Source organism: Gopherus evgoodei, chromosome 7, assembly GCF_007399415.2.
Source record: "Gopherus evgoodei ecotype Sinaloan lineage chromosome 7, rGopEvg1_v1.p, whole genome shotgun sequence".
NCBI classification, from domain to species: domain Eukaryota; kingdom Metazoa; phylum Chordata; order Testudines; family Testudinidae; genus Gopherus; species Gopherus evgoodei.
This window is the reverse complement of record NC_044328.1, coordinates 58,785,949-59,070,816: the sequence shown is the minus strand read 5'-3', so window position 1 is coordinate 59,070,816 and position 284,868 is coordinate 58,785,949. Positions and strand designations below refer to the sequence as shown.

The 284,868-nt window shown below is 43.2% G+C and overlaps 6 protein-coding genes and 2 long non-coding RNA genes across 38 annotated transcripts; 5 read left to right on the top strand and 3 right to left on the bottom strand.

Moving 5' to 3' along the window:
• Positions 1 to 20,611: 20,611 nt before the first annotated feature.
• LOC115655295 (DPY30 domain-containing protein 1-like) lies at positions 20,612 to 38,911 on the bottom strand. Of its 7 annotated transcripts, none has more exons than XM_030570581.1 (7): positions 38,661 to 38,680; positions 36,738 to 36,838; positions 33,833 to 33,988; positions 33,597 to 33,719; positions 24,819 to 24,917; positions 23,640 to 23,741; positions 20,614 to 22,116 (listed from the first exon to the last, which is right to left on the bottom strand). In XM_030570581.1, the coding sequence occupies exons 3-7, from the start codon at positions 33,977 to 33,979 to the stop codon at positions 22,051 to 22,053; spliced, it is 537 nt and encodes a 178-aa protein (XP_030426441.1). In that variant the 5' UTR covers positions 33,980 to 33,988; positions 36,738 to 36,838; positions 38,661 to 38,680; the 3' UTR covers positions 20,614 to 22,050. The 7 variants fall into 7 exon arrangements, with proteins under 7 accessions (XP_030426445.1, XP_030426441.1, XP_030426440.1 ...); XM_030570580.1 differs by lacking the exon at positions 38,661 to 38,680 and adding an exon at positions 38,230 to 38,375 and having other exon boundaries at positions 36,709 to 36,838; XM_030570579.1 differs by lacking the exon at positions 38,661 to 38,680 and adding an exon at positions 38,230 to 38,374.
• A 2,097-nt stretch (positions 38,912 to 41,008) lies between these two features.
• On the top strand, positions 41,009 to 46,531 carry LOC115655296 (DPY30 domain-containing protein 1-like). 2 transcript variants are annotated; one of them, XM_030570587.1, is made up of 4 exons: positions 41,009 to 41,396; positions 41,512 to 41,634; positions 44,247 to 44,355; positions 45,709 to 46,531. In XM_030570587.1, the coding sequence occupies exons 1-3, from the start codon at positions 41,250 to 41,252 to the stop codon at positions 44,352 to 44,354; spliced, it is 378 nt and encodes a 125-aa protein (XP_030426447.1). In that variant the 5' UTR covers positions 41,009 to 41,249; the 3' UTR covers position 44,355; positions 45,709 to 46,531. The 2 variants fall into 2 exon arrangements, with proteins under 2 accessions (XP_030426447.1, XP_030426448.1); XM_030570588.1 differs by lacking the exon at positions 45,709 to 46,531 and adding an exon at positions 45,107 to 45,555.
• A 5,347-nt stretch (positions 46,532 to 51,878) lies between these two features.
• Positions 51,879 to 60,146, top strand: EXOSC3 (exosome component 3). The gene is made up of 4 exons (XM_030569703.1): positions 51,879 to 52,809; positions 56,154 to 56,303; positions 58,029 to 58,180; positions 59,690 to 60,146. Exons 1-4 carry the CDS (start codon positions 52,414 to 52,416, stop codon positions 59,889 to 59,891), a joined length of 900 nt encoding a protein of 299 aa, XP_030425563.1. The 5' UTR covers positions 51,879 to 52,413; the 3' UTR covers positions 59,892 to 60,146.
• Positions 60,147 to 84,281: 24,135 nt separating this feature from the next.
• Positions 84,282 to 113,312, top strand: PRXL2A (peroxiredoxin like 2A). Of its 4 annotated transcripts, none has more exons than XM_030571128.1 (6): positions 84,282 to 84,510; positions 94,638 to 94,817; positions 96,751 to 96,845; positions 105,491 to 105,631; positions 106,763 to 106,927; positions 110,991 to 113,312. In XM_030571128.1, the coding sequence occupies exons 2-6, from the start codon at positions 94,640 to 94,642 to the stop codon at positions 111,096 to 111,098; spliced, it is 687 nt and encodes a 228-aa protein (XP_030426988.1). In that variant the 5' UTR covers positions 84,282 to 84,510; positions 94,638 to 94,639; the 3' UTR covers positions 111,099 to 113,312. The 4 variants fall into 4 exon arrangements, with proteins under 4 accessions (XP_030426988.1, XP_030426987.1, XP_030426985.1 ...); XM_030571127.1 differs by lacking the exon at positions 84,282 to 84,510 and adding an exon at positions 84,598 to 84,703; XM_030571125.1 differs by lacking the exon at positions 84,282 to 84,510 and adding an exon at positions 88,829 to 88,999.
• A 6,636-nt stretch (positions 113,313 to 119,948) lies between these two features.
• Positions 119,949 to 196,170, top strand: TSPAN14 (tetraspanin 14). Of its 18 annotated transcripts, none has more exons than XM_030571108.1 (13): positions 119,950 to 120,396; positions 120,478 to 120,613; positions 125,387 to 125,441; positions 126,111 to 126,267; positions 153,868 to 153,965; positions 171,790 to 171,840; positions 181,492 to 181,638; positions 182,461 to 182,631; positions 185,917 to 186,009; positions 186,805 to 186,930; positions 188,797 to 188,841; positions 189,494 to 189,613; positions 191,534 to 196,170. In XM_030571108.1, the coding sequence occupies exons 5-13, from the start codon at positions 153,885 to 153,887 to the stop codon at positions 191,603 to 191,605; spliced, it is 906 nt and encodes a 301-aa protein (XP_030426968.1). In that variant the 5' UTR covers positions 119,950 to 120,396; positions 120,478 to 120,613; positions 125,387 to 125,441; positions 126,111 to 126,267; positions 153,868 to 153,884; the 3' UTR covers positions 191,606 to 196,170. The 18 variants fall into 18 exon arrangements, with proteins under 18 accessions (XP_030426984.1, XP_030426968.1, XP_030426967.1 ...); XM_030571107.1 differs by having other exon boundaries at positions 125,387 to 125,451; XM_030571113.1 differs by lacking the exon at positions 120,478 to 120,613.
• LOC115655548 lies at positions 120,624 to 143,483 on the bottom strand. The gene is made up of 3 exons (XR_004001408.1): positions 143,474 to 143,483; positions 137,007 to 137,011; positions 120,624 to 121,783 (listed from the first exon to the last, which is right to left on the bottom strand). It is a non-coding gene; the product is annotated as an uncharacterized LOC115655548 (long non-coding RNA).
• Positions 196,171 to 197,742: 1,572 nt separating the features above from the next.
• LOC115655544 (rap1 GTPase-GDP dissociation stimulator 1-like) lies at positions 197,743 to 256,026 on the bottom strand. 3 transcript variants are annotated; one of them, XM_030571102.1, is made up of 14 exons: positions 255,355 to 256,026; positions 236,906 to 237,010; positions 229,208 to 229,330; positions 228,917 to 229,042; positions 226,406 to 226,534; positions 224,806 to 224,931; positions 223,302 to 223,445; positions 220,831 to 220,962; positions 215,524 to 215,658; positions 210,353 to 210,478; positions 203,275 to 203,414; positions 202,012 to 202,138; positions 200,647 to 200,775; positions 197,743 to 199,400 (listed from the first exon to the last, which is right to left on the bottom strand). In XM_030571102.1, exons 1-14 carry the CDS (start codon positions 255,356 to 255,358, stop codon positions 199,249 to 199,251), a joined length of 1,698 nt encoding a protein of 565 aa, XP_030426962.1. In that variant the 5' UTR covers positions 255,359 to 256,026; the 3' UTR covers positions 197,743 to 199,248. The 3 variants fall into 3 exon arrangements, with proteins under 3 accessions (XP_030426962.1, XP_030426964.1, XP_030426963.1); XM_030571104.1 differs by lacking the exon at positions 224,806 to 224,931; XM_030571103.1 differs by lacking the exon at positions 229,208 to 229,330.
• On the top strand, positions 203,354 to 220,704 carry LOC115655549. 2 transcript variants are annotated; one of them, XR_004001410.1, is made up of 3 exons: positions 203,354 to 203,441; positions 218,710 to 218,786; positions 220,201 to 220,704. It is a non-coding gene; the product is annotated as an uncharacterized LOC115655549 (long non-coding RNA). The 2 variants fall into 2 exon arrangements; XR_004001409.1 differs by having other exon boundaries at positions 220,196 to 220,704.
• Positions 256,027 to 284,868: the final 28,842 nt, after the last annotated feature.

Here is a 284,868-nt window from a genome sequence, read left to right as displayed (position 1 = left end):
TTGGTTATTATCTTGATAAAACTCTCAGCTGCTGATATTTATACCATTTCTGAGCTCATCCCTGGCAGCTCTGTATATAAATATCTCTTTAAAAAGACATGAACTGTGACATGCATCTAGGATGGATACCTTAAGTTCACAAACAGTAATGACAAATTAAAGTGTCTCTGTTTACTAAATCAGTTTTTCTACATTGGAGCTGGCTGACTGAGGAAGACAGAACGATAACAAGATTAGTCACTGAAGCAGAGTTTATAAGGTTTCTTTTATGCAGGGATCTGTATTGCCTCCAAGTCCTATAAACAGCTCAGACCAGGTTGTAGCCCCTTAACATCTGAGTAGTTTATTTCCAAATGCTCTGTTTCCTTTCATTCTTTTTGGTGCCCTTGGCCAATTGTATACATATGTAAGTGTCCTTCTGGAAGAGATAGAAAGACAAGTATGATCTAGTGGGTAGGACACTAGAGTGAGTGTTGGAAACCTGGATTCTATTCTCAGTTCCATACCTCCCAGCAGTCCTGGGTTTTGCAGGACTGTCCCACTTTGACTCCCAACCACTTTGTCACAGTTGAAGTTGGACACAACCCGCATTCAGTGGCACTCACAGCCATATGCACGTTACGCATGGTGCTTACCATGGGCCGAGGCAAAACTAGGGAAGGCAGCAGCTTCAGCTGTTCCTTGGCATGTTCAGACCTCTCAGGAATACTCAATGGCTGCAGGGGAGATCTGGGTTGGGAAGTCACACTGCACTGGGTGGGCCAGGCGGGAAGGTAGGGGCTGAGCATGGCATCGACTTGGTGCGTCAGGGACTAGGGCCATTGGCTGCAGCAGCATTGGCTCCACAGGGATTGGCAGTAACCAGCTGCATCCCATTTTAACCACGTGAACTGTTGGCAGGGAAGCAGTTCTGCTGTCTGATCTTCAGCAACTGACTTTGTCTCTCCATACCTCTGGTTTGCTGCCTGCCCTTTGTCTGTCTTGTCTATTTGGATTATAAGGAGCAGTGTACAGGAGCCAGCAAACAGAGCTGAAAACAGGGGAGGCTGAGTGGAGATCTGTTGGAGGAGAAGGGAGAGAAGCCCCTGTTCCTTAGAGGCAGTGAGTGAGTTCTTGAGAGTGTATCTGCTTGCAGGTTTTTTATATTTGTTTTCAGTTTGCAGAGGTTGGTGTGGGTAGTGTGTTAATCACAGAAAAGCCCTGATTAGGGGGAAGGACTTCCCTAGTCAGCAGGCCTATAAAGGCAACCAAGCAGCCAGTCAGTGGCACAGGAACCAGCAAACAGAGCTAGAGTGTGTAAGGAGAATTTTGGGGGAGGAAATGTGTGGTGTTCGGTTTTTGTGGGTGCACGTATGTGTTGTTTTTTTCCTAGACAGGCGCTTAGGAGGGAAGGCTATGGTAGAGCAGGGATAATGATTCAAGGAATGGAAGAGACAATGAAAATGATTGGATGTAGTGGTTTCAGGAAGTACATTTTCCTGGAAGATACATTATCCTATATGATATGCTGCCTGATAGATCTGATCAAAGAGAAGATCCAAGGTTTGGAGATGAAGGTAGAAACTATGATTGAGTTTCAAAGGGGATTTGAATGGATAATGGATGGAAGGAGAGAGGAGACTGAAGGGAAAACTCAAGACCTGCAGGAGCAAGCTGGACTGGAGAATTCTGAGAGTAGACTGCTGGGTGAGGAAAGTAGCCAGTGGAAGCATGTGACTATGAGAACAAGGCAGATGAAAAGACCAGCGGAGAAATAGAGCTGAGGAACAGGTTTGCTGAGTTGGAAAATGAAGAGGGAGAGGCAGGAAGTAACAGAAGGTGGGAGGGCATGGAAGAAGAGAGGAGTAGCTAGTCCTACAAGAGGAGGGGAAGAGTCGGTGGAGATAGCCTGAGTTCAGAGCCCCAGGAGGACAAGGGATGACTTGCAGAAGATTGCAAGTGAGAACAAAAGACAAAAGAACTTTCAGCCAGAACTAACAGGAGGAAGGCCATAGAATTGCACCAATACCAGGAAGAGGCAGATCTATGTGACTGGGAAGTCAGGCTGGAGGGAGGTTACTAGTGGAGTTTCTCAGGGATCGGTCTTGGGACCAGTCTTGTTTAACATTTTCATTAATGATTTTGACACAAAAAATGGGAGTGCGCTAATAAAATGTGTGCATGACACAAAGTTGGGAAGTATTGTCAATTTAGAGGAGGACTGTAATATCATACAAGAAGAGTTGGATGACTTTGAAAACTGGAGCACCAGAACTGGAAAGAAATTTAAAAGTGCAAATTGTAAGGTTATGCACTTAAGGACTAACCACAAGAATTTTTGCTATAAACTGAGGACATATCAGTGGGAAGTAACAGAGAAGAAGAAAGACCTGGGTGTATTAGTCAATCATAGGATGACTATAAGCAGCCAATGTGATGAAGATTTGACAAGAGCTAATGCATCCTGGGATTGCATAAGGTGAGGCATCTCCAGTAGAGATAGGGGAATATTATTACCATTATAGAAGGCACTGGTGAGACCTCATCTGGAATAGTGTGTGCTATTCTGGTCTCCCATGTTTAAGAAAGATTATTTCAAGTTGGAACAGGTGCATAGCGGGGCTACTAGGATGATAAGATGAATGGAGACCTACCATCTGAGAGGAGACTTAAGGAGCTTGGCTTTTTCAGCCTAACAAAATGGCAAATGAGGGGAGGTCTGATTGCAGTCTATAAATGCAGAGAGATAAACACCAGGGAGGGAAGGGAGTTATTTAAGTTAAGGACTAATATTGGTACATGAGCAAATGGGTATAAACTGGTCGTCAACAAGTTTAGGCTTGAAATTAGACAAAGGTTTCTAAGCATCAGAGGAGTGAAGTTCTGGAAAAAAATGTTAACTGGTTTCAAGACTGAGCTTGATAAGTTTATGGAGTGGTTGGTATGACGAGACTGCCTACTCTGGCGGGTAACTGATCTGCAACTGCTAGCAGCAAATATTTCCAATGGCTGAAGAAAGGATGCTAGATACACAGGGAATTCTTTCCCAGGTATCTGGCTGGCAGGTCTCGCTGACATGCTCAGGGTCTAACTAATGGCCATATTTGCAATCAGGAAGGAATTTTCCCCCAGGTCAGATTGGTAGAGACCCTGAGGGTTTTTTGCCTTCCATTGCAGCGTGGGGCATGGGTCACTTGCTAGTTTGCATTAGGGTAAGTGGTGGATCCTCTGTAACTTTAAGGCTTGAAATCATGATTTGAGGACTTCAGAAACTCAGCCAGAGGTTATTGGCTGTTACAGAAGTGGGTGGGTAAGGTTCTGTGGCCTGTAGGAGGTCAGATTAGATGATCACAATGATCCCTTTTTACTTTAAAGTCTTTGAGTCTATAAATAAGCTCTTTGGGTCTGCTTCTTATTGTGTGCTTATACAGTGCCTACCACAATGGATCATGCTCTTTGATGGGTCCTCTAGGTGGTACTGTAATAAAATAATTAATAAAGTAATAATAATAAATAAAGTGTAACCCAGACCCCATTCAGGCTTTGCCTCCAATCACAACAGAAGGATTACTTTATAATAATAATAATCCAGAGGTTATTGGCCTGTTACAGGAATGGGTGGGTAAGGTTCTATGACCTGGAGGAGGTCACATTAGATGATCACAATGTTCCCTTCTGACTTTAAAGTCTTTGAGTCTATAAATAAGCTCTTTGGGTCTGCTTCTTACTGTGTGCTTATACAGTGCCTACCACAATGGATCATGCTCTTAGATGGGTCCCCTAGATGCTACTGTAATAAAATAATTATTATTAATAATAATAAATAAAGTATAACCCAGACCCCATTCAGGCTTTGCCTCCAATCACAACAGAAGGATTACTTTATAAACATGAAACTATATAACTGTGTTACCTGAGCTGAAGATATATTTGCCTGAGTTCACAATTAATATATTTTTTCATTCATTATTAAAGATATTCTTTGGACTAAAATGGAAAAGCTTTTTGATCAGAAGTGGGCTTCCTCTAAACTCACAGTCATGCATGCTTTCCCCACAGGATAATTGTCCTTTGAAATGTGGATTAAATAATTGTCATTCATTTCAATAACATAGGGACAGATTATACCTAAATTGCATACACAACTCCCACTGAGCATCAGAGAGAATAATGTTGAATTTCAGAATCCTTGTTGGTACTTACCTATTTTTAATGGTAATTCTGCCAGATCACCTGCCCATGTTGTCCCATACCTAATTAGATCAGTGGATTTCAATCCAGAACAGAATTTTGTCTTGACAACCTTAGCACTCTTCCAAGAGCTCAGAATCTGTACAATCTCATCCATTCACATTGCTGGATATATTATTAGCATAAATAAATAAGATGCTCTGACCTCCTAACTACCTCGGAAAACAGAGCTGTTTATCAGGGGTTCTCAAACTGGGGGTCGTGACTCCTCAAGAGGTTGCAAGATGGTTACATGGGGGTCATGAGCTGTCAGCTCTATGGGGCTGACAGCCCTAGCCCCCATTAAATTAACCCCCCATTTTTAATTTATAGGGGGGTTCACTCAGAGGCTTACTATGTGAAAGGGGTCACCAGTAAAAAAAGTTTGAAAACCAGGGGTAGTGTTTATAATATTGTAAATAGACTTTGAACTGTGAAACAAATATTGACTCTAGCACATGAAGTCAGTATTTTGTGAACATCCAAAACCTACCCACAGTAACAGAGTTGTGGAGAGACAGCTTCTGTGAATCTAGGCAGGCTGGCTTCCTGACAAGGAACATTAGGTTAATTTCAGATACTTTGGACTTTGTCTAGGATATGAAACACCAGCAGACTATTTCTTTCATGCAGTGCACAACTGTAATTGCATTACTTGATACATACTTAATTACCTACCAGTCAAAAAAGATATATGAGTTTATCTGCAAAAGTGCCCACAGTATTTGCAGTTGTTCCCCATTTGCACATACAAAAACTCAGATTTCTGCTCACTAGATAAATACTAACAATTGCCTGATATAAGTGTGTAAATGTCCATGTGTACACACAGATGTGGGGTTTTGCACATACACGTGACAGGTCTCATAAAGGAGTATTTGGAGGCAGCTTGAAAAATTCGTTCCATTACATGAAGAGGATCATAGGCCTGGTCTACACTACAGGGTTAGGTCAACATAAATTGCCTTGTGTCAACCAGGCTGTGGAAGTGTCTTCACTTACATTTGGCTCCCACTGATGTAAGTGCCTTTCCTTCTGTTCCTGTTCTGGCAGGAGAATTCAACCCTCTAATCTGCACTTGCCAATTCTCAATTGATTGGAGTGAGTCTCAGACATTCGAGACAAATGTAAAGGCCATTTTTTACAGCAGAGTCCCTCATATTCATGATGAAGGATTTTATGGAGTTTTTCAACAAGACATTTAAAAATTCACTGATTTTTTTAGGTAGACTTGATGGCTTGGGGCACATTGTTAAAAAGCTCCAGAGCCTTTCAAGTTCCCTATTGCTTTAAATAACTAATAAATTCCCTCTCTCCCCCTCCCCCATGTTTGTAGCATTGCTGAGGTATTTCCTGTGGTAAATATAGGGAATATTATACTCTGAGAGCAATAGTGTCAAGTTCTTAAGGGAGATCATTGCAACAGTTGCTGGTTCCAATGCAGACCAGGGTACTAGTGAATGAAAATTCTCTTCAGACTTCGCTTCAGAGACCTATATGAAATGAGTTTGGTGGTCTAGGTCCACTTTCCAGTGAACAGGTGACTACACCACAAAAACAACATTATAGTTGTTACTAATATCCTTATTGGCCGACTGAGCAGAAAGGCTGAGGCCTGAAAGAACAGAGATATTAAACTATCTTTGTATTCCTAGAGGTAGACCCTCCTGAGCAACGATGCAGCACATTAGTGGAGCAGTGTGGGAAAGCTGACAGAGCTGCTGTGCTAGTTTGGTAGACAGTATTTAGTAACACTTTATACTCACTTTGCACAGGTGTAAGCCCCAGGTTGTGCAACAACTCTCTTGCTCAGTGCAAAGGAGATTTCATTTTGACTAGATGAAATGGCAAAGCATGTAGCATTTAATATATCTGGGTTGTTCTGCTATCCTAGATGGCAGATGAAATACATATCATGCATCCATATCAACCATTATTCCCCGTCCATGGCTACATGCTCCTTCCACATGGCTGCAGGGCTTATCCAGGACCTTGACAATGTAAGGCTGCAGTAAACTGGCAAGAACATGCAGGGCCAGCTCCAGGCACTAGCTTATCAAGAAGGTGCTTGGGGCAGCCACTCCAGAGCGGGGCGGCACTTTCAGGTATTCGGCGGCAATTCAGCGGAGGGTCCCTCACTCCCGCTCGGAGCAAAGGACCTCCCGCTGAATTCCTGCAGATCGCGATCGCTTTTTTTTTTTTTTTGGCTGCTTGGGGCGGCAAAATCCCTGGAGCCGGCCCTGAGAACATGACCTTATTGACCAGCTCTATCTCCCTGCCATCCTTGCCACAAAAGCAGAGCCTGCCAGGAAGTAGCAGCAGGCAGGTAGCATATCTAATTACTTGTTCCAGGCAAATATATTGGCAAACAACATTATCTTTCACATGTGTTTGAAGGATTTTGTTGAAATCCAACGGTTTAGCACAGTGGTTCTCAACCATTTTTTTTGCGGACCACTTGAAAATTGCTGAGGGTCTCGGTGGACTACTTAATGATCTTTCCAAAGGTTGGTTGGGAAGGAGGGCTGTCTCTCCCCGATAGCCACAGCCATGGAGCTAGGGAAAGTCACCTCTTTCTCTGGCTACCACAGCCCTGAACATCCCAAATTCTCCCCACCCCATCTTCTCACCCCACTGCCCCCTCCCATCTACTCCCTATTCCTCCCAAGGCCATCACCTCACCTTACATGTTTGTCTTCTCCAGAGTCCAGGCACCTGTATGGCTCGACTAATTAGGTAGATGGCCCTTCATTCTCTCGTCTGCAGCTGCCCAGGCATGCACCTTAGAGGGAACTATCCGTGAACCACCTGAATAGAGCTCGCTGACCACTGGTGGTCTGTGGACCACAGTCTGAGAACTTCTGGCTTAGCACATCTGAATAAAATACAAACCAAAACCACCAGGTGTCTGAGAAAGAACCTCAGATAGCAGGCAAAGGACATACAGCAGTAGGATAAGTGCATACATAGCACTAGGTACCTAATATATACTGTGATCACTGGGCACTCCCAGGTGTAAGACCTATGGCCCGAAGCCTATGAGAAAAGAAAGGTAATTGAGTGAGCTCTCTGATGACATCTGCTGGAGAGACAGGGGAGTTCACTGAGTGAGGCAGAATCTCATTTAAATATCACTGTATTCTCTGCTGTCATCTGCTAGAGAGCAAGAGGAGCCAACGAAAAGGGCAGGTCCTCGGGTGCACCTTAACTAAGGGTAAGGATATTGGAGTATAAGTCAACTAAATTTTGTACTTAAGGCCCATATTTATGAGATTAGCCTTTTGGGAGCCCACTGGGGCAAAGCCTGGACAATAACTGGGTCTGGGGTCATCCTGATGAAAACTGATGTTCACCTAGGTGGGGCAAGATGCCATGGACAGAGCTAAAGAGTCTGGGGGAGAGTCTGGCTTGCTGCTGGGAATAGCTTTCTGGGTAGTAGCCAGGGGCTTTGATGAGTTCCTAAGGCCCCTGATCACCTTCCATCTTGAAGAGTAGGGCTAAACGCTATAATTGCCTTTTGTGGGTGGAGCTCACCAGAGATCCCAGTTGTCTAGCTGGTGGTGAGCAGAGAACAAAGCCCAGCCACAATTCCAGTCATCTGAGCAGTGAGTAGAATAAGGCAGCAGTTGGACCCAGCCACAACATCCAGCAGGTGAAGCAAAGCAGCAGCTGGAGTCTTCCAGCGGGAGAGCTGCAGAGTGAGCCAGTGGTGTGTCCTACAATGGGAGCAGAAGAATTCACAGCAACTATCTACATCAGCCTAGCTACTCTGGTGAGTCCTCCCTGTCCTAGCAGCTGAAATCACTATAACAGGACAGGTGGTAGAATCCCAGAGCTTCTTACAGAACAGGGACTCTAACTTCCTGGACTTCTGGAACCACAAACTCTGACTGAAGAAAAAGACAGAACAAACTGTATCAGCCATTCAGGGTCTATGTGTTTGGAATTTATGCACCTTGAGGTAAATGTGGTGGTGTTAATATTTGTCCCTATTCAACCTGATCTTTCCATTTTATCCACGCCCCCACAAATACAGTTTGTTTGTTTAAACTTCTGTGCTTGCAAGTGGGTCTAGATTTGCCTAGCAAAAGCCCCAGAGGGATTATAGGTTCCCAGATTATTGGATGTGGGCTCGAGCCAAAATTAAAGAGAATCCCCTAAAATCAGGGCTGCCCAGAGTGGGGGGCAAGTGGGGCAATTTGCCCCAGGCCCTGCAGGGGCCCCCATGCAAATGCTCGGGCCCCAGCCCCGCCTCCGCCTTTCCCCATCGCCCGGCGCCTCAGCAGACTGTGACCAGGAGTAGCCCTGGACAGAGCTAAAGCAGTGTGGCTCAGGCAGGGCCTGAGCTACTCCCCGCTCAGAGCCGCATGGTAAGGGGGCGGGGCTGCGAGCGCCGGTCCCACTGAAGCCAGGATGCTGCAGCGTTGTCCAGGGGCCAGGACGCAGCACACTGAGGCTCCGGGAGAGGGGAAAGGCAGGGGTAAGCAGCATGGCAGGGGGCTGGGGCTGGGGGGATTGGATAAGGGGGAGGGAGTCGCAGGGACAGTCAGGGCACAGGGAGTGGGCAGAAGTTCTGGGGGGGTGGTTAGGAGATGGGGAATGGGGGTTTGGACTGTGGACATTCTGGGGGTCTGTCAGGACTCGGCGGGGGTGGAGGTGGATGGGGTTGGGGCAGTCAGGGAACAGGGGGGTTGTTGGTTGGCGGGGTCCTGGGTTGGTGGTTGAGGGGTCTCAGGGGGGCGGTGTGGGGACAAGGAGCAGGATGGGTCAGGGTTTCTGAGGGGGGCAATTAGGGGGCAGGAAGTGGATGGGGTCAGATAGGGGGCATGGCCAGGTTGTTTGGGGAGGCACAGCTTTCCCTAACCTAAAGCTCATTCAGCACTTTGAGGCTTGCAGACAGCTATTTAACACAAAGAGCCAAGCTCTTATCTTTTCCATGGGGGGGAGGGATCACATGAGAATAGCAATATCCTACACCACCTACCTCCTTCCCAACCCTACCAAAGAAGACCCCTCCCTCCCCTGGATTCCCCAAGGCTCCATAGGGGTTAATTCAGTGGTTCTCAAACTTTTGTACTGGTGACCCCTTTCACATAGCAAACCTCTGAGTGTGACCCCCCTTCCGTTATAAATTAAAAACACTTTTTTATATATTTAACGCTATTATAAATGCTGGAGGCAAAGCGGGGTTTGAGGTGGAGGATGACAGCTCGTGACTCCCAGTAATAACCTCGTGACCCCCGAGGGGTCCTGATCCCCAGTTTGAGAACCCCTGAGTTAATTTAATTTTAGAACCCTGTGTTCATTCACATTCATGTGCTATTTTGAGCATTTCAGTTTTCACAACATAAGCTGAGCCCGGATTCTGGAACAAGCTCAAATGCTTTGTTTGTGGAGTATGTACATAAGCTATACTAAAGACAAACCCACAGTAACCATCTCCAGTTTGAGAGGAACCCCAGGGAGCCAGTCTCTGGGAAACAGATACATTCATGGAGGTTAAGTCCATTAATGGCTATTAGCCAGGATGGGTAAGGAATGGTATCTCTAGTCTCTGTTTGTAAGAGGGTGGAAATGGATGGCAGTAGAGAAATCACTTCATCATTACCTGTTAGGTTCACTCCCTCTGGGGCACTTGGCATTGGCCACTGTCGGTAGACAGGATACTGGGCTGGATGGACCTTTGGTCTGACCCAGTATGGTCGTTCTTATGTTCTAAGCTAAATGAACCCAAAGTTATGGAGACATATATGAGTCAAGGAAGCCAGCGGAGTATCAGAAACATGGAAAACTCTCTGACTTGATGGGCTCAGGCATTTGGTCACGAGCTGAGGTGGTTCAAAAGTTTTGGATTTTGTTTAAGCAGAATTTTTTTTGTTGTTTCTTTAAACAAACACAGCAAGCAGCAAATATTTGGCCACACACTTCTGAAACCCCAAACCATGTTCAGGTTTTGGCAGACTAATTTTAGCTTTTCAATTAAAAAAAAACACAACAAATTTTGAAGGAAAGCAGACATTGTCTGTGATTTTTTCTGTTTTTCAAAAAACCCTAGTTTTCGATCCAAAAAAAGTTTTGACGGAAAATATTTGTCCAACCCTTTTAATAAGCATTAGCGCCTTTTAGCACTAGCTGATGCTAAGAACCAGTGATACCTTGTAAAGATGACTTGAAAAAAAGTTTTCTCAAAACTGGGTTTGTGCTGAAATGCGGAAGGTTTTTAAATGTTTATTTTTCCCAGGGGTGCCTGAGAGGGAGAGGAGGGCAAGTGGGGCAATTTGCCTCTGGCCCCACAGGGGCCCCATGAGAATATAGTCTTCTATAGTATTGCAACTTTTTTTAATGGAAGGGGCCCCTGAAATTGCTTTGCTACAGGCCCTCTGAATCCTCTGGGTGGCCCTGCCTAAAATAAAGACATGGCCCTTGTTACTGCCAGTGCATTCATTGGCAGAAAGGTTACACAGACTAAGGATCCTCATTCTTAGGGTGATAAGGGATCATGGTTTCAAATGGGTATAGTTTTCACTGTATTTTGTTAATCACTGAGAGTTTTCCATGGCCTCAGGCCAGGTCCATGTTCAGTATTCCCAGCTTTTGCAGTTTTATCATGTCTCGTGATATTTGGTCTTTTTATACATAAACAACTTTCAGAACTGTGAAACAAATCTTCTCCATTACTTTTGTTCAACCTCCATCAAATACAAATGTTGTTTCATTATCATAGGACTGCTTGGAAGAGTTGGCCAGCACACAACTGCTTTTTTGTCGGGTTCTGTATTTTATACCTTGATCCTTCAGTGGTCTGCTGTGCCCATATGGAGCCCCATTTATCCAGGTGCAGCAGTCTGCTTGTACATTGTACATGGCAGGGGCAGGACCCTCCACTGTGTCCTCTATCACACAGCTGTTGCAATAAAATTTTGAGGCAGTTATGTTGCAATGTTTCATCACCATATTGCATCTGCCTTAGAGCTATGTCGGGACTGTTTCAATGCCCTGTGAACTGTAGGATAGCCCCATCAAAATTGTGACTGTTCCTTGAAAAAGAAAAATGGCAGGGGGTGGGGAGTGGGGAAGAGATAGAATTGATAAGATTGGCTGCGCTGTGAACTCTGGTTTTGTTGTTGTAGGGGTTGCTCATCATAAAGGCTACCTGCAAGCAGTGTCTGTTTTTCAGTCATCAGTCGGTGCTTAAAGTGCTTTAAGAGCTGATTTATTCTGTGTCCATTTCCAATGGTCTCTGCATAACTGTGACCCTGGGAGCCCGTTAATGCCAGCTGGCAGAGGGCCCATCATACTGTAACTCAAACCAGGCCTAACACACTCATTATCCCCAACACACTGTTGTCATAATGTGTATCTGAAAGGTGTCACGTCAGGTATTATATGTAAGCTGGTACCATGCTGGTCCTGCAAATCATTCTGTGGTGTATGTACAGGTTGTGTACCAATGGTTATATATGTCTGCTGGAATAGGTGCATAAAACGTGTTTTGGAGGCACAAACCCAACTTGCCCCAGGCAAATAAATGTGCATTTATCTGTCTCACCAGCTTGATTACAGGTAGAGGACAAAGAAGGTAAATTTACATATAAGGCAAACAAAGCCATTGAACTAACAAGCAACAGAGGAAGGAACTTAGTGAACTCACTGGAGGTTGGAATCTGCACACCAGGAAGACTTCCTGGCTCTCAAATCTATTTATTTTGGTTAATTTAAGTGGAGCAAATCCATCACTTAGGGGACACAGGATACAGAACCCTCTGAACCTGTGATAGTTGGATCACCTGGCTTGGAGAGCTAGAGATGCTGGTAACTTGAGGAAAGTAAGAAAACTGCTTAGGCAAAGATTTTTACTTGGTAAAATTAAATTTTAGTCACTAGAAAGCATGTTTAGTTTTGTTTGTAACCATACCAGTCTCTTTTTCTCTTGCTTAGTATCACTTAAATCTCTGTTCTTTGTTAATAGACTTAATCTTGTTTTATTACAAAACCATCACAGTGCTATGTATTCAAGTGAAGTGTGCATCTTCTGCTAATCTAATAGGCTGAGGTATGCATTGTCTCTTTGGAGGCAGCAAATTTAATAATTCCTGTGAATGTCACAGGGACTGAACATTGCAGAGAGGCATCTCTGGGGAAATTGGGAACTGGGTTCATTGATTGTTACCTGCAAGGCAAGATTTAGACTGGCAGGGTCTCAAGATGTTTGCTGGTAAAGTAGACAAGAGGAGTGTGTCACTTCCTGAAGCAGAGGGGTAACACAGTGGCTTATGGTTCTGGTTGTTCTGAGCAGAACATCACAATAAGATCAAGAGTTTCACAACATCATGCCTAGACTATCTGTCTGGGAAGCTCCACCCTTAAAGGCACAGTGCCCAGTGCCCATTTAAAAAAAAATCTCTTGCTTTGGTAAAAAGAAAAATCACTAGATGCAGAGTTGCTGAAATTTCACAAACAATACAAAAATAAAAGAGACAAAAGCAACTCTTTGTTTTAATCAACCTTCCCAATGTCCCTTCAAAATGATAAGTAATAAAAATTACTGGTTCAAGTTTCTCATTTCCCATGTTGTTTGTTGTCCTGGAGTGAGTACTTAGTGCTTTACACATCAAGAGTTCGTGATTTTGATATTGGAAAGTAAATGAGAACTACCACACAAACCTAGATTGACTTACATGCTTCCACTAGAAATAGCATATCACAACTTGGTCTAGTCTTTGTAAATAAAAGTCACTCCTACACAAGTATGCACTAAGCCTATTTTGAGAATTTAAGTAGGACGTAAGCGGTGCACTCGCCTTATTCTGGCCTTCACCACAGGGGGCAATTTCACCCAAAGGAGAGCCAAGCCCCTACTAGCACAGTCCTGGGGAAATGTATGAAAAGATTAGTAAAAACCTGAAGATGCCATGGTATCACTCCTTGCAATATGAGTTAAGATTGAATATGGTTTTTGTTAGCTGATTTGGAATTAGTTTAAAATACAGTATGGCTCACATTCTGCTTCAATTTACACTCTGTGCAACTCAATTGACATCAGTGGGATTGCATGAGTTGAGCAGTGGGGTGCATTTGTCCCAGTGTGTTATTAAGTGTTTGTGATGTTTTCAGAGAGGCTGTAATGTGCACTCCTCTGTTTCCACTGACAATAAGTTAAATGCAATGAGAAGAGGGAAACTGACACAGGAGTTATAGTAATTAAAGGAAATAAAAATGCTTATTCCTTTCTATTCATTTTTTTAAAACAATATATCTCGTTATTAAATTCTTTGAAGATGAGAATTTTACGGAGTAGGGCCCTCTGCATGTAGCAACATGGAAAGTCAAAGTGTTTTTAAATTGCCCATGTGTGATTAAACAGACGAGAACAGATTAGCAGAGGGCATGTCACGTTTCAGTGTATCAACATGTTCACAAAGGTAAACATGTTCTTTTTCTCAACACCCTGCAAAAAGATTGATATTTGCCTACAGATGAAGAGATCTGCAGTAATGCCAACTCCAACTGTTCAAAAATCATGAGTGAGGCTCCAAAAAGCATGAGATTGGCTTATAAATCATGAGATTTTTTTTAAAAAGTGTTGGAGTCTTCTAGTTTTTGATCCATTAGGGTTCATGTCTTCAAGTTTTTCTGTGGAATTGTGAGGGCTAGAAATTTACATGTTTCCTTAAACATTAAAGCTGATATTTGCACTAAAAGTATTGCTATCACCGTTATGGTTGATTATGTTTATTAGGGTAGTGCTGAGGGGCACTGGATCAAAGTGCAAACACAGAGTAATAGCTTCTGCTGCAATCACATCACCTCAGTAGCTGGAGTTTTAAGAAGCTTACTAATAATCGTGAGACCCACAATAAAATTGTGAGTTGGTAACTCTGCGTATAGGCTTTGATTGTGCCTTTAACATATTGGCCCTTGTTGGGGGCTCTGCAGAGCTGCACTGCCCCAGGGAAGTTCCAGAAATCAGTGCTTCAGGAAGAAACAATGCCTCCCTGGACAATTAGTGAACCAGGAAGCAGACTCACTCCCATTGCCTTTAAAGGGGCACTTCCCATCACAGCTGGCAGCTCTTTGTTCCCATCTCTCCCTGAACTTAGCTCTAGCCCGTTCCCTTCCTTGCGCTGATGTATTCCCACACCCAGGCTTCTGCCCTTTTTTGTTGTTTTACGTTTTTGCTTTCTCAATCCTTCTCCATTAGTGTGTTGTTGCTGAGAGTGTGCCTCAGTTTTCCCCCATATTACCTCCTCTTTTTCTCCCCACCAGGGTTTCTGAGGATGGTGAGCTAAGTTCACACTCCTTCTTCCCACTGCCTAACATGCATGTTGCCTGCAAATGAAGTATCTGTTCCATTGTAATGCCCCACCCCAAGTGGCCAGAGACCTCACTGGCATCTCAGCAGGGGAGCAAAAGTCAGATAGGAGAAAGCACTCAGCAGTTTGAGCACTGCCACAGCTGCAGATTGAACTTTGGACCTCCCAAAAAGCCAGTACATGGGGCCCATGACTCTGCCTCCAAGGTTGGCCCAGGACAAATGAGCCACAACAAACTTTCAGTCCCAGCAGCAGGTTTCCATTTCAACGTATAGCTCAGCAATGGAAAAGGCTTGTAACTTACTATTTCTAAAGGGAATGTTGACATTAGCACTGGGCAATAAAACCAGCAGGCCTGTGGCCCTAGCCCTCTGGTACATCCTGGCTGTCGTGCATTTACACTCCAGAAGTAGAATCAGAACTAAGGCCGTGTCTACACCAGGATTTGTTGGCAAACATTTCCCACCATTGATCTCACTGCTGAAGCAACACAATTATTAGTAATGGTGAATAGGGTGATATGGCTGCTAGGGTTTTCAGCAGCATCACTCAGTTTTGATGCCTCTGTGTCACTCTGATAGCACAGAGGGTTTGTAAAGTCAGTGGAAATGGCTCCTAGGCAATACCTCCAAAATACAGAGGTTCTCCAGACATAGGGAGCACCTTGGATGTCTAGTCAGACTGTACTGCGGCAACAGCTGTAGCTGTTGGAATGGCCATTTGAGGTCATTGCTATATATAAATTAAAGCAGTTCTGATTTATGTCAAAAAACCTGGCAAAAATATAGGGAGCCATAAAGGTGGTTTAATTCCAGCTTTGACCCTACTCTATTTTTGTGCCAAGCACAGCTTGGGGGTGGGGTGCAGTATCAGGCCTCACATCATCTAACTCTGCTCAGAGCAGATCTAAGTGACATGATGGTAAAAATGCTGGCAGAGACAGGCACCTTGACTACACTAGTATTCTCACCATTGCTATCACTTGTGGAACTGCCCTGGTGTTAGCAGCCGTGGGAAACTTTTGCCAAAAATCCCCTGCGTAGACTGGTCAATGTCTATAAAAGCACTGAGTGTGTGCCTACTGTGAGGATAAAGCAGTGGCAGTGAGGTGTGATTTGATTATGTTTTTAAGGAACCTGTTTTAAATGTCTTAAAAAATAAAACAAAAATGCATGGATGCCTTGCTCAACAGCAGGAGAGAAAATGAGCAGGACCAGTGCCTTCTCCCATAGGCTACTCCCCTCCCCCCACCAACACAAAAAAAATGCTGTAAAATAGCTGCAACAAAACTTCAGTGCAAAAAGCCTCAGCTATGGAAATTTTTAGCTGTCTGTCAATGCTCATAGTAATTTTACAGTGCAGTTAGGGGTTAAAGTGAAACAAACAACTGAAGGCCATTGTTTCCAGGGTTATCAATTATCAGCTAAATAAATACTGGGTTTTTTTAAATTACCGTATCTATTAAATGCACCATTGGCAAAAATAAAACTGTTTGAGGCAATAGTGAAACAAACATAGGTGTATTTGAATGCAGCCAGTAGTTTCTGCAAGAAGGTCTGAGCAGGAGGTGGTGTGGAAATGAAGGATAATGATTGGACAGTCCCTCAGTACATTCTCAGAAATGCTACTTGAGACCGGCATGCTACTCAGAGGCCAGGCACTGAAAAAAGTGCTTTAGCTGAACTCTTCTCTCCCCATCCCCCTGCAACAACTAATCTCATTTTTCTCCTGCAGAGTTTCTTCCCACACATAGTCTGAGTCAGTCAAGGCATCCAAGTTTATAAAGGCACACAGGGACTGTTCTCAAGGGACAGAAGACCTGCGTGTCATATAGGCAGAAGCCAGAGCTGCTCCCCTTTTTGACTATGGGGGTTTTGCCTTTGACATCTGTGTCAGCAAGGTCAGGCTCCTGAGATGTTAACATATCCTCTGCGTAGAGAGGAAACCAAGACGTAAAATTCAGATCCAGATTTTGAACACATCAAAGTTCAGGTCTGCTCAGAGCTGTGATTTTGATTCAGCCCACTATAAATGTAAAGACAAACCATGATATTTAGGTCTAGGTCCAGACTCAGACTCCATGCTTTCTTCCTCAGAAAGTTTCTCCATCTCTAGTTTTAAAGAACCAGTTTGACTATAGTACTTGCCCCACTCACACTAGAACCTTTATCAATTTCTGAAAGCAAATTCAAAATGAACCTTATTCAAAATTCCAAAATTTGCATAAAAGATTTTTCACTTCCACTTTCCAGCTACGGTGGAAAATACTGAAGTACCATGAGAATGACTGTTCTTGCAGTGTCTCTGCCCATGATTGAAAGCAGGAAGAGATGGGATCTCAGAAGAAAGTCTGTTCTCAGGATTTCCAACCCAATCTTACAGTCTCTAAAAGTCTGGATAAATCAGATAAGCTTGGTATGATACCCAAAACTATTGGAGCCTGAGCTCCAAGCATTTTCAGATTCACCCATTGCTAGTTTTAAGCTTGCTAGATGCATAATGATGAGAGAGGGTGTATTTCAATTTATAGTTAATCATTTATATAATTACAGACAACAGTCAGACTTTTTAATTTGTTGCTTCACACTCAATTGCTCAGATAAGATGCAACATCTGTTTTTCACCTGTAATTAAGACTTGATTCTTTTTTCATAATTCAAATATGTACCTGAACTAGTTGAAGTACACAGAGCTAAAGTTATATGCCCCTGGTCACACAATAAGTTGATGATTTTGATGGCTATTGGAATAGAAGTTCCGTTTCTGAGCAGGAATCAAGACGTTTGTCAAAGCCACAACAAATTTGCAGGAGCCCCCATCAGAGATATTCCCAAAAGCAAAAGGCCAGTTATGGTTAGTCTACCTGTAAACTTTGGTTACGCAACTAATTCTATGGAATAATTAACAGAAAAAATTACCACTGCTGTCCTCCTCCAATTTCTTGCTGTGCCTCTTGTCGCTTCCTTGACTTCTCACCTTTTCACTTGCTGGCCTGAAATTAGAGTTACTACACTGCATTCCTGCAGCACTGATATGCATTACTCAGATTTCCTACTGAGTGAAGTTGACTAATCATGATGCTAGTCAATTTTACTAACTATTAGTACATGTAACTCCCAGTTCTAACCCTCCCATTTCCAAGTTTATTTGCTCCAAGATATGTTTTTGAAAAAATAGTTCTGTTCATGATGAGAGAGACAAGGTAGGTAAGGTAATATCTTTTATGTGATGAAATTCTGTTGGTGGAAGAGGCAAGCTTTCAAACTTCACACAGCTCCTCTTCAGGTCTGGAGAAAGTAACCAGAGTATCCATTTTGTTCATGACAGTCTTCTTACCCATGCCACAGACTCACCAGGGGTTTGCAAGCAGCTAGCAGTTTGAGATCTATTGAATCAGAAGACAATAATCCAGGAAACAACTTTGTCTCAAACCTTTTGATATAACCATGACATCACGTCCTAATGGGCTCTGTCCACTTTGGTAATGGCACATTATACTATAGTTTGAGTTATTTCTTTCAGCCCAATTTTTTAGTGGGAGGCTCACACGCATCTGTTCACTTCTGGCACTACTCTTGGTGAAACGGCAGAATTAGCCACCTGTTTGCAAGAGGTTTAAGCATACGTTAACAAGCCACTTTAGGCCGATGGGTTTGAAGCTGCAAAGGAAATGACTGAATCTTTCCTTTAGAGCTGTATATTTCTCTGATGCCATCACAAAACGGTACAGAATTCATTTTCTGTTATTACCAAAATGAATTAAGGCTGAGGGGTTGAGTCTAATTGCAGAATTCTGTACTACTAAGCATAACAGCTAAATACTATTTTGGATATAATCTTTTCATTTTCCAGGGCATCAGGCACTCAGGGATCTATGGGGAAAGGTGAGCTTTGCATTCCCACCCTTTAACAAGAAGTAACAATGAGCCTCCTCTCCCCTTATTTATCTGTATATTCCTTTTCTCCTGAAAGGTAAGCATTTCCTACTGTGTGCAACTGAGCTTCTCTCTCTTTTTTTTTTGGAGGTCTGGCTAGTTAAATTAATTCATTTAGACCTTATTCTGGTCTTCATATCTGCTTTCCTCCTTACACTTGCTTCAGCTCTGGAGGAATGGCAACAGCTGTGAGGGGCACACTACTATCAGCACATTCTTTGGATGGTCTATACATGGGGTCTCCTTTTAGCCAAAATAAACCTGCAGGCATTCTAAGGAAGAGAGAACACGTTAATGATTCTTCTGTCAATATTTTGGCAGTATATTTTCCCCAACATTTTCTGACACCTGCTCCCAAATTCTACCTTTCCCCACAAATATATTTTAAGGGTAAATCATACTGCAGCTTAAGTTTCACTTACTGATTGCAGTTCTCAATACAGTGCCTTCCATTTTATTCAAGCAATGGTCAAATTTCATCCTCTATTTAATTGGATTAAAACTTCTCAATTTGTATGTATTAAGCACAACACAAATGCCACTCCGTGGGCCTCTCAGGATGCACAGCCAAGAAGAGGAGAGGGCAAAGGTGATTTTAAGCCACCTTTGCACCCCTGGATTCCAGGACTCGCTGGTGACAGGAGTGGTCCCTTCTGTAATTTGCAAAAGCCCTGCCCAGACCATCTGTGGACTACTCTGCACCCCAGAGTAGTGCTGAGCTGTGGCCACTCCCTCTTTCACCCCTGTCCTCACACAGGAATGTCTCTATGAAAGGCCACAAACATCAGCTCTGTTCTATTCCTGAAAGGGACGGGGGGGGGACGGACAGAATTCCCCTAGGAGCCATTTGAGACCCTTTATGAGCCCTCTAGGCTATTGCAGCAGTATTCATGAACTGCAGGGTGTAAAGGTGCCAGAATCTGGCCCTTATTTGATCCACTTTAATCACTTCTAAGCAGGTAGTACTGGAAAATAAATCACTGCCTATAGAAAGCTGCTACTTAATAAGAGGGCTCATTCAGAATTTGGTCTAAGCAGAAAGAATCCAAAGAAAACCCACAATTATAAAACAAAACAAAAAAACTGTAACAAGATTGTTACGGACATTACAAATACTGCCATGTGATGCCAAGATATAATATCCACCCTGGTGGATGTATGTGTAACAAGATCAACAGTTTATTTGAAACCAAGTGATTGGAATGGGACTGAATGAAATAACAAGTAGGTACTGTGTTTCTATTGGTGTGATAGGGAATCAACAGCTGAAATTATTAACTAGCATGTTAAGGGCCGTGGTCTTGTGTTTTAGTTGTATTTCCTAATTACATATCAAGGCTGAGATTTTCAAAGCTGACTAAGGGATAGGATATGAAGACATGGCTGCCATTAAAATTAGACAAATATGCAACAGTTCAGAATAAATGTATGCACTGCAACACTGGAACCCAAACCTCTAAACACTTATTCACACAAATAGTCCCATTTACTTAATGAGACTATTTACATAATTAAGGATAGCTGCATGAATCAAAATTTGTAGGAATGCGTCCCAGACTATTGTTGCTCTACTGTTGTGTTTTTAAAGCAAGGTTCTCTCTAAAACAGGCAGATGCCAATAAACAGCATAAAACTATCAATATGCATGGGCAATAGTATAGCTCTGGGTTTTCCATATTTATTTGCCAACAGAAATCCAAGGCTATTTTACATATTTTTTACTTGTTGCTACAATGCAGCATTTTTGGCACTTTGCAAAGATGCATTTAACCTATCAGCCCCATGCCACTTTCCAGCATGAAATTAAAGCATGATTCAAAGCCATTGGGAATCTTTCTGTTGACTTTAAGAGATGGAAACAAAGACACTAATGCACTGAAGTGAGGAATCAATAGCAGAGAGTGCACAAGGAGCAAAGATTTTCTTGGAGAATTTCATTATGAATCGATAGTGTTAAATCACGACATTTTGGCAGGTTTCTGCTCAGTGCCAGCTTTAGCATATGAACAGAGCAAGTCAAACTGGACAGAAAAATATTTATTGCATGACTGACCTTTGCCTGTAGGGTCTACATATTTTCTATCTTATAAAGGGCAGAAGAAATCATAGAACAAGCTTTAGCACAGATTAATTATCAAACTGCTAAGCTATCCCAAAATCTCTCTCTCATCCCAAAACACAAAAATATCAATTAAAGAAACCATATACTGAATTTGTAATGGAGTAATATTTTATTATATATTGTTGATCTTAACTGAATGTTGATTGCTCAACTAATCTGTGCTGATACAAGACACGGAGGTGGAAAGAAACATTTTTATTTTATAACCAAGAGGCATCTAGTTTCTCAGTTCATTCTGGTATCCTTTCCAGACAAGTCAGTGTCTATTTAGAGCACGCAAGTTAACACTTGACAATCAGCAACAACGCACCATCATTTCCTTGTTAAAAGTAATCTGATTAAGAACAGAAGAAGCCATTTGGATAAAACTTAACCAATCAAATATCCAGCTCAAACTCAAAACAAATTTGAATGTTGTAAAGATCTTATAGTTTGTTTTTTAAATGGACACATCAGCACTTGCTCGGTTCAACTGGGAATATAAGTAATGAAATATAGAAAAAAATACCATAATTGTGGAATTTTTGGCCAGGAGAAAACCAGAAAGTTTTGGAAATCTCTTTGGTCAGGAAATCAGGCTAAGTTCAGCATCCGAAGAAGTGGGCTGTAGCCCACGAAAGCTTATGCTCAAATAAATTTGTTAGTCTCTAAGGTGCCACAAGTACTCCTGTTCTTTTTGCGGATACAGACTAACACGGCTGCTACTCTGAAACCTTCAGATATGATGTTTCTGATGCCTATTTGAAGTGAACTTCAAAACCTTTTGAGGTTTGCCCATTACTAACAAGAATTCATCAGATAACAATTGTAATTTAATATTCTACATAGCACCTTTCATTTGAAAGCGTTTTGGACTTTATCCTACAAAGTATGGAGTACTGCAGCCTACAGACAGCAAAGCACTTAAGTATCTGTAAAATTTTCAATACATGAGTAACCCCATTGATCCTAGAGAACTCAGATCAAGACCTTTATTATAAACAGTGTACATACAGGAATCATTTCTTCCACTAACGAAATGCAAGTAGTTCTGGATGGAAGCAGTAACAAATCTAATAAATGAAAAGAGGAGAATTTTTGGACAATGACATCAGGATGAATCCTTAAGGTTACTTCTAGAGCTTTAATATTTAATATTCATGAAGGCCAGTCAGGATATTAAGTTTTGCGATATTTGTCTGAAAGTTAACTACATGGAATTCAGTGTATCCCTTCAGAATAAATTGTTTCTCCTGGTTCCATTGAATCTAGGTACAGTATTTACAACTTGATGCATAGAACACTAAATGAATTAGTAATCAGTAGGAAGTCAAATCAGTTTTTCCCAAAATTTGAATGATTTTTATTTTTACGATAGTTGCCTTAAATTAGCTGCCTTAAAACATTTTGTTATCTAACTCTCAAACCCCCAGGTGTCATTGATAAATTCATTCCATACATTAAATACACAATTACAGTAAGTCACTAAACTTCAGGAATCGACTTTCATATCAGTTGGGATTTCTTCCTCTGATTCAGCCGTGAGATTCAGTGCAGCCTAAGACCAAAAAAAAAGGAAAAAGAATTACCAGTATTAACAGAAACTGGTAAAAAATGCTACAAAGCAAAGCAAACAGAAACAGTGTTTAGATAACCTTCAGCATGACTATGCATTCTCCTATTCAGTGAAATAACACTTTAGTTTTTATTCCCCTCTACCATCAACAAGTAAGACTGTATAGAGACAAATATCCTGATTCCCAAGCTAACAAAGGGCACTAAAAGGTGCAAGTGTATACAATACTGTACAAATATTGATCTGGTCCCACCATTTTTATGTAAAACTCACTGACAATATCTTTCCAGAATGCAAAAAGAATGTGTCATCACCAGACTAATGCTTATACAACTGTGAACCTAATTTATATGCCTAAAACTGGGTAATTACATAGGTGAATGGCTACACACATAATTACTACTTATTTGTATATTTCATTATCCAATTTGCATGTGAAAATGCAGTAGTAACTACACACCAAATATGCCTGCAATTGCATGCATATGCTTACATGAGCTTAATTGTGAAAACTTGACTTCAAATGTATTCTTAGATACATTAAAAATAAGAGCCACTGTAAAACATATGTAAAATAACAGGCTATCACAGCCAAAACATGTTAACAAAAATTCCTCATGCAATGTAAAATCAAAGCTGAAATTACATTATTGACAGTAAAATAATATGGGCAAGATAACTTAATGAATTTCAAAGAAAAAAAATTCTGGCAACAGCATACTGGAACTACAGTCTTTACCAGTATCTTGAGTTACACAATCATTTCAAACAAAATATATTCTGTTACTTGAAAACAATGTATTTCAAAAATGTTGAATTGAAAAGTGGGATCTAACACATTCTTTTGACCATCAAGATATATGTAACTGGATAGATTTCATTTCTAGTAGCTGGCCCAAGAGGTATTGTTATACACGCTGCAATGCCTTGCACAAGTCAAAATCTGATTCACGTTCCCTCACTTCCCTATAGTGACAGATTCAAGGAGTATTGTGAGGACTGTGTGCTTTAGCACACCGGGAAAAGAAAGAGCCTCTAATTACTCTCAAGATTCACCACCAGTTGATTAAATTAGCACTTATCATAGCCATATGATCACAGAGGCAAAGGGAGGTAGCTGCTCCCCTGGGAATATTGAAACTTTCATTTGGAAAACGCGCTGAATGTACAAAGTTTGAAATTTAAGGATTTCCTTTACCACATTGGCTCCATCACCGTTTTCCTCAACTGCTGAAATGGATACAGCTGGGGGAAAATGAGGCAGGGCAAGAGAGTTCCTCTAATCAACTCATCCTTGACTGTGGGAATGGCCTGTGGGGGCCACTGGCAGACAACAACCAGAGAGAGCATTCCAAAGCTCTCTTCAGAAGGTCTGGAGAATATGGCCTAAATACTCTTTTTTAGGCCATAATGGAAGTGCTGACACAGCCTTAACTGTATAGGCATCAGTAGGGACAGAAAAATCTCTATACAGGGATTACTTAGCCTTTTTTTTTCGTACTTACGTCAGATTGCCCACTCTCATCTATCTCCTCAACTCGAGTCAAATTAGGGGCTCCATATTTATCTGTAAGCTCTGCTAATGTCCTTGATTTATCCCCCGGTTCCTACAATTGAATTACAAAGCTTACTGTGAGTTATTAGTAATTCTGTTAATTTTGTCATAAATATATTTAAGAACTCTGAAGATATGTTAAAGAACCTTAGTATGCACTAAACTAATGAAAATAAACAGATTCCATAGATTAGAGATTTATGGTAACAAAGCCCTGGCATAAATAAATTAAGTGTGAAAAAGGTCTATGTATTATCGTTAGGGCTATTAGTTGTTATTAGAGGAGTTTGAACAACTTTAGGTTTTCATGTAGTACCTTTTCTCTATCTCACTTTTATAAAGTGTGATATTTAGAGTGATACATTGTCAATATTTTAACAAAATGATTTGAGAAAAATATTCTCCTTTAGATTGTGATGAACCCCATATACTGGAGGCTAGTCTATACTTAAAAGTTTTACCAATATAATCATGTCAGTTGGGGTGTTGGTTTTTTTTTAAAGCTGTATGTAGACAAAGATATACCAGCAGAAAGATCCCTTATGACAGTATAATTTATTTTGCCTCACAAGCCAGAATAAGCTATATTGGTATAAACACTTCTATACTAGTATAAGTGCATCCACAGCAGGAAGGTTTACTGCGTTAGCTACACCATAGCTAAATCAACAAAACTGTTAGTGCAGACAAACCCTAAGTGTGTTTGCATTTACAAATAGGATGAGTGCAGAAGTTATTCACTTGTGTTCCCATTTAAACAAAAACACTGTCATACTCACAACTAAGGAAGACTGCAGCACCACTAAGCAAACAAATGTATACTAAGCTGCACTCTGAAACCATTTATACTTGGTTATGAAAAATATGCTGAAGAGACTGACAGTACAGCCCAGTGTGTAACTCGGGAAATTTGAAATGAAGCTGCAGGGCTAAACATGCATTCCAGAAATGTTCTTTCACAGATTTTGACATTTTTGTCAAATGTCCATAGGCTAAAAGCATACATACACAATTCCTGCGCTGACCAGAGAGGATGTTTGATATCTAAGCATGGATCTTGGAAAGGCTGGTTGGTGATCTGTGACATTATCTAATTATTATTATTATTATTAATGGAACTTTGTCAGACCTTTTCAGCTTTTTGCTGCAAGGACAGCTCTGCTGCTTTCTCTTTCTCTACCCTTTCGAGTTCCAGCTGAGCCTCCTCATGTTCTCGTTCCAGTTGAGCCTGCAGCCATTTTATGGAAGCAATATAACATGGAAAAATTGAGAAAAAAAAGCAAACTACAGTAGGCTGACCTATGTTGGTGTTAAAGTTTGCAAAGCAGAGGTTTTATATATGTACTTTTTTTCAAGAGACAAGATGATGACGTAATATCTTTTATTGGACCAACTTCTGTTGGTGAAAGAGATAAGCTTTTGAGCTTACACACCTCTTCTTCAGGTCTGCAAACTATTCACAGTGTTACAACTACACCTCTACCCCAACATAACGTGATCTGATATAACATGGGTTCGCATATAGTGTGGTAACCCTGGGGCTCCGGCGGCGGGACTCGGGAAGCGCTTTAAAGGGCCCGAGGCTCCAGCTGCTGTGGGGAGCGCCGGACTCTTTAAATCATCGGCACTGGGCCCTATAAATCACTGCAGCATCGGAGCGGCAGCATCAGGGCTTGGCCAGTGATTTAAAGGGCCTGGGTTCCCCGCAGCGGCCGGAGTCCGGGGCTCTTTAAATCACCACTGGAGCCCTGCCACTGCTACCCCGGGGCTGCAGCAGTGAGGCTCAGCTGGCGATTTAAAGGGCCCAGGGCTCCAGCTGCTGCGGGGAGCCCCTGGCCCTTTAAATCACCATCGGAGCCCTACCACCGCCACCCTGGGGCTCCAGCAACAGGGCTCAGGTGGCGATTTAAAGGGCCTACAGCTCCCCGCGGCCAGAGCCTTGGGCTCTTTAAATCACTGCTGGAGCCCTGCTACCGCTACCCTGATATAACGGGGTTTCACCTATAATGCGGTAGGGTTTTTGGCTCCCAAGAACCGCGTTATATCGGGATAGAGGTGTAAATACAAGATGGAACAGATTGTTTAGCATAAGTAGTTAACATATGTCAAGGGAGCTTAAATTCATAACTAGACACTAAAAATCATGGACTGAATAGAGACACTAGATTTATGGCTTATTACAATGATCACCCACTAGCAACCCCCCATGTTTGTTTTCTCCCCACATCTAGAGGGGTGTTAATGGACCACTTCACCTTAAATAGTCCCTTGAAGTATGTGTTAACTACTTATGCTAAACAATCTGTCCCATCTTTATGGCTCATCGTTTCCAGTTTTTATTTTATTTATTTTTTCCTGGGCATGTATCGGTGTTTATTACTATAACAACACAAACCGCTGAAAATTGGTGCAAAAACTTTTACTAATTTTTCTGGGTAAATACTGGGATTTATTTTGGTGGACGGAAGGACAGGAGGAAAAAGCATTCAACAGATTAATGCTTTTGTGAACGGAATTCAATGTGGTTTGCTGCAGAACTAAAACAGAACTCAAAATACAATGCCAGCTCTGAGTTCAAGAAAACAATATATCGCTAATCCCCAAATAAAGCTTTTCATTTGAATAAGCAGTTTACTGTTGTAGACTTAAAACTGTTAGACTATAAATATTTACGTTTAATAACTGGACCCAATATTTTAAAATATTTATAAACACCCATTGTGAGGTCCTTCAGTGTAATTTCCAAAACTCCTGAGTAGCGTAGGCTTGCAGCAATTTTTTTAAGCAGTCTTTTCCTACAGTCTTGGATGTAGCTGAATTTCAAAAATACTCTCTCCACAACAGCTGAGCCAGGAGAGACACTGAGGATGCAAGAGACAGCACAGCTCAAAGTTGGACAGTCAGTGTGGTGGATTTTCCAGAATTCAAGAGGAGTGATGGAGTGGTTGTCTGTGGAAGGCACTGCCATATAGACACTTTCCAGTTTTGTATTTTCTTCATTAGAAGCCACAAAAAGGGAGATTATACAGGCATACTCTTTACATTTATCAGCTGAGGCCACACTTTTACGATGAGGGTCAAACAGCACAATGACTTTCCAGAATGATAAGATTCTCTCTGAAATGCTGCAGGGGACATATTGCGAGCATCAGGGGACGTATTGCGAGCTTCCCACTTCTTTGACAGCTCTTCGTAAAAACTTTTGAAAGCTTTTGCAAGGTGGTCCTCCTGTACAGTGACTGGCAAAATAGACATGAAAAAAATTGTTTTTTTTCTGGAATCTCTCCAGATGTGCTTTTTTGAGAAAGTTAACCAGAATGCCAGACACCTCTGTATTAGACAGCTGTTAAAGAAGTGGATTTCAATTTCTTCTGTGCTTCATGTAGCGACTGAAGTGTTTCAATCAGGAATTAGAGTTTTGTACAAAGGCTTTGCCTAATTTCTTACATAGCTGCTTGAGATTTCAGCTTTTTGTCTTTTCCACTGTTGAACTCTTTGTGATCTAAAAGTTGCATTAATACACCTATTTCCTTCTGAACTCTCTGTGCAGCCAAATACAGACTAAACCATCTTGTCAGTACAACTGGAACTGAAATGCTGCATTCAAGTGCGATCTTTTCGCAAACATCATAGAAGATTTTTTTTATCTGAATGCTTGAAAACTGCACTGGCATCTATTATGGAATTTTTTAAATCAGCCATTTTGGGAACCCCTGTTGCATGAGAGACAGCAATGTGCAGTAGTGAGCTGGGCAAGACAAACAGAGCAATTTAGGTTTTTCATTCAGCTTTACATCTTATGTTAACTTCACGCAGTAAGAAGCTGACTCAGAATTCACTGTAGCTGAAATCCTTCCAGATAAGTGCATATTCGTTTAAAGTTTTACTGACACCTGCTGCAACTGTTTGACTGCTGACTTTACAAACTACGATCTGCCAAAATGAGTGCAGGCTTCTCCAAAACAAAATGAAAAATGAAAACAAAATCACGAGGATTAGCCGGTTGAGAACATCAGGCAATTCGTCAAAAATCAAAGAACTAACTATATTTCCAGTCAACCTCCCTTTAATTTTGTTGGTCACATCATTCTCCTCCAGATATTTCTTGGTCATATGGATTGAATTTGGCAAAGATTTTTCTGCTGGACAGAAATTTCATACAAAGTCCTCCAAAGGACCTCAGCAAGGCTTAGCAGCGGCCCTGAAAAGCAGAGGGCATGTACAAATTCTCTTATTACATCGTTTTGATCTTGCTCTTTCTGCCATACTCGGACAAATGCTGATTCCAATGTTTGCTTGTTTCTATTTTCACCTTCTTGTTTTAGTCTTATGTGTCATTTGCTCTCCAGATGTTCTTTAATCCAGTTGGCCTGAGTGTCAACTATGATGCCACAGCATTTGCAGCACATACACTCAACTTCATCCTTTTCTCCTATTTTGTTTATTTTAAAACTTTTGAACACTTCCTTGTGTTCTGAATCATATTCTGATTTTTGTTTTCATCCCATTTTAGTGAGTCAAATCTTTAAACCGTTATCTAACAGCCTGAAATGGGTACATGGTGGGTGTGTGATTCATCAGGACGTTCAGATGTGCATGCACTTCAGAGCTTGCATGTAAGCCTGTTTGTTTATTGTGTGCATCTTCTAGACTAATATATAGCCTTACTTCAACAGGCAGCTTTGAATATACACACAAACTAATATATTATCATAATATATATATCTCATGCAATGTACTGTATTTTCCTAATAAAACATGCTATTTTTATATGTTTGAATTATACAGAAAAAAAAGAAATATTACTTTTTGAAAATACCAGAGATTTTTTCAGTAAAAACTGGTTTAAACTGAAAATGAAGGGGCTTATCCATCTTGTATTTAGCTGTGACATTCTGGTTAAGTTTCCTAGACCTGAAGATGAGCTCTATGTAAGCTTGAAAGCTTGTCTCTCTCACCAGTATAAGTCGGTTCAATGAAAGATATTATCTCACCCACCTCATCTCTCTAATATCCTGGAACTGACATGGCACAACAACGCTGCATACTTTTTCTTCACCATTTACAATGTATTTTATGCTTGAAAACATAAACATACAATAACTGAAATAATAAGAAGTTTAGATTTGTTGAAATATCAGGTGATTCAACAATCTTATCAGTTGTGGACCAGAATGGAGAGCAAAGTCTTTTAATTGTCAAAGGGAAAACGGAATAGACAATTGAAGACCTTACCCTTGCATACATCCCTCACACACTCTCATTAAAGGTCAAATCCAATGTCCATTTGAAGACAACTAGAACTCACAAGAATTTAAGACCCAGATTTTTAAAGGTGTTTTAGGTGCTACTGCATTTAGCGTTGCAATGTCTAACTAATTTAGGTGGCTAAATCTCATTTCAAAAGGGATTTAAGCACATAGGAGCCAAAATCTCATTGACAGTCTAAGTGGTTTAGGTTGCTAAATGTCTAATCTGTCTTGAAAATGAGATTTAGGCCCCTAAATCAGTTAGCTGTTGCAATGTTGAACGAATGAATGTCTGCATACCTTTAAAAATCTGGGCCTAAGGTCTTTGCTGCCATCATATGTCAAAAACTACATAATTTAAGTATATATAATGTTTTTTATTCATTAACACTTATGCTGGAGAACCAAATGCTGACAGCAAAAATCTTGTTTTATTTGCTGTAATATTTTGTGAAAATATATTAATAAACATGACCACTAAGTCCAAAAGTGGCATTCAGATTCTCTTTGGCCATATGCAGTCATGTAGAGCACATGCATGTTCCCAGAGGTAGTCACTCAAAACTGTGACCCACTCACAACCAATCCCTTGAAAAATGTGACTTTTCTGTGACAAAGCTGAGGGGAAAATTCATAATAAATAACTTATTTGATTAATTTAGCCTTTTCTTTCTTTGTGAGCCACATGCAGATATAACATCATATATTCATCTGTATTAATTATTTGAAATCATTCAGCAAATAATTCGGTTTTCAAATTCTTAAATTGTAAATTAAAAAGTATAAAAACATACAATATGCAATTCATGCTATAACTTATACAACTAAACTAATGAGAGCAGCACGAGTTTAAAATTGTATATTTGATTGTCATATGCTTAGATTACACTGTTATGGTTAATTATGTAAGCAATCCCAATCTGGGAATGGCAACAGTACCATATGATATACACATGGGGCCATTTCAGACACTGCTCATTCAAACAGGTGGCTTTTGGTCATTGGGGGCAGAGGTCTGCTCTACTAAGGCCAACTAGAAATGTGAGTGTAGTCTTTACTTTTCATGTTTCAGTTCTATAGAATGGTTATATGCTGAAATAGCTCTACTGTGATGATAAATTGAGACATATGAAGAATCAGGACATCTCCTTAGACCATGGTATCCCACACCACAGATTTTCCCTTCTTTTATTTAACAGGAAACCTCCATCCACTAATCCCGACTCTTTCCACAAACACACAATATCTGGATACATTCACTATTACCTTCCCTTCCCACATGCAGATGTTAGAGCAGAGCAGTTGGGCAAAGTAACATGAAGAAGGTTACACATTAAGGCAGACATGCAAGTGGGGCCCAGTCAAATAATTGTGCAGTGGTTCCCTAGGTTTGCTTGAAGCTGCGCTTGTATGTAACTAACTAACACAGTATGAATTATGCAATTTATACTCAAATATACATCCTAAACATGTATTCTAAAAATATTGAAACATTCACTTTGCATGAACACTCATAACAGAAATGCTCAAATGCTCACATAACATTTGTTGAAAGCAAACATGACAAAAATGCACACATGATCAAATCAAAATTCAACATCCAATTCAAACAAATATTTGCAACAAAACAAAACAAAAAATTCTCACCTCTAAACTCCACATAGGATAGGAGGCTACATCACAGATCAGGGAACCACAGTGGCTGTGCTCCATGATCAGAGAATGGCAACCACTTTTAAAGTTGTGTGTGTGTGTAAATTACACATCTGTTGATTGTCTGCCACAATATAGGGAGCAGTCAACATCTACTGAGTACACGTACCACGTGCATGGAGAGTAAGGCTGTCAAGCAATTAAAAAAATAATTGCGATTAATCGTGCTTTTAAACAATCATAAAATACATTTATTAAAATATTTTTGGAAGTTTTCTACATTTTCAAGTATATTGATTTCAATTAAAATACATAATACAAAGTGTACAGTGCTCATTTTATATTTATTTTTATTTCAAATATTTGCACTATAAAAAACGAAAGAAATAGTATTTTTCAATTCACCCAATATAAATACTGTAGTGCAATCTCTTTATCATGAAAGTTGAACTTACAAATGTAGAATTACATAAAAAAATAACTGCACTCAAAAATAAAGCAATGTAAAACTTTAAAGCCTAGAAAGTCCACTCAGTCTTACTTCCTATTCAGCCAATTGCTCAGACAAACAAGTTTGTTTACATTTGCAGGAGAAAATACTGCCCGCTTCTTGTTTACAATGTCACCTGAAAGTGAGAACAAGGGTTCATATGGCACTGTTGTAGCCAGCATTGCAAGATATTTACGGGCCAGATGTGGGAAGATTCATATGTCTCTTCATGCTTTGACCACCATTCCAAAGGACATGCATCCATGTTGATGACCGCTTTTGCTCAATAATGATCCAAAACAGTGAGGACCAATGCATGTTCATTTTCATTGTTTGAGTCAGATGCTACCAGCAGAAGGTTGATTTTCTTTTTTGGTGATTTGGGTTCTGTAGTTTCTGCATCGGAGTGCTGCTCTTTTAAAACTTCTGAAAGCATCTTCCACACCTTGTCCCTCTCAGATTTTGGAAGGCACTTCAGATTTTAAAATGTTGGGTCAAGTTCTGTAGCTATCTTTAGAAATCTCATATTGGTATCTTATTTATGTTCTGTCAAATCTGCAGTGTAAGTATTCTTAAAATGAACATATGCTGGGTCATCATTTGAGACTGATATAACATGAAATATATGGCAGACTGCAGGTAAAACACAGACCAGCAGACATACAATTCTCCCCCAAGGAATTCAGTCACAAATTTAATTAACCCACTATTTTTTTAACAAGTGTCATCAGCATGGAAGTATATTTTCTTGAATGGTAGCCAAAGCAATTAGAGGCATACAAATGGTTAGCATATCTGGCATGTAAATAACTTGCAACTCCAGCTACAAAAGTGCCATGCAAACACTTGTTCTCACTTTCAGGTGACGTAAATAAGAAGCAGGCAGCATTATCTTCTGTAAATGTAAACAAACTTGTCTGTCTTAGCAGTTGGCTGAACAAGAAGTAGGTCTGAGAGGACTTGTAAACTCTAATGTTTTACATAGCTTTGTTTTTGAGTGCAGTTATGTAGTAAAAAAAATCTACATTTGTAAATTGCACTTTCATGATAAAGATATTGTACTACAGTACTTGCATGAGGTGAATTGAAAAATACTATTTGTTTATCATTTTTACAGTGCAGATATTTGTAATCAAGAATAATATGAAGTGAACACTGTACACTTTGTATTCTTTGTTGTAATTGAAATCAATATATTTGAAAATGTAGAAAAATACCCAAAAATATTTAATAAATTTCAATTGGTATTCTATTATGGTTTAACAGTACAATTAAAACTGCAATTAATCACAATTAATTTTTTAATAGCAATTAATATTTTTGAGTTAATTGCATGAGTTAACTGCAATTGACCGCCCTAATTGACAGGCAACTATGCATAGTGAACGCGAGCACTTGTTATGCCAATTGTAAGTTAGTGATGCTTAGAGAAACCTTAGATTGGGTATTCTGTGCCTCAGGGTTCTGCATTATTTAAGGAGATCATACTGCAAAGTCAGTTTCCTTGCTTAGCCACTTCCATGTTCTGGATGGTCATGTCACTTATTATTTGGCACAGATACTTTATGCAAGTCACATCATAGTGCTTTTATGTTATGCTATTGTAACACTATTATACAGACATATGCAATATGTCAACCATAAGATACATATCTAGGCTTGTACCAGTGTTATGAGTTAGGCTGTGAGTCAGTCGTGGAGGTCACCGAAGTCATGGATTGTGTGACTTTCAGGGACCTCTATGACTTCTGCAGCGGCTGGTGCAACTGGCCCGGGGGCCGCCTGAAGAGCTCAGGCAGCCCCTGGGCCAGCCACACAAGCTGCTGCTGGAGCAGTCTCTGGCCACCACCTGCCTCCCCCAACAGCAGCAGGCGTTTGGGTGTGGGAAGGGGCTCAGGGCTGGGCGTTGGCATGTGGGAGGAGTGAGGGCTCTGGCCAGCTCTTACCTCAGGGTGCTCCCTGGAAGTGGTAACATGTCTCTCCCTTAGCTCATAGTCGGAGGCACGCGAAGGCGGCTCTATATGTTGCCTTCACCCACAGGCACCACCCTCGCAACTCCCACTGGCCACATTTCCCAGCCAATGGGTGCTGCGGAGCCAGCACTTGTGGAGCAGGCAGAGCGCGGAGCTCCCTGGCCACCCCTGAGCCAAGGGACAGCTACAGAGCCATGCGGAACCAGGTAGGGAGCCTGCCAACCCCGCCAAACCTCCTCCCCCACCCAGCACCAGCAAGGATCCCAGGCCACGCGGCCCCCACCACTGAGCACCCACAGCACTACTGGGCTGCCCCCTCATCCTTCCATCCCCCCATCGCACCCAAGATTTAGTCAGGGGTATATAGTACAAGTCATGGACAGGTCACGGACATGAATTTTTGCTTACTCCCTCTGATCTGTCCATGACTTTTACTAAATATACCCGTGAGTAAACTTAGCCTCAGTTATGAGGTGTCAATGCCATAGTATTATCTGCTAGACATTTTAATTATTTTTATTATTTACTATATTTTGCCATACTTGTTGCTCCTCTGCAAGTTTCTGCTGGATCATGAGTTCTTCTTCCTTCATTTTTTCTAACATTTCTAGTTCTTTCAGTGCCTCCTCACGCTCTTGCTCAAGTTCTGCCCTCTCCTGCTTCCTCTGTCATTGCAAGATATTGACAAATTAGAAAAAAGATTAACTAATATTGGCTATATTCTCATTAAAGTTTGTGAAAGAGTAACAGTAATCATTTTAAATGCAGAGAGATCCACCTGTTGTTCTTCATCTAAATTTCTCCTGTATTTGTAAATCCAGTATGCCAGGTACTCTATTGGGTCTATGGGCCGATGCTCTACCACTTCTGCAAGTCCCTTTGCCAAGCATATTCCTAGGCATCTCTTGAGGTATTCAGACTCCATTCACACCTCCTGAAAAATGTAAAGGAAGCAGACACTAAACAGTGATTCCCCATTTAAACTAAAATATATTTTAAGAATTACTGACTAGACCGTATCAAATAGTTTAGCCAATGAAGTCAGCCCTTTTTTTGTGAATGCTCTGTGAAGAGGTTGTGCATTGTATTAAAGACAGTGTTATCTAGTTCACAAGGCACTAGGTTAAGAGTCAGAATTCACAGTTCTGCCGTGACCTGCTGGATAACTTTGGAAAAGGTAATTTGTGTTGATTCCCATCTCAGGGCTGGTCTACACTACGGGGGAAAATCGATCTTAGATACCCAACTTCAGCTACGTTATTCACGTAGCTGAAGTCGAAGTATCTAAGATCGAATTACTCACCGTCCTCACGGCGCGGGATCGATGTCCGCGGCTCCCCCTGTCGATTACGCAACTCCGTTCAGGTCAGTGGAGTTACGGAATCGATATAAGCGCGTTCGGGGACTGATATATCGCGTCTAGATGAGACGCGATATATCGATCCCTGAGCAATCGATTGCTACCCGCCGATACGGCAGGTAGTGAAGATGTACCCTTACTCCTTTGTCCATCTTGCCTATTTAGACTGCAAGCTCTTCAAGGCACAAACTTTCTCTCACTGTGTGAACAATGTCTAGCAACAGGGGTCCCAATCTGAGTTGGGAGTCTATAGGCACTGCAGTATTACTAATAATAAATACTAATTTGCTCATTTTTTACAAGTGTTCAATACTTTGTGCACGAACATTTTATCACAGAGTTTTTGAGATGGTTGCAATTAATATTTGCTATACATACTTTATGACCTAGTCATGTAAATCACATGCTATTGTGTCCGCTCCCTGATCAGATGGCCTAAACTTTATAAACTGGAATTCCCTTTTTTGTTCACAAATTATCTGTGAATATTTGTGTCAGACTAATGTGAGAGTAATTAAAACAGCTTTGCAAAATGACTATGAGAGTAGTTCCCATACAAATACTCTCATAAATAGATTTGTTCATGCTAGGATTTGACAGATTTAGCTTCCAGAAAGAATTCTTGTGAATAAAAGCTTGTTCTTCTGTGGCTAGGTGAATAAAAGTCATGAATACAATCAAAACAAATTTGTAGGTTATATCCATAAAAATCTTCATTAATGCTGCGTTACTGACAAAGAGCATACACACATCTGATGTATTTTAATCAGAAAATGAAATGGACATGCACTTTCTGAAATAAATAATCTATATTATATGCCAGTATAGTATGATTTGAATAAAGCAAGAGACATCCCAGTCCTGTGCCTAACCACAAGACCATCCTTCCTACAAACAAATAACATCTTTAATTTACAAACAAGCCTAGGCAGACCCTGGAAGTTGGTATGAACTTACACTGCCTAAGAAAGTACTTCACCTCAACTTTAGACAACTTTGGCTTTGCCAAGAGTGCCAATCTGCTAGATATTTTGAGAAAAACCATCATTCATAGAGCATTTTTCTCAACAATGATTTACAGTGATTATTCATGAATTTGGCTTTTAATTTCCTCAGAATCTTAGACCCTCTGTCTTCTAACTATATTTGAAACATATTAAGAGCAGATCAGATGAGGCTTGCTCTTGCTCCCATTGAAGTCAAAATCTCTGATTCTCCGCTCATTCAGTTTGTAAAATAATATTTTACATAATATACTTCCCAGGATACGTTTGTTCTCCAGTCTAGTGAAGCACCAGCATTGTCCATAGTTATACAGATAGTGAAATAATAAAAACAAGCTTTAAAGTTTATTCTTACTGTATTCTGTTTATGTAAGGCCAGATTCCAATATCTTACTTACGTTGAGTATAACCTTTCTCCACAAAAAAGTCCTATTGAGGTAAATGGGACTACTTGTTGAGTAAAATATTACTCAGTTTAATTAAGAGTACTAGAATCTATGTTGTACCAATTTCTTTACAGTGTTATAACTTCTTGAAGGACATATCATTTCAGTTGTTTTAAACGTTTTAACAATCTTTCTAACTAAATTACATTTAAGGAAACAACAAACTCTCTTAAACATGGCTCACTGTCAATTAGTTTTATAGAACTTCAGATGGTGATGCACAATGATATATATATAACTCATCAGTTCAGAGAGAATTTATTACAATATGTACAGCATAGCCTGTACAAGGAACCATACCTCTTTTACACCTGCCTGTATGTATCCAAAATAGAGAGCACAATTCTACTCCATTTGTTTCAAAATGTAATTTCCTTGAAGCATTAGTTGCTTAACATAGTTTAGGAAATATTCACATATCTCCAGTTACAATAGTATATGATCACTACAGCTTTCCTTATAGTGCTAAATTCTATTAGCTCTTCTCAAATAATCCCAATTAGCTATTTTCTGTCCCTAAATAGACACTTCACTGAATTCAATGTGGATTCCAAAGGAACCTAGAAGCTACTTAGAATTTAAATTATTTCTGTATATGATCTATTTAAGAAGAAGAAAACAGACCTATCTAAAGGCAAGTCACAAACGCAGGAAGGAGAACTTGTTTCTTGACACAAGTGAGATCAGAAACATCACAGACTATTTACCTTCCTTCTGGTCTCTTGCACAGATTCCCCTTTAGTATGCTTCCTGTTAAGTTCAAATCTTACTTTCTGGCACACTGGCATGTATCAGTGTTTTGTCACAATGCACCTTCATAGAATGCACATCTGAACACAGTTACCTCCTGAAAGTTCTCTAGTTTCCTCTCACCTCAAAGGATTCTGCAACCCACTCTTCAAATATATTTACATTCTTGGCATGGTTTGTACACTTTCTATTTGGGATGCTTGATTTTCTTGTTTAAACCATTTCTACAACAAAAGAATACTTAGGTATGAGACAAGTATAAATAGCATAAAGGACTTCATTTAGGGGCATATGTCTCATCTCTGCTACTCATGAGATTAAAAATATATTGACTCCAAATGCAGGTTTTGTTTTCCTACAGCCTCACGTCAGCTAAGTTTTAAGCATGTGTATAAGTGTTTGTATGATCAGGACCCAATATATTAGCACTACTACAATACTGTTATACAATATAATAATGATATGACTATAACAATGATAATACTAACATCCTTGTTTTGGGATTTGTGTGTGAACACTGACTGAATATTGCTTATTGTCAGTACAGTATTGAAATCACAGTCTGTTTAGTATACGATTCCCAACGCTTTGGAAGTAATAAAAGATCACAGAAAAAAATAATAGTTTGAATACACTTTCATTTTTAGTGTTAAACTTAGAACTTAAAATACATTTTTTGCTATCATCTGCAAAATAAGTTTTTTCTGAACCTTTTAGTAAGCACTGGCCCTTTACATACAGTTGAAGTAGAGGGTCAAACTGGAAAGCAGAAAATATATCAAGTGTAAAGAATATTTCTAATTTAGATACAAGAATAATAGCTCCCTTACAAATACTTAAGCACCATAACAATGTAAAAGACCTAGTCAACATTTTATTTAGGCCAGGAGTGTTCACAGTGCAATCTGTGGTGCGCTAAAACCTAATTTAGGATTGTTCTCTCTGTATAAACAAAGAATGAGAACAAAAAGGTTCATCTGTCAGTTTTTAATACTGGTGAATGGAGAGGAAAAACAACTCTTTCCAGGAAAGTGAAAATGCAACCAAAATTATGGTTGCGTGTATTTGTATTTTGATTTTCAACAGTTGTAGCACCATCTAGCTTGGGCTACATCAGTGGTGTTCAATCTGTGGAGGCGGAGGGGTGTCCACAGATTATGCCTAAAATTTCCAAAGGGGTCCACACCTCTATCTGAAATGTTTAGGGGTCCACAAATGAAGTAAGGTTGAAAACCACTGGTTTAGATGATTTGTTATGAACACTATGACCCTGCTGGGAGACCCAGGACCAGTAGCTGCGGTTAGTGCATTGTTGCTATAAACGGACTGGAGGCGGTCTGGGAACGGGCGCGCGCTGAGAAGGTCCCGCAGACGCACGGGAGGCCCATCGGCAGGGCAGAGCCACCCGCACGGGACCCCGGCCATTGCGTCCCCTGCCGGCAGCTCCCCCGCAAGAGGGGAAACCAATTTGAAAGGTTCCCCCGCGCCCCGGCGCCGCGCACAGACCAGATTCACTGGAGCGGAGCCGGACTGGGGATCAGGCCCGAGCTCAGGCCCCCACCCCAGTTCCCGGGGGAGGGGGGCGCGACCCCCAGCCGCGGCCGGGGAGCCCTACCGGGCGCGTTGGCCAAGCAGCAGTGCAGCGCGAGCCACCGAACCGTGCGCGCGTGATGAGTAAACGGGACTCGGCGGACCAACGAGCGTTCAGTGTAGGGAAGGGCCGTTGCTCCGACGCTCCGAGGAGCGCGCAGCCGCAGAAGACACCCCCGCAGCGCGCGAAGTGGGAGCGTCCTGTCGCTAGGCAGCCGCCCGCGTGACCCGGGCGGTAGGATTGGTGGTGGGGCTGGTGCGGGGGCTGTCACGTAAGTAAGGTGGCGGGGTTAACCCCCTCGGGGCTGGGCACTGGCAGAACATCGGCCCGGCCTGAGGGCAGCTCGCCTTGGAGAGCCGGGCACGGTGGGATCCCGGCGTGTGGGCCGGAGCCGGGGCGCGGCGGTGCCTGGCTCTGGGGGACCCGATCGTGGGCTGCGGCATCGCAGCGGGCACCTGGTGGCGTCAGCTCCGGGCAGGCAGCCTGGCTGGGGTGGGAGTGATGTGGGGCCCCAGCCTGCAGCACGGCTCGGGAGCCGGTCACCCTGCGTACAAAGGACTGTCCCGCCCCTTTGACTGATCGTTACACAACAGAAACCTCCGCTCCTTTAACTCTGTAATACCAGAGGCTGCTCATTGCGGTACTTACCCATGGGGGAGGTAAAGAACCGCTGGTCTGTTCCTGAGAGGACACGCTAACCTCAGTAAGCGGGGCAGTAGGGGGGCCCACTCAAACAGACGCCAGCGTACAAGACTTACTCCTGGTGGAATTCTGCGCCAAAAAATAAAAATGATGTGCAGTGTTTTAAAATTCTGCATATTTTATTTGTCAAAATAACAGTATAATCACACCAGTTTTAATTATTATTGGTCATTTTTTTCAAAATATCTGTCACCAAGTATGTCTGTGACAATACAGACAAGAAAAAAAGATTCAGGAAATGTTTTTTGACAAATAGATTCCTTACTAGGCATGTTAATATAGAACTGAGTAATAATTCATTTAAACTACAATTCAGAACTATATTTACCATACCCCTCAGAAGCAAAGGCTTGGAGGACTCAGAGGTAATGGAGGAGCTGGGGGAGTAAATTGCTGGGAAAGAGCCAGGGTGTGAACTTGGAGGGTTGTGGGAATGGGTGGGAAATGAGGGTATGGGTAGGGAAAGTTTGTTTTTGAAGGATTTTGAGGGGCAGGTAGGATTGTTAGGGAGCTTCCCCCCTCCAGACCCTGGCTGACCCCTAGCATCTCCCATTCAGTCCAGCACATCTGCTCCTGTCCCCATGTGTTCCCACACTCCCTGTCCACGTGTCCCTCTGCCCCCCACTCAGTCTCCCCATCCCCATGTGGCTCTGCACCCTCTTCCTCTGTCCCCAAGTGTCTCTGTGTCCCCCACCTAGCCACTCTCTTGTCTCTATGTAGCTCTGCACCCCTTCCCCCATCACAATGTGGCCCTGCACCTCCCTCCTCCCTGTGGCCCTGTGCCTCCACTCCCATTCAACCCCTGCCCCAGTCTGTCCTCCCCAGCTAGCCCTTATGAGCCCCTGTCTGACACCACCCCACAGCAACCCATGCTGTCTGTCTCCCCCTGTCTCATAATGTGGCCTGACAGGCTCTGCAAAGAACAGGCTGTTTGTCTTCCCCAGCTGGCTGGGAGCTGCTGCTACTGTTCTTACACGACAGCACCCTCTTGTGGGCGAAAGTTGGAACTTCAGGAACATTTCAGTAGAAGCTTTTTTCTGCATAAAAAAATAAAAGTATGCACAGCTTAGTAATTATGCGCACACACAGTAGTACAGAATTCCCCCAGGAGTAAAGACTCAGTGTGAGGCCCGGTCTACACTAGGAATGTACATCACTATAGCTAAGTCTCTCAACGGTGTGAAAAATCCACCCCCCTGAGAAATATAGCTATACCGACCTAATCCCTGATGTAGACAGCACTAGGTCAATGGAAGAATTGTTCCATCAACCTAGCTACAACCTCTCAGGGATGTGGATTACCTACACAAATGGAAAAATCCCTCCTCATTGGTTTAGGTAGTGTCTACACTGACACATTATAGAGTTGTGCCGTTGTAGTATTTAAATATAGACATACTGTTAAGCTTTGCCTATGCTAGCACTTTTGTCAGAAAAACTTATGTTTGTCAAGGGTGTGAAAAAACATCCCCCTGACCAACATAAGTTTCACCGACAAAAGAGCTGGTGTGGACTGCCATGGCTACCGCCGCTTGGTGGGGGTGGTTTAATTATGCTGGCAGGAGAACTTTCTTCCGCTGGCATAGAGCAGCTATATAGGAGACCTTATATCGGAGCAGCTGCAGTGGTACAGCTGTGCCGCTGTAAGGTCCATAGTGTAGACATAGCCTTAGTACTTACTCTCATAATTGCCCTATACTGTCACTGCATTGTCAGTTTCTTATCGCTTACACTTTCTTCTGTAAAAGCCACTTATGCTGTCTAGATTAGCCTGGAAGCTTCTTTATAAATCCAACATTTTGTACTCTTTTTTGTGAAAAATGAAAACTAAGACTATTGCATGTGGTTCAGTGCCGTGCAGATTGTGCTAGTTAGGGCTATACTGCAGATCCAGTAGGAATAAAACAATACTTAAGGAGTAATATTTTACCAAGATCGATACAGAATTTAATTAGAAGTGCAATATAGGGACTTTAACTTCTAGAGAACCAAGATAGTAGTAACCAAAAGTGGTTACCAACGGATGTTTTTCCAACAGGCTATGTGAAATGAGTTGCTGGTATCAGTATAGTGATATTCATCTCACAAAACCAACAACTCAGTTGCCACGTTTCTTAGTTGTGTCATTCAAGAATGTATTGGCCATTAAGGCTGAATTATTCCCTTACTACCAGAAATCGTTCCCCATGTCAGGGTTCAGATGTATCACCAAGGCAATGTAAACAGATTTGTATGACCACCAATGTCCATATGAAACCTCTTGTTAGTGCACATGTTCTCACTCAATAATGTCTAAAACATTTCAGTTAATATATTGGTGCAGCACTTGGTAGAAGATAAGAATGGATACAGAGTACCTCAAGAAATGCATAGGAAAATGCTTAGCTGAGGGACTTGCAGAGGTGGCAGAGCATCGGCCAGCAGACCCAATTAATTATCTGGCATACTGGCTTTACAAATACAAGAAAAATTTAAATAAAGAAGAAGAGGTGAATTTCTTTTCATTTTTAAAAAAAATCCTTTTTGACATTTAATCCCAACATGGCTGATTTTAGTTTCCATATTTTGTCATTGGTCAACGTCATAATTTTTCTGCAATGCTAGAGGAAGGTAGAGAGGGATCAGCTGATACGAGATCGTGCAAAGGCCCTGATAGAACTGGAAATGGTACAAAAACTGAAAGCAGAAGAGCTCCTGATCAAGCAGAAAACTGAAGCACGTTATCAGGTCTGGCTGAATTTAATATTGTGTACTACATTTTAAAACTGAAATCTTATTATCTTTACATGCTTAAGAAAATTGAATCTTAATAAAAACTATTTAACACACAGCATTCTTAATCTAATAATGCAATAGTTTTCATCTAATTTTTTTTTAATATTAAAAAATTAAGCCTCACAATTCTCCTGTAATTAGCATAGATAGGTAAATAATTTTTATCCCTATTTTACAGACAAGAGATAAGGAATTCTCACAGCGTCCCCAGTTACCTGCCTAAGAGGGAAATTTAGATTATAATCCAACAGCTCATATTTATATTCTTCGTCCTTGCAATGTCCAGGCTTACTCATATTGTCAGTTCCCTATCCGCTGTGTCACAAGTCATAAAAGCAGTTTGTCTACACTGGGAAATCTTTTCTAAACATTGGTAACATTGGTCCTGTTTCATCAGTGGTAGACACATTAGAAGTTCTAGTATAAAGAGACTGCCAGCATTTTGAATACCATGTCAAAATCACAGCTGACAACATTTATGGATGATTCAAAGATTGGCAGAGTGGTAATGATGAGGAAGACAGGGCATTCATGCAGAGAGATCTGCATCACTTTGTAAACTGGGCCTATTCAAACAAAATGCATTTTAATACAGCCAGCTGCAAAGTTATACATCTAGGACCAAATAATTTAGGGCAGCAATTCTCAGACTGTGGGTCGAGACCCCAAAGTGAGTCATCGTGTTTTAATGGGGTTGCCAGGGCTGGTGTTCAACTTGCTGAAGCCAAAGTCAGAGCCCCGCCACCCAGGGCTGAAGCCAAAGCCTGAGTGCTTCATCCTTGGTTCAGCAGGGATCAGGCTTCAACTTCAGCTTTGGTGGCAGGGCTCAGGTTACAGCTCCCCTGCCCAGGGCCAAAGCCCTCAAGCTTTGGCTTCGGCCCCACTCCAGGAAGGCAGGGCTTGGGCTTCAGTCCCTCTTCCTGGGTGATGGGGCTCTGACTTTGGCTTCAGCAAGTTGAACACCAGCCCTGGCAACCCCATTAAAACACGATGACTCACTTTGGGGTCTCGACCCACAGTCTGAGAATTGCTGCCCTAAGTTATTTGGTCCTAGATGTATAACTTTGCAGCTGGCTGTATTAAAATGCATTTGTTTGACTGTTGTCAGAAGGGGGTCGCAGTGCAGTGAAGTTTGAGAAACCCTGATTTAGGCTATACCTACAGAATGGTGAACTGTATCCCGGGAAGCAGTGACTCTGAAAAGGATTCAGAGGTTACAGTCCATGAGCAACTCAACATGAGCTCCCAGTGCAATGCTGTGGCAAAATGGGCCAATGTAATCCTTGGAAGTATAAATGAGAGTATTGAGAAGGAATAGGGAGGTGATTTTTACCTCTGTATGAGGCATTTGTGTGCCAGATATGGCAACCCTGCATACATTTCTGGTGCCCATATTTTAAAAAGAATGTTGCAAAATTGAAGAGAGTGTAAAAAAAAGCCACAACAATGATTTGAGGGCTTGAGAAAATGCTTTACAGTGAGAGATTTAAAGGGTGCGATCTGTTTAGCTTATCAAAAAGACTTAGGCTATGTCTATGATAGCTCTTTTGTCGGTAAAACTTTTGTCGTTCAAGGGTGTGAAAAAAACACAATCCTGACCGACATAAATATCACTGACAATAGCTCTGATGTGAACAGCTCTCCCATCAGATCAGATTAGGAAGCCTTCTGTCAATCTAATTATGTCAGTGTCTACACTACAGCCTTCCTCCCACCAATGCCCTACTACTCAAACATAATAACTCCACCTCCATGAGAGGTGTAAGGCTTATGTTGGTGTAAATTCAGTAGTTCTCAATTTTTTGTACTGGTGACCCCTTTCACGTAGCAAGCCTCTGAGTGCAATCCCCCTGTTATAAATTAAAAACACTTTTTGTATATATTTAACACCATTATAAATGCTGGATGCTAAGCAGGGTTTAGAGTGGAGGCTGATGGCTCGCCACACCCTATGTAATAACCTCGAGGCCTCCTGAGGGGTCCCTACCCCCAGTTTGAGAACCCCTGGTGTAGTTAGAGTGACATAGCATCTATGTAGACAGTGTTCCTTATATTAAATGTCTTGTCAATGTCACACCTGTGAAATTGACAAGAAAGCTGGGCAGATGGAGCCCAGCTACCCCCTGGTCCCTGGGAGAGCCGGGCTGCTGAATCCTGCTCCTGGCAGACCCCATTCCCAGCCGGGAACCAGGGCGAGAGGAGGAGGCAGCTTCGGACTCCACTCTCATCTGTGAGCTGAGGTGAGAAACCCGAGCTCCTCTCTTCCCCCCTCCTCCTTCAGGTGAGGATGTGCACCACCGACCCAAGGACAGTAGTGTGGACACACAGCCACCACAGTAATTACTGTGGTGATGCAAGTCAACCTAATATAGGTCGACTTAGGTTTGTAATGGAGACATACCCTTACTGTTAAAAGATATAGAAAAATATTCGGTATAGGGCTAATCCTGCTCCCACTGCAGTTGATGGCAAAACCTCATTGTCTTAACTGGGAAGGAGATAAAACATGTAGTCTGTCTGTTTCTCTTTTTGTTTGTTTGAATCAAATGTAACTTTTACCTTAGAAGATAATTATTGAACAGTATCCAAGAAAGATGACAGCAGAACTGACCAACAAGTCTGGAACGTCTAATTTGGCAACGGTTGTAGAGGATGATGAGACTATTATTTAGAGTAAGTATTATACCTAGCAATACAAATAATGTCGAAACAGTTTTTCTCACCACATGTGCTGAAAAGTCTTATTGGCTCCATTTATACGTACTACAGTTAACGTTTCTTCGGACTCAACCTGCTTTGAAAAGTGGGTTGATATAAAGCACTAGAAAAGCACCAATCTTTAGTCAAATATAGAATGACTTCAGCAAACTCTTTTTTATGTAAATAAATTTGTGTTTTAGATATAACGTGATTTGTCCGTAAAAATGTTTTTCTATAAAACAAGAAAACTTATTGCAACAAACAAGTAAAAAGACAATCAATTTTAAATCTGCCAGGGAAACAATATGCTGGAAATGTGCTGCTTTTTCAGTTCAGTTAAGGAATAGAATTTATCATAGTTTTGCTATTTGTGGGACTTACATTATGAACCAGTTTTTAAAAAGAAAATATTCCTGGAAGAATTTTAATGTGAGAAAACCCAGTTAAACTTGAATAAAAGCCACATACTTAACAAAAAAAATTACAAAGGTAATTTAAGTTTTGCAGCCAAGTATCTGTGTGTCTTTTTAAGTAATTTTGTGCCGTAGCCTGATTAAAGCTAGGAATTTCCAAAGTAAGGTAGTCTGACTCTATGTCCCTATCTATTAATTGCCTAGCTCATATTCACACACACCCCTGAACCTTGTCACTGCAGTGTAGGCTCTTTGTGAACATCAGTAGTTCTGTTGCAGGTGGAGGGCTAATGATATGCCTTTTTAAACAGGAGCGATACCTTATGAGTGTAACAAAATTGTAGTTTGAAGCAGAAGCCATAGCATGAAACATATGGCAAAAATCAACACCTGGGACCGTGGACTAATCTCTTAAGTCACTGCCATGGATGGTATCTACACTCACAGATGTATGTCTCTAGTTGGTGGTCAGAAGAAGTTAAGGGAGGGAAAACCTGACCTTAAATAGAATCTATACACCTTCATCCAAAAAAAATGGAATATGTATTCAAAAAGCACACAGCTATATAAGAGTGAGAAAACAAGGGTTGAAAATCAAATTATATATTGCCAAATGAAGAACAACCATAGTTTGCGATTGAGTGGATAATATTATGTGAATAGAAAAGAAACTGGATAAATGTACTGCATACTGACAAAATAAACTCATGTACACTGATTGGCTGTGAACTAGAGTTCCTTGTGCAACAAAATTTATCTGTTGGAGTCATGAAGGTACCTCTCCAGAGCGTATCAGAAATTAAAGATGCAAATAAGATGTTTGCTGTGTTTTTAAAAAGCAACAAACTGTTCTAGCTTAATGTTAACCTCTGCAATTCACTGTCACAAGAAGTTCCTTCTCCCATCTAATCAGAGAAGCTGCTTGAGTCCCACAATCCTGCTGACATTAGAAGCATTTCCTGTTTCCATCTTTCAAGGGAGCTGGATAGTTACAGTGAAAATAAATGGAGAAAATCTTGGACTTACAAGAGGATCGTGCAGAATCCATTCCTTTCCTCCTCTCTGAAAACAAAAGCAACCTATTCTTCGGGTTTTTCTTTTTCTTTCCTGTCTCACTCTGAAATATTTACAGGAGAATAACATATGGGAAAGGTTTTTAAATAGTAAATGCATTAAGTTTTAATTTCAGCACATGAATGAAAACTTTATTTTATTAAGTTTAAAGTGATAAGAACAACAAATTTCTTGTTATACTTGTTATGAAACAATAAGAAAGTTGTAGCATTAGGTAAAAGCCTAGAAGATGAAGGCAAAAGGGTGGTAATATTGGTGCCCTGGGAAAGGGGTATATGGCTAGTGGGTGAAGTCACTTGTCATTGAATATTGAAGAGAGATCAGTGAATGAAGTTATAGACTATTAGGTAGAGGGGGACTTGGTTTGCTAAAATTCATAAATGTCAGATGTCCTGTCCACATTTTAAAAACATGGCTAAATAAAGCTGGCTGGCTAGCTCAACTTTCTTTGTCTTCACAGTGTTGAATTCACAAGGTAATTGTTTCTAACTGTGCAAAATGGAATAGTTGATATTTAATACTGTAAATGAGTGATTAATGTTTATTGATTACCAAACATCATTTATCTGACTCAACATACCTAATATGAAAGAAGGACAAGGTGCATGAGGCAATATCTTTTATTGGACCAATGGTTGGTGAGAGAGACATGGTTTTGATCCAGAGAGGTCTTCTTCAGGTCTGGGGGCAGGTGTACATTTAAAACACTGCATTGGCGCAGCTGTGCCACTGTAGCACTTAAATGAAGATGCTCCTATGCTGACAGGAGAGTGAGTCAGCATAGTTAATCCATCTCCACAAAAGGCAGTAGCTATGTCGATGGGCGAATCCCTCCCGCTGACACAGTGCTGTCTACAACGGGTCAGGTCGGTATAACTACATTGCTCAGGAGTTTGGATTATACTACTGATATAGTTATACTGATATAAGTGTGTAGTGTAGACATGGCCTGGCAAAGGTACTCTCAGAGGGCAAGTCTACACTACAAAATTAAGTCGACATAAATTAGGTCGATGTACAGCCACCGCCATAATTAAATTGCTTTTTCATATCCACACTACACTCCTTGTTACAGCGGTGCGCATCCTCACCAGGAGGCCTGGTACCTGTTTAACTGTCAGTGTGGGGCACTGTGGGAAAGCTTCTGAAAGGCATCAACAGTTGCTGTAAACAATGCAGTGTCTACATTGACACTGGATTGACCTGTCAACCTAAGCCTCTTAAGGAGGTGGAGTTAAGTCGGTGTAGTAGGGGAGTTATATTGGTTGGAGCTACATTTTAATATAAATGCTTACAGAGTTAGGTCAACATAACCTAACTCTGTAGTGTAAACCAGGCCAGAGTCATAGCACAATTGCAAGGTGGAATAAATAGTTTAGTGTAAGTAGTTAGCACATATTGTAAGGGATCATTCTAGAGTGACCCGGTAACACCCCTGCAGTCATAGGACACAAAGAGGGAGTTAATGGGTTATAGATTGTTGTAATAAGCCATAAATCCAGTGTCTCTATTCAGTCCATGATTTTTAGTGCCTAGTAAAGTTATGAATTTAAGCTCCCTGCCTTGTCTTTTGAAAGTCTTTTGAGGATGAGAACTGATAGGTGAGAAAGAGAGTGATCACTTTGTGAAAAATGTTTATCCACAGGTGATAGGGTGTTTTGTCTTATCATTTTCCTTGTGAGTTCATTCGAGAGCATGGTGATTGTCTGGTTTCACCTGCATAGTTACTGTTGGGGCATTTAGTGCACTGTATGAGGTTTACCACGTTATGATAGGCATGTGTAGGATCCATGGATCTTCAAAGGTGTGTTGTGGCGAGTGTTGACCATTGTAGCAGTGGAGATATGTCTGCAGGTTTTACATCTGTTGTGCTGGCAAGGTCTGGTGCCACTTTGAGTTGGTGTGTTCTTTTCTGTGGGGTGCTGGCTCCTGATAAGCTTGAAGAGGTTGGGGGTTGTTTGGAAGCCAGAAGTGGAGACTCAGAAAAGATTTATTTCAGGATGGGGTCCCTATCAAGTATGCTTGTAGTTGTTTGATGAGACCCCGTTAGGGATTCCAGTGTGGTGTGACAGGCGACAACTAGGTTTGTGGTCAGAGGGGGGTTTATTTCTGTATTGAAGGATGTTTCCTTGGGGTATTTGGGTGGCCTCTTCCATAACTCAATCTACTTCTCTGGTGGAGTGTCCTTGTTTGGTGATGGCAGTTTTAAGTGTGTTAAGGTGTATATCCTGGACTTACTCCTCGCAGCATATTCTGAATGCTTAGCTGTAGGTAACAGATTTCTTGATGCATATAATATGAAAGAAGTAGTAGAAAAATAAAGACACAATGGAATGAGAAAATAAACAAATAATTCTTACAAAGTTAAATATAAGCATTATCAAGAGTTAAGTAACTAGATAGGATTTCTGCTCATCTCAGAGAGTGCAGAAAATTGTAGGTGGCGGTGGTTAGTTATTCTCCAGGAATGAGTGCCATTGAATGAAACTTTGTCAATTGAAGTAGAAGAGCAGAAAATTGATCCTGCAAGTGAGAGATTTTCAATGCCATCATCAATTAAAGGTAGTGGCAATGATGATTTAAGTCCCCATTTCAGGCCTTTGAGCAACACCTCAACAGTGTTTTCTATGAATCACAAAATGATTTTTATAGGGATACTTGGCTCCAAAAGGAGAACTAAGGATCACATAGATGTGATTTAACCATACACTAAACCCAACTGTTGCATATAGGTACAAAATGTAAGAGCTGAATGTATTAAAATTCATGAATGAAATGAAATTGTTCATGCCTAGCTGCTTATAGAAAAGTAACAGTATTCTTTGCCTGCAACTCTTTGCTTATCATTTCATAATGGTAAAATAATTACTCCATGTCATTGTAAACTTGTGGAGTAATTCTGTTTGTTTCAAGTGTTAGCTCTTGTACAAGTAAGGGCTGATGGTGTTTGGCGACATCCTGGCACAATTATATCAACATAGCACATCCAACTGTCACACATTCAATGCATTTGAGGAGCAATTGTGCCATAATGTTACTGAGATCGCTATTAAAGGTTTGCTGCTGCTATAACATAACAGCAGTTATCATGTAAGTATGAATCTAATTGTACTGATCTTTCTTACCCAATGAAGAGTCAGAGGCTTTAGGACAGGGGTGGCCAACCTAAGCCTAAGGAGCCAGAGTTTACCAATGTACATTGCCAAAGAGCCACAGTAATTCATCATCAACCCATCAGTTTCCCCCTCCGCCAGCGCCTCCCACCCACCAGCAGCCCCGCCAATCATTGCCTCTCCCTCCCTCCCCACACCTCCCAATCAGCTGTTTCCTGGCATGCAGGAGGCTCTGGAGGGGAGGAGGAGGAGAAAGGGCACGGCAGGCTCAGGGGAGGGGGCGGGAAGCGGTGGAGTGAGCAATCCCGGCCCATTGGAAAGTTGGTGCCTGTAGCTCCAGCCCCAGTCGGTGCCTATAAAAGAAGCCACATACTAACATCTGAAGAGCCGCATGTGGCTCCGGACCCACAGGTTGGCCACCCCTGCTTTAGGAGATAGTGCCATGAAATATGGGCTGTTACTTGAAAATTGCTTATTGTGATAGATATGGCAATTTCCCACACATCCTTGGGAGACCTTATTGAATTAAATTTAAGTATCTTTTGAGTCCATTCTATTTAGTGCAAAATGTATGATTGTGGGCCAGGATTACATGTAACCTCTCCAGAAAGGAGATGTGTGGCCTGGGAGTTCAAAGGACTATACTGAAAATGTGCCAAATAAGAATGAACCTTGGGACAGTAAGGGTGAAGTGGATTTCCTGGAGAATACCCAAGGAGAAGTTAATGCAAATTCCTCACCTCTGGTTATGCAAAATCCCAGCCTTTTGAAGCTACACCTTGAGGTGTGGGTCATTGCCTGCTAATTACTTGTTCCCAGAGACTGGAGATTAAAAGCCTGAGCTATATAAAGAAACAGCTGAACTGCTCAGCCAGGAGTTCTAGTTCTGAATCTGAGGGCTTGTCTACATCAGAAAGTTGCAGCGCTGGTGAGGGAGTTACAGCGCTGCAACTTTGAAGGTGTACACATCTGCAGGGCACCATCAGCGCTGCAACTCCCTGTTTGCAGCGCTGGCCGTACTCCCGTTTTGTCTCGGGTGTAGAGGATCCAGCGCTGGTGATCCAGCGCTGGTAATCCAATGTAGACACTTACCAGCGCTTTTCTTGACCTCCGTGGAAGGAGGAAGCCTCTGGTAATCAAGCTGGTCTCCTTTCCCGGTTTGCTCTCTCGTTCCCGGAACCCCGAGCAAGCAGGTCTCCTTCCCTGCGGTTTGCAGGGTGGCTCCGGGAACGCGAGAGCAAACCGCGGCGAAGCTGGTCTCCTTTCCCGGTTTGCTCTCTCGTTCCCGGAACCCCGAGCAAACAGGTCTCCTTCCCTGCAGTTTGCTGGGTGGCTCCGGGAACGCGAGAGCAAACCGCGGCGAAGCTGGTCTCCTTTCCCGGTTTGCTCTCTCGTTCCCGGAACCCCGAGCAAGCAGGTCTCCTTCCCTGCGGTTTGCTGGGTGGCTCCGGGAACGCGAGAGCAAACCGCGGCGAAGCTGGTCTCCTTTCCCGGTTTGCTCTCTCGTTCCCGGAACCCCGAGCAAGCAGGTCTCCTTCCCTGCGGTTTGCTGGGTGGCTCCGGGAACGCGAGAGCAAACCGCGGCGAAGCTGGTCTCCTTTCCCGGTTTGCTCTCGCGTTCCCGGAACCCCCCTTGAAGCCGCCCAACAGCGCTGCAGTGTGGCCACATCTAACACCACTTGCAGCGCTGGTTGCTGTAAGTGTGGCCACTCTGCAGCGCTGGCCCTATACAGCTGTACTAATACAGCTGTAACAACCAGCGCTGCAAAATTTTAGATGTAGACATGGCCTGAGACAGGTATGAACCCAGTTGTGGATTTTTAAGGATTGACACCTACTAGAGCCTGTGGCTGGAGCTGGGGATGACCTCTGGTAACCATTTTAGTACGTGTAGGTTATTTCATTATTTTCATGTTTTCTCTTTAATGCTGTCACTTAAGATTAAACGTACTTGCTTACAAAGAGCTGTGTGGTAACTTGTAACTGCTGGCAATTCATGGTGGCATAGATAACATACACACACTGCCTTCCCACCACGTCACAGTTTCAGGGTAACTGCACCTGTATTCCCAATTCATGGCCCACCAAAGGCACTCACTTGAAGATTTCTGGCTCCTTAGCCATCACCTGTCCTGGGTGGAGACCCCCATCTCTCTCCCTCCTAACTGGGTTTTTTTAATATGCTTTACACTGTGATATTCTCAGCAAGCCAGACTGCCGAAAAAGGCCAGTGTCTGCACTTTGCTTTTCTCTTCACAGACTATGAACAGTGTAACTGCCGGCAATTAGAAGTTACCACACAGTGCTTTGAATTCCTAGGCTTCACAACACATCTCCACCCTCACAGTCCACAATAACATATAAAAGTTGCATTTAATACAGTGGACCCCCCCCCCCAAAGATACTGAATTAAGTTTAAGGTAAGTCTTCCAGAAAAATACAGGAAATTGCTGTATCTGTCACACTTACATTTTAGTAGTATATGATAATAATAATGTTATTTTCTTCAATATTCTGGATGTTCACGTGACATTTCTGATCTGCAAATAAACTCTTGGGTTTCTTTTTAAGATCATGGTAGTTTTTTGGGTTATTTTTGCATAATTACAATAGGCCCTAAGAGTTATATTTCATATTTCTAGTCCCACAGGAGCATCATACAAATAGGATGATCACACTCAGTAGATTATAAGCTTTGTAATGATACCTTATGTACCTATTGAATTCTGGGAAGATTGGCAGGTGAATTTCTAAGTCAATATGATATGATTGTACAATAACCAACCACCTAGTATTTTTTTTATTTTGGCCAGGTGATGTCGCCACCGCTTAACAAGCCAGTGGCAGATCAGTCTTATTCCGTTTTTTCATTCTAAGTCCAGTTTTCTAGTTCAGAATTTAGTATTTATGTACCCGAGTGAATTATTAAAATATTAGAGAAAAAACTGGTCTGTATATTTCAAATAGAACCAGTCAACCGTAACGAGTAAGCACTTTTGACTACAGCCAGGCATCCGGGAGCTGGTCCTGCAACGTGTCGCACGGGGCAGACCCCCACCTCCGATCGCAGTTTTACTGTGAAGTCCGGGCACGGGGGGAGTGACGCGGAGATGGAGACTGACTTCACAGGCTTAGTAGCCACTTATGGCTACACTGAGGCCCATGGTTGGTGCCTAGCAGCACAGGTGTGACACAGGGCAGGGCCAGGCCCTTCGGCTGCACCAGCCCAACGCTCCTCGCCTGCGCCGCCGCCCTGGCAGGAGCCGCAGCGAATAGGGCAGGGCCCTCGCGCGCACCCCCAGCTGGGACAGTTCAGAGTGACGGACACCCCCGCTCCTTTCTCCCCAACAACAAAACTGCGCCGCCGCCGATCCCGCAACTGCATAAGCGCCAGCAGCCAGCAAAAGCTAGTTGTGCGCCTGCGCACGGATATGACGCACACCCCGCCGGTTGTCTGTGCCTTCTGCGCGCGCGGACCTTGTTGCGCACGCGCGTTAGGCTCAGGGAAGTTGGCCGGCCTGAGGGAGGGCCTGACCCTGACCATGGCCGCGGCAGAGACTGGGGCGCTGCCCGTCGAGGAGCGCGTGGGGCAGGTGGTGCTGCCGGGCGACGTGCTGCTGCTGCCCTCGCACCCCGAGGCGGATGGGGAGCGGCTGTGGCTGGGCCCGGGCGCCGCTCTGCCGGGCCGGCTGGTGTGCGGGCCGGGCCTGAGATGCTGCGGGGCCGGGCTGCTGGTCACCAAGTGCGGGCTGCTGCGCCACCGCCAGCCGGGCGGGGCCGGAGGCGGCTCGGGCGGGGCCTACTGGGTGGACTCCCAGCAGAAACGGGTGAGAGCGGCGGTCCCGGACCTGGCGAGGGCGGGCCGCAGGCACGAGGGCGGGTGGCGCTGAAGAGCGGGGGTGAGCGCTGTGGGTGCCTTTCCCCCGGTGGGCTCCGTGCGACTGAAGCCCGGGGGAGCTTGCTCCGAAGCTCACCCTGGCTGGGACGGTTCCTCTCTTCCTTCCTCTCGCTCCACTTTCTCACTCTCCAGGAGCTGCAGCTGCCGTCCTCTTTAAAGCTCTCAGTGGCACCCTTCATTCAGCGCTTCAGAGGCGCAGAGCCGGAGTGGAAACTCCTTCCATTGCTTTTCTTGGGAATTGCGGGGCTGCAGCCAACATCTGGTGTCCGTTTAGTCCCCGTCCAGTCCCCGTCCACGCACAAATTACTACTATTCTTTGCCATTAGTCAATGGCCTGATTGACTACAGTCTGTTTAGGATGCGACTAATAATCCCCGATTTGAAAGCTAATGTGGCAGGGATCAGTTCTTCTAAGGAGTTATGCACGCTATTACTTTGTTGTACTGGTGTCACCCACTACTGTGTTCTTGTAATAACTAATCCTACCATAACACTGTACAATTGTACATCCAGTGGTGTACATAAATTGCTGTTCAAGGCAGGGTGGTCCCTAGCCATTTGGGTGCTCTAGACAGCCCCCAGGGCCTCCCCCCACTGTCTGGGAGGCAGGAGCAGGGGGTACTTTTGTGGGCCCCACAGTCCCAGAGTGATCTAAGGGATTAGCGGGGGGCCGGGAGCAACTTTCTCTGCTTCCCTCATCCTGACCCCAGTCCTGTCGCTTGGTGGAGGGGGCTTGAGGGAAGGGATCTGCCCACACTCGCTGGAAGCGAAGTAGCCCGGCCCCCACCTGCTCCACGCTGCCAGCTCCTAGCCACAGTGCTCCACATCCTGCTGCAGGTGAGTCAACGGGGAGGGGGGACCCTTTCCCCAACCCCCCCGCTCCTGAGTGACACGTCTGGAGCTCAGGCCACGTTGCTCTGCTTCCCAGCACAGGTGAGTGTGGGAGGTGTCCTTTCCCCAACCTCCCCACACTCACCAGCGGTGGGAAGCGGAGCACCACGGCTGGGAGCTGGCAGAGTGAAGCAGGCTGGGGCCTGGTTGCTCCACTTTTCGTCGCTGCTAGGGAAGGGACCTTTCCCCAACCCCTTGTCCCCCCAGCGATACGGCTGGGGCCGGGGCAAAGGAAGTGGAGCAGGCTGGGCCCGTTGCTCCGCTGCTGGTGAATGCAGGGTCTCTAGGGGAAGAGGTGGAATGGGGATAGGACGAGGGTGGAGCAGCGGGGAAGAGTAAGAGGCGGGGCGGAGGGAGTTGTCCAGGGCCCCACACACTCCTAGAGATGGCCCTGCCCCTTGAAGTGGGTGCAGAATAGGGCTGGTTGCTGGGGCTGCACGCAGCTGCCCAGGACACCATTAAATTTGGGGCAGTTTGGTGCCCCAAGTTTCATGGTGCCCTATGCAGCTGTGTATGCTGCATGTATGCGTAAGGATGGCCCTGGTGCCAGGGCCTCATAAGTACCAGGGTTTGGGCATTAATTTACACTTACATGGTTTCTCCAGTGGTAGTAAAAGTGGGAATGCTACTGTATACTGTATACAGGATTTTTCTGCCCTTTGCTGCGTTCAACAAACCAGCTAGATATGTTCCCTATTGGGTTGAGTGTTGCAATAGGTAGCTGAGAAAGCTAGTGTTATCACTGGTAAAAAATACACTGTTGCTGGTAAGAATGGGAGATTTTTTTCTTCTTTGTGCCAAAAGTGTGGGAATCCTCTCCAGCATCTAAGCTTACCAAGAAGACTTAACTGTAACCTCATCTGGAAGGTAGCGGGCTGAGGAGGTACTAAAATAACCATACGTGGTGCAGGCTGCAGCAGCTGATGGGACACTGTGGGATAGCTGGCCAAAATTAGGCAGAGTTGCTAATTACAGAAATAGAAACATGACCCTAATGGCTGAAAAGTTGCTGTATGGTGGCAAACTGTTAATGATGAAGCTGACTGTGACCCTGATTGGTTGCAAACTCTCAGTTCTAGTGGTAATGTGGACGAGTCCTCCTAAAAGAGAAACCATCCAAATATAGACCCATGTAATGTTCAGCTCATTGTGCTGCCATACTGAAACAGTATCTTTGTGATGGGTAAATTGTTGTAGTTACCTTATTGGAGAGTTAATGCTGAAAATTAATGAAAATTTAAATTGCCCTACTGATTATTTTGCTAATCAGGTTAACAGAAATTTGTAGATACAATAGAAGTTAAAAATGAAGACCATTACTTTTAATCTATCCTGTTACCTTAGGGTTAGGGTTGTTCGTTATAGCATCTTTACCAATATCTTGTCCAATTTTATATGTCCCTTGTGAATTTCCTGTCACTTCCTCTTAGAGAGAGACACAATCAGGATGTCTTTTCTGCACTTATTTTTTTGCAGTCTTATTTTATAGTGTTACTCTAAGGCCTTGTCTTCACTGTAGCCCTTGTTAGTTTGCTCATTACTGTATTCAAAGCTAGGTTAGTTCCAGTGAGAGTGACCACCATGCTGGAAAACAACACTGGAGTTACATGGAGTAATTGGATTTGCTACTGATGAGACTCTTGTAATTTGAGCTGTTGCATTCACACTGCATTACTAGATTCAACATCACCCAAGCATCAACCCACCCACTTCCTCAGCGGGCCAGCTAGCTTGAGTTTAAAGCAACAATTAACTTCAGCTAGAGATTTGTGTGTGGATGGAAGTCAAGTTAGGTAACTCTTCATCTAACTGCTGTGAAGACACACCTTTATGGTATGTTTACACTGCAGCTGGGTGTGTGCTTCCCAGTTCAGGTAGATAGCTGTGCTAGCTTAAGCTAATACACTAAAAATAGAAGTGTGGCAGCAGCTAGTCTCCTGAGTACATACCCAGAGTCTCTCTTATTATTGTAGCCTGTGCCACCCTGGCCACACTGCTATTTTTAGCATGCTAGTTCAAGTAGAGCTAGCGTATGTGTCTGCTCGCACTGGGAAGCGTGCTTCTAGCTGCACTGTAGAGTTACCCTTATTTATAAAGACTGTGAAGCCCTAATCTTGCAAATGCACATGCTTAACTTTTAGGAATAATCCTGTTGAAGTAAATAGACCTACCTATGTATGTAAGTATTTTCAGTGGGGTCTGTGCCTTCTAAAAATAGAAGTTCATTTTGATACTGTATCAAGATTTTTTATTTTTTTTCAGCAACTTTTATTTTGCAATTAAGTTTGGTCATTCAGCTTCTTTGTACACGGTGCTTGTGTGTGTATATACATGTAAAAAGATATATTTATTTCTTGTACACGTCTTTGTTTTAATTTTCAGTATGTCCCAGTCAAGGGAGATCATGTGATAGGCATAGTGACTCTCAAGGCAGGTGACATATTCAAAGTGGATGTTGGTGGAAGTGAACAAGCTTCTTTGTCCTACTTGGCATTTGAAGGTGCAACCAAAAGAAACAGACCAAATGTGCAGGTAATGTTCTTCTTTTATATATTGGCAATATTGAAGCCTTTAAAGTATTGTATTTTCACTTTCTTGCAAAGTGACAATTTAAAATATACTCAAAGATTTGCCTGTATCCCTCAGTCATAAGATGTTCTGATATGTGAAAGATTTTCCATGACATATACAAACTTCTTTCTATAGTGGCTTTGTTCCCTTCCCTTTCTCCTAGGCCTTTATGTTGGGCTATGGCAGAGGAATTCAGTTACAGATCCTGGATTTTCTTCTTTTGATCACTGACTACCACAGCAATAGGTGCCAGGCTTTGCTATTCATTGTACAGAGGATGTTGCAGCTGTATCTTTTCATGATATCACAGGCAGAAGATGGCAGTTCTATGATAGAATAGCCCTTCAAATAGAGTCTGAGATCAGTTTAGGCCTAAAATTCACATTTCATAAATCAGGCTCTTATGAAATGTGACTGTCACGCTGTCTGGAGTAGCTCCTGACTGTGAGTACCTATCTCAGGACTGACTGTCAAACCGAGTAGACCCCCCCCCCCCCCAAATGATGTGTTCTATAATTAGATTTCACCAAACCAGTGACAAATGTAAACTCTTGGATCACTGCAACAGCCTTACCAGGGAATCAGACACTCCCCTTAGACTCTCCAGTCTGTCTTGCCACCCAGACAAGCTGGACTAATGGTCACTTACACCAAAAGTCACTCAATGTTCAGGTTGCTTGGTTGCTTTCAGTCCAAGAGACATTTATCCCAGATAATTTGGTATCCAAGATCTTATATCAAAGACAATGCCTGTAGCCAATCCTGTAATAAACTCTCTAAAGAGTTGTTAATTAGGAAAAAGAAATGATAGTTACTTACAGGTTAAAGCAAGTAAGTTTGTACATATAAAAGCAGCAAAGAGTCTTGTGGCACCTTATAGACTAACAGACGTTTTGGAGCATGAGCTTTCGTGGGTGAATACCCACTTCGTCGGATGCTCATGCTTCAAAACGTCTGTTAGTCTATAAGGTGCCACAAGACTCTTTGCTGCTTTTACAGATCCAGACTAACACGGCTACCCCTCTGATACTTTGTACATATAAATTAGTTATAACCTAAATACCAAGAGTATGAGAGCTGTAATGATCTGTCAATTCAAAGTGTCCTGCCCTGCGGATCTCTGCCTCAGCTTAGACTGTCTGGCCCTGTCAGAGTTCAGACAGCAGAGAGGGAGACAGAACATTTTCCTGAGACTTTTTATTTCCTTCATTCAGCTTCCAAGTCCAAAGGATGAGCTTCCTTGCCCATAGCATTTCCAAGATGGGATAGGGCCATTAACTAATCTATTGTATCTCAGTGTTCATTGTTGGCCCATCTGATTTTGATAGCCCTACTGGGGGCCGGGGGGGAGATGATTCCAGTGCCTGGGTTCAGAAGTTCAGTGCAAACATTTTCAATGCTATAAAGAAAAATGTAAATATTTTCTTATAGTATAGAACAGGGGTTCTCAAACTTCATTGCACCGCAACCCCCTTCTGACAACAAAAATTATTACATAACCCCAGCAGGGGACCGAAACCTGAGCCTGCCTGAGCCATAGGCGCCAACTCTGGGGCTGGAGCACCCACAGGGAAAAATTAGTGGGTGCTCAGCTCCCACCGGCAGCCAAGAACCTAGGGATGAGTTTAACAAAAAGATATACAGACGTGATACAGTTCTCTGAACATTTCCCATCACTTGTTTTAGGTGGGAGATCTTATTTATGGTCAATTTGTTGTAGCCAATAAAGACATGGAACCAGAGATGGTCTGTATAGACAGCAGTGGAAGAGCGAATGGAATGGGAGTAATTGGACACGAAGGCCTGTTGTTTAAGGTTTCTTTAGGTCTAATAAGAAAGTAAGTATTACAATTTTTAACTTCCCAGGAATGAGAGAGAAGCTGAATTTTGTCAATTTTTTGAGCTGTGACAGATGAGTGAAAATCTTTGGCCTTGGCTACACTGGCGCTTTACAGCGCTGGAACTTTCTCTCTCAGGGTTGTGAAAAAACACCCCTGAGCGCAGCAAGTTACAGCTCTGTAAAGCGCCAGTGTAAACAGCGCTGTAAGCTAATCCCTACGGGGAGGTGGAGTACCTGCAGCCTTTATCTTGATTGGAAACTGGTATGCACCCTAATATTTAATGCTGTAGCATTGGATGTCCATAGCCAGCTGTTCTGAGCAGTATGACAAGTGGAGTAACAGATGTGTATTATATTGTTCTTAGGGCATATGTTGTCAATATTATTGCCTGACAAAGTTATTTGATCTTTGTGATCCTAAGTTTGTAATCTGCATAAAAATATAATATAGTATACCAGAAAGGGAAATGAATGGTTTGTACTTATTGTATTTTATCAATAGATGTCACAAAACTAAAAATGCTCCTCTCTCTGTTCCTCAACTATAAACTGGCATTTTAAATTAATAAGCCTCTGGTATGCTTGCTGCTTCCTTGAGAAAGCTGTACTCTAACCATATTCTACTGTAAACTTTACCTTTTAACTTTAATAGGTGGTGGTGTATTGAAGTGGACTTTTTTTTTCCACTTGATCTTGTTGCTACATTATTTAGAAAATATTGTGAACCCAATCCATCAGAAACTTGCTTTTGTCACCTGTGGAGGCCAATCATAAATTTGCTATGAACATACTCAGTCTTCAGTGGTAGAGTAGAATCTGTATATAGCAACTCTTCTGAGAATAGCATCAGTTCCTTGAACACGATCTTCACACAGCCTTCAGTGGCATTCTCAAGCATCCTTAGAAATCTCTCTTCCAAAGAGAACCAAGAAGAGGACTGTGAAGAAACAAACAAATGAAAAATCAGTTTCCTCCCTCCAAACACTGCAGGGGATGAGAGAAGGGAGGGGCAACAGCAGAAAGACACCCTCTGTTTAAAGATTTTTTAAGTAGCACCTCTCTTTCACATACAGTCTGGATGAGCTGTTCTAGGTTAGAATAAATCCTGTTTACTGCTCAGTCACAAATGAGGAGCTAACAATCAGCTTAATTAAATCTGGTTCACAGACACTAGACTGTCTTTATTATGATTGTTGCATGGTGTCACTGCAGGGTGATTTTTCTTTAATTTAATTTTAACTCTTAATTTCCTCTTGGTTTGGGAATTTTTTTAAATTAAACTCATACATGAGCACTAAACAAGAAATTCAGAATGTTACAGTGTTATATTACGATAAAGTTTGAATCCATGCTTTCAACTCAACTCAGCCTTAACTATTGAAGTTGCTGCAGATGCCTTCATACTACTGGTAGTATTAGCAGTGGTCCTGTTATTGACTAGCAACACTGAAATGTATTTGTTACACAACAATGTCTTCTTCTGACATGCCTTTTACTTTGTTTTCAGGCTTTTAGCTCCCAATTGTGAAATCATTCAGGAATTGGGACAACTCTATCCTTTTGAGATAGTGTTTGGAATGAATGGAAGAATATGGGTAAAGGCAAAAACAATTCAACAGACTTTAATTGTGGCAAATATCTTGGAAGCCTGTGAGCACATGACAGCAGAACAAAGAACGCAAGCATTTGCCAAACTATCGGAGAGGTGATGTAAAGAAAACATCTTGGGTTCATTTCAATCTTTGCAATGATTGTAATATTTTTGTATTCAGATATATATTAATAACTCATTTTTAAACTTTGTCTCTCTCCCTTTTAATATTTTTACCCACCTGTCCCTCTTTCCCGATCCCTCAATCTGTTTAGTCTTCTGCATTCTAGAATTCTCCTCACTTTCTTAGCAGCAGTGTTTGACTAAAAGATTACATCTATTTGTTTCATAATAAAGTCTCTCACAATAAAGAGTTGTTGCAGAGCACAGTGATTTTTGCCACACATAATTCAGTAGTAACACTAATTCTTACATCAAATGAGAGCAGAAAACTCAGTTGATCACCTACACGCATTTGGTGTTACTTCCACGAAGAGATTCTGTATATTGCTTTCTTTGCTGGTTCTTCAAACTCATCAGTGTTTTAAGCCTTAATATATTAACTTTCAAAGAGCCAGTTCTTCTGCCTTTCTTAACAAAAGATCCAGATGGCACAGGCCAAATGCTAAAATAGAAGATGAGGAAGACACGAGGATGGAAGTTCACATTTCTTTAATAAGCTACGTGGGAAGTAAAGCACTAGAAATGACATACTGAACAAAAAAACAGTTGATCCAGAATTACATGATGGTTCAAACATCCTTTAAAGAATAAGCCAATTAGTCCAAAAGACAAAATCAATTACTCCATATTCCTAGAAATATGTGGCTAGCAATAGTTAAGTGAAAAGATTACACTGTAAAATACATAATCTTATGCCGCAGTGATTAGTAAGTGTCCAAAATTGTTGTGATTATAGTGCTGTATACCCTCCCCCATGGGGAACGCATTATGCCCTGAGGCATATTTGGTTACCATTATCTTACCATACACAGCTGCAAATAGTGTTGGCCATAAAAATTATTCAGCTCTATTTGAATTCTTTCCAGGAGCATGACTCAGTCTTCTATGGAAGTAAATTCCACAGGTTGGATATACCAGTGCTATGTGAAGTATTTGTTCTAAACTTGCTTGCCACTGAGTGAGTGACTGTCTTGTTATCAGACTGCATAATCAAAGGACCATCGGTTTTCATTACAACCTGCTGTTATCTCTTGTCTTGCACTTAAATTGTATGTTCTCTGGAGCAGGAATGGTCTTTTTGTTCTGTTTGTACAGTGCCTGGCACAATGGGGTCATTGTCCCTAATTGAGGCTGCTGGGCATTAGGATACTACTACTACTAATGTTAAATACCTCTGAATAACTCATGGGGGAACATCACTTCAGAGCCTTTCTCAGACTCTTCTACAATTGTCCCTCATCCTGCAAGTTTGTGTTAGCTAAAGCTTACTAATTCACAGTCATTGGTTCCATTACATACCAATCTGGTGATGTATAAGCCTTAGTCATTTTTATCCTACAATAATATGTTCAGAAGCATGCTGAGTCAATCATGCTGCATACATGACTCCCTCTCTGGCTTCCAAAAGATAGGGATTTGGAAAACGCCCTTCTTCAGCTCTTGGCCCTGGTGGCCAAATAAGAAATGAAATTCAAAAGTTCGCAGGGCTTTTCCTGTCTACCTGGCCAGTGCATCGGAGTTGAGAGTGCTGTCTACTACAAGTTAGATTGAATTTAGCAGCGGTAGATCGATATAACCCTGTACCCTTCCACACAACAGAGCCATTTTTATAGACTTAAAGAGCTCTTAAAATAGATTTCTGTACTCCTCCCCGATGAGGGGATTAGCGCTGAAATCGACCCTACTGGGTCGAATTTAGGGTAGTGTGGACGCAATTAGACAGTATTGGCCTCCGTGAACTATCCCAGAGTGCTCAGTTGTGACCACTCTGGACAGCACTTTCAACTCCGATACAGTGGCCAGGTAGACAGGAAAAGCCCTGCGAACTTTTGAATTTCATTTCTTATTTGGCCACCATGGCAAACTCATCAGCACAGGTGACTGTGGAGTCCCAGAATCGCAAAAGAGCTCCACCATGGACTGAACGGGAGGTACTGGATCTGATCGCTGTATGGGGAGACGAATCCATGCTATCAGAACTCCATTGTAAGACTGAAATGATTAAGTGCAGCCAGACACCAGGGTGGTTAGAAGAGCACAGCAGGGCATGCTGCGCATCAGAGAAGCTTTGAAAACCAGTTTCATGACTGGCCAGGCTACGGTCAGGAGCATAGCTAGTGGGGAAGCGGCTGCTTCCTCACTGAGCACAAGTGGCGCCTTGTCAATTTCTTGGTGCCTTTGTACTCACCCAGGGGAGTGATTTAAAAAAAGACACCACCCTGGTACCCCAGCAGGCGTGGGGGAAGAGGGAAGCACAGGGTTGGGGTAGTTGTAGGGGCACCCCCTAAAATGGCATGCAGCTCGTCATAGAAGCAGGATGCCTGGGGCTCTGACCTGGAGCAGCTGTTGCCTCTCTGGTTCTGTGGTAGGCTTGCCTGATATTTCAGGCAGGACTGAATCTCCATTAGACGAAACTTAAAGAAGGGAATGACATGGAGTCACTCCCATTTATGTCCAGGTGCCCCCAACTGACCACTGAGACAAGCCAGGAGCACCCATGTCTGCCCAGGAGCTCCCAGCTGACCTCACCGGGGCAGCCAGGAGGAACCAGGAGACAGCAGCAGATAATAACAATACGGCTGCTAACTGTCTTTACTAACTTGCAAAGGCAAGGAGCTGCAGCTGTGTAGTACTGCAGTACTGTGTCTGCCAGCAGCACCCAGGAAACGTACGGTGACAGTGAGCCCAGTAGGCTCCATGCTTGCTGTGGTATGGCACCTGCACGGAAAAAAGGCGAGAAATGATTTTTTGCTGTTGCTTTCACGGGGGGGGCTGACGACATGTACCCAGAACCACTCGCGACAATGTTTTTGCCCCATCAGGCATTGGGAGTTCAACCCAGACTTCCAATGGGCGGCGGAGACTGCGGGAACTGTGGATAGCTGCCCACAGTGCAACGCTTCGAAAGTCAACACTAGCCTTGGAACTGTGGATGCACTCCACCGATTTAATGGTCTTAAGTGGGGACACACACAATTGACTGAATTAAATCAATTTCTAAAAAATTGACATATTGACCTAATTTCGTAGTGTAGACATACCCTTAACAATGGGGTTTTAACCATTGCCTTACAATCCTGGTTGAGAGATGAGACCTACCCATTCTTTCACATGGTTGTGAGGGGATCTCAGTGGCTTCTTTGCCTAGCAACTTGTTGAAAGGGTGAAGATATCCTAGAAACTCCTCCTCAATCTTTTCATGAGTGAGATATGGTTCTTGCTGGCACTTCCTGTGACTGACCACAGAGATGGAATTGATGCCAAAACACCAGTTGATATTTGGGCTGAGCATGGCAAGTGGTGCTTATCTCCTCCTCTCCCTGACTGTTCTTGGAGGGAGCTGAAGAACGACCTTTTCAGCCAGAGCTAAGGCAGAAGGCCTTGAGGCATAATTTTCTATTTCCATACCGAAGGTGATGGATTCTTTGGAGCCCAGTACTCAGTCTTCCTAAATTTGGAAGCCCCTCTCCAAACAAAGGACCTGTATTCTGCCTCCGAGTGCCATTTTGTGCTGTTTGCATGTTTGCTTTCTGGCTTTCCTGCTTTGTGAGTTTAAAAAAGATTTTAAAAATTGTTTAATCAGCTTCTTTAAGCAAAGCACTTTCTCCAAAGCATGATATGTAATAGCAGGACTAATCAAGAAATGGAAACATGTTAATATATCATGAAAGGCCTCGGGATGCTGTACACTCATTACAAGTTTCTATCAAAACATTGGGAGTGTTATCCTTTTAGCATAGATGAAGGGTATCTGTTGTTACACATCTTAGTGATGAGCTATGTAATGGCATGTTAGGGAAAAATTGGAAAGTTTTCAGAAAGTCATTCAAATGCATTCAATCATGCTGCTGTGTCAACAGATTATGCAGAACAAAGGAAAATAAGTCAGGCTGGGTTTTCTTTTTATTAGCATTATTAAAAGATCTGACAGGAAAAGTACTGTTTGTGCTTTAATGTTGGCATCTGCCTAGTCCAGGGGTAGGCAACCTATGGCACGCATGCCGAAGGCAGCACGCAAGCTCATTTTCAGTGGCATTCACACTGCCTGGGTCCTGGCCACCGGTCCGCGGGGCTCTGCATTTTAATTTAATTATAAATTAAATTATTAAACATTTTTAAAACCTTATTTACTTTACGTACAACAATAGTTTAGTTATATATTATAGATTTATAGAAAGAGACCTAAAAACGTTAAAATGTATGATTGGCACGGGAAACCTTAAATTAGAGTGAATAAATAAAGACTCGGCACATCACTTCTGAAAGATTGCCGACCCCTAGCCTAGTCTGTGCAGTATTTTCTCAGCACATTTAATTCAAAATGGTTATTTACACAATTTTTAATGAAAGAATCTATGGTGTAGGATTTGAGGGGTTGTGTTGGAAAACTAAACTATCACTGATCACAAGGAACCTCCTTCACCGAGATAATGAAGACAGTAGGAGTGCAGTTTAAAATATTTTTTTAAAGTTAGCTTGTTTTCCAGGCAACTTTCCTGCAGTGACCTAGATGCCTTTCTATCATCATACGGGAAGTAAGGCAGTAGCAGCCCAAAGAGGTATAAGATGGTGAAATTCCTCAAACTGCAGAGCAGCTGAACCCTTTCCCCAGTGGCGAGTGTGGCCCTGAGCCTTTGTGATGAGGGGGTCTGTTAGCTATGCCGGCTCCAGTCCTTTGGATCTCCCATTTTCATTATGCCACTGGGCCCTTTTTGTTATCCTGGATCTACCACTGAACTAATGGTATGAAGTTTTCTCTTTGCAGTGTAAAATTAAGAAAACTGCTTTGCTTGAACTCAAAATACATTGGATTTTTTTTTCCCCCTGGTCTAAGTCCCATGAACTCAATTAAGTTACAACAGGGACTAATTTTGTTTAATTTATGCCCCACCCCTCTGCAAAAATGTCAAAGTTTAATTAGGAAATGTGCAAAAAGCTCTGAATAACAATGGATTTCTACAGTAAGTAAAATTCAAAGGACAAAAAAGCTGAAACTACCCATGTAGAGATCTTCATTGCTTCTGAGCAATAAAACTGTCAACCAGATCTGAAGGGCTTAACTCTTTAGTAACCAGTCTTGTAACTTTTGTAGTCTTCTCCAGATATGGAATTCCTACAAAAAGGTCTATCTTGCTTTGTTTTGCTGCCTTCCCAAGGCACCATAATTTAATGATTAAAATGAAGGCTGCAGCTTCAGGAGCCCAGGGTTCTGCCTTTTGACAAACAGCAGGGCCAGCCTCTTGTAATGTTATACTGTGATGATTCTCAGGGTACCCAAGAGTGAGTCACTTGTTGCTGCCCTGCATCCAGGAGGAGGGAGACTTGTTTGTGCTTAACTAGCCTGTTAGCCACCCAAGCACTCTCTTCCGGCCTGGGGCAGCCCTTATTTTGCCCTGTAGGCTAACAGTAAGTGCACTCTAGTGCATGAGTCCCTTCGAAGTGTTCCCCTGTAGTCTCCATTAGAGCCATGTGCAGCACTTCTTTTAATCCCACTCTCGCTATTATGGCAGCAGCTCCTACAGGACCCATGGGATGCCAGTCCCACTGCCAGGTTCTACACAGGGCCAGCTCCAGCTTTTCTGCCACTCCAAGTGGCAAAAAAAAAAAAAAAAGATGAGTGGTAGCACTTTGGCGGCAGCTCAACTGCGCTGCTTCTGTGGCAGTTAGGCAATGGGTCCTCCCTCTCTTCCTCTTCAGTGGCAATTCAACAGCAGCTCAAAGAGGAAGAGGGGGAATGAGGGACTCACTGCTGAATTTCTGCCAAAGACCCAGATGTGCCGCCCCTTTGAATTGGCCGCCCCAAGCAGCTGCTTGCTATGCTATTGCCTGGAGCCAGCCCTAGTTCAATACTGGTTCCGTACAGGGTGCTAGGCTCCAGTCCTTTATCCACTCACTACAGAAATACTAGGTCTGCTGTCCCCAAGGGAACAGTTTGTATGAGTCAATGCAGGATCAACACCTTGCTTAATACCACAACAGTGAGATATATTTGTGATAAAAACAATAAGTTTTATTAGCAAAGAGTCAAGAGACAGTGAGTAAGGATAATGGAAACAAAAGGTTACATATAAAACAAAGTCATACTGTGCTTTCTAGAGATTAAACGAACAGGCCAACCCCATCTAAAGAAGTTTATCTTATCCTAAATGTTCTACGGAGCATTGCAACACAGACTGGTTTTGATTTCGTTTTCATGAATGTAAACCACTGTCCGTTTACTGCCTAGGTTGGGGAGGATGGGGTATCTTTTTTTGTTGCCCAAACAAAGCTTTTGAAGTTCATGTTAAAATAGGGTTCTCTTTCCCCTCTGTGTACCTATACCTGTTAGTTCTTTCTGTTGACTTTACATCTCTCTGTCGACTTAAAGTGTAAGTGTGCCTCCCTTACAATGCTTAATTTACATGCCAACAGAGAGACAGGAGAATAAACATCCAGTGCCTAACAGAAAGCCTGTCTTAACTCTGCCTACATACAGACTTTAAAACATATTTGCAGTATATATACATAACTCCTTATATAGTATCTGTGCATACATTTCACAACTGTATTCATGACCAGTCATCTAAACCTCGCATGGCATTCTTTGATGAACTAGAATGTACATACTATACCAGAATCAAGATATCCTTGTTCCTGCCCCCCCTTGCCAGTTGGCATTGACAGCTTCTTGGGTCACAAATACCTACATGTGGGATCATTCAAACAGCAAATAATTTCCCTTTTATGCTGTTTGTTTACTCTTTAAATCCTCTTAGCTTGGATACCCTAGCTGTACTGTTTAGTTTCACTCTCTGTTTATCATCACTTTCTGATTCTTCTAGAGTTTTCTGCACTAAATCATCCCAACAAAAATTTTGTTAACTGAAATGAAAAAAAAATAAATAAAAAATCATGAAAGCATTTATTAGGTAGTCTTAAATGTCATTTGCTCCCTCCACTCCTAACATGCTTTTCCTTTTTTTTTTTTTTTTAATATAAACAAAACCTGAATTTTAGGCCAAACAGATTTGAGACCTCCTTTAAGACCAGTTTACCTCTGATGAGTTTCCTTGCTTGATTGGTTTCATTCAGAGCTGCAAGGCTATTGACGTGTAGTATTTGCATTACTTCCTGTGGGCTACTGGGGTGAAGAAGTATTTGGAATTTGCTGTTAGTTAATTTATAAAAATTGTTTTCCTTAATGTACATGCACCTAGAGCACTGACGCACATTATTAAATGTGTGCAATTGGTGTAAGTCTTTCTGGAAAACTCCACTGCAAACTCAGTGCAGGAGACCATGCAGGAATTAACTAGCTCTTGTATAATACAAAAATTAGGCATAAACTGCATAGGAATGGATGTTGCAGCTTCTAATACGGACAATGATGAACAACAAAAATCTGAATCAGTGTATCATCTACCATAAATAAGCTACACACTAAGAGGGTATTTTTACTAATCATACAGTTTACGAATAATTCTATATTTATAATTAAGCTAGGCTCCTAGGCTTTCCTGCTTGGCACAGATTTATTCCAGCTCTAAAAAGCTACACTTACTAGAGTATAGTAGTTTTAAAGTAGGTTTTCATCATGCAATTTGTTCTTCAATCCTTTTTTGATCTGTGAAAACAGGATTTCATGCTTATACCTGTTGGGATAACTGCCCTCAGGTTTGACAGTTACTGTTTCAAGAACCCAGCCCTGAGAAGAAGGAAATGCACGTGCTACTAGGGATGGGCCAATGCCGTTGCTGAAAAGTCAAATCTAGTTTTAAAATTCAGAAACAAGGAATGCTGACAACCTGCAGAAACCAAGATTTTAATATATGATGACAGGCATAATTTATGGCAGTCATGTTATCACTGTATCATAATTATGTACAGTGAGGTGGAGAGGAGAGAATCTGTTTTGTTTCTAATTTGTCTTCAAGACAGTGAGAAAGGCACTAAGCTGTATTATGCTTAGTGGTTTAAAGAGAGAATTCTTGCACTGGGTGGGGGCTTAACTAGGGAATTATATCTTCTTAACTCTCACCAACCTGTCTCCCATCACAAATGCTAAATCCTGGGACTGCCTTGCTTAGAAAAATCTCTCTTCTGCTTGTTCTTATAAATGTTGAATTTAGCCTGGTTATTCACCACCAAGGAGGCTTCCTGATTATTTTCTATCCATTGCCTTCACCTGGGACAATTAGGGTACATTTTCAAAGGCAGTTGTAACACTTTCATGGCTTCATAGACGTCATAGTGCTCCTGTATATTCTGCACACCATGGTTACATGTACTTAATGGCTGTCATTGGGCATAGGATTCAGTTAACAAAATACAGCCACTTGACCTAAAGAAGCATCTACATTCGCTGTAGGGGTGTTAAGGCACATAGCTTCAGTAAGATGCAGCCCATAGAAGGAACGTTAATCATACAAACTTAAGGTCAGATATTCTATCAAGCGAACAGTAATGGTGCACGTGCATAGTGAAAAGCCACTATATATTAGAAGATGCACAGGATATACTACACCTCTACCTCGATATAACGCTGTCCTTGGGAGCCAAAAAATCTTACTGCGTTATAGGTGAAACTGCATTAATATCGAACTTTCTTTGATCCATTGGAATTCGTGTTATATCATGGTAGAGGTGTGTATGGTGCCCCACTATTGAAACATGATGTTGTGTTAAAATATAATTTGGAGGAATACTACAGCAGACACATGCTTCTGGTTTTGTGTGTGTGTTTCTATAGTATGTAAAAAGTGGTAATCACGCACATCCCTGATGTATACTCCACCTAATTTGGGGCCTGACCCTCAAAGTGTTTTTATCCATAGATGTAGTAGCCTCATGAATAGTCTGAGTCTCACAATATGACAAACTTTTATATTTGAACATCCATATACTTTTGGGGAAATGCCCTGTATGATTGTCCCAAGCATTTGCTAAAATGATGTAAAAGCTTGTGGTGGTGTTTTTTTTCCTAGTGATAGCATATGGTCTTAAAGAAAGCAGTATTGTGTAGCTATGTGAATCCTGGTATCTTCATATTTTTAAAGCCAGTTTAGTTTTGCTGCTACAATAATTCACAATCAGTAGAATAAAAAGAAAGTAAACTCACTTTCAACTTTCACACATTACTGCAGTGAAAATATCTTATTGACTGGCTTCTACTTTTCAGCTGTTGTGGGCAAAGGTAGAGGTGTAGAGTTAAGGTAGTTTGAGTGACTTTAGCTGTGTATTTCCACACATAGAATCCTAGTAATGTAGGAGTGGAAGGGACCTTGAGAAGTCATCAAGTCCAGTCCACTGTGCTGGGGAAGGACAATGTAAACCTAAGCCAACCCTGACAGGGTTTTGTCTTAATTTGTTTTTAAAAACCTCCAGTTATGATAAAAACCTCCATAGCCTCCCTTGGAAGCCTATTCCAGTGCTTAACTACCTTTACAGTTAGAAAGTTTTTCCTCAAAACCAATGATATTTCCAAATGTCTAACCTAAATCTCCCTTGCTGCAGATTAATCCCATTTCTTCTTGTTTTACCTTCAGTGGACATGAAGAACAATTGATCATCATCTTCTTTATAACAGCCCTTAACATATTTGAAGACTATCAGGTCCCCCCCCTTACAGGCTTCTGTTGTCAAGACTAAACATGCCCAGTTTTTTCAACCTTTCCTCGTAGGTCGGGTTTTCCAAAGCTTTTATTATTTTTGTTGTTCTCTTCTGGAATCCCTCCAATTTGTCCACATCCTGCCTAAAGTGTCGCACATAGAATGGGACATAGTACTCGAACTAAGGTCTCACTAGTGCTGATTGAAGTGGGACAGTTACCTCCCATGTCCTACATACAATACTCTTTTTAATACACCCCAGAACAATGTCAGCCTTTTTCATAGTTGCATCACATTGTTTATATAGAATTTGTGATCCACTATAATCCCCAGATCCTTGTCAGCACTTGGCCAATTATTTCCCATTTTTAGTTTCAGAGGGGTAGCCGTGTTAGTCTGGATCTGTAAAAGCAGCAAAGAATCCTGTGGTACCTTATAGACTAACAGACGTTTTGGAGCATGAGCTTTCGTGGGTGAATACTCACTTCCTCAGATGCGTATAGTGGAAATATCCAGGGGCAGGTATATATATGCTAGCAAGCAAGCTAGAGATAACGAGGTCAGTTCAATCAGGGAGGATGAGGCCCTGTTCTAGCAGTTGAGGTGTGAAAACCAAGAGAGGAGAAACTGGTTCTGTAGTTGGCAAGCCATTCACAGTCTTTGTTCAATCCTGAGCTGATGGTGTCAAATTTGCAGATGAACTGAAGCTCAGCAGTTTCTCTTTGAAGTCTGGTCCTGAAGTTTTTTTGCTGCAGGATGGCCACCTGAAGGTCTGCTATAGTGTGGCCAGGGAGGTTGAAGTGCTCTCCTACAGGCTTTTGTATATTGCCATTCCTAATGTCTGATTTGTGTCCATTTATCCTTTTCCGTAGAGACTGTCCAGTTTGGCCGATGTACATAGCAGAGGGGCATTGTTGGCATATGATGGCGTATATTACATTGGTGGATGTGCAGGTGAATGAACCAGTGATGGTGTGGCTGATCTGGTTAGGTCCTGTAATGGTGTCGCTGGTGTAGATATGTGGGCAGAGTTGGCATCGAGGCTTGTTGCATGGATTGGTTCAGGACCAGATTTCAAAGAGAAACTGCTGAGCTTCAGTTCATCTGCAAATTTGACACCATCAGCTCAGGATTGAACAAAGACTGTGAATGGCTTGCCAACTACAGAACCAGTTTCTCCTCTCTTGGTTTTCACACCTCAACTGCTAGAACAGGGCCTCATCCTCCCTGATTGAACTGACCTCGTTATCTCTAGCTTGCTTGCTAGCATATATATACCTGCCCCTGGATATTTCCACCACATGCATCTGAAGAAGTGGGTATTCACCCACGAAAGCTCATGCTCCAAAACGTCTGTTAGTCTATAAGGTGCCACAGGATTCTTTGCTGCTTTTACAGATCCAGACTAACATGGCTACCCCTCTGATACTTGACACCATGCAAGGCACTGCATTTAGCCGTATGGAGTGGAAATCCATCAACCTCATGAAGAAACTTGCACAAATACAGACAGATATCATCTTCCTTTCCAAATGCAAATGGATGGACATCATACCAAATGGACTAAAAGTAAAAAATCCACTGCTATCTACATACTACACAGACCACAGTGAGAGATTATGCCATACTCTATCAAAAAAACTGAGGAACCACCTGATCAGCATCCTATACATCAAACAGGAAAACATCAAAAAAGAGCTCTCCAACCTGGAGACTCTCATTAATAACCAAACTTCTATACAAACGGACTTCACTAGAATAAGACAGGAGATCTACATTACTCACTTCACCTCTCTACAAAGGAAAAAGGACTGTAAGCTGTCTAAACTCCTACCTGCCACATGGGGCCACAACTGTGGTACCCCTAACCCACCCAGCAATATCGTCAATCTATCCAGCTACACACTCAGCCCAGAAGAAAAGTCTGTCCTATCTCGGGGACTCTCTTTCTGCCCTACCACCCCCACCAACATGATACAGTTCTGTGGCGATCTGGAAGCCTACTTTCGCCGTCTCCGACTCAAAGAATACTTCCAGGACAACACTGAACAGTGCACTGATACACAGGTGCCCTCCCACCAACAGCACAAGAAGAAGAACTCCAAATGGACTCCTCCTGAGGGTCGAAATGACAGTCTGGACCTCTACATTGAATGCTTCCGCCGGCGTGCACAGGCAGAAATCGTGGAACAACAACATCGCTTGCCTCACAACCTAAGTCGTGCAGAACGCAATGTCATCCACAGCCTCAAAAACCACTCTGACATTATCATCAAAGAGGCTGATAAAGGAGGTGCTGTTGTCATCATGAACAGGTCTGACTACCAAATGGAGGCCGCCAGACAACTCTCCAATACCAAATTCTATAGGCCACTTCCCTCAGATCCCACTGAGGAATACACTAAGAAACTACAGCATCTACTCAGGACACTCCCTAAACTAACACCAGAAGAAATCAACATACCCCTAGAGCCCCGACAGGGTTATTCTATCTACTACCCAAGATCCACAAGCCCGGAAATCCTGGACGCCCCATCATCTCGGGCATTGGCACTCTCACTGAAGGACTGTCTGGATATATGGACTCTCTACTCAGACCCTATGCCACCAGCACTCCCAGCTATCTCCGTGACATCACTGATTTCCTGAGGAAACTACAATGCATTGGTCACCTCCCAGAAAACATCCTAGCCACCATGGATGTAGAGGCTCTCTACACAAACATCCCACACACAGATGAAATACAAGCTGTCAGGAACGCTATCCCTGATGATGCCACAGCACAACTGGCTGCTGAGCTCTGTACCTTTATACTTACACACAATTATTTCAAATTTGATGACAATATATATCTCCAGATCAGTGGCACTGCTATGGGCACCCGCATGGCCCCACAATATGCCAATATCTTTATGGCCGACCTGGAACAATGCTTCCTCAGCTCTCGTCCACTCACGCCCCTTCTCTACCTACGCTACATTGATGACATCTTCATCATCTGGACCCATGGGAAGGAGACTCTGGAAAAATTCCACCATGATATCAACAGCTTCCACCCCACCATCAACCTCAGCCTGGACCAATCTACATGGGAGGTCCACTTTCTTGACACCACGGTGCAAATAAGTGATGGTCACATTAACATCACCCTATATCGAAAACCTACCGACCGCTATGCCTACCTTCATGCCTCCAGCTTCCATCCCAGACACATCACACGATCCATTGTCTACAGCCAAGCGCTGAGGTACAACCGCATCTGCTCTAACCCTTCAGACAGAGACCAACACCTACAAAATCTCCACCAAGCATTCTCAAAACTACAATACCCGCATGAGGAAATAAGGAAACATCAACAGAGCCACACGTGTACCCAGAAGCCTCCTACTGCAAGACAAACCCAAGAAAGAAACCAACAGGACTCCACTGGCCATCACATACAGCCCCCAGCTAAAACCCCTCCAAGGCATCATCAGGGATCTACAACCCATCCTGGACAATGATCCCACACTTTCACAGGCCTTGGGTGGCAGGCCAGTCCTTGCCCACAGACAACCTGCCAACCTGAAACATATTCTCACCAGTAACTGCACACTGCACCATAATTACTCTAGCTCAGGAACCAATCCATGCAACAAACCTCGATGCCAACTCTGCCCACATATCTACACCAGCGACACCATCACAGGACCTAACCAGATCAGCCACACCATCACTGGTTCATTCACCTGCACATCCACCAATGTAATATACGCCATCATATGCCAGCAATGCCCCTCTGCTATGTACATCGGCCAAACTGGACAGTCTCTACAGAAAAGGATAAATGGACACAAATCAGACATTAGGAATGGCAATATACAAAAACCTGTAGGAGAGCACTTCAACCTCCCTGGCCACACTATAGCAGACCTTCAGGTGGCCATCCTGCAGCAAAAAAACTTCAGGACCAGACTTCAAAGAGAAACTGCTGAGCTTCAGTTCATCTGCAAATTTGACATCATCAGCTCAGGATTGAACAAAGACTGTGAATGGCTTGCCAACTACAGAACCAGTTTCTCCTCTCTTGGTTTTCACACCTCAACTGCTAGAACAGGGCCTCATCCTCCCTGATTGAACTGACCTCGTTATCTCTAGCTTGCGTGCTAGCATATATATACCTGCCCCTGGATATTTCCACCACATGCATCTGAAGAAGTGAGTATTCACCCACGAAAGCTCATGCTCCAAAACGTCTGTTAGTCTATAAGGTGCCACAGGATTCTTTGCCATTTTTAGTTGTGCATTTGATTTTTTTCTTCCTAAATTTAGTACTTTGCACTTGTCTTCAATGAATTTCATCTTGTTGAATTCAGATCAATTCTCCAATTAGTCAAGGTTATTTTGAATTCTAATCCTGTCCTCCAGGGTGCTAGCAACCTTTTCCGGCTCAGTGCCATCTCCAGATTTTATAAGCATACTCTCCACTCCATTATCCAAGTCATTAATGATAATATTGAATAGTACCAGACCAAGGGCAAACCCCTGCAGGACCTCACTTGATACCCCCTCCCAGTTTAGCATTGATAACTGCTCTTCGACTATAGTCTTTCAACCAATTGTGCACCCATCTTATAGTAATTTCATCTAGACCACATTTCCCTAGTTTGCTTATGAGAATTTCATATGGGACTGTGTCAAAAGGCTTACTAAAATCAAGATATGTCACAGTGACTGCTTCCCCCATTCCCTAGGCCAGTAACCCTACCAAAGAACATTGCAATGTCTTACGTAAGGTCAAACTTGTATTTCAGGCTCTGGCTGAGCCTCTTGGGTGTGCTTGTCTGCTGCTTCTGCCGGTTCACGCTCACTGGCACCCTCTGGCATTGGGGTTGAAGATGGGTTTGTAAGCGCTGGCGTCAGTGCTGGCAACGGTTCTGGTGCTGGCTGCTTTTCCAGTTCCTGGTCTGGGACTGGAGGCACTGTGGCTGTTTCAGTCGTTGGCAGGGGATCCTCTGTCTGGGTCTCTGGTAACACAGACAGGGCCCCTGTGGATGGGTCAGGAACAGGGATGGGTCTGGAAGCTTGCCTGGTTTGGCTGCGGGTAACCATTCCCACTCTCTTGGCCCGCTTCACCTGAATGGCCAAGTCTTCCCCCACTAGCATGGGGATGGAATAATTGTCATAAACTGCAAAAGTCCACATTCCTGACCAGCCTTTGTACTGGACAGGCAGTTCAGCTGTAGGCAAGTCTACAGCTTGTGACATGAAGGGGTAAATTGTCACTTGGGCCTTTGGGTTGATGAATTTGGGGTCGATGAAGGATTGATGGATAGCTGACACTTGTGCCCTCATGTCTCTCCACGCGATAACCTTCTTTCCACCCACTCTCAAAATTTTCCTTCGCTTTGAGGGTATTTGAGAGGCATCTGGGCCTGGGGATCTTTGGTGTGAGGGTGGTGTAATGAACTGCACTCAGTTGGGGTTCTTGGGGCAGTGGGCCTTTATATGTCCCAGTTCATTACATTTAAAGCATTGCCCAGCTGACTGGTCACTGGGCCGAGGTGGGTTACTGGAGACTGGTGAGGTGGGAGAATAGGGCGTCTGTGGCTTTCTTTGGGTAGTAGGTGGAGTCTTGTGCTGCCCTCGGTTATAGGGTTTATTGTCAGTGTGCCCCCTGGGGTAGTCGCTCCCCTTGACAGTAGCTTTTTTCTTTTCTGCCACTTCCATCCATTTGGCTCCAATCTCCCCCGCCTCGGTTATCGTTTTGGATTTCCCATCTCGGATGTGCCTCTCTATTTCCTCAGGAACACCATCTAAGAACTGCTCCATTTGTACCAGGAGGTGCAGCTTGTCCATATTGTTAACCTTTGTTCCTGATATTCAGGCCTCATAATTCTTTGCAATGTGGTAGGTATGTTGGGGGAATGACACATCTGGGTTCCATTTTAGGGTTCTGAACCGCTGACGGGCATGTTCAGGTGTTATCCCCATTCAGTATCTGGCCTTGGTTTGAAAAAGTTTATAATCGTTCATGTTCTCCTTAGGCATTTCAGCCGCCACCTCTGCTAAGGGTCCACTGAGCAGTGGCCTCAGCTCTATCATATACTGGTTTTCAGAGATGCTGTATCCATGGCAGGTCCTTTCAAAATTTTCTAAGAAGGCTTCAGTGTCATCACTTGCCTTGTAGGTGGGAAATTTTGGGGGATGTGGAACAACAACTGGTGAAGTGTTTTTAGGATTGGCTGTGTTCTGTTGCTTAGCCTGTTCTAATGCCAGGGCCTGCTGGTGGGCTTCCCTCAGGAGTTCCAACTCTCTCCTGTGGGCAGCCTTTCTTTCTCTTTCTCTCAGCTCCATCTCTTGTAGTTTTTTTCCCATGTCTCGCCTGTGGTCTGCATCTTTGATTTGGTCCTCTGCATCCAGTTTTGCCTTGGAAGTCATGTTTCCTGCTTTTTTGTGTTGGGGCGCCCTCTGGTGTTTTACTGCCTGAACTGCTGTTCCTCTGCTGCTTTCTCTGTTGCTAAGTAACAGAGTCTTTCTACTTTTTTCCCTAGCTACTCACAGTAAGGTAAAAAGGAATAAAACTTTTCATTTGCAAATATGTTCTGCTGGAGTCTGTTGCTGCTCACTTAAGCCTGCTTTGTTTAACAAAAGACCCTTGTTGAACCTTAATCCCTCTGCCTTCAGTGTACTCAGAAGGAAGAGAGAAAGAAAAAAAAACCCCTGCAAACTTTCTTTTTAAAACCCCCCTTTTCTCTGCTTATAAGCAGCTAGCAGAGAAAAAAGAAATATAATAATCTTACTGGCTTTTTGCTTTTAACTCACTGGCTTTTGGATTCTTATCCCAACGCTGCACACCGGGTCATAATATAATTCCCAATTCTGAACCTTAGCATCCAAAATATGGGTACTAACATGAATTCCCCTAAGCTTAATTACCAGCTTAGATCTGATAAGCTGCCACCAATCAGGAACTCCAGTGCCTGATACACTCTGGTCCCCTAAAACTTTCCCTGGGGACCCCCAAGACCCAGACCCCCTGGATCTTAACACAAGGAAAGTAAACCCCTTTCCTCACCATTGCCTTTCCTAGGATTTCCCTCCCTGGGTTACCCTGGAAGATTACCATGATTCAAACTCCTTGAATCTTAAAACAGGGAGGAATGTCCCTTCCCTCCCCTTTTCTCCCTCACTCAGAGGCAAAACAGATTCAAGCTCCGTGAATCTAAAACAAAGGGATTCCCCCTTGTCCCCTCCCTCCCTGTTAAGTACAGACTCAATTCCCTTGAGCCTCAACAAGGGGGAAAAATCAGACAGGTCTTAAAAGCAAAACTTTTAAGAAGAAGAAAGAAAAAAGGTAAAAGTTTATCTCTGCAGTTTAGATGGTAAAAAGTTACAGGGTCTGTCAGCTTATAGAAACTAGAAAGAAGCCTCCCCCGCAGCAAAATACAATTTAAAATACTTCCAGCAAACAACACATTTGCAAATACAGAAACAATCAAAAGACTATAACTGCCTTTCTTACTAAATTACTCACTATAAAAGACTGTAGCAGGGAGATTGGCAAGAAAACTAGTTGCCCGTCTAGCCCCTTCCAGGACCCAGAGAGAACAAAGCAAAACCCAAAAAACACAAACAAAGGCTTCCCTCCACCTAGATTTGAAAGTATCTTGTCTTCTGATTGGTCCTCTGGTCAGGTGTTTGGTTCCCGGTTTGTTAATCCTTTACAGGTAAAAGAGACATTAACCCTTAACTATCTGTTTATAACACACCAGCAATGAAAACAACCCCATCAACTACATCGCTTCCAGAGGGACCAAGCCCAAGTCCACAGTCTAAGGAAGAACTGGTGTCTCCAGCTTCAAGGGAACAGTTCCAGACTGAGCAGGAAGCAGATGACAGCCTTCAGAAAGTTTGGGCGGCGGCACGGAGCACCCCACCACCTCTCAGCTCTTCTAATTGATCCCTGTTTGTTGTAGAACAAGGACTTTTATACAAGGAGACTCTTTCTGGTGGACACCAGGAAGACTGGCATCCGAAAAAAAAATTGGTGGTTCCAACTAAGTATCGGGAAAAGCTCTTAAGCTTAGCCCATGATCATCCTAGTGGCCATGCTGGGGTGAACAGAACCAAAGACCGGTTGGGGAAGTCCTTCCACTGGGAGGGGATGGGCAAGGACGTTGCCAAGTATGTCCGGTCTTGTGAGGTGTACCAAAAAGTGGGAAAGCCCAAGACTAGGTCAAGGACCCTCTCCAGCCACTCCCCATAATTGAGGTCCCATTTCACCGAGTAGCTGTGGATATTCTGGGTCCTTTCCCAAAAAAGACACCCACAGGAAAGCAGTATGTACTGACTTTCGTAGACTTTGCTACCTGATGGCCGGAAGCAGTAGCTCTAGGCAACACCAGAGCTAAAGCTGTGTGCCTGGCCCTAACAAACATTTTTGCCACGGTAGGTTGGCCCTCTGACATCCTTACAGATTCAGGATCTAATTTCCTGGCAGGGACCATGAAAGAACTGTGGGAAACTCATGGGGTGAACCACTTGGTTGCCACCCCGTACCATCATCAAACCAATGGCCTGGTGGAAAGGTTTAATGGAACTTTGGGGGCCATGATACATAAATTCGTCAATGAACACTCCTAGTGTTGCAGCAGTTACTTTTTACCTTCAGGGCTGTACCACATCCCAGTTTAGGGTTTTCACCGTTTGAACTTGTGTAGGGCCACGAGGTTAAGGGTCCATTACAGTTGGTGAAGCAGCAATGGGAGAGGTTTACTCCTCCTCCAGGAACTAACATTCTAGACTTTGTAAGCAACCTACAAAACACCCTCCGACACTCTTTAGCCCTTGCTAAAGAAAATCTAAAGGATGCTCAAAAAGAGCAAAAGGCCTGGTATGACAGACATACCAGAGAGCGTTCCTTCAAGGTAGTAGACCAGGTTATGGTCTTGAAGGCGCAACAGGCCCATAAGATGGAAGCATCATGGGAAGGGTCATTCACGGTCCAAGAGCGCCTGGAAGCTGTTAACTACCTCATAGCATTTCCCAATTCCTCCCTAAAGCCCAGAGTTTACCATGTTAATTCTCTCAAGCCCTTTTATTCCAGAGACTTACAGGTTTGTCAGTTTACAGTCCAGGGAGGAGATGACGCTGAGTGGCCTGAAGGTGTCTACTATGAAGGAAAAACTGACGGTGGCATGGAAGAGGTGAACCTCTCCACCACCCTGGAATGTCTGCAGCGGCAACAAATCAAGGAGCTGTGCACTAGCTGTGCCCCATTGTTCTCAGCCACCCCAGGATGGACTGAATGGGCATACCACTCCATTGACACAGGTAATGCTCACCCAATTAGAACCCCACCCTACCGAGTGTCTCCTCACGCCCAAGCTGCGATAGAACAGGAGATCCAAAACATGCTACAGATGGGTATAATACGCTTATCTACCAGTGCATGGGCATCTCCAGTGGTTCTGGTACCCAAACCAAATGGGGAAATACGCTTTTGTGTGGACTACCGTAAGCTAAATGCAGTAACTCATCCAGACAACTATCCAATGCCACGCACCGATGAGCTATTGGAGAAGTTGGGACGTGCCCAGTTCATATCTACAATAGACTTAACCAAGGGGTACTGGCAAGTACCGCTAGACAAACTTGCCAAGAAAAGGTCAGCATTCATCACCCATGCGGGGGTGTATGAATTTAATGTGCTTCCTTTCAGGCTGCGAAATGCACCCGCCACCTTCCAAAGGCTGGTAGATGGTCTACTAGCAGGATTGGGAGAATATGCAGTTGCCTACCTCGATGATGTGGCCATTTTTTCTGACTCCTGGCCCGAACACCTAGAACACCTGGAAAAAGTCTTTGAGCGGATCAGGCAGGCAGGACTAACTGTTAAGGCCAAAAAGTGTCAAATAGGCCAAAACAGAGTGACTTACCTGGGACACCAGGTGGGTCAAGGAACCATAAACCCCCTACAGGCCACGGTGGATGCTATCCAAAAGTGGCCTGTCCCAAAGTCCAAGAAACTGGTCCAATCCTTCTTATGCTTGGCCGGGTATTACAGGCGATTTGTATCACACTACAGCCAAATCGCTGCCCCACTGACCGACCTGACCAAAAAGACCCAGCCAAATGCAGTTAAGTGGACTGATGAGTGTCAAAAGGCCTTTACCCAACTTAAGGTGGCGCTCATGTCTGACCCTGTGCTAAGGGCCTCGGACTTTGACAAACGATTCCTAGTAACCACAGATGCATCTAAGCGTGGTATAGGAGCAGTTCTCATGCAGGAAGGACCGGATCACAACTTCTATCCTGTCGTGTTTCTCAGCAAGAAACTGACTGAGAGGGAAAGTCACTGGTCAGTCAGTGAAAAGGAATGCTACGCCATTGTTTATGCCCTGGAAAAGCTACGCCCATACGTTTGGGGACAGCGGTTCCAGCTACAAACCGACCATGCTGCGCTAAAGTGGCTTCATACTGCCAAGAGGAACAACAAGAAACTGCTTCGATGGAGTTTAGCTCTCCAAGATTTTGATTTTGAAATTCAACATATTTCAGGAGCTTCTAACAAAGTAGCTGATGCACTCTCTCGTTAAAGTTTCCCAGAATCCACTGGTTGAAATTTGTCCTTGAAATGTACAAAGTCTTGTAGTTTACATACTTAGTAGTATATGTAAAGGTGCATGCGTTGTATTAATCTGTTTATTCTAGAGTTCTAGGAAGAAATCACCGCCAGTGAGGCTCCCCACTGTCTGCAATTTGGGGGGCGTGTCATAAACAGATAGTTAAGGGTTAATGTCTCTTTTACCTGTAAAGGGTTAACAAACTGGGAACCAAACACCTGACTAGGGGACCAATCAGGAGACAAGATACTTTCAAATCTCGGTGGAGGGAAGCCTTTGTTTGTGTTTTTTGGGTTTTGCTTTGTTCTCTCTGGGTCCTGGAAGGGACTATATGGGCAGCCAGTTTTCTTGCCAATCTCCCTGCTACAGTCTTTTATAGTGAGTAATTTAGTAAGAAAGGCAGTTATAGTCTTTTGATTGTTTCTGTATTTGCAAATGTGTTGTTTGCTGGAAGTATTTTAAATTGTATTTTGCTGCGGGGGAGGCTTCTTTCTAGTTTCTATAAGCTGACAGACCCTGTAACTTTTTACCATCTAAATTGCAGAGATAAACTTTTACTTTTTTTCTTCCTTTTTATTAAAAATTTTGCTTTTAAGACTTGTCTGATTTTTCCCCCTTGTTGAGGCTCAAGGGAATTGAGTCTGTACTTAACAGGGAGGGAGGGGACAAGGGGGAATCCCTTTGTTTTAGATTCACGGAGCTTGAATCTGTTTTGCCTCTGGGTGAGGGAGAAAAGGGGAGGGAAGGGATATTCCTCCCTGTTTTAAGATTCAAGGAGTTTGAATCACGGTAATCTTCCAGGGTAACCCAGGGAGGGAAATCCTAGGAAAGGCAACGGTGAGGAAAGGGGTTTACTTTCCTTGTGTTAAGATCCAGGGGGTCTGGGTCTTGGGGGTCCCCAGGGAAAGTTTTAGGGGACCAGAGTGTATCAGGCACTGGAATTCCTGATTGGTGGCAGCTTATCAGATCTAAGCTGGTTAATTAAGCTTAGGGGAATTCATGTTAGTACCCATATTTTGGATGCTAAGGTTCAGAATTGGGAATTATATTATGACACCATCTTATAGTAGTTTCATCTAGACCACATTTCCCTAGTTTGCTTATGAGAATTTCATATGGGACTGTGTCAAAAGGCTTACTAAAATCAATATATGTTACAGTGACTGCTTCCCCCATTCCCTAGGCCAGTAACCCTGCCAAAGAACATTGCAATGTCTTACGTAAGCTCAAACTTGAATTTCCAAGCTTTCTAATATTTGTATTTTTATGAGAAAAGTACAGTGTTCTCAAATGTTTTTCTTCCATAGTTTATTGACAGGCATTCTTCCAACTTTACTTCAGGTTAACTTAGTTTTTCACCTTGGAGTTTCTGTGGCTTTTGAATAGGTCTGGTGAGAGTGCTCATGCTACTTTGGTGTCAATTACAGTCCATTACATTTTTAAAAGGTGTATATATTGGTTATTGCTTTAATTAAAAGCAAAACAATGTGAGTAACAGCACTGTAGCATCATGTTTAAAATACAAAAGCTTTATTATAAAAAGTCTACTCCAGATATCATAGGGCATACATTGCCTAGCAGCAAAGACGTGAGCCTTAGGAGGGCCAAAACCATGACATTGCTGCCATCATGGCAAAATCCCCAAAACAATTGCACTGCAGATTCGTGGCTTGCCAAAGTGCAGTTCAGTAAAGTTCTACTGCAGTACTTTCCAATTTTTAGTAGTAATATAATGTCCTGTAGAATATTTAATAGTCATGTTCATATGCTTTTAGGTATTTATTGTGATGCTAAGCCCTAGTTTGGAGAAATGTTTCACAATGACATTCTGTAGTGGAATCCCATCAATGCCTCCTGAACCCTAAAACTGTGGACTTTTCTAGCCTTGCAGCAGAAACCCACCAGTAACTTGGTGCCAGCCTCTGGCTTGTTGACAACATACAGGGAACAGGCTGGGGGAAAGATTCTCAGAAAATGGAGCTCTGTATCAGCAATGAGAGCAGTTGATGGTACTTGAAGTTGCAAGCATCTAGGTGGAAAAGTGCAGCAGGGAAGGGGAGGGATAGCTCAGCCTTGGTTTTGGCCTTGAGTATTAGCCTGCTAAACACATGGTTGTGAGTTTAATCCTTGAGGGGGCCACTTAGGGATCTAGGGGCAAAATCAGTACTTGGTCTTATTAGTGAAGGCAGGGAGCTAGACACAATGACCTTTCAGGGTCCCTTCCAGTTCTATGAGATAGGTATGTATCCAAATATTTTTGCAGGAGGGATAGCTTAGTGGTTTGAGCAGTAGCCTGCTAAATCCCATATTGTGAGCTCAATCCTTGAGGGGGCCATTTAGGGAACTGAGGTAAAAAACTGCCTGGGGATTGGTTCCCCTTTGAGCAAGGGGCTGGATTAGATCAGTGCTTCTCAAAGCTGGTCCGCTGCTTGTTCAGGGAAAGCTGCTGGGGGTCCAGGCTGTTTTTTTAACCTGCCGCGTCCACAGGTTCGGCCGATCATAGCTCCCGTTTGCTGTCCCAGGCCAACGGGGCTGTGGGAAGCAGCGCAAGCTGAGAGATGTGCTGGCTGCCCTTCCCGCAGCCCCCATTGGCCTGGAGCGGCAAACCGCAGCCAGTGGGAGCCGCAATCAGCCAAACCTGTGGACGTGGCAGTTAAACAAACTGGCCCAGACCGCCAGGGCCTTTCCTTGAACAAGTGGCTGCCTGACTTTGAGAAGCACTGGACTAGATGACCTCCTGAGGTCCCCACCAACCCTGATATTCTATTAGCATTGGTAGATGACCGGAGCCCTGCGCAGATACAAAATTTGTATCCCCACACGTGCTCCGTGGATATCTGCAGATTTGCAGGGCTCTATAGATGACTTCCAGACTGGAACAGGAATGCATAGATGTCAAGAAAAACTCACAAGGGAGAGGGTTTGTGGGAAGGCACTGGGGGACTAAAAGCTCTCTCATTGTTTTGTGGCACTAGTGAACACACTACAGATAGCTTGAGTTAGCAGCTGACAGGGGAAACTTACTCAAGGTCTGGCCTCTATTCCCAGTCACGCCACCCAACCTGTATAGTTACAATAACTTCACATGACCAATGCATTTGTGTGTGGACAGGGGTCAAGTTCATGAGAACACTCAAACTGTACATCATATTAACTCACTAGTGAGGATAAGTAGGGCCCTGCAAATCTGTAGATATCTGCTGGTTTGGAGCTCCGATGCAGATACAAATTTTGTATCCACACAGGGCTCTAAGGATAAGCACTTGGACTGGTTATGGGTGATGCCTAATAACCACAAGCAATTGGTAGTCTCTGTTCCTGGGGGACTTCAATGTTTATTAAACATTGTGACACATTACTGGCTGATTAATGCCAGGAAGTATATTCTACTGAATAATTGAATCTACTTGTATGTAAGCATTTCAGAAGCAACTATCATTGTATTAACTAGTGAATACTGGAATACAGTGTCTTTGGCTTTAAACCAGTGATTTCACTCTTTCCACTTTTAATAAACTGAAATTCACCAGTGAAAACTCTCAAAATAAATCTTGCCCTCCACCACTTCGGACAGCTAATGTAACCCTAGAGAAGCTCTTTTAATAAAAAACTCTATGAAAGGCATTTACTCATTTTGCCTTCTTAAATATGAGATACTGTAATCTTACTTATCAAAAGAGCTTTCTGTAATTCCAGTGTAGTAGAGGACGGCTGAGACCAAGAGGTATATTTATTATGCAAAGAGTTGATTAGCTACAAACTACTAGTGTTAAACGGCATAAAGAAGAATATATCAACATGCAAGGTTTTCATTGACTGGGTTAAGCATGGGGGATTCAAGAAAGCACTTATACCTGTTCCCATGCCCAGCCCTTTCAACAAAGAACTTGAGCATAGGCTTGACTGTAAATTGAGGCTTAATAGGACTCCCACACCTCATTAAATGCTTTGCTGAATGCGGATGGATTTAAGGCTGGTTCTCTGGTTTCAGATTTTGCAGGTACTGATTCTCCTTGGTCCAGCTAAACCACGTTCCTGAGCCGTCACAAATAACAATACATTCATGCTCCCTGCTTTTAAGCTCCTGGTCTTGCTGAGTCACGCGCGCACACACAGTCCGGCAATTGCCGGCGGCGCGCTGAAAAGGGGCTCTCCCCCCTTGGGAATTGGGGCACGTGGTGTTGATGAACCACTCTGCAGGGAGCTGAGAATGCCACATTGCGCCGCGCGAGGGCTGCGAGCGATCTGTCCGCAGACGCGCCGAGGCGGAGCCCGGCTCCCAGGTGCTGGGAAGGGAGTAGGGAGGAGTCATCGCTGCGGCTTCCCTGCGCACGTGAGCTGTCGGGATGCAGCTCCCGTGTGAGTATCAGCGGCCTCTCCCACCCCGGCCGGGGCTGGCGGGCCCAGCGATTGCTGCAGTGCCGGAGGGGCTGCAGCTAAACAGCCCCAGTCCCAGCCGGGGAGAGTAGGCTGGCGAACCAGGGTGTTGAAAATGCAAGGAGGCGGCATGCGGTGGCTCTCCTGACTCCGTCTCTTGCACCCCGCATGTCAGGTGGGAGGGGGGCTGAAGCACGATCCCGCAGAGCTGCATACAGTAAAGGGGGCTGGGTTGGAAGTTGTAGGTCGGTGCCTGGGAGAGGGGAGCGATCTCTCCTTGTAGTGCCTCCCCAAAAGAACTCGGGATCCTCCTTTGCTGACTCTTAAGCGGGGGTTCTGAGGGTCTAATTAGCGTGGGGCCAGATGGTCGGACTGGAAAATCTGCCTGATGCTGGTTGTTTAACTTTGTATCCTCGCAAAGGGGCTTATCATTGGCCAGCAGGAAACTGCCATGTTTATCATCTGAGCGATTGAGGAAACGGGGTTAGAGATTGGGAGGAGGGAGCAGCGGAGCTGTGCAGTAGATAAACTCTTGGTGACCTGAATTGTGATGACAGGCTGGACTTGTTCAAAGGTATTGTGTAAGGGGAGGTGTATTAGGAGCAATCTCTGCCTTGCTCTACAGTCAGTCCACAACATTGCTAAGCTTCATCTTTCTTGTGTGGGACCAAGGCCATTTTGATAACACAAAATGTACACAAGGATCCCAGGGTAGGTTTCACAATCTAAACAGACAAGACAGATAACAGGTAGGATCAAGGAGTTATTCCTAGTCCCATTTGACAGATGGGGAGCTCAAACTCAGAGATTAAATGATCTGCTTTGAGCCACATAAGGAATCTGTAGCAGAACTGGAATTGGACCCAGATCGCCTGAGTTCCAGTACAATGGCTTCTACACAAGATCTCTCAGCTGAGAAGAGAGAAGCACTAGCATCATGTGGTATTTCTGTGTTCTGGAGTAATTTGGGCTTCTGGTAGTAAATTTTTAACTTTAGTGTATTTGAAAACCAGACCAGATTGCTTAATTTCATTTTTCCCTAATGAAATTGTGCATGTATGGAAATGGATTGTTGGTTGCCAAGTGCTGAGTCTGCAAGAAGGCATCTTGACTTGCCCTAGAAACATTGGCATCTGCAAATCTGCTACAGCTTCAAAGCTCAAGCTCTTTGCTTTGCAGTGGTTGCTGGAGGGGTGTGGGGAAAGCCCGTTGAGGTGATTCAGATGAATGATTGAAGTATCAGAGTAATGAGCTATCACTCTTCAATAAAACTGGCCTTGGAATTGCTTTTTAAAAGGTTTAAACTTGTTGGACTGAGGAAGAGAGAGGTTGAGGTAAAACTTGTTTTCTTTTTGTTACTGATTGACAGACATCTGTCAGCACTGCACTGACTTGGAGTCCTGTATCAAGGAGCAAAAGACTTGAACTTTGATGACTAATAAATACTTGTATAGCTCCATAAATGTCCATGGAACATTGCGCGACATACAAAAGACACAGTCCCTGCTCTGAAGGACTTGCTTCTGTTCCTCAAAGTGTTATGGGGGGAGGGGCAGAATTTGTCCCTTTATTCCCCCTTTTGTATGATTGCAAAACTGATCTCCATTCTTGATGTGTTAGTGGTGCATTATATAAAATGAATTCAAGTCATTTGTGTGATTGGCTGAACTACTTCTGATGCTATAATCCTTTCACCAGTCTACTCATCTCACAGTGGCTTTGAAATCTAACAGCTACTTCTACTGGCTGCATTTCTTGTGATGACTTATTTTACATGTTCTGGTGTTTCAATATTACTAGTTCTCCCTCTTATTCGAGAATATATAAGCTGAACAACAAAATGAATAAAAGGAAAGCGGGTGATTCTAGGTGTTGTTGAAGAGTAGTTTATTCTGTGTTGCTAAGATCTGAGATGCTACATACATTTGATGTAAACTATAACAGGGACTCATCAGAACCCTTTTAGTGTCAGTGAAGGTCCCTAAGACCTTGTATGACACTATGTCAGTTTGTGCACATTACTGTTACCTCATCCTTCCTATAGCTATTTGTGCATGTCATCATCCGTTTCTTGTCACAACCTTGATTGTGAGGGACTATCTCTTTACACCATGTCTGTACAGAGCCTAGAACAGTGAGGCCCTACTTGATACACCACAAACAATGATAATAGAAATAGTGCAACAGTAATTAACAGAGCTTTCTTCCCTCTGACAAAAAAAACAGTTGCTAGTGCTCTGGGTTTGGAGACTGTGACAGACACTAAAGCTAAAATCCTAAGCGTCGAGCCAAGCTCACAAAGTTCAAAGGCACAGGGCAAAAGAAGGAAATTCTCAGTCTGAACTTGCATTCATGGCAGCTACCACAGGATTTAAGCAGAAGAAGAGAGCCCTGAGGGGTGCCTTTTGGGAACAGTATTTCTGCACAGTTTACAGTTCTAGTGGCTACACTCCTGCCTATCCACCAGCTTCCACAGAGCTTGGCTCTGCAGCATACAGAGAACTCCTGCAGCCCCTGTTGGAGTTTGGGGAGCTCAGCTCTTCTGAAAATCAAACCCATAGAATCCCACTAGATGGACACTGCCAGTTCTCCGCTTTTCACATCCCTCAAGAGCTATGAGGATTTTTCCAGTTCGTGGCTGAGCAGGGCTCTGCATTCACCCTAGCACAGTATCTAACTCATTATCATTCACTTTTTGAATACCACATGTGGGGCTTGGAAACTTTGGATAAGTGAGAGGAGTAGAGGGCCATGCTAGATCTTCTGTTGCTAATGTTTTCCCTGGAGGGGAATGGGAAGCCAGGGAGCAGGGATTTTGTTAACAAGTCTTTATAAAGAGAAGGAATGCTGTTAGACCATGTGATCTGGCCTCAAACTCCCTTTCTTTGAAAGAACGGTGGAACATAGCATTGCTTATTTGACACAATGGAGTTGTCTTGGGCTAGATGCTATGCTGATGAGTGCTGTATAAAAGCCTAGCTGACCAGAATGCTTGATACAGGAAATGACCTAAAAGGAGAGAGTTCTTAAACAGTAGTGAATAAAAATCTTCTCCATGGTGGGAGAACCACTTATGTTCACACCTCAACAACTTGTTAAAAGGTTCTCTCATTTGTTTTAGTTTCATCTCTGAATGCTTGTGGTAGAAAGAGTGACAGTCCACAATAGATTTGGTAATGTGCAGAAAAAGTTAATTTGATAAGACTTCTAGAAAGCTGGCTAGCCTACGTGCTGGCTGTAGGTAGGCAGAAACTGACTGTGTGTTTGTAGCCCATGCTAAGTGTGGCTTTGTCCCTCTCTAGTGGCTATGCCACATGTAGAGGCTTATGAAGATGCTGCTACCACCTAGCATGTGTATGGCATGATTTACTACAGCTGTCTTGTGTGTTTTTACTCGTTGGTAGGCATGTGTTGCTAGCACTGGGTAAACAGCACCAGTGCTACCACAGTGGTGAGATTTTCAGAATAACCCAACTGTAGACAGGGCCAGCGTACATGGGAACTGGCCACTGTTCTGAGGAGGCTCTCCATTTAAAATTAAATTAAAATGAAGCTTCTTAAAAATGTAAAAAAACTTATTTACTTTATATACAACAATTGTTTAGTTATATATTAGAGACTTGTAGAAAGAGACCTTCTAAAAACATTAAAATGTATTACTGGCACATGAAAACTTAAATTAGAGTGAATAAATGAAGACTTGGCACACCACTTCTGAAAGGTTGCCAACCCCTGCTGTAGTGAATGGAAGCTTCAGGCAATACTGGTAACCTGATGTGTACACAGTAGGGTTAATTGTGTGATTTAGGCAGCCAGTTCTGAAAACTTGGACTTGTATGTTGTTGAACCTTCCTTCCAGTAGTGCTGCTTTGTTTCCAGAGTCACAGAATTGCTTTATCAGTCCGTGGAAGAGGGGAGGTTAAAAGTAGAATTGAACAAAACATGAAGAGTTGGGGGGAGAATATTTACCATTAAAAATCTTCAGTAACAATTCTGCATGAAGCGGCCTCCGTTATAGTACAGAACCCTCTCCTCAATGCTATGGTGTTTCCTTGGGTTGCCTGTGACCCTGCCTCACCACCACCACCTAGGAGAGTAACACTATAACCTAGATGGCTTCAAACTTCTCAGTATCTTAAACAGAATACCTTTTAAGAGTCTCATCTCTTGAGGGACAGCTGTTATCTTGTAATCCAACCGCATTTGAATGTGATGAGTATTGCTCAAAAACGTTCTGACTTACGCACTGGCAGTAACATAAAAGTTTCCTTGCTGGAATCCTGCCTGGTCCTGCCCACCTAATCTGCCTTCTTTAGGAGGAACAGCCTAAGGAAACTCCTCAGGACCAGCAGTAGCACACAGTAGCTGTCTGCCTTCTCCCCTGGACCATTCCTGTTTCTCTCCTGATTCAAATGGAGTTCAAGTGTTAAAGTTGGTGAGGTGTATGCGCACACTGGCCCCATGGGTTCTGGTGAGTGCATTATTCTAAAATGTTAACAGTCTGCTATTATGGGATGTTGTGGGTTATTTACATGTAAAACTCCTCATGGGTTTGAATCAAAAAGCATTAATATTATGGAGCTTCGGATCACTTTGAGAGGTGTTACAAGAGCTGCTACTGATCTGTGGAAATAGAAAAAGCAATGCTACAGATATGGGCAATGAGACTAAAGAGAAAACTATCTCTAACTTGCTAAGCAGTAGAACAGATGTTTCAAGGCTCAGGATCTTCTATCTGCTAGTGTTTTATTGATCATGGTAGTTGCCGCTGCACATGTGCATTATTTAGTATACTTCACTGTTTGTTGATTTGCACATAGCTGAGCTGAAGCAGGAGTTTCATGTTATTGTGGAGCGAGCTATTTCTTCCATGCCACTATTTACTTGATCAGTAGGTTTGCTCTTAGTTTCTCTAGAACAGCCTTTCTGTTAGCCAAGAAAGAAACATCAAAATTATCGCAGTACAGCTGAAAAAGTTTTGTCTCTTGGTCCAGGCTAATGCTGTCCTTTCTATTGGAATGAAAACTGACTCCTTATAGAATTGTAAACTGCAGGCCAGATCTGAAGTGTGTATAAATCAGCATAGCTCCATTTATACCTGCTGGTGATCCGATTGTGGCTTTTTAAAAGACATGATGGGGGATAGTGGTTTGTGGGGAAATTTTTTTTCAATCACATTTGTTCTTGAAAGATAATCTGCCCCAGCCACTGTCAGTAATCTTCTGAGGAATCAAGCATGGTACAATACTGCTTTTGTCTGGCAAAATAGGAGCGGGTGGGTGTTAACCTCCACTTTTATCATCCACCACCCACACACCTAATAATTAATTACACAGGACCAGACAAGACTCAAACCTAAAGAGCAGACTTCTTAGTTTATGATAGGAAGGACAGGCTCACTGGAGCAGAGTTATGGATCAGTGGGGATAACCAAAAATCTTCTCTCTCAATGGACCTCTGAATACTTATTGCAATATCAGGTTACATTATACAAACACGCTCTGGCAGTTTGTATAATGAGTTTGGTCTCTGACTCAGTTAATTCCTTTTCAGAGTTTTACAGACCATTTCTAAAATGGCCTTAGTAAACTGCACTCACTGGCCAGCCAGTTTCAACAGGTGATCACCAATTTAAAAATCACTGTCATGATATGGCCTTATGTTGAAAAGCCATTGCATCTAAAAACCCACATAGGGGAAATCAGGATTGACATAATTTGAAGACTTCTACATTGGAAAGAAGAGATGCAACTGACTAGAACTTGCTCTCTTATCTGCTACGTTTGTGTAAACCAGCCTTGTCTCCCATTCAGTGTCCTGAAATACAAGATATGTAAGAGGCTGAGACTGAATGCAGCACAAGAAACAATGATTAAATGCTTCCAAATTCCTTTAACAGTTTTGCAGCAAATACTAGCAATTCTGGAATTAGGATTTTTACCACTTCTAACTGAGAGTCTACCTTTAAAGGGAGAGGGGGAAGATGGTGTCAGGGAATCTCCATCCTCAAAGCATTTTGATGCATAACCAACAAAATCCAATCAATCTTTTTTCTGTACCATTTTCAGTTAATTGGTTGGATTCCACTATTCCCTTCGATAGCAACAGGCTTATGTTTGCTTCTGTGCAAAGTTCATAACTGCTGCTCTCTCACTGAAACAGTGCTTCCAGGAGAGGTAGCCTGGGCCGACTCTTTGAATGTTGGCAGGAGTAAAAATGGGGCGTTTGGGGCCCTTCAGGGAGGATATGTCTAGCCTTTAATAAAACAATATGAGCTACAGAGAAAGTGGCACCAACATTTTGGTGAGGTGCAGATATGTTCATAAGATCCAGTGGCTGCCTCTGAGACAGTCACAGGGCCGTCCTTAGCCATAGGCAGCTGCCTAGGGCACCACTAGGTCTGGGGGCACCACTCTGCGAGAGCCTGAACAGACGGGAAGCAGTGGGGCATGTAAGAGCAGGGCTTCTGGGTCCTAGAGAGAGCCGAATGCAGCACAGTCTGAGGGAGGGGATTGGCTGCTGGTGTTTCTGGGAAGGGGTGGGGGAAGGAAATCACCTGTGAGTGTGACTCTCTTTCCCCTGGCGTGAGGTGAGGCAGGCTCAGCGGCTCTGGCAGTATCCTTTGTTGTCCCCCATAACATCCATTCTTCTCTCTTCTGCCCCACAGAGCACCCCCCCCATTTCTCTCTCCCCCCCCACGGAGCGCCCCTCTCTTCCCCCTCCCCTCCATCAGGGCTGGGTTGGTGAGGTGCTGGGAGGGAGGGGAGGCTGGCTGGCTGCCTGCTGAGGAATGAACGTGAAAGTAACTCACTTCCTCGGCAGGCAGCCAGGATTGGAATGGTTGCATAGGGCTGGGCTGGGGATAGCCAGATAGCACGTGCGAAAAGTCAGGACAGGGGGTTGGGGTAGGGTGAGCAGATGTCCCACTTTTATAGGGACCAGTCCCAATTTTTGGGTCTTTTTCTTATATAGGCTCCTATTTTCCCCCCCCACCCCCCGTCCTGATTTTTCACACTTGCTGTCTGGTCACCCTAGATAGGGTAATTGGTGCCTATGTAAGACAAAGCTCCAAATATCAGGACTGGCCCTATAAAATCAGGACATCTGGATCTGATCACCCTAACTGGGGAGCGCATCTCTCCCCTGGGCTGGCAGTGATCCATCTCATCCGGGGGGAGCTGCACAGGGCAGGATGAGATGCTGTGGCTCCATGGGTGCCCCGTCCCTGAGATCAGATGCTGTGCTAACTTCACCATGGTCCGTTGGGCTGGCAGTGGTGCCCATTGGCATGTGATCGGACCTGAGGGTTTGCTGCTGCTGTTGCCACTCTGCACCCCAAGAGGTGGATTTTGGGGTCCTTCAGTTTTCCACCTATCTCCTCCTCTACTGCAGCTGTTGGACCAGCAGGCTGGGGGGTGAGCGAAGCATGAAAGCAGTACTGTGTTGCCATTTAAAGTGTCATTTAACAACTTTGTTTGCCAAAAATGCTTGCTAACAATTCTGAATTCAATTTCAATATTTTTTTTAAAAATCAATATCTTTGCCAAAAACAGAAAAATAAGTTGTTGATAATTATTTGTGACAAGTTTGATATGGGGAAGGGAGTGGGCCAGTTTTCATCAGAGAAACAAAAAATGTTGACTGACTTTCCTATAGCCCTGTTACTGCTAAATAGAGCCCTCCAACAATGTAATATGCTCATCTCCTTACTAGTGTATAGAGCAGGGGTCGGCAACCTATGGTACACGTGCCAAAGGCGGCCCGCGAGCTGATATTTGATAGCACTCAGCGGCGAGCTGAGCGGCTCAGCCCACCACTGCTCTGGGGTTCCGGCTGCTGCCCCGTTGGCACCCAGGGTCCTGGCCCCCGGGGCCACTCAGCACCCACTGCTGGCCAAGGGACCCCCAAGAAACCCCAGGCTGGCAGTGGCTGAGCAGGCTGGCTGCTGAGACCCCGGCTGAGCCACTCAACCCACTGTCAGCCTGGGATTCCATTCACTCAGTTGGCAGCGGGCTGAGCAGGAGTAAATTCAATGAAATAGGAAAACAAGAGCAACTAATGACAAAGTGCAAGAGCCTAGAGCAGTGGTCTCCAACCTTTTTTATCTGGTGGGCACCAGATGAAGGACCATGGTGGCAGACAAGCATCCGCCGAAATGATGCTGAATTTCGGCGGCATTTCGGCAGATGCTCATCCTCCGGCCAGTATGTGGGTGCACTCAGAGGCCCCTATGGGCACCGGGGCACCTGCGGGCATCGCGTTGGGGACCCCTGACCTAGAGAGCCTCCTGAAGCACGGTGATCATTTTGATTTAAATGGACTTGAACTGTACGAAAAATTGAGTTGTTGCCACATGCAAAATCGGTGATGGACATTGTACAGTTTACTCATACCAGCAAACTTGTTGACATATATCCTAATATGTACATTGCCACTCGTATTCTACTGACAATTCCTGTAACAGTAGCATCAGGAGAAAGTAGTTTTTCAAAACTAAAGCTCATTAAAAACTATCTCCGCTCTACAGTGAGTCAGGAACACTTGACTGGTCTGCTATTCTTGCAATTGAACAAGACATCACTTTGTCTTTGTCATACAATGACTTTATTACTGATTTTGCAGCCAAAAAAGCCAGAAAGATTGCTTTTAATTAAAAGCTAATCCTTGTTTCAATACCTCTTCATATAAATTTCCAATAAAATGTTGACAAATTAAAAAAAATATTATTTGCATCATTCTGTCAATCAGAATTTTTCTATAGTGCTACTTCTTTAGTGCTAGTCCATCAGCATTACAGTGTGCTTAATTAAGTTAAACTGGTTTTAATAACATGCATGTGGCAAGTTTTCCAATACTGTAAGCTTATGTTTGTGTTGCTAAGAGCAAGACAGGCACGGGGCACCAGTTTAATAATCTCGCCTAGGGCACCATAAATCTTAAGGATGGCCCTGGACAGTCAGCACATTTTGTTTCCATTTCGGCTTTATCTATTTCAACCAGCCAGGCTAAGGTTAAGTTGTTTGTTCCTGACATGTCAGGAACAAACTGATAAATGGAATCTAGTTATCAAGGCTAAATTGCAGAGGCCTTAACAGGCAGTAGGAGCTGTCTGGAGTGTATTTGTAAGGCTGGATCATATATGGTGATCTGAATATGTCAAAGGCTTAGATGTTTCTGCATCAGCGCTCCGAACTGACAGATCTGCTCTGTCTCACTCTGCAGCTTCAGTTTAGGGTTGAAGCAGAGACAGCCAACTGTGATGAACTATATCTCGATGTTCTATTCTTTCTCTCATAGACGCACTGTAGCATATTTGCAAAATCCTCTGAACTTTTCTAAAATATCATCAAGACCAAAAAAAGGCAGGGCCCATAGTAGCCCTACCAACATTCCTTTGTTTTAAACTATCTGCCATGTTTTACAGTAATGGCTTAACATGCATTGCAGAGTAATCCTAATGTCATCTTTTGTTACTGTAGTTAGGGAATCCCTTTTCTAACAATCATTCTACACAGCAGAATGCCATAATAGCTGAATGCCTCGCAGGCTGTATTTATTCTTCATACCCCTGTGAGGCAGGGAAGTAATAATACCCCGTTTTACTGATGAGGCAGTCTGGGTTAGAGCTGGGATTGAACGTAGATCTCCGTAACCATCAGACCATCCTTTTAGCTATGCCAAAAGGTGTTATCCGGGGTGCCCAACCTATGGCCCACGGGCTGTACACTGCCCACCAAAGTATTTCATAAGGACCGCAGCCTGCTTCAACACAATCTACTAATCGATTCACTAGCGTTTTGTTGTCACATTTACATCATTTTAGTTTACACACGTATGTAAATAGACAATACTGCACATGGAAACAACCTATCTAAATACATACAAAACAAGCTGAACTTAAAATATAAATCAATACAGGTGACTTTAAATCTTATTAAAATATGTAGAATCAATTTGGCCCACACAAGCTTCTGCTTAGGTTTATGTGGCTCTCCAGTGTAATAAGATTGGGCACCACTGGCTGATGACTTCTTCTTAACTCTCCCTCCTCTCTCCTTGGAATCTATCCAGCAGCTGGAATAATTCTTTTTTCCTCCTCTTTTTTCCAGAAATGTCTTCCCTGCCAGACTTGGAGCTCTTCACCATGGGGATGTGGTCTATCGGCCTTGGGGCTGTTGGCGTTGCCGTGACAGGGATTCTTCTTGCTAACACCGACTTGTTTCTCTCCAAACCGGAGGCAGCTTCGTTGGAGTTTTTAGAGACGACTGAGCTAAAATCTCTGGGAGAAGGTAAGAATTGGCTTCCTCTGGAAATCTGAGCTCTCATTCTACAGTGATGGACTTTATAAAAGTACCTAGGTAGAGCTAATCTTACCGTTCAAGGCCAGGGTTGAAAACAAAGGTTCCTAGGACAAGTAGAGTGTGTTTGGAAGAGAGAGTTGTCTCAGGCTAAACCCTATCTATTAGCAGTTTAGGGAGAGCATCAGACCACTCTTTTCTTTCCCTGCTTCAGTAAATGGTGTGGGCAGTAGCTGACCCTTCTTGAGAAGGGAAGGATGGTGCTGAAGTGACAGACCTCTCTGAACAAATAAGATGCATCTAATTTTGACTGAATGGCTGCCAGATGAATGATGATAATACTCAGCTCTTATTTAGCACTCTTCATCCATATATCTCAAAGCACTTTACAAAAGAGGTCAGTATTATTATCCCATTTTACAGATAGGGAAATTGAGGCACAGAGCGGTGAAGTGACTTGCCCAAGGTCAATGGCAGAGCTGGGAATAGAACCAGGTTTCCTGAATCCTATCCAGTGCTCTCTCCATTAGGCCATGTGGCCTCCTCTACAGTTCTGTATCGTCTTTTGCAGACTTTGCTACTTTCTGATCATTCCTCAAGTCAGCTAGATAATTTTTCTGCCTAACATACAAAATGTTTTTTTTATGTTGATTTGTTGCTTATTTCACAAAGAGCACTTTTTTCCAGCCTGTCCAAACCGTCACGTGCCTGATGATAGGATAGGGATTGGCAATCTTTGGCCCACAACCCGTCAGGGTAAGCGCCCTTGCAGGCTGGGCGGGTTTGTTTACCTGCTATATCCGCAGGTTCAGTCAATCGCAGCTCCCACTGTTCGCGGTTCTCTGCTCCAGGCCAGTGGGGGTGATCGGAAGCGGCGGCCAGCACATCCCTAAGCCTGCGCCGCTTCCTGCAGCCCCCATTGGCCTGGAGCAGTGAACCGCGGCCAGTGGAGCCGTGATCGGCCGAACCTGTGGACAAACTGGCTCACCAGGGTGTTTATCCTGGCAGGCCGCGGGCCAAAGGTTGCCACTTCCTGTGATAGGAGCTAAAGGGTGAAAACAGACTGAGTAAACATAAACAAAAAATTTAAAAACCTTGCCCAAGGTTCTGTGCAGTTTAATTCTATTACAAAAGCCCAAAACAAGGTGGAGAATTATTCAGGTATGCAAGGTCACACACAGAAGTTAATAAAGATTAAAACAGAGAATGCCCCTTTAGAGTTTTCAATGTCATTAATATTGCCTGTTACTGCAGAATGGGGGGGGAAAATTCAAGTGAGCACATTGACATTTAATTCACAGATGTACACAGGGGGACCGAAAGAGGATGTTTTGTGATTGTCTGGGAAGTAACTTATACACCATAATGCTATTTCCAGACATAAGGCCTGACTCTGCATTGCTTACTTTTGACTGTTCAGTTCAGTAGAGATATACTAGCACAAAACTTGCATAACATAGTGGAAAATCTAAAAATGAGAGGAGTTTCATTCTATGGCACAAACTGATGGACCGCTGTTTGTGGCAATAGCTCTTGTTTCAGAACATAGGCAATATTATTCAAAACGTGCACTACTAATAAATACAATTGGAGGCAACCAAGCAGGGGATGGAAAGTTGGGATGTTTGGCAGAGCTGGGAGCTGACTCCCATGTGCAAAACTAGAGATGACAATTCATACCTGTCTTTGAAAAGTGCTATAAATTCAGGGATCTTAATAAAACTGATACTTTAAAATGGACTTTTTTTATATACATTTAATTGGAATTTAAATACACTTTGAAAATCTCCCCCTCTGTCTCAATTAGAATATAAACCTATGTAGAATACTGAACTGGGAATCTTTCACCATGCTTAGTGTTCATCAGAAGTTGTTGTAGTTATATAAATAGATGCCATAATTCATGCTATTTCTCCCTTATAAGCAGAAGAAAGAACATTCAAGGCAGGTGAGCTATGGAAGAAGAATGGTGCAGTGATCATGGCTGTGCGGAGACCTGGATGCTTTTTGTGCAGAGAGGTATTGCAATGGGTTTGGGGGTTAATTCAGAGAGTTTTGCTGTAATTACGTGTCTTTGTGTTAGATGTGTCCCAGGAGGCAGTCAGCTAAAGCACGAGTTTTGCATATCTGAAAATCTTGTTTCCAATCCCAGATTTGCTCCCATGTGAAAATGAGCTTCGTTTCTCTTTGTCTCCATTTGTCAATATTATGGACTAAATTCTCAGCTGGTGTAAATCAGCATACATCCATTAACAGATGGGGTTATGCTGATTTACACAGGATGAGAATCTAGCCCTGCAGATCAAAAATAAATTTGGCTAGATAGCTTGTCTGTGGTCAAGAGAAGCCTGGAAATGGACTAGCAGGAATCTTGCAGGTACTGATACAGCAGCATTGCATGGGAGGGGGAAACATCTGTCACCAGCATGCTCAAGTCAGTGTTTCATTTCCTGGAGATTAAAGTCATTCTTTCAAAGGGAGGAAGGAAAAGCCTGCCGTTCACACATCTGCTGTTCACGATCTGTTTGATACTCTACTGAATGTAAAACCTGCCTTGTATTTTGGTCACTTATTAGGATATTTCCACCTTAGCAATTATATTATTACTCACCAGTTAATAAAACAGAGCAATTAGTCTACCAACCACTTAATTATAGGGTCTACTTAGTCCCTACACCGCATAATATTGGAAAGAGTTGTATGCTTGAGTGAATTTAGTTCTTATGGACAGAGACAGATTGAAATACTATGATCATGGAACAAGTCCTTACTGCTGGGAGGATTCTGTGAGACAAAATGTGCCATGACCCCCCGCCACAGATCTGTTTCCCAACAGAAAATGGCGGAGAAGCAAAGGGAGACCATGGGTGGAATTTTTTGGGAGGGATTACCCCTTCCAAACAGAGGCAAGGCATGGGGGGATGCATTGGGGGGCACATGGGGTTACGTACCACTTCCCCCTCGCCCCCATTCTGCAAACGCAGAGCTGCCTAGCTGAAGGAGACTGTGTCTCTGCTCCACTGACTCTGCAGCTGAGTCCCGCCTCCTGATTCTGAGTGCCAGTTGTTCTCCCTTTCTGTGTGCTGGGAGCCTTCCTGTTCTCTATTCTGTGCAACAGTGAGTGCCTGTGGTGGGGCTGGATACGGGGTGGGTGGGGGGAAGAGGCAATGGGGAAGGAAGTAGGGGTGGAATAGGGCAGGTGGGAGGGGAATGTGAGAGTGAGGGGAGGTCGATGGAGAAGAAAAGTGGATAGGGTGGGGGGAAGTGGGAGCCCACCATGCAGCATCCCCTCGGCAGCAGCTGGGGCTCCCCCATTAAACAGGCCCATCAAACTCTCACCCTGACAAGCCCTGCCCCCATACACTTGGACCCCTCCCAGCCTTCCACGCCCAGGTCCCTATCCCACTGATCTCCCAACCAGCTGCACCTGTGTCAGGATCAGGTGCAGCCTCCCTGCCGAGTCTCTGTATTGCAGGGTGGTGGGGGCTTCAAGGTGATCTCCCACCTCAATGTAGCCAGTGGCCTGAGCTACTCACTACCGTGCTGGAGCCACATTTATTTATTGACCAATAAAATTTCCAGAATTTTAAAATATTATGTGCATAATTTTTAATTTTTGGTGCAGAATTCCCTCAGGAGTAACAGGTAGTGTGCAGGCAGGGACAGAGTAAGCTCCAGCCCCCTCACACTCATTGCTTCAACAGTGGACCTCAATTCTGAACTGGAGGGGGCCACCACTAGGGAGTGCCACACTCTATGTCACCGTGGGGGTGGGGGTGGGGTGGGATGGGGGAGGGAGGAAGGAGATTTTTCAAAGACATAAAGGACAGTTAGGTACCCAGCTCCCACTGACTTGTGCCTTTTGAGAAGCTCTTCCTTAATCTTTGCCTTCTCTGCTGAGATGGCCAATGGTGGTTTCGGTTGAAGTGGTGAGGTTGTGTAGAAGAGATGTGGATAGGTGTCTTTCCACAAGGGTTGGGGTGAAGACCAGCCGTTTGCTTCACACAGGTCCCAAGCTGTAGGCCATCAGGTGGCAACAGCATGTAGTGACACTATAGGCCTCCTCCTCAGAGGTGGCGAGAACCCACAAATCCCATTAAAATTAGTGCTCTGAGAATCGGGCCATGTGGACTTGGAGTAGAGTTGAGCCAGTGACCTAGAGGGGAAAAGCTCTGTATACTATCATGTATCCTCTTAAACCATCCAGTCCCCTGACAGTAAGCAGTCTTCACTGTATTAAATTGTACTTCTTTTAACCAAGTTTTAATATGAATCTTAAAAATACCTATGTAAACGTGAAGGAGCAGGTTGCCAACTTAGGAGGAAAAGTCAGTGATCTGAGACTAACTCACTGTCAGTCCCTTGCTGCTCTTTCTACCCTGTGACCAAGGACACTGGAGAGAGACTTGCCCTTGAGATGGACGTGGAAGAGAAAACTACTGTTTAACCATTGGTTTTGCAGATGATTATACAGTGATTTAAGTGGGCAAACAGGCCAGAGGTATGCTGAATGCCATAGGCTATGCTGCAAATGTTTACTGTGTCCTGAGTAAGAGGTGAGGGGTTGCCGCTGCACCACCCCATTAGCAGACCAGGGAGGGATCTGTAACAGACTGACTTTTCTTGCTGGCCACCCCTTGTTTGATGGGGATGGAAATGATCTGTTTCTGGTGCAAACCTGGTTTACTAGCTGGCAGGGAAGGCCAGAGCCAGGTTCTCCTCTCTGCATGGGAATTGCCACTGTTTCTCTAATTTAGACTGACCGGGTGTCACGGAGTCACCGGGCGATGCTCTGGAACTGTTCCCCTCCAAGCCAGTTAGGACTTTGGGGAGCCTCCTCTCCCTTGGAGTAGACTTGTTCAGGGCAAGAAGCTCACACGTCTTCACCTCCTGGGTCTCTCCTTGGAGCATTCAGCATCCTCTGCCCCTCCGTGCACTTCCCACAGTGAGCCTGCCCCAGCGGGTCCTGGGGAAGCCACAGGGTCCTGCCCCCTCACTTTGCAGTCAGACATGACTCAGCCAGCCAGTAAAACAGAGGTTTATTCGATGACAGGAACAGGGTCTAAAACAGAGCTTGTAGTTACAGCGAACTGGACCCCTCAGCCGGGTCCATTCTGGGGGGCAGTGAGCCAGACCCCTCACATCTGCCCTTCACTCCTCGACCCCAGTCAACTCCAGACTAACCACCCCTTCCAGCCCCTCCTTTCTGCTTAGCTCCTTTCCCGGGCCAGGAGGTCACCTGATCCCTTTGTCTCCAACACCTTCTGCTGGCACCTTTGCAGAGGAGGGGCCCAGGCCATCAGTTGCTAGGAGACAGAGGGTCAGGCATTTAGGTGCACTGGCCCTTTGCTCTGCCAGATACTTAAGAACTGCCATGGGGACACTGAGGCACCAACACAGTATTCAGAGCAAACATTAAGAACATTCCTAGTTCGTCACACCGGGTGCATACTGTGCCCAAGGGAGTGGTTTGTTCTCTTGTGTGGGCACATGTTGCTATGCTCAGGGCACAGTTGTATTAGCCTCTTTGATGGGAGTTTAAAAAAGCCACGCGGAGACTGACTTCTTTCTCTGTCCCTGTTCCCACACCTATGTGCTAGGGCTTCCCATCCCCAGGCTACTGAGGGGTACATGGGTTCCTGATCGTGGGGGAGCTTTTTGTTTTTATAAGCAAAACTACAGTAATGGTCTGCAGCATCTTATTTCAGAATTTTCGACAACTATAATGAAATAAAAAGGTGGCTTTCTTTAAAGTGAGTATTCCGTGGTGGCTGGTGCATGCTGGGTTGTCTTGAGGTTTCGCTTAATTATTGAAAGAGTGTCCAAGTATTTGATTTAGAGTAAACAGCAAAGAATTAACAGAACTTTGCAAACAAATGGAATGGGAAGGCTGGTGGTGAAATGAGTCCAAGAAGCCTTTACTACAGTCCCTGAAGGATATATTCAAAAATAGGAGCATTAAGTATATTTCTCATTCCCTACTTATTGACTGTCATAGGGCCGATTCATGCTAATTCATTTCCTCTCTTTATCTCCTCTGAGCTTCCTGTGTTGGGATTGGCAGTAGCAGATTGGAGCTCTTCCCTTACCCTTATACAGCCTCACTCTGGCCTGTTGACATGTGCCTTGTAATGTCTGAATTTTGCCATCTGCCTTCCCCTGAGTGTTCTATTTGGAACTCTTGATATCTTCCCTAAATTATGGCAACACTTTGTTCAGCCAAGGCAATTCAATCACTTCTCCTCATAAACTGGTTGTATGCAGACTGTGCCCTTTAAGCAGTAAGTCTGGTGTCTGAGTTATTTTGCATAGCAAAGGCCACATTCTCCCTTAAAAGGCACAAAAGCCGCTCAGCCACTGTCTCTCTGTCACATCTTTTCCCTATTGGAACTGGCACTGGAGGCTAAGAGATACTGGAAAAAACTTTCCCCCTCCACAAACTGCTTTTGCAGTCTTCCTCTGCAGTGTGTAAAATGCATAGATGGGTTGGTGTTGCTGCTGCTACTATTCCTGGGGGAATTCTATGTCAAAAAATTTAAAAATTCTGCAATAAAAAATTCTGTTCACAGTATTTTAAAATTCTGCATATTTTATTTGTTAAAATAACACACTATAATAGGGGTCGGCAACCTATGGCATGCATGCCAAAGATGGCATGCGAGCTGATTTTTAATGGCACGTTGCTGCCTGCCGGAGTTCCGGCAGGCAGCAGCGTGCCATTAAAAATCCTGCCCAGCCTGGCCCGGCCCGCTCTCCTCCGCCCACTGCTCCCCCCGCGGGGGCAGGAGGCAGAAGCATAGGCGTGTGCACGAGGTGTGCCCGATGTGCCCAGGCACACCCTAATGCAGGAGTGGGCAAATGGCCCCACTCTCCCGGCGCAACAAGCCACAAGGTCTGCGCTCCCGGGCTGGAGCGCCTGGCCGAGCACAGCAAGCCGCCGGCCCTTCCCCCCCTCCCCTGGAGCCATGCTGCCCCGCACGCAGCGCTCTGGGGGCCAGGGCTGCGTGCTCCTGCGGGGCACTGTTTGGCTTTGTGGGGAGACGCTCCCTGCTTATCCGGAGCCATGCCGCTGCACAGGCAGCGTCTGAGGGGCAGGGCTGCCCACTCCCGCGGGGCAGCATTTTTGGCTCTGCGTAGAGCAGAACATGCTTCTAGGAGCCTCATGGTAAGGGGTCTGGGGCCAGGGGGGGTTGGATAAGGGATGAGGGCAGTCAGGGGACAGGGTGCAGTGTGGGTTCGATAGGGGGGTGGGATCCCGGGGCGGGATGGTTAGGGGTGGGGGTCTCTGGAGGGGGCATTCAGGGAGCAGGGGGGGTTGGATGGGGCATAGGAGCCCCAGGGTCTGTCAGGGGGCAGGGGTGGATAGGGGTCAGGAGACAGGGAGCAAGGAGGGTCCTGGGGGGGCAGTTAGGGTGCGGGGTCTCTGGAGGGGGTGGTCAGGGGATAAGGAGCTGGGGGAGGTTAAATGAGTAAGGAGTTCTGGGGGGTCCTGTCAGGAGGCAGGGGTATGGAGAGGGATTGGGGCAGGCAGGGAGCAGTGGGGGTTGTATGGGTTGGGAGTTCTGGGGATCCTGTTGGGGCGGGGAGTGGTTGGATAGGCATGGGAGTCCCAGGGGTCTGACTGGGGGCGGGGGTTTGGATAAGGGCCGGGGCAGTCGGGACAGGTAGGGGGTAAGGTCTTAGAGGGGTAGTCAGGGGACAAGGAGCAGGGAGGCTTAGATAGAGGGTGGGGTCCCAGGAGGGGGTAGTCAGGGGACAAGGAGCAGGGAGGCTTAGATAGAGGGTGGGGTCCCAGGAGGGGGTAGTCAGGGGACAAAGAGCAGGGGGGTTGGGGGTTCTGAGGGGGGCAGTCAGGGGCGGGAAGTAGGAGGGAGTGGATTGGGGCAGGGCTCCCTGGGTGCACACCCTAATGAAATGTGCTGCGCATGCCTATGGGCAGAATCTTGGTCCTGTTGGCTCACCTGCCTCTTCCTATAGTGTGCTGGGTTCCTGCCCATCTTCTGCCTCACTGTCCCTCCTTCCTTGCCAGCTGATGGGCCTTGTGAGGGCAGAGGCAGAGAAGAAGCAGGGGCAGGGCCTTGGGGAAGGAAGTGGTGGAATAGGGGCATATCCCCTCCAGCCCCCTGCCCTGACTCGACCCCCCCCCCACACCCATCCCTCTCTCCTGAGCCCCGCAGCCCTGCACAGCCCCCAGGCCCCTGCCCTGAGCCCTGTACCTCCTTCATACACACCCAGCCCTCTGCTTGACTCCTTCACTCACCCCCCACAACCACAGCCCTGACACTGGCACCCCCACACATACCTAGCCCCCCTGCCCTGACACCTGCACCCCCCTCACATGCCCCTAGCCCTCTGCCCTGACTCTTGCGCACACACACACCCCACATCCCAACCCCCACCCAGAGCACCAAATGGGAGCTCCTGCACACACACACCCCACATTCCCACCTGTACCTCACACCGAATGGGAGCTTCCCAGGTAAGTGCCCCACACCCAAACCTCCTGCCCCAACCCTGAGCTCTCTCCCTCATTCTAGCTCCTGGCCAGACCCTTCACCCCCAGCCCTGTGCTCAGTGCACTCCCACCCTCAGCTCAGTGCAGAGAGAGGAAGAGAATGATCCAGAACCAGGGAGAAGGTAGGTACCCACTGTATGTGGGTGGGGCTGGGACCCCAAACCGGCAGTGGGCTGAGCGGGTCTGGCAGCTGGGATCCCTGCTGGCAGGAGCCGGCAGATGGAACCCCTGAGCAGCAGTGCTCTTGGGTTCTGGCTGCCAGACCCTTGCCAGCCGGGGTCCTGGGTGCAGGCCCCGCCCAGTCCGCTGCCGGCCTAGGTGAACAGAACCCCAGACCAACAGCGGGCTGAGCGGGCCAGCGGCTTAAGATCAACATTTTAATTTAATTTTAAATGAAGCTTCTTAAACATTTTGAAAACCTTGTTTATTTTACAATACAACACTAGTTCAGTTATATAATATATAGACCTATAGAGAGAGACCTTCTAAAAAACATTAAAATGTATTACTGGCATGTGAAACCTTAAATTAAAGTGAATAAATGGAGACTCGGCACACCACTTGTGAAAGGTTGCCGACCCCTGCACTATAATCACACCAGTTTCAATTATTTTTGGTCATTTATTTCAAAATACCTATCAAACACTGTAACAATACAGACAACAAAAAAGATTCAGGAAATGTTTTTGGACAAATAGATTCCATACTAGGCATGTTAATACAGAACTCTGAGTAATAATTCACTTAAACTACAATACAGAACTATATTTACCACACCCCTCAGAAGCAATGCAAAGGCTTGGGGGAGTCAAGGGTAACGGAGGAGCTGAGAGAGAGGAGAGTAAATTGCTGAGAAGGAGCCTGGGTGTGAACTTGGAAGGTTGCTGGATATGGGTGGGAAAAGTATAGAACAGGTTTCTTTCGGGGGTGGGGAGGGATTGTTAGGGAGCTTGCCCCATGCAGACCCTGACTGATGCCCTTAGCCTCTCCCATTCAGTCAGGTACATCTGCCCCTGTCCCCACATGTGTCCATCCACCCTCACTCAGACACCCACTCCCTCATCTCCATGTGGCTCTATGCCCCCACCCAGCCACTCCCCTGTCCATACGTAGCTCTAAATCCCCTGCCCCATCACCATGTGGCCCTGCACCTCCCTCCCCGCTGTGGCCCTGTGCCTCCACTCCCATTCAACTCCTGCACCAGTCCGTCCTCCCCACTAGTCCTTATGAGTCTGAGTCTAGAGGAACTGCAGCAAATGTCGACAGAAGCTTTTTTCTGCACAAAAAATTTAAAATACACATGGCTCATTAATTATGCACGTGCGTAGTTGCGCAGAATTTCCCCAGGAGTATATCACATTGCCTGGGACACATAAAGCAGCATAACTGCTGGTATCCTGAAAGTGCATGCAGAAGAAACACAGTTTCACTGTATACACTAGAAAAAATAACTCATTTTACCTCTTCCTTGTATAATAAAAGCTGCATAGCACTCTTTGATCTGCAGCATGAAAAGGGTACATTTGTGCCTATTCACCATTTTGCAGGTGGAGAAACTGAGGCACAGAGAGGCCTTGCACACAGTGGCCATATCTTCACTAGGAAAGAATGTGTGTGTTTAACAAATGCTAAAATCCTAGCATGGACAAGGCAAGTTACAATATTAAGACTTTCGCTTTAGCCTTTGCTAGGATTTTTGCAAATACATGCTTAAAACTCCCTTTCCTAGTGAAGTCAGCCCTAGTAAGAGTATGGTGAATGAAGGAATGATTGCAGAGAGGTAGGCATACCTACACTAGCTTTAATCTACCTAGCATGGGTAACAATAGCAGTGAATATGCAGTAGCATGGATCTTCGCACAGGCCAGCAACCTGAATACATACCCACTGTTAGCTGCACCATCTAGATTAAAGTTAGTGTGCATATACCTGCCTGCACTGCAATCACACCTTCATCTCTGGTGAAGATGTCTCTATGCCAATAGACAGCCTAGGACTAGAACTCACACATTTGCCCTGTTTATTACACTTCATTGCATCCACTTTGCACCTCTAACCACCATCCACCCAAGTGGGTACATGCCAAATGTTGAGCCTTTCAGATTTCCATCCAGTAGTAAAACATGGCATTACTCTCATTGTCTTCTAGGAGGCTTCTGAACTTTCCTCTCTCAAACCTCAGCTTGACCAACTTGGCGTCCCCCTCTATGCTGTTGTGAAAGAAAAGATTGGGATTGAAGTGGAGGATTTTCAGCATTATTTCAAAGGGGAAATATTTCTGGATGAAAAGGTATGTTTGTATTGCTCTGTTTGTTTTAAGCTTGCTTGAGTCAGCATCTGTATCCACCAAGCCTTTTCAAGCAATCTGCATAGTGTGGCCTGAATGAAACTTAGGTATCTGAAAACTGATTGAATAGCCTTTTGTGTCTTAAGAAGTTAATCTGCTTAGATTTTCTATATATAAATTTGCTCAGTTTACAAGCTCAGCTGTCTTTCTGCTGTGTACTGTTGACATGTTCTTGCATGATTTTTTTTCCCCCCACACCTCTAAGCAAACAGTAAGATCATGCCAACTATTTTTCTCTTTTCTTCCACTGGGATGCACTGTCTGATAGTTATCCTGATATTAAAACCAAGGACTAACAATAAAATAGAAGGGTGTGATAAGTTCATGTTGCAGTGCAACATTCAAAGAACAACAAATGGTAGAAATCTAACTGCTTGTTGCTATGTTTGCTGAAAACTTATGCTGTTGCCAAACACAAGAATTCAGAAATCATGCATCACACCCTCAAAATCTTGAGGTTTAGAAATCATGATATATGGTTTTTATTTGCCTTCTGTTGTTTTTGGATCTTTCTGGGTCATGTTTCCTAACATACCTCTCCAACACTGGAACAGCCTCTTGAGTGAAAGCTCCGGTTCTCTCAATTGCATGAATCCAAAAGCAGGGACTTTAGGAAAAACAATATCATGAGACTGACAGTAAAATGGTGAGTGGTGGCAACCCCATCCCTTTTTTCCAGCACATGAAAAAAGACAGGCTATTCTAGAGGGAGTTCTGCCCAGTAGTTCAAAACAAATCTGTTAATTCAAAAACACGCTGCTGATGTCAGCAGTCAAGATGTCCAGGAAGTGAATGTAGTAGGTTGATCAGCTCCATAAATCTGGAATGGCAGCAGTGACAAAACAACTGGATGTTGCTGATTGTGTGGAAAGTAGGTGACCTTTTACTGTTTTAAAGGAACTTCTGTCCTAATAAAATTACTAAAGGCATCATTCAGTTCTGTATACCCAAATATTACTTGTTAGAAACTGTTCTGGATGCAGAGGCTAGCTGGCTTCCTTGATTACAGTTAGGAAAGTCTCCTCTGTCACTGTTGTTTTTTGTTTATTGAGTTTTCTTTCTGTCCTTCTACAGAAAAATTTCTATGGTCCTCACAAGCGAAAAATGCTGTCAATGGGTCTTATCCGCTTAGGAGTTTGGCAGAACTTCCTTCGCGCTTGGAAGAATGGATACAGTGGTAACCTGAAAGGAGAAGGGTTCATCCTGGGAGGAGTTTATGTGATTGGTGCTGGGAAGCAGGTACTGCATGGCTTTGGGGAATTTCTCTTTTTTTTTTTTTTTTCATCCCCTCTTCCCTTCAGTTTCCTTCATGCCCCTATGAGATCCCAAAGGCCTCCTGCTTTAGTCACTTACTCTTAGAACATGACAAGGCCACAGTCAGCTACTAATTTCTGCCCTGTCCTATGTTCTAGTTGTGGGCTTGGGGCATCTCTTGTCTTGTGCAGTGACATTCACAGAACATCTTCCAATCAGCTCGCTGCCCTTGAAAACAAATCTCTTATAATCACTTCCAAATATTCTGATACTTACCCATTAAGGAGATTTTCCATCCACTTCACTGATGATCTACTATTCTATTAAAAATTACAATTGGCAGTTCACATGACTTTCCACTAAGCTGGTGGATGTGCCCCTGGTAATGACTTCTCATTTTTAACTTAAAATTTTGGAGGTGACTTTGCACCAAATAAGTGATCTTCTCCCGTTACTGGTTATGATGTGTGTGGGGGTGGGAAACCTCAGTCCTAAATACTGTTGTATTTGTTCATGTTCTTAAACAAACAAAGACTTCATGATGACATTGACTCAAATCAAACACTGTATGGAACGAATGATAGATACACATTTTTGATAACCATCCTCAGTTTGTTTACAAAACATCATAGTACAATATCCCTGAAAGGTGGGCTTGAACTATAAATCTGGATTTAACTACTATCACATTTTGGAAAAAATCAGCTCTAGATCTAACTTGGGGTCCATCTTAAAATATAACATCCCAAAGACTTACTGTATAGTGTGATCTTATCAAATTGTTTTGTAAAATTTAAGAGCATGGAGATAAATATGTAGCAGACTTCATAAATTGTGATTTAAATTGTCTCAAGTTGGGCACCCAAAAAATCACTAGTCGCCTTTGGAAATTTGGTCCTGGGTAACTGATGCTTCCAAGAAACATTTGCTTGTTCAGTAATCACACAGCTAGTCAAAGTAAGATTTAGAATGGGGGTGTGTCTATCTGTCTTGAAAGTGCCGAAGATTGGATGCTATCAGGGTATAAATAATTTATATAAAGTATGCAACAAATGTCATAGATTCATAGACTCTAGGGCTGGAAGGGACCTCGAGAGGTCATTGAGTCCAATCCCCTGCCCTCATGGCAGGACCAAATACGGTCTAGACCATCCCTGATAGCCATTTGTCTAACCTACTCTTAAATATCTCCAGAGATGGAGATTCTGCAACCTCCCTAGGCAGTTTATTCCAGTGTTTAACCACCCTGACAGTTAGGAACTTTTTCCTAATGTCCAACCTAAACCTTCCTTGCTGCAGTTTAAGCCCATTGCTGCTTGTTCTATCCTTAGAGGCTAAGGTGAACAAGTTTTCTCCCTCCTCCTTATGACACCCTTTTAGATACCTGAAAACTGCTCCTATGTCCCCTCTCAGTCTTCTCTTTTCCAAACTAAACAAACCCAATTCTTTCAGCCTTCCTTCATAGATCATGTTCTCTAGACCTTTAATCATTCTTGTTGCTCTTCTCTGGACCTTCTCCAATTTCTCCACATCTTTCTTGAAATGTGGTGTGTAGAACTGGACATAATATTGCAGTTGAGGCCTAACCAGTGCAGAGTAGAGCGGAAGAATGACTTCTCGTGTCTTGCTCACACCACACCTGTTAATGCATCCCAGAATCATGTTTGCTTTTTTTGTAACAGCATCACACTGTTGACTCACATTTAGCTTGTGGTCCACTATGACCCCTAGATCCCTTTCTTCCGTACTCCTTCCTAGACAGTCTCTTCTCATTCTGTATGTGTGAAATTGATTGTTCCTTCCTAAGTGGAACACTTTGCATTTGTCTTTATTAAACTTCATCCTGTTTACCTCAGACCATTCTCCAACTTGTGCAGATCATTTTGAATTATGACCCTATCCTCCAAAGTAGTTGCAATCCTTCCCAGTTTGGTATCATCTGTGAATTTAATAAGCGTACTTTCTATGCCAACATCTAAGTCGTTGATGAAGATATTGAACAGAGCCAGTCCCAAAACAGACCCCTGCGGAACCCCACTTGTTATACCTTTCCAACAGGATTGGGAACCGTTAATAACTACTCTCTGAGTATGGTTATCCAGCCAGTTATGGACCCACCTTATAGTAGCCCCATCTAAGTTGTATTTGCCTAGTTTATTGATGAGAATATCATGCAAGACCGTATCAAATGCCTTACTAAAGTCTAGATATACCACATCCACCGCTTCTCCCTTATCCACAAGACTTGTTATCCTGTCCTATCAGATTGGTTTGACGTGATTTGTTCTTTACAAATCCATGCTGGCTATTCCCTGTCACCTTACCACCTTCCAAGTGTTTGCAGATGATTTCCTTAATTACTTGCTTCATTATCTTCCCTGGCACAGAAGTTAAACTAACTGGTCTGTAGTTCCCTGGGTTGTTTTTATTTCCCATTTTATAGATGGGCATTATATTTGCCCTTTTCTTCTCTCCTGTCTCCCATGATTTTCCAAAGATAATAGTAGAGGCTCAGATACCTCCTCTATTAGCTCCTTGAATATTCTAGGATGCATTTCATCAGGCCCTGGTGACTTGCAGGCATCTAACTTTTCTAAGTGATTTTTAACTTGTTCTTTTTTTATTTTTTCTTCTAAACCTACCCCTTTCCCATTAGCATTCACTATGTTAGGCATTCCTTCAGACTTCTCGGTGAAGACCGAAACAAAGAAGTCATTGAGCATCTCTGCCATTTCCAAGTTTCCTGTTACTGTTTCTCCCTCCTCACTGAGCAGTGAGCCTACCCTGTCCTTGGTCTTCCTCTTCCTTCTAATGTATTGATAAAGGGAAACAAGAAGACTTTTTATTCCTGTAGCTAGTTTGAGCTCATTTTGTGCCTTTTCCTTTCTGTTTATACCTGCCTTTCTATTCTATGTATACAGTCTACTGTAAATCTGTTTTAGCTAGATTTATGCGTTATGGGAAATTCTAACTTGCTGTTTGGTTAAATGTGCTTAGAGCTTAATGGTTAGGGCCATAACAAATTCATGGTCCGTTTTGGTCAATTTCGTGGTCATAGGATTTTAAAAATTTCATGATTTCAGTTATTTAAATCTAAAATTTCATAGTGTTGTAATTTTAGGGGTCCTGACCCATAAAGGAGTTGTGAGGGGTCCCAAGGTTGGGGGTGGGGGCAGATGTTTGCAATACTGCTACCCTTACTTCTGCTCTGCTGCTGATGGTGGTGCTGCCTTCAGAGCTGGGCAGCTGGAGAGCAGCGGTGGCTTCTGGCTGGGAGCGCAGTTCTGAAGGCAGACCTGCCACCAGCAGCAACACAGAAGGATGACATGGCATGGTATTGCCACCCTTACTTCTGCGCTGCTGCTAGCAGGGCACTGCCTTCAAAACTGGGTGCTTGGCTAACAGCCGCTGCTTCGCAGCTGCCCAGATCTGAAGGCAACGCATAAGTAAGGGTGGCAATACTGTGACGCGCGCACACACACACACACACACACACACACCCTGCTAAAATAACCTTGTGACCTCCTCCCACATCTCCCTTTTGGGTTAGGATCCCCAATTTGAGAAACGCTGATCTCTCCTATGAAATCTTCATAGTTTAGGGTAAAAGCACACAAAAGACCAGATTTCATGGGGGGAGACCAGATTTCATAGTCCGTGATGCGTATTTCCTGGCCACGAATTTGGTAGGGCCCTACTAATGGTGCTTGAGCAGATTACTTGAAATTTGTATTTGCACTAATCTTCCTGAGATGGAAGCATGAGTGTACTGTAAGAAGAGTTTATCTAGTTTATAAGAAAATGCCACAGCACATATCCTTGCATAATGTGCCCTAACATAAGTAATATGAGGGGAAACTCATATTTGTTTGGTTGACTTGATTAATCCCGTATCTGAGAAATTGGATCATATCGTCTTTTACTCGTTTCTCAATCAGATAGAAAGTGAAAAGCAATGTTTTTGGGTTCTAAAATAGTGCATTCTATTTAACTGTATCCCCATATAAAAAGAAATCACTGCACTTTTTTTTCCTTTCCCTCTCACTAGGGTGTTCTCTTGGAGCATCGAGAGAGAGAATTTGGAGACAAAGTGAGCCTTCAGTCTGTCCTTGAAGCTGCTGAGAAGATAAAACCACAAGCTGCAGACACTGACTAATAGTTACACATGTTCAGTCTTGGCTCGAAAATGTAGAACATCTGTATAATTGTATAACATGCAGTGTAATTGCTTTCTTAGACTATTCAGTAATAGCTCAGCTGGAGGATTCTCTCTGAAATTAGTCAACAAATGAACAACCTCTTTGATGGTAGCTGACTTGTTTGTGCTTTGTAGTCTCTCAGGCACCCACAGTTTCTACTAGTTTTTTGTCTCTTACCACATTAATGAAAGGCTGGGCCCAAAATATTAAGGTGTAACCTAGATGGGTCCAGTTAGAGCCAGAAAAATAAGAGAATATCTGGGTGCCTGGGGAGTAGGACATTGCTAAGGCAGGAGTCAACGAGGTTGAAAGATGATAATAAATTATGTAAATGAAATGCCTTGGTTTTCAAATTTAATTTTATTAAAATAGTTAGAAGTCTCTGTGTTGGTGAGAGTCCACCCTTTCTCCTTGCGCTGAGAATCTTAGACACATGTCTGATTGCTACAGTTTTTACATATGGGGTCCAGTCCCGCTCCCTTTGAATTCAGTGGTAGTTCTGCCATTGGCTTTGTTTGATTAAAGATGGTGCCTCATATGCTTCATATTCTGATTTGAAAGGAAAATTAAAAGTCAGTATCGGACATATTTAAGAGGTGGTGATAATGACCACAAGGTGGGACGTGCCCAGTAATAAGTGAAATAAGGATTCTAAATGCAGCAGAGAATAATAAGTGCATATCAGGTAGCAAAAGTGAAACATGTCAGGGAGGGCAAGTAATAATTGGAACAGATTAGCAAGGGATGTGGCAGATTATCCATCACTTGGAGTCTTTTGAATTAAGACTAGATTTCTCTCTAAAAGAAATGTGGTAGGTTAGCTACAAGTTATTGGGCTGATGCAAAAATTACTGAGTGCAGTACTATGTGTTGGGTTTATGCAGAAGGTTGGACTAGATCAGTAGTTCTCAAACTTTTGTACTGGTGAGCCCTTTCACATAGCGAGCCTCTGAGTGCCAATCCTCCCCCCCTCCATAAATTAAAAACCCTTTTTTATATATTTAACACAGTTATAAATGCTGTTCTTTCCCATGTCTCTGCCTTTCTTCAGGAAATTGCCCTGGGCTGTCCTACATCTTAAGTTGGTCTACACTCAGTTTATATACAGATTTAACTCTCTTAGTTTGTGTGTGTGTGTTTATTACTGAAATAGTTAAACCCGTTCAGCCTCCAGTGGGGGTGCAGTTAGATCAGCATAAAGGTGCCTTATGAGAATAAGCTATAGCAGTATAATTTACAGAGATAAATTATGCTGGTATAAGTACCTTCATACCACTATAACAAAATCAGTACTGGGAAGGTTGTACCATTTTAATATATTGATATATTTTAAAGGTTACATTTTGTGAGTGTAGATAAACTGTTGTTGTGGGGTTCTGAGAAACTCCAGTGCTTTTGTATCCCATCCTGTCAGAACATGGGCCTATGTCCCTCTCTAGTGGCTATTCCATGTAAGAGATTTTAAGTCTGCTGTTGACTCCAGGTTCAACCCCTGCATGACCCATCCAAGTTACGGTTAAAATTTCATCCATTTCTTCTGCCATGCTGTGGGGTTAAGGAAACTGAGGCAGGAAGCCAGCTTTCATCCTGTCCCATTTCAGGCTTAAAATGCTTAGTCATTGTGTAAAGGGCATTATATGTATCCCTTTACCCTGTTCAGCCAGGCTGATCTATGACTATGCCTCTCAAAAGGCCCTGTGCAATGCTTCAGCTGCTTTATCAAGGACTGGAGTCTCCCCTAGGGGCTGTCAGGCCCTCTTGCACTCAGGTCAGCCACAGCACATAGACTATTCAGGTGATGTCTCCGGTCGGAGAAGGGACAGAATGTTAGAATCAGAATGTCCCATGGCAGTTGGACATGAGCAGTTACAGGGCAGTGCTACCAACTCCAGTGATACGTGGTGTCTTGTTTGAAGCCTGAGATTCTCGAGTCCTGTGGCTGTATCAGCATCTCAGTTTTATTTCAGTCTTTTAAAATGTAAGTTTTTCTAGTTTCTCCTGATTTCAGAGAGAACTCCAAAACCCTAAAGGTTCAAAATGCAAACAAACTCCAAATGTAGTATTTAAAAACAAATCTTAAAATCCTGTGATTTTTAAACCAATCGTGAGACTTCTGGGGGCCTGACCTGTCTTTTTGGAACATGCAGCAATCGTGGAGAGAGAGAGGACTGAAAAAAAATCTAGTGAGAGCTCCAGGACTGAGAGAGAAACAGGGAATAGGTTGGGAGGGAAAGTTAATAGGAAATTGGATAAATTGTGTGAAGCAGACAGTTTCTAGGAGATAATGCAAGTGATCTTGAGAATGCAAAGGAAAAACTAAATCTACTTGGAATGATAACAGAGCACTTGGTGAATCTGCCTCACTGCAGTGTGTGGGCAGGGTAGGAGGAGTCTGAATAGCTGCTTTATCACAATATTCTTTACGTGAATGTAAAAATTCAATGTATTTTTGCTCATTGCGATTAGCTGCTGTGTTGATGGCTGCTGTGCAGCATCAGTGACCCCTGCTGGATCAGCTTCTTACATTTCTTTCATTTGTTCTGCTCTCTTTTTTTAATAAATCTGAGCGACTCCTTTAAAGAGACATCCTCAACTTTTAAATCACTTTGGTCTGAAAATTGTTTACCTACTTTAGTTACAAGTAAGACCTGGGGTAAAATGACTGTAACTAGAAGAGATCGGAAAGCAAATTCTGGTTTTTCAGTTAGTTTACTCTGTGTTTGTGAAAGAAAGCAAGTTGCGTAAGGTCTGTTTCACTATAGCCTGTTTCCCCTTGTCTGGGGATGAGTTGTTTTTGGTTTTTGTTTTGTTTTTTTTTTCTCCCCACACGAATATGAAAACATCCTTTTAAACAACAGGATACTGTTGTGAAATCACCAAATTAGCCAGAAGACGTGGGGGAAGATTTTAGTAGCTGAAACTGCTTTCAACTCATTCTTTTAAAAATGCTGATGTAGATCTCAGGTTTACAGTCTCCCTTTAAGTCATCTAGTAAACTATCTACATAACAGGGTCTTTTCTGTTTGTTTTCTATGCTGTGTTTTTTTGTTTCACTTTGTCAGTTATATGTTCTTGTTGCTGTGAGACCACCTGCAGTTGGTGCCATTTACAAGCTTGTGTAAAAAGAAGAAAATTCCAACAAATCCTCCCTGCATTTTTCAGATTTATTTCCTACAAAACAAGAGAGCATTTTAAGGCAGACATACAAGAAAACCTACTCTGTATAGTTTCACCACTGGATGTCACTGCTTCTCCAGTCGCAAGGAAGGTCGATGCTAAAGGGGTACTGCAAAGAATTTGCATAGTAAATAAATGTGCCAGTAACTGAATACCATGGATTCTGACTGGGCTAGAAGAAACTTGTTAGAAAAGACTTAACAAGAGCTGCTGAAAGACAAATAATCTTGTGCCCTTTTTACTGTTATGTACATTCTACTTTTCTAATATAGGAGATTTGAGATGGGATTAATGGAGGGAATGGTAGAGTCTGGCCATTTTATAAATACACCATATATATGCATTTATAAAAATGGGCTTGGGAGGAAATTACTAATGTAATCAACTACAGGGAAGATGCTTGATAAAACATTAGGGGGGATGACAGTGGTTCAGTCCATGTGGATTGAGGATAATAGACTCGCTATCATTCCCACACTAATGCTTTTTCAAGCTTCTTGGAGAGCGAGAATGAATGTTCCTCAGGCCTGGTCCGCACTACAGCGTTAAATCGATTTAAACAGCGTTAAATCGATTTAATGCTGTACCCGTCCACACTACAAGGCACTTTAAATCACTTTTAAGGGCTCTTTAACTCGATTTCTGTACTCCTCCCCAACGAGAGGAATAATCCTAAAATCGATATTACTATATCGATTTAGGGTTAGTGTGGATGGAAATCGAAGTTATTGGTCTCATTCTTTTACTGAGCTACCCAGAGTGCACCGCTCCGGAAATCGATGGTAGCCTAGGACCATGGACGCACACCACTGAATTAATGTGCCCTAGTGTGGACGTGTAAAATCGATTTTATAAAACCAGTTTTATAAAACCGGTTTTAATAATTTCGATTTTATGTTGTAGTGTAGATGTGGCCTCAGTCACTTCCCCTAGTAGACTGCCTGTTACATCTGAGACTAAGTTAGTGGATCAGCCACTACATGCACCGCCCTATTGGAAATGCTAGAGGGAGATAGGCTGGGGGAAAATATGGAGAAATATGAAATAGCAGTTACAATGTGAGTTAGCTGAAATAAATGGTCCAGTCTAATCCTACTGGCTGTTTTGATTCAGCAAAACTACAGCTGTGGTCCCTGTGCCCCATGCCAGCAACTCTTCCTGGTCCCTCATTAATGTCAGGAAACATTCTGTGATGGCCACAGGAAACAGTGTTGATGAGCTATGTGTAAACATGACAGTTTGCATCTCTATCAGTCTTGTTTTCCACTTCATTCTGGTGAGAGAATTGAAGCCTTGGCCAAACAAAGCTTTACAGACTTTACAAGTTTGCCTTTGCAGTTACAGTTACTGCAATAGAGGGGATGCTATTTAAACTTTACAATGAGGTGATATTGTGAATATAGGGGGAACATTGGTTGGTTAGTGGCAAAGGCAATTGAAACATTAAGAGTGACTGCTGCGGTAATCCCTACTCTTAGGCCACGTCCAGACTAGGAATTAAAATCGATTTTAGATACGCAACTTCAGCTACGAGAATAACGTAGCTGCAGTCGAATTTCTAAAATCGAGGTACTCACCAGTCTGGACGGCGCCGCATCGATGTCCGCGGCTCTCCGTGTCGATTCTGGAACTCCGTTCGGATTGATGGAGTTCCGGAATCGATGTAAGCGCGCTCGGGGATCGATACACCGCGTCCAGACTAGACGCGATATATCGATCCCCGAGCAATCGATTTTAACCCGCCGATGCCGCGGGTTAGTCTGGACGAGGGCTTAAAGGTGAAAATATACCCACTCTAATGTTCCCTGCATACAGTATAACAGCAACCCTTTCACAAGCCTGTCACAAAGGATGTAGAATCTCTTTACAATGTTGATTGCTGCAATCTCTATGGCTAGAGGCTACCAAAGCCTCCTAGACTCCCTCTGCTGCCCCCTCACCTTCCTTGTTGATCAGATCATTTCAAATGAAAGTCCGGGATGTTGGTGGCAGGGGAGATGGGTGGCCACAGGCAAAGGGCATGGACAGAGATTAGAGAAGTTGCCAACATACACCCAGTGGTGAGCTAGAGCCGGTTCACACCGGTTTGCGGGAACCAGTTGTTAAATTTAGAAGCCCTTTTAGAACCTTGGTGCATCTGACGAAGTGGGTATTCATCCATGAAAGCTCATGCTCCAAAACGTCTGTTAGTCTATACGACACCAAAGGATCCTTTTAGAACCGGTTGTTCTGCGAGGCACAGCTGGTTCAAAAAGCGCTTTTAAATTTAACAAAAGCTCCTGCAGCTCCCTGCCCTTCCCCCGGCCCCAACTCACCTCACTCTGCCTCTACCTTCTCCCCTGAAGGCTCCCCTGGCTTCTCCTCCCCCTTTCCGGCTTCCTGCGAATCAGCTGTTTGCGCGGGAAGCCTGGGAGGGCTGAGAAGGAAGCAGCAGCTTCCTTCAGGTGAGCTGGGGCAGGAAGGCAGGGCGTGAGGACGACTCCAGGTGCCGCACGGCTCTGGCCTGGACCCGGACCCCGGGCGGCTCAGCTCCGGCCCAGTCCCGACCTCGGCCGTGTGGCATGGCTCAGCTCCGGCCCGGTCTCGACCAGCTGGGCGGCCCGGTCCGGCCCTGGTCCTGCCAACTGGGTGCCCTGGCTCCAGTCCCAATCCCGGCCGAGCGGCCAGGCCCAGTCCCCACCTCCAGGCAGCGTGGTAAGGGAGCGGGGAGGGGGTGTTGGATAGAGGGCAGGGGAGCTGGGGAGGTGGACTAGTGTTGAGGTAGTCAGAGGGCAGGGAACAGGGGGATTGAATGGGGGCAAGGGTCCTGGGGGGGCAGTCAGGAAGGAGCAGGGGTTGGATGGGGTGGTGGGGGGCGGGCAGGCAGGAGCAGGGGTTCCAGGGACAGTAAGGGGATGGAGAGAAGGGATGGTTGGTTGGAGTGGGGGTCCCGGGGGGCCATCAGGAATGAAAGGAGGGGTTGGATGGGGTGGCAGGGGGCAGTTATGGGATAGGGAAGGGAGGTGGATGGGGCAGGGGTCCCTGGGCGGGGGCTGTCAAAGAACATGGGTTGGACGGGGCAGGAGTCCTGGGAGGGGTGGGGAGTATGATCCCCTTGTGGGGTGAGGAGGAGGGAACTGGTTGTTAGTATTTTGGCAGCTCATCACTGCATACACCAGTTCCGAGAGGAGTAGTGTGACAGTGCATTTCCCACCCAACTTTCTGCACTGTTAAAAAGGAAGAGGGCACCAAAGTTCAGCACTGCATCCTGCAATGCTCAGTCAGTAGTTCTCAACCCGTGGCCTGCTTGCAGCCCAATCAGCACAGAGCTGCGGCCCATGTGACATCCTCAGGGCCATACACATAGTACTGGATATGGCCCACATATGCAGCCTACAATGGTAAATAGGTTGAGAACCACCGGATCTCTTCTCCTCACTGCAGAACCACTCAACAGGACCACGCCAAGACATAGGCACCATAAGGCCTGTGCCTCAGGCTCCAGCTCAAGGGGGCATGGAATTACATCAGACTCTCAACTTTTATTCCTTTTTTTAAATTTAAGTTTGCAGCCCCGAGGTTATGAAGAAATGCTTGAAAACATAAACAACATAATTGAAGCAGTGGTGTCTGCTTGAGTTTGCAGACAGTCTGAAACAATAGCTCTGAGAGGTGGGAACTGCTCCATGTATCTCTGTGGCATGTTAATTCTAAGAGCCCTTGTACTGGGGATCCCTGCTAATATCACCCAGCAGAGACTCTGTGGGTCAAGAAGGTCCAGCCTACTACTCACCCAAGCAAGCCAAGTTACTGGTGCTCTCTGAATAGTTGAATGGTAACCATCAGGGAGCAGCTGTTTCCAGAGCAGCAGATGCATCAATGTACAGGAGCTCCGCACAGCAATCGAATGATAGCCAGGAGCAGCCTATGAAGGTGGTCTGAGCAATCTAATGATTGCCAGGTTCAGGAACAGAGAGCTGTTTTTCATAAACATAATCACAAAACTGGGGAAATCTTACATGGAGGTGTTCCCAGAAAACCAGATGATATGATTACTCTCACCTCTCTGAATATTATCGCCAAGTGCAAGTGTTCAAAATCCATTAATTAGTCCATCTCCTCCCACTCCCCCAAGCAGGAAGTTGATTTAAAAATCACAAGACATTTTTAAAAATGTGTTCTTGGATTCTTTGGTGGCTGAGCCTTTAGTGTGTCCTCAGTTAAATGTTTTCAAGCTTTTATCCAATGTGGCGTAGCGACAGTAGAATCTCAGAGTTACAAACACCTTGGGAGTGGAGGTTGTTTGTGACTCTGAACAAAACATTATAGTTGTTCTTTCAAAAATTTACAACTGAACATTGACTAAATACAGCTTTGAAAATATACTATGCAGAAGAAAAATGCTGTTTTTAACATCTTAATTTAAATGAAACAAGCACAGAAACAGTGTTCTTACCTTGTCAAATCTTTTTGTATTTCCCTTTATTTTTGAAGTAGTTTACATTTAACACAGCACTGTACTTTTTTTTTTGGGGGGGGGGGTCTCTGCTGCTGCCTGATTGTGTACTTTGCTTCCAAATGAGGAGTGTGATTGACCGGTCAGTTAGTAACTCTGGTGTTCATAACTCTGAGGTTCCACTGTACAATGGCACAGTGGGACCTGACCCCCCAAGAAGGTTATGGAATGGAATGGCATTCTGGCACTTCACTTGGCAAAACTATTCACTCAAAGTTGGCCCTGTTGCCCATCCCCATCACTGCAGAGGAAGCAGCTGGGGCAAATGTGAGCGAGTGGCATTGCAACTTGAAACATGGGGTTGTAGTGCCACTCAGGTTTGGCCCGGCCTCTCCTGCACCACGAGGCTAGGCCAAACCTGGGTTGAGCTTTGACTCCACGTGCAAGGTTGTGATGCCACTCATCACTCAAATTTGACTGGTTTTGTGACAGGGTGGGTCAGGTGGTGGGAGCAGCTACCCTTAGGCTTGGATGGGGCAGAACACTGAAGTAGGGGTGAGTGACTAACAAATTTTCCGTGGCAATGGGTGAGGTGCTAGGGGCTAGATGTTGGTGGGTGGGGGTGAGGGAGTGGAGGATGTTGGTGGGCTGTGGGGAAAATGGGGATATTGGGGGCAAGCAAAATTTTAGATTTCAGAATTGGGAAGGGGGCCCCTAATCTATTCTTGCACCAGGGCCCTCTGAGGCATGATTACACTATTGTTGTCACCTAGTCACAGGACTCCAGGAGCTGGGGTTTGAAGGCAAACAGCAAATAGTGCAAGACTTGTGATTAAAATGAGGACTGTAGCAATACTGTGTATGATACATTAAAAACTGATTTAAAATCAATCTAAAACAAGAGATGGGAGGCAGGTCTGGAAGTAGGCTGATTATAACCTCTCAGGAAGGCTGTGTGCTTTAATTAATCCCCTGGGGTGTATGAAGTACAGCTGAGCCACAGTCAGGCTGCTGAGTGTTACAAGTATTAAAAACAGTGGGTGTGGAGGGGGAGGAATCACATTAAACTGAATAAAAAATTAACTGGAGGGAGTGTCTAAAATGCACGTGACTGGAATTAGTGGGTGTTTCTCTTAGCTAAATTTAGGCCAATATATGAACTTTCCCCCTGCAAACCTTTAGAGAGACGGGTTATGGGTGGGTGGGGGCAGGGAAGCTAGATTATGTCATAAGGAACTAGCTAATGTGCATGGAGAGGTTAGGGTAGAATTGACTCCAGGAGGAGAGGCAAACTCAGGCAAATACTCCCTGGAAGTTCTCCTTTGTGTAAAATGACCCTGCCTGTGTGTGCGTCCTGTTGCGAAAGAGAGGCGTGGCCTGATAGACATGATTAGTAGATTTCCTGTGCTGCCAAGAAGGAGTACAGCAGCTGTACGCTACTGGAGAGCTTGCCAGGGAAATCCACTCTGCAGAATCGAGTGTCATTATTTACTGAGCGCGGGGGAGTTTCTTTTCACGTGTGATCCGCTTTCATGGACTAACCAAGGCAGGAACCAACCGAGGAACGCCTGTGTTTTTGGCAGCCTCTTGCCTTTCACCCAAGTTGGTGAAACTTACTAAGCAGACTCCAGGGCTGCTCCTGGGTGAGTCTCATTTCCTGTGCTGATCTCGGCTGTGCACCGAGCCTCGTTGTGTGCTGCCGTCATTGTGTCACTCTCTCTTAGGTGCTGTTGTTTCTCGATCTTCGGCTCTTTACAATCGTTCTCACCCGCTAATTTCTCCCTGGGCTTTTTCTAAGAGATATTCTCGTTCGTGGGCAGGGGCAGCCCCATTGTTAACGCTGCACTCAGCCTTCTGTCTGTAAGTATTTCCTCTCTCTCTCTCTCTCTCTCGGGGATTTGGACAATGAATGAGAACGTTCTCTCTCGTTAATCTGCCGAGCCTGTCGGGACTCGGTCCTATTGGGTTCCGGGAAGTGGGCGGGCATTCACACGGTTCATGTACATTAGCCCCAAGTTTTGTAATTGATCATGTCTTCTGGGGTGGGTTCGAAGAGCCTACGTGGAATTTATTTGCAGAGGGAGAGAGACAGTGCGTGCGAGTCCGTCTTAGTTCCTATCTCCACGTAAATAGGAGAGAGAAAAGATCTGCTTAAAACTTCTGAAAGGCTGAGCAGGTCGAATCTTCCGGAGGCTCAAGAGAAAAGAAGCTCGAGAAGGCAACCTTGAGAGGCTTCTCTGGGAGTTAAAGTTGTAGCAGGGCTTGAGTATGGTGGTTGAGATGCAGTTAGTGCCACATGGGAGAAAGTTTCCTGAACCGTAGTGTTGCTATTTAAGAAACAAGTCTGCCTGCACTGGGCAATGCCCTTTCAACCATCCACTTTGAATTCTACAAGTAATTTTAATATTGATTTACTGGGCCGATGGGGATGCTGTCACAACAATTTCTTTTAGTGTCCCTCCCCCTTCACTTCCAATACACAGTTTTCACAAAGCTCATAACAATGCAATTAAAGGGCATTGATATATTGTATTATCTAATGGCTTAAATGGCAACCTTCCCTGATGAGTAAAGCTCTGATCCTGCAACAGACTCCTGAGCTGGAGATGGAGCTCTCGAAATCACCAGGGCCTATTTTGGCTTCTGTTAACAGTATTTAAAATGTGACAAGGTTTCCTATATCACTCAGCTGTAATAGTGTTAGATCGGTTATTGCTAACCAGGATCCAACTGAGCCAGTACTTGAATGAGGAAGATAAGGTGCTCCAGGAAGTGGTGGCATCAATATACAGGTGGCACTCTTCCCTCTGGTTCAGTTACAAAATACTGCCAAGATGGGTTTGGATGGACTATCTTCAGGGGTGGCCTGTGGGAGGTCCGCTGGAGCCGTGAGACCAGTGGACCCTCTGCAGACATGTTGCTGAAAGCAACCTGCTTGCTGCCCTCATGGCGACCAGCAGAGCGCCCCCTGTGGCTTGCCGACCCAAGCACGGGCTCAGCGTGCTGGTGCCTGTAGCCGCCCCTGGCTATCTTCCAGATGAATCAGAAAGTGGAGGTCCTGTCCACTTGAGGCCATTAAAAGGGCATCTTGCAGTAGTAGAATTAACATGTGCAGGTCCAATTGCAGTTTAGTCAATTGCATTCTAACTAGCCTCTCCCCCTGCAGTTTCAATTAAATATGCTATTACGAAGCACTGTTTAATCCTTGCTTTGTTCCACCCAGAGAGGAGGTTGAGTAATACTCCTTCTTTAGGCCTTGTTTACATGGGAAATATTCTTTTAGTATAACCAAAGGGTGTAAATGTAAACCTCTATAGTTATGTTGGTATAACCTTCCCCTCCCTCTTTTTTTTTTTTTTTTTTTTTTTTAAGTCTTCATTAAGGAAGGAGTTAAGCTAAACTCAGTAAAGTAACTCATACCACACGTGTCCACACAGGAGCTATTCTAGTGTAACTGCAGAATTGATGTAACTGGTAAAACTTTCCTATGTAGACAAGGTACTAGACTTTACTATCTTCAAAGTGCTGTGTGAACATTAAGGCCTCAATTCAACACATTCCTAAACTAAGATTAAAGTTAGGCACATATTTAAGCACCTTGTTGATTAAATTGATTCCATTTGGAATCCTTCATGATGCTTATTACTATAGCACAGGGGTGGGGAAACTACGACCTGGGGGCCATATCTGGTCCTTTAGACGTTTCAATTTGGCTTTCAAGATCTTGCCAGGGAGCAGGGTCCAGGACTTGGCCTGTTCCGGTGCTCCAGCCAAGGAGTGGGGTTGGGGGCTTGCCCTGCTCTACACATGTCGTGGCTCCTGGAAGCAGCGGCATGTCCCCACTCCAGCTCCTGTGTGTAGGGGCAGCCAGGGGGCTCTGCATGCTGCCCTTGCCCCAAGCGCTACTCCCATTGGCTGGGAACCATGGCCAATGGGAGCTGCGGGGGTGGCTCCTGCGGACAGGGCAGTGCACAGAGCCACCTGGCCACACCTCCACATAGGAGACGGGGACATGCTGCTGCTTGAAGTAAGTACCACACCCAGCCGGCACCCTCATCCCCCTCCACACCCCAAACCTGTTTTGTGAGCATTCATGGCCCCCCATACAATTTCCATACTCAGATGTGGTCCTCGGGCCAAAAAGTTTGCCCACCCCTGCTATAGCACCTAGGAGCCTCAGTCATGAGCCAGGACCCCACTGTGCTAGGTGTTGTACAGAAACAGCAACAAAGGCTGTCCCTGTTGCAAAGAAGAAAGAATACTGTAAATAAGAGCTTACATTCTCATGAGGGTGAGTAGGAGGGAGGGGATGAACAATCAGGCCTCAGGCCATGTCTACATCTAAAATTTTGCAGCGCTGGTAGTTACAGCTGTATTAGTACAGCTGTATAGGGCCAGCGCTGCAGAGTGGCCACACTTACAGCAACCAGCGCTGCAAGTGGTGTTAGATGTGGCCACACTGCAGCGCTGTTGGGCGGCTTCAAGGGGGGGTTCGGGGAACGGGAGAGCAAACCGGGAAAGGAGACCAGCTTCGCCGCGGTTTCCTCTCGCGTTCCCCAACCCCCCTGCAAACCGCAGGGAAGGAGACCAGCTTGCTCGGGGTTCGGGGAACGAGAGAGCAAACCGGGAAAGGAGACCCACTTCGCCGCGGTTTGCTCTCGCGTTCCCGAACCCCCTGCAAACCGCAGGGAAGGAGACCTGCTTGCTCGGGGAACGGGAGAACAAACCGCGGCGAAGCTGGTCTCCTTTCCCGGTTTGCTCTCGCGTTCCCGGAGCCACCCAGCAAACCGCAGGGAAGGAGACCTGCTTGCTCGGGGTTCGGGGAACGAGAGAGCAAACCGGGAAAGGAGACCAGCTTCGCCGCGGTTTGCTCTCGCGTTCCCGGAGCCACCCAGCAAACCGCAGGGAAGGAGACCTGCTTGCTCGGGGTTCCGTGAACGAGAGAGCAAACCGGGAAAGGAGACCCGCTTCGCCGCGGTTTGCTCTCGCGTTCCCGAACCCCCTGCAAACCGCAGGGAAGGAGACCTGCTTGCTCGGGGACCGGGAGAGCAAACCGCGGCGAAGCTGGTCTCCTTTCCCGGTTTGCTCTCGCGTTCCCTGAACCGCCGAGCAAGCGGTTCTCCTTCCCTGCGGTTGGCAGGGTGGCTCCGGGAACTAGAGAGCAAACCGCGGCAAAGCTGGTCTCCTTTCCCGGTTTGCTCTCTCGTTCCCGGAACCCCGAGCAAGCAGGTAAGGAGAACCGCTTGCTCGGTGGTTCGGGGAACGAGAGAGCAAACCGGGAAAGGAGACCAGCTTCGCCGCGGTTTGCTCTCTCGTTCCCGGAACGCCGAGCAAGCAGGTCTCCTTCCCTGCGGTTTGCAGGGTGGCTCCGGGAACGCGAGAGCAAACCGCGGCAAAGCTGGTCTCCTTTCCCGGTTTGCTCTCTCGTTCCCCGAACCGCCGAGCAAGCGGTTCTCCTTACCTGCTTGCTCGGGGTTCCGGGAACGAGAGAGCAAACCGGGAAAGGAGATCAGCTTGATTACCAGAGGCTTCCTCCTTCCACGGAGGTCAAGAAAAGCACTGGTAAGTGTTTACATTGGATTACCAGCGCTGGATCACCAGCGCTGGATCCTCTACACCCGAGAGAAAACGGGAGTACGGCCAGCGCTGCAAACAGGGAGTTGCAGCGCTGGTGATGCCCTGCAGATGTGTACACCTTCAAAGTTGCAGCGCTGTAACTCCCTCACCAGCGCTGCAACTTTCTGATGTAGACAAGCCCTCAGTCTCTTATGGGAAGGAGAAAATGTTTCAGCACTGTAACATCTAGGCACTCTGCAACTCTTGTTTAAATGTTTAAAACTGGCAGTGCCTTAAAGCAATGAATATCTAAGAAAAATGATGAAAGCAAAGAGTGTTTCTTGGAGATACAAAGTCACTCTTAGCCCACAGCTGCATCTCTAGATAAATGCCTATCAGCACCAACCACTTGTGAATCCCCAGGCCCGGTCCAGTGTTGATAGCATTATCGTAACTAGTTCTAAGTAGCTAAGCATATATGACTAGCTTCAAGTGCTTGCGCATGGTTGAATGTGTGTCATTATTGCTGTTTGTGGGACACTGGAGTTCTGTGTGAGGGAATTGTGGGAAAGCATGGGCTGGGAATCGTAATCCATTTTGGGCCTCCTAATTGGGATAAAATGTGGCTGGGCTTGTGGGGGAGGAAGAGTGCTGCTGGTTTGTATTTTAACTCCTCTGTCTTTAAAACACATATCAAGGGCCCTCTCTGCCTCAGATTGGCATTCTGTGATGTGGGGTTATTAACTCTGACAAGAGAGTCTGGGGCGTTTTGTGGCACTCTAGTAATGGTATTAAAAGAAGGACCGTTATATTCATCTTAAGCAAACTATGCTGGAAACAACAGCAGTGCTTTCCGAAGAAAATAGAAACGCAACTTGTTCTTATTGAAACTTTTTTTTTTTTTTTTAAGAACAGAACTGGTGTTTTAAAAAATCTGGAAACAAATGTTTATAGCACCATTGTGGTGGTCCAGTGAGTAGTTTGAAGTATTGTGGGTTTTTTTATTTTTTTTTATTTTTTTAAAACTAAGCCTGGCAACTTCCTGGGAGGTAGACATTGTATTATCTGCTCTTACAGAGGAGGCTGCGGAAGCTCCTGGTGCCAGAGTGCCATGCTCAAGATCCTTCAGCAAGTCAGTGATGGTAATGTGAATAAAATCCAGGGGCCTGATTCTTGGTTACTCCCTGCTAGGGTTGCCAACCCTCTGGAGTCTCCAGGAATTAAGATTAATCTTTAAAGATCATGTCATGTAATGAAATCTCCAGGAATACATCCAACCAAGATTGGCAACCCTATTCCCTGCCTTTGCTTGAGGCGAGAATGAGAGTGGGGCAAAGGTGGCTTTAAGCCACCTTTTGAGCTCTTTATACTCTGGGGCAATGCAGTTATCTTCCAGACCCCTAGTGGAAGTCAGAGCTAACTTGAGACTGCTCTGATTTGTGCTCTGCTTCCATGGCCCCTCAAAAACCCAGAATAACTACACAATCTGCCCTAAACTGGAGGATGGGAACAAGGCCAATGTATAGCCCATAAATCAGTACTGTCAAAGGGTCCATTTGTGTAGGAGGTGACCACCCTAAGGCATCTTTCTGTGGCCAGAGAGGCATAATATTAGACTAGATGTCAGTTTAGAGCACCTTCTCTGTGACTGAAGATTACAATTTGCTGTGTTTTAATGTAAGTCTATAGCATGGGTACTTGGGATGAAGGAAGTTAACTAGCAGTGGATGAGCAGTTGGGGAGCTACTCTTTTTAAGCAGTAGCTCAGTATGTTTTGATATTGACATGTTCTTCCTTTAAGGGTGTTTAAATGTGGTCCATGGAACCTTGAAATGTGAACAGTAGCCATCCTTTCCCAGCAACTGCAGGGTAAAGATGACAAGGATTTTATTGCTTGGAGCCTTGACCACAGCAAACCTTTCCTATTCATCTATCACGTTTTGGTTGAGCAGCCTCAGGTGTTGCAAAGTTTGAGCACTGTTACTTAGAACAGGTTGTGTTTGCTGTCTGGTTCTGTGTTGTCTGTTTTTTCTCTTCAATATGAACTCTGCAGGGTTTGAATGTTGGTCTCTGTTAGAGTTCAGTAACAAAGTAGAGGATCTTCTGCCATCAAACTGCAGTTGGCTGGGAGTAGATCAAAATGTGTGGTTTGTATAAATCTGAAACAATTGAGGGTTTTTTTGTTTCTTTTTTGTTCAAAGTTTGCATTACAGAGCCAAGAGTATGCCTACCCACTAGCTTATTTTCATGCCGTGCTTCTGTGTGCTATAGGCTTTCTGGGCCAATACTTCTCAAAAGAGGGAGACTTACTGTACTTTCTGCTGGCATAAATGATGTGTTTTTAAGAGTACTTAACAGTGTATAATTCATGGATGCTGTGTCTATCTCTTTGCGACAAGTTGTTTCTGTGGAACCACCTTGTTTTAAAAGAACAAAACCAAACTTGGTTTCCACTTTAGTGTGAGTTATATATATATTCTTTATCTATTGCTTCAGTTTTTATTATGAGGGGACACCTATTGGCCCTCTCATCTTCCAATCAGAATAAATAGGCATATGTATGTGTGTTGCTGTCTCAGCCACTAAAGGTAGAACAAGAGGTCTCCCTTGGAAAGCATCTGCTTCCAGTGCAGGCTAGATATTCTTCCACATCCTCGTTTGCTATTGCCACTTCCAAAACAGGAAGATATAGACATACTGCTAGGGACCGACCCAGGTTTCATAAGCCTATCTGGGTACACTGAGTGGTGCTGGATTTCAACAACTGGGGATAGCTGTGTTGTATGGGCAGGAGGCCAAGGGATGACTGCTCCTCTCCTGCTCTGCATCAGCTACTCCTGCTGAGGATGAGTCAAAGGAAGGGAGTGTAGCAGCATGTTAGCTCTTCACTTTGCGCAGATCACATGACCTGAGGATTTATCTATCTCGAAGCTGGAAGTTCTCATCATAGGGAGCTTCAGCAGATGAGACTATTTTCTAGGAGTTTCAGTTATCAATGTATTACACTCAAACCCTTCTGGCTCTTATCAACCTGACCTTTTTTACAGCATCACCGCTCTGAACAAAGCTCCAGGTGGCTGCTCTGTGAAGGAGGGTAAACAAGCCTCATTCTGCTTGATTGACTTGTCGCTTCAGCGTTGCACCTGCACCTCAGTGTCTAAATATGCAGCATATAGTTGGAAAATGAAGTTCAAATGTAGCCCCAAGATGAAATGGCTACAAAATCTGGGCTTCCAGCAGGATGTGGAAGCAAAGCAAACTTCCTATGTTTCCCGTGCAGTCAGAAGGCCCTCGGTAGAACCCAGCTAACAAGTGCATCTGACAGTCGTCGTCTTCTTCTTTTGACTTCCTGCCCCCAGCCCTCCTTCTCTCTATCTTCCTCTTTCAGAAGCAAATAAGTGCTTTCTGGTGGGAATGAAGCTCATGCTTCTAAAAATGGTGAATTCCCCTTTCTGATCAGCCTCTCCACAACCAAACATTGTTTTTGCTTGAGCAACACCTTATGTCCATCCTCATCCTTGGAGTGTCAAGGGCTGGAGCCTTTGGCAAAGCAGTGACTATTAGGGTCATCCTCACCCTTTAATCATGGACTCAGAAGTCATAGGCGAGGGTTTAAAACTCTGTGTCTCTGATTCCGCTCTTTAACTGTAGGCATCTTGGCACTATTCCTCCAGTCACTCCATGCATATTATTATTTGACTAAATGCCTCTATCTTGCCTGTCTGGTTTTGTGACTGAGCATATAAGTAAATAATAATGGTAAAAAATCTCTATGGTAAGAACCTGATCCAAAGATCATTGAAGTTGGTTGACAGTTTTCCTTCAACAACCATGGGCTTTGGCTCAGACACTAGTTAAGTCTGTAATTAAATGGGTTGATGGTGGACTGAATAGGGATTGGTACCATAGTTGTCCTTTTAGTAGTTCATGTAGGGTTGCCAACGTTCCGATTTGTCAAAACGGGACACTACAGGCCCCAGGGTGGAGGAGCGCGTGTCAATCCCAAAGCGAGGAGCTGGGGGCAGTCATAGCATGGCAGGGCTGAGGCGCTGGGGGCAATCTGGGTAGGGGAGGGTCTGTTTCTGGAGTGAGGGGGTGAGAGAGCTGGGGTCTCAGGAGTTTTGAGAAGACGCTACCCACATACGCTGCGGGAGCCAGTTCCTAAGCTTCTCTCCAGTCTATCACTGAACTCCTCCAACAGTTGCTGTTCTTTCTGCCCTGTGACTGGACTTTTGATGTCTAGTCAGCAGTACTGACTGGACGCTGCCCAGGTCCCCTTTGGACCAGACTTTCTGGTCTAAAACTGAGACAACCTTAAGTTCATGCCTTTTCAAAAGTACAGTTTTCTGTGCCAGATTAAATTTTTAATATCATGTTTTTCCTAAATAATAGATGGGATTTAGAGGGATGTTTGTTTTTCAAGTAGCTTCTAAAACAGTAGGAAGTAGAATGAAGCACTACATCTCTTTCCATTGGGACAGCTGGCAGCTGAATGCTATGAATTATAGGAGTGGCACAATGATATTTATTTATTTATTTTGTCTTGAGGCATAAAAATAATTCTAACAGCCATAGCCTGACACCAGAAGCACCTTGGAGAGAAGCTGGGAAATGTCATCACTTTGCCCAAGGTGACAGTGTGTTTTTGCTGTTTGCCAAGGCATGTAGCTGATCTTCTTCATGCCCACTTCCGTCTCTGACACCTGGCTGTTAAATTATATTGGATCAGTGGTTCTCAAACTTTTGTACTGGTGACCCCTTTCACATAGCAAGTCTCTGAATGCAACCCCTTCCCCTCAATAAATTAAAATCACATTTTTATATATTTAACACCATTATAAATGCTGGAGGCAAAGTGGGGTGTGGGGTGGAGGCTGATAGCTTGTGACCCCCCGCCTCCATGTAATAGCCTCACAACCCCTTGAGGGATCCTAACCCCCAGTTTGAGAACCCCTGCATTAGAGGAAGCACTTAACCTCCAGGCAGGTCAGAGAACAGCCGGACAATCATCACATAGACGGCGTAATGATACTTGCCGCAAGCGAATGGAAAAATGATAGCATGGAGTGGAAGTAGGATTACTGAAGGAACTGGCTAATTTGGAGCTACCACTTGGAAGTCTCATATCTCAAGAATACTGTTAGACATTATGTGTTATCAGTGAAATCTTGGAGGTCTCAGTTAGATGCTCTCCTCTGCCCATAGTGTACTGCTCAACAATGAGGGAAAGGGACTCTTGGGACTCGAGGTGGTGGAAAAAAGATCCCTTGTTTTACCAAAAAAAAAGTCAGGACTTCAATTTTTAAGATCTCCTCTGAGAGAAATGCTCTTCCTCTCATGCTTTTACAACTGGGCTGTACTTCCCAGGGTGGCCCAGAGGATTCAGGGGGCCTGGGGTCTTTGGCGGTGGGGGGCCACCGCTTCAGCGGTAACTCGGTGACAGGGATCCTTCTGCTGTGGGGCGGAAGGACCACTCCCCCACCGAAGACCCGGAGCGGAAGAAGCTCTGAGGGCCTGGGCTCCAGGGGCCCTGAAAAACTCTCATGGGGGCCCTTGTGGGGCCTGGGGCAAATTGCCCCACTTCCCTCCTCCCCTCCCTCGGCAGTCTTTGTTGCCAGATATCACCAGCCTGTCAGTACAGTTTTTCAGCTGTCACTTCGCACTTTAAGGATGCTTGAAAAAAGAATTACCTCTCTTACAGGTACTGACTAGAAAGTTGTAATTCATCCTTTATGCCCTTCAAATGATTACAATTAGGGAAGCATCCCTTTCTTACAAAGGGTGACAAATATATAAGGCAAAGTCTGCATTTAAAGGAGCTTTGACATTCTTATTGAAATTGCTTTGCTGCCTTCATCAGTAGGAGCTAAGCGACTGTTTCTTGGCATGCTTCACAAGAGGTGGAAAGCTTGTCCTGATTCCCTGGGAAGGATAGGGAGTCCTAGTGAAACAATTGACAAAGTTTCTCATGACCCCATCACCGCCCTTTGTGTATGTTTGGGGGAGGGGACAAAAGCGAGACTGTCTGCCAGCTGTATCAGACTACAGCAGTTTGGTTTTTGTCTTGCAGTGATGGGCCCTGAATAAAGCTGGCCACCACATACACTCATCTCCTCAAACTTGCGTGTTTCTTTCACAGTGTGCACTGTCTCACTTTATCTTGCCTTTGGGGGCATCCTTCATGACAAGCCAAAATTTTGCTCTTAGCTCAGCTGCATAAAAGTTGTTGAGGCTGAGAATGTGCGTTTTGGTCACTCTCTTTCTCATGGGCTCCACTGTTTTGTGTTTCAGGACTCTCCTTGCTAGTTCTCTTTCAAAAGTCTCAGGCCCATCTCTTTATCAGAAAGGCTCAGTCAGTAGGCGGATTAGTTATCATACAGAGTTGTTGAGCTGTCTAAATGGCCACAAAGAGCCATTTTCTTTGTGATCCATGTGCTTGACTCTCATGAACTGCATGTAAAACAAGGTCCTCTGTGAGTGCGTTTTGAGTGCAACTCGGGACATACATTCCTCTGCAATTAGCTCTGAAATTTAAGCTTTGAACGTGCCAGAAACCTGATATGATTTGCCTAAAGAGAAGGTGCATCGTGTGGTGATGGGGTGTGGCTTTATTATTATAAAAGTTCCTCCTACATGGGAGAACAGCCATCTTTGTCTTAAAATCGAACTCTTTCAGTGATTCAGCCCCACATGTCTCAGTAATACAGACATTACCTGGCTGAGTATACTAAACAAATCACAAATATAGCTAGCATTGCATGGAAAAATGGATCCGTTTCTTGTCACAAGATAGCTGATATTGGAAGAGCTTTTGTTTCTTAAACTTTGAAATTAACAGTGTCCTTTTAACTTGTTACACTAGTAGGTTAAAAAAATTTCTGTTTGAAGCACAATTCTTGGCCTGCCAAGGGCACAGTGTGTGACAGACCCAAAATGAGACATTTGTTAATTTTGCTTAATTTATTTAGACTTCAATGCTGCAGGATTCATTCCTTCTGTGTAAATAACTGGATTGAAAGTTGCATGTAAACAACTTTTTAAATACACCTCTACCCTGATATAACATGAATTTGGATATAATGCAGTAAAGCAGCACTCCAGGGGGGCGGGGCTGCGCTCTCCGGCGGATCAAAACAAGTTCGATATAACGCGATTTCACCTATAATGTGGTAAGTGTTTTTTTTTTTTTTTTTTTTTTGTTTTTTTTTTTTTGTTGTTGTTTTTTTTTTTTTTTTTTTTTTTTTTGGCTCCTGAGGACAAGGTTATATCGGGGTAGAGATGTAGTAAAAGGCAAGAGGCTGCCAGTTAGCGTGACATGTAGGTAACTTGGAGACTAAAATAAGTGGCGTCCATTGAAAAGGAGTGAGGTATGGTTAACAGTGTCGGGCTTCTGAAAATTGGTATTCCTTTAAAATTGGCAAAGAAACCAGTTCACTTCCTGTCTTAATTCTCTTAAAATATGAATTTTTATTAAAGATTTTAGTTGAATTGTACAATAAACAAAGAACCCCATCTCCTTTTTCCTGAAACTGACAGACAATCGGAAAAACTGGGCTCCCTTAACTGCCAAGTGCACATGGCTTTCTTGTTTATGGTCTTAACCGTCCTGTATTTTTGCGCAGAAAGTTCAGTATCTGAATTAACATATGTGATTCAGTGCAATATGCAGATGCCTGCCTTTTCAATGATTTACCAACGTTCCTCTCATTTAACAGCCAGAAGGGTGGTGGTGGTGCTTTTAACCTAGCATCGGATAGTTCAGGCTGTCTTTTTACATAAGAACCTTGAGTTTTCTGAGGGTGTTGTCAGTGCTCAAAAGTACAAATAAAAAGTCACATACAGCATGGCCAGGCACTGTCCTTTAGCCACACAACTCAGTCAGTGCAACTTTGGACAAATCGCCATTGTTCTTACAGGCCTGAGGATAGAGGATATCCCAGACTTTAAATGAAGATACACTTGTGCAAATCTGGCATACCTGAGAACAGAACTCGGTGCCTGAGGTTTGCCTTGCTTTGCACCTATTCTGGACTTAAATTCACTTCTTCTGAGATGTGCCGCTATCTTGGACAGACTCTGTTTTCAGTCACACTATCTATTAAGAGTATTGCCAGCTCCAAATGTGCAAGAATCATGAGACTAACTTAAAAATAACAAGACTAAAAATATTTTGGGATGGCTTTTATTTGCCTTTTGGCTTTTGATCCTTTCTGGCTCATGGCTTTCAAGATTTTCTCCACAGCTACAAATTCTGTCTTCTTTTTTCTTCCTTCAAATGGAAACTGAGATCTTTTGCTTAAAACCCCAGTTCCTTCCAAATATCTCGTGACTTGCAATTAAAATCGGCCACAGAGAATGTATTGGAAGATTCATCCAGAGGGAAGGAAAAGGGATCTCCATTGGATATGTCTGAGGATGGATGCTCAGCCCAATCCTTGAGGACATCAGATGCCTCTAGAGAAGAGGCTAGACAATCCCCGCAGTGGGGACTCATTGTTAAAGAGTGGACAATACATTCTGCAAGTGACAAAAGAACAGCAGGACTCTGTGCAGTCTCTTTGGAATGGAGACAATACGTGTCACTTAAAGGTTGTATGGGATTTTGAAGACTTCAGGCCAGGATCCATTTGGCTATACACATTGTATAGGTGATCTTCTCAAAGTTCCTTCCTGTTCCAAGAGCAAGAGAAGATAGGCAACAGAAGATATTGGAGTTAAGCATTGTAGAGTAGAGGGTTTCCGTTTTGTGGAACATGGATCCACCATCTATCTGGAGAGGAAGATGTATGTTGCGACTGTGTGTTTGAAAGGTGTAACTTTAACTTGTCGGATGCCAAGTAACCTTTGTTTTTAAAATATTTTGTTTGGAGAAAGAGCTGGCCTAGCATTTCTTCTTTCTAGCTATTGCCAACTCAAAGGTGTGGTTTCCACTATTTAATCACAAGAGTTCTTTTACAGGGGGGACCAGTATCAGGACCAAGCAAATAATCACAATTCGTAACCATGGCTATTTTCTTAAAGAAAGGAAACATTAAAAACACATGAGACACTGGTTATTTTGGTTTTTGTTTATGAAGAGGAGTGCACATCTCAGAGGTGCGCACTCTCAAGAGTGAACCTCTGTTAAAAGCTCTCCACAGACATACGTACAGAAGAAATTGTAACCAAAGTATATTTCCTAAAATTATTGTAAATCCATTCTTTAATATATTATTAGATACCTAGGAATATTTATATGGGCCACAGAACTTCATTTCAGGGTAGGTGGACCTATTTGGTTATTAATGTATAACCACTCAGTTTACGGTTGGCAGAGTAATAGTGATCATATTTCTGTATGCTGAATATGGGACACAAGCGAGTTCAATGGCAATCAATCAGAACTATGCAGTAGTGCCCCCCATCCCAATAACCATTGAGCAGGCTGCTGTGGTGTTCTGTCCCCAATTCATGTTGAAGTCTTGGGGTGGTTTTCTTGGGTTAGTTTTGTCTTGAGTCATCTGTTTTTCTTGTCTGTGGCAACTTGCTTGTGGAAATGGACAGGATGCGCTGTGAAGTACTTCCTGTTACTGTGCACAGACAGCAAGTGTGTATTGGATGCTCACTTCATAGTCTCTTTTTTTATACCTTTCTTATTTTAATGAAATTATAGGAAAATATATCTCTCATGCTTGTTTGGATTCAAATTGGTTGCTGTCACTCTGTTTGCTTAGGTGACGTTTTCAGCTCCTGAATATAGGGTGACCAGATGTCCCAGTCAGTTAGGGCGCTATTATTCCCGATATTTCATGGCACTCCTCTGCTGGCAGCACACTGTTTTTTTGCTCTGCCGGTAATGACCCTCTTCTCCCCCACCCCAATGTATCCTGGTATTTTCTTCCTCTCTGGGGTGCAGGAGCAGGGAGGAGTGGGAGACTTCCCACCTCCACCCCCCAGGAAGCAGGAGCTGCTCCCAGAGATTCCAAGGCAGAGTGCAGGAGCAGCACATGGCAGTGGAGGAAGGGACAGCTTGCTGGGCAACTGCTGTACAGAGAACTTAGGGGGGTTGCCGATCCACCCTGGTTCCAAGACCCCACCAGTTAGCTGCAATGGGCTGCTCTTCTTGCAAGCGGTAGACAAAGCAGGTGGCTGCCAAACAACGTTGGAAGGGAGCATTGCACAACTTTAAATGAGCATGTTCCCTAATTGATCAGCAACAAAACAACATTAACTGGGACAACTTTAAGTGTGGAGTTACTGTATTTAAAAGATCTGAGAAATTAATTATAAGCCAGCTTTCGTGACCCACATCCTAGGCAAAGCTGTGGAAAAGCTGATGTAGGACACAATTATAGAATCATAGAAATGTAGAGCTGCAAGGGACCCTGAGAAGTCCTCTAGTCCACCCTCCATCCCTGCACTGAGCCAGGATTAAGTATACCTAGGCCATCCCTGACAGGGTGTTTGTCCAATCTGCTCTTAAAAAACCCGAGTGACTGGGATTCTGCAGCCTCCCTAGGTAACCTTACCAGTTCTTACAGTTAGAAATTAGAGAATAAAACTATACAACCTAAATTTTCCATTGCGTAAACTAAGTAGATTACTACTTGCCCTACCCTCGCTGGAAGTGGAGAACAATTCGTCACTGTACTCTTATATACTTGAAGATTATCTGGTCCTACCTCGGCCTTCTCTTTTCTAGACTGAACATGTCCAATTCTTTTAACATTTCCTTATGTCAGGTTTTCTAAATTTCTTTTGTAGCCCTTCTCGTCTAGGGTGACCAGATAGCAAGTGTGAAAAATCGGGATGGGGAGGGGGTGGTGGTGGTGGTAATAAGCACCTATATAAGACACAGCCCCAAAAAATCAGGACTGTCCTATAAAATGGGACATCTGGTCACCCTGTCCTTGTTTCCCTCTAATTTGTTAAAGTCTGGTGCCTAAAATGGGACACACAACAAGATAGTGAGAATGGATAACAAGATCCAATTGTTAGAAGGTAAACCTAGACAAACGGAAGTTAGGGGCTTGGTGCAAGAATTACTGGGTGAGACTCTTTTTGGCCTATGTTATGCAGCAGGTCAAACTAGATGATCATAATGGTCCTTTCCAGCCTTAAAATGTATGAATCTGAGTTGGTAACATGTATTAAGACTCTAATTATAAAGACCTAATAAACTATTAATGGATGCCTTTAACGAACAAAGATTGTGAGAATTATATATTGGGGTGAAAATGGCCTTAACTTCTTGTTCTTTTTGGAGGAAGATAACACAAGGTTTTAGCGATATTAAAAATACAACTCATTAGAATCTCTGCATAACTTTTAAAAAATATTAGATTTTATGGCCATTGTCTTGTGTAAACTATATGCTCTGTAGCATCCAATATGTAGTTACATTTATCTTCAAGTTGACATTTGTGGAGGTGGGCCCCCACGGTATGTAGCACTGCAAAATGGACTGATGGAAGGTTTTGTTTTGAACAGGCCCTTGCTGGAGGAATTATACTTGAGTTGTTGACTAATGGTTTAGTCAAGGGCGTCAGGCTGTATTCAACCTTAGAGATTTACTGGTATTGTAATCCTTTGACTCTTGTGCCTTTTTTATAGTGAACCATAAATCCTGTGAGATAATTGCTGCCTTATTTATGTGTATAACCATAGCTCCCAGGAGCCTTATTCATAGACCAGGCCCTCATTTTGCTAGAGGCTGTACAAACACAAAACAAAAAGATGATCCCTGACCCAAGAAGCTTATATTCAAAATGTGCATGGTTTTTAGTAATGCCTGCAATACAAATGCATGCATTTCTCTTCCCCACCCTGCCCCTGGCCCGCCCTCCTCTGTCCAATCCCCCTGATCTAGTACTGGGCATCAAATAGTAGAAGAAAAACTTTCTGCTGATAGTGTTTTGACTTATACCATGTGAATATTCATAATATGTGGTTAAAAAGTAGCTTCAGTTCAGATTTTTATTCTTGGATGATTATTACTGTCTAGTCTCCCTCAAAGTACTTTAGGCTTTTATCGCTGTCTTCTGTTTGCCTTAGGTCAGTTACTAATTCTCTGAGTTTGTTTCCCTTTGCTGCCTCCAGCAGTTTTTTGTGTCTTAGAATTAATGAACTCATGGTCAAAAATGATTTGCAGAACCTCTAAACATTGCACAGTATTTAAACTTACTAAAAAGTAAATAGCAAGCCTCTCATGGTGTGTGTGTCCTGTTCTTTAAACAGGACTCTTAAGTAATAGTTTTCCAAATATGCACTAATTCCAAGTACATGAAATCCCATTGTAAACTGCTTTGTTGTACTAAGTTGTCTTGCAAAGATCATGCACGTGTATTTTCCATTTCCAAAGGTACCGTGAGTGTCCACTTTGCTATTTAAATAATAAGACCTAATTCCAGTCTCATAGATCGACTGACTTTGAGTATCAGGAGTGACTTTGGTAGTATCTGTGCAGATTAAGGTCTGTATTTTATACTTGTCCTGAACTTTTCACCTGCAGATCTGAAAATGCTTTACAAAGATGAGTAACGTTGGAAAGTTCACAACTATTTTTGCTCTTTTTTGAAAGTCAGTACTGACCTGTTTAGGCCCAAATTCCTTTTTGGGCTCATTTCACAGATTCATAGACTCTAGGACTGGAAGGGACCTCGAGAGGTCATCGAGTCCAGTCCCCTGCCCTCATGGCAGGACCAAATTCTGTCTAGACCATCCCTGATAGACATTTATCTAACCTACTCTTAAATATCTCCACAGATGGAGATTCCACAACCTCCCTAGGCAATTTATTCCAGTGTTTAACTACCCTGACAGTTAGGAACATTCATTAACATTAGATTAATGTCCAACCTAAATCTCCCTTGCTGCAGTTTAAGCCCATTGCTTCTTCTATCATTAGAGGCTAAGGTGAACAAGTTTTCTCCCTCCTCCTGATGACACCCTTTTAGATACCTGAAAACTGCTATCATGTCCCCTCTGTCTTCTCTTTTTCAAACTAAATAAACCCAATTCTTTCAGCCTTCCTTCATAGGTCATGTTCTCAAGACCTTTAATCATTCTTGTTGCTCTTCTCTGGACCCTCTCCAATTTCTCCACATCTTTCTTGAATTGCGGTGCCCAGAACTGGACACAATACTCCAGTTGAGGCCTAACCAGCACAGAGTAGAGCGGAAGAATGACTTCTCGTGTCTTGTTTACAACACACTTGTTAATGCATCCCAGAATCATGTTTGCTTTTTTTTGCAACAGTATCACACGGTTGACTCATATTTAGCTTGTGGTCCACTATGACCCCTAGATCTCTTTCTGCCATACTCCTTCCTAGACAATCTCTTCTCATTCTGTACGTGTGAAACTGATTGTTCCTTCCTAAGTGGAGCACTTTGCATTTGTCTTTATTGAACTTCATCCTGTTTACCTCAGACCATTTCTCCAATTTGTCCAGATCATTTTGAATTTTGACCCTGTCCTCCAAAGCAGTTGCGATCCCTCCCAGTTTGGTATCGTCCGCAAACTTAATAAGCGTACTTTCTAGGCCAACATCTAAGTCGTTGATGAAGATATTGAACAGAGCCGGTCCCAAAACAGACCCCTGCGGAACCCCACTTGTTATACCTTTCCAGCAGGATTGGGAGCCATTAATAACTACTCTCTGAGTACGGTTATCCAGCCAGTTATGCACCCACCTTATAGTAGCCCAATCTAAATTGTATTTGCCTAGTTTATCAATAAGGATATTATGCGAGACCATATAAAATGCCTTACAAATTTCCTTTATGACCTTTCCTTCAGTTTATTTTCTAGGCATTCTTCGCCTCCTGCCCCAGGTGGACTCACAAAAAATTTAATTGTTATGGTCACTTCTGCTTCCAAACTCTCCCCCACTCTACATCTGCAATTGTATCTTTTTTGTGTTACCTAAAGGCTGGAATCTTTGACATAGTTTTTAGTTTGTGTGAGGAAGCCTTTACGTATGTAGTCCAGAAACAGATTGCTCCATTTACTCCTTTATGCTTTAATGGAGTTGCAGCGCTGTGGAATACAGTAGAGAATTAGGCCCCGTATATCCAAGATATACCCGGGAGGCAGACTGTTTTTTATTCCCATTTTGATCAATTTGTTCTTTTTCTTACAGGATTGGTAATTTTTGCTCATTAGTGTTACAGACATTATAAAATGTTTGCTAAGTGAATTTATAGAGTCAGTAAGTGGACAGTGTAAATATAACATTTCAAAACTCTCACACTGTGTGAGCGCTGGAGTACTCTTGTACATAAGGAGTTAGCTGTAATTTTGATCTGCAGTGATTCCACCCAGATTATAGTCCCACCTGAAGTTTCTGTAGCACAGCTGAAATTTTTTGGTTTAAGGCATTTGCCTCTAAAGCCAAATTATCAGTAAAAAGTGAAGCAAGCTGCTATCTGCTGGGTTCCTTCCCTGGTGCTCCATTTGGAAACTGGATTGATATGCCTGCTGCTGGCTTCCCTCCAAGAGTCCCAAAGCCTTTGGAATGCTAGGAATCCAATCCTTGACTTTCTTGCTTCCAGTTCTGCCTCTGCTTCTCAAGTCTATCTTCTCCCTCTTCCACCTGTTCAGGAAGTTGAATGGGACTAATAACCTGATTAAAGTTAGGCACATACTGTACTTAAATGCTTGACTGAATCAGGGCCTTGTGATGTAGAGCTTGAGCTTACTCCACTGGATAAGTGTTGGTAGTTCCACAGACGCCAATGGGATGACTCTCCTGGATAAAGTTACTCCTTGTGCATAAGTGTCTGCAAGATTGGTCCCTTACTCACTACTTTAGGAGTTTACTGAAACTTCACTGGAGGAGAATGATCTTATTTTAAAAACAAATGTACTCTTCTCTGTGCTCAAACCTTTAATAATAATAATAATTAATAATAAAAAAAAACACACAAGCTGAGATCCCACAGGCATTTAAGCATATCACTTTAATTAGACAAATCGTCCAACTGACTTTAAGGGAATTGCTCCATGTGAGTACAGTTACTCATCTTTAAATGTTTGCAAGATCAGTTCCTTTACAATCCTTCAAGACCTACATTTCTTCCCTTTGCTGGGACCCATGGCATGAATCTGAAAGAAAAACACACACCCAGATGGCTTTCTTCAGACACTGTGTCTACAGAGTCTGTAAGAAAACACATTAATTGGTGGAAAGAGGAAAATTTACCATTGTAAACTTCCTGGGAAAATGATTGATTGGCTTCCAAATGCAGATCATCGCTATCTATTGTGTAGGGAAATAAATTAATATTTACATGGATTTTAAAAAAGCTCAATTTTGGTCATGATGCATCTTTTTAAAAGTCTGGCAATGTAAAAAATATTTGGGATGGGATTTATTGGAGAGTCCGTATTAAAGTTGGAGAGAATGCCTGGCTTAACAAGCCCTCCTCCTTGAAGGCCCTCAACATATCCACCTGCTAAGGAGGATAGATCGGAATTCCACTGGAAGCTTTTCACTGCTGCTCTGTAATCAACCACTGAAGATTGTATATAGCCAGTAACAGACTTCTGAACAGCAATTTATTTTCTGTGATGCCTGATGCTTGCTTGCTTGCTTGCTTGCTTGCTTGCTGACACCAAAATAAATGTGACACATGCCTGCAGTTTCTAAGTCTCTTATGACTGCATTGTAAACAGTTAGTCAGAACTCTAGTTAATCAATATTGTTAATATGACTTCATCCTGTCTGATGTGATTGATTTTTTGTTGCAAATTGCTGAGACTCTAGGAAGCATATCACTCTTTATTGCACTATTGTGGGTATAAATTCAGTTGGAAAATCTTCTTGGCATATGGGAGCTTCCCAAGACTCCTCCTGGAGGTCTCCTTGTCAAATTAAGCTCAACATGGAGAAACTTGAATTCCTGATCTCTCCTCCTGAACTTTCTGCATCCCAGTACTGTCACTGTTGAAGATTACACTGTCATCCCTATACATAATGGGTGTTAGCTTTGACTTCCTTGCAGTCAGCCTGTGTCTTTACCCTGCCTCTTCTTCCTTCACAATATTTCAAAGATTCAACATTTTCTCTTTCCAGGCCGTTAAAATTCCTCATCCAGTACCTCATTGCCTGGCTTGACGACTATAGCAGTTCTGAATGGAAGATGGCAGATGCTCTTTCATGCTGATTGCTTGGTCAGAACAATCGGTGTGCCTTTCTGAATACCTGCATTGGCTCTCCCTTCTCCACTGCATGAACTCTTGTCCTCCCTTTAAAGTCTCTGCATAACTTTGTCCCTCCCTACTCAGTGACTATATGTTGGTTTATGTGAAAGAGTGGTTTCTGTCTAGTTCTTAGTAGAGAGATGTCACTGTCATGGAATATTCTATGAGACCTGTTTGTAACAGGCACTGTAGTTGGTCTTAGTAAATAGTACAGTCATGGAGACTGGATTCCCCTCTATCCAGTATGGGCTCACTGGTGATGTGAGGGAGACTGCACTGCTGCTGCTCATATTGAACTTGTTCTGTGGAAAAATGGAGGACCCAGACCTTCAGAATGGCACTGATGATCAAAACAAAAATTCCAGAAGTCACTTAGCAAAGAGATCGTCTGCCATTTCCACTGACTTCAGGAATCCTAGAACAATTCTCAGCCCCTATTTTCTAGTCAGGCTACCATGTTAGAAAGGGTTGTACACTGCATGACTATAGAGTTGGTTTGAAGTTGCCTGCCCCACTGAATTCTCAGGTGCCGTGATCCAGATCTCCCTTTCTTGTAGCTTTCTCAACATTAAATGCTTCACCTGTCTCCCAGAAGTGATCGGAGCCTTCTCCACACTTTCACATCACAGCTGAAGTAAATGTATGTCCTTAAGGAAATCCTTGAGCTATTTCATTCCCAAGAGCTCTGACTGAGGCTGGAAAGTGACTGACTGTTCAGTAACTCACAGGTGCACACCCTCTGATTTACTTGATACTGTACTTGATGATTCGCAATCTCTTCTATTGAAAGAATCGACAGCTCTTATATTTTCCCTTTACCTCACAGTAAGAGGATTATGATGTTTGTTGCAGCCTTAGGGGATCCTTCAGGTTTTTCTTATCTTTACATTAAGCTGATGAACTGTAAAGAATTCTAATGCAGCCATCTCCATTGTATCTGGGTGCTGCATATAACAGTTAGAACCATCACTGCACCTGGTCTGTCCGATGGAATATTTGGAGGATACTAATGGGGAGGAGAGAAATATCAGTGGACTGGTTTCCTTCTTTGTAAAGAGAACTGCCGAAAAGTGCTGTGAAATGGAAGACTGGGAGCAAGGTGAATTTTAAAAATCAGGTGGTTTTTAAACCAAAATAATTGGATCTTTTTATATTATTTTTTGTTTAAATATCTTTCCAAAGGTCTCTTAAATATGAATTTAATAAAATTTACACCTTAGCATATTTTATATTAAAATATTTAAATATGCTGCATCCATACTTCTGTCATAAACTTTGAATTTTAAAAGCTGCTTCTCTATATAAAGAGAAAATTGGGAGGGCGGGGAAGGACCATTGAACTTGAGATCAACCTTTTTAAATATGGTGCAATACTGTGCTAAGAGCTTCTTTTGTTCAATATAAATACATTTTATATGCTGTTTTGTGTGTTTTTAATTAAATTCTAATTGCCACCCTAATGCAGGTTGCTATAAATCATGAGCAGAAAGTTAATTGTCTAGTGAATAAGCAATGTCATTCACCATTTTCTAATATTCTAAAAATGTACAATTAGGTTAATATTTTGAGATTCTGATGTAATTGCTTAAATGTGTATAGCTATGGTGTACCCTCATAAGTAGCAAAAAGATGTATCACATCTAGTCTTAAAGCTTTATTAAGTTGTAAATCAGAATGTTTTAATGGTTATATCAACCAGTATGAATGCACTCTTCCATTTGTACTTCAGTTATTTTCTAAAGAAAAGTTGATTTGAATTCAGTGACATTGTTTTTTAATGGAGACTTTCTACTTGGTGTTTTAAATTGCCTTGATTTTTAATCTACCCTGTCAGGGTGAGAAAAGGGTAATTCTGTATTGGGATAGTTTTGCTTTCACAAATGCTTACCATAGTGACAGGTTAATATCTATTTAAAAGTGCCAGCTTGAAGCATTCGGCTGGACAGCTGGTAAATCATATGCTGCCAGATCAAAAAAATTAGCTTGTTATACTATAAAAAATAACAAGCTAGAACAATACAGTGTGGATGAAATAATGGAAGTAACTAGAATGCCGAAAGATTTGATAGGATGTTTTTCTCTCCCAATAGTTCGCTGTTTTGTTACCAACAGCCTTGTAACCTTCTTGAAATTCTGCTTTGCTCTCTGAATGTTTTGATCTTATGAAAACAACAAGGCTGCAGCTGAAGAAGTGGGGTTTTTTACCCATGAAAGCTTATGCGCAAATCTGTTAGTCTTTAAGATGCCACCGGACTTCTTGTTGTTTTTGTGAATACAGACTAACACGGCTACCACTCTGAAACTTGATTTTACCATTCGTTGCTTCGCCAGCTAGTTTTATGTGGACCTGCTTAACACACGTCTAACGCATAGAATATTAGGGTTAGAAAAGACCTCAGGAGGTCATTTAGTCCATTCCCCTGCTCAGAGCAGGACCAACACCAACTAAATAATCCCAGCCAGGGCTTTGTCAAGCCGGGCCTTAAAAACAGTTAAGGATGGAGATTCCACCACCTCCCTCGGTAACCCATTCCAGTGCTTCACCACCCTCCTAGTGAAATAGTGTTTCCTAATATCCAACCTAGACCTCCCACACTGCAGCTTGAGACCATCGCTGCTTGTTCTGTCATCTGCTACTGAGAAAAGCCAAGCTCCATCCTCTTTGGAACCCCCCTTCAGGTAGTTGAAGGCTGCTATCAAACTTCCCCTCACTCTTCTGCGACTAAATAACCCCAGTTCCCTCAGCCTCTCCTCATAAGTCATGTGCCCTAGCCCCCTAATCATTTTTGTTGCCCTCTGATGGACGCTCTCTCCAATTTTTCCAAATCTGTAGTGGGGGGACCAAAACTGGACACAGTTACTCCAGGTGTGGCATCACCAGTGCCGAACAGAGGGAAGTAATCACTTCCCTCGATCTGTTGGCAGTGCTCCTACTAATACAGCTATTGGCGACCTTGGCAACAAGGGCACACTGCTGACTCATATCCAGCTTCTTGTCCACTGTAATCCTCAGGTCCTTTTCTGCAGAACTGCTGCTTAGCCAGTCGATCCCCAGCCTGTAGTGGTGCATGGGATTCTTCTGTCCTAAGTGCAGGACTCTGCACTTGTCCTTGTTGAACCTCATCAGATTTCTTTTGGCCCAATCCTCCAAATAGTCTAGGTCAAGCTGGAGCGTAGGGACAGGGTCCAGAGTATCTACCTCTTCCTCCCCTCGCCCCCCAGGTTAGTGTCCTCTGCACACTTGCTGTGGGTGCAATTCATCCTATCATTCAGATAGTTAGTTAGCTAGTTAGTTAATAAAGATGTTGAACAAAACCAACCCCTAGGGCACTCTGATACCGGTTGTGAACTAGACATCGAGACGTTGATCACTATCTGTTGAGTCCGACAATCTCTATCCAGCTTTCTGTCCACCTTATAGTCTATTCATCCAGTCCATACTTCTTTAACTTGCTGGCAGGAATACTGTGGAAGACCGTATCATAAGCTTTGCTAAAGTCAAGATACATCACATCCACCACTTTCCCCATATCCACAGAGCCAGTTATCTCATCATAAAAGGCAATCAGGTTGGTCAGGCATGACTTTCCCTTGGTGAATCCATGTTGACTGTTCCTGATCACCTTCCTCTCCTCCAAGTGCTTCAAAATGGATTCCTTGAGGACCTGCTCCGTGATTTTGCCAGGGACTGAAGTGAGGCTGACTGGTCTATAGTTCCCTGGGTTCTCTTTCTTCCCTTTTTCAAATATGGGCACTATATTTGCCTTTTTCCCATCATCCAGGAGCTCCCCAATCGCCATGAATTTTCAAAGATAATGGCCAGTGGCTCTGCAATCACATCTGTCAACTCCCTCAGCACCCCTGATGCATTAGATCTGGACAAATGGGCTTGTGCATGGGGTCCAGCTTTTCTAAATAGTCCTCAATCTGTTCTTTCACCACTGAGGGATGCTCATCTCCTTCCCATACTGTGTCGCCCAGTGCAGAATTCTGGGAGATGACCTTCTCTGTGAAGATGGAGGCAAAAAAAGTACTGACTACTTCAGCCTTTTCCTCATAGGCCATTTTATTCCACATTCTGTCATTGTTGCCTCCCCTATTCAGTAAGGGTCCCACACTTTTTACCGGACCACCTTCCTGTTGCTAACATACCTGTAGAAACCTTTTTTGTTACCCTTCACATCCCTTGCTAGCTGCAACTCCAGTTGTGCCTTGGCCTTCCTGATTACACCCCTGCATGCTCTAGCAATATTTTTATACTCCTCCCTAGTCATCTGTTCAAATTTCTACTTCTTGTGAGCTTCCTGTTTTGAGCTTAAACTCGAAGATTTCACTGTTAAGCCAAGCTGGTCGCCTGCCATATTTGCTATTCTTTGTGCACATCAGGATGGTTTGTTCCTGCACCCTCAATAAGGCTTATTTTAAAATATAGCCAGCTCTCCTGGACTCCTTTCCCCCTCATATTAGCCTTCCAAGGGATCCTGCCCATCTGTTCCATAATGGAGTCTGAGTCTGCTTTTCTGAAGTCCAGGGTCCATATTTTGCTGCTCTTTCTTCCTTTTGTCAGGAACCTGAACTCAGCCATCTCATGGTCACTGCTGCCTAGGTTGCCACCCACTTTTACTTCCCCTACCAATTCTTCCCTGTTTGTAAGCAGCAGGTCAAGAGGAGCACAGCCCCTAGTTTGGTTCTTCCAGCACTTGTATGGGGAAGTTGTCCCCAACAGTCTCCAAAAACTTCCTGGATTGTCTGTGCATTGCTATATTGCTCACTCTGCAGATGTCAGGGTGATTTGAAGTCCTCCATTAGAATCAGGGCCTGTGATCTGGAAACTTCAGTTAGTTGTCCAAAGAGAGACTCGTCTACCTCATCCTTCTGATCCGGTGGTCTATAGTACACACCAACCACGACATCATTCTTGTTGCTCTTGTGTCTAAACTTAACCCAAAGACTCTCAACAGGCTTTTCTCCAGTTTCATACTGGAGTTCTGAGCAATCATACCACTCCCTTACGTACAATGCAACTCCTCCTCCTTTCCTCCCCTAACTGTCCTTTCTGAACCATTTATACCCATTTGTGACAGTGCTCCAGTCATGTGAACTGCCCCACCAAGTTTCTGTTGTTCCAATCACATCATAGTTCCTTGATTGTGCCAGGACTTCCAATTCTTCCTGCTTCTTTCCCAGGCTTCTTGCGTTCATGTACATGCATCAATTGCCACCACATGCATCCTACGAAGTGGGTATTCTCCCACGAAAGCTCATGCTCCAAAACATCTGTTAGTCTATAAGGTGCTACAAGACTCTTTGCTGCTTTTTACAATTGCCCTACTTTTTCAGTATGAATCAGGAGGCTTCCCATCTTGTAGCCTCGTCCTGGTGTTTCTTCTTGGTATCCCACTTCCCTCTGGGCTTAGGTCACCATCCCCTGGTGAACCTAGTTTTAAAGCCCTCCTCACTAGGTTAGCAAACCTGCCTGTGAAGATGCTCTTTGCTCTTCTTCTTTTTCTTTTTCTTTTTTTTTCTTTTTAGGTAGATCCCGTTTCTTCCTACAATCCTTCTTCCCAGAACAGCATCCCATGGTCAAAGAATCCAAAGTCCTCTCTGAGACACCACCTGCATAACCACGCATTCACACCCACAATTTGACGGTCTGGTCTTGACCTAATGTTTACTAGATGGAGCTTTCATTTCCCCACCACTGCCCCCTATTTCCACATCTGCTCTGGTTTTTGTCTGGGTTTGTGTTGGCATAATTTTAAAAACATGGGTCAGATCCGCAGCTGATATACGTTGACTTAAATCTACATTGCTACATTAACACTAGCTGAGACTCTGGTTCGGTCTTTACAATACTTTTGTAGAAAAATCACAGTATTTTGGAAATCTATTTCCCTTTTCCGTTTTTGAAGCCATTTTATAGATAATATATGGAAAAGGCTTATCCTGTTTAGGTCACATGTGCTGTAAGGGTTAAAAATCTATCAGCAGTGAATCATATCACAATTATAAAAACTTTAGAATCCTGGCACTTTGTAGATAAGTGTAATCTGTGGGTGTTGAACTGCCTGTGACTGGAAACTGCAGCATTCTTTTGCTGAATGGTTATCTTCTTTTCTCAGTGCAGCTGTGAGCTGAAATATGTCTTTAAAAAGCTAGAAGTATTCCTCCGTATTCATTCTCTGAAAGAAATTCATATTGCTATAAGTGGGAAATAACTGTTGGCTGAGTGAGTCGGTGTAACTCCAGATAGAAAAATAAGATAAACTACAGGGGAAGCTGATAATTGCCACCTACATATCGCTTTATATCTCTTCAAAGCACTTCATAATATTAATTAGCTAATCTGTGAAACCTATGAGGTAAGCTAATATTATTAACGGCATGTCTTTATTTTGATCTGGCAACTGACACTTCTGAGCATCTTCTACACTAGGAAACGTACTAAGAGGAAGAGATTAAGTGACGTGGTCAAGTGCACGTAGCCAATCTATTTGCAGAATTAGGAATAAAGTTTGGGAAGGGAGTTGGATGTGCCCAGTCTTAGTTGTGTATAACTGACAGAGATGGTATCTTGCTCTCTTCTTCTCCCCTCCTCCCCCCCCCCCCCCAAAAAAAAGTGGCAATAGGCTAAATCCTAACCTTCAATTTAGGTGAGAGTAAGGGGCACAGAAGCCCTCTACCTTTCTATTTTCAAGACTCCAGGATGGTCAGAAGGGCTTTGAAGCAGCTCTGAAGATAGGTCCCAAATTTCTGCTACAAGAGGATGAACAACTCCATAGAAATGCCCCATCCTGTCATCCTTTCTTCCTTCAGGAAGCTGTTCAGTTTTGCAGTAACTTTTGCACAGCTGTCTGTTCCCACATGCTCCCCTACCCCTTCCTGGAAGTCATCCCTCTGGAGGAGGGAATTTTTTTGGGAGCATGGCGTGCTGTCCTGCTTGCTCCCTAGCCACCTATGTAGGAGGACAAGAGGGTGAGAAAATTGTTTCTTGGACCAACTTCTGTTGGTGAAAGAGATGAGCTTTTGAGCCACAGAGAGTTCTTCAGGTCTGGGAAAGGCATTCAGTGTGACACCCCTGAATACAAGGTGGAACAGATTGTTCAGCAGTGTGGAGGGAGGCCTTCATCCTGGCAGCTCCGAAGGGGAACTGCATGTGTTTCTGCTGTGGTGCCTCTTTAAAGGATCTCCACGGCAGATGCAGTGTCTTAGAGCCACCCTACCTCCTGACGAGGGGGGATGACTTGTAGCAGTGTGGTTTGATCAAGTGTGAATCCCCTGGCATCAGGTGGTGCTGTAGCATTCCTCACTACCTACATAGTGACACTTCTCCAGGTCAGGCAGTTGGTTCGTCATGGCTGGGCAGCTGGCCAATAGAAAGGGAAGTAGGGAGAAATGTGTTACCAGTCATAGAAAGGTCAAAGTGATTAAGCAGTTGGGATCCCTGCTTGTCAGTAAGGATGTGGGAGAAGCTGATATTCCTGTAGTGGGCTTTTCACTGAAGTTAAGGCCTGAACAATCAAGGTAGGTCTGAGAAACAGTGAGGGAAGGAAGGTAGGGAAACAGTGAGGGAAGGAAGCCAGGCAGAAAATAAAATCTCGAAGTGTGTGTGTGTGTGTGTGTGGGGGGAGGGTGGAGGGTAATAGAGGGTAGGGAGTTCCTTGCAGGTTCTTCAATAGCTTGGCTGTCTTTTTGTTTCAGTTGCGTTTTAGGACTGTAAACTTGCTGCTTTTTTTTCCTGGATCCTTCTGGTCTACTAGATCAGAGGCAAGATACCTGGGTTATATAACTAATTCTGTATTTGCAGCTTGATACTTTACACATTTAAATTGAAATACTCTGTGACCCTTCCTTCCCCCCCAAGAATCAGGGAGACTCTAGCCCTTGTTTCTTTATGTGTGCATCATCTTAGTTATGTTTAAACTACAGACCTTGCAGCTGTACCACTACAATTGTAAGCTCTTGCACGTGGCTGCTCTATGCTGGCAGGAGAGAGCTCTCCTGCTAGCATAATTAAGCCACCCTCAGAGAGCGGTGGGAGCTATGTTGATGGGAGAGCAGCTCCTGCTGACATATGCTGTCCACAATAGCACTTCTGTTGGTCAGGGGCGTGGTTTTTTTTTTTCACACTCGTGACTGACAGAAGTGTTAATGTTGGGCCACCCTTCCTTTTATGCTTTGTGGACATGTCTGGCTGCTCAGTTTCTATTTGGGCTTTGTCGTTTCCGGTAAACACCCTCTTGCAGGTCCTGTGCCTGGGTGTGGCTTAGAGCTTTCTCCCAGAACACGTCATGGAAAGTCATGTTGCAGTGCTAGAACATGAGAAGGGGAACCTGATTCTAACAAGGTACAAGGCAGTGGAGAAACAGGCCCAGGAAGTGCAACCAAACAAGTAGCAAAACCTTGAAGCTGACTCTGCACAAAGTAAACTGAAAGAGTGTGGGTGGGTGGGGACAGCCCTGTAATCCTGTTTAGCAGCCTTAGATGCTACTTTTAGCTCTAATAAGAGTAATACTGTCAGGTGATTATGTGGGTCTTCTCAAGCTGATGGAGGTCTGTCATAATCACAGAGCTAGCTGCAGCTTTTTACCCCTCTCTAGGGTTCAAGTATTTCAGACCCCTTCAGTCCAGCCTGTTCCTTATCTGGGCAAAGTGAGCTTTATAATTTCAGTATCATCTTCACAGTGCAATAACACAGACATTGTTTCCTAATCTCCTGCCTTCTTTACCAGGAAGCGTTCATAGCTGGAGCTGTTGTTACCTGCTGGCTATTAACCTGAACCTCCATGTGCCCACAGGACCCCTTCTGTATATTCATACAATAAACATTTCCCATGAGTTGCTCACTTACAGTTGGGGCATGTGCAGGAATTTAAATTTGACCTCTTTTTGGAGGGGGCACATTCTGTGCCCATGCCCCTGCCACAGCCCTGGGGCTGAAGGAGTTCACTCTCCCCACTGTGGTCCTGGGGCCAGAAGAGTTCTGTGCCCCCACCCATTATTTGGGTGCCTGTGCCTCTACTTGCCCCCCCCCCTCCCTCTTGTGCGGGCTCCTGCTTACAGTACTAGTAAATTAATACAGATCAGTGTCCTCCCTCCACCCCCAGTCCTTCAGTGGCCATTGAAAAGGTTTGTATTTACATCAGAGTGGAGACTGAGTTCAGTAGCTAGATCCTCTTATTTTAGAGGTTGTTTACTATCCCATTAATCTCTAAAGCCTTATATGGCCACACAGCACTGCTCCTGCAGTCAAGAATGTACTGTAATTATTCTTTCATTTGCTAAAATGCATGCTTTTTGTCTGTTTCAAGGGGAATGATCATAAAGTTTTAAGTTGCACTGAGGGTACGATCTATTGCGAAAAGGAAAATTGAAACATTATTTTCTTTCATGTGCCCTTAGAGGTCTGAATTAGATGCTACCACTCTCTATATATTTTTAAAAGAATAAAGGTCTATCACCCATTTCTGAGCACAAGTGAGCACATTTTCACGTGGTACAAGAACCAGAGTTGTCAGTTGTTTTGTTTTTGTTTAAAATAAAACACATGTGAACAATTCCTTTGTCCTAGCTACAGGTATTCTTGTTTGGGGTGCTGTGTAGCAACGGTACCACATTCTTCAGCATTCTCTCTCATTTTTCTTGTTTTTAACATTCTTTATTACAGTAGTGACTAAGGGCTAACCAGCAGTGGGGCTCCATTGTGTTAGGAAATATCAGAGTAGCAGACTGTTCCTCCCTGAAGTGCTTAAAATCTAAATGAACAAGACAGACACATGTGCAGGAAGGCGTAGAACCCAGTAGCAGAATGAACAGTATGATAGGTGGGGATCGGCTAAAGAGGAAAGGAAGTTGAGAGGGGACAGGAGAAGAAGGGCAGATATGGAGTGAAGAGACTCTGAGGGAGGGCTGCATCAAACAGCCAGTCAGCAAAAGTCCAATCAAAACTGATCCTTTGCATTTGGAGAACTGTCTACCAAGGTCTTGCCTTGGCTGCTTCTACCCTCTACTGCCTAGAGTCTCTGGCTGGCTCCTATTTGTAATTTTGACAGCACCTGGGTCTTGCTGTCCCCAGTGTGTGTGTGTGTGTGTGTGTGTGTGTGTGTGTGTGTGTGGTGGTGGTGGGGGCGTCTCCCCAGGACACTGCTGGGGGAAGGGGTCGCCCCAGCAAGTCCCCAGTTTACCACTTCCCCTCACACTGCAGTAGTCCCAGCTTTGACTGTTTCCACCCTACTGCCTGTCCTGTATGTCGAGGGGGGAGTTGATAAGCACTCCAATGGAGAGATTTTTCAAAAGCCCTCTACAGTGGCCTAATTCTCTGCTCACATTGAAGTCTAGTAAAATTCCCACTGCCTTCAAAAGCAGCGAAGTTAGCCTAACACAGAGCAGTTTTGAAAAGTCCAACCAGTATATTTTGAGTGAATTGATCCCAGGAAAAGGAAAAACCTGATTATCAATAATGGGATTGTCCACTGTTCATAAATGACCAGAGTCCATATCTCATCACTTCCCTTCTAGTTTTCCATTATGAGCTTCTGCTGATAGGTGAAAGGGCACTCTAGCTGAAATATTTTAATGAGAAACAGAGGGAATTGGTCCAACAGCATGGAGGTTGATTTTGGCTCTTATGCCTTCTCTCTCTCTCTCTCTCCAAAATAAACCTCCGTAGGTCCTCAGCACTATGAACTTAATTTTGAGTTCAGTGTTTTGATATTAAGAGATTCTTCTCTATATGAAATAATGTTAGTTAGCAGTACCTGTATTTGCTGCGTGGCTATTTAGAGGTCTAGATATAGCCCAATATAAGCAAACCTTACTTCCATAGTCTGAGGTAGATAATGAACCTCCTAATTAGGATTTGTGTTTGAATTAACGGGAGTTTCCCAAAAGCTGTGTGAGGAACATCACAAAGGGATGCTGGATGCCAGTGAGTAAGCATGGGATGAGAATCTTTTGACTTGTTTTCTAAATAGGTGAAGACCATCAAATGCAGCTGGTTGTCAGGAAAACTGCAGAGGCCTCAAAGTGACCACCAGGTGATATCTGGTCTTGACTTCCCCAGACCTATGAGACCACTTAATTTCTTTCTGAGAGAGGTGCATCTTGGACACTCCACACCTGGACCTGCATGGGCAGAGGATAATCCTGTCTTCCCCCTAGGGGCTTGATTTGGCATTACTCCCTTTTTGCAGCCAAAAGTTTGTGCTTGGTGCTGAGTTTCAGGTTCATGGCAACTTGATATGAGACAGAGTTTGGTTATGAACTTAAAAACAGACCTGGTGGCAGTACTCCATCATACTGCTGGAAACATTTAGCAATACCTTTTGAAAGCTCAAAGAGGCAGTCTTATGTAAAATGGGATATTCTTCAGAATCGATAATTGTTTGTGGGAGCGTTTTGGTTTGCAAGGGTAAGGGGTGGAATAATTTTAATAGTGAATCTGTGTGACAAACCTCTCCATCATCCTACTGAATTTCTGGTTACAACCAAGAATACAACACAACTTTTGTGCTAGACCATTCTGTGATGCCTGAGACAGACACCAAGGGGTAATTATTACAGAAGTGCTTGATTAATTATGAGGGTCCTATTCACCAACTTGTCATACACAGCTTGTGATCCCAGACACAGCATGGGGGATGGAAGAGCAGTAGCTGCTCACCCTGAATTCCCCCGTTGCAAAGAAGTGAGCAGATGGGTTGGGGGTTAGAAATAGCCCTGGTGCTGTCCTTTCTCTACACCTCCTCCCAGATGGCCAGTTGACATGCAGGAGTATGCTGCACTGCAGAAAGAGTTGAAATAATTTGCTCGCTCTCCAGATCAAAATGGGAGGAGTTGTTGTTGAATTTGCTTCTGGGACTATGCTGCTATGTGCCCCTGCCTTACTCTAGGCAATCTATAAAGTTACAGTCTGGCCCTATCAGGCTGGGACTGTGAATGTCTGTTTTCCCCCGCTTTCCCTTTTACACCATTTAATGTAATTCCACAACAAACGTCTTGTCTCATTTCTTATTTGGGGTCAAACCATTTGAAAAATCTTATTACTCCCTCTCCCTTGCTAAGCCTCTACTAAAATCCCCTGGGAGGGAAACCCTTGATTCAAAGGTATAATTAGAGGGTTGAAATGTGGAAATGGTGTTAACCCCTCTCCTGCACGGGTCTCAGTGTGACAGACCAACTGGTGTTGGCTGCTGGGCCTTTCCCACACACTGGGCTCTTTAGGACTTCTTCAGTATAATAGCTTTCAGCTGGGAGGCTTTGCTCTTTGTGGTTTTGGTTTTCCATATGGGACATTCTGCTGCATTCCTGTAGAGAGATGAGTTAGGCATAATGCCCTGGAAGGCTTCAGTTTTCTGAAACATTGAGCAACTCCCGTGGCTGATGCTGACCTCCTTAGAATACGAGAATCACAGAAAGCAGAACTCTCTGCAGTGCCCATCGGATCAAAGCTTTTGTAACTGCATGACTTGTGATCTAAATAAAACCAGTTATGCAAATTTGATGCAGTATAGGAAGATTAAAAGTACCACAGTGCTACAATCTGTCTGAGCTTAACAACAAAAGCTCCCACTGCAACAGTCTTTCTCAGTTACTTACAGCTGTGTCTTCTCCATCTCACTGTGTACCACCATATTTACCATCACATCTTAAGTCCATCAGGCATGATGGGAAAAGGACAAGCAGCCTGTATGGAAAGTCCAAGTCCATGTATGTGTATGGAGTGTCCTGGGCTAAGGAGGACGTAAAAGGGATTGTCTGTTTAATACAGAGCCTGAACCCATCAATGTGGGTCTTTGGGTTTAACTAGAAATGTATAGTCAGTTTTGCTTATCTCTCTCAGATGGCAACAGGGAGACAGAACTGGTTTAAAAACTAAAAAATATTGTAAAGCCACAAGAATTGGCTGTGGGACTTGGAGTCATAAGAACATAAGGATGGCCCTACTGGGTCAGACCAAAAGTCTATCTAGCCTAGTATCCTTCTTTCGACAGTGCCACACAGTGAATGAATAGGTAATCATCATCAAGTGATCCATCCCCTGTCACTCATTCCCAGCTTCTGGCAAACAGTGGCGAAGGACACCGTTCTTGCCCATCCTGGCCAATAGCCATTGATGGATCTATCCTTCATGTATTCATCTTGTTCTTCAAAAAGAACTAGATGTCAGGTGTGGTATCTGAAATTTCACTGAATATCTATCTTTTTGAAATTTGACTAGATTTCAAATTACAGTAATCCTTTTAATATAAACTTTTGGAATAGGGACTTTTTTCTGAGACTGAAGAAAGCTCACATTAAACATCAGAATTTTTAGGCTAAACTGACTTTTTTTTTCTTTTTTTTTTCCCCCTCCTTCTCTTCTTCCTCTGCAGATATTGTTTTATAGAAGATGCACTATTACCGATACTCTAACCCAGAAATCAGCTGTTGGTACAAATACCTGCTTTTCAGCTACAACATCATCTTCTGGGTGAGTACAAGGCCAAAATTCCTGTAGTAAGAGGTCCTCAGCCTGGGACTTGTCTCCTTGAAATGATGTCCTTCAGCACGTGCATGTTACTCAGAGAAAGTGAATGGCATAGACTTGGTTGGAGGCTTTGTGATATGGCCAAGCATGACTGAAACATTCAGAGTAACTTAACTTCCAACTTAAAATGGAGGCAGACAAATGTCCAGATGTTCAGATATTGTCTTGTTGGTTTCCGTATGTCAGTAGGCTCACTGTGGCACAAATAATAAAGAAAAATGTGGTACTTGCTCCAGTGAGTTGACATTTTACATTAGAAAAACAATATAGAAGTTGATGATCTAGTCGCAGACGCTTGGATGTCCATCTGAATTATGGATGGCTCCTGGCAGAGGCATCCAGGTATATGGACTGATTCAGATGCCTCTCCAGTCTGAATCTTTTGGGTATGGAAATACTACTTGAATAGCCTTTCCTGGACACTGTGGCTCTTCTGTCCTGATTCAGTCTGGAAGCAGCGAGTTTGTGAGTGTGTTTTTTGAAGAATAGTAACATGGGAAGTTATCAAAGATCTTCTAAACATCAAAAACCATTAATTTTCCTTTTTAGGTGCTCCATTTCAGATGCACGTGCACCTCCCAAGCACTGTGGAGATGCCGCTCAGGAGCCACATAAAGTGGAGCACCCATAGGGACACAACTTGAAGAAGAAGAAGAAGAAGAAGAGATTAGTCACCTTGTGCAGGACCTCTAGCTCTTCAAAGTGTGTGTTCATATGGGTGCTCTGCTACTGCCCTCCTTCTCCTCTGCTTCAGACTGTGTTCTGTGTTAGACGTTGAGATAAAGAAGGCAACAGCCCGCACAGATCTATATCCCCTCTTTGTGTGGCATGAGATTGTACAGAGTGCATGTGCAGAGCAAATGGACAGTAATGGAAAAATCTCTGATCGAGGGCTTTAGAGGCATATGTGTAACCCACACATCTCCTGGGTGTGGTGTTCTGTCCCATCTAGTGGTACCAAGACCACTTAAAGAGAGAGAGAGAAAATGAGTCTCCTCTACAGCCTTAGCTAACATCCAGTTGTCTTTTAGCTCATGCCGTAGAGATTCATGCACTAAGATCCAGAGGTTCCAAGTTCAATCCCGACTGGGGTCTGTTGGCATTACATATGCACACCTGAAATGGAGTTCCCATAGGGGGACACCATTTCAAAGAACCACAGTTTCTGCACGAGGTGAATAACCTCTGAATATCTTGGTCTGATCTGGTTCTTATGACTTAAACAGGATAAGGAAAAGGGCTACAGAAAATGGTATCAACCCATTCTTGTTGCTTTATACTATGTACATATTAAATTAGGCTTATATTCATTAAATATCCTAGCCTTTCAACATCTGTGCCTGCAAGGTGAGGAGATGCTCTCTGAACCAGAAGTTTAATAAAGACCTCAGAATGGCCATGATGCCAAACTGCGTGATGTCCAATGTGTGTCGCTGTCCTTCAAGACAGTGCAATTGGAAGACTGGCATAAACGATGGAAGTATCGCTTGAGAAACGATGCAGCCACATATCCTTCTCGTAGACCGCTTGGGCCAAAATGACCACTAATGAAAACAGGTACAAAATGGAGCTGCCCTTTGCTAATATCATTTATAGTGATACATGCAGTTGGTCTATTATGTTGACTTTTCAGTGTAGTGAATCAAAACTTTACTGGAGCAAACTTAAATGCTGGAATTTTCAGGGGAAGACATGAAAATGACCCCCCCCTTCATAAAACTTGATACCATGACACCAGGGATGTAAATTGACATATTTCCATTAAAGCCAGTGGAGCCATGCTGACTTACACCAGCTGGGAATCTAGCTATGTTGGAAGCTGCTTTCACTGGTGACCATCCTTGCTTAGTAGGCCATCTCCTTAGCCGAAGGCAAGTCATTTTTAATGAAAACCGGGACCTCTAAACTGAGGCACTGTAGATGATCGCTCACAATAGAGCAAGTAATGTGGAAAAAGGAGAGAGATTCTCCAGCAGGGGATATTTGTTTTCCCTGATAGCATTATGATAGTCTTAACCTTCTGTAGTAGGCTTGTCATTTAACTGTCAAATCGTTTTTGTAACTCGACAATAGGAATGTACTGCACTTGGAAAGGGTCAGAAGTCCCTGACATTGCTGCAAGACTATCAATGATCTGTAACTGGTCTCTTATAGTGACTCAGTTTTCCTTCTCATTCTAAGTTCTCCCATCCTTTATCACTTTTTTCTTTTTCTTCACAAAGGATAGAATGATCTTTTTCTTTACCCTTCTGTTCCCAACCTTTCTAAAAACGGATAGTGATCTTTAACTGTTCCTTTTCCTTACCTCTTGGTGTTCAGTTTGCCTTGTTGCTCACTGGAATGAGAGCTGACTTTGAGAGAAGAAAGGAGCAAAGATTTTGCAAAGGCTCTTTGCTAAAGAGGGATAAAGAGGCAGAGAACTTGAGCATTATGGTTTTGAGCTGCAGCTTTTCCCTCCCCCTCCGGATCACTGTTTAATGTTTCAAGTGCTGAATTTAATCATAGTGCTGTAATTTTGAAGAGATAATAGTTGAGTCTTTCCACCTTTCCAATTTAATATTTTGGGGTTTGCATTAAAAACTTTGTGTGTGCTGGTAAATGATTGTACCTCGGGCTCAATCCTCCTTGATAAGATACAATATGGTGACCCATCTGTCGTAGAAGCGGCTATTTAATTAGAAGGTGTGTACATACACCCACCCCTTGGAAGTACCTCTCTCTGCTGACCTGGCAGTCTGTTGCATGAGGTCAGGACTACAGTGGTTGGGAAGGTCAGGTTGTGCTTTGACAGTGACTTCAGAACTTTGCTTCCTTCTGTGGAGGAAGGCTGGAGTTGCAGAAAAGTGCAGGCCAAACACATCCACAAGCCCATCTCAACCCTTTACAGTGCTGTGGTAGTGATCTTGGAAGGGGCTTGTCTCTGTCTTGCAAAAGACTTCAAGAAAAATGCTGTGGGTGTGTGCAGTACCTCCAAAGGAAAAGATTGCAAGACATATCTGAAAGGTTCTTAACCAGCTTATCAGGATGGGGTAATAACTTCCTTTAGTTACAATCCTACATACACTCCCTTCCCTCTAGACATGTAGTGTACCAACAAAGGGTAAGATCGAAGACTCCACTATAAATTATAAAATGTACAGGAGAAAAATAGACCTAATTATACCTGTTCCTGCACAATATTGCTATGGGGGAAAGGCCCGGGAAGTACAGATGCAGAGAGCAACCATAATCTTTCTGAGCACAAATGCAATGGGGAAAAGGGGTTTACCAGCATTGCCATGAGAGCCGAACATCCTCCAGGGTCCTGAACTTGCTCTCACCTAGCCTCTCATGTCCACTGGTTCGTGCTGATAAGCAGCACTGGGATATAGCACAAGCCACACCTTTTTTTTTTTTTTTTTTTTTTTTTTTTAAATGCAGGTGTAGAAACTGCTTAAAATCTCACTCCTCCAGCACACATAGGGTTGGCAACTTTCTAATTCCAGAAAACCGAACACTCTCGCCCTGCACCGTCCCCTGCTCACTGCATCCCCGCCTCCGTTGCTTGCCCTTCCCCACCCCCTCTCAAGTGCTCATTTTCACTGCAAGGCCCAAACATTCATATTTATTGTTTTGACAGATGTATTATGCTAAGTTCAGGTTTTGTTTGTTACAGGATGCTAGAGCTGGCAGCAAAATAGTCAAAAAGGGTCATTGTGAAATTCCATTTTTTTTTTTTTAAAAAAAAGCTTTTCATGATTCTTTCCCTCCCCGTCTTCCCACTTTTTGTAACCAGCTCCCATGTTTTTTGTTCACTAAAGTTGTTGTCCCTGTATGTGTGGAATTAGGACCACACATTATCACAGCTGCAATGGTTCTATTAAAGGCTCACTCCTGAAGCCCAAATACATAGACTACTACCATAAAAGTGCACACCTGTCCAAATCTGTGGAAACTGACTCCCATACCTACATGCAGATACACACGTGTATTCATGTGTACACATTTAGTATGCACTAACGTATATACTTCCACATTATTTAATATTACAATTGTTGTTTAGTGCCTAGAGACCCCAACTAAGTTCAGGGCTCCAGGGTGGTAGGTGCTGGATGTACACACAAAGAGTTTGCAACAAAGAGTTGATAATGTAGCTAGACAAAGGTGGGGAGAAATGTATGATATATTGACTAGTAATTGCAGAAGAGCCAACGACCTTCACTTTTTAAGACACAATAAATTTTTTTAGAGATGCCTTCTCTTTTAAAAACTTGTTATGAAATGAATACACATCTATTTTATGTAGTCAATTTTTTTTGTGTGGAAGCCAGCAAAAAGACTAAGGGCTTGTCTACATCACAAAGTTGCAGCACCCCCAAAGCTGGTGAGGGGGTTACAGCGCTGCAACCTAGGAGGTGTACACATCTGCAGGGCATCACCAGCGCTGCAACTCCCTGTTTGCAGCGCTGGCCGTACTCCCATTTTGTCTTGGGTGTAGAGGATCCAGCGCTGGTGATCCAGCGCTGGTAATCAAGTGTAGACACTTACCAGCGCTTTTCTTGACCTCCGTGGAATAAGCAGGTATCCCAGCATACCTGAGGAAGCCTCTGGTAATCAAGCAGGTCTCCTTCCCTGCGGTTTGCTCTCGCGTTCCCCGAACCCCTGAGCAAGCAGGTCTCCTTCCCTGCAGTTTGCTCTCGCGTTCCCCGAACCCCCGAGAAAGCAGGTCTCCTTCCCTGCGGTTTGCAGGGGGGTTCGGGGAACGCGAGAGCAAACCGCGGCGAAGCTGGTCTCCTTCCCCGGTTTGCTCTCGCGTTCCCCGAACCCCCGTGCAAGCAGGTCTCCTTCCCTGCGGTTTGCTCTCGCGTTCCCCGAACCCCCCTTGAAGCCGCCCAACAGCGCTGCAGTGTGGCCCCATCTAACACCACTTGCAGCGCTGGTTGCTGTAAGTGTGGCCACTCTGCAGTGCTGGCCCTATACAGCTGTACTAATACAGCTGTAACAACCAGCGCTGCAAAATTGTAGATGTAGACATACCCTAAGTCAAAAAGTTAGGTTGCAAATTTTATTCACATGGGTATACACACATGCGGCAATACACACACCTCCTTACTCAGACACAGTCTCTTACACACATATAATGCATGCATGCGCACTCTTGCCTACACAGAGACACTTTTTCATACACTTTTCCAGGGGCTGCCTAAATCACCCAGCTGGAAAGGGAGGAGGATGGGCTGGAGGGGAAAAGGTGGGGGTGTGTGCGTGCATGTGGAGGAGAGAGGATAGGGAGTGAAAGAGGCCAAGGACAAGAGCAAGGTGGGAGAGGGCAGTGAAGGAGGGGTGTGTGTGTGAGGGGGAGTATGTGGGGTGGATGAGGATGCAGGGGGAGGCAGAAGGCTACAGGTGCATGAAGATGTGGGGGGCACCAGGGTGCATAGGGACATAATGGGAGTGCAGCAGTGTATGAAGGTGAATGGGCTGCAGGGCTGTGGGCAGTGAGAGACATGAGGGTGGCGGCTCTGGAGGATGGAGGGGATGGGTGGAAGAGCGGTGTAAGGGGTACAGGGCTGGGATGGTAGGTATGGAGGGATGCAGTGAGAGGGATAGTGGTGCGAGGGGGGTTGGTGTTGGGGCAAGGAGGGATGCAGTATGGGGGGATGGGGATGCAGCCCTATATCCTTGTCTCCAAATGCTGGGTACACATACCTCAAACTCCTGGGTGCTGGCGATTGGGGGCGGAGGGGCCGGCAGACAGACCGCGGTTCACTGCGTGGCATGTGCTGCAGCTCAAGCCCAGCCACACGAGGAGGAGGAGAAGAGGGCCAGGCAGCAACAGGAGAGGTGTGTGCCATGTGACCCCTCAACAGCTGCCAGCTGAGCACTCGTGAGTCGCGCTTGTGCTAGTTCCTCCCCTGTCTTGACCCAGCCAGCTGAAGCTGTGCTGGGGGTGAGGCAGCATATGGACCCCCCCAGCCACCCCTAAGGCTAAGAGCCAGACGTGCCAGGTGCTTCCCAACCTGGGAGCTGCGCAGTGCAGTGGCTAGCAGGGAGCCTGCCAGCCCCACAGTGTGGCAGTGCTGACTGGAGCCACCAGGGTCCCTTTCTGACCAAGTGTTCCAATCCAAAACCGGACACCTGGTCACCCTAAGCGCACACAGAACATTATGCCTGTTCGTGCACCTTTCAAACCTAGACTTAAGAGCTATCACAACCCCCTAGTGCCTTCAGCTGCCACCAGGAAACAGATTTTTCTGTACACTCTTGACTGCATGTACATAAAATAAAACTCGTGGCACAGACAAACTAGCAATATTATAATGGACTCCTGCATTGCTTGGGGACCCTTTCATCCAAGGATCTCAAAATGCCTAGGGAGCATGAAGAGCCCCAGTAAAGCCTGGGCGACACTTAAAAATTAGATCAAGGTAACTGCATTGATCAGGCTGTGAAAAATGTAATGCCCTGAATGTCATAATTAAGGTGACCTAACCCTTGGCGTAGGTATAGCCAAGGTTCTTCCATCAACCCAGCTTCCACCTCTCAGAGAATGTCATAACAGTATCACTGTTGTGTAGATATTCCCTAAGCCAGGTCTAGGGTTCGTTTCACGCACTCCTAAAAAAGCCAGCCATCTGTGGACTAGAATTGCATGAGCTATTGAGCAGTATTGCTGTGAGTTGTTAGCTCAGACCAGGAAATGGAGAAGTAGGAAGGAAAAATGAAATATATTGAGTGAGGTTTGGTCAGGACTCTGTGCTTAAATACATTTTGGAGCTTAGTATGTTTTATGTTGTACCCATAAAGTCTGCTAGTAACAGAGTTCCCCAGTGCCAAGATAGGATATTGGTTCAATACAGATTTGGAAGGAAGAGTTCCACCTACTGAATCTCCAGTACCATTTCATGTAGACAGCAGGGTATGTGGTACAGAACAGTTTTGGTGCTGCAGCCACCTTTTCAATCCCCTGACATACCTCCATATGCAAGCTTATGGTGCAGACAAGCCTTGAAGTGCTACTTGGTGGTCCCTATCCAAATACTTACCTGACTCAGCCTAATCTTCCCTAGCTTGTGAGATCCAATGGAATTGGATTAGCTAAAAATAGGATAGTGTTTAATCTAAGTATGTATAGTTAAAATATTTTTTTGCAATATTTCAAATCAACTATAGAGATATAGTCAGCCTGGCAAGATTCTGCTTGCTTAGGGCCCAGTAAAATCTCTAGGTTTTTCATTGTCCTCTCTCATAGGAGAGAGCAGGCAAGTAGCTCTTGTGCCTGGACAAACAGATATTCATTAAGGCTGAATAAAACCGTACAGCTTAAATAAACATAACTCTCCCTTTAGGGAATTTTGGTATTTTTTCCTTTTTGCAAATAGCCATTTTTGGAGATGTCCATTTCCTTGGGGGCAAAAAAATATAAAAACTTGCTTCCTTTCAGGAAACTGGCATAGCCTTCTGCATTAAATCTCTTGAGTACCTGAGATGGTCTCTGTCTGTTATGGCACTACATTTTCCCATTAAGTTGTTGTCCCTTTTTCTTCTTCCATCTCACACCAGAAGCTGTCAGGCTGTGGCCTATAGATTTGCTGAGACAGACTTTCCATTTTCCTGAAATAAATACAATATATATATATATTTTCTTTTCTTTCCTCCTCATTGAAGACACCACATTGTGAACATTTCCTGCTGTTGATTTGCCTGATGTCTGCTGTTTGAAAGGTAGCAGTTTAAACTATGAGGTTTAGCCCAGTGTTTGCTATGCTTTCATTTTTTCTCATGTGTCTAGCTGATCAGAGATTTAGATGCTTTAACAGGGCTGTGACCTTTCCCTGAGTGACAGGCCACCAGTAACTGTGATCAGTGGCTTTGATGTATATAAAGTGTAGTTGAGCAATGTGATACAGGTATGAGTTTTTTAAGACCAGTATAATTTTAACCAGGACAGGCCCAAAGTTTAATTAGGCTCTCGAAAAATTCTCAATGCTTATAAAACCTTTGCTGTTCAGATCAAGGGTTGTAAGCAAGAAGTTATTGATATCTCATTTTCTGATGAGAAATATGGGTGTCTTGGTATCTCTATGGCAGGGGTAAGCAACCTATGGCACTGGTGCCGAAGACAGCACTTGAGCTGATTTTCAGTGGCACTCACACTGCCCGGGTCCGGGCCACCAGTCTGGGGGGCTCTGCATTTTAATTTAATTTTAAATGAAGCTTCTTAAACATTTTAAAAGCCTTATTTACTTTACATACAACAGTAGTTTAGTTATATATTATAAACTTATAGAAAGAGACCTTCTAAAAATGTTAACATGTATTACAGGCACGCGAAACCTTAAATTAGCGTGAATAAATGAAGATTCGGCACACCATTTCTGAAAGGTTGCCGATCTCTGTTCTGTGGTATATTGGAAGCAGTGTAAAAATTACCAGCTATCACTATAAATCCTAAGGGTTTTTCTGATCCTGTTTGCAGGTCAAGGGGCTCTGAAGGAAAGCATGTAATCGGTCAGTTCTGCAGAGAGCCAGCCTCAAGATGGGTTGAGTTGTGCCTCTCTGTTTTAGGGAACTACTCGCTTGTGCCTGCTGTCTCTCTTGTTTTTAGTTCTTGTGTATTAACACGATTGCTTAAAAAACACAACCCTTATGTTGCAACGTTCTGAAATAGTTAAAAACATAGAATTCTAACTTCTCCATGTGTATGCCTGAACATAACGGTACAATCAGTTGTGAACGTGTGCACATGATGCAGCCCACACAGTAAGTAATTTCTCTGCTTTGTCCATCCTTTCTTGTAAGCAGAGAGAGTATAGAAATGAGTAAGAGTCCTGTTCTCCCCCATGTTCCTCTGGGAGGGAGGTTCCTGTGCTTTTCAATACATTGTCTTAATAAATATTTTAGAGGCACTACTCCTTTCTGAGTCTGGTAAAGCCAAGAACTATCTCACAGCTGAATAAGAGCCTTCACAATATACTAGTTCTTTGCCTCATTAGGTGGGCAGGTCTTTCATTACCTTGGGAGTGCAGTTTTTCTGTATAACAATGAATAATTCAGACAATCCTACAAAATAAAAGGGCATTTCTTTTTGAACAGAATATAAAAAGAAAACCCAACATTTCAAAGTTGTCGTGGATCTATAAACCCAAAGGCAGGAAGGGCGCAGCTGCTGGTGGCTCATTTGAACTTCCTGTTTGCAGAGGTGTGGCGGATTTGTTGTATATGTTTCCATCCAACCTCTTTCATGGGGCCTGTGGTTTTACTGATTGTAAAGTTTAGAGGCCATCTGGATGATCCAAGATGATGATGATGATGATGTTGTTTTAAAACATATTGTTTGAAGCAGATGTCTAAAACAGAAACTTTTGTAACATTCCAAGACTCACTAATTTGCAGCATGACTCATTCACTCTGGGTTAACTTTTAAGGCCATTTATCATTAGAGTTTTTTCAGCAGTATATCAATGAGGCATTTAAAGTCTCACATGGAATTTAAAAACAAGGAACTCTAACTCATTTAAATGTTTGCAATTGGGAGCCATGTGAATCTGCTCCATCACATCTACCAGTGAATTTATAGAAGTAAAATGGAGTTCTGTGACCTATTTCAGCAGATTATTTAAAATGCAGAGCATCTGGGGCCTGCTCCTGCAAGGTACTACATGCCCTCTGCTCCCCTTTTGAAGTGGAGGATTCAAGGAGAGTACTACCTCTGATGGTGAGTCACCTCACTGCTACTACCACCATCATGGTTGGATCAACTCCCAGCCCACGTGGATAGTAACCAAAACTGGTTAAAATAGCATGGTTGTCTGATGACCCATGTAATGATGGGTTTGCTCTCTGTCCATTGCTTCTGGACTGGTATGGACAGCACCACAATTAGATTTATTTGCAGTTCTTGTTGGCAGTCTGTGACCTCTCACCAAAGACCAAATGAGCATGGAGACTGAAAAGCCATCCAGCTCTGAGGTGAGCCTTCTAGCTAAAGTTAGAGGCACACAGGCTGGGAAATAGATCTGGGAGAATAGTGGGGAATAAAAATCACAGTGAATTCTAAATTTGAGTGTGCTCACACACAGCTCCTTCAGCACTCATTTGTGTAAGATTTTGTTCTCATGTATATCTGGAACATTTAGGAAGGGAGGGTGGAAGCTCATGCCTGGAAAAACATGCTGGTTCACTGTGTGGTCATGCTAGAACATATATTCATTTCAGAAGTGCTTGCATGGTCGTCAAATCACATTTCTGAATTTGGATGTTAGGCTCTTAGTCAATTGGGAATGCACAGTAACTGGAGATAGGCGTCCACAAATTGTGACTACTGGCAGCAATACTCCCAGGGCCAGATTTTAATACCTTTACCTAAAGGCTATGTAGTGAGTAAGGGTGTCACACTTTGGCCCATAGTGCACCATTGACAGCAATTCATAAGCTAACATGCATTCATCCAAAACATTTTTTCGAATGAATATAAACAGGGAAACAGCTCTTTTCTACTGGGCAGCTTGCACTGCAGCTGTCATTGATGAAACAAGCTTCTACATCTCTTAGTTCTACAGAGCCAAATGGATAAGAAGGATTGAGCCTGATTCTATTTCTGCTGTTGATTCTCAATGCATAATTGACTGAGATTCAACAGTGAGGCTGCAAAGGTATTGACAGTGTGATCTGGTCTACAAAATAGCTGGCTGGTGATGCATGCAAAGGAAAGAATGGAGCTGACTTTCAGAGCACAACCTGAGAACTTGTGGCGACAGAAAGAAAAATATATCCTTTTAATTGTAAACTGAGCATATGGGACTTGGAAGGTGCTGGAGGTGATTAACATGGAACCCCACAGTGCCGTTTTTAGTCACTTTTCAGAGGAGACCTACACTTTGTCTCATTTCTATTATTTCTTTAAGACTTGTAACAGCCAAGTTAACAACCTCTCTGAGTGACAGGAACATAGCAAGGGAATGGGAAAGAGTGGAATTTACATAGCACAGCAAAATTAAAATTGATTTGCTATGTCCAAAGACCTCTGCGATCCTTCATCTAGAGTTAAAACGTTATACCAAAGAGATGAACATGGTTTTTCTACTATCCCCAGGTTGGGTTCATCAGAGTTGCATGGAACTGTAGAAAGAAATCCAAAGACACTGTCTTCCCCTTTCCTTCTAGGACCAATGGGACAGCAAATGTGTTTTCTGCTGAATCTTAATAAGTGGAAGCAGTTTTCCTGTCATAGTCTCTGAAAAATTCTGTGGCCTCTTGCAGTGCAGTAATAAATAATCAGAAGCAACACTCAGCTGTTTTAATTGTTGGGTGTCCAGTCCCCCTGCCCAATAACGCCTGTCTAGAAAGGGTAAAATATGCTGCCTAAACCAAATGCTTTGGAAACCAAAGTAAATGCTTCTCAATTAAGTAATCTATTTTTTTTTTTTAAATTAGGATGGGAACAAAACAGAGAGGCTGTAATCCGTTCAAACACGAACATATTAAACAACTCAGTATGCATATAGCGGCATGGTTTTCTCTTCTTTTTTGTGTGCATCAGCTAGTCCCATTTAATTAATTTTCTAGAAGTCTTCCTCAAGTTCCAGTTAACCCTTTACCTGCTGCCAAGTTTAACCCATGCTGTGGCAACTTGCTATCTTATCTAGGTGCAACCTACACCAGCCTCTTCTCTTGCCTTCTGGCATCATTGTGGCATATGAGTAGGAAATAGATGGATGTCTTAAAAAGAGCTGATTGAAATTCAGAAATCCCTTTCCACTGGACATGCCTATGCTTTGAAAAGAAAATTGTTCCTAACTGGAACAAAACCTAGAAATTTTCAAAATTTTCCTTAAGATGGAAAAAAATTGTTTTATAGGGGAGGAATTGAAATATTTCCATTTGTTCCCTTCCCTTTCGCTACTCTCCCTCTCTTCCCCAACTGTGCCCCTGGCCTGACTCCTAGAGTTGGGGGCACCTGGAAAACATGAGAACCTCCGTTCAATCCAGGACTTCCAGTTCCACAGCAGGGACCCTGGAAGTCCTGGACTCCCCCAGTTAGGCTCAATGGCAGGGCTGTCCTGGAAGCTTGATGCTGAAAACTCGGGCTCCCCAGCAGCCCACCAGGTGACCTGGCAGGAAACTAGGCAGGGTTCTCTTGGAAGTTTGTTGAAACCAAAATGTTTCCATAGATCAGCAGATTCTGATAGGAAATTTTCCAGCACAAATTTTTAACTAGCTTTCGCTTTGAATTTTGTATAATGTATAATAGATCCACAAGGAAACACTTTTATTCCCTACCTGAAAAAGTCACTGCTTAGAGATATAGATGTGGTCTAGGTCACTACTACTTTTGATACATCCATGTGTTTTTCAAAGCTTATTAAAATGGGGGTCTTTGTTAAAAACAAAACAAACAAACAAAAAAACCTCAAGGTCTGTACTTGCTTCAACATGACCAAGTTGCATGTTCACTGTATGCTATTGTTCTTCTAACCTTGAAATGAGAGGTTTAATTAGCATCACTTTGTCCACCCATGGCTGTTTCATGTATAATTGTTTTGCATCACTTTCTGTGTGCTTGTCCTATTATGTGGTACTGAGTGCTTGCAGAATCATCTGACACTCTCTTTTGAGTAACTAGGGATAAAATGGCTTATACATCACGCTCAGCATTTTTAGCCACAGAGCCAACCAGGAATTTCTCCAGCTCTGATCAGTGCCATACCTGTGGCAATAGAAGCTGTGACACTTCAAAATCCTGACATCTGCCTAACATGTAATGATGATAAAGCTCTATCTTCTCCCCTTTTACTACATCATGTGGAATTAGCTGTGGCGTTCAGCTCACTGAAGGGGGTAGCTCCAGCTATGGCTGCTTTTGCTAGAAAAAGGTGGTGGTTGTTGGGTGGGTTGGTTGGTTGGTTGGTTGGTTTTTTTTTGTCAGAGAGGGTTGTTTGTTTGTTTTAAGATATTGGGCTCTACTTCTCAGCAGGCATGTATTATCGAACTTAGAGGGGAATAGCAGATCACAGACTCAAGAGAAATGAAGCCCTCCATAGTGGTAATAGAAGTACTGGTCCTGAGCTTGTGGAAGTGTCAGGCAAGGGACACCATTTAATATGATCTCAAGGGGAGAATTCAGGCTTACTACACAAGAGCAGAAGACATGCTGCGGTGAGCCCAAAAATTATATTGACAATTATATATGTAATGTCACTTCTTCATATTAATTTTAAAAGAAATATGGCCAGCTGCCTAGCGCTCACAAGTAGTAACAAAAGTGCTTCTGTAGAGTGAATGAAGGGAGGGAGACTATAGCACATGCCAACAAACAATTTCAGACCTGGGAGGAATTGCAGTAAGTAATAAGGAAATTTAAGAAAACTCCACTACAATCTGGAACACGGTTAAGCCATTCCATAAAAAGCAGTTGGGGGACACCTAGCAAGTGATGGTTGGGTACCTTGTTGCTAAGCACCTTAGAAAAGCCAGTGTTTGGTATCTAGTGTCTGGTTATGGCCTGTCAGCAAGAAGGCAGAAGGCAGCGTTCATACTGCTCTCCCCATCAGTGCCCGGGCTGGGGAAGCTAATGATACAACCAGTGGACCAAATACTTTGTTGACTCCTGGTCACGTGCCATGTGAGGCATGTTGCACATATGCTAAGAAGAAGCAAGAATGCACAAAGTAGAAATCATGGCAGAGAGTTGACTTCAGTTTAAAAACCAGTGTTCTGCTAGTACAATGCAGCTCTTGCCAACTGCAAGAGTCTTGAAACTCCTGAAAGTTGGGTATGATCGCAGGCTCTGGACGATCCAGTTAGCTTTCCTACTGCACTTCCTTTTGGCTGAGAGAAAGCAGGTATGGTGTCAGGCTGAATCCAATATTAGACTGTTTCTGGGAAACTGTACCCTCCCTGCCAAGGGCAAGGTAGAGGGTTTTTTTTTCCATCTCTAAGTACTCTGCACCCAGAAAGCAGCATTCCCAAAGCTGGTTGGGTATTGGTAAACTAGGCAGCAGCTTAAGATGGCAGATTTGGCCTGTTCACTTCTCTGTCGTTAAGGAGGGGCAGACTGGCTAAATCTGCCACTCTAGGCCTAGGTGGCACGTTGAAACGTTCATTGTCTTTAGTGGCCTCTGGGTGGGTGTCTCCTCTCCTTCATCTGAAACTGTTTATCCATAATGACAGGTTTCAGAGTAGTAGCTGTGTTAGTCTGTATCCACAAAAAGAACAGGAGTACCTGTGGCACCTTAGAGACTAACACATTTATTTGAGCATAAGCTTTCGTGGGCTACAGCCCACTTCATCGGATGCATGCAATGGAAAGTACAGTAGAAAGATGTGCGCGCGCACACACACATACACACTCTCTCACTCTCTGAGAACATGAAACAATGGGTGTTACCATACACACTCTAATGAGTGATCAGTTCCTCACAACTTTTTGTCATCTGCTGCAAATGGACCATTTTGATTACCGCTACAAAAAGTGTTTTTTCTCTCCTGCTGTTAATAGCTCACCTTAACTGATCACTCTTATTAGTGTATGTATGGTAACACCCGTTGCTTCATGTTCTCTCTCTCTCTATATCTCTTCCTACTGTATTTTCCACTGCATGCACCCGAAGAAGTGGGGCTGTAGCCTACGAAAGCTTATGCTCAAATAAACGTGTCAGTCTCTAAGGTGCCATAAGTACTCCTGTTTATCCATAGGTTTCTGAGATGCCTCTAAGCTTTTGGGTAAATGGTTTCTATTATAGACTTAAAGAAGTGAGAATGAGACCTCATTTACTCTCAAACTATGGAAAAGCTTTTGCTGTAGCAGCATATTATTAACCTACAAGGTCAGCAGGTATGCTTTAGGGGAGCAAATTACTGCTTGAGCGGATAAAGACCTGGTTAGCTCAGACACTGGGGGTGGAAAATGTCATCTTTGTTTGGATACTGATATTGGGTGTGAAGACACAGGCTGCCTGTGACTACAAAGTGTTGAGGATGGTGAGAGAGGTCACGAGGTCAGAAGAAGAATCAATTTTTGATTCACATGAAAGAGCTGAGTTAATGGGGATTGTACAATGTTTAAGTCATGGTCCATGGGGGCTCCACATGCTGCCCCTCAAGTAGGGGCAGCATGGCTTGGCAGGAACAGTGGCCAATGGGAGGTGCAGACGTGGCATGTGTGGCCAGGGGCAGTGTGCAGAGCTGCCTGGCTGTGCCTCCACCTAAGAGCTGGAGAGAGATGTCATCCACTTCCAGGAGCCGCTTGAGGTAAGCATCTCTTGGAGCCTGCGGCCCCTCCCGTGTCCCAGTCCTGAGACCCTTCTTGCACCCAAATTCCCTCCCAGAACCTGCACTCCCTCTTGCACTCTGAACCCCCCCAGCCTAGAGTCTTCTCCTGCACCCCAAACCGCTTATCCTCAGCCCCACGCCAGAGCCTGCATCCCTAGCTGGAGCACTCACTCCTCCGCATTCCAACCGTCTGCCCCAGCCCAGAGCACACCTACCAACTCCAAACTCCTCATTTCTAGCCCTACCCTGGAGCCTGCACCCCCAGGCAGAGCCCTCACCCTCTTCTGCATCCCAACCCCTGCCCATCCCAGTGAAATTGAGTGAGTGAGTATGGGGGGGAGAACGAGCAACAGAAGAAGGGGGGGATAGAGTGAGCAAGGGGCGGGGCCTTAGATAGAGGTAGGGCATCAGGATGGGGTGGGGCAGGGGGCAAGGGTGTTCAGTTTTCTGCAATCAGAAAGCTGGCAACCCTCCTGTAATTCATGGGGTTCTAGTCTATGATTTGAGGCTAGTAGTGCACTAGGTGCCATAAGAACCAGAATAAAAAGATCTCTGTCCCACAGAGTTTATAATCTAATATGGATACTTACAGAGACTGAGAGAATACAAGGAAACAATGAAACAATATTGGTCAGCATGACAGGCTGCTGGTGTGCTGAGACTACTGCCTAATTGTAGTCAAGTTTTTTGTAGGCATGACAGCAACTGATGAATTTGAAGGAGGATAATCAGGTAGGTTTGTGGACATTTATGGGGATCTCCTCCCAAACATGAAGGGAGGAGCATGGGAGGAAAGCATGAAGGTGCTTGTTTGAAAATACAATAATTGCACAATGGAGGCTACACTTATTGACCTATCAGGTGTGGAATTTGACTCTGAATGAAACATGATGGCTAGGGTGACAATAAGCGGCTTATGTTTTCGGTGGGGTAGAGGCGGAAGCTAGTGGAGGGATGCAAAGAGGAAGGTGATGTGGTCAAATCAAAGGGCTACGAGTGACTTTTAACAGCATAGTGAATGGGTATAAGTGGAGAAGGCTTGACAAATACAATCTCAGAGAGAAGGATGTTGCAGTAATTGAGATGCAAGATAAGAGCCTGACTTAGCGTTTTAGCTGCATTGATGGATAGGAACGGTGGCATTTTAGAGAGATTATTTTGGCATAACCTGCAGGATTTAGATATATGTAGCCCAAGGTCCAGTGTGCTTCAGCAGCAGCCCTGTGAACTACAAGTTGTGGACCACAAACTGCAGCATGTTGGGAGAACCAGGATGTACACTCTGTTCCCCCAGCAGGAGGTCTCAGCACTGACTGAGCTGGGAGCACATAGCAAGCAAGCAAGCAGAGAGGAGGCTGTTGGATGGAACCCAAGGGAGAGCAAGATTTAAAGAAGGAGAGCATTGTCAACTGTCCTCAAGGAGGATGAGGATGGAGTACTGGTTCTGAGCATTGGCTGGGAAGAGGTCATTAGAGATCTAGTTATTCTGTGCAAAATGGGGATATGATGCTAACCATCTCAAAGTACTCTGAAATTTAAAGAGGCAAAACACTAGAATTATTATTTTAGGCCCTAATCTTGCAAACATTTATTTACATCCTTGTCTTTATTCAAATGAGTATTCCCCTTGAAATCAATGGGATTATTTATGTGCATAAGTATTTCGTTATCTGGGCCTTAAACCCAATGTACATTATTTTCAAGCACATTTGTTGCTCTCTGCTGTTTGTTGTTGCAAACTTTGTCAGCATTCCAAAATCACAAGTCAGAGAGTCTGAGGATGAGATGGCTCAGACCCATTCATCATTAAAGTACCTAGCACCAGCCACAGCTGATGGTCAGACCTGATCCTGTGAATTGCTTAGAGCCTCTTCAGAGGTATTCACAGAGAACTGAATGGATTCAGCACATTTCTGGGAGATGTTTCCCCCAGGACAAGCTTAAGGCGCACATGTGGAATGGCAAAGAGGGAACATGCACTGCCACTGCCGAGCCATGTGGCTAGCCAGAGAATCTCATTCCCTAGTTGCGCTATAGATCAGGTATCCTTTACCAGTATTAAATTTACTTAACATTAATGAAAACTGTAGGTGATGCTTCCTGAATTCAAGACTTTTTTTCCTGTGTCCCTCAATCTTTGAGAATCTTTGTCCTATGGTGTTTTTTCCCTTCAGTATGGATACAATGATTGACCTCACATGAAGGGAACAGACTTATACAGAACTTTAGAGTCCTAACAAGCCCTTCTATTCCTACAGGAAATGTTAACTTAATTCTCTCCTATCAGATTATTTTAGTGTTATGCTATAGCAAATTTTTTCTGAGAAGAGAATTGCTGTTCTATGTAAACCTATACACATACAGAGACGCATAAATACATTCTCCAATTTACTTTATTATACGTATTTATGGTGATTATTTCAAAGGAAGGGGAAGGGAGCATATTATTGCACATTAGGAAGTCTTGTTTTCATTCCTGATTAGTGTACTAATCAAATTTTCTTCTTTTCTGTAGTTAGCTGGAGTTGCTTTCCTTGCAGCCGGGCTTTGGGCATGGAGTGAAAAGGTAAGATTATGATGGACTGTTGATGTTGCATTCACCAATTTCTTAAGTGTTTTTTAGCTTCCCATCCTCAAGAAACAATAGGAGTTAAAAACAACACTTGAGCTAAATTCTTAAGGAAAGAAATAATTTACTACTTTATAGAAAGTCCTAGTTTTTCCCTTCAAAGGGATGGTTGTGTCTGTAGGGCCTATGTACAATACACAGCACAAGTATAATATCCCTCTTACATTTTGCTAGTTTAACCTTTTTTCTCCCCTTCAAAGCCCTGTGGTAATCACCCCAGCATTACGCCATTATTTTTCCATTTGCCACTTGGAATGTGCTGGACTAAATATGTAGAGGTATACAATTCAATCTACCAAGTGTGATAGCTGGAACCATCAATTATGTTGATAATGATACGCTTTAGTCACATTTTTGACCTTTTTTTCCTTAAAATTTCTTTCTGTTGCTACTAACATTGCTGTGACTTGCTTGTGATTTGGAATTAAACAGGGTTTTGGAACTGCCAGTGCCTGGTGTATGTACTGTTGAGTTGCAGTAATTGTTAGTGAAGGTGAGATATTCGTAGGGGGGCAAAAAGTGAGCCCCAATGTTGCAAATTCTGTTAACAAACTTTTATTTTAGACCCTACTGTAGAGATGTAATACAGCTATTTGGGTTATCTAGTCCAATTCCCTGCCAGTAAATCATCTTATTGTATACCTACTAGAGTTTTATCTAGTCAAATTTTAAATGAGATGAGATTTCTCCCACTTGATGTGAGAGATTATTCCAAAGGCTAATAGTTGGGAAGCTTTCCTGATATTCAGTCTAAATTTTCCCTTTCTTAGGCCTTGTCTACACTATGGGGTAAGTCGACCTAAGATAAGTTAAGCAACTGCAGCTACATGAATAACATAGCTGGAGTCAGCGTAGCTTAGGTCGACTTATTGCAGTGTCTACACCGCACTGGGTCAGAAGGAGACACTCTCCTGTCGACTTACTTTATATGTCTTGTTCCGGTGGAGTACTTTACTTGTCTCGTTCCGCAGAGTGATCTGTGGTAGATTTTTATCAGGTCTTCACTAGACCCGCTAAATCAACTCCTAGTGCATCGATTGCCACAGCATCGATCCCCGGTAAGTTTAGACATACCCTTAATTTCTTCCCATTACTCCTTAGGTGTAGTAGATAACCGAGATATCTATTCCCCATCTCACTTCATATGCTGTTGAGGAACTGCTCAATAGATTAGAGAACAAGGGCTGGAATTGGCAAAATTAAAACAGTATTGGGAGAAAAAGCACTTATTGGAATTTCAGCTACAGATTTGACCAACAACTGAAGTGAATTAGATGTGAGAAGGATGAGGCAAAAAAAGCTTTTCCTTTTAATTGGTTAAAGAAAGATGTGCCAAACATGCACATCTAAGAGCTTTTCTGTCTGTTTTCTTAATCTGTCTTCTCATTTACAGTAGGCCAGGGTGACATTACTTAGAATCATGAAATGTAGGGCTGGAAGGGACCTCGGGAGATGATTTATAGGCCTGGGGCTCCGGCTGCTGATGTCATAGCGACGGTGGTATCCCTGGGCCCTTTAAATTGCAGCTGGAGCCCTGGGGTAGCAGTGGTGGCAGCTGGGAGCTGAAGAGCTCTGGCAATGATTTAAAGGGCCAGTGGCTCTGGCTGCTGCTAGGAGCCCTGGGCCCTTTTAAATTGCTGGCCTTCTTTTGGCCCCCTCATCAGCGTCCCTGCCAGTACGGTCGTCTGTATACCGGCTTTGCTGGTACACCGGACCGTACTAGCATACTTTAATCTCTGAATGATAGTCACCTATTTCACAACTGCTTCACCTTGTTGGCTTACATTCAATGTGTGATCTACTATAACTCTTAGATACTTTTCTGAAAGTACTACTGACTGGTCAGTTATTCTCCATTTTTATATTTGTGTATTTGATTTTTTGCCTGCCTATCTGCTGGTTTTGTTAAGAAGTTTTCATTTCATTGGTGCTGGACAGACATGCTGTCTAAGCAGCTACCTTGCTCAGTATGTGCATGTTAAATACAGACAAGTATGAAATGTTTGCTTCCCTTCTTAGTGATTATAGAAATCTGAGCATTTTCAGGGGTCCAGCAGAAACAATGTATGTAATGGGGCCTATTCTTCCTTCATTGTTTTGGAACATGGAGAAAGTTTGAGCTAATTGTATTATAACATACTAGGTTTTCCCCTGTCAAAAAAATGCAAGCCATGAATTTCTTTTGGATTTCTCCCTATTCTGATAGGACTGCAGTATGAAACCTAGTTCAGTGTATGAGACCATGCTACTTCCTGTTACGCATTTCCTAGTCATTCTTTGAACATTGTAAAGATAAACAATTAACAAAACTTTCTTCCCTTTCCTCTGAATTTTATGAGAGATTTTAACGTAATTAACACTTTTCTCTTTATAAAACACAAACAGGTCTTGAAGAATCTGCCTTCTCTTCTTAAATTTAATTAAGTTCTTTCTATGCGGTCCACAGTTTAAAAGAGGTGCCTAGTATTGTAATTAGAGAAATGGCTAACGCATAACCCTCTCCATCTGCCGGATGGCTTATATAACACACTGGGTTTGTTTTAAGGGAAATGTTTTTGCTAAATTTATATTCTTACTTTGTAAGTTGTTAGATTTCTTTAACAGTTCTGTAATTTTTGCACGTGGCATTCTGCTTTCCCACTGGTTAGCTTTTGCTGTTGAGCCTCCCAAATCTTGACAATGAGCAATAAGATACCTAAAGTCTGTGGCTTAAACGTTTGAATGACCCATAAGCTGTTCATGTAGTTAGCTACAGATAAGATAAAACAACCAGTGAGAGAAACTAGTGTCTTAAATCCCTTGATGTTACTGATATTCTTCAGCTCTGGTGCAGATGAAGTGTGGATCTGTCCTGTCTACTTGCCTGTGCAGATGGAACTCTGAATGTACAGTAAAGAAACCACTCCATGAGCTATGATGCTGCAATAAACCGTGGAGATGAATTTATTTATAAAGCAGAACAGAGTTCACCAACAATGGAGGTGGATGTGGGAAGAGCCAAGGAGAAGTTCTGAACTCTACCCCAATGCAAACAGTTAATCTGATCCAAATGTATCTGGCTGCTACATAATTCTGAATTCCTCACATTTTTTTTTTCTTCCAGTCGGAATTAATTCAGCTTGATTCATCAGCAGGGATTTTTGTCATCTGGATTCATTCCTAATTTTTCTATCTGGGAGTGAGTGCCAGAGTCCAGTCTGTTCTGCTTTTTTTCCCCAAAACAACCTTTTGTTCACAGGAAAACCTCATCCAGGCAGATCCTGCTTGAGCTGACGACTGGCTAGGGGGAAAAATGAGTTCAAGATGGGAGGAAATGAGTAGAACAGTTGTGGAAAGCTTCATTAGTGTGCAAACGTTGTTACTAACTGATGATTTCCATTGCTCTGTGGCTGTTGTGCAAAAGCACTGTGTTATGCCAGAGTTTGTTGGTGCTGCTTCCCCATTTGTGGGTTCTGATGAGTCAGGGCTTAAGAAAGAGTAACCCAAAAGGGCTGGAAATGGTAAATGTAGATTCCAGGCATATCTGTTGCAGAGAATGAAAACATGTCTCCAGTAAAATCGGGTGGACAGCTCACTGCTTCATCTAGCCAGAACACTTTTTATGTTAGACATTCATAATCATGAGCGAATCTATATCTCAGGGTCAGCAACCTTTCAGAAGTGGGGTGCCGAGTCTTCATTTATTCACTCTAATTTAAGGTTTTGTATGCCAGTAATACATTTTAACGTTTTAAAAAGGTCTATCTACAAGTCTTTAATATATAACTAAACTATTGTTTTATATAAAGTAAAGAAAGTTTTTAAAATGTTTAAAAAGATTCATTTAAAATTAAATTTAAATGCAGAGCCCCCAGACAGGTGGCCAGGACCCAGGCAGTGTGAGTGCCTCTGAAAATCATCTTGTGTGCCGCCTTTGGCAGACGTGCCATAGGTTGCCTACCCCTGATCTATATATTCTCAATGACTTTGGAATGAAGAATGCCCAGGCTATGATGATTGATCAGAGTGAAGTGTAGCATGCAACTGCTCCTCTCTAGTTTTTTGTACTTTTTGACAAATGCTGATTTAAAAGTAAAGTTCTGTTAGCATGTTACGGCTGTCAACCTGGCAGCTCTAATGAGAGCCCAGTCTGGCAGTTTGTTTTAAATTATAGAGGAAGGTGTAATAACTCTTAAATATCATTGGGGTGCTAGCCATGTCCAAAGAGCAGCAACCCATACCCACAACATTTCCCTAAAGCATTATCCTTGTCTTGTATTTACATGCTTATTAGAGGATAGTATTGAATCTCTAAAATGCCCCTTTTGTGATGTGTATTTTTAGTTATTCCAGCACTAGTGTGTCTGTTGAATAGCAAGACGGCAATATACAATACTTTGACGGAAGTAGGCTGCTTCTGTGAATGATATTTCTCTATGACCTCTCTTTTTACTATTAGATTTAGTTTGGTTGAGAGAACCACATATCTTCTTTTCATGGCATAATTGCCAGCACTGCTTTGTAAATGGCATTCTATAACCTGTTGATATTTACCCATTTTTTCAGTATAGAGTGAGACCAAAGTCTTCCTCAGTTTAGAATGCTTCTTGTATTCATATTGCTGGTAACTTGTTGGAAACCTTCATGCTTTCACAAAGTTGGCAACCACATGGATATAAGCAAAGATCGATCTTGTACTCCCCACTTTTCTTTGTCCTATCTCTCTTAATACTAACTTTAGTTTGTCCCATGCTCTATTATTATATTAAAAATTATTGCAATTATGCTCTTATTTACTTTCATCCATCTAGAAAGATAATCTTTGTAGTGTACATTTTATAACTGGTTGTACACTTACATTTTGTATATAATGTTTAGTAAATTCTATTATGGTAGTGTTAAGAACCTCAGTCACCACGGATCAGGGCTTCATCATACTAGGTCCTATACAAACACATAACAGAAAGATAGTCTCATAGACCTCATGTTCTAAGATTAGGTAAACTACAGTAAGCACAGAGGAGGTGGATGAACAAGGATATAATAAAGACAGGCGCATATGCATAAGCTAGTCATAATGGTCAATGAAAGCCAAAAACAATGTTGTATTTTGGTATGGGAAGGGAAGTGTTGCTAAATAACCGTTATGTGTTCACGTCACCATATGGTCTCAAGGAACTATTAATTTGATGTAGTTCCCCTGTAACTCTGGCATAAGGTAGGAGGGTGTGTGTGTGTGTGTGTTTGTTTGTTTATACATTGCTTTCCCTCAGTTTGCAGCGAGATGTCCAACGAGACACGTAAAGCATGGTAGGAATCAAGATGGATTGAATTCACAAGTACAGCAAAATGTCTCTCAAGACAAAAACATCTCCCACAGACCTATCATCTGTAAATGGTTCCTTAGCAGCTGTGACATTGTTCAGGGCTTTAAGGTTGGAAAAAGTGGTTCTGAAGCGTAAAAGCTCCCTTGCTGTTTGCCGCCCTCAACATGCGAATTGTTTTGCTGTGGCCCTAGTTCAGGGGTTGGCAACCTTTCAGAAGTGGTGTGCCAAGTCTTCATTTATTCACTCTAATTTAAGGTTTCACATACCAGTAATACATTTTAACGTTTTTAGAAGGTGTCTTTCTAGAAGTCTATAATATATAATTAAACTATTGTTATACGTAAAGTAAATTAAATTTTAAAAATGTTTAAGAAGCTTCATTTAAAATTAAATCAGAATGCAGAGCCTCCCCCAACCAGTGGCCAGGACCCTAGCAGTGTGAGTGCCACTGAAAATCAGCTCGCGGGCCGCCTTTGGCACATGTGCCGTGGGTTGCGTACCCCTGCCCTAGTTAAAATACTATAGCTTGAAGCTAGGTGGAAATGCTCTGATGGTTCCAGGCTTTTAGCACCATCTTGTGGTAGTCTGTTTAGTTGAAATCTCCATAAAGATTGATTTTTTTCTGCAAAGCTAGTGCGCCGTTGTGAGTTCTTCTGTCACCTTTCTTACCTCAACTCTGCTTCAACTAATTTGCTGTGCTGAATGAAGAAATGGTGTCTCTGATCAAACACCTATTTATAAACAATTTCCCAGGAAAACTTTCTTGTGGTGTGCAAGCTTCCCCTGCGCCTAGAGGGTCACTTCAAAAGGTATTCATGGGCCTTGTGTAACCCACACATCTTCTGTGTGTGGTGTTCTGTCCCATCTAGTGGCACCAAGACCACTTAAAGAGATGAGTCTGCTCTACGCCTTACCTAATAGCCCAGGCCTGCACAACTTGTAAAGAGGTGAGGGCCATATTTCCTCAAAGAAAACAGCTGAGGGCCGACCCCCCGACCCCCCTCCCAGCACAGCCGAAACACACTCCGCCCCCAGCACCACCCGCCCAGCAGAAACAAACCCTCCTTCCCCAGCGCTGCCCCGCAGAAATAGCTGTGGGCCGAAAAGGAAGATGGGGTGCGGGAGGGGAATGATACTTTATTAAGAATTTTTCAATTAAAGCAAACAATTGTATGTATGGCTCACTAGGAAAGCACTGACAGCGTGTGGAAGCCTGTAGTGTAGAGGGGGAAAGAAACGGCGTACATAGGATGACCAGATCACAGCAGTAAAATAGGACCCACCCCTTCCCTGCTCGGCCCCACCATCACACCCCTCTTCCTCCCCCCAGCGCCCCCGCTGGCTTGCTGCGTCCCTCCTAGTCAGTACCCCCACCCACCACTCACCTCCTTTCACCTCCTCCCTCCCCTGCCAGAAACCCCCATGCCCATCCCTAGAACCCCTGCTGGCTCACTGCTCGCCTCTTTGCCCACCTGCCGCTTGCCCACCTGCTCGTCTCTGACTCTGCTGCTCACCTTTGAATGAAGTGTAAAGCTTCATTCAAAGACCCAGGGGTCACTATATTACTGCACACAGCAGTCAATCAATGCAGTTGTAGATAAATCTCTGCATTATGCATTTTTGTATAACTTTTACGACTGCATTGAACCTTGGTAATATATTATAGTGGGCACCTGAGGTAGTATAATTAAGGTAAAAGAAAAATGTCTTTTTGCTAGAAGTAGAATAAGATCTTCCCCTCACTTTGTAATCAATTGTCCTGTTGAATGAATCAGTTGTGACTGAGGAAGGCAGGTACCCCCAGACAGCTGCAACCCTTGGAGAGGGGATGGCAGCCAGATCAGGCCCAATCCTGCAGCTAAAAAACTTCAGGACCAGACTTCAAAGAGAAACTGCTGAGTTTCAGTTCATTTGCAAATTTGACACCATCAGCTCAGGATTAAACAAAGACTGTGAATGGCTTGCCAACTACAAAACCAATTTCTCCTCCCTTGGTTTTCACACCTCAGCTGCTAGAAGAGGGCCTCATCCTCCCTGATTGAACTAACCTCATTATCTCTAGTCTGCTTCTTGCTTGCATATATATACCCGCCCCTGGAAATTTCCACTACATGCATCTGACGAAGTGGGTATTCACCCACGAAAGCTCATGCTCCAAAACGTCTGTTAGTCTATAAGGTGCTACAGGACTCTTTGCTGCGTTTAGAACATTGATTCTGTAAATTATTTAAACTGCCTTTCTTCTGAGCCCTGGCTCTGCAGCAAGGGCTGCTCTGCAGAGGAAAAGGTGGGGCCCTGGATCAGGTGGGATGTGGTTAGGATTCTTGGGGGCAGAGCAGGAGGGATGGTGAGGAACAGGGAAGAATGATATGGCTGTGGGGTTGGATCCCTGAACTGTTCATTTCTAGACTGTCCTGCCTTTGGGTTTTTAGGGAATCTGTCGAGTATTTGTAAGTGAGATTTGTTGATGTGCTAACTGGGCTCCTCTAAAATTTACAGCTTAACTCTTCAGCTAACGAAGTGGTTCAGATTTATGTGCAATATGTCATAGTTCTCTCTTCTCTAACGCGGGGATGGACATTTGATTTGATCCTGTCCTCACTTTGCCTTTGCACTGCTGGGGACAGACTCAGCTGCACAGGTTCCCAAAGTGTGGTGGGATTGAGTCTCGAGAGCTGGGTGTGTGCACATGGGGCCAACTTCTTCTGACTGTGAGATAGAAAAAAGCTAAATATACATTTAAGGATCCTCCTAATGTGGCTTTTCTATGGAAGCAGTTCCTGCAGTGCGGATAGCCACATGAACCCCTGATCCAAACACAGCAGCCTGTCTGGTCCTGCAATTAGTAGTGATTCCCCTCCAGAGGCTCTCAAGCCTTAATGACCCAATTTTCTTTACCACCCTGGGACAGTTACTTGAACATTTGGGACCATCGGGGCATTCTGCCATTTCTCTCTCTCAATTACACCCCCCCACTGCCCTCCCTGCCCGCTTGCCTCCTCAGCTACCCCTCCCCCTCTCTGGCTCACCTGCCCCCCGCTCGCCTCCTCAACCTCCCCTTCCAGCTCACCTGCCCCCCCACTCGCCTCCTCAGCCCTCTCTCCTCCACTGCCAGCTCACTTGCCTGGCCTCTTACCTTCTACCACTGCCCCCGCCTCCTGCCGCTGGCTCACCCTCACTCTCCAGAGTCCAGCCTGACACTGGCTCCTTCACCAGCTGGCCGGCCAGCCAGCCGTTGGCTTGCCTACTCGCCCTATGTGGGCCGCACAGTGAGCCCACACGGGTTGCATGTTCTGCAAGCCTGTAACAGCCAGTTGGCTTTTAGCTCATGTGGTAGAGGCTCATGCACTAAGCTCCAGAGGCCCTTGGTCCGCCGGTGACCGGGGTCTGTCGGTGTTACAAGTGGGACAGAACACCATACCCAGGAGTGTGTGGGTTACACTTGCATGTAGCCTTGTGTCTATGCACCTTTTATTCCTGTTCCAGAATTTCCTCTAAAACATCAATGTGACATTAGTGGCTTCTCCATGCTTAGGTTTGTTTTTGTTTTTTTTTAAGTGCCTTTGCATTCCGTTTATTGAAAGCCTATCCTAGCTCTAATTTAGCATGAGATAAGTCTACTTTATTTTGTTTGTTTTTTTTTTAAATAAAGATTTCACACATTTGAAACTCTTCTCTCCCTGATAGTTTCAGCAGCCCTGCCTATGGAAGGATTAAAAAAAAAAAAAAAAGAGCTTACATTTGTGGAAAGTCGACATAAATGTACATAGCTGCAGATTTACCATGAATCAGGTTTTTTTTTTCCTCTAGCTTTCTGTGTTTTCAGATGTGAAATGGGAGAGGATTGGGCTCTGCATGTTTTCCTGGGGTAATCTCACTGTCTCATTCCCTCTGGGGCAGAAAGGCATCACACTGCTCTTTCCCTCTGAGCTTCCCATCTCTCTTTCCCCCAACTCTGTCCCTTCTATTTTTTCTGGTTTGTTGGGTGACCTGTGGGGAGGCAGGTTAGGGAGGCCTGGTGTTTGGACAGCTTGACCTTTTGTGGGACGTATCTGTAGGTATAATACACAAATTAGTATGAGGAAGATTGCATATTAAAATTTTTCCGGAGAGAGTTTGTGTTATGATGGCTATTTGCAAATACACTGAATTAATAAGCAAGTAATGAATGCAGGAGGAGAAAGAAGTAGAACTTGGGAGGGGGGAAATAAAATACAACTTCTGATCATGAAAAACATGCTCATTTTGTTTACCTATTTTCCCTTGTGATTCTTCTCTTTAGGGTGTATTGTCTGATCTCACGAAGGTAACCCGTCTCCATGGCTTTGACCCGGTGGTACTTGTCTTGGTGGTTGGAGGAGTGATGTTCGTTCTGGGATTTGCTGGTTGCGTAGGAGCATTGAGGGAAAACATCTGCCTTCTGAAGTTTGTAAGTAACTAGGTGGTGCTGTGTGGTGGCTCAGGGAAGAGAAAGAATTTGTGTCACATTTAAAGGAGAACTGCTAAGTGAAACCTAATCACATCAGCCACACCATCAGGGGCTTGTTCACCTGCACATCTACCAACGTGATATATGCTATCATGTGCCAGCAGTGCCCCTCTGCCATGTTCGTTGACCAAACCGGACGGTTTCTACGCAAAAGAATAAATGGACACAAATCTGACATCAGGAATCATAACATTCAAAAACCAGTGGGAGAACACTTCAACCTCTCTAACCACTCAGTGACAGACTTGAAGGTGGCAATTTTGCAACAAAAAAACTTCAAAAACGGACTCCAAAGAGAGACTACTGAACTTGAATTAATATGCAAATTAGATACAATTAACTTAGGTTTAAACAGAGACTGGGAATGGTTGGATCATTACACTAATTGAATCTATTTCCCTATGTTAAGTTCTCCTCACACCTTCTATGAGTCATCTCAATTATCACTTCAAAGTTTTTTTTTCTCCTGCTGATGATAGCTCATCTCAATTTATTGGACTCTTCCAGTTGGTATGTATTGCAATGGACTATGATGCAGTGTCCATGTTCGCTGCAGACTTTAAGACGACCAAATAAGAAGATAACTCCACCTATTATATTTTGTTTCCCATTGTTTTTAATTTAATTGGCCTTGTGTCTTGATCAGATTTGTACTTTGTGAGCATTTTACTGAAGTCCTTGTATCTACTTTTAATTGAGTTGAGACGTGGTTATATTTGAAATAAGAGTTTATGATCTATGTCCTGTGACTTTATTTTGCAGTTTTGTGGAGCAATCGTGCTTATATTTACGTTGGAGCTGGCTGCAGCAGTGCTAGCTTTCTTGTTCCAGGACTGGGTGAGGGACCGGTTCAAGGAATTCTTTGAGAATAACATTAAATCCTACCGAGATGACATCGATCTACAGAACCTCATTGACTCATTGCAGAAAATTGTAAGTCATCCTTCAACTTGTCACATTTTTTTCCTCTTTTTCACCCTAAGAACAATCTTAGTCTTTGAGGTTTTCCAGGTGTTGAGATAGCATTTCCTCTCAGGAGACTTAAAAAAAAAATTACTTATGTTCTGCCTTCTTTGGACTGCCTTGATTTTACTCAATGGTGTCAATAGCTGTGTCCCTCCAGCAATGTGAAGATAACTGTCAATACCCTAAAATTAATTCTGCAACCAAGCATACTGCATAGCTGTTGACTTAATCATCACATTGCATTTACATGGACTTCACTGTCCATGTACACAAACACAGTGCAGGACCTTTCTGTTTCAGAAACCTAGATCTCTACCACTTGAGCCAAAGGAGAATATCTCAAGTATAGAAGTATTGGGTCTTATCCTCAATAGGCCAGTCTCAAAGGGTACTTCTTCACTACAGTTTGCCTGGGTTATCGACGCCTGGGTGATGGATGCCTCGTGCCCAGGTTAGCCTAGCTCAGGGTTAAGCAGCCATACTACAAAACCCTACCTGAGTTACTGTGCACTCACCTGCATGCATTACGAGGACTTCTGGGGGGCATATCCCATGGGCTTTTGTGCTTCAGTAAGCTGAGCTGCTCTCTGGTTCTTTCAAAATGATTTGTTGGAGAACTTCTCTGCCCTTCTGGATATGTGGGAAGGCATTGCAGGCCTATCAGCACTCAAGTGATTTAGCTTGTGTCCTGCAAAGCTAGCAAGTTACCAGTGTCACTGAAAGCAAAACCTGGGCTCTAACCCTGGTCCAGCTCGCCCAGATTGAAAGCACCACTATACTCAGATGAGAGGTCTGTGTGTATGGCAGGAGAGGAGTTCAGAGCAACACCTGAGCAAGAGCCCAGGTTCACTCTGTGCAATGAAGGCCTATCCTAAAGAGTAAGACATTCTACTAATGGGAGTAGTGCTAACATTCCATCCATTAGAGGACAATGGCATGCATGCACACAGCAGGATATTACAAGGCCTACAGTAATAATTGAGTGATGGTTTCTAGATCAGTTGGCCAACAGCTTTTTACCATAATGTAAGTATGCAAGGCAAAGAACACTGGTAATGTTACCCAGGTGCTCAGTAAGCACTTCATCAGGGACAAACTTTCTAATAGAACTTCAAAGACTAATCATTGTGTATGTGATCTCACACAGGTTGTGGTGAAGGGGGTCATCTTCCTCTGTCCAGTGCTTTTCTCCCATGCCACAGAGGATTTTTACAGGCAATTTATTTGCATCCTTTACAGGCTAAGAACCAGAAATCAATCTCTTAGCATTGCTACCAGTTTCTGAATCCTTGGCAATGTTGCACTTGCCTTCCACTTGGATGGTTGATGCAAGCAGTGCCAGCAACAGCTTCCCCTGTCCCAATGCTCTTTTTGTCCATTCCTCCAGGTGTTAATCACTAAATGCAGAAGTGGTTGAAGACTAGCGGAAAGACTGTCTTTCTTTCTGCTAGGTCAGATAGTCATGTAGGCCCTTGAAGATGTTCTAATTCTCCTATTTCTACACTGGCAGATGTCATAGACAATTTGTGCAATGTGGTGCTCTTTAGTAGATCCGATTAGGTCACTACAGCTCATTCTTACCTGCTCGCAATCGGTTCTCAGCATGAGTAAATGTCTCAGCTCATGTTTCCTGGTGTTGCTATTGATCCAGGTTTAATGCAATGAGACAGGCTAATGTGCTGAGCTGATTTACAGGTGAACCCTTATTAAATGCTCTTAATAAAAATAAAAGGCTAAATTTCCCCAAAAGAGAGTTCCACAGCTAGATTATCAAACTAAGAAATGTGGAAATAACAAAGCCAGAAAACCTCTAAATAAGCCTGTCACTCACCCACAGTGGGTAACAACACAGTTAGGCAACAGGGAAACAACTTGATATCCATCACTAAATGTAGCTCTGTAAGATTGAGGAAACCCTTCAAGAAGGTACTACCGTATTCTTTCAGTGCCATGTTGAAATTCGTCTTCTAACTATGCACAGGCCGACTTGCAGTGCCTTCAATATGTGACTCAGAGATAGTGAAAGAGCTTTTTGTATACAGCTCATTGCACTGATTGATGCAGTCATATTACCTTGTGGCTTGCTTTTGAGCAGGACTTCTCCTTTATGGCCTTACCTTACTTACACGGACTAATTGGCAGTTTTAGTAGGTGCATGGCTTCTTGCAGTGATTTTTGTGGGGGATGGGGGCTGTGTGTGTGCGGGAGAAGGGTTGGATGAAAGGTGGAAATCCACTTACTGTTGTCTCCAAGTTTTTATGTACAGCCTCAGAACCATATTAATATACGGAAGTAGAAGGAAGGTATTGGCCCAGAATAATTTTTTAGCATTTTTTTTCCTCCTCCTTCTAGCCACTACTGCAAACCTTTTTTCCCCCAAAGTTAATGCATTTTTTCTGAATTGCCCAAACTATTGTGACACTGTCCATTCTAAAACAAACTTATTTTCCGATGTTGTGTGTTGGATGTTTGCTGTTCCTGAAGTTATTGTTGATTAGTTTATTCTCTCTAATGGAACACAGTATATTTGGTCCACACTTACCATAACATTTTAAAATGATAATGGAGACTTTTGAAAATGTCGTTTCATTAACCAGGCTATTTTCTCTGGATCAGTAAATTTGTTTGTTTGATTCTTTGTCTTGTTAGCTCAGATCATGTATATATCTTTTTGGCGAAAACATTTCAGGAATGTTTCTCTGATTAAGCTTTGTGAATTTTGTGGGTTTTGTATACAAATTCCCCAGTAAAATGGGGATGGGAAAATCCTACTTTGTAGTAGAAATTTTAAGTGTTTAATTACAGTTTCATAAAACACTGACATTTTGGGAAAGTTCAATCTCTGTAACATTTTTCTATATTTGCTTATGGCAAATGCTTGTGTAACTGGTCTGTGGAATGTGGGACAAAGTTGTACCCCATAACTATTCAAAATTTGCCAGCTGTAGTTTTGCTTTGCTTAACAGTATCTCATCCAAAGTATACAAAAACATAAATTGCTTGATTAATACGAGAATGAAGCCCTCTTTATATCAAATGGGTACAGCATGGGTGGACAGTGGAAGTGCATGGTTTCTGTAATCTATCTACTTGAAATCAGTGGGATCAACTCATAGAAGTGAAGTGATATTTCATTTTCTGGACCAAGTCTGTCCATAGCCTTTCTTCTGATTCTATCATTTAGAGTGCCAGTTGTGATAACATTTCTTGTCCTGTCTGTCTGTCTCTGTCTGTCTGTCTGTCTGTCTCCAGGAACTGGATGGAAGTTACAATTTGAACAGATACCATGGTCTAGGGCAATGGTTTTCAAACTGCGGGTCACAACCCAGTACTGGGTTGCAGAATGTAAGGTACTGGGTCGTGGCAGCTCTGGTCAGTACTGCCGACTGGGCTGTTAAAAGTTCAAAGTCCCATCGGCAGTGCTGCCCAGCTAAGGCAGGTTAGTCTCTACCTGTTCTGACACCGCACTGCACTCCAGAAGCAGCCAGCAGGAGGTCCAGATCCTAGGCGGGGAGGCAATGGGGCTGCCCCTACTCCGAGCACCGGTTCCCAGCCAATGGGAGCTGGGGCTGGGGGGGGTCGATGCCTACAGGCAAGAGCCACACAGAGCTGCTTTCGTGCCTCTGTCTAGGAGCTGGACCTGCAACTGACCTTTTCCGGGGCACAGCACAGTCTGCAGTGCCAGGACAGGCAGGAAGCCTGCTTTAGCACCCCTGCTATGCCGCTGACTGGGAGCCACTCAAGATAAGCCCATGCCCCAACCCCAAGCCCACTCCTGCAGCCCAAATCCCTCATCCCCAGCCCTACTCCAGAGCCTGCACCCCAACCCCTTGTCCCAGCCTGGAGCCCCCTCCCACACCCTGAACCCCTCATTCCTGGCCCCACCCTGTACTCTTGAGCTCCTCCCACTCTCCAAGCACTTCATCCCCAAGCAACATGGAGCTGCATATACTAGGGACTTCAGAACTCTAATTCTTGCTTGGCCATTGATATACTGTGCCTTAGAAAAGTCACTTCATCTCTCTGCCTCAGTTTCTCGATCTGTTAAACTGAGCTGATAACACTTGTCTATTTCACAGGACTATTATGAAGATGATTTTCTTTATACAGCACTTCTATGTTTTTCTTCATCTGTTGCAGAACCATTGCTGTGGTGCTCAGGGGCCAGATGACTGGGATCTTAACATTTACTTCAACTGCAGTACTGAAAGCAAAAGTCGTGAGAAGTGTGGGGTCCCCTTTTCCTGCTGTGTACCTGATCCTGCTGTGAGTTGTTTCCTGGCTTTGTATTTCTATATTATTATTATTATTTATTGGAGAATTTTGAAGGGATGTGCTTCCTGGATATGCTGTAATGTCTAGAGTTTTAAGAAGAAGGGAAATAAAAATTGGGAGGAAGAGAGTTTATTTTCCGCATATTTTCTCCTTTTCTATGTTTTTGGGAGTGGGAAGAGTATGAAAAGGCCGAAAGAAAAAGAACAGGAAGAGTAAATGAAGATGATGGAGGGGAGCGCCTCTGAGTCTATAGTGTATGCTACATTTGCTCCTATCTTGCTGAAGAATCTATCTCACTATACGTTGCTATTCCAGATTGCTCAGAGATCCAAAGAAACCTTATAGTCTATTGCTGAAACACACTGGTGTTAGAACTAGAGAAACTATTTTTGTATCCCTGAAGCCCGTGGATGTTGGATTTAGATATTGTTTTCTTGAGTTTCTGGTCTCTTGTTTCCAAAGCTGATGGGATCTGGGAGCTCTGTCTGAGCAGTGTGCTCAGCCCCTAGGGTGAAGGGTCTTAAAACTGTTCTATACCCACCCTTGTGATAGATACAATACCATGGACTCACTGGCTCTATTGATAAAATGAGTAATGGTATTGGCCTCAGTGGGATTTATACACTTTTTCGTGCTTTGCTGGATTTGGGCCCAAAAGCAGTCGGTTTGGCTTGCTTGCCTGGCAGTGATATGAACCTTGAGTTGGGCATGAGGACTATAGGATCTCAGTGCTTCAGAAGAGATTTGAAGGATGCCCCTCTCTCAAGATTTGATTTTTATTTATTTATTTATTTATTTTTAAATAGCAGTCTGAATTAGTCCCACTCAGTTTGATTTCATCACAAACTGTTGTTTCTGGCATTCGCTACTTTGAAGCTATTTTTGGCATTTAATTCCTATAACTGCAAATTATGGTAAATTGACAACTCTAATTATGAAGCAAATAGGTTTTCATTTTTATTTTATTTTGCTTTCCTCTTAACAAAACTGTGGTCTTGAAATACATCTCAGAATTGCTCACATGCACAAGTATCTCTTTATCTATTGAGGTCACAAGTAATTTCAGTAGTCTCTGTGCTCTGTAAGGCTTAGAGTTCAGTACACTTCAACATCAGGTCCTACTTTTAGGGTTTGTTAGAATTTTAGAGTCTGGTTACTTGGTAGACTTTTGAACTAAATGCACTAAAAATAATCCAAGTCAAATAACTTGTGATATTATAGGAGTCCAGCTATTAGCTGATCAAAATCACAAACATGCCACCAAAAGGGGGAAGGAGGGGAGCACGACTGGCTTACAAACATCCCCTGCTTTCTCATGTAAATAAATGAGCTGGGTTTTTTTTTTTTTTTTTTTTAAATCTCCTCTTCAAAATGTTCAACTGCTGTTGCATGGGACTTCAGCCACATAACTCCATAAGGTTGGTTGAAGTCAGTTGGCTGAAGTGGCACAAGTCTTTGAAGGTGTAGGTATTTGGTCGTTAGCCTTTCAAGAAGTGGGTGTTGGAGATGTCTGCAGAATAGTGATACAGCTGAGGGTGCTGTAATTTATTATGTTGGGTAGGCCTTGGTGATGAAAGCTGAGGGGTGGAAGAAACAAGTTTGTAAGGATATGTGGGGCCTATAAAGTAATGGGAGAACATATCCATGTACTTCAGCATGTCTCATGGTCTTATAAAAAGATAAGCTTTTTCATTTTAAAAAAATGAAATCGTGGAGCATGAACCGAAGATAGAAAAGTTCCCTCAGTTGGTGTTGGCTGTAGTTTGATCATGAGTCTTCTAACAGATAAACATCTTCCTGTCAACTCAAGCTGGTAGAATTGTATTAATATTTCTAACTTTTTTTCCCCCCTCCCAGCAAAAGGTTGTGAATACGCAATGTGGATATGACATCAGAGCACAGGTGAGCATCTGCTCCCCACAGTGTTGGTGTTTCTAGCTGGTGGTTGTTCAGCTGTGGGATCTAACATACTGATCAATTAGATTGGGTCACTCTTTTAAAAAAACTTAAATATTTTGGCCTATGTTTTAAATTTGAGAAACTAAGAGTAATAGTCAATGTTTATTCAGGACCTATAACATAGAGCAGCAAGGCAAAACTATGAGAACAAATAACTGTATGCTGGTCTATACCATCACTTGTATGGAAGCTGCCCCGGGAATTTCCTGTACCCCATCAGAGGGTCTGCCTGTACTAGGGACGGGGGAGAGAGACAGTGGATATATTTCATCGGTGGGAGGTGGTGAGGTGAGGCTGTTATCACTGAGAGAAGAGACTCAAAGTTCAAGTGTATTCTAAATAAGCTTCTTTGCTTCTGGTTATTTAGCTGAACTTTTGAAGGATGTTCCTAATTAATAGTCAATTTTGCAGCAAGAAATATGTACTGATTCATGAAGCTCAAGACGATCTGAGTTACAAGTCTCTAGTTCTTGTACTTCTGGATTCCTTTTAAAAATACTAGTTCTGTCAACTACAGACCCATACAAAGAAATGTCACCTGCAAAATATAAGGGAAAAGTAACATGCTTTTTCTCCCCGCTCTCTCTCTACACAGAAGAAAAACCAATGGGACAATTTAATTTTCACCAAGGGTTGTATCCCTGCTCTTGAAGCTTGGCTACCCCGAAACATCTACATTGTTGCAGGCGCCTTCATAGCTATCTCCTTGCTGCAGGTCAGTGGTTTCATTCTTCTACTGCTACAGTAGAAGCTTCAGCCTCACATCTTCTGCCTGCTATGTGGTAGTTGGAGGAAAATAATATTTTAGAAACTTTGAAATCCTTGGGTTTTGTGAGGAAGAAAATAACACTGTGTTTTTGCAGGGTGAAAGTGTATGTGATTTTATTTTAATTTCTTAGCTTTGTGAAATGTTAAGTCTCTTTAAGGGAAAAAATGCATGGCTTTTAGGTTTTTTTAAAATCACTAGTAAGGACAAAGCTGCGAAGTGGGGAGATGATGATGATGTAACCTCTCATTTCCATAAACCTATGTTCAAGCTTGCCTTTGTCACAAGTTAAAGTGGGTTTGCTGGTCTCATTGCATTTTCACGCCCCTTTTCGTCAATATCCTAAAACCCCCCCATGGTCTGGTACCACTGAACCTATTTGGTAATCTGTGCTCAGGAGAAGCCCAGGACTAGAACAGTAGCAATGTCTGATCTTTAACTGGCTCATCTTTGAGATCATAGAAGTCTTCAGTGATTAGGTCTTCTCCTTAAATCAGTAAATTATTTTATATTGTGTGATGTAACCACAATGAAATGTAATCTGAGAAAATTGAACATCCTCTTAAATTTTCAAAAATGGCCCAACTTTTTGTTAAAAACACAAAAGTTTTACCGTCTTTGGGGGGGGAGGGAGACACAAGCAAAACCTTTTTTCCAAAATTTTCAACCAAAACCAGTTTTCATTGAAACACTGCAAAAGTTTGAATGTGGGGGAAGAGGGTGTTAATTTGAAAAAGGCCATTTCATGGCAATTTTTTTGAAAATCGGTTTTGGTGAAAGGCTCAGTGATATAAAATTTTTCACACTAAAGTTTGTGGTAAATGTTTCATCTCTTTTGGCACAGTTAAATGTGAATTAAACATACAAAAAACTTTCAAAGTGGAATATTGACTGAAAGAGAGAGAGAGGGTCAAACTATATGATGATATGAGGGATGGAATGCATGGCATATGAGCAAAGACTGAAGGAACGGAGTATGTTTAGTTTGGAAAAGAGGAAATTAAGGAGGAGGGATGTGATAGTGGTTTTCAAATACTTGAAAGGCTGCCCTAAAAAAAAGGGTTTTTTTTCTCTCTCTTGTCTCAGAGGGCAGGACAAAGGACAATATGTTCAAACTACTGCATAGCAGAATTAGATTAAATTCTCAGGAAAAGCTTCCTAAGAGTAAGAACAGTAGGACAATGGAACAGACTGACTAGGGAGGTTAGCTCCTGCACTGGAGGTTTTCAAAATGAGGCTGGACAGCCATCTGTCTTGGATGGATTAGACCCAACAAATCCCGCATTTTGGCAGAGAATTAGACTGAGCAGATGACCCTTGCAGTCCCTTCTAACCCTCCGATTTAAAAAATCTTCAAGTTGAATCACTGAACTAGGCAGAAAAATGGAAATACCTGAAATGTTTAAAAGTAACTAAAGCGATGGGAGAGTATTAGACGTAAAGGAACCTAGCTGTACCTGGCTCCCCACTCAGACACACACAAGTCATATGATTGTTCCCAGCCCTGTAGAAGTGTTACATGAAAGCATCTTTTTTTCTCTTATATAACCGTTTTTTGTTTTGTTTTATAGGCCAGATTATGCCACCCTTACCCCACTGGGTAGTGTGTAGCTATTTGGGTGAGAAGTTCCTGAGCCTGCAAATATCTTAAGCATAACTTCACTCACATGAGTAGTTTCATTAACTTTGATGGGAACACTCATTTGAGAAGAGTTGTGTGCTTAAGTGTTTGCAGAATTGGAGCCTGACTAAGGGTAGCAGAATCTGGCCCTGTACTCAGAGCAGCCTCACAACTTGGTAATCTTCTGAATGTGTTTTTTCCCTCGCAAACTGCTTACAGGTTTTGTGTCTTTTTGTGTTTGTCTTTAGATTTTTGGGATTTTCCTGGCCAGGTCACTGATTTCGGATATTGAAGTTGTAAAGGCAGGTCATCTTTTCTGAAAACGAAAGCAGACACCAGCTGTGAAGACACATACATTTCACTGCTATTGATTTGACATCAAGGTGAAAAGAAATTGAGACACACACAGGTCTTGGAGTGCTCCCGGTTTTAAAAGCCTTATTTTTGTATCAGCCAGATGTTACTCCGCTTCTGCTTTTGCTGCAGGCTGGTGCAGAAAGAACACACTGCTTTCTCCCCCAGATTCCCTTCTCACCAGTGCAACATCAGTTTCTTTCTCCAAGGGGAAGACTAGATTTAAACCTTTTTTGGTGTGGAAGAGATTCCCCTAAACCTAAGAGGGATGGACCAAAAGACTCCAGTAAGCAGAATGGAAACTGCTATAAACCAGTCCCGTACCTTGAAGAACTTGCTGCTGTAAAGGCTGTTTTGTCTTGGCTCCTAGCTGCCATCATTGGAGGTTGCCAATGTTGCATTCATTATGTGGATCATAGCTGCATCTGTTGTGATGTTTGTCATGGTCTTAGAAGAGAGTGTCCTAAAGATCGACAAATGACCACATTGATGGAATAGGCAAAGGAGGTTACTTTAATGTCTGTTCTCGAAACATCAAGCATTTCATTGTGTTCTATTTGAGTGGAAGACCCAGGCAGTTATGTCATTGGATTATTGTGAGTCATGATAGTCTTGGTATTAGAGACTGTAAAGAAATGTCATTAAGTCTCTAGTTGTCAGATGGAACCTCAGCTGTGCAGAAGTAGGGAGCATCCCTATATGACCTGAGCTAATGTAGATATTTCAGTAGGGACTCAAATGCTTGAGTAACCGAAGCCTCTTATTTTGAAAGTTCTTGCCAACATAAGTTTCTCAAGACGAAGTAATTTAATTATACGTTGATAGCATATTTGGAAATCTTTTCATGAGGGTAGGTGGATTCTCTGATCCTATTTCTCCTTTTTAGATGTTTGTAAATAGTTGTAATTTATAGAGGAGAAAATCTCACCATTTGCTTACACTGTTTTGTAGAGCAATTACTTCTAAAAAGAGTGATATCTGCTGGGCTGCAGGCATTTAAAAATGCTGCTTGGTACAAGAGATCACTGAATATGCGATTGTATCTGTCAAGAGCTCTCTCGTCTGCCATCTGTTCTCTTTCACACCTGTCCACTGCACTGTTGTTTATCATCTTCTTTGACTGTTGATTGCCATATTAGGACTAAAAAGAAATTAAAGGACAAGCTAAACTCTGTTAGGCCTTTGATTCAGGATTTTTCCAGGCTAGTCAAAAGCTGATCTAACCTATATGGGAGTCTAGTGGAGCACTGGAGTTACTAGCATTAATTTATTTAAAAAAATCTTTTGAATGGATTGTTGTTTCCCATTCCATTTGTCCTTTGCTGCTCAGCTTTTCCTGCAAAAATGCCAGATCCAGTCATGTTGAAGAAATGCTCAGAACTGCGTCTCCAGAATAATGCTGTAGGCCCTGGCCCAGAGTAAGTGCAGCTCCCATTGAAGTCAAATGGATGTGGCTCCCGTTTACACCAGGGATGAAATTAAATCCTTATGATGTTTCCTGCAAACTGAGGTGCTTAAGACCTGATCCAAAGTCCAATGGAAAGACTCCCATTGACTTCAGTGGCCTTTGCATCTGGCCTGCAGTGCTAGTCCAAACCATTCTTCTGCTCTTCTGTGAAATCAAAAGTCAGAGCAGAATTAACTGTAAAAGCTGAAATGTGTGATATGTAATAAGAAACTCTTTTTTTAAATAGTTGTTGCAGTGTCAATTTTACTGTGGGCTATTTACTAGCAAACTGTTCACTGCTTGTAGTGGCACCCTATTTTTCAGGGATAGCAGTTACTTGCAGTGTCTAACGTAGTGTACATTCTAGTAAAATATATATTTTTGTAATTATATTTTACTACATTAATGCTTGTTTCCAAAGTGTTATGCTTTCTTAGAATGCCAAACTTCTGAATATATCTTTTTATATACATGTGTGTAACATTTTGTGTGTTATCTAAGTATTAAAGAGCAATTCACTGGAAGAAAGGTGATACCAATAGGGATCTGTACCAGCCTTTCTTGCCTGAAAGCTGGAAGGTGGCTGTTTTGACATTCTGTGAAACATTTCATGGACAATGCTATATTTTGTATGTGGCTTTCAGCTGAGCTTTCTTGTTTCTTTTTCTGGCCAATGACTGAGACCGAAAGGGAAAAGGAAGCCTGTCTTAAGAATGGCTTATTTCCTCAGAGACTGACAAAGAATACAGTGTCTATTGTATTCTTCTGCAAGATCTGAAGGTGTAATCTCCAGGCATATGCTGTGACTTTTTTTTTCTTTGATCTGCAACAAGAAGAAAAACAGTAAGTAGGAGAAGCTGGAAAGAGGGCAAAAGAAGCTTCTTCTACAGAACCCTGAAAGTGAAGTCTGTGCCACATGTTTGCTGTATCTACTGCAGCGGCAACAGGCTCAAACTCTCTGCTGCTATTTGCATTTAGTAGGTAGCACAGCAATATCTATAGTTATTGCTTCAAGTTCTTCCACTAAGAATGTTGGTTTGCTGTGCCAAACAACCCAAGGCTTAAAGCTACATCAACCAATTTATGCAACAATACAGTAATCCATTTAGTTTGAAAACACTACATTCTGCTTGTGAAATGTAGCACCTGAATTGCATCTTGAGAATAGGTTTCACTATTCTCTGAACTTGTGAAAAGGTAGCACTTTCCTAAAAGACAAATAAAATCAGCAGGCCATTTTCTTAGCTGGGGAAAATCAACATAGCTCCACTAGCTTCATTGGAACTACCCCAACACCAGCTGAGGATCTGGGCTGGAGTAAGATCTCTCTGTAGTTCTCTGTATCATCAGGTTTCTTCTGCTTGCTTGATGGCAAATTAGTGTCTAACTCCTCTTGTCTTATCAATCATGTCTTCTATGCAAAACAAAATTAATCTGAAGTGTAGCATCACAATTAGATGCTTATTCCTGTTGCTTTTACTACTGTTAACACTTAAAGTTAATAGCAGCTATTTACAACACTGCTTCAGTGCTCTGGTCAATAATGCTTAACTCCTTAAGAAAGCAGAGAATAGGGTTTTTATATAATTTTTCACTTTTTTTCTGCTTTTGAATTTTCAAAAGTGCCTAACTCCCACATATAAAAGCGACTTGGGACTTAAGAGCTTACGTGTATTTCAAAGTGACTTTCCAAATGGGACTTTGGATCCTAAGTCACTTAAGTACTTCTGGAAATTTTGTCCCCAGCCATTTGAAAGAGCAGTTCTGCTGGCAGTGGCAAATATGGTTAGCAAAAACTAGATCCCTGAATTGATGTGAAACATGAACATTTGCCCATTGCTTACTAAACACATTTTTAAACAGAACATCCTTTATGAACCTGCAGTGCCTTAATTGCTAGAGATATATGTAGGTTCTGATTGCCTGAGTCCTGCAAAGCTAACCAGCTAACTGCTTCTGCTGCCTCTATGGCTTCTAATGAGGAGCAACTCAAATCATTCCACCACCAAACTTCAGAACTGCTTGAAGCTGAGATCTTAATGATAGCATTCAGACCAAGTCCACCACACTAAATATCAGATGTGAGCTCTAACTTATGACCTGAACTTGTGGAAGTTCAGGTCATAAGCAGAACTAATGGATTGGGCTGAGATGACATTTAATTTCTAGGAAGTGAGTGCTTTTATTTCTGGGATACTTTATCTTTATCTTTACTTTTTCACCGTTATGAGTGACAGTGATGATTGGCTTTGGTCTCTGGTTCATGCACCTGGATTCAGACACACAACTGCTTATGGATCAAGATGAGAATACATTCTTTTGTGAGCCTCAGATTGAGCAAAGCACACAGAAATGTATCCTCTTTCCAAAGGAGAACCCCTCTCCTGGGAACCTGAACAAGCCCCACCCCATGTTGCAATGATCTTTTCTACAGCACAAGAAGGCTGGAGTGTGATCCCACCAGTCTGTCAGGGCTGCTCCACAACTCAGCCTGAGCTGTATGTCAAGCGGCTCCCCACTCTTCCAGAAGCTAGGCATGTAGCATTAACAGTGTTTCTAATCCACAAAAGGATGGATCAAACTCTTCTCCCCAGTTGTTTTCCTTGGGGTTTGGTTTTCTTTTCTTCCAATACCTTTGTCTTCTAAGCCTTAAAATAAATTGACTTAATATATCAAACCTCATGTCTCTCATCACTGGAGCCGTTTTTTCTTTTCAGCTCTGAAACTTGTTGGATCCAGTCATTTGTAAAGTGAGTGTTTTTTATTGCTGAGGTTTAAATTCTTCATTGTTGCTTTTGATGACCAGCACAAACGATCTGATGCCTTTAGCGTAGGTGCTTTTGGTATGTTTTTATATCGAGACCTTTTTAATTCATTCTTGTGTTGCACTCCCAGCTGCCAAATGTTGCTTATGATTTATTGCACAGATGTGTTCTGTATGGTCTGCCAAGTCGAAGACTGGAATTGAGTGAGTGTTGAGAGTCCAGTGTCAGTGTTTCAAGGAGAACTGTAAAATGTGTTGTAGAGAAACAGTGGCAGAGTCCCTAACATTTGTATAAATAAAGTTAATTTTCATTACCTGTATCACACTCTAACTTTATTTTTTTTTAAGAAAGGACTTTAACGCCTCTCTGCCATGACACTTCGGGTCTGTTAATTTCAGCTCTTGATGATATTGCACATTCCTAGGCTTCTGAGACCAGCTACATGGACAACTTTTTAAAAAAACCAGCCATATAGCTAATTTGAAAAATGTCTTCTATACTTGGAATTATTGAAAAATTTAAACCATGTCTTAAAAATAAATCCTTCACCAGGAGGCGGAAGGGTCTAGGGATAAAAATGAAGATATCTGAAATTGAATTTGAAAGCATTAAATTGAGACAATATTTTGTATTTCAGCCCTTGCTGAAAAGTGAGTTGTGCGCGCGCGCGTGTGTGTGTGTGTGTGTGTGTGTGTGTGTGTGTGTGTGTGTGTGTGTGAGAGAGAGAGAGACAAGTCTGCACAAACCTGTATTCATTCCTTGTGTGTAATGAGTCCTCTATGCTATTGGACCTTGCTTTCTATAACATTCCATTCAATTTTAATTGTCTTCCTTTACTTAATGACTAGCTTTTCTGATGTCACATGGCTGACATTTAAATATTTTGTACAAGAATATTCATGCAGCCATGTAAGATTCCTATGATAGAAAACTAACTAAATATAACCCTTGGTGTAGAGATTGAATATTTGAAATCATTCATAACTAAACTTTTTTGGCCCTGATTCTCCTTTTAGAATACAACTAGACTGGAGTTTAGAGCTCTATTGTAATCTGAGGCCATGTCTACATCTAAAATTTTGCAGCGCTGGTTGTTACAGCTGTATTAGTACAGCTGTATAGGGCCAGCGCTGCAGAGTGGCCACACTTACAGCAACCAGCGCTGCAAGTGGTGTTAGATGTGGCCACACTGCAGCGCTGTTGGGCGGCTTCAAGGGGGGTTCCGGGAACGCGAGAGCAAACCGGGAAAGGAGACCAGCTTCGCCGCGGTTTGCTCTCGCGTTCCCCGAACCACCCTGCAAACCGCAGGGAAGGAGACCTGCTTGCTCGGGGTTCCGAGAACGCGAGAGCAAACCGGGAAAGGAGACCAGCTTCGCCGCGGTTTGCTCTCGCGTTCCCGGAGCCACCCAGCAAACCGCAGGGAAGGAGACCTGCTTGCTCGGGGTTCCGGGAAAGCGAGAGCAAACCGGGAAAGGAGACCAGCTTCGCCGCGGTTTGCTCTCACGTTCCCCGAACCACCCTGCAAACCGCAGGGAAGGAGACCTGCTTGCTCGGGGTTCCGGGAACGAGAGAGCAAACCGGGAAAGGAGACCAGCTTCGCCGCGGTTTGCTCTTGCGTTCCCGGAGCCACCCAGCAAACCGCAGGGAAGGAGACCTGCTTGCTCGGGGTTCCGGGAACGAGAGAGCAAACCGGGAAAGGAGACCAGCTTGATTACCAGAGGCTTCCTCCTTCCACGGAGGTCAAGAAAAGCGCTGGTAAGTGTCTACATTGGATTACCAGCGCTGGATCACCAGCGCTGGATCCTCTACACCCGAGACAAAACGGGAGTACGGCCAGCGCTGCAAACAGGGAGTTGCAGCGCTGGTGATGCCTTGCAGATGTGTACACCTTCAAAGTTGCAGCGCTGTAACTCCCTCACCAGCGCTGCAATTTTCTGATGTAGACAAGCCCTGAGTTGAGAGATTGCTAATTAGCTGGAACTGACTAACACCTTTTGTGAAGGTTTAATCTAAATATTCCACAAATGTTTGTTCTAGGGTACAAATGTTTGATTTACTCTGAGGGATGCTCCAATTCACAACAGTTTCATGTGGGCTGTCCATGAACTGGTCCAGAATCTTCATAATGACGTGGACTGTGGAGATTCTCTCTCTCACCCTGGATGCGTCTGTCCCCTGTGCCAGGGATTCAGAGAAGGACAGGGTAGGTCTGTTCATGGCAGCCCTAGACTGTGAAGGAGTCGAGTTCTTCCCAGCCCCTTACAGCACAGTCCTGTCCCTTTATGCTTCTGATCTGGCAAGTGGGGGGGCAGAATTGGTCCCATGTCACCTTATAAAATCTGACATGTGGCAGTGTCTCTTGGAGCATCTAATGCAGTTGTAGATGCTTGGCCCCTCTCGGTTGGTGCAGTTAGTAATGTAGTGAAGTATACTGCAAGGAGTATGGGGGCGGTCCTTTCCCCAGGAACAATACGCATAACCATGGAAAATTTAAAACAAAACACAACCTAGTATATCCATGCAGTTACTGAAATTTATTCCTTAAAAAGACATTTGGTCATGCATCATGATCAGGAAAGCAGCTGTAATTAGGGAGGAAAACAATCTGAGACATCAGAGCTACTCTGGTGCTGTAAAAGAGCCTTTAAAGGAATGTAAATGCAACTTACTTCCACTTTTAGGGCCAGTTTACTCTGCTAGATCAGCATAAAGGGTTCTTAGTTTAAAAAGAGAATCATTCTAATGAGTCACATAATGAGTCAGCAGACATTCTGAAAGCCCAGAGAGTGTGAACTGCTCTATCCATCTCACATTGTGCATATGAAGACTCTCAGCTCTGAGGCATCCTGCCAACACTGCCCAGCAGAGGATTCTGTGCATGTTGGGAAGAAAAATTTGCGGTGGTCCTGGGCCACTTCTCAAACATTACCACAGCAGCCAGGGTGTAAGACTGGGAGTGGAGAGGACCTCTGCTGCTGCAGCCCTCTTCCCCAGAGGGCTGAAGGGCACATATTGCCACAAGTGCTAGGCCTGAGGGGAATGAGGGGGCAGGGGAAGAAAGATCTTTATTGCAGTTTCTATGGAGGGAGGAGGCAGCTCCTTGCCCTTGTCCCTGCCATAGGGGGTGTCCCTGCTGTAGTGTAGTTACAGCCCTGGATTGCCTGTGAGTACATGAAGCTGAAGTAAAACGATGTGAGTGTAAGCTAGATGTACAAATGGATATACAGTGTTCCATGTACAGTTTTAAAAATGAGGCCCTACATGTCAACAAGAGCTGTAGCCTGCACTGTTTACTAGCATTTAGTGAACATCAACATGATAAATATGGTGGCTGTTGGCAAAAGATAACACTTTCTTGAAATACCCCAGCTGCCAGACAGAAGAGCAGCACCCACAGCTATGGAGAAACAAAGCCAGTGTTTTGACTCTCATCTCTCAGTATCTGGAGGGTCATTACAGCCTGCTTGACCACATTTGCATTGCTATGGCTAGAAAGTTTTTCCAAGGTTTCTTTAATGTTGTCCTCTTCTACTTCTTGTTTCAAATCACCTGAAGGGAGACCAAACACAGACTTTAATGGCATGCATTAGTCCATATTCTGAAGGAGATACCACAATGTAAGGCTGTATTACAGCCACAGGTTAACTCCACTGTTTTATTTAAATAGAAACATCTTAAGAGTCTCACTTGGGATGATGATTTTTGTAAAGAGGTTAACTTCTTTGCAACTGTTAACTAATTGCCCTGTTTAAATATCTTTTCTTTTATTACTTCACCTTCCCAGAAGAACTAGATATAAAATAATTTTTCAGACTGTATTAAAGAAGACATGCTCCTGCCTCCACCTAGTGCTTTATATTTTGCTTCAGCATTTCATACCAGGAAGATTTGACTCTCAGCATCAAAGTTCAAAGATGCCTGTAGCGTGCTAATGAAATAGACCACTAAGAAAATCTTTATGGGTCAGATCCCCAGCTGCTGTAAACCAGCGTAGCTCCACTGAAATCAATAGAGCTTTGTTGATTTATACTGGCTGAGGATCTGACTACCTGGTTTATAGTTCAGCAGTCTGGGTCCATGGGGTAGTCTGAGGACTGTTGGGATATAATAAATGGAAAAGTCTGCCCAGGCAATAGATTTTTAAACTTAAAAATTCTTGCGTTTTCAAAAAGAAAAAATCTAGAACCCACTTTCAGGTTTCCCCTGAACCATTATAGAAAAACGTGGAGAAAAAAAATCCAAACTATTTGGGCAGACCCTCCATTGGCACATAACAGACTTGGAGCCAACTTAACCAGGCAGCTGGGGATTCCTCCCAGGAGAGAAATTAAAAGGCAGCATGGTGCCAGCATGGCAGTTTTGTCCACACCCATCCCTAGCCTCTGTGTAAGGAATAATATGGCTAGGAGGTGGGGGTTGGGTCAGCAAGCCAGTATATCTGGCTGCTGTAAAAGCCCCTTGAGCTAATTGTTTGCAAGGCTGTTGTACACATTTTGCTATGGGTATAGGAGCTGGTGCATGCTGGCCCCAAAACTGAGGAAGCGTGAAGGTGTCTGTGTTACTTTTGCTCCCTCCTCTAGACTTTTGCCTTAGCTCCATCACAGGTAGTCCCAGTGACCTCAGTGGACTTCTCAAAGAGAGAGGTATTATCCCACAAGAGGAAGAATGGCTGTCAAAAAGAAATAAACCTCCGAGTCTTTCGTTGTTTGGATGCAACCTCACAACTGATTAAAAACACTTCAGTGATTTCACAGTAACGGAAATGGATGGGATCTTAGTACCACAGTGAAATTACCTGAATTAAGAAGGCTGCACAGGAGGCCCATTGAATTATATTTCACCTCAGGACCTGTGCACTCATCTTGTAGAAGCTTATGTAAGCTTTGAACTAGCCTTGACTCCTTAAGTGAATCTTTGATGATTTCTGAAAATAAAATAAGATGTCTTGGAAATAATTCTGAAGTTTTTTAAATGAAAAATTCTTAGGTAACTTGCATATGAAAAATGGTCTGTCAAAGTAGATAGAAAATGGGTGACTTGTCTTAATGCAGATATAAGGCCTGATGCAGTGAAGTGCTGAGCACCCCCCAGTACCTCACAGTATCAGGCCCATAAAACAGCTGAGCCATAGGTAGTAAATTTTCTACATCATGGCTTAATTCATATGTATCAATCTTTACTAGCCTTCCCTCACATTCTCGTAGTCATGGGTAGCTGACTTAATCTTCTGTATATAGATCTTTTTCTGACTTGACCACTGCTGGCAGCATTGATCCATGTCTAAGGCTACATTCCTCTCTGGCTTTAGTCTGTGATGGAGCTTAGCATTAATATTGGCTTCTTGTAGTTGGGTCTTAAATGCAATTGTTGTTGTTTTTCAGATTAGACTGTGATCTTCAGGATAGACTCTCTTATGTCCTATATATGCAGCACCAAGCTTAATAAATATCAAGCACCATTTTCAAAGGTGCTGAGCAACTGCAAATCCATTTGAAGCTGCCATGAGCTGTGAGTGCTCAGTGCTGCTAGGAATCCAACCTGTTAATTGTAATTGTGAAGAGGATGGTATTTTCATTTTTCAGTCAGAGCTTCTGCAGGATCCTTTAGCCTATTTTGTCATTTCCACTTTCTCAATTCTATCCAAAATGCCTCTGCTACAGTCCTCTTCCTGTCTACCTTGACATTGCTTTCTCCTTGAATCATCTTGCCTGTTGTTTAAGAATGAAAGCCCTATATAATTTTGACTCCACCAACATCTCTACATTCCTTTCCCTTGTTAAAATTCTTGCTGCTTTTCTGCTCTTCCTCATTCTGCCTTTGTCATGATCTTGATTTCATGCCTCCTAACACACTGCCCAACAGCTATCAAATAACTTCTTGTCCCCATCTACTAAGCATCCTCTATTCTTCAAATCCCTCCCAAAAAACAACCTCTTCAAGAAATCCCTTGTTCCTGCTTCTCACTGGTAATCTCCAGTCCCTCTGTCTTCTGTACTTTTAACTGTAAAATAGACCATAAGCTTTTCAAGGCTAGGAATATACCTTATATAAATTCTGTAAATCACTGTGAAAATTAGCAGGGCTATAAAACACTTGTATTAATAACAAGAACAACATCTTAAATGGTACTCAGGCCAATGCTCTGGGGGAGGGAGGATACCTAAATGAATTGCAGATGCTATGGCCAGTGCAATCAGAGCTTCATTCTGCATGATAACATGTTCGCTTGTTGTCATGGAAACCAGGTGCTTCACTCCTTGTGCCTGCTGGATGGCTTTGACCACTTCCTGTTGTCAGTCAAACAAAAGAAATGGGTCAGGTGAAAGGACCACAAATCAAAAGCTGAGATACAAATAACACTGAGGTGACAAAAGGAAATCACAGTTCACCCCTGAAAGTCTCTGAATCAATTAGAAATGGTTCCCCTACCATCACTGAAGTGCTAATCTGGATACATTTGTTGTATTTTGCCTGCACTGCCAAAGAGAATTTTTTGTCTGCATTAGTCATTCACCTCAGTTGGAAAGCCACCTTGAATTCATTTAGCTGAAATATCAATGTTTAGAGGTACTTCCTTTTTCTTTTACTCTTGTGGTTCATGAGGGTCAAACTTTTAATTATTAAAGCTTCTAAATTAGTAGTGACTCAGTTTTGCTTTATCCAACTTTATGCAAATTATAACTCCATTTTACATCCTCTCAAAATAAAGCAGCAGTTGAGAGGCCTCTGCATAATCAGTCAGAATAGCCTTAGCATAAGCACCAAAGCCTTTGCTAACGTATCAACAGCATATTGTCATCAGAAAATCTACATTCACCCCTTCCTGAAGCAAGGACTAGGCAGCCTAAGTGAAGTCAGTAGAATTTCTGAAAGAGATTTTGATATGACACAGGTGGGTTTTTTCAACGGCTTTGTTTTGGTTTTGTTTTGTTTAATATTGGTTTCATGTTTGAACATGGTCAAATCTTTATGAAAAAGAAGATTTTACCTAGGATGCTTGATGGAAGAGTTAGGAACTGGTATTCAGTTATGGTATTTTTCTCTTCTAGGTTGCTGGTTCAAATCCAGCCCATCTTGCTGAGTGACTGAAAGTTATTACCAGCTGATGTCTGAAATTAATGTGGTGAATTAAGTCCATTCCAATTGAAAGGTGTCCATATCACAAAACTGCCACCACGAATGCACTTGGTGACTCCCTGAGGGGTAGTGTCAGCACAAAGGACTGTGGCTATGAAGGGTGATCTACTCTCCTACCCCAGAAAGAGGTCCATCCATCTATCTGTGAGGCATGTTGGAGAGGTGGTATGGAAAAGCTTGCGCTGCTGTTTGTGCTGTCAGCAAGCACACAACAACAAGGATTCCAGCCTGGCAGCAAGCACTCCTAACAATTAAAAAAAAAAAAATTATACCAGTAATTTCATACTTGGGATCTGCTGTACCGCACGAGTGATGCCAGCAATCGGTTTGCTTCTCCACGAACACCAGCATGTTCCTGGGCATCGCACCATTGCACAAGTCTGTTGATCAGCAGGGGGTCCTGTCCCAGCATCTCTGCAGTGTCAGCTGAAAAGAGAAGAATGGCATGTCCAGGTGTTTACTCAGAGCCTGTAGTACAGAGGATGCAGTCTAAAAGAGAATCCTTGCAGCTGTCTAATTCTGCTGATGTCCTCACTTGCCCTACTGAAGGATACTGCTATTCGGTGTGCATGGTACCACACTCTATAAACAAGCTGTCTGGGACTACAGTACACGTCAGTCAGACATAAGTTCCAAGAAATTAAAAAGTTATGTTTTAGAACAGGGAATGGGAGTTAGGATTCCTGCCACTTGGGCAAAATCTCCATTCTTATAAAAACTGGGTTGCTTCATTAAATCAATGAGGCTACACTGATTTATGGCAGCTGGGCTTCTGACCTAGCCACTAACTTACTGTGCAACCCTCGGCCTGTTACTTAAGATATCCATGCAGGAGTACAGAATGTGTGTAGGGGGGTATCATGGCTCCATCACTTTAAAAAGTGGGAGGCCCTCCCACTGCTTACCAGCTGCAAGGTTGAGTGACAGGAGGGAAAGGGTCGAGAGGAGCAATTGAGGCACAAGGTCTTGGAAGCAGGGCCTGCACTAGACACCTGCATTCCAAGCATGTGCTTGGGGTGGCTTTTTTTTTTTTTTTTTTTTTGCTCGGGTGGCAAAAAACGTGGAGCCAGCCCTGCTTGGAAGGAGGGGCACTGTGAGGACAGGACCTCAGGGAAGGGGTGGGACGGGGCTGGGCCAAGATTCAGGCACCTGTGGGCCTCCCACAGGAGTTTCTGCTGCTCCTGTACCCATGGCTACCTACCTGTAAAACAGATCTAATTTGTATCGTCTGCCTGAGCTGTAGCGATACTTAATTCACATCTTAAGTGTTTTGAGATCCCTTGAAATGAAAATTACTATTTATTGTTGCCTTTTATAGAAGGCATAAGGTACCTGCCCTTGTCTTATCTCCCCCATTCCCTCTGACTGTTTCTTCCACTCACTCTTTGGGCTTGTCTACATCACAAAGTTGCAGCGTTGGTGAGGGGGTTACAGCGCTGCAACTTAGGAGGTGTACACATCTGCAGGGCATCACCAGCGCTGCAACTCCCTGTTTGCAGCGCTGGCCGTACTCCCGTTTTGTCTCGGGTGTAGAGGATCCAGCGCTGGTAATCAAGTGTAGACACTTACCAGCGCTTTTCTTGACCTCCGTGGAATAAGCAGGTATCCCAGCATACCTGAGGAAGCCTCTGGTAATCAAGCTGGTCTCCTTCCCCGGTTTGCTCTCGCGTTCCCCGAACCCCGAGCAAGCAGGTCTCCTTCCCTGCGGTTTGCAGGGGGGTTCGGGGAACGCGAGAGCAAACCGCGGCGAAGCTGGTCTCCTTCCCCGGTTTGCTCTCGCGTTCCCCGAACAAGCAGGTCTCCTTCCCTGCGGTTTGCAGAGTGGTTCGGGGAACGCGAGAGCAAACCGCGGCGAAGCTGGTCTCCTTCCCTGGTTTGCTCTCGCGTTCCCCGAAACCCCGTGCAAGCAGGTCTCCTTCCCTGCGGTTTGCAGGGGGGTTCGGGGAATGCGAGAGCAAACTGCGGCGAAGCTGGTCTCCTTCCCTGGTTTGCTCTCGCGTTCCCCGAACAAGCAGGTCTCCTTCCCTGCGGTTTGCAAAGTGGTTAGGGGAATGTGAGAGCAAACCGCGGCGAAGCTGGTCTCCTTCCCCGGTTTGCTCTCGCGTTCCCCGAACCTCCGTGCAAGCAGGTCTCCTTCCCTGCGGTTTGCAGAGTGGTTTGGGGAACGCGAGAGCAAACCGCGGCGAAGCTGGTCTCCTTCCCCGGTTTGCTCTCGCGTTCCCCGAACCCCCCTTGAAGCCGCCCAACAGCGCTGCAGTATGGCCACATCTAACACCACTTGCAGCGCTGGTTGCTGTAAGTGTGGCCACTCTGCAGTGCTGGCCCTATACAGCTGTACTAATACAGCTATAACAACCAGCGCTGCAAAATTTTAGATGTAGACATACCCTTTGAGTGTTGTCCTAACTTTGGCTGTATGCTCTTCAGAGCAGGGACTGTCTAATACTATAGTCCAATGCCTCTAGCACAATCATTATTTGTATTGTGGTAGTACCTAGAAGTCCTAGTCATGGACTAGAACTACTCTGTACAAATTAAAAGATGGTCTGTGCCCTAAAGTGCTTAATATATAACTAGGACCGCGATGCTGCTATAATACTCCCAAGAAGAAAGGAGGGCTGGCTGGAAAACAATTTCATCTTATGCAAGATTTTGAGGTTCTGAAATTTTGTTTTTGTTCAGCATTGGCACAAATTGAGCCCCTTTAAACTTTTTGCAAAAAAAACCAGAGCTACACCCATCCAGAGCTAGGGTTGCCAATCCTCCAGGATTGTCTAGGACAACATTTCTCAAACTGGGGTCTGTGGACCTCTTGGGGTCTGTGAGGACACTCCAGGGGGTCTGTGGGCCCTACTGATCAACTTCTCTCAGCTGTTCAGCAGCATGCAGGAGGTGCTGAGACAGGGCACGTGGGGGGGGCGGGAAGGGGTAGAAAGAGGAGAGGTGGGGTGAGGCCTTGGGGGAAGTGGGGGGCTTGGAGCTCCACAAAAACATTTAAATCAAAATGGGGGTCCTCTGGTTGCTAAAGTTTGAAAACCACTGGTCTAGGAGACTCCAGGAGTTAAAGATTAAGCTGGTCTGGCCAGATTCCAGATAACCAAAAACTGGTGATTAGAGCACACCTATGGGATGTGGAAAATCCAATTCAAGACCCTGCTCCAAATCAGGAAAGAGTAGGGGACCTGAACCTGGGTGACATCCCAGGTAAGAGTCTTAACCACTGGGCTATTGGCTTTTATGAGGGTGGGCGGGTGGGGTGTCATTTGTCTATAACCATTCATCCAGAACCTAAGAGAACTTCTGGACAAAATTTTCATCAAAACTTACATTTTTGCAAAAAAAAAAAAAGTTTTTAGAATTTGACAAATCAGCACTTTTGGGGGAGACAAGGGGGTGTTAGAAATTGTCCAAAGATTCCTCACCAGTTCTATCTAAAACTTCAGAAGCAACTGGAAATTCAAAGTTACTTAGGAGAAAAATGAAATAAACTTTCTCAAACCTCAGAACATTTTTATTTGTCAGACTTACTTCAAATTTTGAACAAAATTTGCAGGAGGTTCTTATTTTGTTTGAACCTATTCACCCATCCCTCATCAGACCCGAGTCTTCTCATGAGCTATCAAGATGTCAGAAATTCTAATCTTTGTGTGTGTCATATAGAAACAACTCACTTGATAAACCTCTTTATAACAAAATGAGCCTCTGATTGTCTGCAGTAACTCTTCAGTGCTTCTGAAGAAAATTGCTGCCACAACCCATAAAAGTTCTGACAACAGCAAAAGAGAGGTTATGCATAATCCTGATGAACTCCTTTGATATCCATATAGTTGTAACACACACAGTTCCACAGGAACATTATTGCAATTTAATTTAATTAAAGCCACATTGTTACAAAGTGCTACTGATTAAAAATAGTTAGAATCTGGAAAGTGCTACTCAGTGCAAGAAAAAGTGCTGACAAAAGGGGGACTAAGGCATATAAAGTGTTTTGTTCTAACTAAATATGATGCTGTCTAGAGATCCACTCCTGTGAAGGTCTGAGCGTCACCAGGCAGACATTTAGTGCCTCAGTCCTTGTTGTCCGCAATAGAAGTTGAGGGCATTCAGTACTTTTGTAGGATAAGGTCTTAGGACTCCACAAATAAATGCCAGAGTTAAACCTGGAGATGTCCTTTCAATGTATATTTTTAGGAGATGAGGTAGGAGCAAGAGATGAGATGCAACTTGTGTCACCTCTCCTAAGCCTCACTGTAGGAGTAGAGTTCCCATCCACATGGCCACAGAAGCATTTAGTGCAGTAATTAATAGTTGGGGAGGGGTGCACAATGCCTTGTGCCCCATAGCCACAGGATGTAGCTACTCAACCTCCCCTCCCACTCCCTTAACTCCTCACTACGCACCAGCCAGAGTGGTCATAGAACAGACCTGTCCTTTTCTATCGTGTTTCAGCTTTAGCTCTAACTTGTAGTTTGTGATTCAGTTGACTTTAAAGACTGATCTATTCATTTTAGCTTTTCAGGAGTGGAGGTCATGTTGGTTGATTTTTTTGGTTGCTATGAGGCCATGATGTACACACCTAAGAAATCCGGGATTAAGAGGTGTTCCTTCTTGTCCTGCAATATTCCCTGCTTCATTTGGGCATGAAATCTGCCTTTTATGTCTTGAAAACAGGGCCGGCACCAGCCGACCAAGCACGTGCTTGGGGCAGCACCTTGGGGCAGGACGGTGCTTGGGGTTTGTTTTTTTTTTGGTTCGGCCGAGCGGCTCTGGAGGGGTTTGTTTGTTTTTTGTTTTGTGCGGGCAGCACTTGGGGGGCCAGGGACTTGCGCAGCGCGGCACTTAGGGGAGCGGGAGGCTTCGGCGGCATGGTGCTCGGGGGGGTGGGGACTTGGGTGGTGCGGTGCTCGGGGGGGGGTGTTATGGCAGGGCGGTGCTTTTTTTTTTTGCTTGAGGCGGCAAAAAAATTAGAGCCGGCCCTGCTTGAACAGAGTTCATTTGGTACAGGCTGTAGTGTTTGCCAAGCCTATTCAAAAAGTGTCCAATAGGAGCATAAGATGACTTTAACATCTACTCCGGATCCACATACTTAAAAACATGCTAGGGGTATGGGGAGGGAGAGCATTTAATATTTTTCTTCCATTTTCTCTCAGCCCCAGAATACTGAGGAAGGGTGGACAGGACAAAGTCAAAGTTGCAGCATAAACATGAACTGGTTCTCAGAGCTTCTGGACCTGTCCAAAGATCCCCCTTTCACTGTTTTTTTTTGAGTGAGGATCTCTTCACCCAGCAGAATGACAGAGACTTTCACTTACCACCGCAAGTCACTTCACGTGAGAAAATGGCAGTGGTTTGAGGACAGAATTGCTTGTGTTTGTCTCATGAGATCAGAGCAGTCCAGTTAGAGTCCAGACTGCTTTCGTCTAAGAGGTGCCATGTTGGCAAGTAAAACCAGTTTAAAAGCCTTGCTCAAGGCAGGGGCCCTGACCCAGTTCTTATCCAGTTGGACCTTCTGTTGACTCTGCTGGCAATAAAACACTAAGTCCAAGTCTAATTAGACACCATTTAGAAGAAGACATCTTTATATCTTCAGTTCATGGAATGTGGGCCTTCTGTGAATTGTGCCCACTTCCTAACATCTAGCTATTGCTTAAAAAGCTGCTGTGGCCATGTGGCTAGGTGCATAAATCCGTCAGTGTGGCTCCATCAGCAATACATTGGGGAAAGGAGTCACTGTTGGGAAGTACCTCCTTTTTGGTGGTGTGATGCTGACCGTGATAAGCACAAAGGCATCTAGATTGCTATAATTAGAGAAAAACATGCCTTTCTCAATTCTGCAAGCATCAGCATGCCCAGCAATTGTCAGAGTAACAAATTTACACTAGATAATGCCATTAACTAATTTAGTACGAACTTGTTAGTAGACACGTGCATGAGAGTGTTTCATGCGGTGTTAATTAAGGTCAATGTTGGCTCATGAGTAAATAGAACATAAGGCAATTAAAGACGGGCAGCTTCTGCGCTTACTACCATGGAAGGATAAAACTTAGGTAGCATTTTAGATTTTTCCTACTCTACATTAGAACATGCTACAAATTCAGAAGAGGATTCTTGTTTTAGCTAGTGCTGTCTCATTGGGGCCAATTTCTGATCTCACTTTTACCAATGTACATCTAAAATAATTGAACTGAAGTCACTGGAATCTTATTGGCGTACAACCAGTGTGAGCAAGAGCAGAAGTGGCCTCTTAGTCCTGATTCTCCATTGCCTTGAACCTGGTGTACTCATTTGCCAAATGAATGCAAATTGCTGCCAAACCAACTGTGGTACTTTATGTGAGGCAGTAGTGAATCAGGCCTATGTTTTCCCCACATAGCTGATGAATCTATCTGAGTTAAGACGTTACTCTGCGTGTGCCAGCAATATGTGACAGTTCTGAAATGGGAACCCATCACTCAATTTTCTGGATTTTTTTTCCTTGTACTGGTCCTTAAACCTGATGCACAAGTCTATGAGGAATATTGCTCTAGGTTAGCTGCTCATGTGCGCTGAAATAACTAAGATATTGCATCACAAATGCATGAGATTTGCTTTCTCATGCCATGATATTCTGGTAGGATAGTGTCTGTTTTGTGGTAGGCTGAATCACTGCATTATGGTAAATGGAGAGCACAATTTTCAAACTTGGATGCCTAAGCTGAGTACCCATTGCTGCATCTTGGTTCTCAAAATGGCCAATAGATGATTAAATGAGTGTTGTCATACTTCATGCCCATCTGTGTAGCCAGCTGTAGGCTTTGGGCTTCCAAACATGGAATTTAAGCACACAATATCATCCTGTTACAATGCCCAAAAGAGATTCAGGGCTTTTTAAGCTATACAGCCAGGATGTAGGATAAATCTGTAAGAATCAGGACCCTACAGAAATGTTTTAGAGTGCTAGAAACCTTTGCCTCCACTCCACATCTTCTTGTTTCTTTATATTCCCCAGTTCCACTGTTCACTCACTTTAAACTGTCAGATTCTAAATCTTTGCCTTGATTCTCCCTACCATTTTATGCTGGCGTAAATCCATTAAAAATCTCTTGTTCAGGCCTTAGTTATCTCTCACTTAGATTTTTGCAGCTTCTTTGTTCAGGCCTCTCCATATCTCATCTATTGCTGTCAAGATGCTTGAGTTTTTTGCTCTAGTAAACTTGACATACTGGACAAAATTCTTTGCTGTTTTAACTCTGCTGGCTTAATGGAGTTATCTGCCAACCAGTTGGCCCATTGTCTTTTCACATTTCCAAAGTGTATTTTCCCTTTCACTTGTAGCTCGCAAAACATTTCAAGGTGACATTAGTCTGTGCTCAGCAATTCTCTACCTTGACCATCTATTAACATCCGTAGTGTTCCAAGAAGTTTAAACTGCACAGGAGCCATCTCTGATCTCAAAAGCATCTGGATCCGCTCTGCTACGCCTTCCTCCAGCATCTGAACCTTGTTAGCAACTAGAAAATGGAACCAGAAAGAGAGAACTTTGATCATTTTGGAGAACATTAACTTGTAGCTCAAATACTACAATGATGAAGACCATACAAGTATCTAGACAAGTTAGATATATTCAACTCACAGTGTAACAGTTGCTTTTTCTGTGGTTACTGAACATTGACAAGGGGTAAGCCTGTAATAATTCAATTTGGTTCAAATAAAGGTCAGAATTGTCCAAATCTTTTGGTCTTATGCTGAACCACACATATCACAGAAACAGTGTTTTTGCGAAAACACATTCACTCACTCACTCACTGCGTTTTCAAACCTATTGGAATGTGGGCCAGGGTTCAGAAGATTGTGCTCTTTGTTTGTTTATCCCTATCCAAAAGGAGATGCAGTAAAAATAATTGATCTCAGTTTGGAGGGTGAAGTGCCTTTGTATTTGAGACACCTGATACCATTGCTTCTGTGCTCTCCTTCCCTTCCCAATCTTGTTTCTCTGCACCATTCTTCAGTGCAGTAATTTCTGGTAATGATCAGAAGTTTCTCTGGAAAAAGCCTAAATGCTGCTTAACTCAGCTACCAAAGACTTTCTCCAAAGTAATTTTATCCTCCCTTTCTCCATGTTTTTGTCTTTCCTGGGGCAACTGCATCAGGCAAGAATCCTTCTGCCCTTTCCCTTACCGACCTTGCAGGCATGCTGAGAAGCAGACACTAACTGTTAATTACCTTGTTTGTAATTTTCTTTGGTTCCAGTAGCACAAGCTCAAACCCCAGTCTCTTGATTGTAGTAGAATTCGCCAGGAAACCTCCCTCTGTACTACTCAGTTTGAATCAATTAACAACACCTCTTGTGCCTATCTGTAAGTTTTAGAACGTATCTAATTGATTTCCATCTTATGTTCTGTTTGACTTCTCTTGCAGTTTTATCTTATGCCCTTTTAAAGGTGTAGTCTGTGCAGTATTAATGCAGAAGAGGAGTATGTCGTCAGTATGGGAGCTCTGCTGATAATTTCCATATTTTGAGGTTTGCTTTAATGGTGATGGCTAGCAAAGACCTGGGATGAGAATAGGATTTCACAGAATTTATAAGTGCTGTGTTCTGCACATTACTGCTCCTATTAAGTAAATCACAGTGTGTGGATTTTCTTTCTTTTAAAATTCTTCAGTTGCTTTTATTAGTTCCTTTCATGCAGCCACTGGTAACAGATAGATTTCTTTATATAGCCCTCATCTATGATTTTTTTTTTCCTTTTTATGTTCTGATGCACAGCTTGTTAGTTTCCCAGAAGAAATGCACTCTTCAAAAGATCAGGATATGTTTGTAATAGATATTTGAACAACGAAGATTACCAACATTAAATTAGATTCTAGATCAATGCACAAATATCTGATAACACATAGTTCAACACATTTAAAGTACAGCTGCACAAGCCATTAAGATTGGCTGGCATTTAGGCTATCCTAACAAGGAAGGATATAAGAGGAATTAAACTTCATCTTGTTAGATCCTATAAACTACGCAAGGTCTGGGTCATTCACTGCTTGGTTAAGAAATCTCCAAGGGACATTGAGGTACTATACTACAGAAAGTGGGATTGGGGATTCATTAAAGGGGGTTCTTTCTCTTGAGTTGGTATCATACCAATGTCCCAGACTGCTGTTAAGGAGAACTGAGCACTGGAAGAACTAGCTTTCAGATGAGAGATTAATCAATATCCTCGCTACTTGTGATCATTAAAGATCCCACAGCACATAGTACAAGAATAAAGTCAATGAGAGTTTTTGAAGTTTTGAAAATCTCACCCTACATTCTAATGTATGTAATTACATCCTGCCTACCTAAATTACCCTCATTGTTTCAGCTGGATAAGGTATTATTTCCCCCTTCCTGGCTTAAAGTGTTGTGTATCGCTTCTCGGGCCTCTGGCTCAGATCAAGTGTAGTGCTTCCTGATCCCACCCACCGTACACCCCACATTGGGGGACCTTACAGACTGTATATGTTATGTGCTAACCAATACCCAAATACCAGCATCCCCCTATACTCTGTATGTTGCCCCCAATGACCAATAACTGACGCTTTTAACTCTTTGTATCATCTTTATTTAAATTTGCTCTGTACTGTTAAACAGCTGTTAAATTTCCTCCCAGAGACTGCAGCAGCAGTGTTTGTATTCCAAGGTCAGACTGTTTGTTTATAAAGGGCTTGTCTACATCACAAAGTTGCAGCGCTGATGAGGGGGTTACAGCGCTGCAACTTAGGAGGTGTACACATCTGCAGGGCATCACCAGCGCTGCAACTCCCTGTTTGCAGCGCTAGCCGTACTCCCGTTTTGTCTCGGGTGTAGAGGATCCAGCGCTGGTAATCAAGTGTAGACACTTACCAGCGCTTTTCTTGACCTCCGTGGAATAAGCAGGTATCCCAGCATACCTGAGGAAGCCTCTGGTAATCAAGCAGGTCTCCTTCCCCGGTTTGCTCTCGCGTTCCCCGAACCCCCGAGCAAGCAGGTCTCCTTCCCTGCGGTTTGCTCTCGCGTTCCCCGAACCCCCGAGCAAGCAGGTCTCCTTCCCTGCGGTTTGCAGGGGGGTTCGGGGAACGCGAGAGCAAACCGCGGCGAAGCTGGTCTCCTTCCCCGGTTTGCTCTCGCGTTCCCCGAACCCCCCTTGAAGCCGCCCAACAGCGCTGCAGTGTGGCCACATCTAACACCACTTGCAGCGCTGGTTGCTGTAAGTGTGGTCACTCTGCAGCGCTGGCCCTATACAGCTGTACTAATACAGCTGCAACAACCAGTGCTGCAAAATTGTAGATGTAGACATACCCAAAGAGTCTGCCTTGTGCTGCTCTATGTAGTGCAGCAGTGAGGAAAGGTGCCACAAGATCCTGGGAAGGAGCTTTTTAAAAAGCAGATGCAGGATAAGTACTGTCATTGCCAAACCAGGGCCTGTGCGCATGATCCTAAGGTTTAGCCACTGAAGGGAACAGGTTCCTGGTTAAAGTCAAGCAGAGAGACAGTGGAAGGTCAGCACTAAGGAGCTCCAGGAACTGGAGAGCAGAAACTTTAGGTTAGTTCAGTCAGACCATCAGTAGAATGCGATGTCAGTAGAATAGCTTATTAATTTATGCTGTATATAAGCATGGTATTATCTCAGCATTTCTGTGCTAGAAGCCTTCCCTGAAATAGGAAGTAGTGCTCAACCATCTGTTACTTCTAGGTTATGACTAATAAAGCACCTTTCTTTGCTTTAAACATTCGTCCTTCTCTGTGCTGCTGCACCACAACATAAGAGCTTCCATGTAGGAGGGTAGGTATATGACTTGTCTGGGATTTATATGCCTGCATAGCATGGACATCTTGTGCACTTGACCCTGTTATGCACTTGTAACTAAAGCTACTTTGCAATAATAGCTATTTGCAGTAATAGCTATATTTGTCATGCAATGCCAGATTGTTCTTAAATGAAGGAAATATGGTTTAAATATAGATCAGGATGGGAACTGGATTTTCCATTTTGTGGGAAATTCCATTATTTAAAAAAAACTGTTCTAAAATTGATCAAAAGCAAATAATGACATTTCCCAAAAGAGTATTTTTATCAAAACATTTAATTTGGATTTTTGATCCTTTTAAAACTTGCAAAAACTTGTTTTGGAAGGTTGTTTAAAAAACTGAAACAGCGAGTTCCAATATGTCAAAATGGGATGTTTCAACATTACTGAAAAGCTTCCTTTTTAAAAAAAATTTTTAACAAAATTGTCAAACATTTTAAACACTTTGATTTTGATTAAAAACAGCTCTAGTTAAATATGCCATAAAATTGTTGTACACTTTTAGCACCAAGAAACACCTGTATGTTGGGCTGTATCTACACACACACATATACATACATACATACATACATGCTGGTTTATGCAAGATGTTGCATTAGAAAATTTCTCCTCTTCACCTTTCAAATGAATATCACCAGTTTAGAACAATTGACAGGGACTGTGCTATGAAGTACATTGCATTAAAAAAACAAACAAATACACACACACACACACAGGTTATGGCCAACTTTATCACTCTAGTTTGATCAATAGACAGGCCTCACCCAGTTCACCAGGGTAGCCAACTTTAAACATGAGTATTGAGAGAAATGAATGAACTTCTGAAATGAAACATGTTTTCTTCAGAGAGATCATTTACCAAATATTAAAAGGAGGCAGTGGAGAAGAGGAACAAGGTCTAACTACTAGTCAATAGGAGAGGGATACAAATATATTCCATGGCACTAATTTTGCTTTATTTTGACAAACTCTTGGACATTTTTAGCATAGAAAGTCACCATTTTGTGCTTAGACAAGTTAAACAACCTAGTCAGTTTAGTATTGAGAGAGGGGACCGGGACCTTCAAGAACACCCTGTTGCTGCAGCTAGTAGTACAGTGTTGGTGGCTCTGGAGTTGGCACTTTTTCCTCTGAGCCAGTGCTGAATCAATGCCCCAACATCATTTTAGGTTGCACTGTACTGTTAGAAGTGTTCTGACAAATTAATTCCTACTCTCAATAGCACTCCCAGACAGCAGAGCTGCATTTGACATGAGATGATGTATTTATTAATTATCTCAAGAGCAGAAACTCTACACTGCAACATATAGGTCAAATTTTAACTGATTCTAAATTAGTACTGGTTTCAAAGAAGGAGAGGAGCAGTTTTGTAAAATCCCTTGAAGATATAATGGGATATAATTCCTTCCTGCCTCCTACACTGCTTAAAGTGTATCTACTGTTCTTCATTTCCTGTCCTGTTATATAGTATTTGTGAGCAATGTTAAGCCATTTCAGTAGTGACTAATAAGATCCCTGAGAATAATTTCAAGCTCCTTAACTTTCTGCACATGCGTAGTCTCCGTCAGTTATTCACATGCATGAATTATTTTGCAGGAAAAAAGCTCAGATACCTGTCAGAATCTGAAAATGCACCAGAATCTGTGACTTCAGTGGATCTACACTAGCATTGACCTGTCCCTCCATGGACACCAGTTGTTTATGGATAGGAGATTGTCCACCAGCTCTGTACCTGGGATAGCAAGATTTCGAAGGGCACTCAGTGCAGCATGTTGGACAGAAACGTCCCCATTGTCCACGTGTTGCTCTAAAAGGTCCAAAAGCTGAAGTACCACTCCCAGCTGCACCATCCGTACGCAGTTGCCATCTTAAGAAAGAGGGGGAAACAAGCATTCAGGAGGAGAGATCAGACACAGTGATAGTTGTAATGCCCAGCAGTGTTCCACTGGGGAACACCAGAAACTATTGGATGTTTTGGGGTTCAACAGGGATCACCTTTTAACAAGAGCAATAGCAATCCTCAGCTGCACAGAACTTGCCCTCATGCTCAACAAAGGTGACTTTAAGCTACCTTTACACCTGCCTGAGCTTGCTTCCAGTCAAGTTAACTTATGCCAGCTAAAATAGTCTGCTAGGGCTTTGGACTCACCGTCTATAGATCCCAGTTTACCCTTCAACAATTCCATGATGGTAGAATCCTTTGCTGCCTCATTAGGGCTGCTTTAATGCCATTCAGTGCCACTTTAGAGGCACCAACAGATCTTGGGAGACTGAGGATCTGGCTCATCTAGTGTGAATCTGATCTCACTTACACTGATTTTACACTGCTATAACTCCACCAACTTCAGAGGAATTAATGCTGATTAACAGGTGTGGGAGGAGAATTGGTTCCATAGTTACTTTAGCCTCTTCAGTGTAAGGGACCAAATTCTGATCTTGCATTTATTACACTAGTTACCTGTTTAACACTGGTAAGAGTTGGAACAAAAAGAAATCCCTGCTTCATATTGCACTTTCTCCAAAATACCGTCCTTAGTGATGTACCTATCATGAAACTCTTCTGTCTTTGTTTTCTGTGTATTACACTGCAATGGGATGTACCAACTCTGCACTGGCCCAGCAAGGGTTAACCACACACTTTGGGCCTGGGAGGCTATGCTCCCTTGCCCTTGCTGGGCATGCTCCCAGTGGAGAGAGCATAGAAAAGGATAAAGCTCAACTCACTCTGAGGAGGAGAGCAGATGGGTGCTACATGTTCCTGCCAGAGCCCCTGTGTGAAGAGGCCACTGTGGCACCCTGGATAACCATATGAGATGAGGGAGACAGGAGGGCACTACCCTTTATGGGCCTACAGGATTTGGAACCAAGGTAGCCAGTGGCCCAGGGAATGCATTTGCTGATATGGGAACCTGAAACCAGGAAGGCTGGTTCCATGTGGCTCTGGGTTGGGACCTAGTAGAGTAGGGCAGGCTCATGTCCCCTACCCTAACCCCACACTGGCCTAGCAAGGGCTAACCTCTCTTTGGCCTGAAACCCTGCTACATATACCTTTTATTTCTAAGAACCCTTTTGTTATCAGAGTTGCTGCAGCCTCCTACGGAAGAAAGACATGAAATTGTGCTCTCAGGGAAACTTTCCTTTAGATTCTTCTTGTGCTTGTTCTAAATTCTCTAAATCCATGTCTTCCCTTAATTCCTGTGTGTCCAGGATATTCTTCCCCAAGAAAGTGTGGTGGAGTTACATGCCCTTTGGTGCAGTAGGGTGTCTATACAGCCAAAGAGCAAATAATTTTTGCTAGTATAATTATTGGCCCAGAGGAAAAAAGTCATTTCTGGTATTAGTGGTTGAACTTCACTATAGTCAGGACAATGCTTTCAACACCCACCCCCTTTTAATGTAAATTCAGATTGGTAAAATATGGGAAAGAGACCCGAGTACTGCATACCACAGGCTGGTATAAATCTGTGAAGTTCTAGTCACTTCAATGGTGCTATACCAGATGAGGATCTGCCTCTAAAAGAGGGTTTAAATCAGGGTCAGGCAAACTTTTTGGCCCAAGGGCCACATCTTGGTATGAAAATTGTATGGCGGGCCATGAATGCTCATGAAATTGGGGTTGGGGTGTGGGAGGAGATGAGGGCTCTGGCTGGGGTGCGAGCTCCGGGGGAACATACTGCTGCTTGCGGGAGATTCAGCATGCATGTGTGGAGCAGCCTTGGACTCCACTCCCCAGCTGGAGCGCAGAAGCATGGCACGCCCCAGACCCTACTTCCCAGGAGCTTGAGGGCTGGTTTAAACAGGCTGGAGGGCTGGATGTGGCTCCTGGAGTGTAGTTTGCCCACCCCGGTTTAAATCCATTATACAGTTAACAAAATTATTTCAACTCTTTTTTTTTTGGTGGTTGTTGTTTAGAATTTACCTCCCTGCAACTTATTGACCTTATTTAGCTGCTTCTAAACCAGGGGTGGGCAAACTACAGCCCGGGAGCCGCATCCCTCCCTTCAGACATTTTAATCTGGCCCTCCTGCTGCGGCTGGGGAGCAGGGTCAGGGGCTTGCCCTACTCTGTACATGCCATGGTGCTGCGCAGCTCCTGGAAGCAGCAGCATGCCAGCTCCTACACATAGGGACAGCCAGGGGGCTCCGCATACTGCCCTTGCCCCAAATGCTGCCCCCGTGGCTCCCATTGGCCTGGAACCATGGCCAATGGGAGCTGCAGAGGCCATTCCTGTGGATGGGAAGGTGTGCAGAGCCACCTGGCTGCCCCTACATGGAGAAGCTGGAGGGAGGACATGCCTCTGCTTCTGGGAGCTGCTTAAGGTAAGCGCTGCCCAGATCTGCACCCCGACCCTCTCCCAAACCTGTGCTCCAGTCCTGATCTCCCTCCTGGTCTCTGAATCCCTTGGTCCCAGCCCAGAGCATCCTCCTGCACCCACAACCCCTCACCCCAGCCCCACCCCAGAGCCTGCACCCCCAGCCAGAGCCCTCACCTACTCCCACACTCCAACCTCCAATTTCTTGAGCATTCATGGCCCGCCATACAATTTTCATACCCAGATGTGGCCCTTGGGCCAAAATGTTTGCCTGCTCCTGTTCTAAACCATGGGATTAGTTAATGCCTTTTCCACTGCAATGTGTCTCTCTTCCTGATCTATGCTGAGGGAATGCAAGATTCTTTTCATAGGTTCCTTTTTGATGTGTGTCTTTAGCATCATCATTACTATTGCATTTCAGCTAAACTATATTTTCCTTTGTTACATATCTCAGTTGAAACTTGTCAAATACTTGTGACATTTAAACATGTACGTGTGAAAACTGACATTCCTTCTGATTTTTCAAATTTTATTCAGGAAAAATTCTTTCAATTTCCCTTCATTAATGCAGCTTTTAATGGTGACATTTTGTATGTGATTTCTCAGACATGCTCCCCGGCAAGATCCTGGGTATTTTGAGATCAGAGGCCTGAGAAAATTCACAAGGCTCTTTGGACGGCCATGTATCCTTTCAGGGAAATAAGTCAAGGGTTTTGTTTGACAGAATGTTACAGATAAAATATGTAGTGTGAGGTTTTTTTAATAGGCTCAAGTCTATACTGAAATAGTCTCACTTTCACTGAACTTTAACTTTATACACACACAAACAAGAGAAAGAATGACAAATACCCTTCCTCCTCTAGTAATATGCAAACAGCCACAATCCCTTTAGTGGCCATCTTTCTTTGACTGTTGCAAAGCTCCCAAGTGGCTCGCTCTTTCAGTGGATTTTTGCCTGTATGGTGGCAGCCTTGACCGTGCCTTCAATTTAATGGCTCACAGTTAAAACTGGCTAGGAATAGCTATTTTCTCAGCTGCAAAAGCTGTCATCTTTTCACTGCCTCATCAGAGGTCCCTTAGCACTGCAATCAGATAGTCACAGGATTTCTTTACTTAGATTAAAGACTGTGCATCCATCAGCAGCACAGACTGAGGCCAGGCAGGGATTATTCACTTCTTCTACCCAGAATGTCTAATGTGGAGGGTGGAGGGGGTGGCACAGGGGGAAGAAGGAATTAAAATAAAAAGTCATTCAGCCAAACATTAAATCTATGTTAGCAAGTTTTTAAAGGCATAGAGGACATTTCCAGTGAGCAATAATGTACAGTGCTCACTGCCAGCTAAAATGCAATCAAGAACTCAAGCCTGTGGGGGGGGGGGGGAGAAGAGGGTGAGAACAGAAAAAGAGTTAAGGATGGGGCTATGTCATTTGTTAAAATGACTGGGCGGCTCCATTAGCTCTTCCAGTAGAACTAATCAAATATTTTATTATGACTACCCACAAAATGTAGGAATTAATCTGGTTTTGAGCTGGGTTATAAAAGCTCCACTGTGTTAACTGGGAGTTTTTCTATGGCCGGCACCGTCCAAGGCCTAGCTGTTAGAAACCATGTCCTTTTAACAGTGCTATCAATATAAGTGCAGTTCATTCCTGCCTATCCCATAGGCAATGCCATTTTATGTTTCTCTGCTTATAGTCCTTAGCAATCACTGTTGCTTTCTTTGCACTGAGGGTACGTAGTGTGACAAAATAGTCTCCCTTGAAATTTCATTCCTAATTTCAAGCCACTCAATTTTTCTTCTGAAATGACTATGGGTAAAATGTTCCAGAGCAAGTAAGTCTCTTTTGGAAATGGGCCTTACACACTTAGGAACCTGCATCACTTAGTGATTTTGAAAGTTTTATCCTACATCAGAATGAAGGGAAAGTGGGGTGTACACAGAGCCCCTGACATCAGGGGAATAGGAGGCACTCAGAGCCCCTGGCAGAGGAGGAGAGAGTGGGTGGGATGCATGGAGTCCCTAAAGTAGGAGTGGGTGGGAAAGGTTGCATGAAGCCTCTACTATGTGCAATGACCTTGACCAACAGAAGCAAAGCGTTCAACCCTCTAGTAACAGCAAGTGACTAAGTGAAATGAGGCCTAATAGTCCACCCAATGGCCTTTGGAGAACTTTTCAAGACTACGCCTGGTTAATTTCTAGTTTCAGGGAAAATTCCAGGTATCAGTGGGAAGAAGTCTGTTTTGGTGACCACTGGAAAAATGGAACACCAGAAAAACCTGCTTTCCTCACAGGGTCTATTTGGTGCTGCAGGCTGAGGAGCATTGTGACACCAGAGGTAGTTCAGCCAATCAGCACTTCCTCCCTCCAATTCATTTGCATAGTTCATTTCCATTGAATGAAGTGAGTTAGCAAATGAAACTGCAGGTCAGGACTGAGGTGCTTTGACATTTGTGTGGGGGCTGGGGTTCAGGACTGGAATAGTGGAAGATGCTTTAGTACAGAAGCTATATTAACTGAGTCTGAGTAAGGCTGGAGACTTGCCCACACAATGGACCTTGAAATGATTAGCACCTATAATGTAAAGATACATGCATCACCATTGAATAGGAAAACAAAGTGTGAGAGAGTGTGCCATGAAATCTAATAGTATTGCACTCTCTGATAACAAACAAACAATACCACCCCTCTTGGTCACTTTGATGGGTAATGAATAAGCAATCTTACCATTCCTGGCAAAGTTAGCAACAGCCAGTGCTCCTGTCAGCTGCAGCTGGGGGTGATTGGATGCAAGCCAGGTACCAACCTTCTGGTAAATAATGCCACATCCATTAGCAAACATCTTCTGCATGGATTCATCTGTGATACAGTAAATGAAGAGAAGCCTAAAAGCACATCTAAACCCTACTTTGCATCTATTATAGAATAGTACTGCTCAAGGTTTCAGAAGTCTGTAGATTATTGTTTCCTCTAACAGAACATCAGAGTTGGCAGGAAGGTGAAGTGAAGGTTATAAAATTTATCATCCCAGATGTCTTACACTAATCCACATGCTCAATATATGGCTAGTAGCCTTATACAAGTTTTCCCACACTACTTTTAGCTATATGCTCCAGTCTTGCATGAAAGGACCATCCTCTTCAAAAGGTGTGAACTTATTCAGCCTGATGGTAGTCCACTGGGTTTCTCCCAAGCAGAGGCATAATACAATAGCAATTGTATATGAAGATTTGGAGGAACAGAGCCGTTCATGCTGTGTTGAACTGATGCTTGTATAAATCTGTCCTGCAGAGTGCAAAGTGCCTTCATCTTCTCATGAAATCAGTACCTTGCAATGTGATCACAGTTGAGATAAAGGCTAGATCGTGTGTGTGTGTGTGTGAGAGAGACATGTAATCCATGCATGGAAATCTCATAGGATTTACAAGTGGGGATTGAGGGAATCGTATGTATCTATTGTGTTTCCAAGTGTTTGGTGTCACTACGTTACTCATTGAGATCTGCATAGGCTAAATGCAATCTTAAGAATGAAAGCCATAGATTTGTGATCTGGAACTAGTTCTTTATACTGAGAAATCCAAATATGCTATAGTGTTTAACTCAGAGAAATGTTTGCCACAGCTTCATAACTTTTCTTAAAAGTTTAATTGTAAGTTACGTTGAGATTTTGGCGAAGGATGCAATGTAAATGCATGATTCTGAGCAGTTATTAATTCATGTAGCCCTAAATGCTGCAAAGTTATCAACCATACAAGGCCATCTGAACCAAATTACAATTAAGATCAGCAGAGAAAGCTAACATTTTTCTGCTATACCTTATGGTTGAGTATGGATTCTATATCTCACAGATCTAAAGCAGTGTTTCAGATGTCTGACATTTTATGCTCTGCTTTCAAAAGCTGCTGCTGGACTCTGTCCCTTTTCACAGTGCAGCAGTATGACTGAGGCCACGTCCAGACTACCCACCGTATCGGCGGGTTAAAATCGATTGCTCGGGGTTCGATATATCGCGTCTAATCTAGACGCAATATATCGATCCCCGAGCGCCCTTATATTGATTCCGGAACTCCATCAACCCCAACGGAGTTCCGGAATCGACAGGGAGAGCAGTGAACATCGATCCCACGCGGTGTGGATGGGTGAGTAATCTGATCTTAGATATTTGACTTCAGCTATGTTATTCACGTAGCTGAAGTTGCGTATCTAAGATCGATTTCCCCCCCTAGTGTGGACCAGCCCTGAGGAAATGAAAAGGTCTAGGGCAGCAAAATGTATATTCTAGAAGGTTAGTGTTCTCCATTTTCAGTACATAGAAACATGCAATACAAAGCAATTTTAAATTCTTATGTTTCCTTCCTTCATTAATTCAGATGGCTGAAAAATACTTGGTCCATTTTTGAACAATGAATGAAGAATACATCATGGGTATTTAAATGTACTGAGTGAGTTAAGGTGTATTGAGGGGGGAATTGAGAACACTAGTCTATCAGATTGCCATGTCAGAAGCCAGTTTACTTGAAAGGACCCATCAGACTGTGAAATGTCTCCATGAAAAAGGGGACAGATACAGGGTCTTCATGTAGACCTATGACTGCATTAGTCAGCAGCAGAGCTTAGTCTGTGGAGACTGATGTAGGCACTGTCTGTGCTACAACAGTAGTATTTTTAGTCCCTCACTTCACATTATGGGCCAGATTGTGGAGCTACACTGGTTTACAGCAGCTAAGGATCTGGCCCTTTAAAATTGGAGGTTAACTCAAGTAGTATAATATGGTCCTGTATCTGAGCTTTTCTTACTTTTGGGGAGGACTGTAGATTTCTGGCTACCCACAGGAGTCAGGTTATCACAAAAGTTGGAGAAACCCAGCTTTAGATGGATTGGACTGACGCACAAAGCCACAATTAAGAAGGCAGTACCCTATTCTATTGCATTTCTAGCCTCTGTCTAAGAGCAGGCATAGTGGCATTAAATGCCCGAGGCAAAATGTATATATGCTTGAAGGAAAATATGGCAACATGAGCATTACAATCATACTGTAAGTGGAAAAAAAAGATAGCTATTCTATCGAGAAGAATTCCCCCAAGGAATCTTGAAACAACAGGCTCCAGCTGTGCCTGCAGAAAGGAAATGAAAGCACAGGAGCAGATGGCAATCCCTCTGCTAATGAGACTTTCTACTACTTTTCCATGCATCTTACCTCCAAGGAGCAGAGAGACAATGAGATTTGATGCAGCCTTCACACTGCACATATCTTCTGCCTGTGAACTGCCCTGGAGCCTCAGCAGGATCTCTGACAGTGCCTCATGCACACCGGCCTCTACCATTTGCACTTTCAAAGCATCTGCAGAGGTCAGGAGAACATGCAAATTAATGGCTTCTCTTTGGGTCACTGCATAAAACGTGAATGCAAAGAGGCTAAATCCCCAATAAATTTAAATCAGGATGTTTCCAGGTGCAGTAACTTGTGGGACTCTTGTTCATAAACAGAGCTGTTGCCATTAGAAAAATACTACACTCACAATAAATACACCTTTTAGACAGATCATTGTAATTTTTTTGAGCAGGGGGAGGGAGAAGATGAGGCAACTGTGGAATTTCTATTGCAATTTATAATGTTTTGTACTTTTAAAAAATTACATTTCAGATATTCTGTGTCACATACTTTATAACTAGAGTGATATTTTTGATAATTGCAAAATACTAATGTGAAAGACAAAAGTATACTTTAATAGGTGTGCATTGGTGTTGCCAGCTTGCAACTTGGCAACACCATGGCCATATTTCTCAGAGTGGGGGATTTTTTCCCAGTGGTGTTAATATTGAGTTTGAACAAAACTAACAGCTTTGGTAATATCTCTAGCTATTACTCTTTTCACTCCAGTGTGGGGAATGCTGTCTGACCACTCACTCCACTAGACTTTCTGGTTCTGATAAACCCTGAACAAATTGTGAGAGATAGCAATGTCTTGAACAAACAAATAAAAACACTACAAATATTTTGATGGAGGAAATGAAAAACTGGGCCATTTCAGGCACCCTAAAGAAGTTCCTTGGACATCATATGAAGACAGGGCCCTGGATGTGTGATCTCTTTAATTATAAATAAATACACAAAGGTAAACATTTGGAGTTAGAAATATTTCTGGAAATACCATATCAATAAAATTATTGATTTAGCATTACTTCAGTGAATCAAATGATAGTTACACTAGCCTCATTAGTCAACCACTGCCGATTAGGATTGTTTTAATAAATGGGTGGCTTTTATCTCCATTTATACCCATTACAGTTTTTGAATATATTTAGGATAAGCTCCAGTAATTTTTCTGAGGTCCTAGTAATCTTCTGCATTCCCATACAGTATGGAGGCTGTGTGTATCATACCGAAAGTTATCAAAGGATTCATTTCACACCACTACCTCACCATATATTTTATTCAGGCTCATTTCCTCTTCCACTGTCCCACAGATCCACATTTTAAAACGATGGGTGAAATCCTGGCCCCACTGAAATCAATGGAATTTTTCCATTGACATCGATCTGGCCAGGATTTTGCTCATCGTTTTTGTGAGGAGGGGCTTATGTTCCTGCCTCCAGTAATGGAATGCCATTGAAAACCCCAGAGTGTTCATTGTAGCCATTATGCTAGTATGTATCCTCCCTAGTAAGGAGCCTAGTTGTCAAGATAAGAGAACCCTTACCATTCTCTGCTAGCAGCTGTAGAACCTCAGTGATGGTTTCTATCCTCTGATGATTCTCTGCCCTTCTCAGCTGCTTCACTAGATGTTCAGTAACCTTTGTCTTGCTTAGCGCCTCCTTAGCTATCTCTGTGTGGATAATAATGGCATGATTTTGTATGTTTTCACACCTAAATGTAATATTGTTTAAAAGAAAAATCTCTCCCTAGAGATGAGTGGATGCTACTTTGAATCTAGTTGCCTTGCTAATTTGTTCCCCCCCCCCTTAAATCCTTCCCCTCAAATGATTAGATGTTACATGTATGAAACAAACAATATGCCTCATTTTTCTTCTGCTGTCTAATCCAGTTGTGTAATTCCTGTGGCTATGCCTTTAATAATGGTCAAGCAATCGCTGTCCTAACTCCATTGCATTCAATGGCAGTAAAGAATTCATCTTGTGGTACATGCTGTCATACCACTTTACCAGAACATTTTCTATGCAAAAGAAAGTATCCCAGCAAGAATCTAACCAACCTGTTCAGGATGGGCACTTGTAGAGCTTGTGTGGAAAGCTTTTCAAAAGCTTTTAATATATGTGCCATAATGCCATGAGATATAGAACATTTAACAATTTAAGAAAATATGTATAAAGGACATGGCTGAAATAGAATATGTCCAGAAGGCAGTATTGCCAACATTAAGAGTTCAGAAAAAGTCAGCCCTTCCCCCAAAATCATGAGATTTTTAAAATTCTCATGATTTTTAAGCCAAAAACCCACCGGAGGTTTTTTTTTAAATTTGTCTTCTGTTTTGTGAGCTTTTAGGGTTTTTGTTTCAAAATTTTTATCAGCAATCAAGAGGGACAGATTTTTTTTTCCAAACCAAATTTGAGGTTCTCACAATCACCACAGAATCGCCATAGTAAGAGAAATGAAAGACTTCACACCTGATTCTTTTCTCACTAACTTTGTATAAATCAGGAGCAACTCTGTTTGTTTGAAGTTAGTGAAACTACACCATTTTTAAACAAGTGTAAGTGAGAAAAGAATTAAGCCATTTTATTAAGACCTATAAAATGATGAATGGTAGAGAGAGAGAGAGAAGGTGCATCAAAAATTCCTAGTGTCCCTTGTCCCATATGAGATACATGAACAAAGATACTTAATTAAATTAAATTGCAACACATTTTAAATAAAAAGGAAGTACTACCATATACTCTGTGATTGAAGTCAATAGAGCTACATCAGTTTACACCAGCTACATTTCTCTGGGAATAGGCTAGGACATGTATTGAATCTTAATTATTTGTGTGTGGCTGGTCAGCAACTGCTACAGGTTCTGGTGTTTAGTTATGAATGGTTAGAGAGTATATTTAGGTTGGCCACAAGGGGGCACATAGCAAGGAGGTAAACCTCTGTGTAACAAGAAATAAAGACAGTCTTGCATTTATCCCAACTGCAGGTTTCTAATCTCTGTGCAGAGATTTTGTCTGATGCTAAGTCAAAACATTTGCCTACTATGGCCAACCGTACTTGTGGAAACACTGCCTAAGAACAAGCCAGTGGTAGCATGAGAAAGGAAACCAATACTGTTGCAAATCTGGGAGTGTTTTAATGCCCACCTAGGTTTGCAAGATTGCATAAGGCCAACAAGTTGACATGGACAAGTGGCTCACTGTCTGGGTAGTCAGTTAATATCCTGACCAGTGATGTGATCACTCCTGTCTCCACCAACTGCTCCTGAAGGTCACCTGGAAATCAAAAGCATACAAATGAAAGGCAACAGGAATTTCATCTTGTATTAATCCATCGTTATACCAACGAGGGCCTGGAGGAGGTATCACTAAAGAAAGAATTAAAACAAAATGTTGCTACAAGATACAGACTGGAAATAAGGTGCAAATTTTAACTGAGGGTAATTAACCATAGGAACAATTTGGGTTATGGTGGATAATCTATCACTGGAAATATTAAATTTAAGATTAGATTTTTATTTAAAAAAATGCTCTAGTTAAAACAGGAATTAATTTAGGGGGATCAAACTTTGATCACACTAGTCCATCCATTCTGGCCTTGTATCACATGATCTTGACTCCATTATCCTTCCAAACTAACAAGAGTCTTACCTTGCCAATGCAGGGTTGTGCAGGGTCAGTAGCTGCATAGAGCTCAAGGAGGGAAGTTTGTGTTCCTAGCAAGAGGAAGGCATGCCAGTACTTTGGATAGAGAACAGTGTCTGAAGGCCCTAAGGTGAAGTGCCGGGACACCAAGAGAAGAGGCTGAGGGAAGCACAGCAGTGATAGAGGAGTTAAGAAGACACACCACATGGCGATTATTGACAGGGTCCCTGGGTTGGGACCAGGAGTAGTTGGCAGGCCTGGGTCCTCACCACTGGAATTGGCTGGACAGTTGGACTGCAGTACTAACCTGCAGAAGGGGGGGAATACAGATGGTGACATGACCAAAGGGCTGTGTCATGAAGAAGATGCCACAGTCCCTGGAGTGATATGGGTCAGAGAGCAGAAGTGACAGTGGGCAAGGCACCATCGGGAGAAGGTGTACCACCCTAAAGAGCTAATCTCCAAAATGGTAAGGAGGGGGTATGGTGAATCACACCCAGTCATACTGTGGTAAATTGTTCTAATGGTTAACTACCTGCACTGTTAAAAATGTATGCCTGGCCCTCATGCAGGTGTATGAGAGGGGGAACAGGCAGAAACTTAGGTAGGTCCCTCAGTGTATCAGTCCGTACAAATGAACTGGAGCATCAGGCATAGAGGTCGTTCTGATTACTTTACCCACTGGAGCAGGATGAGAACTAGCAACCAGATTGTGACTCTGGTTCACAGGCTAGTTCCAGCTGTGCTCCTGGGGCAGTGCAACCCTGTATCTTGCATGAAGTTTGTGACACTGCCAAAACTTAGCTCTTTGCATTCTAGAATAATTGTGGTTGTTCTGAGAAGATGACTTTATGAAAGATAAAGGTTCTAAACATGTACCATTACAATATGTTCTCTAGAAGGAAGACAGCATTATGCTTTCATATTGTTTAAACAACTGTTCTCTTTCAGATGGAGAAGTAATCTGTGCTGTTCCAGTGCCAAAGAGTCTCAGGACATATAACAGCACTTCAGTTTAGCACCTCTCTGTATGGTGTTTTTATGTCTTAGAAGCCAGATCCTCAGCTAGTGTATGTCAGCATAGCTCCACTGAAGTCAATGGAGCTGCATCAGTTTACAAGAGGAGGGAATCTGGCTCTAAATATACATTGTTATTTTCCCACTTATTTATGGAATTTGACAGATTCAGATAATTATAGCTATTCTACTTCTGAAGCATCCAACCTGCCTTATCTACAATATTTAAAATCCCAACATGTTGCACTGTTTTGGGTTTCATCAAAATAAATCCAAGATGCCACAATATATGCCTGGATTTTTCCCTATGGCAAATTTTCCTAGCAGTGAAACAGCATAGTTTTTATAAACATGTTTTACCATGAGAGGCCGTGCATTTCAGTAGGTAAAGCAATGGATTGGGAATCAGAAGAACTGAGTTGTCTGCTACTGACTTCCTGGGTATCTTGATCAAGTCAGTCCATCTTTGTTTCCCTTCCTCCTTTTGTCTTCTCTAAACTAACTTCTTTGGGGCAGGAAGTGTCTCTTATTGTATGCATGTACAATGCTTAGCACAATGGGGCCCTGATCTCAGTTGGTCTCTAGGCACTATTGTAATAGAAATAATAATTACAACGTAGTAAGAGGCAGTTTAATAAAACATGCTGTTCCTAAGTGAAAGCTACTCAAATGATTTGGCTGGGGGGTTGATATTAACTTACTGTAATTACAATGAGTAAAAAAAGTTATTCAAAAGTGACTCTAACCCCTTAATTATAGTCTCCTTGCTGTCAAAACCATGCTGTGTTTGCTAGTATGTGTCTATTGTAGAAGCAATTGGAAACTGAGCTAGCACCACTGGTGCATAGCACTACATATAAAGCATGTTAGCCTCAGTCCAAGTAGAAAGTGCATGTTTAAACAAACAAAACAAAACAAAAAAAACAACCAACCAACCCACAACCTTGCTACTGTAGCCAGAATGTACAGCACTCCTTCAGCAAATTGAGTACTTACTGTTTTCATAGCAGATGCGGCCAATGGCTCTCCCAGCATGAAGCAACATCTCTTGGTCCGTGCTTTCCAGCAGAGGCACCAAAGCTAGAACCAAACCTGCATCGATACATGGCTTCTTCATTTCCTCTGCACAGACACAGGAGAGAAGCTGCTAGGAATTTGCCTCATTGAAATAAAACCAATACATCAACTGCAAGGCCAATAATGAGCATCCATGGAACATGTAGATTGAACGTATGTATTAATAACTGATTTAACATTATTTATAGGAACACTACCCACTTTACCTACCATTCTTTGCTATCTCTGCAATCACCTGGGCTGCCTTTACTGCACAGCTTGGATTGCCTTTGAGAATTTGAGCTAAAGTTGGGAAAATCCCAGTGTCCGTGAGTAAGCTGGAGGATCTTTGCCCTGCAATGATAAAGAAAGTTAACAGTAGCAGCAATGAATTTGATTTACTGTATTTGCCTTCATGGTTTCTCTAGAGGTCTAGGCAGTGTTTGGAATCAAGGTCTTGATTCAGCAAGGTACTTAAGCGCCTGCCTAACTTTAAGCATATGCAGTCACTGGAACTATTCATTTGTTCAAAGTCAGGTACATGCTTAAGAACTTTGCTGAATGTGTCAGACATAAGAGGGAAAACATTTCCATCTTCTCCGACTGTGAGAAATGAACCGTGGATGGTGTCTGACCTGTCATCCAGCAGCCGTACAGCTGCTTCTAGCAATTAGGACTGATATGATACACTTACCCCACAATAGGAATCCTTGCTGTCTCATGTCTAATTGTCATCAGGACACTGAGTCTTCTGGAGGATGGATATATAAACAAACACAGGCTCATGTCAGCTGGGAAGCGTGGTGGGAGAGGGAAGGTTGGTCTTTTGACAAAGGGCTGTAAGAAATGCTACACTTTCCTGCTTGAGCACTGGATGATACAAGTCTTTTTATGCTTTGACACTGGCTGAAGGAGGCTAAAACTTAAATAGAAAAAGTGGGACTCAGCCTCATCATAAAAGTTTTTCCTAGCGTAATGGGTTGCCTTATTCTATAGTCAGTCACACATACCAGGACCGGCGCTAGGGGTTTGAGCTCCCTAGGCGGACGGCAATTTCACTGCCCCGCGTGCTGGTCCCATGGCTCCGGTGGAGCTGCCGCAGTGGTGCCTGCGGAGGGTCCGGTGCTCCGCAGCTCCGGTGGAGCTGCCCCAGTTGTGCCTGCAGGTGGTTGACTGGAGTCGCGCGAGGAGCTGACCGTACACAGGCATGAGTGCGGCAGCTCCACCGGAGCCGCGGACCAGCAGACCCGCCGCAGGCACCGCTGTGGCAGCTGCACCAGAGCTGCCAGCCGCCCCTGTCATAAACAGATAGCTAAGGGTTAATGTCTCTTTCACCTGAAGCACCTGACCAGAGGACCAATCAGGAAACCGGATTTTTTCAACTTTGGGTGGAGGGAATTTTGTGTCTAAGGTCTTTGTCTGTCTGCCTGCTTTCTCTGAGCTTTGGAGAAGTAGTTTCTGCTTTCTAATCTTCTGTTTCTAAGTGTAAGGACAAAGAGATCAGATAGTAAGTTATGTGGTTTCTTTTCTTTGGTATTTGCATGAATATAAGTGCTGGAGTGCTTTGATTTGTATTCTTTTTGAATAAGGCTGTTTATTCATATTTCTTTTAAGCAATTAACCCTGTATTTGTCACCTTAATACAGAGAGACCATTTGTATGTATTTTTCTTTTTTATATAAAGCTTTCTTTTTAAAACCTGTTAAAGTTTTCTTTACTGGGAAATTTCAGGGAAATTGAGTCTGTACTCACCAGGGAATTGGTGGGAGGAAGAAATCAGGGGGAGATCTGTGTGTGTTGGATTTGCTAGCCTGATTTTGCATGCCCTCTGGGTGAAGAGGAAAGTGCTTTTGTTTCCAGGACTGGGAACGGAGAGGGGGAGTCACTCTGTTTGGATTCACAGAGCTTGTGTCTGTGTATCTCTCCAGGAGCACCTGGAGGGGGGAAGGGAAAAAGGATTATTTCCCTTTGTTGTGAGACTCAAGGGATTTGGGTCTTGGGGTCCCCAGGGAAGGTTTTTCAGGGGGACCAGAGTGCCCCAAAACACTCTAATTTTTGGGGTGGTGGCAGCAAGTACCAGGTCCAAGCTGGTAACTAAGCTTGGAGGTTTTCATGCTAACCCCCATATTTTGGACGCTCAGGTCCAAATCTGGGACTAGAGTTATGACATGGTGTGCAGTGGTGAGATAGAATCCAGAAGCCAGTAGGAATATTATATTTTTCTTTTCTCTGCTAGGGACTTTTTAGCAGAGAGGGTTTGGTTTTCAAAGAAACCAGAGAGAATTTTTTTTTCTGCTCTCTCTGGCAGTTTGTGGCTTGCATATTAAGCAAGAAGCCATTAAGGAGCTGTTACAGGTCTTTTGTCATGCAATAGCACTCCCATTAGGAGGCAAGTACCAGCACTATATACATGCAAATAAAGTGGTTTTTCTGGTTTCCTTTCATTGAGCATTAGCTAGAGAGAGAAAGGGAAAAAAGCATTGTTGCTAGGCAGATCCCAGGAGGCAACAGAGCCTGCAGTTCAGAAGATAAACACCGGAGGGCACCCCAACACAAGAAAACAGAAACCATGTCTACCAAGACAAAAATGGTGGCCGAAGAACAAATCAAAGAAGCTGAACACAGGTGACAACTGGAAAAAAGACAAAAAGAGGTGGAGCTGAAAGAAAGGAAAGAAAGCAGGCAGCCAGAAAAAAAAAACTCAGACACAAACTTCCCTCCACCCAGAGTTGAAAAAATCCGGTTTCCTGATTGGTCCTCTGGTCAGGTGCTTCAGGTGAAAGAGACATTAACCCTTAGCTATCTGTTTATGACAGCCCCCTCCGGCGAAATGCCGCCCACCAATTATTCTGGCGCATTAGGCGATTGCCTAGGCTGCCTAAATGGTAGCACTGGCCCTGCACACATACCTTCCATCGTACACTATCCTGGAATAATTCCATGTTGTATGTAGATAGTAATAAAGATCTTTTGTTTTGTTTTTTTTTAAGTCTTTATCTGCTAGGATGGATTGACCACCAACCTGCTTTTATTTATTTTTAAATAAACAAACCTGCCCCTGTCATAGACAGATAGCAAAGGGTTAATGTCTCTTTCACCTGAAAAAAAGTAACCTGAAGCACCTGACCAGAGGAGCAATCAGGAAACCGGATTTTTTCAACTCTGGGTGGAGGAAGGTTTGTGTCTGAGTTCTTTGTCTGTCTGCCTGCCTCTCTCTCAGCTTTGAGAAGTGATTTCTGTTTCCTGCTTTTTAATCTTCTGTTTCCAAGTTGTGAGTACAGAGATCATAAAAACAATAAGGGTTATTGTTTTTCATTTGTATTTACATGTTTATAGTTGCTGGAGTGCTTTGAATTGTATTCTTTTTGAATAAGGCTGTTTATTCATATTTCTGTTAAGCAATTGACCCTGTATTTGTCACCTTAATACAGAGAGACGATTGGTATGTACTTTTCTTTCTTTTTTATATAAAGCTTTCTTTTAAGACCTGTTGGAATTTTTCTTTAGTGAGGAACTCCAGGGAAAGTGAGTCTGTACTCACCAGGGAATTGGTGGGAGGAAGAAGTCAGGGGGACATCTGTGTGGGTTAGATGTACTAGCCTGACTTTGCATACCCTCTGGGTGAAGAGGGAAGTAATTCTGTTTTCCAGGACTGGGGAATGGGGAGGGTGGAGTCCCTCTGTTTAGACTCACAGAGTTTGCTTTTGTGTATCTCTCCAGGAACACCTGGGGGGGGAGGGAGAAGGGAAAAGGTTCATTTCCCTTTGTTGTGAGACTCAAGGGATTTGGGTCTGGGGGTCCCCAGGGAAGGTTTTTGTGGGGACCAGAGTGCCCCAAAACACTCTAATTTTTTGGGTGGTGGCAGCAGTACGAGGTCCAAGCTGGTAACTAAGCTTGGAGGTTTTCATGCTAACCCCCATATTTTGGACGCTAAGGTCCAAATCTGGGACTAGGTTGTGACAGCCCCCAACTCAGGCAAATAGACCATCATCATACACAAGTGACATTTAAAGATTGAAATCATGCTAGGCATTTCTAAACATTTTCTTACTTTGCTTGAACTACAACAATGTAACACAGCCGTTAGCAGCTCTGTGATGATAGGCATATCACTATTGTGGTCTAGCATGGTGTTTGTGATTCATCTCTTACTTTCAAGAGACTTTCTATTGTTGCTCTAAAAAGATCTACATGTTTCCTTTCCTCAGTATCCAGAAACACATAATCTGAGAGGTTCTTGGACATGTTTTCTGAAAGCACAGTTTCTTCTAATGAAACTCAGTAAGTAGCAGCATACACTATAATAAGTAAAACTAATATGTTTGTTTGTAAAATGTTGCAAACATCATAAGCTAAATATCACCACAAACACAGCTAACAAGATTTCCTTCTTAGATGAAGAATAAGATTACAAGAGGTTTGTGTATAAAACTCAGCACAACTTTAAATATTGAGCTCCAATCAGCATTTGCATAACAGTATTTTTGATTGAGGAATTTGGTGCCAAATCAAATGCCTGTGCTGACAGGTGCAAGCTTCCCCAGTGCTACTGTGCCAAAATACCTGAAACCTTAAGCACAGCATCTTTTGTTTTTCCAGGCCTGTGCCCCAGCATGCAGAAAATACATCTGTGCCAAATTATGCAAATCTTTGTTATGCAGGAAAATCACCTAGAAAATCTCCTGTGATTTCTAACAGCGATGAGCCCAGTCCTGCAACCTTTTATTTGTGGACAAGTAATGAAGACGGCTGGCAGTACTGGGCAAGATCCACTCCAGGACAGAGGGATCCTTGCATGCCACTGAGTGGGCATAAGAACTCTTATGTCATTCTCTCTGCAGATGGAGGAGAGGGCCCAAGAATAGTTGAAATCCACTTGAACATTTATTCTTGAGATTCCTCAAAGGTTGATGTCTGAAATAAGTTAAATGAGGAGATAGAATAAAAGTTCTGAAAATATGATTAGTGGGTTTCTTTCAGGAGCTGTCAAATGCATGTGTGTTGTACAAAACACACAGTCTAACCTTCAAATGCAGACCACGTTGCCATGGCGACTGAATAAATCCCCCAAGCTCTGAAGGAGAGGCAACTAGTGCCAAGCGAATGCTGACAGGTAAAACCAGCCTACTGCCACTTCAGCAAAACATAAGTGAAGCTACCAAAAAAGAAAAAAAAAGTTAGCCCTGAGACAGGCCTATTTACTGAATCTTCAAAGGTGTGTGGTTTTATTTTTGTAAGCAACATACTTGGGAGAAGCAAAGGGCTCTGGGGATAGGTTGGGACTGCCAGACGGTTCTAGACAGCAGCCTCTGGAATTAACACTAATAGGCTGACAATGCTTCAGAGAATGGAAAGTGAAATCTAGCCTGTATAGTACAGATGACTTGTCACCATCTGCAGCTTTAATATTTAAACCCATGGTGAATGAATGTGAGCCGACCCCTTGATAATAATGAAAGAACAGAGTCTCCCTGATGTCCAGTAGAAAGGCAGCTTCAAATTAGGTTGCTTTTGTAACATTCCCCTTCTAATCTGCCACAGCCTAGTGTTTTAATCTTTTCAGTGTCCTCATCTTTTCTTTGGGGGTATGACAAGTGGAGATGAGCAGATCGTGAGATGGGAGGTTTTTAAAGAAAGTAGCTGAGGAATAGCAATTGTTCATAACTCTGAACAAAACATTATGGTTCTTCACAACTGAACATTGCCTTTATACAGCTTTGAAACTTTGCTATGCAGGAAAAAAAAAAGCTGCTTTCCCTCCCTTTTTTTTTTAAAAGTAATTTATATTTAATATAGTACTGTATGTGTGGGGTTTGTTTTTTGAGGGGGGCTTTGCTGCTGCCTGATTATGTTCTTCCAGTTCCAAATGAGGTCTGTGGGTGACAGGTCCATTTGTAACTCTGGTATATATAATGCTGAAATTTTACTGTAATGTTCATCATGTATGATTATTTGAATAAGCATGGTTTATTCACAAATCCAAAACTATTTCAGGAATTTTAGCACAGATGTTTATTCATATGGAAATTCCTAGTAAAAAGTTCATCTTCCTGTTTAAAATGATTCACTAATCCAATCAGGGAGTAAAAACAACACCTTGTGACAGAAGTGACCAACCACACACCATGAACATAAAGAACAGAGTGGAAGTGAACAATGTGATCAAACTGTAGACTGAAATTTGTAACAGAACTTCCAACTTTGTAAAGTTAAATGCAGTGCTTCCCAAGTGAAATGAACAAGTAGATGGTCTCTTAAGAAGATACTGTGTCACTATTAGTATATCAGCTTTTAGAATAAGAAATTTGTATGACTTCTTTATTAAAATAGTTCCAAGTGAGTGTAGATTTCAGATTTATTATTAAAAGCTTCAGTTAGTTTTCTAGTCATACACCTTGAATCACATTCCAGTATTTTAATTGCTGTCTAAATGTATAACAGTCTAGTGGTTTACTACAACTAGTTTCTGATAAAACAATCTATTGGGAAAGTCACCAAAAGATGATTTTAGAATTCAGACATATTTCTTAGGTAAGAAATTAAATCTGGAATTTTTGCCCCTTCAGAATTTTTTGATCAGTATATTTGTCCGCTCACAGTCAGACTTGAGGAAACTCCAGAGTTTTAAATCGAAGTGGTACTCTATTTGCTGCTGTATTTCTGGATCAGAGGTAGCTAAAAATAAGACATTGCTCAAATAATTTATTGAAGCTGCTGGCCTGTTCCCTGTTCCATTTAAATAAGAGTCTTTTCATATCATCTTAACTACACTGTAGCCAATGGCTATAGTTGTGAATCAGCAGATATAACTCCCTTTTGTAAATCTCTGCCTAGAAGGGAATGTAGTTTGTTTTAAGGCTACCCCAATTAATTCTCCTCTGCTTAAATTCTCCCCCCCCCCCCCAAGCTCTCATTTACTCTAAGGTTCTACAGTTGTTCATCTTCCAATAAAGAACCTCAGTTCAAGCAGCTGGCTTGCAATTTGTTAGTTTCAAGTACCCTTTGAGGACTAATAGTACATTTCCACAGAGAAGCGAAATACTCAAGGCTGGATCGTCCCCTCCATTGAAAGATATCCCCACACAACTCCCTGGGAACCTCCTAGAAACCCATCTGCTGGGGCTCTACTGGGTTATGCTGGTGTGAGAACATCTGTCCTATGCAGACTCTTGAATTTCTGTGTGACAGTCAGGGAGGAGGAAATTAAGTACTCATAGCATCAGAAACAGCTAGATAGAGCTCAGAAATGTTTTAATTCTCTCTTGGTCCCATCCATGGCTACTTCTGAGGGAACCCAGCCAACTTATGCCATCAGCATGCTGACAGGGTAAGGGAGGATAGATCAATGCCAAGATACACACTTGCAGAGCACTTCTGAAGATCTAGAAGTCTTGAATACCTCACCTCACCCTGCTCTGCTGCCTCTCCAATCTGTCTTCCTTGAGAAAATAAGTTTAAATATTTAAAATTTCAATGTTAAAGTGAAAATGAACCAATGTTGCCAAAACTATAAAATTTAAATGTTCAAAAATTAAATTTAAAAGGAGTTTTGGTTCTTTCCAATTTGGAGTTATTTTTTTTTCCTCTTCAAAAATGTCAGAATTTCCCATGGAACGGAAGTTCAAGTTTCTGACCAGCTCTAGATTATATTTCCTAACAGTAAAACTGAATTTATGGTCCCATTAGCTGGGAACCTGATATTGTTTTTATATTGCTACCTTAAAGCACTCTCCTGGTAGAGTAGGACAAACTAATTTATCCATTAGCCTGTTTCCAGCAGAGACTTCACTCCTAAAATGCCTTGTTTTCTGTCATTTTGGGTGGTGGGATCTCCTTATCTAATAGATATAGTCATGATATGTGAAAAGTGCACATGAAGTCTGCTGGTGTGGCAAGGCAATCCAAAAATGGTTCGGAGGGATACTTAACTGTTTTCGGCAAGAGCCAGAAGAATCCCATTTAGACTTTCAAGGATCTGACCTTCAGTTTCATCTCCAAAGAGTTTGAGACATTCCAGGTGTTGATTTAGGGACTCTGTTTAAAGAGGAAACAAAGATATTACCAGATCTCCAATATTCCATTTCATGAAGGGTCTAGGCACTCTTTTGGTGAATTTTTAAAACAAAACAACCAAACCAAACAAACGCCCACAACATATTGCATTGAAAAGAGTGGCCCAAATCTTTCTTTGCCCTAGATCTCAGATAACAGAATTGCTATGAAATGTTTGAAGTGGAAAGGCACTCTGGGTAGTGTAGTCAGATCTTGCTGGGCATTAGTAAGCTTGCCTGTAGCTTGATTTGAAGCTAAGGTTAGACTGTAAACAAGGGTGTGACAAGCTGTGTGCTGAAGAGAACATTTTTTGGGCTTGCTGAGATAAGTCAGAACACACTGAACTGATAAGCTTGAAGTGTAGCTAAGGTGAGAACATACATGATGGATCATGTAAGGACCAATACAGTGTCCAAACCAATTAAATTAAAAAAAAGTATAGATTTTAGCAGGTAGGAAAAAAGTGTACATAAACTGTTGTGAAAGTAGAATGAATTATATTGTAAAAATAAGAATGGATTAAAGAAATGTATGTACCTTTAAGCAGAAATAAGAAATGTTGAAATACAGGTGCCAGGAAAAGAAACATTAGGCATAAACAAGGGTGCTAATGGCGAAACATTAACAGAAGATTGGTAATAGTTAGTAAGGAAATAAGATATGCATGGCTAGCCCAGGTAAACGTATCAGATTCTGCTTCCTTTGTTATCTTGTTAAGTGCTCGCCCTTTTGTCTGTATAAATAAGACAGTTTGTGTCTTGCATGGTGCTCACATTATCTGCGTGTTATTAGCAGAGCGTTGTGCTAACAAAACAGAGTGGTCTAACAAACTGAGTCCCGAGTCTAACTTTGACACTGTGTAGTATGGGATATGATTTGGAATTGTGGTATCAACTATACCTAAATTCCCAGTGTCTGGGCCTGCCAAGTGTGGGCATAGAGCAGTTACTTGGCTATTGAAGCAACCTGAGTGATGAGCTGGAGCTGAACTGAATTGTTGGATCCCAGAGAGCTGGCAACATGTTCTGGATCAGTTGAGTGGAAAAGGTCTGAGGGAATCCCAACTGGTATTACGGACAAACAAAATGAGCCCATAAGTTAATCTTACTTGAGTTCAGAATTCCCTATGCCAACTAGGGCCACAACTAGCAGTTGCACAGGAACAGTTTACCACAGTCAAGTATACAAGAAAATACTGCCTTGCGTAGATATGCACCATAGCATATATAAATATACACACAAATTTGCCCCACTGTACTATTTTTTTTTTAAATAAAGAATACTTGAAGTGTTCAGAAAGAGGAATGACTAGACAGAGGGGAAAAAAAAATTCAGAACCCCTCCTCTTCCTCCTCCTCCATCATCATGACCTTTTTGTACTAGAATACAATTAGACCCCGACCAATTCACTCATGGTTTCAGTTTAATAAAATATTCATGCATCTGAGGAAAGTTGGCAGAGCCAATAACAAAAATCTCTCTGGTGTTGCCTATTCCTAGAGGAGATTAAAAAGGATGCACAAATTTAGACTTTGAGGGAAGGGGTTATTTTGGTTTGGATGAACAGTGAAGAGGAGGTGAAGATTTTGAAACAAGGATCTGTGCTTAAGAAAATCATTCAAGCTTCTTTAAATTGTGAGAGTGGTGACCCTGATCTATATTTCCACTAACCCATAAAGAATTTATGCCACTCCCAGTGACGTTGGTGGGGTGCTAGACTATTCATAAAATGTACTTGCTTGATGATTTATGGCCCAAGTTCATGGGATATAGACTACAGAAATTACATTGAAGTGTGCAGAGCCTTTGTTAGCAGAGGTGCAATAAAATAGTTTTTACTCCACAAACTAGTCATCTAGAAGTTTGTTTTTCCATAAAAACACATGCATATACTCAGCCCAGACATTTTTCTGCATTTTCCTAGTACCGATAATTCATCATTCCCATTTGTTGTTGTGACGCTCGTGACATTTTTGCTACTTTCTCTCTCTCTGTGTCTGTCTATTAAGTGAGGTGAGTTTTTCTAACTGATGGTGTGCATGCTGTGCAGGAGCTGTTTTTCTCTAGCAAAATAACAGGTGTCTTATGCTGTTTGTTGTTTTTAAAAGGAGTGGAGCAATATTGAAGGTTATTGTTGCCTATAGGGCAAAAGTTGTTTTTGGTTGAAATGGGGAAAAAAAAATATTCGACTCAGATTTTGAGACCAGAAGGAACCATTCTGATCATCTAGTGGGACTTCCTGCACATTGCAAGCCACAGAACCTCACCCACCCCTGAAATAGACCCCTAACCTCTGGCCAAGTTACAGAAGTCCTCAAATAATGGCTTAAAGACTTCAAGTTACAGAGAAACTAGAACAAGTCACAGATTGAACCAGCAAGTGAGCCAGGCACCATATTGTAGAGGAAGGGGAAAAAAACAAAACAGAACAGGGCCTCTGCAAATCTGACCTGGGGGAAAAATTCCTTCCCAACCCTAACTATGGTGATCAGTTGAACCCAGAACGTGTCGGCAGGGCCCATCAGCCATATACCTGGGAAAGAATTCTCTGTAGTAACTCAGAGACCTCCATATCTAATGTCCCATTTCTGGCCACTGGAGATTTTTGCTACCAGGAGTCACAGATGGACCACATGCCATTGTAAGCAATCATACCATCCTCACCATAAACTTAGCAAATTCAGTCTTGAAACCAGTAAGGTTTTTTGCCCTCACTGCTTCCCTTGGAAGGGTGTTTCAGAATGCCATTCCTTTGGAGATTAGAAACCTTCATCTAATTCCAAACCTCGGACCTGCTGATGGTAGTTTATAGCCATTTGTTCTTGTGTCGACATCGGCATTTAACGTAAATATTTCATCTCCCTCCCTGGTATTTATCCCACTGATGTATTTATAAAGAGCAATCACATCTCCCCTCAACCTTCATTTTGTTAGGCTAACACGCCAAGTTCCTTGAGTCTTCTCGTAAGGCAGCTTTTCCATTCCTCTGATCATCCAAGTAACCTCTCTCTGCACCTGTTCCAGTTTGAATGAACCTTTCTTCACATGGGGTTCAGAATAGCACACGGTATGCCAGATAAACACTCACCAGTGCCTTGTGTAATGTCAATAACATTTCCCTATTTCTTCTGGAAATCTCACCTAATGCATTTTAGAATTTAATTAGCCTTTTTCACAGCTGCATCACAGTGGCAGCTCATAGTCATCCTGTGGTCAATCAATACACCCAGGTCTTTCTCCACCTTTGTCACTTCCAGTTGATATGTCTCCAGCATATAGCAAAAATTCTTATACATTTAGGGACTAACACCACTTTGCACTATTAAATTTCATCCCATTTTTAAATACTCTAGTTCTCTAGGTCCTCCAGATCTTCCTGTATGATATTCTTGTCCTACTCTGTATTGGCAATACTCCCAACTTTGTGTCATCCACATATTTAATTAGCAGACTGACTTTTTGTGCTAAGGTCATTAATAAAAATTTTTAAATAAGATCAAGACTGGTCCCAAGACCAAAGGAATTCCACTCCCTCCAGCCTGAAAGTTCACCTTTGTACAAAATGGGAAAATGGGGAATGACTGCCTAGGAAGGAGTACTGTGGAAAGGGATCAGGATTATAGTGATCACAGGCTAAATACAAATCAACAGCATAACACTGTTGCAAACAAACCAATCACACACCACGTCATTTTAGGATATGTTAGCAGGAGTATTGTAAGTAAGACTTGAGAAGTAATTCTTCCACTCTACTCCAGGCTGATAAGGCCTAAGATGGAGAATTGTGTCCAGTTCAGGGTGCCACATTTCAGGAAAGATGTGTGCAAATTGGAGAAAGTCCAGAGGAGAGCAACATATTAAAGGTTTAGAGCTACGAGGAAAGATTGAAAAAATTGGGTTTGTTTAGTTTGGAGAACACGGAGGGGGGAATTAGGTCTTCAAGTACATAAAAGGTTGCTTCAAGAAAGAGGGTGAAAAATTCTCATTAACTTCTGAGGATACAACAAGAAGCACTGGACTTAAACTGCAGCAAGGGAGGTTTCGGTTGGACATTAGGAAAAACTTTCTGTCAGGGTGGTTCAGCATTGAAACAAAATGGTTATGGATGTCCCTTCCAGTTCTACAATTTATGAATTCATTTCCCTTTTAACCAGTTTCTTCTCTGCCCTTTTAATTCAATTCTCATATTAATCCCCATCTTTTCCAATTTAACTAATAAATTCCTATGTGGAAATGTATCAAATAACTTACTGAAATCCAGGTAGATTGGAGCTACTGCATTTCCTATCTTATTAATGAAAGTGATCATGTTGGTCTGGCACCTTTTGTACAACGTTGTATTTTAATCTCAATTACCATTTGCCTCTGTCCTTAACTACTTTCTCTTTCAAAATTTCTTCCAAGACCTTGAATACAACTGAGGTCAAACTAACAGGCCTGTAGTTTTCTGAATCACTTTTTTCTTTTCTTAAAAATAGGTACTATATTAGAAATTTTCATTTAGGGTATGACCTGTAAATTTACAGATTAATTAAAAATCCGTGCTATTGGGCTTGCAATTTCATGTGCCAGTTCATTTAATATTCTTGGATGGAGATTATCCAGGCCCCCTGATTTGGTCCCATTAAGCTGTTTGAGTTTGATTTCCACTACAGATGTGGTAATTTGTACGTCCATATCCTCATTTCCATTGGCCACCCTGCCACTAGCCCTAAAACTCATTACCTTTATTAAAAATTGAGGCAAAGCATTCATTTAGGTGTTGGGCCATGCCTAGATTACCTTTAGTATCCACCCCATCCTCAGTGCGTAGGGTCCCACTCCTTCTTTCCTTGTATTTATAGGACTATAGAATCTTTTAAATTTCAGTTTTTAATTTCCTTTGCAAGGTCCACTCTGGCTTTTGGCAGATCTCACTTTATCCCTACACTTTTTGACCTCCAAGAGGTGGATTTCCTTGCTGATCCTTCCTAGCTTACAAGGAATGGAAGATTTCTGCTCTCTCTTAAGAGGCTATTTTAAATGCTTGCTCATCCAGTTTGGTCTGCAACCCTTCCCTGTTATTTCCTTTCCCCCCCCCCCCCCCCAACCTTTGGGATGCAGGCTTAAGATGCTTGGAATTCCTTTAATTCAAAGTCACAGAAACTTTCTGCACATTCATATCCTTGAGTTCTTCGGTCTAGTCCACTTCCTTAACTCATTCCCTTAATTGTTTTTAAAAAACGTTTGCTTTAAAAAAACCACACACACAAAGACCTTCATTGCAGATCTATTTTTTGTTTCTCCTTTCATGTAGTTTAAACTGAATTAGCTCAAACTCAAACCAAGGCTGTTCTCTGCAGTCAGTTTGTCTGAGGTCCTTTTATTTGCCATTTTAGATTTAGTATTGGTATCATGGCTTGGTGGATATCTATCCCATCCAAGAATATCTGGACTCTACCATTATTAGTAGCACTTGTCATCCAATTTATAGCTGGGACATTAGTCTCCTATAATCCCACAATTCCCAATATTATTCATTCAATAAAATATTAGAGAGATCTCTATCCATACCCAAACTGGATCTTGCGGCAGGGGCAGGGCAGGAGGAGGGGGAAATCAGTAGCCGACCCCAAGCACTATCCAAGTAGAGCTTCTGTAACCTTTCTTCCTCCAAATGATTGGAATCTGTTTGCCATTTTATCCAGTCCATCACTTCTAATTTCTTTAGAGTCTACCTCATCATTAATATACAATGCTACTCCACCACCTTTACCTTTATTTCTGTCTTTCTTGAATACATTCCACTTCAATACCTGTGCTCCAGTAATAAACTACTGTTCCACCATGTTTGCTATCCCTATAGAAGTATCTGGTTTCACTTCCTGCACCAATAATTCTAGTTTCTCCATTTTGTTACCTGAGTCTCCTTGCATTGGTGTACAGACATCTAAGTTGTTTGTGCTTGGCTTCACCCGGATTCCTTGCCAGGATTTGGTACAGGCATTCCACTGCCAGTGTTGCTTGTCTGACTGTTAGTATCATTGGTACTGGTGCTATATTTCCTCTTGACATCAATTCTCCTACCTTCTGTTCCTCTCTCCATTGCTGTATCGTCTCTTATTTGATTTTCCTTCCCCTCAACATGAAACTCAGGCATGGAGATTGGTGGAGATGGTTGGAAGACATTCGTGCAAATTCCTAGTTTAAAGCTCTTTTATTCAGTTGTGCAACCTCTATCCCAAAAGTCTATTTCCCCTCTGTATTCAGATGGAGTCTATCCCATGAGAACAGACCTCTACTGTGAATGCTTTCCAGTGCTCTAACATCACAAAGCCCTCCTTATAGCGCCATTGCCTAAGCCATCTGTTGATCATCAAAATCTTGTCTAACCTTCATTCTCCTCCTCTAGGACGGGTAGATTCCCACTGAAGATCACCTCAGCCTCTATTTCTTTAAGTGTCTTCCCCATCTTCGCATAATCTCCCTTGATGTAATACAGGAGAATCAAGCAGTATCATTTGTTCCCACTTGGAGGAACATCAGTGAACTCTTTCCAGCTTCCATAGGGTCCTCTTCAGCCTCAGGTCCACATCCTGTATCTTAGCTCCTGGCAAACAGCACTCCTTCTGTTCTCTGATCTGCTCTGATGACAGGCCTTAGTAGGGAGTCCCCAGTCATGTAAACCTGCTTCTTCCTTGTGTTGGTGTGATTCTCAGCCTTTCCCAGTCTGTTCTTTTTGGCTGCAAGCCATCTTGTGTCTTTTGTTCTCATTTGCAGTCTTCCGTAAGTCATCCTCTATCTCCATTGATTTCCTCCTCTTCTTGTAGAACTAGCTGCTTTTCTCTTCTTCCTTGCCCTCCCACCTTCTGTTACTGTCTGCTGTGCCCCTTGTTCATTTTCCAGCTCAGTAAACCTGTTTCTAAGCTCTCTACTTCACTAGCCAGTCTTTTCCTGTGGCTAGTTCTCATGGTCAGATGCTTCCACTAGCCACTTTCCTTATTCAGTAGTCTCCCCTCACAGTTCTCCAGTCCAGCTTGCATCTGCACATTTTGAGTTTTCCATTCAACCAGTTCTTGCCATGCTTCCATCACCTGCTCAAATCCCTTCAAAACTCAACCATAGTTTCTACCTACATCTCCAAACCTCAGATCTTCTCTTCCATCAGATCTATCAGGCAGCATTTCATATAAATGCAGCACTTTTCACTTCTGCTCCAAGATAATGTACATGCCACAGCTTCCACATCTGATAATCTTCATTGTCTCTTCTGTTCCTTGGGTCATTACTGTGATGTTGCACTCTATGATATTATGAAAATATGCTAGTAAGTGTGAATATAATGTAACTGGAATATGCTTCATGAAAAAGGTTTCTTGTAAGGTATCATTTCAAAGCTTATCTGAGTGTGTTCATCCTATTTGTATGAATGTATTGTTCTTGAATCTGAAACTAGAAGTATAAGATATAACTGAGATCCTATTGTAATTATGCAAAGTGTGGGCCATTAATGGTGGTTTAGAATCTTGATGACTCCCATCAACTAGGACAATTGACTGTAGATGGCTGTTTACTTGCAAGCCTTCCTGTGAGTCAGGCTGGGAAGAATGAAGGCTTGGGGTCTCACAGGACATGTGACTATGTCACCTGGTACTGGAATCCATCTTTAACCTGGTGCTTTTCCATTTAGAAGGAGGGCTGGGGGCCCAGAGAGAAAAGATTCCTGCCTTGTGCCAAAGCCATATAAGGGGGTGGAACAGAACAAAGGAGGCTGCAGTCATGAGAAATCCCCTAGCTACCATCTGAGTTGGAACAAGGACTGTACCCGGGGAAAGGATTGGGCCCACACTAGGAAGGAGTCTAGTCTATGAAAGAAGTTTATTGGAACATCTGAGGGTGAGATTTCGTTTCCTACTGTATTAGGCTTAGGCTTGCATGTTTTTGTTTTGTTTGGTAATTTACTTTGCTCTATCTATTATTGCTTGGAACCACTTAAATCCTACTTTTTTTTACTTAAGCAAAATGATTTTTATTATTTATTAACCCAGAACAAGTAATTAATACTTGGCGTAGCAAACAGCTGTGCATCTCTCTCTATCAGAGTTATAGAGGGTGAACAATTTAGAGTTTACCCCGTATAAGCTTTATACAGAGTAAAATGGATGTATTTGGGGCCTGGACCCCACTGGGAATTGAGTAGCTGAGTGCTGGAGACAGGAGCACTTCTTAAGCTGTTTTCAGATAAGCCTGCAGCTTGTGGGGGCCATGCTTGCAGCAGGTTAGTGTGTCTGACTCAACAAGAGAGGGTACTGAAATCCCAAGCTGCCAGGGAAAATGGGCTCAGAGGTAGTCTCAACACATCAGGTGGCAGTTCCCAAGGGCCTTCTGTGACCCAACCCATCACAACTACCACAGCTGTCTATGTAGCAGTCATAGCCTTCCTTCCTAAATGCCTGTCAAAGAGAAAAAAAGGACACACAAAAACACCGTACACTCCCTCCCGCGAACTCCCCTTAAACTCTCACTAAAACTCCCCAGCTTCCAGCTCTGTTTGCAGGCTCCTGTGCCATTGGCTGGCTGACTGTATAGGCTCCCTAATCAGGGCTCTACTGTGATCAAATGCTCTGCTTCTCTGTCAGCATGCTGCCCCCACCAGCCCCTGAACACAACACACACACTCAAGAGCTCACTGGCCGTTTGGGCTATGAGAATTTTATGTTTTGGTATTTTATAGTAATTGTGCTATTAAAAAGGGCCGGATTCCCAGAAGGATTTCTTTGATCAATGTTCCTTATTTATCCTAGGTAACACGCTGTAGGCATTGATCTGTATTGGAGAGGTTTTATAGTTAAAAAACCTATTGTGCTTTTGTCTGAGCACTTAATTTTCCCAGAAACCACATGCGAAGGGCAACATAGACATAACCAAGAGGGGAAGTATCAAAGCAAAGCAACTCGTGAATTTATAGCATTGCTTAGTGGTGCAAACACAGCAAGAGCTGCTGGAATAGGGACATCGATAAGAAGAACCATTTCTTTTGACTTGCTGTAAGAACTTAGTGAAGCTGTCTCCCTTTCTATAGGGCTATGCACAATATATTTTTTAAAAAAGGAGATTTCATTTAAGTTAAGTGATTCCAGAATGCAGCTTTAAGAAATGTCACATGAGCAACCCTGACTGCTGTGCAGTCTTTAGGTTAAGTTTCTTAAAATGTAGCTAACATGCAGGGTTATAAATGCTAATAAAAATATGGAGGCAGATTGGGATCAGAGTGAATGATCTTGTACCTCCTATGATTCTCCTTTTTTAAAAGATTCCTAACCCCATAAAACAAATCTGTTTAATCTCTAATCAAGGCAATGATATCTTAGCTGTACTAAGAAATACCAAACTAAATCTTCAATATTTGAAAGTGAAAAGGTAGAAAATGATATCAATGCAAAGGAGGTTGTTTAAAAAAAAAAACATGCAGTAGAATCAACATCATCCTAGGCTATTCATGTAGACTGGTAGAGTGGTAATTAAAAATCCAGGTCCTTTGTTATTCCTTTAGGGACTAGATCAGTCAAGTAACACCGTATGCACAATGACTCTTGTAGTCCTTGAAAATATTCAATCTGGTTAAAATCCATTGTGTTATGGAATTAAAACCACCACTATAAGGAAGAGAATAAAATGTAGTATATTAAAAGCTACATTCAAGAAAGATTGACTTGCAGAAGAAAACTTTTTAAAACCAATGTTTGAAAAACCAAATGCTCCTTTTTAGATGCTGCTATCCATCTTTTCCAGCCCAGTTGTTTGCTACTTAGGCCACGTCCAGACTAGGTATTAAAATCGATTTTAGATACGCAACTTCAGCTACAGGAATAACGTAGCTGAAGTCGAATTTCTAAAATCGAGGTACTCACCAGTCTGGACGGCGCAGGCATCGATGTCCGCGGCTCTCCGTGTCGATTCCGGAACTCCGTTCGGGTTGATGGAGTTCCGGAATCGATGTAAGCGCGCTCGGGGATTGATACATCGCGTCCAGACTAGACACGATATATCGATCCCCGAGCTATCGATTTTAACCCGCCGATGCCGCGGGTTAGTCTGGACGAGGGCTTAGTAGAGCTTTATTTGAGTGTAATCAGTATAGGACTGATCAGACTCATCTTCCTTTGTTTGATCCTGAAGTGGAGTAATGTGGTAGAACCCCTCCCCCCTACTAACAGCCCTTTCATTGAGAGCAGATCACAGTGGCACAAATACAGGTTATGACTTAAGCTGTCTGGTAAAAGGAAGTTCCATATCGCAATCAAAGATCGACATTGCAGAATTTCTGGCAAAGCAGGGCAATCTGTTTTGGTGCCTAGGCTACTAGGGAGCTGGCAGGAAAGCAGGCTGGTTAGGCAGCCCACCTGGCTTCTGTCAGAGGTTTGATGGAATCAGCACATTCCTACAGAATGTTTCAGTCCAAACAACATTTATCAACAGAAATCTGTTCTGTCAGTTCTAGCTGTGACTGACCTGGGGCAGGGTGTGTGAAATGGGCTAGGAGGGAGAAAGCTGATTAACCATGCCACTGGGTGGGTCATCTGCAGAGACTGGATCTTGGATATCTGGGCATGAAAGCATGAGCCTGTGACTAAGCTAAAGGGTCACAACTATCAGCTCAGGTGCAGTAGCTGGCTCACACACCTGTGTGGTATAACCAGAAGAACAGGTACAAGGAGCTACACAGTGTTAGTGTGTGTTATGTGGTGTTTTGTGATCATCTGAGAGGCAGCAGCTGCCCTTCAAGGAACACAGGAAAAAATAATGATGGCTGGTAGATTAATAAATCTGAACGTCAGACATGACCATCATGATCACAGAATCTAGCATCCTGCATAACAAAGGCCATAGAGTTAAACCAACTGGTTTCCGCATCAAGCCCATAGGTTCTGTCTTAGCTGTAATGTTTCTTTTAGAAAGGCACACAAATCTTGCTTTAAAGACTTCAGTTGAGAGAGAATCCACTACATCACTAAGCAAGTTGTTCCAGTGGTTAATTACCCTCTGGAAAGTATGTGCCTAATTTCTTGTCTGAATTAGTCAGTCTAGCTTTAGCTTCCATCCAGTGATCTCTCAAGTTCTAGCAGGAGAAACACAGAACCTTAAATGTTGGAAGGCAGAAGGAAATGGTTTCACAGTTTTTTTTTGCCTTGATGTGGCAGTTCTTCAGCTGATGTAAATCAGCATAGCTCCATTCATTTCAATTGACTACCCCAATTTATGTCAGCCAAGGATTCACTCTGTCTAGTTTTTTTTTTAAACTGGTCTTTCCCCCACACCAGCAATTTTATACACTACACTAAACCCTCCATCTGCTAATCTTTCATTTTTGAGAAGAGTTTTCTAAAACTGGGAATATAAATGCTCTCTAGTTATCTAGAGATCATACTGTATAGTAGATGAGTGCCTATGCTCATGCTATGCTAGGAGTTTAAGAAAGCACATGGGTAAGTTCATAATGTTGGAAAAATAGCTGTAGGGCTTACTATGGGCACAGTCCAAAACAATTTGACAAGTCTTGTTTTAGTCTCCTATATATTTTCAAAAGCCATGCGGCTCATTGTAAGCTTTTGTTTTCTCATAGCACTTTTCCTCTTCAACTCTCATGAGTTACTCTACAACAAACCTGCCTGCATACTCAGTGGAAGAAATGCAAGGTTCCAGGCCTTCTTCCCTAGGAGAAAGATCAGGTATTTATTTGATAATGAAACAGAGGGATACAAATCAGATATGAACAAATATTTGTGATTGGCATGAGTGCATGTGGAACTAAATAAAAAAAACAGGAGGTCAGATAGTCCAACCTTGCACATGAGAAATAATGTATTAGACTGTAAACAGTCTAACTGAAATAAAGGGTGGCAGAATTTGCTCCATTGACTTCAGTGAGACTACTTGTGACATAAGGTGCTACATAACATGCATAAAAAGGTATTAGGAGCTAGCCTTTAGTAAATGATTGATTATATTCCATCTTTGCAGAGGCATGACAATGTCTCAGGATTGCCTGATTTATGTTGTTTCCAGTATAAGTATCTTATCTTGGAGCATAAAATATAGTAAAGAAAGGACAGATTTGCCATCTCTTCAGACTTTTAAAACCGTAACTGGAAAATTGTCTCAAGTCAGATAAACCATTATCTCTGTGAAAAGCCACTTACATCCATGTTAGACTATATGTCTTGTGCCATCATTGCACTCAAGGGTGACTAGAATTCTAAACCAGTATCAGCAGATTAAAATGCACTTTGGAAGGGATTTAAAGCTAGTATTCAGAACAGGGACATAACTGTTAATTTCTCACCAGGCCTTCCTTTTTTTTGTAGTTTCTCTGGACAGTGTTGTGGGTTACTCATGCCTTGTCTGTAGCCATAAAGAATTTGCAAATAGAAGTACATTTTCAGGATTATAACAAGCAAGCAAATTCTTCCTACTCCCTGAATTACCCATACTAAGAAATAGATGTCGGAGAAGGTTGTTTGTTTTTTCTGAAGAGTGATTATTGTTTTTTGGTGTGGAAGGCATTTAAAAGAATGACTGTGCTCTCCCATTCACTCCTATAATCATGGAGGCTAGTAAACTTTTAAAAAACGCTTTGAAAAAAAATGTACAATAAATTTTGCTGTCTTGGAGAGAGGGATCCCTAATTTGCAGCCTTGTGGCCAAATGAGCCCTGCAAGGTTTCGGGTATGACTGCATGACCTGTGTATATGTGCATGTGATGAAAGATGAATCTAGGATACTTTTCTATCTCACCAGATCCTCTGCCTGACTGGGGCTCCTCTAAATTACTCCAGCTAAAGCAGACCCCTACAGACCAATCTGGTCACTGGGAATCACTAGGACACACTGAGTTCTCTTTGAATCCTCCCACCTTTGGCTCACCCCCCCACCCAACCCTCCAAGGAAGAAGGTGATTACAGAGGATTTAGCTAAGGAATTTGGAGCCAGAATGCCAGCCCTAAAATGTTACATCTCTTGCTCTCTGCCTGTAATTGTATGGGGAGGTCCAAGCAGACTAACGGCAGTTTTGTTTTTATTTGCTGGTAAATAAAACAAGCAACTTCTGACAAGCACTTAACTTCTGATATTTAAATCAGACTTGGCCATTGGGTGCTTGGAGAGTTGCGAAGGTGACTGGTAGTGTCACAAAATTTGACCCCTCCATACCAAATAGTTAAAAAAAGCCACTGAACATTTTTTCCCCCCAAACCGAAGTCATTTAGAAATGCTTAAAGTCTAATGGCCCAAAGCCCTGCAGAGTCTAAATGTTCTTTTAAACATCTCTCACTTGTTGAGAACTAAACTATAGGAACTCCCCCTATTTCTTTAGGATCCACAAAAATAGTATTTTACTGGTTCTTCATCCATCCTGGACAGCTCTGAGCCACCCAACCTCCTCCCTATGACTATAATGCCTCTGACTATAGTACAAAACTGAACTTTCCTGTAATTTTTAAAACTCTGATTCAGATCCAAATCCAGATCTAAAAACTTTGTGACCCAGACCTCCCTGTTTAAATGTTCAGATAAATCTAGTAATGTCAGTGCCCAAAACTGAGGGAGTTAATTTTGAGGATCTCGCCTCTCTGTGTACATGAGAATCTGTGACTGATGATGGTACTGTCCTTCTCAGGGCTTGTCTACATCACAAAGTTGCAGCGCTGGTGAGGGGGTTACAGTGCTGCAACTTAGGAGGTGTACACATCTGCAGGGCATCACCAGCGCTGCAACTCCCTGTTTGCAGCGCTGGCCGTACTCCCGTTTTGTCTCGGGTGTAGAGGATCCAGCGCTGGTGATCCAGCGCTGGTAATCAAGTGTAGACACTTACCAGCGCTTTTCTTGACCTCCGTGGAATAAGCAGGTATCCCAGCATACCTGAGGAAGCCTCTGGTAATCAAGCAGGTCTCCTTCCCCGGTTTGCTCTCGCATTCCCCGAACCAGCAGGTCTCCTTCCCTGCGGTTTGCAGGGGGGTTCGGGGAACGCGAGAGCAAACCGCGGCAAAGCTGGTCTCCTTCCCCGGTTTGCTCTCGCGTTCCCCGAACCCCCCTTGAAGCCGCCCAACAGCGCTGCAGTGTGGCCACATCTAACACCACTTGCAGCGCTGGTTGCTGTAAGTGTGGCCACTCTGCAGCGCTGGCCCTATACAGCTGTACTAATACAGCTGTAACAACCAGCACTGCAAAATTGTAGATGTAGACATACCCTCAGAGTGTTTTTTTGACTGATTTATGCACTGCATTGGCATTGCACATCAGCTCAACTTCCTGCCCTGCTGACGGATACATGTTACAGAGAAGAAACAAGAAGGGACTAAATTAAAAACTACTGAAAATGCTTTTGCCTCCTGGGACAGGTTTTTGGGTTTCTCTTACAAAATGTAAAGGCCTCTAAATAGGGAGAAAACTATATTCCTTATTTTCCTCAGGTCAAGGTAGTTTCCCTTTTTATGTGAACAAAGCAAGTCAGATCAGATCATTGGGGGTTGGAGGATGGAATGGCAAAGGTTCTGCTTTGACACATACCATATCAGAGCTTTGAGGAAGGGTATCATTCACCTTTCCTTTTGTTCCAGTGTTTGGACAAGGTCCATTTCTGTATGTCTTACTGGCAGTGCCTCCAAAAACTGACTGAACAAGTTCTGGATTGGTAAACTGATGGTAGGACAGGATGAACTACTAGCCTTTCTTCATCTGCGATTTCTCTAGTTGTTAGGGCTTGGAGACAATAATATCAATCTCTACAAAAGGGCTGTCTTCGAGCTCATACACTACTGTGAGAAATGCAGCTGTCTGGCCTTTTTTGTTTCTATGGGATATTGGGTATTTTCTGTCTACATTTCCCTCCCCCTTTTTAAAAAATCATAAAAAAGCATTTTTAAAAAAATTGAAGTGACTCAATAATGATAAAATAGTTTAGGTAGAATATGATACTTCAGGTATGCAAAATATTTTTTATTTCAATCAACAGGTCAAACAAGAAGAATCTCTCCAACACTCCTGATATTGCCAGAAATGCAGTGCTTACAGTGAAATACCCTCTCTTCTCAGATGTGGGCTACCTCTTCTGACAGTAGTGGGTATTTACTCATAGTACTATGTTACAGGAACCCACACAAGTAATTTTAAAATGTGACACTTTACCCAGGGAGCCCTGAACCATAAGCCACTCTGTTACCTGTCTGCCTCTGCTAGAAAGCTTTGCTAGAGCTTAAGCTTTGTAACAGCTCCCTGCTACATCAGTCTGTCTCACCAGCAAACTCCTTAAGATTCTGCCAGTCTAAGCCTTGCCTTGTAGCTAACATTCAGTGAATCCCAAGTTCCCCAGAGACATCTATCTCTCTGCAGTGTCCAGTTCCTCTCACTGTGACACGTCTCAGAAAATTAACCAAGTCTCCTCCTTCCAAAAGAAACAATGCATACACCAGCTTGTGGGCCCTCGCCTATGTTTTACTTTAATACTTAGCACAGAGATAGCTTAGAAACTAAGCACAGGTTTATTTTAAAAAAGGACAGATTTAAGTAATACTAAATGATACTTAGCAAGAGAAAGAGACAGGTATGGTTACAGACAAACCAAAAATAATGTGCTTTTCTAAAACCACTCTAAAACTTAACTTCAGCAGGCCACAATCTTTGTCTAAGCACCTTTCTCATTTAGATCAAGTCACTAGCATCTCCAGCCCCTCAGCTAGGAGGATCCAATTCTCCCAGACTCAAAGAGAGTCCCCGAAGAGACAGATAAGAGTCCCTTTTCTTTTTCACAGCTCTTCATCCTCTGCTCACTTTATCTGCCTTAGGTAGAAATGTACTATTTTCCTTTGCTTGTAATGAAGCCATGCTGTTTTTCTTAGCCACCCGTTAGCTTGATCCATGCAGATGGGTAAAGCTACATTCCTTTGTCTGGGGAAGGCTTGTTTATCAATTGCTTCCATAACCTATTTTCAGCGCAACTCTTTATACATAACCTGTATATATAATCACCAATCATATTCATGACCAGCGTGTCACCAGTTTGCATATGATACCTTACAAGGCACTGTTTGGCTAAGTATTCTGATAAGCGAGTGCAGGGTGTTCCCTTTGCCAGTTGGCATAAAGGGACACTACTATAATCAGACACCTTTCCAAAATAGTTGTGTTTCTGACTGCTGTAAAACAATTGTCATATAATCACACCCATTTCCATGGTGGACAAAAGGATTCTGGTCTGTATGTGGTTTGTAAAGTATTTTGAAATCCAGCTATACGAGAACCATGCTGCTAAATTCTGCTCTTATTTACACCAATGTAAAGTCAGAGTAACTATAAATAAGCATCCACTATAGACAGAATTTACAGTCCACTTTTTGACACATGAGGATATTTTATTGTAATAGCTGCAATAGCTGGGTAGTTCCAGGGTACCAGGAAGATGCTGTCTTAGTTCAAATGCCTGGAGTTTCTTCAGGTTTACATCAGCTATAACCAGGATAAGGATTTGACCCAACATATTTTCAATCCAAATATAATAGTGATTGGGGCTATTCTGCATTTGCTTTTCTAGCAAAACATTGAAATTAAGGGGACTGCCCGCATGGTTAAAATTAGGCACATGCTTATGATTTTGCTGGACTGAGTCCTGGATGAATGGATTATTATGTATTATTAAATGGTCTAAAGAACTATAAAACACATATTTTGGAGATTAGGGTATCTAAGCAGAACGGTGTTAATGCAACATACAAGGGTTGTAAAAAACAGTTTTTACAATACCCGTTCACTATTGAGTAGACTACAGGAACTATATTTAAAGATGAAGATAACCTTGACCCAAAGGCAGCAGCTTTGGGATTTCCCTGTGGGATTGGTGTGTTACTGTAATGCTGTTGAAGAATTAACCAGTATATGGTCAGATACTATGGAATCTGAGATCCACACATGTAAAGAATTGCCAGCATCATCTAGATTAGATTGCAATAGTGCTGGGAAAAAAAAAAAAAAAAAAAAAAAAAAAAAGGAGAGTATTAAACTGTTTCAAAAGAATGAATGTTTCTTTCAAAAACATGAAAGGTTCACAAATCCATAGCAGAAGTGGGGTGTTTAATATTTTCATTAATCTAAGCAGGGACCAGAAACAATGTCATGTGACCTATTGCACACTGGGATTTATAATTACAAAAAGAGGAGACGTGAACAATTTGCAAGCAACCATAATCTGCGGTTTATTCTTTTGAAATATTCACTGAATACATAAAATGGGACTAATTGATGAAGAATGCATAAATAAAAAACACCACAAACTCTAATTCAACCATGTCTAGCATTTACCCTTTAGGCTAGAACCAAGTGCAAAGAAGCTTGTATTATACTGGTTTACTCTATATAGGATATTATTATATCTGGCTCTTATACTGTTTAATTGTATTGTGTGTGTGGGTGTAATGGTTTGAATACTACCGGGAAAAAGCTTGTAGTTTATTCTTAAAATTACTTTGTTCTATTAATTTATATTTATTAAGGTAATTGTTCTCAACAGCAGCTCAATTGTCATAATCCATTTAGGGACAGCTTCTTTCACATTTACTCATGTTTACTCTGAGATTAGTCCCAGTGATGTCATTAGGTCTAATTGAAAAGTAAGTTACTATAATGTGATTTAGGGTGACAGAATCTGATCCTTATTAATTGATTAGCACTTGCTGGTATTTTTTAGTGATCATTAGAAGAGCAGAATTTAAATCTCAAATATATTTTGACTCTACTATAAATGTGACCCCTTTCACAAAGCTGGACAATTCAAAGTTAGGCTTTACCCTCCTCTTTTACCTAGCCAGTTGCTGAGACCTGTTGACCCACACTTAAGACCAGACTATTTAAATTCAGCACTTCCCCCTTGTGGCACTTGACAACACAGATCTAGATTCATTAATACATCAAGCAAAGTAGCTTGTATATCTTATTCTGTGCATCCAAGGGGAAATGAAGCAGTTAACCTCCCTCCTCAAACTGCTGTGCTGTATTTTATTTAGTTCTTACAAATTGGTGGGTCCATATGAAATTGATGCCTTCTTGCAGCTTGTTAATATTCAAATTGCATTCTTTTGGGATTGGTTTTATTCCAAGAATGTTTGATATGCAACAAAAGATTTCAGGTCACTTTAGTAATGCATGTACTGGAATATCAACCTTCCATAATTAAATAATCCCAAGGCAATCTTACATATATATAAAATCCCAAACATTTTTGCAATTCTTATGTGAAGAAGAAAATTAAACATCGTGTATTAATATCTTTTCTATCTATATTTAGCATAAGCTTTACTCACCCATAAAAACCACAGATCTCCAAACTGGGAACAATAAAGAATAGCCAATCTGTAGTGTGAAGCTCTGTCCTTTACAGCTTCCAAGCTGTGGATAAGAAGAATATTTTATAACTGTCAGGCAGACAAGCAGCCCACAGCTCTTTCTCTCTCTCCTCTTTTTCTATGACCCTGATCTTCAAATGCATCTAATACTCCCTAATTACTTAATCCCCCACCACTGCTTGTGTTTCCAGTTCTTAGATGTCATTAACAGAAATGGAAACACAGTAATTACTATGCCAGCAGAAAACCTTTAGGAACTTAAAATAATTTCTGTTGAATCTGCCTCTGCTCTCATATAGGGGGGTGACAATTGAGCTAAATAAGGGCCAAGTTTTCAAAAAAGCCCAGATCTCATTTGGCACCTTAGCACTCTGGCAGTTTTAAAAAGTGCTCAGCACCCAGAAGTTAATCAGTGTTGAGCATTCTTGAAAATCTGGTCTGTGTATTTAGAGCCAATGTGTGCTGTGTTCTTTTAAAAGCCTGGTCCTAAGCATTTGAACTCAGTTGCTCATAGTTTACTCTTCATATTTATTCTACAAAAAGTTGTATATTTTTTCATACACATCTTGTCAAAATCTGAAACTGCCCTGTCCAAACTGTATTTTTTTGCTAGTACCTTTTCTGAAATGCTTTGCAATTAAAAGAGAAAATGTTGCTATTTTTCAATGAATAGTTTCAAAAACTCACTTTTTTTCTGCATTTTTCAATCAGCCCTACTTTATTTTGTGAGTCAAGTATCTAACAGCTGAACAAATTAAGTGAAATTTGGCTCACTGGGGACAGTTGTAACCAGTTTGTAACCAGTTACAAACCCTGAGCTGTGTTTGTATGCGTATGCTGTCATAAACAGATAGCTAAGGGTTAATGTCTCTTTCACCTGAAACACCTGACCAGAAAACCAATCAGGAAACCGGATTTTTTCAACTTTGGGGGCAGGGAAGTGTGTGTCTGAGTCTTTTGTCTGTCTGCCTGTTTCCTCTGAGCTTTGGAGAAGTAGTTCTATTTTCTAGTCTTCTGTTTCTAAGTGTAAGGACAAAGAGATCAGATAGTAAGTTCTATGGTTTCTTTTCTTTGGTATTTGCATGAATATCAGTGCTGGAGTGCTTTGATTTGTATTCTTTTTGAATAAGGCTGTTTATTCAATATTCTTTTAAGCAATTGACCCTGTGTTGTATCATCTAATACAGAGAGCGCATTTGTTTGTATTTTTCTTTCTTTTTTATATAAAGCTTTCTTTTAAGACCTGTTGGAGTTTTCTTTACTTCAGGGAAATTGAGTCTGTACTCACCAGGGAATTGGTGGGAGGAAGAAATCAGGGGAGTTCTGTGTGTTGGATTGCTAGCCTGATTTTGCATTCCCTCTGGGGGAATAGGAAAGTACTTTTGTTCCAGGATTGGGAACGGAGAGGGGGAATCACTCTGCGTAGTTTCACAGAGCTTGTGTCTGTGTATCTCTCCAGGAGCATCTGGAGGGGGGAAGGGAAAAAGGATTATTTCCCTTTGTTGTGAGACTCAAGGGATTTGGGTCTTGGGGTCCCCAGGGAAGGTTTTTCAGTGGGACCAGAGTGCCCCAAAACACTCTAATTTTTTGGGTGGTGGCAGCAGTACCAGGTCCAAGCTGGTAACTAAGCTTGGAGGTTTTCATGCTAACCCCCATATTTTGGACGCTAAGGTCCAAAATCTGGGAATAAGGTTATGTCATGGTGGCAGCGGTGGGATCTAGACAGAATCCAGAAGCCAGTAGGAATATTATATTTTTCTTTTCTCTGCTAAGGGCTTTTTAGCAGAGAGAAACAGTTTGGTTTTAAAAGGGAACCAGAGAGAATTTTTTTTTTCTGCTCTCTCTAGCAGTTTGTGGTTTGCATGTTAAGCGAGAAGACTGTTGAGGGTCTTTTGTCATGCAATAGTCCTCCCATTAGGTGGCAAGTACCAGCACTTATATGCATGCAAATAAAGTGGCTTTTCTGGTTTCCCTTAATTGAACATTAGCTAGAGAGAGAAAGGGAAAAAAACACTGTTGCTAGGCAGACTTCAGGAGGCAACAGAGCCTGCAGTTCAAAAGAGAAACACCGGAGGGCACCCCAACACAAGAAAACAGGAACCATGTCTACCAGGACAAAAATGGAGGCCGAAAACCAATTCAAAGAAGCTGAACACAGGCGACAGATGGAAAAACACAAACAGGAACTAGAAATAAAACAAAAAGAGATGGAGATAAAAGAAAAGGAAGAAAACATGAAACTGGCAGCCTTCCAAAGAGAACAGGCAGCCCAAGAGGCAGCACACAAAAGAAAACTAGAAGAAGAAGAGGTGGCCTACCGAAGGAAACAAGCAGAAGATGAGGCGGCCCACCGCCGAGACATGGAAAAACACCAAAAAGAAATGGAAAAACAACAAAAACAAATGGAAAAAGAAAATGAAGAGAAGGAAAAACAGAGGAAACATGAACTGGAGTTGGCAAAAGCTGGGCTGCATGTGCCAGCCACCCCTAACAACCCGGCGCCAATTATTGCTCCACAGCACAGAAAATTTCCCACCTACAAGGCAGGTGATGACACCGAGGCCTTCTTGGAAAATTTTGAAAGAGCCTGTCTTGGGTACAGCATCCCCGAAGACCAGTACATGGTAGAATTAAGGCCACACCTCAGTGGACCTTTAGCAGAGGTGGCAGCTGAAATGCCCAAGCCGCAAATGAATGACTATAAACTTTTTCAAACCAAGGCCAGATACCGGATGGGGATAACCCCAGATCATGCCCGTCGGCGCTTCAGAACCCAAAAGTGGAAACCAGAGGTGTCATTTCCCAAACACGCCTACTACATTGCAAAAAACTATGAGGCCTGGTTAACAGGAAACAACATTCAAACCTTGGAAGAAGTGAACCTCCTCATACAAATGGAGCAGTTCTTGGATGGTGTTCCTGAAGACATCACACAGTACATACAAGATAGAAATCCCAAAACTATCGCTGAGGCGGGGGAGATTGGAGCCAAATGGATGGAACTGGCAGAAAGCAAAAAAGCTACTGTCAAGGGGAACGATTACCCCAGGGGGCACACAGACCATAAACCCTACAACCGAGGACAGCCAAAGACCCTACATACCACCCAAGTAAAGCCACAGATACCCTACTCTTCAACCTCACCAGTCTCCAGTAACTCACCTCGGCCCAGTGACCCATCAGATGGAAGATGCTTTAAGTGTAATGAACTGGGACATATCAAGGCCAACTGTCCCAAGAACACCATGCGAGTGCAATTCATTACACCACCATCACCCCAAAGATCCCCAGGCCCAGATGCCTCTCAAATACCCTTGGAGCGAAGGGAAAATTTGAGAGTGGGCGGAAAGAAGGTTACTGCGTGGAGAGACACGGGGGCACAAGTGTCAGCTATCCACCAATCCTTCGTTGACCCCAAATTCATCAACCCAAAGGCCAAAGTTACAATTTACCCCTTCATGTCACAAGCTGTAGACTTGCCTACAGCTCAACTGCCTGTCCAGTACAAAGGCTGGTCAGGAATGTGGACTTTTGCAGTCTATGACAATTATCCTATCCCCATGCTACTGGGGGAAGACTTGGCCAACCAGGTGAGGCGGGCCAAGAGAGTGGGAATGGTTACCCGTAGCCAAACCAGGCAAGCTTCCAGACCCATTCCTGTTCCTGAGCCGTCCACAGAAGCCCCGTCTGTGTTACCAGAGACCCAGACAGAGGCAGTGGACCCGGATTCCATGCCTACCACTGAAACAGCCACAGCATCTCCAGTCCCAGGCCCGGAACTGGAACCGCAACCAGCACCAGCAAGTGCAACCACATCTTCAAACTCAACGCCAGAGGGCGCCAGCAAGCCAAAACTGGCAGAAGCAAAAGACAGCCATACCCAAAAGGCTCAGCCAGAGCCTGAAATACCCTCAGGTGCACCAGCGGAGAGCGGTTCACCAGCAACGGAAACAACCCCATCACCTACATCGCTTCCAGAGGGACCAAGCCCAAGTCCCCAGTCTGAGGAAGAACTGGTGACCCCAGCCTCAAGGGAACAGTTCCAGGCTGAGCAGGAAGCAGATGACAGCCTTCAGAAAGCGTGGGCGGCGGCACGGAGCACCCCACCGCCTCTCAGCTCTTCTAATCGATCCCGGTTTGTTATAGACCAAGGACTTTTATACAAGGAAATTCTTTCTGGTGGACACCGGGAAGAATGGCAGCCGCAAAAACAGTTGGTGGTTCCAACTAAGTACCGGGGGAAGCTCTTAAGCTTAGCCCATGATCATCCCAGTGGCCATGCTGGGGTGAACAGAACCAAGGACCGGTTGGGAAAGTCCTTCCACTGGGAGGGGATGGGCAAGGACGTTGCCAAGTATGTCCGGTCTTGTGAGGTATGCCAAAAAGTGGGAAAGCCTCAAGACCAGGTCAAGGCCCCTCTCCAGCCACTCCCCATAATTGAGGTCCCATTTCAGCGAGTAGCTGTGGATATTCTGGGCCCTTTCCCAAAAAAGACGCCCAGAGGAAAGCAGTACGTACTGACTTTAGTGGACTTTGCTACCCGATGGCCAGAAGCAGTAGCTCTAGGCAACACCAGGGCTAACACTGTGTGCCTGGCCCTAACAGACATCTTTGCCAGGGTAGGTTGGCCCTCTGACATCCTTACAGATTCAGGGTCTAATTTCCTGGCAGGGACCATGGAAAAACTGTGGGAAACTCATGGGGTGAATCACTTGGTTGCCACCCCGTACCACCATCAAACCAATGGCCTGGTGGAAAGGTTCAATGGAACTTTGGGGGCCATGATACGAAAATTCATCAACGAATTCTCCAATAATTGGGACCTAGTGTTGCAGCAGTTGCTGTTTGCCTACAGGGCTGTACCACATCCCAGTTTAGGGTTTTCACCATTTGAACTTGTGTATGGTCACGAGGTTAAGGGGCCATTACAGTTGGTGAAGCAGCAATGGGAGGGGTTTACGCCTTCTCCAGGAACTAACATTCTGGACTTTGTAAGCAACCTACAAAGCACCCTCCGACACTCTTTAGCCCTTGCTAGAGAGAACCTAAAGGATGCTCAAGAAGAGCAAAAGGCCTGGTATGACAGACATGCCAGAGAACGTTCCTTCAAGGTAGGAGACCAGGTTATGGTCTTGAAGGCGCAACAGGCCCATAAGATGGAAGCATCATGGGAAGGGCCATTCACGGTCCAAGAGCGCCTGGGAGCTGTAAACTACCTCATAGCATTTCCCAATTCCTCACTAAAGCCTAAAGTGTACCATGTTAATTCTCTCAAGCCTTTCTATTCCAGAGACTTACAGGTTTGTCAGTTTACAGTCCAGGGAGATGATGCTGAGTGGCCTGACGGTGTCTACTACGACGGGAAAAAAGACGGTGGCGTGGAAGAGGTGAACCTCTCAACCACCCTGGAACGTCTGCAGCGGCAACAAATCAAGGAGCTGTGCACTAGCTTCGCCCCATTGTTCTCAGCCACCCCAGGACGGACTGAACGGGCATACCACTCCATTGATACAGGTAATGCTCACCCAATCAGAACCCCACCCTACCGGGTGTCTCCTCATGCCCAAGCTGCTATAGAACGGGAGATCCAGAACATGCTACAGATGGGTATAATCCGCCCATCTACCAGTGCATGGGCATCTCCAGTGGTTCTGGTACCCAAACCAGATGGGGAAATACGCTTCTGCGTGGACTACTGTAAGCTAAATGCTGTAACTCGTCCGGACAACTATCCAATGCCACGTACTGATGAGCTATTGGAAAAGTTGGGACGTGCCCAGTTCATCTCTACCATAGACTTAACCAAGGGGTACTGGCAAGTACCGCTAGATGAACCTGCCAAGGAGAGGTCAGCATTCGTCACCCATACGGGGGTGTATGAATTCAATGTCCTTCCTTTCGGCCTTCGAAATGCACCCGCCACCTTCCAGAGGCTGGTAGACGGTCTACTAGCTGGACTGGGAGAATTTGCAGTTGCCTACCTCGATGATGTGGCCATTTTTTCAGACTCCTGGCCCGAACACCTACTCCACCTGGAAAAGGTCTTTGAGCGCATCAGGCAGGCAGGACTAACTGTTAAGGCCAAAAAGTGTCAAATAGGCCAAAACAGAGTGACTTACCTGGGGCACCAGGTGGGTCGAGGAACCATAAACCCCCTACAGGCCAAGGTGGATGCTATCCAAAAGTGGCCTGTCCCAAGGTCAAAGAAACAGGTCCAATCCTTCTTAGGCTTGGCCGGATACTACAGGCGATTTGTACCACACTACAGCCAAATCGCTGCCCCATTGACCGACCTAACCAAAAAGACCCAGCCAAATGCCGTTAAGTGGACTAATGAGTGTCAAAAAGCCTTTACCCAGCTTAAGGCAACGCTCATGTCTGACCCTGCACTCAGGGCCCCGGATTTTGACAAACCATTCCTAGTAACCACAGATGCATCTGAGCGTGGTATAGGAGCAGTGCTCATGAAGGAAGCAACAGATCACAACTTCCATCCTGTCGTGTTTCTCAGCAAGAAACTGTCTGAGAGGGAAAGTCACTGGTCAGTCAGTGAAAAGGAATGCTATGCCATTGTGTACGCCCTGGAAAAGCTACGCCCATATGTTTGGGGACGGCGGTTCCAACTACAAACTAACCATGCTGCACTAAAGTGGCTTCATACTGCCAAGGGGAACAACAAGAAACTTCTTCGTTGGAGTTTAGCTCTCCAAGATTTTGATTTTGAAATTCAACACATCACAGGAGCTTCTAACAAAGTTGCTGATGCACTCTCCCGTGAGAGTTTCCCAGAATCCAGTAGTTAAAAAGTGTTCTTAAAATGTAAAAGTCTGTTAGTTATATACTTAGTAGTATATGTAAAGGTGCATGTGTTGTATTAATCTGTTTATTTTCAAGTTCTACAAGGAAATTGCCGCCAGTGAGCTTCCCCACTGTCTGCAATTTGGGGGGCGTGTCATAAACAGATAGCTAAGGGTTAATGTCTCTTTCACCTAAAACACCTGACCAGAAAACCAATCAGGAAACCGGATTTTTTCAACTTTGGGGGCAGGGAAGTGTGTGTCTGAGTCTTTTGTCTGTCTGCCTGTTTCCTCTGAGCTTTGGAGAAGTAGTTCTATTTTCTAGTCTTCTGTTTCTAAGTGTAAGGACAAAGAGATCAGATAGTAAGTTCTATGGTTTCTTTTCTTTGGTATTTGCATGAATATCAGTGCTGGAGTGCTTTGATTTGTATTCTTTTTGAATAAGGCTGTTTATTCAATATTCTTTTAAGCAATTGACCCTGTGTTGTATCATCTAATACAGAGAGCGCATTTGTTTGTATTTTTCTTTCTTTTTTATATAAAGCTTTCTTTTAAGACCTGTTGGAGTTTTCTTTACTTCAGGGAAATTGAGTCTGTACTCACCAGGGAATTGGTGGGAGGAAGAAATCAGGGGAGATCTGTGTGTTGGATTGCTAGCCTGATTTTGCATTCCCTCTGGGGGAATAGGAAAGTACTTTTGTTCCAGGATTGGGAACGGAGAGGGGGAATCACTCTGCGTAGTTTCACAGAGCTTGTGTCTGTGTATCTCTCCAGGAGCATCTGGAGGGGGGAAGGGAAAAAGGATTATTTCCCTTTGTTGTGAGACTCAAGGGATTTGGGTCTTGGGGTCCCCAGGGAAGGTTTTTCAGTGGGACCAGAGTGCCCCAAAACACTCTAATTTTTTGGGTGGTGGCAGCAGTACCAGGTCCAAGCTGGTAACTAAGCTTGGAGGTTTTCATGCTAACCCCCATATTTTGGACGCTAAGGTCCAAAATCTGGGAATAAGGTTATGTCATATGCGTTTAAGGGAAAAACTGTATGTTAACACTCTAAAGATTATACCAGAAAGTAGATTGAGCTGCCATGTGTGGTATCACCCAGCAGGCATTAAATGTTAGTGTTAGTTATAGTAACACAATGCTAAGTTAAGTTTGTTACCGATACTTAAGGCTGCAAGTCTGTCACAGATGTCATAGAAGTTGGGGAGAGGGATAGCTCAGTGGTTTGAGCATTGGCCTGCTAAACCCAGGGTTGTGAATTCAATACTTGAGGGGGACATTTGGGGAACTGGGGTAAAAATCTGAGGCTTGGTCCTGCTTTGAGCAAGGGGTTGGACTAGATGACCTCCTGAGGTTCCTTCCAATTCTGTGACTTCTGCAGCTGACCCCAGTGCTGCCTGAGCAACTGAGGTGGCCCTAGAGCCAGCTGCTTGGGGGCACCCAAGCAGTAGCAGCCTCACCCCAGAGTACCTAAGATTTAGTCATGGATATTTATAGTACAAGTCATGGACAGGTCACAGCAGTGAATTTTAGTTTATTGCCTGTGACCTGTCCATGACTGACTAAATCTCAGCCTTACTCTTACTGATACTTTATGTTGAATCATGGTCCTAGGACCACTGAGTTGTTTATTGCATTTAAATGACTCAATCCTACAGACAATGGGTATTATTTTAACCAGCTTCAAGCTTGGAAATCCAGTAAAGGAACAGGAAGCCTGGACTTGTTAAAGAGTGTCTATTGGTAAGTTAAAAAAAAGGTTCTCCACTCCACATGGGGCAGGAGGGCAAGCTGACTGGTAAATGAATATTTTTTCAGTCACAACGGGATGTTTATGAAGTTGTAAGTGTACTGGAAAATAAAGGTCCTAAGCTCCATTACATCCAATAATGGGGAAAGCTGCTTACATATTTATCAGCATGTCATGCTGACAGACGCAGAAAAAACAGCATGTTCCATAGGCATCAACGTATTGGAGAAATGTTTCCACGCACTCAGAATATTATGGATATGCATGACGTATTAAAAGAGACTGAGAACAGTCAGTGCTGTAGACGAGTATGTCACAAAACACAGAGAGCCTGCTGCCGTGTGCAGATGTGGAAGTGTGCATAATGAATTGATACATAACTGCATGGTGCTGGGCATCAAAAATATGGGTATTGGGTCTAGGATGTTGACAAAATCCAAACTAGATTGCCATGCTGCAAACATGTGCAGAGGCAGTAGAATTTCAGAATAAATGCAAGTGAGAGGGATAAATACTGGCGTTTCACAGAAAGACACAATAAATTATACAGGCCAAAGAGTGACAAAATTCAAGTGCAAAATCAGCACAGACGCACAGTCCAATACAGAGTCACAATATAGGTGGTGGTTTTATAGCATTGAGAATGCCAGTAGTATCTAGCCTACGTAGGGGCCTCATCCCACATCCAGTGGAAATCTTGCCATGGATTTCAATGAGCATTGAGTCAGGCCCAGAGATATCTTTAGAAAGTAAGAATAGTTTCTCTTTGCAAAAGGTTGTACACAACAAAAACAACAAAATAAAGTATATGGTGTTATGGCCGTAGCAAAGAGGAAAGTACATCTGATGATCTCATCTTCAGTATCACACCAAGATGCAGTGAATATCAATGGGACAAAGAGGTTCATAGAACTGCACAAAGCACTCAAGCAGCCAGGTCTGGAAATCCTGTGCCAGATTAACTGTGGTTCTATGTGCAAACTAATCAGCTACAAAGATTACTGCAAAATAAAATAGGATGGGAATCCAGATTGGCAGAACAGAGGCAATCTAAAATTATATTACAACTCTAATATTGCTCTCTACAGCCACACACTGAATTGGACATACTGCATAATAACTATATGATAGTAGCACCTAACTGCCCCAGAGGAGATTGGGGCCCCATTGTGCTAGGGGCTGAACAAACACATAGTGAGAAACAGTCCCTGCCCTTGAAAAGCTTACAACCTAAATTACCAAGACAGACAAAGGATGGGAGAGGAAACCGAAGCACATAGGTGAAGTGAATTGGACATGTAACTGCTAGAAATAGCTATACAATATAATATTGTGTGTTGAATGCGTATTCATATCTGGTGTGACTAACACATTGATAATGTGATTGACGTATATCACCCCAGCATAAATTGGTCAACAAATGCATTTCGATTTTTCTAAAGGGAGAAAAAAGTGATGCATTCTATTACATGATTGTAAGTAAAACAGCCTCATTTCAGACAAAATTGGACACCTGTTTTGATATGAAAAGGGAAAACTAGGAAACAAAAGAATGTTACCAAAGGCTCCTCTACACTGGGTAGCATACAGTCACTCCTTTGAATGATATCAGATTTCTTCTTCTTTGAATATCAATGAAAGGACAGTCTAATTTGTTCATGGCTCCAGTAGATGCAATGATCTGGGGGGTAGTTGAATATTTTAAGACAAGAAACCATCACTTGCAAAGCATGCCATTTCCATAAATGAGTTTAAAATAAATCTAAGTAAAACAGAAGGGAAAGCGGAGGTGTTAGAACAGAGGGTGAGAATGGTAGCGGCTAGAAGCAGGGTTCAGGATGATGCTTTAACACACTTACTTACAAGGGAATTTGAGTTAAGATGTGATGCTCTAGAAAACTGGAGGTGAAGTCCTGGCCCCACTGAAGTCAATGGTAAAATTCCCATTGACTTCAGTCAGGGTTAGAATTTTCCCCTGCAGGATTTCATAGGACCCAATTGTGCCTGAAAAGCACAGCAGTGTGCTGGAGGTGGTGCAGAGATGTACTACCCCATGTAGAGCTCTGGGAGAGATTGTGCATATCAGACGCACAATCCTCCCACACCTCCACAGGACACAGGAAAGCAAGCCTACTGCATTAGCCCTTAGAACATTCTCTAAGGAAATTACTTATTAGTAAATGACTTTCTGCCTGCAACTGGCAATCAGTTTATCTCCTGAAGCATGAAAATGAAGAGTCTAGATTAATGCTCATAGTGTGCTTAGAGATCCTTTTCAGAAACAGGCTGTATAAATGAAAATGATATCACTATTACTTAAAACTATCTGTAACTAGGGATGCTATTCATTTGTGTAAATAACTCACAAAAGCACATACAGTAATATAAGGAGCCCACCACGGGCTTGTCTACATGAGACTCTTGCTGAATGAACTAAAGCTGTTATTCTAAACTGATCTGGTGCCAAAGGCTGTACAGACACTCTTATTTCAGTTTAAGAGGGGCTTCTTTTGGTTTAACTAAAGTCAGTTAGTCATGAATGCTAAACCAAAATAAGCCATCTTGAATTGAAATAAGAGAGTACAAAGGTGTTGCGCTGGTTTAAATAAATCTCTTTACAAAATGATTTATGGCAAACAGTTATGATTTTCTAGGGTAAATAACAAGGCTATTCATCTACTGAAGGTGATGTCCTAACCTACAAGTCTTATCTACAGTTTAGAAGCACAGTATTATATTTTTTAAACCATGCACTATATTAAACAATCTTCTGAGTCAAATCCAGGAATTTTTACTCTGGCAAATCTCCTGTTTGTAAGTGTATAGTACTTATCTTTCTCTGGAGCAATGTTTTCCTGTAGTTTACAGTAGATCATTTTGAGCAATATGGTTCTCGTATATTCCTTTTTTTCCCCCCTTTGTAAACGGCAGGCTTTCTGCACAAAGCACCACACTGGATTTGGTTTATGGTTTTCTTTTGTACCTGTTTATGTCTTGATCCAGCATAGCACTTAAACCCATATGTAACTTTAAGCAAGTGAGTAATCCCATTGATTTTAATATGTCAGGAATAAGGGCATGCAGCACAGCCAGTCTGGAAGCAGGGCATTTTGCAGAACGAGTCAGTATCTAGGCCACCGTACAAGCAAATCTGGCCTGTAATAGGCTGCCTGATTGACTCTTCTAATCAGGGACTGTAGCCAAGAGAGAGGATTTTAAACCCAACAATAGCAGCAGTTCAGCAGCTACTCAAAGCATTTGCCCATGCTGTTATGGTGCATGTGCCTACTTGCTTCCAGCCATGCTCAAGTCCTCTGTAGCCCTGCCCCCATGTTGCCTCATTCCAGGTAACCTGGTCCTAAGCTTGAGCTCCAATTCCTGATTTCTACTTTAACCACTGGGCATGACTGCCCCAGTCCCAGTCACTGATGCAATGAGACCAGGCATTTACTTCGTATAAACTGGATTGGAACCTTACAGAACATCTCTAAGCAAAATGTCCCTCGTGGGAATCAAATTGCTCAAATAATAAGTTCATGGATATCCCATGAGAAAAGTAAGGGCTGACTTCTTATTCTTTTTAACCTTTTGTTAGTCTGATGGAGAGGAAATTCATTAATTAAGGAAGTGTTGAGAATGTACTACAAATAAAAATGTGCCAACTAGAGACAAAAAATTCTTTCTGCTGGCTGATTTCTCTCCCCCTTCTAATCCTCCCTTCCCCCGTACTCCCAATCCATTTTCTGTAGGTCTGAGCCATGTGGAAACTTCTACTTACATTAAAAAAAGAAAAGAAAAATACAGATAGGCAGAGTTCATAGTTTGGCATTCCAAACCCTTGAAGCTATGTGGCTGTGTGACACTGGATTCTATTCCTGCCTCTGCCACTCACCTGCTGTGTGACTTCCAGCAAGTTACTTCACCTCTTTTGTTTCTATGTTCCTCTACTTTATCTCGTCTATTTAGAATTTAAGATGTTAGCAGCAAGGACTGTCTCTTGCTAAGTATTTCTACAGTGCTTAGCACCTTTGGGTCTTGATCTCAATTGCAATACTACTACTAATGGATAATGATTGTCAAGTGCCCTTGTTTTCTGATGGTTTGTTTTTCCTCATTTTCCCTTACTGTAATGCTTTAACTAGCACATTTTACATCCTGTTTAGTTTTTGTGTGAATTTAGTATGTGCTGCTGCTATAATAAAAATATACATGCACTGATTTTTATGCTCTTTAGTATGCAATAAAAGTGCCTGGCTACAATGGAAAAACACCACATGCCCCTTTCCAGTTAGCCTATCTTTTCCACAACTTAAAAAAGAACTATTATCCTTTCTTCTCCCCTCATGCTTTTTATGAGCTGACAGAGAAATTTATAAGGTGCTTATCTGCAGTTCTAAGATGACAAGCAAAGGCCTGGAGGAGTTGAAGTTATGCTTTTTGGGGCCAGTAAGAAACTCCTTTTCTGAGAAGTCGCAGATGAAGAAGACTCATCATGCGGCTAAGAAAAAGGGTACTCCAGGAGGGCGAACAAGTGACATAATAGCATATGATCTGGGTTGAATTTAGCTCTAGTTAGGAAGTTTGTACATAAGGATTCAAGTCAGTGGTATCTGTGTTATGCTACCGTTTTTCTTTTCCTGCATGAATCATTTTCACAAGGCCCACATGCTAACATTTCTCAGACTTGTCAAAACATTATTCTTAGCTTCCTTTGATTGGGGCTGCGGAAGTTTCACTGGAGGAGCTCAGCGCAGCTTTCTCAAAGCCATAAGCATCATCAGTCTCAGCATGCTGGCCAAATTCCTGTGCAATACAGGGACTGCAATGCTCTTGCTATGGATTTGGACAATTACTCTTCTCTTCCTTAAAACCTTCTTAAGTAGTGCTGCTGGGGCAGAATGGCTGCTCTGATTCTAGCCCTCATGAGGCTGCATTCCAGCACTAGGGAAAGGGATCGTTAAAGTAGAGACTCAAGATCACTCACTCACTATTAATCCCAGGTGAAATTCCCATTGACCTCAATAGGGTTTTTGTTTTTCGTGCAAAGGCCATACATATATGGACCTCAAGCTGTAAAGTATTTTGTGACAATGAAAAGGACTATATAATTCTAAGGTGATGTGACCCTGTACTGTGTTTTCTTATAAAGTCTCTGGTGGTTTCTTAAAGCAGCCGAGAATATGTGCCTTCAAGCTTATTCCAAGAATATTCACTACATGGATTCTATTCACAGCAAGTCAGAAGCACAGCTGCGTCGCTTTGGAAAACCTTGGGAGCCTCTCTGTATTTCAGTTTATCCAACTTTAAAATTGGGACACTACTTGCCTACCTCAGTGGAGCGTTGTGAGGCCTAACTGATTATATCTGTCGATCAGTTTGAAGCCCTCAGATTCTATAGAAGTGCAAAGTACAGAATTGTGATGAACTGGGAAAATTAGTGTATGCTGCACATCCCTGCTATCTACTGAATGGAATAAGAGCTGCTCATCTATATGTCATATGCCTTGTATTGCTAACAGCTAATGGAGATTCTCCTTTACTTGAAGTAGTAGAGCACTTTGTTATGGAGCAGAAGGATCAGATTTCTCTTCCCTATTGCCACTGTAAAGTTTTGAATGTCATAATGTGCAGCACACAGACAGCTGTGAAGTTCTAGATTACCATGGATCTGTTACAGTATTTTATTTATTACTCAAAACAAGAGAGAGGCTCCTTTCCACCATTGGTCTCTGAGCTCTGTGGAGTAGGGAGACATCACCTCCTGACTAATCTATGGTCTCCAAACCTGTCTTACGTAAGTGGATGCTTCCCAGAAAACTCCCCAAGAGAAACTTCCTGAAGTTTTCTACCTTCCTTCCATTGAGTTTCTGTGGAAGAAATATTTGGTAACTACAGTTAGTTACAATCCTGAAGGATATTGACCATTCCCTTAAGCAAAAGTGTTACTCTACGGTGTGTACTGTAAAGACCTCTGCATGTGGTATGGATGTAAAATTCCCAGGACAGATTTTGCTATATATATTGTTTTGATGTTTACTTGGTTCAGTAAAAGGACAGTGTAACAGGATGGTCTTCTCCTTTAAGTGCTGGGGGGCAGTCAGGGGATAGGGAGAAGGGATGGTTGGATGGAGCAGGGGTCCCCAGGGGGCAGTCAGGAATGAGAGGAGGGGTTGGATGGGGTGGCAGAGGTCCGGGGGCAGTCAGGAGACAGGGAGCAGTGGTGTGTGGATGGGGCAGAGTCCCGGAGGGGGCAGATAGGAGGTGGGGGCCGGGCCACAACCCCCTCCCTTAACAGGCCCTCAATACAATTTATGAAATTTGATGCAGCCATCAGGCCAAAAAGTTTGCCCGCCCCAGGTATATTGTATTGTCTAATGGTTTCAATTACAATCTTCCCTGATGAGTAGAGCTCTGATCCTGCAACAGACTCCTGAGCATCGAAATCACCAGGGCCTATTTTGGCTTCTGTTAACAGTATTTAAAATGTGACAAGGTTTCCTATATCACCTAGCTGTAATTTTGTTAGATCTGGTATTGCTAACCAGGATCCAACTGAGCCAATACTTGAATGAGGAAGATAAGGTGCTGCAGGAAGTGGTGGCACCAATACACAGGTGGCAGTATTTTGTAACTGAACCAGAGGGAAGAGTGCCAAGATGGGTTTCGATGGGCTAATTTCCAGATGAATCAGAAAGTGGAGGTCCTGGCCACTTGAGGCCATTAAAAGGGCATCTTGCAGTAGTAGAATTAACATGTGCAGGTCCAACTGCAGTTTAATCATTGCATTCGAACTAGTCCCTCCCCCTGCAGTTTCAACTGAATATGCTATTACAGAGCACTGTTTAATGGTTGCTTTGTTCCACCCAGAGAGGAGGTTGAGTAATACTCCTTCTTTAGGCCTTGTTTACATGGGAAAGGTTCTTTTAGTATAACCAACGGGTATAAATGTAAACCTCTGCAGTTATGTTGGTATAACCTCTCTCCCCCATTATAGTATGAGTTTCCCCCTTTTTTTTTTTTAAAAGTCTTCATTAAGGAAGGGGTTAAGCTAAACTCAGTAAAGTAACTCATACCACACGTATCGACACTGGAGCTATTCTAGTGTAACTGCAGAACTGGGGTAACTGGTAAAACTTTCCTATGTAGACAATGTACTAGAACTTTACTATCTTCAAAGTGCTGTGTGAACATTAAGGCCTCAATTCAACACATTCTTAACCTAAGATTAAAGTTAGGCACATATTTAAGCACCTTGTTGATTAAATTGATTCCATTTGGAATCCTTCATGATGCTTATTTATTATTTCTATTACTATAGCACAGGGGTGGGCAAACTACGGCCTGGGGCCATATCTGGCCCTTCAGATGTTTTAATCTGGCCCTCAAGATCCTGCAAGGGAGTGGGGTCTGGGGCTTGGCCTGCTCTGGTGCTCCAGCCAGGGAGTGGGGTTGGGGGCTTGCCCTGCTCCACACTTTCCATGGCTTCGCGTGGCTCCTGGAAGCAGTGGCATGTCCCCACTCCGGCTCCTACGGTAGGGGCAGCCAGGGGGCTCTGTATGCTGCCCTTGCCCCAAGAGCTGCCCCCATTGCTCCCATTGGCCAGGAACCATGGCCAATGGGAGCTGCAGAGGTGGCTCCTGTGGACAGGGAGTGTGTAGAGCCACGTGGCCACACCTCCATGTAGGAGATGGGCACATGCCGCTGCTTCCGGGAGCTGCTTGAAGTAAGCCCCACCCCTAGATGGTGCCCTTCCCCCCACCATGTCCCAAACCCATTTTGTGAGCATTCATGGCCCCCCATACAATTTCCATACCCAGATGTGGCCCTCAGGCTAAAAAATTTGCTCACTCCCGTCAAAAGCAATACATCTCCATGTACTGTGTTGGCTTTGACAAAATTTAATTTAATCAAATGTTCCAACTAGCTCTAATATCATTCCTGTGTAGAGCAGCACGTACTACACAGAAAATAAGATCATTCTGCTTCTTACAATTAGTGCACTTCTCACTCGGGGAAAAGCTTTAGAAAACAGCGTCAGATTCAATTGTTTGCAATTAATCTCATTCATGTTCTAACATTCCAAACTCTTGAACATTAGATGCAATTTATTACAGTTACTTGAAAAGCACTAGTGAGAGATTGTCCTATATGTAATTTATTACTTACATTAAAAAAATTTCTTGTCTCTGTTTCCCCTCCCACACTTCTGTTGTGTGCACCATTCGTGTTCTCTAATGGAGATCAACAGGGTTTTTTCACTACAATGGTTACATTTTGGTGACATCTCCTGTTCTTCAGCCCCCTATCGGTTCGGTGGCTTTCTGTCTTTGTTTTTATTGCATGTTGTATCATTCACCTTTGATTGTTAATATCGAGGGCCCAAGGTATTAATGCAATGCTCATTTGAAATAAATGGAGGATCCCATTGACTTCAATGGCTTTTGGATTAGGACCCAATTGCTGGTTGGCTGCCCCTCATAGGGGGAAAACAGGAGGAGTTTGCAGCTCAGCCAGGTCCAAAGTGGCTAAGGTAGGGCTGCAGTCCCTGATATAAGAAGTGCCATAGATGGTGGGTGAGGGTCCAAACTGACACATAAAGGAGTTCCTTAAGTGTAGATGCCCCATGGTTCAGTACTTCTTGTTAGATGAAGTAGTATTCTGACTTGGTTAAGAAAAAAGAAACATTTATTATGTATATATATATTTATATATACATAATATAGCGTATGTGATGCTGTTCTGTACCATAAAATAATCAAATTACTACTTTCTAGTGGAAAATTTTAGTTGCATTCTGACTGCAATACTCTAAACCTGTGAGAGGATTAAAAATTCACATAAATACTCCATTTGCTTTCTTGGAAAGAACACCCGTGAAAAGGTAGATGATACCTGAACCTCAGATTTCTAAAGGGTTGTGCTATGTGATTCACAGCCAGAAGAAAGATTTATTATTCCTGCCACGTTTGACACACCTTGATCTCAATTTGCAAAGCCATAATACTGTAGGAACTTTACCTGCCCTTTGTCTCTCTCTCTCTGCCTGCCCCCTGAAAAAAATATGCAGAGCAGATGCAGCTAACTGTCAATGCTCAATAGAATGGGGCTTTTTTCTGAGCTCTCTTACAGGCCTTATTAATCATGATCCATCCTTAGATTTCTGTAGAAATATTTGACTTAATGAGGACTGATATTTTTGCACCTTATTCCTGGACAAACACATCCTGTCCATCAGTGTGCAGCCTGCAAGTAGAGATTCGCTTTCTGGTAAAACATGTCTTAACGCAATCTCTTCAAGAGCCCCCTTCTCCTGATCTGTTTTTGTGTCAGAGGCTAAAGCGAGAAGTTGGTTTTGAGTTTTATGTGCTAAGGAGAAGGGTGCTCTGTTTCTATGCCGAGTAGACTGAGCTAACGGCAGATCACATAAATACCGAGGGCCTTAATGAATTTCAACTCAAATAGTAGCTGTACACTTCCATTGGAATAATGAGAGTTATGTGCATGCATTGACAGATGAAAATACCAGTGTGCATTAGGCAAGACTAAGCACAAGATACAAAAACCTCAAAGACTGAGGCCCTGATCAACAAAGGTATTTAGGTGCTTAGTGGGAGTTAAGTAGCTAGATACCTTTCAGGCTGTGTGTCTAGCAGAGGTAAACATTGATAATTCTCTGAAGTTGAAGTGGAGCATTAAGAACCGTTGGTCTCCCTTTCACTGTAAATGTTTCCAGTCTCATTCACATACTGGTAGCATGCCAAAATGTTTGGTGTTCAACTTTGTTGAATTGGGATAGATTCAGTTTCCTTTCTTTTGTTTTATTTTTAAACACAAAATCCAGTGCTGACATTTCTCTCCTTTGCATCCCTTTTTTCTAATGTGTCCATTTAAAAAAACCCCACAGCTCTGAATTTAAGAGGGATACTTATCAGCTTAATATTTTCTCAGGCTACAGTCTATTTAATCTCTGTTTTACATACTGTATGTCTGTGGTGCCTCGCCTGAGTAATGCAAACATAATTCACTTGCTGTTCAACAGATTTTCTTTTCAGAAAATAAAAGGTTATGTAGCATTTTTGGAACAGAACAATAATAGCCATATAAATATTCAGAGAACCATATTTATTTGAACTTGAGGGTGAAAGAAACAAAGAAGGGGGACAAGAAAAGTTAAATTATTTAGCTACCTTTAGGGCCAGGTCTCGCTGAGCCATGCTTAATGCAGATTGGAGTGGTTGGGGAAGCACTTTATGCTTCCTTTCTGGCTTCTCAACCCCGGGGCTTGCTTGGGCCAGTTCAAACCCCACTGTAACTTAGAGAAACATCAGGGTTGATGTACGTTTTATGCCTGAGTGCCCTCAGTCCCAAGGGTCTGATGTGTTACCCAGAGCACAATGGGGACTTCTCTAGCCATAGTCTGTTTTCTCCATCCAGGCCTCCTATGCTGGGGAAAGCTACCCAGGGAGTATAGGGCTATTACACTGGCTGTACATCATCCAGGAATTCCTCCTCTGTAGTGGAGGAATCCTCAGGCTTAGGATCTGACATATATATCTATATATATCTATATATCCACACACACACACACACACAGATATGTATGTGTACATTGTGTGTGTGTATATATATAATTATTTTTTTTCTGGAGCGAGAAATGTACAGCCCTGATCTTGCAATGACTTAAACTCGTACTTAACTATATGTAGCATGAGTAATCCCATTGACTTCAATTGTGTCACTCAGAATGGGAACAGTTAAGCACATGCCTAAATCTTTGCAGGATTGAGGCCTATGTCTCTCCACTTTCAGCAGGACCAACAAAGAAAGAAATCACTGAAGATTTTAAATCTGCAAGCAAATCCAGTAAATCCTAGAGAAGGATAAAAACTGCTTAGTTTTCAGTTCTCTAACAGTTATTAAAGTTATAAGGATTATTGTTTTATATGATCAAAGTACAGACTAAATAAAATTACCAGATTAAGACCATTCCATAATCCCTATGCCTGCTGGAAGTTATGTGTAAGTGTTGGTTTCTGTGTACTGTTCAGTGAAATCTCCATTTGGAAACAGTCTCTCACTCCTTGGGGAGTTCATGTTACAAATTCATAGACATTAAGGCCAGAAGGGAACCTTAGATCTTCTAGTCTGATCGCCAGCATAACAGAGGCCATTAAACTTCACCCAGTTACCTGCAGTATAGAATACGAAGCTTGATATGCCAAATTCACTATTTATCTTGCTTCCGTAGAAGAGAACAGAGTGACCTCACAAGAGTTATTGCAACTCCTATGGTGGTTAAAATTCAGTTTTAATTTTGTCTTCACAGCAGCTATTTGTGATGTCCCAGTGTAAGGCTGGGGGGTTGGGAGTAAGCAGCAGAGAAACATGGGAGACTTGGTTTGTGGGTGTATTTGGCCCCCTCAACCTGCAGACCGATATGCACATGGCTAGTCCCATTGACTTCAGTGGGATTCACATATTCCAAGGCCAGAAGGAACCACTGTGATCATCCAGTCTGATCACCTGTACAACACAGACCTTAGACCTCTCCCCAAAATAATCTCTAGAGCGTATAGTTTAGAAAAAAATCCAGTCTTGATTTAAAAATTGCCAGTGAAAGAGAATCCACCACAACCCTTTGTAAATTGTTCCAGTGGTTAATTTAGACCTTGTTTTCAGTCTGTATTAGTCTAGTTTTGACTTCCAGCCATTGGATCACGTTATATTTTTCTCTGTTCGATTATCAAATATTTATTCCCTGTAATCAATTCACTCCTTAAGCTTCACTTTGTTAAGCTTAAAGTTACTCACAAGAATAATTCTTTGCAAGACAGGATCCCTAATAGTAACAGAAAATGAGGGAAGAAAAAGATCCAAAGATACATGTTATGGAAGCATAATTTGTTTTTAAATAACATATTTTCAAACAGCCAATGGCTCTTTAACAGCTCTAATTTAGGGCCTCGTTTGGCTAACCATTTAATCATATGCTTAAGCAGGGCTGCTCAGAGGATTCTGGGGGCCTGGGGCCGTCAGCGGCAGGCGGCTTCGGTGGACCTCCCGCAGGCGTGCCTGCGGAGGATCCGCTGGTCCCGCGGCTCCGGTGGAGCATCTGCAGGCATTCCTGCGGGAAGTCCACCAGAGCTGCAGGACCGGCAAGCAGCAGGGTGCCCCCCGCGCGGTGAAATGTCTAGAGCCGGCCCTGTTCGGCGGCGGGGAGCCCTTCCGTTCCGGGACCCACCGCCGAAGTGCCCCGAAGACCCGTGGCAGGGGCCCTCCACCGGCGAATTACCGTCGAAGCGGGACCCGCCGCCGAAGTGCAGCCCGCTCTTCGGCAGTAATTTGGTGGCGGGGGACCCCTGCTGCGGGTCTTCAGGGCACTTCGGCGGTGGGTCCCGGAACGGAAGGGCCCCCCACCGCTGAATTACCGCCGAAGACCGGGTTGCACTTCGGCGGCAGATCCCGCTTAGGCAGTAATTCGCTGGCAGGGGGTCCTTCCTCCCGGAGTTGAAAGTCCCCCCTGCCGGCAAAGACCGGGAGCGGAAGAAGCTCTGGGGCCCGGCCCCGCAAGAGTTTTCCGGGTCCCCTGGAGCAAGTGAAGGACCCTGCTCCAGGGCCTCCGAAAAACTCTCTTTGGGGCCCCTGCAGATCTCGGGGCCTGGGGCAAATTGCCCCTCTTGCCCTCCCCTCTGGGCTGCCCTGGCTTAAGTCTCTTTGAAGTTAGTGCAGTTAAGCATATGCTTAATGGTTTTGTAGAATCAGGGCCCAGAAGAATGTAGTTGCTCAGAACAATTACCCATAAACAGATATATTTGAGAACTTTTCTGCAGAACCAAGTGCTGGGTGAGTAGAAATGAAAACTTATAGAAGCATTCAGGAAATGCTAAACTTGATACTCAACCAGGTTTCTGGAGAAAATAGTTTGTATAGAAAAGTTAATATGTAGAAATGGACAGTACTAATGAAAATGTAAATACTGTATATATACCTTAGATTGGACAGTATTGACTTGATTTACCCCTTAAAAACTGGTTGACTCTTAATTGTCTAATGTCTGTTTTCTAAACACCACACTGAAAATCTACTAAGGTATATCAAACAAAAACAAAAAACTAATAGTGTGTTCAAGGGTGAATGAATGGTGGTTACACTGTATATACAAAATACTTTTCCAATGAATATTATATGGTTAAAAGGATGTATTCAATATACGCTGTTAATTAAAATGTCATACAAAATACCAATATGCTATACATTTAATTAGAGTGATTTTAACAATGCACAAAACAATGTATTCCTTTTTTTTGCAAGGTATGATTTAACCATAAAATCAAGGTAAAGTTAACCTTCAGTGACAAAGCATTGTGTTTAGACTTCAGCCGCTGAGATACTGAGTCTTGTATAAACCTTCAATTCTGGTTGAGCTAGAGCATATCTTTTAGAAAGATATACAGTCTTGATTCAAACTGTTCCTGTGGCATACATGCACACAAAAAAATTACGATACATTTACTGGTCTGGATGCTCAACTAGTGGTAATCAGCTCCTTGATGATCATTGGCCTTATGCTGATTTAGATCAGCTGAGAATCTGGCCCACTTTAAATCTGTAAGTTATTTTAATCATGATGTAATTAACTCTCCAGTCATATGGGTCTTTTTAAGTGAGGTTGGTTTGTGAAACTTAACTCTGATCTTTTAGCTACACCTACTGCCCACCTTTCCTAGGGTGTGATAGGAGCCATGTCAGGTGGCTACCAATATGTGGGGCTGGATCAGGTAGATTGGTACTCTGAACTGTAACATGATAAAGACTGAGACACAGGGTATGTCTACATTGCAATGTAAGCCCAGGGTTGTGGGACTCAAGTCCATGGATCCTGGATTTGAAAGCCCACAGCTTGAGTATCCACAGTGATTGGCCACCCTAGGTTAAGAATTTTTGAGCCTGGCCCCACACCCAGGCTCTGGTCAGGACCGCTGAGAGTGGGTTCGGACCTGGTGAAAAAAATTTTGAGAGGCCTCCCAGCAAGGTCAGACCGGCTAAACAGGGCTGACGAAGCTGGGCCCTGGGCCCCCTTCTGGACTGCTGGGCTCCAGTAATTTGTACCGGCTTCCCCACCACTCGTTGGCCCTGGCTCTGGTATGCACACCTGAGTCCAACCAACCATATCCCAGACTTCCTATAGCCCTCCTGAAATGTAGCCACTCTAACCTTTTTGAATCATGGTACAGTGTGGGGGAAGAAACTCTCCATCCTACATGTCATAGTAAGTTGTTGCAAACTTCCAACACACCCTGCCAAGCTGCCATTTTAATCTGCACACTCCCAACAAGGGTAGCAAGCACCATTTCAAGAGCTTCTCTTGCTTTTCTGAAACTGGAGAGAAAGTGAAATGCAGCGCTTCCATCTGACCCACTGAAATCCGCTGATGATGGAAGAGGAGGATATCAATACAGACATGGCAGTCTTGAATTGGCTCATCCGGCTTATGATTCTTGGTATAGCCGCTGATGACTCCTATGTAGACTGGCACTTGTGGAGCAGGACTACAAGCACACACTGGAGGGATCACATCATGCAAACCTGAAATGACTAGGAGTGGGTCCAGAACTTTTGCATCAAGAAAGCTATATATCTGGAGCTTTTGTGAGCAGCTTGCCCCACCCAGTGTCGTAACACATGCATGAGGATGGCCATATTGGTCTAGAAGCGGATTGTTATCGTTGTCTGGAAGCTGGCTATTCCAGACTGTTGCAGGTCCATTGCTAACAACTCTGGTGTTGCAAAGTGAGCTGTGGGTGAAGTGGTGGCACGGGTTTCTGAGACTCAGGCGTGTGATTTACCCAAGGTGGTGGGCAGAAACAATATCCCTGATGTAATTGCCGGTTGTGAGAGAATGGGGTTTCCAAACTGCACTGGGGCCATAAATGGGATTCATGTTCCCACAGTTTGCCCTCTTCAAGGAGCATGAACAAGTACCTAAACCTCAAAGGATACTGCTCCATTATTATGCAAGCATTTTTGGACCACAGAAGCTGATTTATGGATGGCAGTGTGGGCTGCACTGCAAAAGTTCATGATGCCATGGTTTTCCAGTGATAGTGAGACTACATTCATGGACAGTTTGGGATGCTATTCCTACCAAATGATATTTTCAGAAATGGAGTTATTCTGGGGGACATTGAGATCAGGCTATGGTTTCATAAGCCAAGGCAAAAGAGTGTACACAGATTGCCTGGCCAAAGAAGGTTCAGGGTATGTCTACATCTACAATTTTGCAGCGCTGGTTGTTACAGCTGTATTAGTACAGCTGTATAGGGCCAGCGCTGCAGAGTGGCCACACTTACAGCAACCAGCGCTGCAAGTGGTGTTAGATGTGGCCACACTGCAGCGCTGTTGGGCGGCTTCAAGGGCGGTTCGGGGAACGCGAGAGCAAACCGGGGAAGGAGACCAGCTTCGCTGCGGTTTGCTCTCGCGTTCCCCGAACCCCCCTGAAAACCGCAGGGAAGGAGACTTGCTTGCTCGGGGATTCGGGGAACGTGAGAGCAAACCGCAGGGAAGGAGACCTGCTTGCTCGGGGATTCGGGGAACGGGAGAGCAAACCGGGAAAGGAGACCAGCTTCGCCGTGGTTTGCTCTCGCGTTCCCCGAACCCCCCTGCAAACCGGGGAAGGAGACCTGCTTGCACGGAGGTTCGGGGAACGCGAGAGCAAACCGGGGAAGTAGACCAGCTTCGCCGCGGTTTGCTCTCGCTTTCCCCGAACCCCCCTGCAAACCGCAGGGAAGGAGACCTGCTTGCACGGAGGTTCGGGGAACGCGAGAGCAAACCGCAGGGAAGGAGACCTGCTTGCACGGGGGTTCGGGGGACGCGAGAGCAAACCGGGAAAGGAGACCAGCTTCGCCGCGGTTTGCTCTCGTGTTCCCCGAACCCCCCTGCAAACCGCAGGGAAGGAGACCTGCTTGCATGGGGGTTCAGGGAACGCGAGAGCAAACCGGGAAAGGAGACCAGCTTCGCCGCGGTTTGCTCTCGCGTTCCCCGAACCCCCCTGCAAACCGGGGAAGGAGACCTGCTTGATTACCAGACGCTTCCTCAGGTATGCTGGGATACCTGCTTATTCCACGGAGGTCAAGAAAAGCGCTGGTAAGTGTCTACACTTGATTACCAGCTCTGGATCACCAGCGCTGGATCCTCTACACCCGAGACAAAACGGGAGTACGGCCAGCACTGCAAACAGGGAGTTGCAGCGCTGGTGATGCCCTGCAGATGTGTACACCTCCTAAGTTGCAGCGCTGTAACCCCCTCACCAGCGCTGCAACTTTGTGATGTAGACAAGCCCTCAGTTACACTCTCAGCAGGTGGTTGAATGTGCATTTGGCAGCCTGAACTCCTGCTGGCACTGTTTACAGACACATTTAGATGCCTGTGTCATCAGTGCTGTCTTCATTATTGTGGCTTGCTGTGCTCATCATTACCTCTGTGAAGCCAAAGGTGAGCCATTTGCCCCTGAATACAACTAAAACAGTAATGGATTGCTGAACTGCCCCTCGGCAACAACTCAGGGATGTTCTGTGCTCTCTCACTATGGCACCTGTGTGAACCAATGGAATAGGGATAATAGTAAGTTCCTGAATATTTCTGTACAGCAGTACTTACGGTATATGAAGAAGTCACATCACTCAATGTACTGATTGATTTTATTTAGTGTTTGTGTATTTGCCAAGCCAAGCAATGGCGTTCTTGGTGACAAAGTGGAGCTCTCGGAGCTCGCTGCTGATTTTTGTTAGCGGGCACTCCTCAGCAATGTGTATCATTGTTTGATCGGCAATGCAGTTGCATCTTGGATTGTCTCAAAGACCCCAGTGGTGCTTGTTGACTGCACAAAGGCACTGCCCAGTCATGAATCAATTAAGAGGGATCCACAGACAATGTGACATGTCACTTGAAATTCACATTGTGTGAGGTGATGTAGTGATAGTTTTATTGCTATTTTAATTAAATAAAAGCTTTTATTTGTGAATATAGCTGTACTGCAAATAAAATTGTTTTAGCATTGCAGGCAGGCCACCCACTATCAGAATGCCAAAACAATGCTCATAGACTAACACCAATGCCAGAAATAAAACAAAGTGCATAAACCAAGCACTAACCAGTGCAAACAATGAAACTAGTGCTGTCACAGAGTGCTTCTTCAGCTACCCAGTGAGCAGCACTGCCTTGCATATGTTCGTGGTCTCTCAGTAACAAATACTTTGCCCCATCCTGTTAGGTAATAAAGCAAGTCCTCACTCACCTCTCCAACACCCAAGCTCGTGCGGAGTTGGAATTTGGGCACACAATTCTGTCAGAGACCAGACACCAATGCGTTGATCAACGGGCTCACACTACCCCAAAAGCTTTAGAATAAGTGTGGCGCCTTTATTAGGGGTGAGCATCAATATTTATACACAGAAGTAAACAAAGTGATTAATAAAAGATAATGGTCATGCATAATCAATCAAGATTTTACAGGAAGAGCAAGTTTAACAAGTAAATGCATAGAGATAAAGGCTAATGGCTACTTGAGGAAGGGGGTGTCATGAGTAGTTTGCAGGTCAGTGCTTTGTTCAAAAAAAGGTTCAGAAAGGATTATGCAGAGACGGCCAGTCTGGGTGTTTTTTGGCTCCAAAGTTCACCAAAAGTTTAGACCCAACATTCCTCCATTTGTAGCTTTGAGATAACTATTAATCAAAAGCTACACCCTATTTCAAGATCTCAAGGGCCGCTTGGCAATTTCAGCCTGGGCCAATTCGAAGAGAGTAAGGCTTTTAGCTGAAGTGGGAAAAGAATAAACTGACTTACATGAGTTTATGAGGGAGGGGACACACTGAATACAGCAACACAGTATTATAAGGACTACCATGGCCCCAACAACACCCACCAAGAGGTTTTTAACCCACCCAAATCCGGGCAGCCAATTCCATAAGGCTCCCCACCAATCATAAGGTGGCTGGCCAGAGGAGTAGTTTTTAGCCATTTCCCTTAGGTGTTTGGTACGTTGAAAAGTGTCAGAGTAGGTGTCATTTACAAAAACACAGCATTCTTCATTTATGAGGGCGCAAGTTCCTCCCTGGGCTGCAAACATCATATCTAAAGCCATTCTGTTTTGCAAAGCCAACTGGCGCAGCTGGGACATTTCCCTGGCCTGATTCTCAAATAGGGTTGCAGTTTCATTGGTCAAAGATTCTAATAGTCCCTGTAGACGGATGATGGCACCCTTCAAGCTAGTGTGACCAGCCCACCGCTGCCAGGACAAACCATCACGGAGATTAATATCTCTGTCAGTTTCACGGATGTTACGAATGTGGGGAAAATGAGGGGGAGTGAGGGAGATCCGAGAAGGCGGTGCTAGCCATGCCAAATAACATGACCCTGCCCAATCAGGGGAGAGAAAATAATAAGCCTTGGGCCTGCACACCCAGTATGTTCCATATAATGCGTTTTGGGTATTCCATTTCTCAAAGTAGGAGGTAACCCACCACCCGTTGTACCACTGTTCCCCTGGTAACGCAGAGGGGTTGTTGTGTGAACTGCAGAGGCACAATTTGGTAGTGTTGTCCTCAAAGGGCAGTGTAGTACTGCTTGAGCAGTTGTAGAAGGCAATTGTGTATCCTTTAACAATTAGTTGGACACCCTCGAGATCTGAGCAGGGCTTTTTAAAAACTGACTCTGAAAACCTGCCCCTCCATGAAAAAGTTGAAAAGGTTGGATCGGGGTGAGGGATCCACATATGGGATAAGTGGGATGCGCAAGGCTTGAAGCCAAGATTTTTACTAAAGGCGGTGCCATTAAAATATATGTTGCATTTACTTGTTCCCACAAAAGTTGACCCTTTTTCTTTAACAAAACACAATGATCCTGTTTGATTGGTTACCCTGAGATATTTGTTAATTGGCACTTCTGTTTTGTCCCATGTAAGATTGGGTTGGACTGGATCTTTTATTCTAGTCGGTGGCATCCAAGTCATATTAGCAGTGGTTAGGGGAATGGGTGTGAAGGGGAGTCCCTGTGCTGCATTTACTGGAAATTGAGTACATACCCAGCAATCACTTCTATTTCCTAAAATACGAGTTTTAACCTCGTGGGAATATCTAATAAAAGCATTATCTTCATAAGCAGAAAATAAACTGAAAAAGCATAAAAAACATACAGTTGTCAGAATAAAGGGTCCTCTCATTTTTTTCGAGTTAATTTAAGTCTAATGTCTGAGAGAGGTAAGCTGGTCCACTGGTCGAAGGCAGTGTCCTCAGTGGTGACAAGAGCTGCTGGTCCGTCACTGTGGTCCACTACGGCTGGCTTGACGTGGGAGTGGTGGATCCAAGATTTGCGTCCTTCCAGGAACACTGCAGTCTGGGTTGTCAAAAGAACCTGGTGGGGTCCAGTAAACCTTGGCTGGAGGGTGTCGTCACGAACGAACTTTTTGGCCCAGACGAAGTCCCCTGGTTGGAACGGGTGGATTTGTTCCTCCAGCGGCACGGTCTGGGAAAACTGCGAGGCTTTCCAAAGGGTACGGAGGCGAGCCTGTAGGGAGAGAAACTGATACGCAGTCATATGATCCCCTCCCAATAGTGAAACATCAGCACGTGGTAGCGCCCCGCCTTTGAAAGGGGGGTGTCCATAGAGCAGTTCAAAGGGGGATAATCCCAATGCGCGGGTTGGGCGAGTACGAAGGTGAAACAGGACCAAGGGAAGTACCTGAGGCCACTTTAATCCTGTTTCCTGACAGTATTTAGCCAATGTAAACTTAAGTTCCCTATTCATACGCTCAACTTTCCCGCTAGACTGGGGGTGGTAGGGTGTATGAAAGGAGTGTGAAATGCCCAGTCCTTGTTCTAAATGGCCAAGGACATGACCAGTAAAGTGAGGTCCGCGATCTGAGTCGAGCACAAGAGGGATGCCAAAACGGGGTACAATGTCTCTAAGGAGAATCTTCGCCACTGTGGCAGCAGTACAATTAGCAGTAGGAAAAGCTTCGACCCAGGAAGTCAGAGGGCAAACCAAAACAAGGAGGTGCTTTTTCCCAAAAGCCTTTGGCATATCTGCAAAATCAATTTGAAGATGTTGAAATGGAGCAGCAGGCGGAGGTCTTCCACCCTTAATTTTGTTAAGAGGTGGAACAGGTCCATTACGCTGACATGTGCTGCATGCTTTCACTATTGATAGGCAATAGGGTTGAATGCCTGGAGCATACCAAAAGCGAGCGATAGTGTCCACGAGGGCGTGCGTGCCGTAGAGACCCCCTTTATCATGGTGCCAGCGAACTGCCACGGGGTATGTGGAGCGAGGGAGGCAGGCTCAGCCATCTGGCATAAGCCAGGTCCCTTTGACCAGAGTGGCCCCGAGGCTTTCCCATGATTTTAGTTCAGCAGCGGGTACTGGTACGGGGTGCGGTGGAGTAAAGGAGGAGGTTGCAATAGCCAATGTGGGCATGGCTAAAGGTAAGGTGGCAGCCTTCTTGGCGGAGGCGTCAGTCAGGGCATTCCCACGGGTAACGGGGCTGCTATCTTTAGTATGGGCCCGGCAGTGAACTACAGCCAGGACAGAGGGTTTTTGGAGGGCGTCCAAAAGCTTGTGGATGAGGGGGAGGTGCTGAATGGGTTTACCGGCAGCTGTCTGGAAACCTCGAAACTTCCAGAGGTGGATATGACAATGCACAACTCCAAAAGCATATTTGCTATCAGTAAAAATGGTAACGGTCTTACCAGCGGCCAACTGGCAAGCTCGGGCCAGGGCATAGAGTTCAGCGGCTTGGGCTCCCCAGTTACCTGGCAGTGAGGCGGCCTCTTGAATGTCCCATTCAGAGGTGACAGCATAACCAGTGAAACGCTTGCCATCAACATAGAAGGAGCTTCCGTCCGAGAAGAGGATGCAATCGGGGTTGTCCAGT

What these genes read in the sequence shown, in the direction of transcription:
- LOC115655296 (XM_030570587.1), top strand. Translation starts at nt 41,250, where the DNA reads ATGGATACAGAGTACCTCAAGAAATGCATAGGAAAATGCTTAGCTGAG. An exon ending in ATTTAAATAAAGAAGAAGAG is followed by an intron (nt 41,397 to 41,511) that starts GTGAATTTCTTT and finishes CTGCAATGCTAG; the next exon opens with AGGAAGGTAGAGAGGGATCA. An exon ending in AAACTGAAGCACGTTATCAG is followed by an intron (nt 41,635 to 44,246) that starts GTCTGGCTGAAT and finishes CTTTTACCTTAG; the next exon opens with AAGATAATTATTGAACAGTA.
- LOC115655544 (XM_030571102.1), bottom strand. An exon ending in TCTGGCTCTTGCCGAAAACA is followed by an intron (nt 229,331 to 236,905) that starts GTTAAGTATCCC and finishes TTATCATTGCAG; the next exon opens with GGCAAAGATCCTCCAGCTTA. An exon ending in TGCGGTACAGCAGATCCCAA is followed by an intron (nt 202,139 to 203,274) that starts GTATGAAATTAC and finishes GACTGACAACAG; the next exon opens with GAAGTGGTCAAAGCCATCCA.
- EXOSC3 (XM_030569703.1), top strand. Translation starts at nt 52,414, where the DNA reads ATGACGCACACCCCGCCGGTTGTCTGTGCCTTCTGCGCGCGCGGACCT. An exon ending in TGGACTCCCAGCAGAAACGG is followed by an intron (nt 52,810 to 56,153) that starts GTGAGAGCGGCG and finishes TTTAATTTTCAG; the next exon opens with TATGTCCCAGTCAAGGGAGA. An exon ending in GAAACAGACCAAATGTGCAG is followed by an intron (nt 56,304 to 58,028) that starts GTAATGTTCTTC and finishes CACTTGTTTTAG; the next exon opens with GTGGGAGATCTTATTTATGG.
- LOC115655295 (XM_030570584.1), bottom strand. Translation starts at nt 33,979, where the DNA reads ATGGAGTCTGAATACCTCAAGAGATGCCTAGGAATATGCTTGGCAAAG. An exon ending in ATTTAGATGAAGAACAACAG is followed by an intron (nt 33,720 to 33,832) that starts GTGGATCTCTCT and finishes TTGCAATGACAG; the next exon opens with AGGAAGCAGGAGAGGGCAGA. An exon ending in ATGAGAGTGGGCAATCTGAC is followed by an intron (nt 22,117 to 23,639) that starts GTAAGTACGAAA and finishes TTTTGGTCTTAG; the next exon opens with GCTGCACTGAATCTCACGGC.
- PRXL2A (XM_030571125.1), top strand. An exon ending in GCTAAAATCTCTGGGAGAAG is followed by an intron (nt 94,818 to 96,750) that starts GTAAGAATTGGC and finishes CTCCCTTATAAG; the next exon opens with CAGAAGAAAGAACATTCAAG. An exon ending in GATGCTTTTTGTGCAGAGAG is followed by an intron (nt 96,846 to 105,490) that starts GTATTGCAATGG and finishes ATTGTCTTCTAG; the next exon opens with GAGGCTTCTGAACTTTCCTC.
- TSPAN14 (XM_030571117.1), top strand. Translation starts at nt 153,885, where the DNA reads ATGCACTATTACCGATACTCTAACCCAGAAATCAGCTGTTGGTACAAA. An exon ending in GCTACAACATCATCTTCTGG is followed by an intron (nt 153,966 to 171,789) that starts GTGAGTACAAGG and finishes TCTTTTCTGTAG; the next exon opens with TTAGCTGGAGTTGCTTTCCT. An exon ending in TTGACTCATTGCAGAAAATT is followed by an intron (nt 182,632 to 185,916) that starts GTAAGTCATCCT and finishes GTCTGTCTCCAG; the next exon opens with GAACTGGATGGAAGTTACAA.